The 278618-nt window shown below is 47.8% G+C and overlaps 16 protein-coding genes and 1 long non-coding RNA gene across 49 annotated transcripts; 2 read left to right on the plus strand and 15 right to left on the minus strand.

Moving 5' to 3' along the window:
• Positions 1-3136: 3136 nt before the first annotated feature.
• On the minus strand, positions 3137-12085 carry LOC308465342 (uncharacterized protein; the record flags this gene model as incomplete). Its single annotated transcript, XM_080985221.1, has 5 exons — positions 11956-12085; positions 10376-10489; positions 8206-8937; positions 6687-6812; positions 3137-3153 (listed from the first exon to the last, which is right to left on the minus strand). Exons 2-5 carry the CDS (start codon positions 10407-10409, stop codon positions 3137-3139), a joined length of 909 nt encoding a protein of 302 aa, XP_080841347.1. The 5' UTR covers positions 10410-10489; positions 11956-12085.
• Positions 12086-19750: 7665 nt separating this feature from the next.
• Positions 19751-27034, minus strand: LOC308470010 (uncharacterized protein). Of its 2 annotated transcripts, none has more exons than XM_080993216.1 (3): positions 26802-27034; positions 25151-25264; positions 19751-23606 (listed from the first exon to the last, which is right to left on the minus strand). In XM_080993216.1, the coding sequence occupies exons 2-3, from the start codon at positions 25182-25184 to the stop codon at positions 22726-22728; spliced, it is 915 nt and encodes a 304-aa protein (XP_080849342.1). In that variant the 5' UTR covers positions 25185-25264; positions 26802-27034; the 3' UTR covers positions 19751-22725. The 2 variants fall into 2 exon arrangements, with proteins under 2 accessions (XP_080849342.1, XP_080849343.1); XM_080993217.1 differs by having other exon boundaries at positions 26798-27034.
• A 2077-nt stretch (positions 27035-29111) lies between these two features.
• LOC308470087 (uncharacterized protein) lies at positions 29112-29762 on the minus strand (the record flags this gene model as incomplete). The annotated part of the gene is made up of 1 exon (XM_080993355.1): positions 29112-29762. The coding sequence occupies one exon, from the start codon at positions 29760-29762 to the stop codon at positions 29112-29114; it is 651 nt and encodes a 216-aa protein (XP_080849481.1).
• Positions 29721-37602, minus strand: LOC308469734 (uncharacterized protein). Of its 5 annotated transcripts, XM_080992617.1 has the most exons (5): positions 37197-37304; positions 34655-35626; positions 33978-34044; positions 31846-32099; positions 29721-29842 (listed from the first exon to the last, which is right to left on the minus strand). In XM_080992617.1, the coding sequence occupies exons 1-5, from the start codon at positions 37269-37271 to the stop codon at positions 29777-29779; spliced, it is 1434 nt and encodes a 477-aa protein (XP_080848743.1). In that variant the 5' UTR covers positions 37272-37304; the 3' UTR covers positions 29721-29776. The 5 variants fall into 5 exon arrangements, with proteins under 5 accessions (XP_080848743.1, XP_080848744.1, XP_080848742.1 ...); XM_080992618.1 differs by lacking the exons at positions 29721-29842; positions 37197-37304 and adding an exon at positions 37500-37602 and having other exon boundaries at positions 31521-32099; XM_080992616.1 differs by lacking the exons at positions 29721-29842; positions 37197-37304 and adding an exon at positions 37420-37498 and having other exon boundaries at positions 31521-32099.
• LOC308470219 lies at positions 30877-180591 on the plus strand. Its single transcript, XR_013982272.1, has 3 exons — positions 30877-31525; positions 179967-180022; positions 180056-180591. It is a non-coding gene; the product is annotated as an uncharacterized lncRNA (long non-coding RNA).
• On the minus strand, positions 51602-65825 carry LOC308469396 (uncharacterized protein). Of its 8 annotated transcripts, none has more exons than XM_080991779.1 (6): positions 65693-65825; positions 63696-64464; positions 62973-63084; positions 60240-60722; positions 56475-56957; positions 51602-55060 (listed from the first exon to the last, which is right to left on the minus strand). In XM_080991779.1, exons 2-6 carry the CDS (start codon positions 64431-64433, stop codon positions 54423-54425), a joined length of 2454 nt encoding a protein of 817 aa, XP_080847905.1. In that variant the 5' UTR covers positions 64434-64464; positions 65693-65825; the 3' UTR covers positions 51602-54422. The 8 variants fall into 8 exon arrangements, with proteins under 8 accessions (XP_080847905.1, XP_080847903.1, XP_080847906.1 ...); XM_080991777.1 differs by having other exon boundaries at positions 63696-64665; positions 65693-65822; XM_080991780.1 differs by having other exon boundaries at positions 63696-64580; positions 65693-65820.
• LOC308469327 (uncharacterized protein) lies at positions 68639-84782 on the minus strand. 2 transcript variants are annotated; one of them, XM_080991583.1, is made up of 5 exons: positions 84607-84782; positions 81542-83347; positions 79287-79980; positions 76661-76766; positions 68639-72536 (listed from the first exon to the last, which is right to left on the minus strand). In XM_080991583.1, the coding sequence occupies exons 2-5, from the start codon at positions 83311-83313 to the stop codon at positions 71440-71442; spliced, it is 3669 nt and encodes a 1222-aa protein (XP_080847709.1). In that variant the 5' UTR covers positions 83314-83347; positions 84607-84782; the 3' UTR covers positions 68639-71439. The 2 variants fall into 2 exon arrangements, with proteins under 2 accessions (XP_080847709.1, XP_080847710.1); XM_080991584.1 differs by lacking the exon at positions 81542-83347 and having other exon boundaries at positions 84607-84775.
• On the plus strand, positions 84964-98453 carry LOC308469341 (uncharacterized protein). Of its 4 annotated transcripts, none has more exons than XM_080991640.1 (4): positions 85393-85409; positions 91841-92786; positions 94435-94549; positions 95748-98453. In XM_080991640.1, exons 2-4 carry the CDS (start codon positions 92097-92099, stop codon positions 97883-97885), a joined length of 2943 nt encoding a protein of 980 aa, XP_080847766.1. In that variant the 5' UTR covers positions 85393-85409; positions 91841-92096; the 3' UTR covers positions 97886-98453. The 4 variants fall into 4 exon arrangements, with proteins under 4 accessions (XP_080847768.1, XP_080847766.1, XP_080847767.1 ...); XM_080991641.1 differs by lacking the exon at positions 85393-85409 and adding an exon at positions 89538-89593 and having other exon boundaries at positions 95751-98453; XM_080991639.1 differs by lacking the exon at positions 85393-85409 and adding an exon at positions 89539-89593.
• Positions 105284-114060, minus strand: LOC308469716 (zinc finger and SCAN domain-containing protein 23-like). 5 transcript variants are annotated; one of them, XM_080992580.1, is made up of 5 exons: positions 113383-114060; positions 110620-111567; positions 108612-108771; positions 107527-107637; positions 105284-106566 (listed from the first exon to the last, which is right to left on the minus strand). In XM_080992580.1, the coding sequence occupies exons 2-5, from the start codon at positions 111418-111420 to the stop codon at positions 106073-106075; spliced, it is 1566 nt and encodes a 521-aa protein (XP_080848706.1). In that variant the 5' UTR covers positions 111421-111567; positions 113383-114060; the 3' UTR covers positions 105284-106072. The 5 variants fall into 5 exon arrangements, with proteins under 5 accessions (XP_080848706.1, XP_080848705.1, XP_080848708.1 ...); XM_080992579.1 differs by having other exon boundaries at positions 110620-111695; XM_080992582.1 differs by lacking the exon at positions 113383-114060 and having other exon boundaries at positions 108612-108747; positions 110620-111946.
• LOC308471811 (uncharacterized protein) lies at positions 116113-137912 on the minus strand. Its single transcript, XM_080996098.1, has 8 exons — positions 137137-137912; positions 133518-134276; positions 132137-132248; positions 130683-131443; positions 123915-124598; positions 122168-122725; positions 120248-120380; positions 116113-118346 (listed from the first exon to the last, which is right to left on the minus strand). Exons 2-8 carry the CDS (start codon positions 134238-134240, stop codon positions 117430-117432), a joined length of 3888 nt encoding a protein of 1295 aa, XP_080852224.1. The 5' UTR covers positions 134241-134276; positions 137137-137912; the 3' UTR covers positions 116113-117429.
• Positions 137947-153121, minus strand: LOC308469455 (uncharacterized protein). 3 transcript variants are annotated; one of them, XM_080991938.1, is made up of 6 exons: positions 153098-153121; positions 148564-149430; positions 147085-147202; positions 146746-147003; positions 145142-145237; positions 139110-140332 (listed from the first exon to the last, which is right to left on the minus strand). In XM_080991938.1, the coding sequence occupies exons 1-6, from the start codon at positions 153104-153106 to the stop codon at positions 139548-139550; spliced, it is 2133 nt and encodes a 710-aa protein (XP_080848064.1). In that variant the 5' UTR covers positions 153107-153121; the 3' UTR covers positions 139110-139547. The 3 variants fall into 3 exon arrangements, with proteins under 3 accessions (XP_080848063.1, XP_080848062.1, XP_080848064.1); XM_080991937.1 differs by lacking the exon at positions 153098-153121 and having other exon boundaries at positions 137947-140332; positions 146746-147000; positions 148570-150893; XM_080991936.1 differs by lacking the exon at positions 153098-153121 and having other exon boundaries at positions 137947-140332; positions 148570-150892.
• LOC308469762 (uncharacterized protein) lies at positions 154795-161676 on the minus strand. Its single transcript, XM_080992681.1, has 4 exons — positions 161558-161676; positions 158213-159031; positions 157310-157415; positions 154795-156386 (listed from the first exon to the last, which is right to left on the minus strand). Exons 2-4 carry the CDS (start codon positions 158945-158947, stop codon positions 155740-155742), a joined length of 1488 nt encoding a protein of 495 aa, XP_080848807.1. The 5' UTR covers positions 158948-159031; positions 161558-161676; the 3' UTR covers positions 154795-155739.
• LOC308469497 (uncharacterized protein) lies at positions 163915-182363 on the minus strand. 6 transcript variants are annotated; one of them, XM_080992043.1, is made up of 5 exons: positions 182034-182363; positions 175663-176605; positions 172377-172512; positions 168473-169231; positions 163915-165617 (listed from the first exon to the last, which is right to left on the minus strand). In XM_080992043.1, exons 2-5 carry the CDS (start codon positions 176428-176430, stop codon positions 165229-165231), a joined length of 2052 nt encoding a protein of 683 aa, XP_080848169.1. In that variant the 5' UTR covers positions 176431-176605; positions 182034-182363; the 3' UTR covers positions 163915-165228. The 6 variants fall into 6 exon arrangements, with proteins under 6 accessions (XP_080848169.1, XP_080848165.1, XP_080848167.1 ...); XM_080992039.1 differs by lacking the exon at positions 182034-182363 and adding an exon at positions 181241-181694; XM_080992041.1 differs by lacking the exon at positions 182034-182363 and adding an exon at positions 180811-181219.
• A 1917-nt stretch (positions 182364-184280) lies between these two features.
• LOC308469719 (uncharacterized protein) lies at positions 184281-195939 on the minus strand. 2 transcript variants are annotated; one of them, XM_080992590.1, is made up of 4 exons: positions 195241-195939; positions 192413-193369; positions 191439-191571; positions 184281-188726 (listed from the first exon to the last, which is right to left on the minus strand). In XM_080992590.1, exons 2-4 carry the CDS (start codon positions 192950-192952, stop codon positions 187846-187848), a joined length of 1554 nt encoding a protein of 517 aa, XP_080848716.1. In that variant the 5' UTR covers positions 192953-193369; positions 195241-195939; the 3' UTR covers positions 184281-187845. The 2 variants fall into 2 exon arrangements, with proteins under 2 accessions (XP_080848716.1, XP_080848715.1); XM_080992589.1 differs by lacking the exon at positions 195241-195939 and having other exon boundaries at positions 192413-194285.
• Positions 195940-208404: 12465 nt separating this feature from the next.
• LOC308469639 (uncharacterized protein) lies at positions 208405-217160 on the minus strand. 5 transcript variants are annotated; one of them, XM_080992386.1, is made up of 5 exons: positions 216949-217160; positions 213667-213855; positions 213053-213477; positions 211401-211497; positions 208405-209372 (listed from the first exon to the last, which is right to left on the minus strand). In XM_080992386.1, exons 2-5 carry the CDS (start codon positions 213707-213709, stop codon positions 208408-208410), a joined length of 1530 nt encoding a protein of 509 aa, XP_080848512.1. In that variant the 5' UTR covers positions 213710-213855; positions 216949-217160; the 3' UTR covers positions 208405-208407. The 5 variants fall into 5 exon arrangements, with proteins under 5 accessions (XP_080848512.1, XP_080848508.1, XP_080848511.1 ...); XM_080992382.1 differs by having other exon boundaries at positions 213053-213855; positions 216949-217157; XM_080992385.1 differs by having other exon boundaries at positions 211416-211497; positions 213053-213855; positions 216949-217156.
• A 15064-nt stretch (positions 217161-232224) lies between these two features.
• On the minus strand, positions 232225-245041 carry LOC308471812 (zinc finger protein RFP-like). The gene is made up of 7 exons (XM_080996099.1): positions 244564-245041; positions 243993-244088; positions 242805-243035; positions 241645-241667; positions 240893-240951; positions 240663-240695; positions 232225-233668 (listed from the first exon to the last, which is right to left on the minus strand). Exons 1-7 carry the CDS (start codon positions 244987-244989, stop codon positions 233151-233153), a joined length of 1386 nt encoding a protein of 461 aa, XP_080852225.1. The 5' UTR covers positions 244990-245041; the 3' UTR covers positions 232225-233150.
• Positions 245042-258810: 13769 nt separating this feature from the next.
• LOC308470152 (zinc finger protein RFP-like) lies at positions 258811-271249 on the minus strand. Its single transcript, XM_080993441.1, has 8 exons — positions 270796-271249; positions 269862-269957; positions 268671-268901; positions 267516-267538; positions 266778-266896; positions 266382-266414; positions 262387-262416; positions 258811-260266 (listed from the first exon to the last, which is right to left on the minus strand). The coding sequence occupies exons 1-8, from the start codon at positions 271219-271221 to the stop codon at positions 259737-259739; spliced, it is 1488 nt and encodes a 495-aa protein (XP_080849567.1). The 5' UTR covers positions 271222-271249; the 3' UTR covers positions 258811-259736.
• Between the last annotated feature and the right edge of the window lie 7369 nt (positions 271250-278618).

Below are 278618 nucleotides of genomic sequence, written 5' to 3' on the forward strand. Positions count from 1 at the left end.
GGACAAGACAAAAAGAAGGCCTTGTGCACACAGCACATTATTAAACGATGGAACTCTCTTCCACAAGAGGCAGTGACGGCCACAAACTTGGATGGTGTTAAAATACAATTGGAAAAGATTCATATAGAGGAGACGGCTATCAATGGCTGCCTGCCACAACAGCTACCATGCATTCCATCTCCACTGCAGTGATGCTTCTTGGTCCAACTTGCTGGGAACTCCTTCTCTCAATTCCACCTTCCATTGGCCGGCTTTCTTGAGCACGCAAAATTGATTAGGATTGCCAACGTTGTTGTTTTTTCCCCCTGGCCTTGCTCCTGTGCAGTTTAACATTCACCACCAGGTACCTGGCAATGTGGCATGAGAGCCTCCTGTTGCAGGAATTTATGTATAGATTATGTATAGATTTTGGGGGTGGGATGCCCCTCCAGCAGATATCATGCACATGCAGCCCACTACCAAAATCAGCACAATCACTTTTGTGACTTTTGTAATCTGTCCCCACAAAACACTTCATCACAGTTTCTTCCTGTCTATTCAAAGGGCCTCTGCTGCACGATACCAAATGTAAGAATTCACTGATAAATGTATCTATGTACTGGCTCACTGGGAAAACTTCAGAAATTCATATAGACACGTGAGCTCAGCTACTCAGCAGCCCCTCTGCCTGAGTGATAATCCCTGGCATCCTGATACCTGAGTGCCAGACAGGTAAAAAGTAAAGGGGACCCCAGACCATTAGGTCCAGTCGTGATCGACTGGGGTTGCGGCGCTCATCTCGCTTTATTGGCCAAGGGAGCCAGCGTACAGCTTCCAGGTCATGTGGCCAGCATGACTAAGCCGCTTCTGGCAAACCAGAGCAGCGCACGGAAACGCCGTTTACCTTCCCGCTGGAGTGGTACCTATTTATCTACTTGCACTTTGATGTGCTTTCAAACTGCTAGGTTGGCAGGAGCAGGGACCAAGCAACGGGAGCTCACCCCGTTGTGGGGATTCGAACCACCGACCTTGCAAGTCATAGACTCTGTGGCTTAACCCACAGCACCATCCACGTCCCTTGCCAGACAGGTAGCCATTCCAGAAAAAAGAAAGCCAGATAAAGATAAAAGGGTGCGATTAACTTGGCTGGGAAACAGGGAAATGTAAATATCTTTTTGTTACACTTGATGGGTGTTTGGTGGAGGGCAAGGAGAACCATGGGGCAGGGTCCAGGATGCTCAGATTACTGCCACCAGACCTCCCCTTTCATGATGTAACCATGATGTATGAGTGATGTAGTTTGGGGAGGGGTAAAATGGGGACTAGCAGCTAATAAAAGTTTGGGTTCTCTTTTGTCCGGGGCTTTCATCTTGTTCCACCTTGTGGCAGGTGGGAGTCCTGTCGCGACAGTCTTCAGTAAAGACCAAGCCTACTGGCTGCTGTTTTACTCTGGTATTCTTGGCTGCTGTCCTTGTTTTTTGTCCAAGGGAGCCCTCAGATTTCTCCGTTAACACTCCCAACCCCGTCCCCCTTCCCATTTGTGGAAAAGCTTCGTTTATGCCTTTCTGGAGTCTTTTGAAGGCACAGGAGCAAAGAGAGAGATGTGGAAAGTGGCAACCTTAATTTATGCAGCATAAGGAAATGATTGCATTACTAGTGAATAATAATAATAATAATAATAATAATAATAATAATATATTAATTATTTATACCCTGCCCATCTGGCTGGGCTTCCCCAGCCACCCTGGGCAGCATCCAAAAAAATATTAAAATACTGTAATACATCAAACATTAAAAGCTTCCCTAAATAAGGTCCCCAACACAGGAAACAAGAAGCTGTTGTAGGTTGGGGGGAGATCATGGAGGGATGCTTACCTGCGGAGTGATTAACCTACCTGGATCTCTCAGTGCACGGAGCGCATCTCTCCAATGAGCCTAATAATTTGGTTAGGGGAAGAGCTCTTGCGGGAGTCCTGCTTTCCCCAGCACGCGGAATTATTTGCCTTAATCTTGCATTTCCCTCCCTGCGGCCGCCTTCAGCATCTCTGCCAAAGCAAGAAGAAACTCACGTGGAACACTTTGCATTTTTTTCCCTTTCAGATCTGCGGAAGAGGAAAGGGGCACATTCCCCCTCTCTCTCCCCCCCTCCCCAAATCTCCTCCTCTTTGCAATCTTCTGCTCTAGGAATGTGGGCTCAGATGCTGTTGCTGCTGTTAACCATTGAAGAGGAAACAGGGAGGGAGCTGCCTCTTTTTGGCCTCCTTCAGAGATAGAGCAGGAAAGGCGGGTGATCTCAGGTGTGTGTAAAATAGCTGAATGCCTCTCCTTGCTTATAGAAAGCTAGCTTGCCAGGGAACAGGGGAAAACAAAACCTTTCTCCCCTGGTCCCTGGAATTTAAATTTGTGGCAACTGTGGAACGGGCAAATTCCATGCTAGGGGTTATTAGGAACCTAAGAATAACTCTACAGTCCATGAGGCAGACGGAGGCAGCCACTTCAGGCCATAGCTGTCCACTTTTCCCTTTTCTTGCGAGGAATCCTATTCGGAATAAGGGAATTTCCCTTAAAAAAAGGGAAAAGTTGACAGCTATGCTTCAGGCAGTGGATGCAAATACTAATACAGTGGTACCTCGGGTTAAATACTTAATTCGTTCTGGAAGTCCATTCCTAACCTGAAACTGTTCTTAACCTGAAGCACCACTTTAGCTAATGGGGCCTTCTGCTGCCGCTGTGCCGCTGCTGCACGATTTCTGTTCTCATCCTGAAGCAAAGATCTTAACCCGAGGTAATCTTTCTGGGTTAGCGGAGTCTGTAACCTGAAGCGTATGTAACCCGAGGTACCACTGTACTAACACTAATCATTTATTTATTGTACCCCATCCATCTGACTGGGTTGTCCCAGCCATTCTGCACCTGGGTCATTCTTAGGTTCTTAATAACCCCTAGCATAGGATTTGCCCTCTTGGCAGTTGCCACAAATTCCAGGGGAAAAGGTTCTGTCCTCATCTGTTCCCTGACATGCTGGCTTTCTATAAGCCAGGATTTGCTGCTCCTTTCATGGAGAAGCATTCAGCTATCTCCCACAGGCTCCCTAAGTCTGCTCCTCTCCCAAGCAACCTGAGATTTCTTCGCCTTATCTGCCTGTGCTCCGCCCTCTTCATCCCTTTGCAGATTCTGAGAGATCAAGGGGGAGGGGAGCTGGTCAGAGCAGGAGGGCGAGACCCCCTAACTTAGTCACCAGCCTGACTCATCTCTGCCTCCTCTCTGCCACAAAATACTTTTAACACCATACAGCTTCCTTCACCCATTAATACCTTGGTTCATGGGGGGCACTTTTCCTCAGTTACCCACTCTCTATGCCAGGGGTCCTTAAACTTTTTCAACAGGGGGCCGGTGCGCTGTCCCTCAGACACTGTTGTGGGCCGGACTATATTTTTTTGGCAAGTCCAAAAAAATGAATTCCCCCCTGTCTTAACCTGACCATACGCCCTCTCTCTTCTCAAATCCATCCCTATCTTCTCAAATCAAGCCCCATCTCTTCACCTGACCCGTAGCCCTATCTCTCTCTCCCTCCCTCCCTCTTTTTATCCTCCCTCTCAAAGTTCTGCTCCTCCCCCTTCTGTGACTTTGTAGCCAATCGGTTAGAGGCTCCTTCACTCTGCCAGAATTTCAGGGAGACTGCGCCAGCAGACTCTGGCCTGGCTCTGCTGTCCGTCACACCTGTCCTTAAGTCGAGGGGTGTCTGGGTTCCTTGACAGTGTGTGGCCAGTTCCTTGTTGGAGCTCGGAGAGCTATCTAACCACCTAGGGTCTTTGTACTAATTTTAGCCAATGCATTCAAATGGAGAAGGGAGGGGAGCTTTGAGTTGAACAAATCCTTTAATTCCAGTATTTCTATTGTTCTACTGTCTCTTCCTAGAGGGTTTCCCAAAAAGGGACGCGGGTGGCGCTGTGGTCTAAACCACAGAGCCTAAGACTTGCCGATTAGAAGGTCGGCGGTTCGAATCCCCGCAATGGGGTGAGCTCCCGTTGCTCGGTCCCTGCTCCTGCCAACCTAGCAGTTCGAAAGCACGTCAGAGTGCAAGTAGATAAATAGGTACCACTCCAGCGGGAAGGTAAATGGCGTTTCCGTGCGCTGCTCTGGTTCGCCAGAAGCGGCTTAGTCATGCTGGCCACATGACCCGGAAGCTGTACGCCGGCTCCCTTGGCCAGTAAAGTGAGATGAGCACCGCAACACCAGAGTTGGTCACGACTGGACCTAATGGTCAGGGGTCCCTTTACCTTAGAGAGTTTCCTGCTTTTTTCCCTTTACCTTAGAGAGTTTCCCATTGTTGCTGAAGGCATGAAGGTGGCGCCTGCCGGTGCTTCAGAAACTTCAGCTGCTGCAGAATCTGGCAGTCAGGTTGCTCACCGGAGCAAGACTGTGTGAGCATATTACACTGATCCTGGTCCAACCACACTGGAAACCAATTAGTTTCTGAGCCCAATTCAAAGTGCTGGTTTGGACCTATAAAGCCTTAACAGCTCAGGATCACAATACCTCAAATATTGCCCCAGGCTGGATATCACCCTCTAAGATACTTCTTCATGTGCCTCTTCCATGTGTGGAGGGTGACAAAACAAGACTGGGACTTTTCTACAGTGGCTCCGTTTGTGGAAAGCTCTCCACAGCGAGCTTTGGCTGGCAACTTCATTATGCGCCTTTAGGTCCCGAGCGAAAACATTCTTCTTCAACCAGGACTTTGGCTGAATAAAGGGCGGTGATAAATGAAATATACAAATGTCTGTAGTAAGAAAAAACACATCTTTGTGGGGAGAAGCTCTCCTGCACAAAACTGCTGCATTAAAAATAAAATTTGCTATTGCATGTACAGAAAGTGGGGAAGGAGAAGGAAGGGACCAGCGGCCTTTTATGCGAGTGATTCCAAATCCTTGCATGACTTGCAGGCCACACAAATATATTTTTTTAAAGTTGACTGCCCTTTGGGGCAAATCTGGTACATCACAAAACATGTATTTCACAAATTAGTTTTCCAAAATGGTGTGTTTCCGGGCTTAGAGCAGCACACATGATGTGGAAATTCATGAAGGAGTTCCTGACCAGAGATCCAAATAAAACCAGGTAACGGAATCAAAAGATATTTATTGTGCACACCGAGGATTTATTATCCGCTTCTCACAGGATTTTTTTTCCACAAACAAAAATATAGCTGGGACTGACTGCTGAGACCATATAACACCGGTCCTGAAAGACCTACATTGACTCCCACAATTCCAAGTGTTAGTGCTGACCTTTAAAGCCCTAAATGGCCTCAGCCCAGTAACCTGAAGGAGCGTCTCCACCCCCATCGGTCCTCCTCCAAAGCCTTCTGGTGGTTCCCTCACTGCAAAAAGTGAGGATACAGGGAACCCTGCAGAGTGGCGCCCGTCCTATGGAACATCCTCCCTTCAGGTGTCAAGGAAATAATAAATTGATGTTTTATTGTGTTTTTAATATTCTGTTGGGAGCCGCCCAGAGTGGCTGGGGAGGCCCAGCCAGATGAGTGGGGTATAAGTAATAAATTTATTATTATTATTATTATTATTATTATTATTATTATTTGTACTACTACTACTACTATAGGATTCTGCGGCAGTAACCAATCAGCTTCTAACATGTTAAGGCATGAGAAATACTACTTTCTTGTTACTCACTTTTGCCTATACAGTCCATCTATCTGTACGTAACTGTATCTGCAAAGGCCTACAAACGGTATATGTTTATTGTTTGTTGTTTGAACCATTATGGTCATATGACATATATACATAAATATGGCATTAAAATACAGTATCAGTCTATATTACACACACACAAGTAAGTTTTTAGATGTCATTCCCAATTAAATCTTTACAGTCCACCATGTTCTCCTCAATGAACATTCTCAATTTTTGGGCAGCAACTTTGTCACAGATTTCTCAAACAAGACAACATATATGTGACTTTCAGTTGATCATCCGCATCAGGTATCTTACATAACAAATCAAGGATAACCTTGGTTCAGAATAGAGAGAGCATATTGGTAGAGGTCTACTGCTTAGTTAAGGCATACACAAAGATGCTGTTCTGCGATAATTTTTTATAGCGTCCCTCTAAATATTCTGAGCACATAGTCTGAAAACAAAAGTCAGAAATGCTTGCCTAAATGAACAGATTGGTAAATCAGAGGGGAAATTCTCAAGTTCGTGTCTTATTTTAATTAAATACCAATGTGGGGCAGTGTTCAAAATTAGCCAGGCGCCAGACACAGTTTGCACCTGGCTACTGGCGACTTATCACTAGACAGATGGATATACATACTCCCAAAACTGTTTTACTGAGCCTGAACTTTTGCGACAGTAAAGTATTTGGTCCTTAAGCTGCTTCCTTGCTGTACTGGAAAAGCCCTCGTGCATGGATGAAGGTGAAGAATTGCACATCGTCAAAGAGTGAGCTACTAACTCCCTACTAGGAAACACTGGTCTGCGAGTGCTCCAGTTGGAGAACAGCTTTTACCACTGTAACGGAAGCTCTTTCCACACATCAGCTTTCATAGGGTTAGTCTCCTGAATGAGTTATCCGGTGTCGAGAAAGGTGATGACTGCGGCGGTAGCTCTTTCCACACTGCAAACATTTATATGGTTTGTCCCCTGTGTGAATTCTCCTATGTGCATGAAGGGTGCTAGAGTCACTGAAGCTTTTTCTACATTCCAAGCATTTATACGGTTTGCCCCCTGTGTGAGTTCTTTGATGCAAAGTAAGGAGGCTACCGTGACCAAACCTCTTTCCACACTCCAGGCGTTCATGCGGTTTGTTCCCTGTACGAGGTGTCCGATGTCATTTAAGGTGAGAATTGCACTTGAAGCTTTCACCACACTCAATGCACTTATAAGGCTTCTCCCCTGTGTGAATTCTATGGTGCATGTTAAGGGACCTGCTGTGACGGAAGCTCTTTCCACACTCCATGCAATTATAAAGTTTCTCCCCTGTGAGTTCTTTGATGTTTAGTAAAGGTACTATAGTCACTGAAGCTCTTTCCACACTCCATGCATTTATAAGGTTTTTCACCTGTATGAAGTCGTCGATGCACATTAAGGGAGGCACTCTGATTGAAGCTCTTTCCACACTCCATGCATTTATATGGTTTTTCCCCTGTGTGAGTTCTTTGATGTTTAGTAAGGGTACTACTGTCAAAGAAACTCTTTCCACATTCCCAGCATTTATAAGGTTTCTCCCCTGTATGAGTTCTTTGATGCAAAGTAAGGTAGCCACTGTAACTGAATCTCTTTCCACACTCCATGCATTCATAAGGTTTCTCCCCTATATGAGTTATCTGATGCACATTAAGGTGGCCACTCTTTCTGAAGCTCTTTCCACACTCCATGCATTCATAAGGTTTCTCCCCTGTATGAGTTCTCTGATGCACATTAAGGTAGTCACTCTTTCTGAAGCTCTTTCCACACTCCATGCATTCATAAGGTTTCTCCCCTGTATGAGTTCTCTGATGCACATTAAGGTGGCCACTGTATCTGAAGCTCTTTCCACACTCCAGGCATTTATATGGTTTTTCCCCTGTATGAGTTTGTCGATGCACATTAAGGTTGACACTGTTTCTGAATCTCTTTCCACACTCCATGCATTCATAAGGTTTCTCCCCTGTATGAGTTCTTTGATGTTTAGTAAGGTAGCCACTGCAGCTGAAGCTCTTTCCACACTCCAGGCATTTATATGGATTTATATGGTTTTCCTGTGTGTGAATTATATGATGCCTTTTAACAGACTTGCTGCAACTGAAGCTCTTTCCACACTCCATGCATTTATAAGGTTTCTCCCCTGTATGAGTTCTTTGATGCACATTAAGGTGGCCACTGTATCTGAATCTATTTCCACACTCCAGGCATTTATATGGTTTTTCCCCTGTATGAGTTCGTCGATGCACATTAAGGGAGGCAGTCTGACTGAAGCTCTTTCCACACTCCAGGCATTTATATGGTTTTTGCCCTGTATGAGTTATTTGATGTCTAATAAGGATGCTTCTGGCACTGAAGCTCTTTCCACACTCCATGCATTCATAAGGTTTCTCCCCTGTATGAGTTATTTGATGCTCATTAAGGGAGGAACTCCGACTGAAAGTCTTTCCACACTCCATGCATTTATAAGGTTTCTCCCCTGTATGAGTTCTTTGATGCACATTAAGGGAGGAACTCCGACTGAAAGTCTTTCCACACTCCATGCATTTATAAGGCTTCTCCCCTGTATGAGTTCTTTGATGCTCATTAAGGTGGCTACTGTTTCTGAAGCTCTTTCCACACTCCATGTATTCATAAGGTTTCTCCCCTATATGAGTTCTTTGATGCTCATTAAGGGAGGAACTCCGACTGAAAGTCTTTCCACACTCCATGCATTCATAAGGTTTCTCCCCTGTATGAGTTCTTTGATGCTCATTAAGGGAGGAACTCCGACTGAAAGTCTTTCCACACTCCATGCATTTATAAGGCTTCTCCCCTGTATGAGTTCTTTGATGCTCATTAAGGTGGCTACTGTTTCTGAAGCTCTTTCCACACTCCAGGCATTTATATGGTTTTTCCCCTGTGTGAGTTTTTTGATGTCTAATAAGGATGCTTCTGGCACTGAAGCTCTTTCCACACACCATGCATTCATAAGGTTTTTCACCTGAGTGTACGCTTTGATGTCTAGCAAGGGCTGTGCGACTACAGAATCTCTTTCTGCACACAGTACATTCATGTTTTTTCTCCACCCTGTTAAGTTGATTTTCATCTTCTTGGGAAACACTGTGTTCATCCCTTGGCTTCACTGTTTCTCTCCTCTCTTGTTTGTTGGCTCCATCTTGAACCCCCAACTTCCTTTCCTTCTCTTGCACCTCACCTCTTTCTGGCCAGACTTCTGATGGCTCCTCCTCATCCAGGACCCCCCAAACATCTCCTGATGGAATAAAAATTTTAAAATAAAGGTTGATACAGCTGTTTCCTTATCAAAACTCAAGGCCTGGCACTATGTAAAGGCGTTTTACATGAAAACAATGATGTGATACCTGGTTTTAATAAAATATCACCATTTAATCAAGGGTTATTTGTATCAGAAAAGTCCTGGTGAGCAGTCCCTAAGATTAACCAAGCCATAAATAAAACAATTTAAACCAGCAGGCAATAACATCAACAGAGCCTGCCTGCCTATGGGCCTGTGTGGGGCGACTGCCTCAGGTGTCACCCCCAAAGGGGCGTCAATGCTCAGCTTTGCTGCTAGTCTCCCCGGCCTCCAGGGGCGAAGTGGAATGGGCAGCAAAGCTTTGTGAGTCCTCTCCCCTCCAGCCAAGTCCCGAAAAGGATCCTCCCCTAAAAAGGGCAAGTCCACAAGAGGGCAGACATTCCACCATTCAGCTTTGTCAGGATCTGAAAAGGCTCTTTGCCAGTGAATGGGGGGAGGCGTCTGCACCCCTTGGAGGTCTCGTGGGCACCACCCCACCCAACTTGCAGGGGTACGCTCCTTATGGATTTTGAGCCCCCATTTTGGGGCAGAACTGAGGCCACCCCTGAGCATTGATAATACAGCACTGCAACTCAGAGAAGCTTGAAAAGTCTAGATCTGCAGAGCTTGTTGAAAAACCAACATGAATAATAACAATAGTAGCATTTATTTTATTTATATCCCAACCGTCTGGCTGGGTTTTCGAAGCCTCTCTGGGTGGCTTGCAGCATATATAAAAATGCAATCAAACCTCAAATATTAAGAAACAGAAGATTCTATATATGCAACAAACAAACCAATACATCAATAGAAACCAATAACAATAACAAGATACTCAAGTATTCTACAAATTAGGATCCCCCACACAGAAGATTTTTAGCATGCTTTTTCTACCATTCTCCATGCTAGATTGCCACAATGCATTATACTTCAGGCTGCTTTAGAAGACCATTCAGAAACTACAGAGTGATGACCGGTGCAAGATGCTCTGAGCACATAAAACCTTTTCTGGGTTCCTGTCTTCAAGTCAAGGTGCTGATTTTGACTTATGTAGCTCAATGGCTGCTTCTCATGAATCCACCTAGAGCCTGCACTCATCATCAGAGGTCCTTCTCACAGTGCCCTCTCCAACTGAGGTGCAAAGAGAGGCAATACGGAATGCGTCTTTCAGTGCTGGCTCGCCACCTAAAGAATGCTCTCCCCCAGGGAGGCAACCCAGAAGCCATCACTGGCTAATTGTAGCAGAGAAGCAATAATATTTATTCTCAGCCAGGCTTCTGGCTTTTAACTTGGGAGAAAAACAAACACTGTGACCTCCTTTAGCGGAGCTGAAGGGAGGCACTCCGAGGAACCCATACCTATTATAACTATTAATGAAGGCGAAAAGGATCCTTACCCTGAGAGGCCACCATCTCATGAACCTCCACCATGACGTCCTTGTACAGAGCTCTCCGTAGGGCCCAGTTGTCGTCAGTGAAATGCAAGGACACCTGTCAAAGCTCACTGATCCCTGGAAGGACAGAACAATTCCCTTCCTTATAGACACTCCAAGGCAAGGTGTGGAAACCATCTCCCCTCAGCTCCCCCTCCGATGATTGATGGGGCAACTGGAGATTTTACCTTCAGTGTTTATTTGTTTTTTTAATAAGATGTGAAAATCTGGATAACTAAATTTAAGACTGGGGGAAATGAGTGATTTGTCCCACCCCATACTCCCTCCTTCCTCAAGTGTGTAAAGACCATACATGCTGCCCAAGAGGCAAAATGGGAAGTGGAGAGGGATAATTTTTTCAATGATGGCTTTATGCATACTGGTTTCTAAATTGGTTTGTGGGTTTTAGTTGTGTTCTAGCTCCCATTGGATCACTGTGCCACTTGAGAGACCTTTTGAATTAGCTGTTTAGAAATCTTGAACATAAGATAAAATTACTACAGCTGCAGATGGCCAGTTATATCCCCAGGGGCCTACCTTTTTTAATGATATATGTTTAGTACGTACATTTTGCAGAGGAAAAGTTTTTTCTCATGGTTTAATTTGCAGTGGACCTATGGCCTTCGATACAATAAAATGCTAAAGAGTCTTAACTGAGGAGGATCCTCTCCTGCTATAGAGTCTGCAGCTCCTTCTGCACTCTATGGGGCGCTACCTTTGAAGGTGACCCGGAAACTAGATCAAATCCAGAATGCAGCAGCTAGACTGGTAACTGGGAGCAGCAGCCAACTAAGACCTGAAAGACCTACATTAGCTCCCAGTATGTTTCCGAGCAAAATTCAAAGTGTTGGTGCTGACCTTTAAAGCCCTAAATGGCCTCAGCCTGTATACCTGAAGGAGCATCTCCACCCCATCGCTCAGTCCTGACACTGAGGCCCAGCTCCAAGGGCCTTCTGGCGGTTCCCTCCCTGCGAGGTTACAGGGAACCAGGCAGAGGGCCTTCTCGGTAGTAGCACCCGCCCTGTGGAAAGCCCTCCCATCAGATGTCAAGGAAATAAACAACTATCTGACTTTAAGAAGACATCTGAGGGCAGCCCGGTTGAGGAAAGCTTTGAATGTTTCATCTTTTATAGTGCTTTTAATTTTCTGTTGAGAGCCGCCCAGAGTGGCTGGGGAAACGCAGCTAAATGGGCGGGGTATGAAGGAATAAAATAATAATTATTCCTCCTGCTCCTCTCTGGCTGGCAGGAGACTCTCCTGACTCCCTGTTTACTCCCTGCCATTCCTCCCCATTCCCTGCCCTGCGGCCTTTGCTGGGCGCTCCTTCTGCGTTCTCTGGACAGAGGAGCGGGAGAAAAGGCCGCAGGATGAGGCCAGAGGCCGGTCAAGGCCAGCGAGCGGCGTCGCTTCGGCCTCCCGCTTCCCCTCCCAGGAGAAGACGACCTTTCCCCGTCGCCCCTGAGTTCCCCCCAGGAGGGACGCGGCTCCCTCCCTCTCGCCCCCCGATTCCGCCCCTGGCTCGGCCCCCCCGACCCCCCAGTTACCCGCCTCCAGGGAGGACAGCATCAACCCGGGGAAGCGGAACAGGAAGCGGAAGCGCCTCCTCTCTCCCCAGTCTTCCCTTCCGCTCTAGGAATCGAAGCTCTGTCGCCGCAGTTAACCCTTGCGGAGCCGCGGGGTTGGAGCCTCTTGGCTGCTCCGGGCAGAGAGGGAGGAGGAGCGCCCGGCTGGTCTCCGGCTCTGAAGCAGGAAGGGGAGGCCCTGCAGGATCAGGCCAGCGACGCCCCCAGGACTGAATCCCTCCTCCGCAGGCGCTCCAAGCAAGATCCGAGTTCAAGAGCAGCTTTATCCTCACCTTTAGTATTCTACTTATTTATATCCCGCCTTTTTCCCAGACCAAGAGCCAAGGCGGCTTACAAAGGGGTTGCCATGGTTATAAATTCTAAAAGGCAGGCGGCATTAAGAGGCAAGGAACTGCAATTGTTTCAAAGATCCTGGTTGAAATCAGAATTAGGAAAAAAAATTAAAGATGCGCATATTTTGTGAAATCAGCTGAGAAGAGAGGTCCAGAGGCTGTAAAAAGATGAGTGCTTTAAATATTTTCAAATGACAGAATACCTGACAGAATCTTGAGTTTGGATTGGCTATTTTGGATCAAACTCAGTCCTTTCCAAGTGTGCCTCTAAAATGGTGCATGCACACAGGGAAACAAACCCCCACGAGGGACCTTGGTTTCCTGGCTTAGAATAGCACACACGATGTGAAAATTCATGAAGGAGGTCCTGACCGGAGATCAAAATAAAACTAGGTAACGGAATAAAAAAAATATTTATTGTGCACACAGGTAGGGCTCGTGTCACATGATTTTTTCCCCACGCACCAAAATATAGTTGGGACTGGCCACTGAGACCACATAACACCTGTCCTGAAAGACCTACATTGGCATCGGATGACAATCAACCAAAGACCCGGTTAAAGAGGAACGTTTTTGCCTGAATTCAAGCTCGTCCAGTTGAAGTTGAAGGTCAGAAGATTCAGGGCAAGACAAAAAGAAGGTCTTGTTCACACAGCACATTATTAAACGATGGAACTCTCTTCCACAAGAGGCAGTGACGGCCACAAACTTGGATGGTGTTAAAATACAATTGGAAAAGATTCATATAGAGGAGACGGCTATCAATGGCTGCCTGCCACAACAGCTACCATGCATTCCATCTCCACTGCAGTGATGCTTCTTGGTCCAACTTGCTGGGAACTCCTTCTCTCAATTCCACCTTCCATTGGCCGGCTTTCTTGAGCACGCAAAATTGATTAGGATTGCCAACGTTGTTGTTTTTTCCCCCTGGCCTTGCTCCTGTGCAGTTTAACATTCACCACCAGGTACCTGGCAATGTGGCATGAGAGCCTCCTGTTGCAGGAATTTATGTATAGATTTGGGGGTGGGATGCCCCTCCAGCAGATATCATGCGCATGCAACCCACTACCAAAATCAGCACAATCACTTTTGTGACTTTTGTAATTTGTACCCACAAAACACTTCATCACAGTTTCTTCCTGTCTATTCAAAGGGCCTCTGCTGCACGATACCAAATGTAAGAATTCACTGATAAATGTATCTATGTACTGGCTCACTGGGAAAACTTCAGAAATTCATATAGACATGTGAGCTCAGCTACTGAGCAGCCCCTCTGCCTGAGTGATAATCCCTGGCATCCTGATACCTGAGTGCCAGACAGGTAAAAAGTAAAGGGGACCCCAGACCATTAAGTCCAGTCGTGATCGACTCTGGGGTTGCGGCGCTCATCTCGCTTTATTGGCCAAGGGAGCCAGCGTACAGCTTCCGTGTCATGTGGCCAGTATGACTAAGCCGCTTCTGGCAAACCAGAGCAGCGCACGGAAACGCCGTTTACCTTCCCGTCGGTGGTACCTATTTATCTACTTGCACTTTGATGTGCTTTCGAACTGCTAGGTTGGCAGGAGCAGGGACCAAGCAACGGGAGCTCACCCCGTTGTGGGGATTCGAACCACCGACCTTCTGATTGGCAAGTCCTAGACTCTGTGGCTTAACCCACAGCACCACCCACGTCCCTTGCCAGACAGGTAGCCATTCCAGAAAAAACAAAGCCAGACAATGATAAAAGGGTGTGATTAACTTGGCTGGGAAACAGGGAAATGTAAATATCTTTTTTGTTACACTTGATGGGTGTTTGGTGGAGGGCAAGGAGAACCATGGGGCAGGGACCAGAATGCTCAGATTACTGCCACCAGACCTCCCCTTTCATGATGTAACCATGATGTATGAGTGATGTAGTTTTGGGAGGGTGTAACATGGGGATTAGCAGCTAATAAAAGTTTGGGTTCTCTTTTGTTCGGGGTTTCCATCTTGTTCCACCTTGTGGCAGGTGGGAATCCTGTTGCGACAGTCTTCAGTAAAGACCAAGCCTACTGGCTGCTGTTTTGCTCTGGTATTCCTGGCTGGTGTCCTTGTTTTTTGTCCAAGGGAGCCCTCAGATTTCTCCGTTAACACTCCCAACCCCGGCCCCCTTCCCATTTGTGGAAGAGCTTCGTTTATGCCTTTCTTGGAGTCTTTTGAAGGCACAGGAGCAAAGAGAGAGATGTGGAAAGTGGCAACCTTAATTTATGCAGCATAAGGAAATGATTGCAGATTACTAGTGAATAATAATAATAATAATAATAATAATAATAATAATAATAATTTATTAATTATTTATACCCCGCCCATCTGGCTGGGCTTCCCCAGCCACTCTGGGCGGCTTCCAAAAAATATTAAAATACTGTAATACATCAAACATTAAAAGCTTCCCTAAGTAAGGTCCCCAACACAGGAAACAAGAAGCTGTTGTAGGTTGGGGGGAGATCATGGAGGGATGCTTACCTGCGGAGTGATTAACCTACCTGGATCTCTCAGTGCACGGAGCACATCTCTCCAATGAGCCTAATAATTCGGTTAGGGGAAGAGAATGAGGGAGTCCTGCTTTCCCCAGCACACGAAATTATTTGCCTTAATCTTGCATTTCCCTCCCTGCGGCCGCCTTCAGCATCTCTGCCAAAGCAAGAAGAAACTCACGTGGAACACTTTGCATTTTCCCCCCTTTCAGATCTGCCGAAGAGGAAAGGGGCACACTCTCTCTCCCCCCCTCCCCAAATCTCCTCCTCTTTGCAATCTTCTGCTCTAGGAATGTGGGCTCAGATGCTGTTGCTGCTGTTAACCATTGAAGAGCAAACAGGGAGGGAGCTGCCTCTTTTTGGCATCCTTCAGAGATAGAGCAGGAAAGGCGGGTGATCTCAGGTGCGTGTAAAATAGCTGAATGCCTCTCCGTGAAAGAAGCAGTAGCTCCTTGCTTATAGAAAGCTAGCTTGCCAGGGAACAGGGGGAATGAAAACCTTTCTCCCCTGGCCCCTGGAATTTTAATTTGTGGCAACTGGGAAAAGGGCAAATCCCATGTTAGGGGTTATTAGGAACCTAAGAATAACTCTACAGGCCATGAGGCAGATGGAGGCAGCCACTTCAGGCCATAGCTGTCAACTTTTCCCTTTTCTTGCGAGGAATCCTATGCGGAATAAGGGAATTTCCTTTAAAAAAGGGAAAAGTTGACAGCTATTGTTATGTACTGATGTTCTCACCCTGGGCCAGCAGGGGGATACTGTAGATAGTTATGCAACTGAAGGATTGAAAGTGACGTTCTGTGATTGGATAGTTTGTATGCAAATGAAGGATCGAAAAGTGATCTTCTGTGATTGGATAGTTTTAGAAAGTTGCAACAGTTACAATTGTTCTGGAGCTCTATATAAGCAGGCTGACTGAGCTCCTCAGTTAGTTCTGTTCTGGCATCTGAATAAAGAAGAGCTGTTTGAAGAATCGCTGTGTCGTCTGATATGTTCACCCGCAACTTAACAGCTATGCTTCAGGCAGTGGAAGCAAATACTAATACTAATCATTTATTTATTGTACCCCATCCATCTGACTGGGTTGCCCCAGCCATTCTGCACCTGGCTGATCCAACAGGGTCATTCTTAGGTTCTTAATAACCCCTAGCATAGGATTTGCCCTCTTGGCAGTTGCCACAAATTCCAGGGGAAAAGGTTCTGTCCTCATCTGTTCCCTGACATGCTGGCTTTCTATAAGCCAGGATTTGCTGCTTCTTTCATGGAGAAGCATTCAGCTATCTCCCACAGGTTCCCTAAGTCTGCTCCTCTCCCAAGCAACCTGAGATTTCTTCGCCTTATCTGCCTGTGCTCCGCCCTCTTCATCCCTTTGCAGATTCTGAGTGATCAAGGGGGAGGGGAGCCGGTCAGAGCAGGAGGGGGAGACCCCCTAACTTAGTCACCAGCCTGACTCATCTCTGCCTCCTCTCTGCCACAAAATACTTTTAACACCATACAGCTTCCTTCACCCATTAATACCTTGGTTCATGAGGGTCACTTTTCCTCAGTTACCCACTCTCTAAGCCAGGGGTCCTTAAACTTTTTAAACATTGGGCTGGTGCGCTGTCTCTCAGACACTGTTGTGGGCCGGACTATATTTTTTTTGGGGGGGGGAATAATGAACGAATTCCTATGCACATTGCGTGTTATAGCTAATGACTTGCAGTTCAAACAATGTGGATTAAAGGCAAAGGAGGAATTGGCTAAATGGTAGGGAAAGATGGAGTTTTCCCACTGGAGCTATAGAAAGTGGAAACTGTGCCTTTTAAACTTGCTCATAAAGGATCTAGAGTTAGGGGGAGAGGAAGCCAAGTTCGCCTGTGACACAGGAACTTGCCAAACTGAGTGAATGCGCTGCAAAATAAGTAAGACAGCAAATCCAATTCAGTTTCCATGAGCGTCAAGTGATGTCTGTCTCTGCTGAAAAGTCTCGATTTCCCTCGGTGTCCCAGTGGGTCAAGGAGCCTCCCCTCCCCAGCTGCCGGCCCCCCCAGGAGCCCCAATACTTCGCCTATGAGAGCCTGGATGACTCTGTCCACAGACATCTGCAGCTGCCCCTTGTCTGCCCGGCTCAGCTTGGCCTGTAGTCCTCCAGAAGGCGCAGCGCTCGCTGGGTGCCTGCAAAAGGGGCACTGTTGCTGCAGGAAGCCCTTCTCCACCCCACCCGGACCCCAGCCCGGCTCTTCCCGCACAGGCGGCTGCGCCCAGGGATGCCCTTGCTGCCTTGCTCGGTCTGCACTCTGCACGCACTCAGAGGCTCCTGAGCAGCGGCGACACCCACATAGGCGCCCCGGAGGCAGCAGCGGCTCCTCCTCCTGCCCCGCGAAGGGGCAGCTCGGGGCCGGGCGAGACAGGAGGAAGCCATTGTGGTTGTTGTTTAGTCGTTTAGTCGTGTCCGACTCTTGGTGACCCCATGGACCAGAGCATGCCAGGCACCTCTGTCCTGCACTGCCTCCTGCAGTTTGGTCAAACCCATGCTGGTAACCTCAAAAACACTATCCAACCATCTTGTCCTCTGTCGCCCCCTTCTCCTTGTGCCCTCCATCTTTCCCAACATCAGGGTCTTTTCCAGGGAGTCTTCTCTTCTCATGAGGTGGCCAAAGTATTGGAGCCTCAGCGTCAGGATCTGTCCTTCCAGTGAGCACTCAGGGCTGATTTCCTTAAGAATGGAGAGGTTTGATCTTCTTGCAGTCCATGGGACTCTCAAGAGTCTCCTCCAGCACCATAATTCAAAAGCATCAATTCTTCGGCGATCAGCCTTCTTTAAAATGAAGAATGATTTTAATCAACATAAACTTACAGTGGTACCTTGGGTTACAGACGCTTCAGGTTACAGACGCTTCGGGTTACAGACTCTGCTAACCAGAAATAGTACCACGGGTTAAGAACTTTGCTTCAGGGTGAGAACAGAAACCGCGCGGTGGCAGCAGTGGGAGGCCCCATTAGCTAAAGTGGTGCTTCAGGCTAAGAATAGTTTCAGGTTAAGAACGGACTTCTGGAACGAATTAAGTTCTTAACCCAAGGTACCACTCTATAAATATTTCAATGGGAAGTATGGGCCTGCTAATTTATGTTGGTCAGGAGAGAATCAGCTAAATAATCATGGGCGGGCGTTTTTCTCTCCCCCACCCCACCCCCCAAAAGCTGCAAAACGTGGGAGCAGTGGGAATGGCAAGCCTGGAAAGTGAGAGGAAGATAAGAGAGAGGGGCTTAGGAAGGGAGAAAGCAGAGTGGGGGGTTTGTGTGTCAAATTCAGGAGGTAGCTGCACTTTTCGAAATGCTTCTCTGCTTTGGAACTTGCAGAGTTCCACCCTACCCCATCTTCTTCCGCCACCCCAGAGATTAAAATGGTAGCGCTGGGTGGCACCCGCCCACTCTCGCTAACCTGCAGCCCTTCAGGGATCTCTCCCTAGAGAGAGCCAACCCCTTCCAGAAGAAGTTAAAACTTGCAAAGGCTACCAAAGCATGAAATTGAATTCTCCTCACACACACCCCCGCCATAAAAAAAGGACAGGGGGAACTTGCAAAAAGGGCTGGCTCACATGAGTAGACTGGCGCCGGTGCGCAGAGAAAGAGACGCTGAGCTTTTCTTGAAAACATCCCAAAGTCCTCCAACAGTGGCAGGTTGCAAAGGCGAGACGTGCATGCTGGGTGGGGTATGCGGGGCTTGCGAGATGGGAAGGAGAGTGGTGGGGAAGCGGGAGACCTGGAGGGGCGGCGACTGAGCCGCGAGGGGCCCCAGCAGCGGTGCTGCCTTCCGCCTGAAGCGCCTGCGCACAACGCCTCCTGGCCGCCGCCATTTCCTGCTCCGCCCTCTCCACGTCTGGCCTGGGACCCCCACAGCACCAGAAGCCAGACAGCCAGCAGCAGCAGCAGCAGCAGCAGCGAGAACTGAATTTAGGACCTTGGCGGGCCTGATCCGGCCTGTGGGCCGTAGTTTGAGGACCCCTGTCTTAACCTGACCCTCTCTCTTCTCAAATCCATCCCTATCTTCTCAAATCAAGCCCCATCTCTTCACCTGACCCGTAGCCCTATCTCTCTCTCCCTCCCTCCCTCTTTTTATCCTCCCTCTCAAAGTTCTGCTCCTCCCCCTTCTGTGACTTTGTAGCCAATCGGTGACAGGCTCCTTCACTCTGCCAGAATTTCAGGGAGACTGCGCCAGCAGACTCTGGCCTGGCTGTGCTGTCCGTCACACCTGTAGGTAGGGCTTGTGTCACATGATTTTTTCCCTACGCACCAAAATATAGTTGGGACTGGCCACTGAGACCACATAACACCATTCCTGAAAGACCTACATTGGCTCCCAGTACATTTCCGAGCACAATTCCAAGTGTTGGTGCTGACCTTTAAAGCCCTAAACGGCCTCAGCCCAGTATACCTGAAGGAGCATCTCCACCCCCATCGTTCAGCCTGGACACTCAGGTCCAGTTCCGAGGGCCTTCTGGTGGGTCCCTCACTGCAAAAAGTGAGGTTACAGGGAACCAGGCAGAGGGCCTTCTCGGTTGTAGCACCCGCCCTGTGGAACACCCTCCCATCAGATGTCAAGGAAATAAACAACTATCTGACTTTCATAAGACATCTGAAGGCAGCCCTGTTTAGGGAAGCTTTTAACATTGGATGTTTTATCGTGCTTTTAATATTCTGTTGGGAGCCACCCAGAGTGGCTGGGGAGGCCCAGCCAGATGGGCGGTGTATAAATTATTATTATTATTATTATTGCTACACAAATGCCATAGCTCCTCTGGTGTTTGGGGGTACACAGCCAAATGCAGCATTTTGCGGCAGTAAACAATCAGCTTCTAACATGTTAAGGCATGAGAAATACTATTTTGTTGTTACTGACTTTTGCCTATACACTGAATCTATCTGAACGTAACTGTATCTGCAAAAGCCTACAAGCTGTACATGTTTATTGTTGACTGAACCATTATGGCCATATGCAATATATACATAAATACAGTGGTACCTCGAGTTACAGATGCTACAGGTTACAGACTCCGCTAACCCAGAAATAGTACCTCGGGTTAAGAACTTTGCTTCAGGATGAGAACAGAAATTGCGGCCCGGCGGCAGCGGGAGGCCCCATTAGCTAAACTGGTGCTTCAGGTTAAGAACAGTTTCAGGTTAAGAACAGACCCCAAGAACGAATTAAGTTTTTAACCTGAGGTACCACTGTACAGCTTTAAAATACAGTATCAGCCTATATTACACACACACACACACACACACACACACACACACAAATAAGTTTTTAGATTTCATTCCCAATTAAATATTTACAGTCCACCATGTTTTCCTCAATGAACTTTCTCAGTCTGGGGGCAGCAACTGCAGATCTCACAACTTTGTCACAGATTTCTCAAACCAGACAACAAATATGTGACTTTCAGTAATAATCACAATAATTTATTATTTATACCCCACCCATCTGTGTGGGTTTCCCCAGCCACTCAGGGCGGCTTCCAACAAAATATTAAAATACACTCGTCCATCAAACATTAAAAGCTTCCCTAAACAGGGCTGCCTTCAGATGTCTTCTATAAGTCTGGTAGTTTCTATAAGTCTGTTGTCTTCTATAAGTCTGTTTTCTGCAGATGCAATAGAGGCGGTGGTCTTCTTCACCGTCACTATCGCCACTTGGTAGGCTCCACATTGAGCTCTAACCCATGTGCGGTCAGATGCAGAATGAGTCATCCACCACCGGCACTCTAGCCATCTCAGTGATTGTTTCATTGCCCTTAGACCGGTGGAAAACCACAGAGCTGCCCAGGCTCCATGCAATCAGAGAGGGCGCTTCAGAGCCAAACAGTCAATAGCCCTGGTTAACTCCGCATTACAGTGGGCCACCAGGGAATCAGCTGAAAGGCCATCAACATGGGATAAAGCATCCCCTACCACTCTCTGGAAACCATTTAGATCCATTAAGTGGCGGGGGCGGACCATCCAAATCGCTCCCACCCCCCTGCAGAGGGGAAGGGTCACAGAGAAGTCCAGTTGCACCAGGAAGTGCTCTGACTATGGCACTTCTTTCGCTTCACTTTTATTAGTGTCAGATCGCCAACATCTATAGAGGTCAAGGGCTATGAGCTGGGCCAGGCTAATTCAGGGGCGGTCCTATGGAGGCCATAGTTTCCATGAAGTCCCAAGAGGTCCCTTGCAAGGTCGTGTTGGCGTGGATGTTAAAATCCCCCAGGACAACCAAACTAGGTGTCTCCAAGAGAACATTCACCACAAACTGAAGCAGCTCGGGCAGGGAATCCTTGGTGCAGCGGGGAGGTCAGTACACCAAAAGGAATCCTGTACTGCCCCATTGCCCAACTTCCAGAACATGCACTCAGAGAACTGGGTCTTCCCAATAGGACGCCTGGTGCAGACTAATGACTTCCTAAAAATCACTGCGACCCCCTCCCTCCCCGCCCACATGACCTGGGTTGCTGTGCGTAAGAGAAGCCAGGTGGGCAAGCAGCGGCAAGGACAGGCCCATCAGCTTCATCCAACCAAGTCTCTGTTACACATGCCAGGTCAAGTCCTCCATCCACGATCAAGTCATGGATGGCAGTGGTCTTATGAATCATTGATCTGGCATTGCACAGCAGAACCTTCAGGTCATGTGGGTATCCATTGCTGATTCCAGTATCCGTCCGGTCAAGACCAGACCCGGAGGCAGGGATAGTCCTCAAACAACGACTAAACCTGCCTCCTCGGTAATGACATGGTCTGGTCTTAGCGTAACTCCTCCTCCTACCCGTGATCACTAAGATCGGTTGTCCCAGTGCATCCCTCCCTGTGGAACTTGCCCCAGCCATTTTGTTGGCTGGGACCCACACCCAGGCAGCTCTGACCTCCTCCCCTTAAGAACAAAATAAAACCTATTTAAAAAAAAACAGTAAAACAATAAAAACCAAAAACAGTAAAAGTTACAAACATACCAAAATTAGACCAATTTCCAAACACGACTAAACATCCATCCCCCACGCCAGAAATAATTTTAAAGGTAAAAAATAAAAATTTAGAATATTTTAAAAATAACTGTGTGCTGTTCTGAGTTCTCCTGGGGAGAGACAGCAGCCGCCTCAGCTGTCCTTATGAGGCCTGCCAGGCCCTGCCCTGGCCAGGTGGTGAGTGGCAGGAACGGGGCACTCAGGCAGGGGAGTCCTCCTGGGCAGTTGATTACACGCATTGGGTATCTTACATAATCAAACAAGGATAAACTTGGTTCAGAATAGAGCATATTGGTAGCGATCTACTGCTTAGTTACAGCATATACAAAGAAGCTCTTCTGCAAGAATTTTTTATAGTGTCCCTCTAAATATTCTGAGCACATAGTCTGAAAACAAAACTGAGAAATGCTTGCCTAAAGGAACAGATCGGTAAATCAGAGGGGAAATTCTCAAGTTCATGTCTTATTTTAATTAAATACCAATGTGGGGCAGTGTTCAAAATTAGCCAGGCACCAGACACATTTTGCACCTGGCTATTGGCAACTTATCACTAGACAGCTATTGCAACTAAAGCTCTTTCCACACCCCAAAAATGTATGTTGTTTGTCCCCTGTACGAGTTATTTCATGCACAGTAAAGAAACTACTATAACTGAAGCTCTTTACACACATCAACTTTCATAGGGTTAGTCCCCTGAAGGAGTTCTCCAGTGTCGAGAAAGGTGGTTACTGTGGCGGTAGCTCTTTCCACACTCCAAACATTTGTAGGGTTTGTCCCGTGTGAATTCTCTTATGTGCATGAAGGATGTTAGAGTCACTGAAGCTTTTTCTACATTTCAAACATTTATACGGTTTCTCCCCCGTATGAGTTCGTCAATGCACATTAAGGGAGGCAGTCTGACTGAAGCTCCTTCCACACTCCAGGCATTTATATGGTTTTTCCCGTGTGAGTTCTTTGATGTTTAGTAAGGTAGGCACTGCTGCTGAAGCTCTTTCCACACTCCAGGCATTTATATGGTTTTTCCCCTGTATGAGTTTTTTGATGTCTAATAAGGATGCTTCTGGCACTGAAGCTCTTTCCACACTCCATGCATTTATATGGATTTATATGGTTTTCCTGTGTGTGAATTATATGATGCGTTTTAACAGACTTGCTGCAACTGAAGCTCTTTCCACACTCCATGCATTTATAAGGTTTTTCACCTGTATGAGATCTTCGATGCACATTAAGGGAGGCACTCTGATTGAAGCTCTTTCCACACTCCATGCATGTATATGGTTTTTCCCCTGTGTGAGTTCTTTGATGTTTAGTAAGGGTACTACTGTCAAAGAAACTCTTTCCACATTCCCAGCATTTATAAGGTTTCTCCCCTGTATGAGTTCTTTGATGCAAAGTAAGGTAGCTACTGGATCTGAAGCATTTTCCACACTCCATGCATTCATAAGGTTTCTCCCCTGTATGAGTTATCTGATGCACATTAAGTTGGCCACTGTTTCTGAATCTCTTTCCACACTCCATGCATTCATAAGGTTTTTCACCTGAGTGTACGCTTTGATGTGTAGCAAGGGCTGAGCGACTACAGAATCTCTTTCCGCACACAGTACATTCATGTTTTTTCTCCACCCTGTTAAGTTGATTTTCATCTTCTTGGGAAACACTGTGTTCATCCCTTGGCTTCACTGTTTCTCTCCTCTCTTGTTTGTTGGCTCCATCTTGAACCCCCAACTTCCTTTCGTTCTCTTGCGCCTCACCTCTTTCTGGCCAGACTTCTGATGGCTCCTCCTCATCCAGGACCCCCCAAACATCTCCTGATGGAATAAAAAATTTAAAATAAAGGTTGATACAGCTGTTTCCTTATCAAAACTCAAGGCCTGGCACTATGTTAAAGGTGTTTTACATAAAAATCAATGGTGTGATACCTGGTTTTAATGAAATATCACCATTTAATGAAGGGTTATTTGTATCAGAAAAGTCCTGGTGAGCAGTCCCTAAGATTAACCAAGCCATAAATAAAACAATTTAAACCAGCAGGCAATAACATCAACAGAGCCTGCCTGCCTATGGGCCTGTGTGGGGCGGCTGCCTCAGGTGTCTCCCCCAAAGGGGCGTCACTGCTCAGCTTTGCTGCTAGTCTCCCCGGCCTCCAGGGGCGAAGTGGGATGGGCAGCAAAGCTTTGTGAGTCCTCTCCCCTCCAGCCAAGTCCCGAAAAGGATCATCCCCCAACAAGGGCATGTCCACAAGAGGGCAGACATTCCACCACTCAGGTTTGTCAGGATCTGAAAAGGCTCTTTGCCAGTGGATGGGGGGTGGCGGCTCTGCACTCCTTGGAGGTCTCGTGGGGTGAGGGGGGGGGGGACATGCAACAAACAAACCAATACATCAATAGAAACCAATATCACTAACAAGATACTCAAGTAGTCTACAAATTAGGATCCCCCACACAGAAGATTTTTAGTATGCTTTTTCCACCATTCTCCACGCTAGATTGCCACAATGCATTATACTTCAGGCTGCTTTAGAAGACCGTTCAGAAACTACAGAGTGATGACCGGTGCAAGATGCTCTGAGCACATAAAACCTTTTCTGGGTTGCTGTCTTCAATTCAAGGTGCTGATTTTGACCTATGTAACTCAAGGACTGAAGGGATGCAGGTGGCGCTGTGGGTTAAACCACAGAGCCTAGGACTTGCCGATCAGAAGGTTGGCGGTTCGAATCCCTGCGATGGGGTAAGCTCCCGTTGCTGGGTCCCAGCTCCTGCCAACCTAGCAGTTCGAAAGCACGTCAAAAGTGCAAGTAGATAAATAGGTACCGCTCCGGCGGGAAGGTAAACGGAATTTCCGTGCACTGCTCTGGTTCGCCAGAAGCGGCTTAGTCATGCTGGCCACATGACCCGGAAGCTGTACACCGGCTCCCTCAGCCAATAAAGTGAGATGAGCGCCGCAACCCAGAGTCGGTCACGACTGGACCTAATGGTCAGGGGTCCCTTTACCTTTACCTTTAACTCAAGGACTGCTTCTCATGAATCCACCTAGAGCCTGCACTCATCATCAGAGGTCCTTCTCACAGTGCCCTCTCCAATTGAGGTGCAAAGAGAGGCAATACGGAATGCGTCTTTTAGTGCTGGCTCCCCACCTAAAGAATGCTCTTCCACAGAGAGGCAACCCAGAAGCCTTCACTGGCTAATTGTAGCAGAGAAGCAAGAATATTTATTCTCAGCCAGGCTTCTGGCCTCTAACTTGGGAGAAATACGAACACTGTGACCTCCTTTAGCGGAGCTGAAGGAAGGCACTCTGAGCCACTGAGGAACCCATACCTATTATAACTATTAATGAAGGCGAAAAGGATCCTTACCCTGAGAGGTCACCATCTCATGAACCTCCACCATGACGTCCTTGTACAGAGCTCTCTGCAGGGCCCAGTTGTCGTCAGCAAAATGCAAGGACACTTGTCAAAGCTCACTGATCCCTGGAAAGACAGAACAATTCCCTTCCTTATAGACACTCCAAGGCAAGGTGTGGAAACCATCTCCCCTCAGCTCCCCCTCCGATGATTGATGGGGCAACTGGAGATTTTACCTTCAGCGTGTGTTTGTTTTTTAATAAGATGTGAAAATCTGGATAACTAAATTTAAGTCTGGGGAAAATGAGTGTTTTGTCCCACCCCATACTCCCTCCTTCCTCCCCTTCCTCAGGTGTGTAAAGACCAAACATGCTGCCCAGCAGGCAAAATGGGAAGTGGAGAGGGATGATTTTTTTCAATGATGGCTTTATGCATAAAGTAAAGGTAAAGGGACCACTGACCATTAGGTCCAGTCGTGGCCAACTCTGGGGTTGCGGCGCTCATCTCGCTTTACTGGCCGAGGGAGCCTGTGTACAGCATCTGGGTCATGTGGCCAGCATGACTAAGCCACTTCTGGCGAACCAGAGCAGCACATGGAAACGCCATTTACCTTCCCCGCCAGAGCGGTACCTATTTATCTACTTGCACTTTGAGGTGCTTTCGAACTGCTAGGTTGGCAGGAGCAGGGACTGAGCAATGGGAGCTCACCCCGTCGCGGGGATTCAAACTGCCGACCTTCCGATTGGCAAGCCCAAGACTCTGTAGTTTAACCCACAGCGCCACCCGCGTCCCGGGCTTTATGCATACTGGTCTCTGAACTGTTTTGTGAATTTTAGTTGTGTTCTAGCTACCATTGGATCACTACGCCACTTGAAGGACCTTTTGGATCAGGTGTTTAGAAATTTTGAAAATAAGATAAAATTTCTACAGCTGCAGATGGCCAGTTATATCCCCAGGGGCCCACCTTTTTAAAGCCCTAAACAATCTTGGCCCAGTATACCTGAAGAAGCATCTCCACCCCACATCGTTCAGCGTGGACACTGAGATCCAGTTCCGAGGGCCTTCTGGTGGGTCCCTCACTGCAAAAAGTGAGGTTACAGGGAACCAGTCAGAGGGCCTTCTCGATAGTAGCACCCGCCCTGTGGAAAGCCCTCCCATCAGATGTCAAGGAAATAAACAACTATCTGACTTTAAGAAGACATCTGAGGGCAGCCCCGTTCAGGAAAGCTTTTAATGTTTCATCTTTTGTAGTGCTTTTAATTTTCTGTTGAGAGCCGCCCAGAGTGGCTGGGGAAGCCCAGCTAAATGGGCGGGGTATGAAGGAATAAAATAATAATTATTCCTCCTGCTCCTCCCTGGCTGGCAGGAGACTCTCCTGACTCCCTGTTTACTCCCTGCCATTCCTCCCCATTCCCTGCCCTGCGGCCTTTGCTGGGCGCTCCTTCTGCGTTCTCTGGACAGAGGAGCGGGAGAAAAGGCCGCAGGATGAGGCCAGAGGCCGGTCAAGGCCAGCGAGGAGCGTCGCTTCGGCCTCCCGCTTCCCCTCCCAGGAGAAGACGACCTTTCCCCGTCGCCCCTTAGTTCCCCCCAGGCGGGACGCGGCTCCCTCCCTCTCGCCCCCCGATTCCGCCCCTTGGTCGGCCGACTCCCCCCAGTTACCCGCCTCCAGGAAGGACAGCATCAACCCGGGGAAGCGGAACAGGAAGCGGAAGCGCCTCCTCTCTCCCCCAGTCTTCCCTTCCGCTCTAGGAATAGAAGCTCTGTCGCCGCTGTTAACCGCTTCGGAGCCGCGGGGCAGAGAGGGAGCAGGGGCGCCCGGCTGGTCTCTGGCTCTGAAGCAGGAAGGGGAAACCCGGCTGCAGGATCAGGCCAGCGATGCCCCCAGTTGTTCCAAGCAGGTACCGGTACTCCAAGCAGGATCTGAGTACAAGAGCAGCTTTGTCCTCACCTTTAGTATTATATTATTGTATTATATGCCCCTGTAATCTCACTGTATACAAGTTGTACAAGTGACAATAATGTATTTCAAATTGTAATATTTATTTATATCCCGCCTTTCTCCCAGACCGAGAGCCAAGGCGGCTTACAAAGGGGTTGCCATAGTTATAAGTTCTGAAAGGCAGGCGGCATTAAGAGGGAAGGAACTGCAAATGTTTCAAAGATCCTGGTTGAAATCAGAATTAGAAAAAAAATAAAGAAGCACTTATTTTGTGAAATCAGCTGAGAAGAGAGGTCCAGTGGCTGTAAAAAGATTTGTGCTTTAAATATTTTCAAATGACATAATACCTGACAGAATCTCGAGTTTGGATTGGCTATTTCGGATCAAACCGAGTCCTTCCCAAGTGTGCATCGCCTCTCTGCATGTTTGACCTCTCAAGAGGCATGAGGAACATGTGACTCTCTCATCAGCTGCAGCCAGTATAGTCAAGACATAGATAATTTTTTATTGATTTTACTCGATAGACAGATGTTTATATTTGAAATCACAAGATAACAAAGGAATACACATATTTGAATCATCCAAATTAATCAGATAAGGAAGAAGAAGGGGATACACTGATATCGGAGTCCATTCTAACTGTTGTTATTTTTCACAGAGTTCATGCAAAGCGGCTAGTAGTTCCAAAAGTATTGCAGCCGCTTTCAGTTACATATTGCTCCATGTACTTGGACACGGACCTTGCAACAGTCATCTAAGGCCCAAAGCGGGGCCCCGAACTCGAAGCATGGGAAGCCCCAACAACAAATTTATAATTTGGCAGAATATTTAGATTATTTCATGTGTATATGTATAATTTGGAATATTTAATGTGATTTGATTGGATTGTTAAAATGGAAAATTTAATAAAGAATTATTTAAAAAATCAAATCAAGTGGTGCTTGTGGAATCCTCTCCCCAGGGACGCTTGCCTGGGACCACCTTGACCTATTTTAGGCGCCCATTTTACCTAGGGTTATGACCCTCAATCTGAAGGGCTTTTAAGTACTTGTGGCCTCTTCTAGCGAGGCAGGTTCCTTGTATTCGTACAGATGTCTTTCGTACGTTCAGCATCGGTTTGATTGTTGTAACTGGTATTGATTTTTATGCAGTGTTCTAAGTCGCCTTGGATCGCTTTTGTGAGCGAAGTGACTAATTAATATGAATGATGCTGATGCTGATAATCCCTTGCTGGGGTTGCTGACGGAAGATTACGGGAGCAACAACCGGAGGGCCGTTGTTTCCCCATCCCTGAATTAGGAGAAGAGGGGAAAGGCCTCTGGACCAGGGATGACAAACCTGTGGCTGTCCAGATATTCTTGGACTGCAGCTTCCAGTGTGGTGTAGTGGTTAAGAGTGGTGGACTCGTAATCTGGGGAACCGGGTTCGCTTCCCCGCTCCTCCGCATGCAGCTGCTGGGTGACCTTGGGCAAGTCACACTTCTCTGAAGTCTCTCAGCCTCACTCACCTCACAGAGTGTTTGTTGTGGGGGAGGAAGGGAACGGAGAATGTTAGCTGCTTTGAGACTCCTTAGGGTAGTGATAAAGGGGGATATCAAATCCAAACTTTTCTTCTTTTTCTTCTTCTTCCACCATCCCTGACCCATTCCCCACACTGGCTGAGGCTGATGTGGGTTGAAGTCCAAGAACCCTGGTGGGCCATGGGCTACCCAGACCTGCTGCAGCCCACAGACAACCCCCCTTTCCTAGGCCCCCATGTTTTCCTTGCCCAGCTGCTGCCTGTTTCCCCCTAGTTCTCCACCTCCTCTTTCTCCCTTGATGTTTCTTCCTTCATCTCTCTCTTCCACCCCTCAGCAGAGTGACTTAATCGCATTTATACCACACCTCCCCGCCCTATCACGCAATAAGCACCCATCTGTAACACATGCACCAATCAAGTGAAATCTAACAAGGAGCATCTTCAGAACAGAGGCTTTCCCATGGTTGCTGCCAACGTTACAACTTTTCCCTTTTCCCTTCCGGGGGTTGAGCCCTTCTACGTTTCCTCAGAGCCTGAAGGGGGGCCGTTCTCCCGATAGGAACCCTTATAGGGTCTCTCGCTTTTACGGGCTCCTTCGTGAGCAGCGACACAGGAGCTGCCACCCAGGTTTGTCGCGTGGGCTGCCCGGTTGTGCGCCGTCTTCTCCCCTGTGTGAGTTCTCTCGTGCTCCGTCCGGTTGTAGCTCTGGCTGAAGCTCCGCCAGCAGTACGAACACTGGTACGGCCTCTCCCTGGTATGCAGCCGCCGGTGCCTGATGAGCTTTGACTTGCTGAGGAATTTCTTCCCGCAGTCGGGGCACTCGTAGAGCTTCTCTCCGGTGTGGAGCCTCTGGTGGGTGTTGAGGTTTCGCTGGTGTACGAAGCTCTTCCCGCACTCGGCGCAGTGGAAGGGCATCTCCGCCGTGTGTAGCCGCTCATGCCTGCAGCGGCTTGGCGCACCGAGCTTGAAAGCTCTCTCGGGAAGCGCGGCAAACGTCTTTCGTTTGGGCCGTGGCAGAGTTTTGCCGGGTGCCTTTTCCTCCGCCCCAGAGGTAGTGGATTGGCCTGTCCTTCTCTTCAGGGCATTTCCTTCCTGCCACTTCCTGCGCTGACCCTCAGAGGCCTCCCTGCTTTTTTCAGCCTGAGCCACGGTGTTCTCCGTCGCCATCCTTGAAACGACTGCTATCGCTTCAGGTTGCTCCAAAACGCCTCGGTGATTCTTTTCGTTCTCACTCTCGGGCCAGTAACCTGTTAAGGTTGAAAGAAAGGGGTGGAGTCAGATGGCGCTGCTAAACACATGGAAAGGGAGATGAGGAGAGCCCCGCAGGGCCAGACCAAAGTGCTATCTAACCCAGCTTCCTGTTTCCCATGATGCTCAGCTCACAAGGAGGGCATAAGGAAAACAGCCCTTCCTCCTGCTGTATGTCCCCAAGAGCTGGTTGTTAAGTTGTGGGTGAACATTATCAGACGACACAGCGATTCTTCAAACAGCTCTTGTTTATTCAGAGGCCAGAACAGAACTGAACTGAAGGGCTCAGTCAGCCTGCTTATATAGAGCTCCAGTACAACGTTACTGTAGCAACTTTCTAAAACTATCCAATAACTGAACGTCACTTTTGATCCTTCATTTGCATAACTATCTACAGTATTCCCCTGCTGGCCCAGGTTGAGAACTTGAGTACATAACACTGGTATTTAGAGGTATACTGACTCTGAGACTGGAGGTTCTACTGCACTGTTGCGGCTAATAGATACTGAGAGACCTCTCACTGGTAATTTTATCTCACCCTCTGGACCAGGAGGTGAGGAACCCTTGTCAACCCAAGGTCTACAATCTCCTCCCGGCAACCTTCCATGTCCCACATGCCATTGGTGGGTGGGGCCAAAGGCAGAAGTGGGTGGAGCAATGGATGCAAAATTTATTTTTTATGGGAGGCGAAGTTTCTACGTGCGCTCTCACACACCCCTCTGTCCTCTGTCCAGACCAGCAAGAGGGCATCTTATCAGGGTTCAAGGGCCCATCCACGCAAAAATATCTGAGTGTATAAAACAAGGCTGGAAAGGGGTGAGGCCTGTGGAAGATCCCAAGGGCGAGATAGAGATGCTTGCAGGGCTGCATTTGCCCTCCAACCCTGAGTCACAGGGGTGTGTGTGTGTATGTGGCCTGTCTAGTTCAGCATTCTGATCAACAGAAGTATAGTGTCCAGGTAAAGGGTGTCAGCTTTGCCTTTGAGCCAGTGCCACCGACTGGGCTCAACCTCTTCAGCCCCGACTGAGCCAGGCGAGCTGGAAAGCACTTCCAGAGACCTTCCACGCAGGAAGCAGGTCTAAGTGCTGTGGACTCACAACTCAGAGCTGTGAGCACCAAACTCACTTCCAGTAGTCAGCAGAGCACAGCAGAGCATGAACCACACGAACGACAGCTTCTGTAGAATAACTTCTTTTATTCTCTACAGCTACTATACAAACTAACTACAGACTAAATGGAGACGCTGGACTGCAATGAGTGTTACAGCTGCATGAGCAGCGACCTTATCTATACACAGATAACACTCAGACACCCCTTTGAAGTCAGGCTGGAGCGGAAGAAGCAATGAGCAAAATCCGCCCCCTCCTTCCTGAAACATCAGCATATTCTTGCAATGGGAGGGGTGAAATATCCTCAAAGGGACATAATAGTACCACTCTATTCTGTCTTGGTCAGACCACACCTGGAGTCCTGTGTCCAATTTTGGGCACCACAATTTACGAAGGACGTTGACAAGCTGGAACGTGTGCAGAGGAGGGCAACCAAGATGATCAAGGGTCTGAAAACCAAGCCTTACGAGGAGCACTTGAAGGAATTGGGTATGTTTAGCCTGGGAAAGAGGAGACTGAGAGGAGATGTGATAGCCATCTTCAAATACCTTAAGGGCTGTCACATGGAAGATGGTGCAAGATTGTTTTCTCCTGCTCCAGAAGGCAGGACTTGAACCAATGGCTTCAAGTTACAAGAAAGGAGATTCCGACTAAACATATGGAAAAACTTTCTGATGGTAAGAGCTGTTCAACAGTGGAATCGTCTCCCTCAGGAGACTCTCCTTCTATGTGGATTCTCTGATGACAGTTGAGATTCGACCTGCGGCTGAAGCTCTGCCTGTAATGCAAGCAGCTGTAAGGCTTTTCTCCTGTCTGTATTCTCTAATGTTCAGTGAAGTTTGACCCGTGACTGAAGCTTCTCCAGCAAACTCTGCATGCGTTTTGCCTCTTACCGGTCTGCGCCGCCTGGTGGCCTGGGGCTTGGCAGAGCTCCTTGTAGCCTCCTGCACATGGAATGGATCCGACTGCTCCTGCTCCAGGGAGACTGTTCTGCTGCCACGAGGCCTACGCTGACTCTCTGAGGCCTTTTCACAAAGCGGAGGAATGTTTTCTCCTCTCCCGGCAGACTCTCTCTCGCGTGGCCTTATTTGGGTGGAATTTTCCGGTCCACATTTCTCCACCTCCTTGATAGACACCTTTCTTTCATCTGTGGAGAAATGAAAAAAATGTAATAGAGAAACTCATTCCCTGGGCACACAGGGGATGCTTTTCCCCAACAAATTTTCCACCATGAACCTAAGTTTTATTTCCGGGATGGGTCCAGGAGTTTGGAAAGAAAACTACAAGAAGCAGCCTTACACCTTTCAGCCCAACTAGGCTAGTATTACTTAGGCAACTAGCAGCTGCCCAGGGGCCAAATTCAGCCTTCCAGGCCTCTCTGTCTGTAACTCTCCCAAGGCCACAACCTCTCACTAGCCTGGCATGGCCCCCTGGATAAGGTTCATGAAGTGCTTTGAACCCTAGAAGTGGCTGTAAAAATGTTGAGAACATGAGGAGAGCCTACAGCCAGATGAAGTCAATGCCATTTAGTCTAGCATCCTGTCATCACCATGGCCAACCAGGTAGATGTCCCTACAGATATCCCAGAAGTCTGTTTACATATCCTATACAGTGGTACCTCAGGTTAAGTACTTAATTCGTTCCGGAGGTCTGTTCTTAACCTGAAACTGTTCTTAACCTGAAGCACCACTTTAGCTAATGGGGCCTCCTGCTGCTGCTGTGCCGCCACCGCCCAATTGCTGTTCTTATCCTGAAGCAAAGTTCTTAACCTGAGGTAATATTTCTGGGTTAGCGGAGTCTGTAACCTGAAGAGTATGTAACCTGAAGCGTATGTAGCCTGAGGTACCACTGAATTTCCTTTCATTTGCAAAGACAACCAAGAAGTCAGTTGTTATTGGATCAACCAAAAGACACAGGGGAGAGAAGGAGATAGAGAGAGAAACAGCGGAAATAATATTTGCCGTTCATTTTTTTTGTTATACTGCCATTTGTTACAGCTAAATCTGGGTGTGGGGCTACCCTGCCACCCAGCTCGTCGGACTAAGTAAGTCCGCGGGTCCCTGCGGAAGAAAATGAGCACAGCCAGACAGGAGCAAACTGCAGAAGATCCAAGTTTATTGCGCAACAGGTTCAAGACCAGATTAAACAGCGAGAAAGGGGTGACATGAACTTTTGAAACTCCCTCCATGTCCCAGAATACAGTGCAAAATACATCCCAGTTACATCATGAATACATTAAGGAAAGGTTGGGTTACACAGATTAACATATGGAGGAGGGAGGGGGGAATATGCAGAGCTGGAGATATGCGCAGATAAGCACATCCTGATGAGAAGACAATGGTCCATGTACTGGCATTTCCTGGAGGAAAGGCTTGGCAGAGTGATTTGACAGGATTAAGGTCTGGACACCTTGCTTGAGGGATTATGGAGGACAGGGGAGGGGTGATGGAGTCCTAGAGAAATTGAGCAAATTGGCACGTTGATTTTCTATGGATTTTATAGATTTTAGTCCCTTTGACAATTGGGAATAAATGGATATATTATAGTGAAGAAGAAGGTGAAGAAGACATGCCCCCCCTTCTGTAACACATTTAAGCTCAATCTGTCTCTAAACGTGCAATAGTCTTGATGCTAATAACTTGTAGTTATTGATATTCAGGAGCTTTTCCCATTTTGAATACTGTGTTGATTTGGATTATATGTGACTTGTTCCGTCCTGCTTTTAATGGCTTGTACCCCAAGCAGAGCAGAAAAGCAAAATGACACTGCTGAAAACAACCTTGGCCAATTGCAAAAGCCCTCTGAGAAGCCAGCTTTTATCCGGCACCAGAAAGTACACAGTGATGGGCCTAGGTGGTCCTCTCCAGGGTTGGAATTCCTTGGAGCTGGGGCCAACACAGAGAAGGTTATCCTCCTGGGTGATGCCTGCCCACTTCAGTCAGCAAGGGCCTCATCCACTGAATGGTGCATACAATATATAGCCACCTGAGGGAATTTCACCAAGGCATACGGCATCTCAACTCACCCAGTGAGCAGACGTCTCCTCCATCCACCTCCAGCTTAGCCTCCACCTCCTCAGATGGGATCTGCTTCTGGAAAGGTGCAGAGAACATCCCTTTCAGCAGGGAGATGCAAGTGCTGGAAAGGGAAGACATCTTGGGAAGAGAAAGACAACTCTCCACAAATCCACTCCCAAGGAGTGAATGAACAGCTTCCTCTTGACCTCTCTCAGGCCAGGGAAGGACTTGAATTACTGAGATGATTTATAGACCACCTTTTGCACAGGCCACAGAATGCTCTGCAATGAAAACAAGGAGATAAGAATACAAAAAGATAACACAGAAAGTTAGAAATGGACAAAAAAAAATTGAAAACACTATTACAGCATGGCTTCCATCCCCAAAGAATCTTGGGAATGGTCGTTTGTTAAGGGGGCTGAGTTTTGCATGGAGAGCCCTATTCCGCTCACAGAGCTAAAATTTTCAGATTGTTAAACCACTCTGAGCTCTGTGAGAGGAGCTCGTGCAGCTCCGTGAGAGGAAAGGGGTTCCCACACAAATCTCGGCTCCCTTAAACCATGCACCTCTTTGTGGGTATTTTGGAGGAATGTCACGGGCTATTTGCACAATGCAGCAGGGTCACTCTGACATCACAGAGCCGCCACATCGATAACAGATCATCTCAGGCTAAAAATTGCCTCACCTCCTTTCCCTGTTTTCGCGTTTCCTCTTGCAGCTGCAGGAACCCCTCGGCCAGGACCACCGCCTGGGAGCAGGTCTCCGGCCCGCACTCCCTCACCCAGCTCTGGATCTCTGGCGGAAGGACGGTCAGGAACTGCTCCAGGATCAGCTGCTCCAGGATCTGCTCCTTGGTGTGCCTCTCCGGCTTCAGCCCCCGGGAGCAAAGCTCCTGGAGTTGGCTGTAGGCTCCTCTGGGCCCCTCGGCCTCCCGGTAGCAGAAGCCCCTGAAGTGCTGACGCACCTTCTCCCTCCTCGTGGCCTCCTCTCGCAAGATGGCCACTTTCACTTTCCCATAATCCTCCTTGTCTCCAGCCTTCAGGCTGCTGAAGGCCTGTTCGGCCTCTCCGCTGAGGGCCGGCAGGAGTCGGGCTGCCCACGCTTCTTTGGGCCACCGGCAAGCTTCGGCCACTTTCTCGAAGGAGGCCAGGAAAGATTTTGTGTCATCCCATGGGGACGGCTCCTCCGGCAATGGTGCCTTTCCCCATTGAGATTGTTGGGACTCCACCATCTTCAAGAAGTCCTGCCACTGAGATTCCCACTGCTGGTGCAGCACATCTCCTGGTTCCTGTTTAACCTGTTGCGCTGGTGCCCTTTGAACAAGTCCCCTGATTCTCCCTTCAGAGAGCACTGTCGAGGACTTTCCTGCTTCTCCCTCCTTGTCCCCTGCTTTGGGGATTGCTGGGCCACGCTCCTGAATTTCAAACCCCAGCTGCATCCACTTCTCCAGGGCTGCCTGGAACTGGAGGCTGAAACCCACTGTGGGTGTCTGTGTGGCAGCCATTTTGTTTCCAGCAAAGGGCCCTCGTGTCCCAGTGCAGAGATGGGCTCCTGTTTGCAGCAAATGGCGCTTCTTGGATTGCGAAGTGGCTTTCTGCTCTTTTGTCGGTCTCCAGAAGAGGGCTAGAGTGCTCGAGACCGGCGTTACGGGGACCCCCTTGAAAAGAGAAAACAGGGTTTCAGGAACCGAGAAAGAAAATGCACTGTGGTTGGGAACCTGTGGTCATCCTGATATCACTAGGCCACAAGCGCCATCATCATGCTCATAGCTGTCAACTTTCAGATTTGAAAATAAGGGATCAACAGCCTCACCTGTCCCGGGGACAGTCTACGGGATATCTAACAATCCGGGATAGCAGCGGGAAGCAGCGGGAAACGGTGCTGGACTAAGGGAATTTCCCGCAAAAAAAGGGAAGGTTGACAGCTATGGCCACGCTGGCTGGAGCTGATGGGAGTTCGACTCTCCCAAAACACATGGACACACACACAGCAGGCTCCCCATTCCTGAAATACACAAACCCAAAGGCCCTACCATTGGGCTTCTTAATTCATTTGTGATCATATTGTTTGGACGGCAACAAATCCTGTAAGCGGCTTGAATATTCCAAAAATAAAAGCAAACATGCGGGATTTGAACTCGTTTCTCTGACACCAGATACCCAGAGCAGGGAAAGCACAGAGCCGTGCATGGGGAGTGGCCATCCTGAGATTTAAATCCTTTCCCTGGAGAGCCAGTGTGGTGTGTGGTGTGGTTAAATGTCTGGACTAGAATCATAGAATCATAGAGTTGGAAGAGACCACAAGGGCCATCGAGTCCAACCCCCTGCCAAGCAGGAAACACCATCAGAGCACTCCTGACATATGGTTGTCAAGCCTCTGCTTAAAGACCTCCAAAGAAGGAGACTCCACCACACTCCTTGGCAGCAAATTCCACTATCGAACAGCTCTTACTGTCAGGAAGTTCTTCCTAATGTTTAGGTGGAATCTTCTTTCTTGTAGTTTGGATCCATTGCTCCGTGTCCGCTTCTCTGGAGCAGCAGAAAACAACCTTTCTCCCTCCTCTATGTGACATCCTTTTATATATTTGAACATGGCTATCATATCACCCCTTAACCTCCTCTTCTCCAGGCTAAACATGCCCAGCTCCCTTAGCCGTTCCTCATAAGGCACCTTTTCCAGGCCTTTGACCATTTTGGTTGCCCTCCTCTGGACACGTTCCAGTTTGTCAATGTCCCTCTTGAACTGTGGTGCCCAGAACTGGACACAGTACTCCAGGTGAGGTCTGACCAGAGCAGAATAGGACCTCATTAACCCGGGTTCGAATCCCCACTCTGCCATGAAGCTCACTATGGTGATCTTGGGTCAGTCACTGCCTCACAGGGTTGTTGTGAGGATAAAATGGGGAGGAGGATAAAATTAGGTGTGCCACCTTCAGCTCCTTGGGGAAATATAACTAATCAACAACAACAATATAGTAAGTCAAACATGAAACCTGGTAAACATTTCTCTCTCTGCACTTTTTCCAAATCAGTAAAACGACAGCAACCCAAGCTCTTATGATGCCCCATTCCCGACACTCATACACGCATTTACTGGGGAAAAGACGCTGTGATTGCAGTCAATGGGCTTACTCCCATCCCATGCAAGCATACAAGGAAATTGAAAGCTATGGGGTCTCCCCCCCCACCCAAAAAACCTGATCTCCCTCCCAGCAACCTGACATTCACCTCACACTGCCCAGGAGGACTCTGCAGCTGCAAAACGACCACTTTTTGTCCAGGAGAGAGGATGCATGCACACATATATATTTATACTGTATACATTGAAAGCTGTTTCCGTGGGCGGGATCAGAGCAGGAAGGGGTTTGCCTACGTAGACATTTCTTAAAAAACAAAAACCCAAGCAACCCCTCATCTCTATGATTACTTGTGCTCGTTTTGTTTGTTTTACCTTTCTGACGTTCAGATTCACCTGTACAAAAAGGGCTTTTCTTTTTCTCCGCCCGCCCCCCATTCCTATTTTCTACATACCGGTAAATTTGCATGCGCAGGTGGTGCTTAGATCCGTTATCAACTTCTTTTTTAGTCTCGCAAAGGCTCCTGGGAAATGTAGTCCTCTGCTAAGAAGAAACTTCCAGGCAGTGATGGGATGGGGGTGGGGAAATAGTTTTTAAGGGGGTGGGGGGATACACACACGCGCACAGTTGTGGTCTGGCTTCCCTTCCCGAGAAATGGCGGGAGCTATTCGACTCTTGCCTTACTCAGAATAGACCCATTGAAGTGAATGGGCACACCACTAACTTAGGTCCGTTGATTTCAATGGGTCTGCCCTGCACTGGACTTTTTGTTGAATGCAACCCAGTGTGCTTCAGGGAGCATATTTTTATTTGTTTCTTGGAATACAGTGTACAGTACTGTTCTGGTGGCCTCAACTCCAAAAGGATATTACACAGCTGAGAAAAAAACAGGCAGCGCCCATGTGAGGAAAAGGCTGCAACGTTTGGGGCTTTTTAATTTAGAGAAAAGGCAAGTAAAGGAGGACACAATAAGAGGCAAATAAAATTGCGCAAGTGAATAAGGTTTTTCTCCTCTCTTAATACTAGAACTCGAGGACATCCAGTGATACTGAACATTGGGAGAATCAGGACAGACCAAAGAAAGGGCTTCTTCCCACAGCGCATAGTTAAAACAGTTGAGCTTGCAGGATGCGTGTAAGAATGCTGTTGTAGCATTAATGGCAAAGTAGGATGAACTGCAAACATGAAAGTTCTGTGTTCAAATCTTGCCATGAACTCGCCAGGCAGCCTTAGGCAAGACACTCTCCTTCAAGCCTCAGATCTCTTAACACGGGGATAGCCACACTGCCCTACCTTTCAGGGTTATTGTTAAGGGCTGCAACAAACATTATGTGCCTGGAAGCCCATACAGAGTAAGGTTGACAGGCAAAGGGCCTTCTTGGTAGTGGCACCCACCCTGTGCAACGCCCTCCCATCAGATGTCAAGATGAGTAACTACATAACCTTTAGAAGACATCTGAAGGCAGCCCTGTATAGGGAAGACTTTTAATGTGTAATGTTTCATCATGTTTTTATGGATGTTGGAAGCTGGCCAGAGTGGCTGGGGTAACCAGCGGGGTACAAATAATAAAATCATTATTGTTATTGTTGTTATTATTAGTAAAGCAACAACGCCTGTAACTGCTTGGGGGGGGGGAGAGAGTGATAAGCAAACTTTTCTTCTTTCCTGAGTCCTTTCTGAGAACTTACCTATAAATCATATTTTTCTCCCCACAGGTGTTCCTTCCTTCCTGCTTCTTGTTTAGTGTACATGCTGTTAAACCACATTACTCTTTGTCATGGCCAAATGTATTCCTGTTCTCAGAATGGTTTTGTATGCGAAGTTCCTTTATTCTTTCAAGCAGCAGTCTTGCCAGGCTATTTGCTTCTGCACTCCGCTGATATATATATATATATATATATATATATATATATATATATGCAAGCACCCATGTGCCATCCATTTTGAAGTAGACAAAATCATGTGAGGACAGCATGGAGTAAATCTGCTTTAGGGCTTTATAGATAAACACCGGTAGCTGTGCTGCCCAGGGTTCCCCTGGAAGCAGGGACATAATTTCAATAAAAATAACATTTGCATGTTGGATTTTTCAATTTATCCACTGCATTTATATTCTACATCACCTCCATTGGAGGCAATCTTGCATGCCTAGTTTTCCTCTTCCTCATTTTATCCTCAGAACAACCCTGTGAGGTAGGCTAGGCTGAGAGGCAGCGACTGGCCCAAGGTCGCCACTGTGAGCTTCGTGGATTTGAACCCTGGTCTCCCAGGTCCCAGCCCAATGCTCTCAACCACTAACCCAGATTGCCTTGAGATGCATAGAGAACCATAAAACCATAGAATTGTAGAGCTGGAAGTGATTCACAAATTGGTGCTGGTCAAATTGATTTGGTTCACAGATTATTAAATCACCAGCCCTTTTGGAATTGTACCAAGTACACCACATGTCAAAGAGCACCTACACATTGGCACCTATAATAATAAAATTGCGGTGCAGTGTGGGGATGGTTTGCCAGCCAGCCAGCCACCCCCTTTCCCAGGAGACTCCATTCCGTCCCTCACTGAATCCTGGTTTCCATTTACCCCTGCCCACTTGTCAAACAGCGTTTCATGTTCTCTGCCCTTGCTGACTCGTTGATGGACTATGTTTGAGGTTTCCCCTCAGACTTTAACCTTTTCACCCTACAGATTTCTTTTTCTATTTTTGAAACTTCAGTAAATAATTTTCCACATCTACCTTCTTGAACACACATCTTTGCGGCCATCTCCTGAACCAACTTCAGGTTTTTGAGACTGTTCAAAGGTAGAGCGCTTTACATGTGATGAATGAAGCAAAGACCAGTGCCAGGACCTCATCATCCATGAATCTGGCTACCTTCCTTTCAAAGCTGCTGAGGTTGGTGTTTTATCAAGGCTTTTAGCTCCCCCCCCCCCCTTTTTTTTTTTTGCAAACAAAGAGTGTGTGGATTTTATGCCATAACTGAGAAGGGATCTACTGTGATTGTAGGCAAAGGCAGGTTTTTGAAATCCACAGTGGCTTTCCTCCCATCGAAGTATAAAAAAGGAGTACAGTGGTACATATGCTTCAGGTTACATACGCTTCAGGTTACAGACTCCGCTGACCCAGAAATATTACCTCGGGTTAAGAACTTTGCTTCAGGGTAAGAACAGAAATCCTGCAGAGGCAGCAGGAGGCCCCATTAGCTAAAGTGGTGCTTCAGGTTAAGAACAGTTTCAGGTTAAGAACAGACCTCCAGAACAAATTAAGTTCTTAACCCGAGGTACCATTGTACCTGTGGCCTACCATAAGAGGCTAGCTGGACAGTTTTATAATACTTTCAATTTTATTAATTTATTCTTTAAAAAAAGAAAGATGCTCAGTTCTGCAGCTGATGTATGATCCCACGTTCCCTTGCTTGTATGGAACTGTGGCCTGTATGCATGCACAACCCAGTCTGTAGCTTGAGCAAACTCTCCATGTTGCTTGCGCACCTACAGCGGCTGGTTCAGGCAGGCTGCTAACGACAGTTTAGCATGATGGGAACAGCAGCTCCCTGCCCACCCTCCATCGAGGAAGAGCTTGGAAGCTTTGCTTCCGGTTTTCATTAGCCATAGTTTGTCCAAACGCAAGACAGGTTGTGCTGCAACGGAACTCTGGTTCGTAGGAACAGGTCAGCTCTGAGACAGAGTTTGAGAATCTGACTTGCTTTCCCCATCAAACCACATTTTTAGGGTTCAGATGACACACTTAAGCGGCAGTTAATCTGAAATATAAATGGAAGTTTCTGATCAGAAGTTGGCTTGTTTCCCGAGTTAAGATTTAACCAGAGTTTAGGGCTCAGGTGACACACTAAACTGTGGTTAGGTTGAAATGGAAGCACACCAGAGGAGGAGAGTCAAGGGGGTTACTGTTGGGATATGAGTGCAACGCAGCTGCAAACAAGCAGCTCGATGTTTACATCACATGATGTGGCTAGCCCTGGGAAGGAATGTTCAAGGCAGTTCACAGGGTTCACAGGGATTTGTTCTGTGTGTAATATGAGACCTTCCTGTTGCGCATGTGAAGGAAGTCTTACGCAGTTGCTTGGAGGAGACTGAAATGATCGGACATGTTTTTTGTACCGCTGTAAAGTCAGAAATAAACCGTAGAAATGTAATGGACTTTCTGGCTATCTTCTTTCTCCTGCTGGTATGCAAGGGGAGAAGGGGGTATGCATCTTCCACGCTGGGAGATGTCGCCTATCAAGACCTCTCTGGACTTGCGGGGATGCCAACCAGAGTAGATCACCGGTAAACAAGCCCCGGGAACCAAAGAGGGGGGCCAGCCTCTCCTGAGGGGGCATGTTTTCCAACTGTTACTCCATGAGCCTAGGGGGATGAAAGATTCATTCACATGACACTATAGTTTAGACTTGTGTCAAATGAAGTCACTATGGCTCTCTTCTGTGTTCTTCTGCAAAGCTAGCAAGGAGAACGGCTACTATTTAGCTCCAGAGTGGCTGCTCTGTAGCCCAAGTTGGAATGTGTCCTGACTGAAGCTTTCACCACAGTCTGCATATTTGTCTCGTCTCTCTAGTAAGTGACCATTGTGGGGCTCTTTAATGTTTGATTTATCATGGAAACTCCCCGTATCTCTCCCGTATGTATTGTCCGATGTCTAGTAAGACTCGAGCTCTGACTAAAGCTTTCCCCGCAGTCTAGACATTTGTACGGCTTCTCCCCCGTGTGGATCCTCTGATGCCGAATGCGGCTGGACTTGTCGCGAAAGCTGATGCCACAGTCCGAGCATTTGTACGGTTTCTCCCCGGTGTGGATCCGCTGGTGCCGGATGTGGCTCGACTTATCGCGGAAGCTCTCGCCACAGCCCAAGCACTGATACGGTTTCTCCCCCGTGTGGATCCGCTGGTGCGAAATCAGGATCGTGCGCTGACTGAAGCTCTCTCCGCAGTCAAAGCACCGGTACGGCTTCTCTCCCGTGTGGATCCTCTGGTGCCTGATTAGGGTGGAGTTCACGCTGAAGCTCTTCCCGCATGTGAAACATTTGTAGGGTTTCTCCCCTGTGTGGATTCTCTGATGAACAATGAGGCTCGCTCTCCGAGTGAACTTCTCCCCACAGTGCGAGCATTTATGTGGGTTCTCCCCTGTGTGGGTTATCTGATGTTGAGTAAGGCTAGATTTGCAAGGAAAACTTTTGACACACACACTGCATGGATACCCGCCCTTTCCTTCATGTAGCCTCTGCTTGGCTGTAAATTCAGGGCCTTTCCCCCTGGGACATACAGCAGACCGCTCCTTCCACTTCTCGGTGCCGTTTCCACGTTTCTTCCTCAGTCCTTCTTTGCCCCCGACATTTTCTTCCATATCCCTGATTCTTTCCAGCAACACCACACACGGCTCCCCACCATTTTCTCTCTCCCAGCCATCATCTAACAGAACAAAAGATGAACAATCCTGATTAGAGCATCACGGACAAAGAACAATAAACGAAAAACAGTAAGCCAAAATGATCAAGGGGATGGAGCAAGTGTCCTGTGGGGAAATGTTACATTTATAGATTTTTTTCTACTTTGGAGAAAAGGCAAGTAAGAGGGAAGAAGAAGAAGAAGAAGAAGAAGAAGAAGAAGAAGAAGAAGAAGAAGAAGAGGAGTTTGGATTTGATATTCTGCTTTATCACTACCCAAAGAAGTCTCAAAGCGGCTAACAATCTCCTTTCCCTTCCTCCCCCACAACAAACAAAAAGTATTCAAAAGTTAACATGTAAACTCTGAGTGCTATAAGGTGTTTCTAGGTCTGGTGAATTCAGTGTAACCCTTTGTAATGAGGATAGATAAACTGTGGCTCTCCAGCTGCTAAAAACTAAAGCTTCCATCATTCCCAGAACACCAGGAGGGCCACAGGTTTCCCGTCCCTGGGATCGGCAAAAGGAAACCTTTGGCACCCAATACAGAGGCATCCCCATCGCTCTCCAATACAGAGGCATCTCCACCAGCGCTCCTCTCCCCAGCATCTGGCGAAGTCTGGTCCGCTTCAGAGAAACTTGCAGCGGCCTCTGCAAGAGATCCCGGCACCTGGAACAACAATGAAAGTCCCATTCAGCACAGGAGGAAGTAAGCAGATCCAGCTCCGAGGGCCTTCTGGCAGTTCCCTCACTGCGAAATGGAAGGTACAGGGAACTAGGCAGAGGGCCTTCTTGGTAGGGACACCCACCCTGTGGAAAACCCTCCCTGCAGATATCTAGGAGATGAGTAAACTTTATAAGACATCTGAAGGCAGCCTGCTATAGTTGTACCTTGGTTGACAAACAGAATGTGTTCTCAGAGTCCGTTGACTCCCGGAACCGTTAAAAACCCAAGATGTAGCTTCTGATTGGCTGCAGGAGCTTCTGATTGGCTGCAGGAAGCTCCTGCAGCCAATCAGAAGACGTGGAAAATGCACCAGACATTCGGCTTCCAAAAATAGTTTGAAAACCGGAACATTCACTTCCGGGTTTCGATTGTTTGGGAACCAAAGCGTACGGCAGCTAAGCCGTTTGTCAACCAAGGTACGACTGTATAGGGGAGCCTTTAAATGTGTAATGTTTTATTATGTTTTTATATATGTTGGAAGCCACCCAGAGTAGCTGGGGCAACCCAATTAGATGGTGGGGTATAAAAATAAAATAAAATAATAATAATAATATCCGGAAGGACGGCAGTGCACACTATGCAAGGCTGCTGCAGCACAGCAACTAACAGGGGTGAGATCCTGCCCAGACGCAGGAAAGCCAAACGGGAGCTCACACCCTGCGTCTTTAACAGCACGTATCCAGCTGATAATATGGGTGACAAGGAAAGAAGACACTTCCCTACCTCCCACGTGGCTTCCCCAGCCTCTTGCTGCCTCCGCAGGAAATCCTCGGCCAGGGCCACTGCCTGGGTGCAGGTCTCGGCCCTTCGGCCCCTGACCCAGTCCTGGATCTCCGAGGGCAGGACAGCCACGAACTGCTCCAGAGTCACCAGCTCCAGGATCTGCTCCTTGGTGTGCCTCTCCGGCTTCAGCCACCGGTGGCAAAGGAACCACAGCTGGCTGCAAACCTCCCGGGGCCCCTTGGCTTCCAAGTAGGGGAACTGCCGGAAGTGCCGCCGTTGTGCCTCTGACCCGGAAGCTTCCTCGCTGGGATTCTCCCGCTTTGCCCCTCCGCAAGTTCTGGTCTCGGGGGATCCCAGGGCTTGGAGCCCTCTGGACCCAGGGGGCAGGCTGGTTCCTGGCTGCCCTTCTGGCTGCTCACAGACCTCCGCTGCCCCCTCAGGGTTGGTCCTGCCCTCTTGGTTATCCTCCATCACCACCGACCATGCCCAGGCGGCCTGAGGCATCTGCAAGGCCTTCAAGAACGCCTGCCACTGGCCTTCCCAAGCTGCCTCATCCGGCTCCTCCTTCACACCCTCCAGCCTCTCTTGCCTTGGAAAAGCTCCGACCCGGGACAGCATCGCCCCAAACCAGGAGCCCCGACTGTGAACAACGGAGAGCCCCTTTCTGGGTCTTTCCATCCCCTCGCTCCCAAGGACTGTGGGCTCCTGCTCCTCCATTTTGATTACAGGACACATAGGGTTATTGGCAGCAGCCTCAAGATGGAGACCCTTGGTTGCCTCAGCATCCTGGGCATCAGCCATGTCGGGGGAGACCGACGGCAGCAACCCGGTTGTGTACAATTGCTCCTCTTTCCGGAGTTGGGAAAAATCTCTGCCACCCTTCCACTGATCAGAGTTAGGAGCGGGATCTTCAGTCGACGGAGTAAACCTCAGGAGATTCAGAAATGGAGCAGGAATCTCTTCAGTGATGAAAGGGCTTCTCCTGGAAGGAAGGAAGGAAGGAAGGAAGGAAGGAAGGAAGGAAGGAAAGGAGGAAGGGAGGGAGGGAGGGAGAGAAAGGAACACAAGAGGCAGGTGATCTTTGAGGATACATTCAAAGAAGCCCCAAGGGTGATTTTTCCTACATTTCAGAATTCAGCAGCTTGTGAATTAACCACAGAAGAAAATACAGTGGTACCTCGGGTTACATACGCTTCAGGTTACAGACTCTGCTAACCTAGAAATAGTACCTCGGGTTAAATAAGGATGAGGAGAACCACGTTGAGCTCCTTGGAGAAAAAAGGTGGGATACAAAATAAAATAAACCATAAAAGCGAAACACAAATATAGTCAGTTTCAAAAGAGTATATTATTAATATAACAGAGAGAGCGTGAACCTATTATTTGGTCCTGGTCTCCTGGAAATCAAAGGTTCACTGCCTCTGCCCCTATGTTTTGCAACTCTCATTATGCTTTTCCTGTTTTTGTTTATTTGTTTGTTTGCCTGTACTTTTGATTTCACACTAACTATAAAAAGGGGGGGGGGTGCAATGCAAAAATTCCCCTTTCTTAATCGTCTTCCCTGATTTAAGCCTCTCCGGCATACACCATGCTGAACTCTTTCTTTCGAATGTGTGCCTTGGTTATTTTTGTTGTATCGATTCGTTTGATTTGCTTCAAGTAATTTTTTTAAAAATTATTTTAAAATAAAAATTAAAAAGGAGGGGATGGTAGACTGCCTTGGGAAGGGGAGTCTCTATTTTCACTTAGCATGCCTAGAAGCCACTGATGCCTGAAATGAGGCTGCATTTTAATGTTGTATTTTAATCTTGTTTTTAAGTTGTATTTCAATCAATTGTTTTTATACCTGGTGTTAGCTGCCCTGAGACCAGTCTTGGCTGGGGAGGGCGGGGTATAAATAAAAATTATTTATTATTATTATTATTATTATTATTATTATTATTATTATTCCAGCTTCTCCCTCCTTTAGGAGTGAGCTTCTTGGATCAGACCCGCCCAAAGCCAGCGTCCTTGCAGCCGGGCATCACTCCCTAACCACTCCCTTCCCCTCAAGGATGCTCAGAAGTGGGGCACAAAGGGGGAGGGGCTCGCCACCCCCATTTCCCTCTTTTTGACCCACCCACCCCAGTAATTCCCCCCTCCCATTTTCCATATTACCCTGCTGCCCACTACTTGGGCAATTGTTTTTTAAAGGAACTTACTGGTACTTCCACGTGCTGCCTCCACCAGCAGAACTTAAGTCTGCAAAAAACCAAGTTAAGGAATTCAAAAGGAACCCCTCCTCTCCCCCTTTCCCCCTCCTCTTCCTCCTCCAGACCTTCACTCATTCATTCCCAGGCCTTTCCAGGCATCGCGGCTCGCTCGGCTTAACCCCTTAAGCGGCCAGTTTCCTAACTCCCAGGAACAAGTACGCCCGGGCTTTGCGTTTTGCAAAGGCGGGTCTGGCTAAGCCCCGTAGTGCCGACACGGGCTGGCAGCGGTTGTCCTGAGTTTCAAGCGGAGGGTGGGCATTCCCAGGACTTCTGAAACTTTTATTTTAAATTTTATTCGTGCTTTTCAAATATATACATTTCACTGATTTTACAATCATTTTGACATTTTAAAGCTTTATTTCCTTCCCCCTCTTTCTGAGGTTCCTTAAATTTATTTTTAATATCCTCTGCATATCCAAATTAACTAAAATTACTAATTTATTTTATCTTCTTTAAATATATACTCTTATGCAGCCGCAGGTTGTTACAATAATCCTGCCAGAGTTTTTATCTGTTTACAATTTATCTGTAAATATTCAATAAACCATTTCCATTCTTTTATAAAAAGTTTGTTATCTTGATTTCTTATTCTTCTGGTAACTTTTGCAATTCCAGCATATTCCATAAGTTTTTGTATCCACTCTTCCTTTGTTGGGACTTCTGCTTCTTTCCACTTTGGCGGAAAGTAACATTCTTGCCGCTGTAGTCACATACATACATGAATAAATTTCTATAAAATTTAGGTAGTTCTGTCCCTAAGGTCTGTATAGTTAAAGGTATGGTTTTCCCAGTAGTGATGTATGGAAGTGAGAGCTGGACCACAAAGAAAGCTGATCTCCGAAGAATTGATGCTTTTGAATTATGGTGCTGGAGGAGACTCTTGAGAGTCCCATGGACTGCAAGAAGAACAAACCTCTCCATTCTGAAGGAAATCAGCCCTGAGTGCTCACTGGAAGGAGAGATCCTGAAGCTGAGGCTCCAAGACTTTGGCCACCTCATGAGAAGAGACGACTCCCTGGAAAAGACCCTGATGTTGGGAAAGATTGAGGGCACAAGGAGAAGGGGACGACAGAGGACGAGATGGCTGGATAGTGTTCTCGAAGCTACCAGCACGAGCTTGACCAAACTGCGGGAGGCAGTGGAAGACAGGAGTGCCTGGCGTGCTCTGGTCCAGGGGGTCATGAAGAGTTGGACACAACTAAACGACTAAACAACAACAACAATTCCTATAATTCCCAAGAGAAAGGCTTCTAGGTTGTTGTTTTACAAACGTTATTTTAAACATCTTTTTCAATTTGTTGTACAGTGGTACCTCGGGTTACATACGCTTCAGGTTACAGACTCCGCTAACCCAGAAATAGTGCTTCAGGTTAAGAACTTTGCTTCAGGATGAGAACAGAAATCGTGCTCCAGTGGCGTGGCAGCAGCAGGAGGCCCCATTAGCTAAAGTGGTGCTTCAGGTTAAAAACAGTTTCAGGTTAAGAACAGACCTCCGGAACGAATTAATTTTTTATTGGTTTTCCAAACATAAAAGAAAAATATTACAATATAAAAAACAAACAAACATACAAACAATTATCCTAACTATTACAATCCCACTTTTGTACCATTATTGAGTGACTTCCTCAAAACCCCCTAGCTGAGTTTCCATGTAAATCATTGTAGCAGTTTTCCAATAAGACTTCTGAAACTTTTAGGGGGGTGTCTCTCCCAAGTCTGTTCATACCCTATAAATATTTCTATACTGCCCCATGTCAAAACTGGGTGGGTGACCTTGGCCCAGTCGCTGCCTTTCAGCCTGGCCTCCTTGCAGGGTTGCTGTTAGTTGAGGGCCGTGGATGCCACTCTGAGCACCTCGGAGAAAAGGGCAGGATATGGATGCAACAGACACATAAATCATGCAGGGAGCGGACAGCAGCACAATGTTTGCGCCGCTTGCTGCCTCTCGTGGCTGCACTGTATAGCCCAGCAAAAGGCAAATAAAGATATATGCTCCCTGGGAGTGTGGGGAAGCAGTCGCAATCTCTCAAACTAAGCTACCTCGCAAGGTTGTTGTGAGGAGAAATTGGGGAGGGGAAGAGCCATGGGACCACCTTAAGCTCCTTGGAGGAAAGGCGGGATATTTTATTTTTCTCTCATATATTGGACCGCCAAGCTTCATAATTGCCACCTTGGAGAAAGCATCGTTTTTATCAGAGCAACTGGTTGAGTCATGGAATTGTTGAGTTGGAAGGGACCATAAGGGTCTTCTGCTCCAACCCAATGAGGAGAAAATAGAGACTCCCCTTCCCAAGGCAGTCTACCATCCCCTCCTTTTTATTTTGTTTTATTTTTTAATTAATTGAAGCAAATCAAATGAATCAATACAACAAAAATAACCATGGCACCCAACATGGGCCTCAAACCCACCACCCTGAGAGTAAGAACCTCATGCTGTACTGACTGAGCTATGCCAGGAAAGGCAGAAGCCAAAATGTTTTGCGGTAAGAATTAGAAATTTATGTTTTGTTAGTCCCTGTGATGCTATAGGTAGGTAGATGATAGATAGATAGACGATAGATGATAGATAGATAGATAGATGATAGATAGATAGATAGATAGACAGACAGTCTGAGCTGGATGGTCTGTGTACCTGGGTTTTTTTGTTTTGTTTTGTGACCTTTGTGTGTGTGTACATCTATCTATCTATCTATCTATCTATCATCATCATCATCATCATTATCATATAATAATAATGTTATTATTTATACCCCACCCACTGTGGGCGGCTTACAGCACATTAAAAAATTGTAAAACATTAGACATTGAAAATTTCCTGATACAGGGTTCGCCTTCAGATTTCATCTGAAGATCTGCGGGTGGTTCACAGAATAAAGTCCCAAAGCTCAGCTTATGCCTTGCGGAGAGCCACATTCCCTTCTGTGCAACCTTTTGGGGGCCGCATGCCAGCAGTGGGCGGTGCCAAATTGGGGGGGGGGCCGAATGCACGTAATGTTTGCTCTTGCCCAGTAGGCTAGCTTCAACGCAGATTCACAGACTCCACTCTCCATCCAGGCCAGCGGCAAACAAAAAGGGTGGTCAGTGTTCAGGGGTGCATTTGAGACAGGCGGAAACCACATGAAGAGGGTTTGAAGCCAGGCCACCGACAGAGAGTGTTTTGGGGGCCAGATTAAAAAAAAAAAGGATTAAATATAAGGTATCGGTTGTGTTTAGAATAGATTTGTGAAAGATTTAGAAAACATTGATTAGAATATTTGTGTGAGATTGTATGGGAAAAATACGGAATGACAGATACAATCTGGCTTAAAATGTATATAGGAAGTGCAGTACAAGCGATGGAAGCCAATCAATGAAGTTTTATTATTGAGATATTTGTAGAATAAACTTGGAAGAAATTCTTCCAACTTTTCTTCTTTTCTCTTTATTTTTTCTTCTTTCTTCTTTTTTCCTCTTTTGTTCCTTTTTCATATACATGTGCTTATTTGAAATATATATGTATGTATTTGCAATATTTTGCTTATATTTTGTAACAATTATGTTAAATAAATTAAAAATTATTGTTTTTTTAAAAAGGGCTGGAAGGCTGCCTTCAAATCGCAGCCCTTAGGGACCCCCCTACCCTGACCTAGGTTTTCTCAGCTTGGCTGGTACAAACCTGGTTTGAAGCTGCCAACCTGGACAGCTTCGAGAGAGGACCGGGCAAGTTCATGGAGGGGTGTGTGTGCTTCAGTAGCTACTAGCCAGGACAGCTCTGCGCTGCCTTCATGGCTGGAGGCAGCAACACTTCTAAACACCAGTTGCTGGAAACCAAAGGAGGGGAAAGGGCTACTGTGCTTGAATCCTGTTTGCTGGTTTTCCACAGGCCGGCCCCCTGTGAGAACAGGATGCCAGACCAAATGAGCCTTTGGTCTGATCCAGAAGACTTCTCTTATGTTCTAAAGTGATGACATAATAATAAAAAAATAAAACAAAATAAAATAAAATAATAATAATTTATTACTTATACCCCACCCATCTGGCAAGGCCTTCCGAACCACAGGGAACCAGGCAGAGGGCCTTCTCGGTAGTGGCACCCACCCTGTGGAACGCCCTCCCACCAGATGTCAAAGAGAAAAATAACTACTAAACTTTTAGAAGGCTGTCCTCTTTAGGGAAGCTTTTAATGTTTAATAGGTTATTGTATGACGAAGCCAGCCGTCACAATGGCGCTTGTTTAGCATAAAATAAAGACACAGAGAGCCAGCAATATTTCCATGGACGGAGGGCAGCTCATTCAGACTTCTTCTCCTCTCCGGTCACTTTTTATTATCCTTTGTTCTCTCCTCCAGCATGGCGTTTGCCAATGTCTCACATTACCTACATCCGGTCAAGGTTGTATTGCACCCATGCCATATAAGGTCATTACATTCCAATACCTTGTAAAGCTCAGAGTGCTGGTCACGAGGTCCGGAGGTACCCTGCAGTATTTACAAACCTCTGCCATGGCTTTATGACTCCCACAATTGTATTTTAGTGTTCTGTTGGAAGCCGCCCAGAGTGGCTGGGGAAACCCAGCCAGATGGGTGAGGTATAAATAATAAAGTATTATTATTATTAACCATTCTGAGCAGCTACCTCAAACATTAAAAACTTCCCTAAACAGGGATGTCTTCTAAAAGTCAGGTAGTTATTTCCTTGACATCTGATGGGAGGGCTTTCTACAGGGTGGGTGCCACTACCGAGAAGGCCCTCTGCCTGGTTCCCTGTAACCTCACTTCTCGCAGGGAGGGAACCGCCAGAAGGCCCTCGGCCCTTATACGTGGGCTCAGCAAATGAGCTATACGGTATTTGCCCAGTATACCCAAAGGAGCGTCTCCATCCCCATCATTCAGCCTGGACACTGAGCTGTGGCTCCGAGGGCTTTCTGGTGGTTCCCTCAACACCAGGAGTGAGGTTGTAGGAAACCAGCCAGAAGGCCTTCTCGATAGTCCCATCCGCCCTGTGGGATGTCCTTCAGTCCACCTAGCTGCCAATTTTGCCGATGGTGTGGTGGCTCATGGCGGGCGGCAGCTGTGGAAGCTCAGGCTCCATGACCTGAATCTGCACAAAGAGACAGTCAAGATGGCCTCTGGCCTCTTCACCCTCAGCTTTTGTAGCTGGAGTCAGTCAGGGCCCTGCCCTCCTAGGCCAGGTGGGGAAAGTCTTGCAAGGCAGGGAGCAGGTCTTCCAAGACTCATAGCAGAGTCCTTTCCAAATCTACTATTCTGTGATTCTCTGAAAATGTTTTGAACAAAAATGCTTTGTCTGTCTTCACATGCCTCCACGAGAACCCTGGAGGGCGGTGACACAAAAACAGTGGCTCCCCATTTGTGGACTGCTCTCCCTAGGGAGGCTCTCCTGGCGTTTTCGTTAGCTATCTTTAGGTGCCAGGCAAAAAGAGTCCTCTTCTCCATGGTGGTGGGGATTACTGGTTTGTCTGTTACTATGTTTTGTATTTTTGTGTTCCAATATGTAAAACGCCCTGTGCTCTTGAGATGAAGGGTGTTATTGAAATTTGATGAAGTAATAGATATACAATAATGCCTGCTACAAAAACAAACAATTTTCCTTACAAAAGAGCAATTTATTTAAATCTATCACTATATGTTGCAGAAACATGCTGGTCATTGAGGCAGTCCCTAAGGAGGTTACATTCTCCATTTGTGGGATTTGTGACAACCATTGCAGGTTTGCTTTTATTTTATTTATATAAATAAATATATATATATATTATTTATATATATTTAATAAATATATATATATTTATTAAAATGCCCTCTAAAAATGCCCTGATATTCAAGTGTGTACGTGCCAGTGCTTTCATAGCCCAAATGGAACGGCAGACCCTCAAGATGAAAGAAGTTTCAGCAGGTCTGGAAGGAAATTCAAAAGTACAGAGAAAAAGTTTGGAGAAAAATGGCAGAGCCCAATGAGGACTACTGGGGAATGGGAAGGGGGGGGGGATACTTGGTTGGAGGGCCTTGAATCTTGAACAGCTACTCTTCACTCTGTAACAATTTGTTACACACAAAACACAGCACCTTCCAGATGCTATTGGACTCCAATTCCCATCAGCACCCGAGGGCCAGCATGCCCAATAGTCACAGGGGATGATGGGAATTGGAGTCCCGCAACTTCCAGAAGACCCCCCCCCCAAGTGTTTCCCCTATCCCTGCTCTAAAGGGGGGTGTGTGTGACATCCTTGCTTAACATTTTCCATGCTGACATTTCAGCTTACACACAAACCCTGTAAATATGGCCACACATGTTACTAGTCAGCAAACAGCCCGATTCTGTGCACACTGGCTTCCCATTTCTCATTGAAATACCGGGTTTATATCCCTTCAATTTCCCACTCAGTCAGAAGAGAGAGAGAGAAATTACTAAACTGGTGTCTCTCGTGAAGGAATACTTCAAATTCACGATTGCAACGGCAATCAAGGGCAGGCAAAACAATCCCCATTCCAGCTCATAGCATTTCATTATCGTATCCTAACTGAAACTGATTAGAGATGCTTAATGCGGCTTTCACCTTGCCAACAAAGGTCCGTATAGTTTAAAGCTATGGTTTTCCCAGTAGTAATGTATGGAAGTGAGAGCTGGACCGTAAAGAAGGCTGATCGCCGAAGAATGGATGCTTTTGAATTCTGGTGCTGGAGGAGACTCTTGAGAGTCCCATAGACGGCAAGAAGATCAAACCGATCCATTCTGAAGGAAATCAGCCCTGAGTGCTCACTGGAAGGACAGAACCTGAAGATGAGACTCCAATACTTTGGCCACCTCATGAGAAAACTCCCTGGAAAAGACCCTGATGTTGGGAAAGATGGAGGGCACAAGGAGAAGGGGACGACAGAGGACGAGATGGTGGGACAGTGTTCTCGAAGCTACCAGCATGAGTCTGACCAAACTGCGGGAGGCAGTGGAAGACAGGAGTGCCTGGCGTGCTCTGGTCCAGGGGGTCACGAAGAATCGGACATGACTAAACGACTAAACAACAACAATGCAGCTTTGAACTGGGCTGAAAATACTTTGTTTGCTTGCTTTCAAAATACTGATAGTCTCTGGAAACTGAAAAACAGGGCGCGGAGAGTGTGTGTGCTATCTGTTGCTGTTGTTTATCGCTCTCTTACCCGAGTACCTGAAAAATGGTCTCCCTCACCACAGGTGATCAGTCCTAGCTGGCACATTCAGCTTCAGGGATGGGGAACAGATATTGCTAGACTACAACCCTCATCACCCTTGACTTTGGGTCACATTGGTTGATGGCAGCTGGAGTCCAGCAATAATATAGGAAGAACCAAGCGTTTGGCACGCCTGCTTCATGGAGCCACATGGCTTTGAAAATACAAGGCTGTCTTCAAACGCCCCAGACTGTTGATTCATTTAGCTCGCCAGCGTTGTCTTTTCCCAGAGAATCCTGGGAAGTGTAGTTTGTTAAAGGTGCTGAGCATTGTTAGGTGACCCCATATTCTCCCACACGGAGCGACAGTTCTGTGTGGTTTAGCAATCAATCCATCCATCTTCACAGGGGAACTCTGGGAACTGCAGCTCTGAGAGGGGAACAGGGGCCTCCTAACAGCCCTCAGCACACTTAACAAACTACATTTCCCAGGATTCTTTGTAAGGGAAACCATGAGTGTTCCAAGCAGTATGATAATGCTTTAAAGGCACAGCCCGGATGAGTCCAGAACTCTCATTACAGTCGTACCTTGGAAGTCAAACGGAATCCGTTCTGGAAGTCTGTTCAACTTCCAAAATGTTCAAGAACCAAATCATGGCTTCTGATAGGCTGCAGGAAGCTCCTGCAGCCAATCAGAAGCCGCGGAAGCCCCATTGGATGTTTGGCTTCCAAAAGCATTTCACAAAGCAGAACAGTCGCTTCCAGGTTTGTGGCATTTGGGAGCCAAAACGTTCGATTTGCAAGGCGTTTGGTATGACTGTACTACTTATGATCAAGGTACGACTGTACTACTTATGATCCAGACCACGACACTCCATGTGCTGATGTGAGCCACGTTTGCCATTTTATCCATCGCACAGAGCAACTGATGGATGCGCAGCTTGTCATCTAAAACACCTGGAATTTCCTCATGTGGATCTGAACCCCATTTTTAGCTGGGGACCTTTACCGTGGAGCACACACAAGCGGCCTGGCTTCAAGCTTTGGGATCTTCTGTTTTATCAACACACAGCACACACAACCTCGCTTGTGTCTCCTGCCATCTAGACACGCACAGTTCTGAAGATCCTCCCTGCCCTCAGAAATGTGGCTTCTTCTTTCCATGCGTCTTCTCGTGCCTGACGAGATGCGCGGACTGGCGGAACTTCCTCCCGCAGATGGGGCACAGATACGGTTTCTCTCCCGTGTGGATTCTCTGGTGTCTAAGAAGGAGCGACAGAGAGATGGATTTGTGGCCGCACTCCAAACACCTGAACCGTTTTGTCCTCTCGCAGATGCTCTTGCAGCCATTAAGGCTCAGCTTGGGACGGCTGCCCCCCTCACACTTCACACACTCATACGTTTTCCTCCCTGTGTCTGCCATCTTTGCCTTGGGCCTCCAACGTTCCAACACCGCCGGGCTGAACTTCTTCCCACAGTCCAAGCACTTGTGAAGCCTCTCTCCTGTGTGGGCTTTCATGTGTCTGGTAAGCGTGGATTTGCGAGTGAAGCTTTTCCCACAGACGGCGCACACCACCCTTCCCGCCGCTCCTTGCTGTCCCGCTTGTGGGATTGAGACTTTGAAGTCAAGCTCTTCTGCCACGGGCTTTCCCCTCTGAGTCCCTGTTGTTCTTCCTTCTCTCCTCTTCCCACCGTTTCGTTTCTCCTCTCCACACACTCCGTTTCCTTCCGACGGGACCCAAAGCAGCTCATCCTGAATCGTCCACACAGGACCTTCTGGAATGAAAGACAGAGAACCTGATGTTAATCCTTAATTATTTTCAGGAAATTATTTTCATATTTTGAAATGCAGTAGAAATATGAGATGATTAGGATTCCCTCCGATCTCAAAGCATGGGAAGTCAGCTAAAAAATAATAATAATTTATAATTAGACATAACATTGGGATTTGTTTGATTATGGGATAATTTGTATAATTTGGAATATATGATTTGGTTTGATTGGAAATTTTTAATAAATATTATTTAAAAACAGAAAGAGAAAAGACAGACAGAGGATCATAGAACTACCATATTTTTTGCCCTATAGGGTGCACCGGCCCATAGGGCGCACCTAGTTTTTTTTGGGGGGGGGGAATAAAGAAAAAAAAATTATTTCCCCCCGCCAGGCGTGGGGCTGGGGCAAGGAAAGCCCAAGCTTCCCCCGACCCCAGCCCCCAGAACAGGCTGCTATCCGCAAGCCTAGGGAGCCCGGCTGTCAACTCCCGGCGGGCTCCCCAGGCTTGCGGATAGCTTCCTGAAGCCTGGAGAGCGAGAGGGGTCGGTGCGCACCGAACCCTCTCGCTCTCCAGGCTTCAGCGAAAGCCTGCATTCGCCCCATAGGATGCACACACATTTCCCCTTCATTTTTGGAGGGGAAAAAGTGTGTTCCATAGGGCGAAAAAAAGGTACCTCCTGCAATGCAGGAATTTTTAACCCAACACGGGGCTCAAACCCATGACCCTGGGATTAAGAGCCTCACGATCTGAGATGAGGAATTACGCAGACAATCCCCATGCATAGCTGTCAACATTTCCCTTTTCTTGTGAGGAATCCTATTTGGAATAAGGGAATTTCCCTTTAAAAAGTGGAAAAGTTGACAGCTATGTCCCCATGCTTAGACCAAATTAATGGCCTTTTAGGCTTCCTCCATGTGAAGAGGAGTTCACTTTTTGAATAAGAAGAGTTATATGTCATGGGGGGGGGGGGGCACCAGGATTTTAGAGATGCTTAGGTGGGGCATGGCCAAAAAAACGCTGGGAACCACTGACTTAAAAAAAGAAAAGTCACTTGAGCCGGGGACAGTCCACATATATATTGGCCTATTCTGACCTGTTTTTTTAAAACAGACTGCACAGAAAAAGCAATTTGGTTCCACAAAATTCATTCCGATTGCGCAGATAAAAGATAACAGATAGAATTCTACAGAATGGGGTACTGGCGTGTGAAAACGCTCCAGATCCAAGGATCTCCAGATGGCGGCATCCTGGCTTCCAGGCCTATTCACTTGGCCACAAGTGGTTGAAAGCAAAAGGCGCCTGGCAAATTTTGAACACTGGTGCAATCCGACCAGTTGCAGGGCAGAAAGCGTTAAGAACTACCAGGCTCACATTTGGGATCCAGTTCTCCACACCTGCTTCAAATTTACACACCTGCTGTTGTGATTCCGGGAGACTTTGCAGCTATTTCCCCTGCTTGGCCTCTTCGTCCAGCCGTCACCCTCTCTTTGTGAACTTTCTGGTGACTCACGAGCTTCTCCTTCCGAGCGAACCTCTGCCCACAAACCGCACACCAGTGGGACTTCTGTCCCGTGTGGAGTTTCTGATGCCGAAAGAGATTTGATCTCCGCGTGAAGCTACGTCCGCAGACCGTGCATATGTGGAGCGTGGGCTCCTTGGGTCTTCTCTGGTTTTCAAGGCCTTGCCTCCAGGTCACGCTCCTCCTGGAGAATGCGCTCCTCCTCTCCTGTGTCCCCAGAGGTGGGACTGAGAGTTCAGGGAGCTGTTCACAAGCAGCCGCCGCCACGGATCTCTCCTGCCAGCTTTCGTCACGCTGCTCCGCTATACCTACAACCCCGACGTTGACCTCCAGCTCCTCTCTTCCCACATCGTTCTCGCTCGTCAGTTCATTGGTTCCTGGAACGGAGGGGGATTGGGGCAAGCAGGGGAAATGGGTGGGGGAAACTCCGCCCCAAATGTCGTCATCACCTGTCTGTCTCGAGACAATGGAGTGCGCCTCCGGGGGTGAAGTAAAATGTTTCCGAGCACAATTCAAAGTGTTGGTGCTGACCTTTAAAGCCCTAAACGGCCTCGGCCCAGTAGAACTGAAGGAGCGTCTCCACCCCCATCGTTCTGCCCAGACGCTGAGATCCAGCGCCGAGGGCCTTCTGGCAGTTCCCTCGCTGCGAGAAGCCAAGTTACAGGGAACCAGGCAGAGGGCCTTCTCGCTAGTGGCGCCCACCCTGTGGAACCCTTCAGATGTGAAGGAAATAAGCAGCTATCCTATCTTCAAAAGACATCTGAAGGCAGCCCTGTTCAGTGAAGTTTTTAATATTTAACGCTGTATTGTTTTTAAAACTTGACTGGGAGCCGCCCAGAGTACCTGGGGAAACTCAGCCAGATGGGTGGGGTATAAATTATTATTATTATTATTATTATTATTATTATTACAGTGGTGCCTCGCAAGACAAAATTAATTCGTTCTGTGAGTTTTTTCGTCTTGCGAAGCACGGATTCCCATAGGAATGCATTGAAAATCAATTAATGCGTTCCTATGGTCAAAAAAAGTCCAAACAAAGCCAAATTTGGTACAAAAAGAGTTTATTAAGTGCTCTTTAAAGTCACACATACTGTAAAGAGCATTTCAAAAATTGAAGGAACAATAATTTAAGTTTCTAAACATGACAGAAAAGCATTTAAAAATCACCAAAGTGTACAGTACTGTGCATACATTTTCTAAGACTCTGGGGGACAACTCGAAGAGGGTTCCTCTTCCATTCTTTGCTTCTTGCTGAAGAACCTGTCTATGGTCTGCTGCTTCATCCGCCTTTTCAGCACCTCCCTGAAAGACGACATGACCCTCGTATCAAAAGTGTTCACAAGGTCACGTGTCAGGTCCTTGTCAGGGTGGTGCCGCTGTGCAAAAGCCTGCACATCTTTCCACTTCTGGCAAATGTCCCTCAGTTCTTTGGAGGACAGCCGTTCCTCAGTTGCTTCCTCCTCTTCCAGCGAGGCCTGCTCCTGCACAGCCTCTGCCTGCAGTTCGACCAGCTCCTGGGTGGTCAGCTCGTGGTCGTGCTCCTCCACCAGCTCGCTGACGTCCTCCTCTGTGACCTCCAGGCCCATGGTCCTCCCCAAGGAAACCATGCCTGACCACGCTGTGGATTCCAGATCTCGTCTTGAACCGGTAAAACCAGCCTCTGCTTGCCTTGAAGACTTCTGGCTCGCCTGAGGTTCCTGGCTGTTGCCGGACGAGGTCTGCGTGCAAGGCCTTGGCCTTCTCACAAATGACGGCCTCAGTCACTGTGTCCCCTGCACGCTGCTTCTCTTCTAACCAGATGAGCAGCAACTTCTCCACCTCCTCCAGAACAGCTGGGCGGTTCTTCACGATCCTGGTGACTCCCTTGGCTACATCAGTCGCAAGGATCTTCTCCCTCATCTTCAGGATGGTCCCGATGGTCGATGGATTCCTCCCATACTCCCTGGCGAGGTCTGTCACACGCATTCCACCGTCGTGCTTCCGGATGATCTCCTTCTTCATTTCCAGCGTAACCTTCTCCTTCTTCCTCTCACCGGCCTCTGCAGCAGCAGTCTTCTTGGGCCCCATGGCAGCACAGCTCCTGCCTTCGCAACCCCCCCCCCCAAAAAAAATCAGTGCTTCACATCCAAAAAATTCAAAAGCACCAAACCTCCTAGAAAACACACAAACTTCCAGATTCTTGCAAACCCCTTCTCAACTATTCTCCCAGCCACCCACCACACAGAAATCGAAACCCAGAAATCTTTTTTTTAAACAACAGCAGAGTGCCCCAATGGTCACAAAAATTCATAAAAATGCAGGAAAAAACCACACAAGCTTCCAGATTCTTGCAAACCCCTCCCCAACACCAAGTCCTTGAATTCCAAACACCCCAACCCAAAATCCAAAAACCCCCAAAAAAGTTTTAAAAGTTTAACTTACCAAATGGCTGCAAAAGTAGTTTTGGAAAAGCTTCAAAAATCACCAAAGTCTTCAAAAACCTCAAAAAAGGCTACCACACCGTGTGCTATGAGTTGCTCCTTGAAGTCAAGTCGCAACTGCACCTCTTCAAGCAATGCATCCTGGGTATTAACGGTTTTAATAAAAAGGAAACAAACTCGCAAGACGTTTTCGTCTTGCGAAGCAAGCCCATAGGGAAATTCATCTTGCGAAGCAACTCAAAAAAACGAAAAACTCTTTCGTCTTGCGAGTTTTTTGTCTTACGAGGCACCACTGTATTATCATCTGACTTTTAGAAGACACCCATTTTAGAAGGCAGCCATGTTTAGGGAAGCTTTTAATGTTTGACGGACTATTGTATTTTAATATTTTGTTGGAAGCCGCCCAGAGTGGCTGGGGAAACCCAGCCAGATGGGCGGGGTATAAATAATAAATTATTATGATTATTACTGAAAGTCACAAATTTTTGTCTGGTTTGAGAAATTTGTGACAGATAAAGTTGTGAAATCTGCAGTTGCAGATTTTTAATGTTTGATGTTTTATCACATTATTATTATTAATAATATTCATATTCTGTTGGGAGCAGCCCAGAGTGGCTGGGGAAACGCAGCCAGATGGGTGGTGTATAAATAATAAATTATTATTATTATTATTATTATTACTTTGCACTAGCAGCACTGAAGTGACCTGTCCGGGGTGCCTGCCAGGGCAGTGTGTCTGGGGGTCCTGGGCTGCCCAGACGACAAGACCCCCATCTCAGCCTCGCTGAGGATAGCAGAGCAATAGGTTTGGCACCAGCTTGGCTGCAGAAGTGGCTGGAAGGAGGCATAGAAGGCGCCACCCAACCATCTTAGGGAATCCACTCTGGATTTGTATAGGATTTACTCCATAGCCTTTTATTCTCCTGAAGATGTCCCACAAGGCAGCAGAGGTTGAGGATCAGAGTTTTCCTTCCGGGTTCCCTTCCCAGGCTGCCCTCATTTCCCTCTACAGCGCATGAAGAAACCACTTTCTTAATCATTGGACCCACTTCTGGTCTCATCTGCTCAAATCGCTGGAGCCTGTCTCTTGGTCACAAGTGGTTGAAAGCAAAAGGCGCCTGGCGCCTGGCTAATTTTGAACACTGGTGCAAACCGACCAGTGGCAGGGCAGAAAGGGTTAAGGACTACCAGGCTCACATTTGTGATCCAGTTCTCCACACCTGCTTCAAATTTACACACCTGCTGTTGCGATTCTGGAAGACTTTGCGGCTATTTCCCCCGCTTGGCCTCTTCGTCCAGCCGTCACCCTCTTTTTGTGAACTTTCTGGTGACTCACGAGCTTCTCCTTCCGAGCGAACCTCTGCCCGCAAACTGCACACCAGTGGGACTTCTGTCCCGTGTGGAGTTTCTGATGCCGAAAGAGATTCGATCCCCGCGTGAAGCTACGTCCGCAGACCGTGCATATGTGGAGCGTGGGCTCCTTGGGTCTTCTCTGGTTCTCAAGGCCTTGCCTACGGGTCACGCTCCTCCTGGAGAATGCGCTCCTCCTCTCCTGTGTCCCCAGAGGTGGGACTGAGAGTTCAGGGAGCTGTTCACAAGCAGCCGCCGCCACGGATCTCTCCTGCCAGCTTTCGTCACGCTGCTCCGCTATACCTACAACCCCGACGTTGACCTCCAGCTCCTCTCTTGCCGCATTGTTCTCGCTCGTCAGCTCATTGGTTCCTGGAACGGAGGGGGATTGGGGTAAGCAGGGGAAATGGTTGGGGGAAACCCCGCCCCAAACGACGTTGTCACCTGTCTGTCTTGAGACAATGGAGTGCGCCTCCGGGGGTGAAGTAAAACGTTTCCGAGGACAATTCAAAGTGTTGCTGCTGACCTTTAAAGCCCTAAACAGCCTCGGCCCAGTATACCTGAAGGAGCGTCTCCACCCCCATCGTTCAGCCTGGACACTGAGGTCCAGCACCAAGGGGCATCTGGTAGTTCCCTCACTGTGAGTGTCAAAGTTACAGGGAACCAGGCAGAGAGCCTTCTCGGCAGTGGTGCCTGCCCTGTGGAACACCCATCAGATATGAGGGAAATGCTTATCTGACTTTTAGAAGACATCTGAAGGCAGCCATGTTTAGGGAAGCTTTTAATGTTTGATGGACTATTGTATTTTAATATTTTGTTGGAAGCCACCCAGTGGCTGAGGAAACCCAGCCAGATGGGCGACGTATAAATAATAAATTATTATTATTATTACTGAAAGTCACATATTTGTTGTCTGGTTTGAGAAATTTGTGACAAAGTTGTGAAATCTGCAGTTGCATATTTTTAATGTTTGATGTTTTATCACATTATTATTAATATCAATATTCTGTTTGGAGCCAGATGGGCGGGGTATAAATAATAAATTATTATTATTATTATTATTACTTTGCACTAGCAACACTGAAGTGACCCCCTCAGGGTGCAAGCCTGGGCAGTGTGTACGGGGGCCCTGAGCTGCCCAGAGAACAAGCCTCGCTGAGGATAGCAGAGCAATAGGTTTGGCACCATCTTGGCTGCAGAAGTGGCTGGAAGGAGGCATAGAAAGCGCTACCCAACCATCTTAGAGAATCCACTCTGGATTTGTGTAGGATTCACTCCATAGCCTTTTATTACTCCATAGCCTTTTATTATCCTTGGTCTCATCTGCTCAAATCACTGGAGCCTGTCTTCGTATTCAGGAGAAGTCCCTAATTCACTGAGGGTTTGAGACCCATCGGCTCCCCTCACCTGGTTTAGCCAGCCAGTCGAATCCGTTTCCTGGGATTGTGGCCACTGTCACATGGTGACAGCTTCTAGGAGCAACAGGTGAGATTGAGCCGAGTGCAGGTAGGGAACAAAGGGGGGCAAACTACCTCAGATGGAGCCGGATATCTAATGGATCTCAACGCTGCTCATTTCAAGAGCTCTTGCTACAGGATTGCTCCCTTGATCTCTGCTGCTCTAATTGGCAGACTAGTAGGAATGGTGGAAATTGCAAGGAGGCAGCTTTAGGCTAAATGTTTTCTGCTTGAAGGTGGAGCAGAAAGCTATGGTGGTGTGCAGGTGGGGCCCTCCTTCTCTGGAGGTCTAGAGGCTGGGCTAGGATTTGTCAGGGATGCTGTGGCCGCATCCTGCATTACACAGGCAGGGGGTTAGACTGGATGGGCTCTGTGAGCTCCCACTCCCTGCTCTAATTCTGCCACTTGACAAAACCTTCCTACTGAAGCAAGCATTTTAAGGCAGCTTTTGCTTTTTGGATGAAGTTCCGTTGCTTCTATCAAACTACTTTCTAACCATTGCATAAATATATACAGTGGTACCTCGGGTTAAGTACTTAATTCGTTCCGGAGGTCCGTTCTTAACCTGAAACTGTTCTTAAGCTGAAGAACCACTTTAGCTAATGGGGCCTCCTGCTGCTGCCATGCCGCCGAAGCACGATTTCTGTTCTTATCCTGAAGCAAAGTTCTTAACCTGAAGCACTATTTCTGGGTTAACGGAGTCTGTAACCTGAAGCATATGTAACCTGAGGTACCACTGTATACAGATTTTTAAAAACAGCTGGCACAATTGCATACACTACAGTCATACCTCGGGTTGAAGTAGCTTCAAGTTAAGTATTTTCGGGTTGCGCTCTGCGGCGACCCTGAAGTAATGGAGCGTGTTACTTCCGGGTTTTGCCGCTCGCGCATGCGCAGACGCTCAAAATGACATCACGCGCATGCACAGAAGTGACAAAACACAACCCGTGCATGTGCAGAAGCGACGAAACGCAACCCGCGCATATGCAGAAGCGACGAAACGTAACCTGTGCATGCGCGTCTTACATTTACTTCAGGATGTGAATGGGACTCCAAAATGGATCCCGTTCGTATCCAGAGGTACCACTGTATATGAAAACCAGTCGTAAGGTAAGGAACGGCACTCACTGCCTCAGCATTGGAAATAGAGGGAGCTATTACATACCTAGAAAGCCAGCATTCTGGCTGCTCTCCTTCTTCATCTCCTTGCAGAATTCTGTAGCAGCCTCATCCCCTTCAGAGAGGCTCACAACCACTTCTGCCAAAGTTCCTAGAGCCTAGAACAGAGTGGAAAGAGAGAAGAGGCTAGGAGCTCAAAGGATTTGTTCAAGGATCTCGTTCCTCCATCCATGTACTATTGCTAATTCTGCATCCTGCCAAACCTTTTAGGAGAGAGGTGGGGAGCCTTCCATGCCTGGTGGGCCTGATCTTTAACTGCCCATGCCGGGCAGGCGAAACCTGAAGGGTCAATCCCCTGCCATCACTGTGCACAGCCCCACACCGCTCTCTTAACCTCAAAAATCCAGAAGCCCAACAGCCCCGTGTGGCTCTTTGCAAAAGGGCTTTTAAACAGCCCTGTGTGAATTTTTGAACCTCCCGTTTTCAACGGCTCAAAAAGTAGCACAGGGACGGAGGAGCGTTTTCCACGGAAATGAGGATAACCCCCTCCATTCTAACACACGTCCCACCACCCATCATGAGAGCACTTCTTGCTCCAGCAAATGAACAATTGGGTGTTTGCCTTAAAGTTTCCAATTGTTCCTCTGAACCCCTTCCATTATACATGGCATCAAGTAGAGGGTGGGTGGGTTTGGCTCACCCAAAATGGCCTTGCAGGCCAAATGGGGATAACCAGTGGACCAGTGGTTCCCCAGCTCCTTTGCCTTACCTGTCCTCCCCATCCTTCAGCCTTCTGCTGTCTCATCAGGAAATCCTCAGCCAGGACCACAGCCTGGGAGCAGGTTGCCGGACTCCCATCTCGGACCCAGCTCTGCATTGCCGGTGGCAAGACCGCCAAGAACTGCTCCAGGATCACCAGCTCCAGCATCTGCTCCTTGGTGCGCCTCTCTGGCTTCAGCCACTCACGGCACAGCGCATGCAGTTGGTCGCAGGCCTCTCGGGGCCCCTCAGCCTCCTGGTAGCAGAAAAGCCGGAAGCGCTGGCGCTGTGTCTCTGTCACAGCGGCACCCTTGCTTGAGATCTCTTTGCCCACTTTGACGCTGTCTCCCCTTTCGCCAGAGTACAGATCCTCTGAGGTTTGGGGAGCTCCTCCTTTGAGGCCTGGCGAAAGACCGATTGCCACCTCTCCACAAGGTCCCAAATCAGCTACCGTTTCGGAAGGGACCAGGGAGGATTTGGTAACTTCCCAGCGCATGGTCTTTGGAGACTCTGGGCTCCCCCAGTGAGGGGTGTGCACCACCTTCAGGAACTCCTGCCACTGGACTTCCCAGCTGTGGGCCAATCCCTCCTCAGCTTCCAGCCGCCCTGGTCTTGGCACGCCCCAACTCGCAAACTCTCCAATTGTCCCAACCTGGGCAATGCTGAGAGTCCTTGCTCCGTTCTTCATTGCTTCCAGATCCCCAGGATTGACCACATCCACCTCAGCTGCTGACCACTCTCCTGACATCTTTTCCGCAGACAAATCTTGAAAACAGTTCCTAAGCGAATAATAATTTTTTGAAAAATGAAAAAACTGAGCCGCTTTCTGAAGGCAAGAAGTAAGCAAGGGATGCCTAGCCTTTGTGCTGGACTTCGTCCATTTCAGCTGGCTGATCTAGAAAGGAACAGGTGTGCAGAAAAACTAGGGGTTTGCACAGGAGCTACTAACAGCTTGCTCCTCTTGCAAACTCTACTTCTCCCTAAAGGAAAACAACAACAACAACAACAAATTTTATTTATACCCCGCCCTCCCCAGCCAAGACTGGGCTCAGGGCGGCTAACAACCAGTAATAAAAACAAGTTGATTAAAATACAATTTAAAAAACAAGATTAAAATACAACATTAAAACATTAGGATGCAGCCCCTTCAGAGGAGGAGAAAGAAAAAAGAAAGAGGGGGAGGGAATCAAACTGATTCTAAGCCAAAGGCCAGGTGGAACAGCTCTGTCTTACAGGCCCCGTGGAAAGAAATCAGATTCCGCAGGCCTCTGGTCTCATGAGACAGAGCGTTCCACCAGGCCAGAGCCAGTGTTGAGAAGGCCCTGGCTCTGGTTGAGGCTAATCTAACTTCCTTAGGAAGTTGAACTGTGAATCTGATCACATGCTTTCTGAACTTTCCCCCTGAAGAATCCTGAAAACTATAGTGTTAAGGGTGCTGGGAACTTTAGTTCTATGGGGTGGGGTATACTAAGTTGCCACAATTCTTTGACGGGGTGTGTGTGTTATTTTAAAGGTATGGTGTGTATGCAGCCCCTGAATCACAGCTGGTAAGGCAATCTTCCTGCTCCTCTTGTAAAGAACTGGAGGAGGCTGGAGTTAATAGATACTTAGATCCATAAAAGCCCACCTAGTAAATTCAGAGCAGAGGTAGCATTCGAACTCGGGACCTTCCGGGATTCCACCCCCATCCCCACGCGCCCTCCTAGTTCATCACCTCCGATTCACAGGCTGTTAAACCTGTTTAAAATAAAATTTAAAAAATACAAACACCCCCGAGAAAAGCTGGGATTAAGCAGCTTCTTGCAAACGAACGGCGTGTGTCTAAACGCTGAATTAAATAAATAAGTCCTACAAATTCCACCCGCTTTTTCGCTCCAAGAACATAATTTGGGGATGGAGAGAGAGAGAGAGGAGGAAATCGGCTGCAAAGCTGTTTTGCCATCCCACAAAACACACACACACACACACCCAAGATATTTCTCCTCCGGCTTCTCAATACCTGCTCACCTTCTCCTTCCACAAAATCTGATTTCCCTGCAAAGGAGCCTCTTCTTTGCACTTACTCGCTTCCCACGTGGCTGATGCCGACCAAAACAATGATGAAGAAACAGCCCATGCGGCAGGGAAAGGGGCGGAGCCTGCGGGGAGCGTGTCACGTCTGCGCGCGCGCGCCCGGATCCTGGGATGACCAGGTGACGTACTTGCAGAAATCAGCAGCCCCGCGTGGCCTCTCTAGGAATCCAAGGCTCTCGCAGCTTAACCCCTGGGTGCCCGGAACGTGAGCTACGCTTTGCGGAAACGAGGGGGGTGGGTGGATTTTCCGCCCCCTTTCCTGCAAGGCGAGGGGGGGGGATCTAAAACAGGGGTGGAATTTTTTGGGGGGGGGTTTCTGCAGCCCTCCAGATGTTGGCCAATGGGGCTGGGGTGGTGGGACCTGGAGATCTGCAACGTCTGGAATCAAAGCCCCACCCCCATCAAGAGTTGCTAAATGGTCAGAAGACTTAAATCTAGGAAAAGCTGCTTTCGGCAGGTGGCGCCAAGAGGAGAAATATTTGGAATTGTTTGCATGAAGTGCATGTGCAGCGGGCTCTGTCGGAACCCATTCCCTTCCCCCTCCAGCTCCCCCCCTCTTTAAAGTTTTGAATGTACAGTATTTATGTTCACTGCAGAAAGTGAATGTAAAACAAACAAAAAACCCACACCGTATCTGGAGAGCTATAAGTTCCCCCATCCCTGTGATCAAGGGGCTTGAACTATTCCCCTATGAGGAGGATTATTATTATTATTATTATTATTATTATTATTATTTGACCTGTAGGGTTGGAAGGGACCGCTACAGTCAGCTAGTCCAGCCCCATGCAATGCAGGAATTGCAGCAAAATGATCCCTAGCAGATGCCCTGTTTAGGGAACTTTTGAGTGTTTGATGTTTTATTGTGTTTTTAATATCCTATTGGAAGCCGCCCAGAGTGGCTGGGGAGGCCAGGCCAGATGGACGGGGTATAAGTAATAAATTTAATGATGATGATGATGCTGCTGCTGTTGTTGTTTATTAAGTTTATAAACCACCCTTCATGAAAAGATCTCAGGGCGGTTCACAGAATAAAATGCAATGTAAAAACACAGGTAAATAATTAAAACGAAAACAGCAAAACAATAAACCCTCCCCCTTCCCCCAGACACATTTGAAAGGCTGTAGAATATTAATATTCTTACCCTGTTGTTGCTTTTACAAAATGTCTTTTTCCCACTGAGGTCTGTTACCGGAAAAATCCGAGGGCTCCCTTGGACAAAAAGTAAAGACACCAACCAGAGTAAATTGAAGCAAATCAGCAGCCTGTAGGTTTGGTCTTTATTGAAGAAAGACTGTCGCGACAGGGTGCTCCGCTCACTTGCAGGTGAGAGGAAAGACAAAGAAAAATAGTGTGCAAGGTCTTATAAAAACTTTTGAAATTCCCCTCCTCTAGGTCAAGCCCACCCCCAGAAACATCATGCATACATTACAGAAAGGAGGGGTTGAGGGAGGAGTTGGTGGTAACCTGAGTGTCCTGTCACCTGGCTGGTTCTTCCTTTCCCCCTCCCCATGAGTCACTTCCAGGAGACAAAGGGGAGTTTGCAGTTTCCTGCCCCCAGAGAGAAGATCTGATCATTGTCCTTTGTTTCAGTCCATGCTGAATCCACTCCCATATGCAAGTTCTTTGTGATCTTGATTGTCTTCTGTCTGGGATCATCAGGGTTGGCATAGCAACTGGGCAGGGCTCCTGTGGATGTGCTGGGATGGTGAAGGGATTATGGCTGACCAGAACCAAGCCACCCCCTTTTGATAGTCCTTGTCATATGGAGTAAAATAAAAATGGAACAGTGCAAATCCAATGTATGGTTGATTTTTCTATGAATTTATAACAGAAGAGTGGCGTATGTAGTGTGTGAGTGTGTGTGAAGTTTGTACAAACAGAATGATTGGGGTGGGGGGGTTCCTGCTACAGGTCACAATCATCAATGCCATGATTTAAAGCATACTTTAATAATCATGGAGAATCCTGGGAACTGCAGTTTGCTGAAGGTGCTAGGAATTGTTTCTTTGTGAAGCCAGCAGACCATTTAATGATATTCTCATTATGACTTTAATTTCTTACATAGTATTTTATTGCAATTTTGAATTCAAAAATTCTAATACAAGACAAGAAATAAAGGGATAAAAGTACAATTAAAAACCTGTAGGAATTTTTGATGCAATGCTGGAGACCGCCTAAAGGAAGCTTATGGCTTGCACTATGGGACGTGGGTGGCACTGTGGGTTAAACCACAGAGCCTAGGACTTCTGATCAGAAGGTCGGCAGTTCGAATCCCCGTGACGGGGTGAGCTCCCGCTGTCCAGTCCCTGCTCCTGCCAACCTAGCAGTTCGAAAGCACGTCACAGTGCAAGTAGATAAATAGGTACCGCTCTGGCGGGAAGGTAAACGCCGTTTCTGTGCGCTGCTCTGGTTCGCCAGAAGCGGCTTAGTCATGCTGGCCACATGACCCAGAAGCTGTACGCCGGCTCCCAATAAAGCGAGATGAGCGCGCAATCCCAGAGTTGGCCGCGACTGGACCTGGTCAGGGGTCCCTTTACCTTTTACTTCTGAGTAGACATGGTTAGGCTTGCACACTGCAAGCATGCTCAGTGGGCTAGGAACTGAACCCCTGTGGACAATGGAAACCCAGAGGCGGGGAATGGAATGGGATATCTTGGAACAACGGGTGCGGTATAAATAATAAAATTATTATTAATATTCTTAGATGCATGACACCCTAAGCAGGAGCTGTCCACGCATGGCCACATTTTGTCTCCATTATAATCACATCTCTGGGTGTGTTTTAATAATAAGCCCTCTTGGGAGCTAAAGAGGGTATAATACTCTTCATGGATAAAATCAAACCTGTGGAGATCTGGAACCCAATTAGGAGGCTGGTGTTAGTTTCATTGTTTATTTCATGAGTAGTTCACAGGCTGTCTCTCCCACACAGAAATCCCTCAAGGTGTTTCTCACCTTCCCATGCAGAGAGAGAGAGAGAGAAAACACTGGCAAACATTGTGACAGAAAACTTCTGATAAGATCCAAGTGAAGCAATTTGTGAACACTTTCCAGAAAGTCATTTTCATGTGCCTCCTGCCGCAGTCTTTTTTTTAAACAAGCACTCCATAAATTAAGCAATTTTGCTTCAGGCTGCAATCTGATACACATTCGCCTTGGAGTAAGCCCCATTGAACTGAGTAAGACTTACATCTCTGTAAACCTGCCCTGTAAATTGTAGATCTGTGCGCCATAACTGTTTGAAAGCACAACACCAACAATATATGGATGGCTATTTATCCATCTGCTTTCACCATGGACAAAGACATGAAATTTACTGCAGGGCGGCACTGTGAAGATCTACACCGTCCATTTAAAGCACATGGCTTTCCCAACAGAATCATGGGAAATGTAGTTCCCCACCACCACGGAGCTACAATTCCCTGCACCTTTAACAAGCTACAAGGGATGCGGGTGGCGCTGTGGGTTAAACCACAGGGCCTCGGACTTGCCGATCAGAAGGTCGGCGGTTCGAATCCCCACGACGGGGTGAGCTCCCGTTGCTCGGTCCCTGCTCCTGCCAACCTAGCAGTTCGAAAGCACGTCAAAGTGCAAGTCGATAAATAGGTACCACTCCAGCGGGAAGGTGAACAGCATTTCCGTGCGCTGCTCTGGTTCGCCAGAAGCGGCTTAGTCATGCTGGCCACATGACCTGGAAGCTGTCTGCGGACAAACGCCGACTCCCTTGGCCTATCGAGTGAGATGAGTGCGCAACCCCAGAGTCGGTCACGACTGGACCTAATGGTCAGAGGTCCCTTTACCTTTACCTTAACAAGCTACAGTTTGAGGGATTATTTGGGGGAAGTGATGTGCTCAAAATGTGCGTCGGTTGTGCTTTAAATGGGTGGCGTGGCTCTGCCCAGTATGTAACGCGGCCTTCCCCAACCAGGTGCCTCCCCCGATGTTTGAACTACGACTCCCACCGGCGCCAGCCGGCAGAATTAAAACATCTGGAAGTCCACCAAGAACAGGAAAGACTAATCCAGAGGGGATTTTTGGAAAGCTGCCCTAAATTGTCCTCAAAGGGAACACACAAAGCTTGCTTCACACCAAGTCAGCTGGCCAATCTAGTGATATCTTTAAAGGGACAGTTCTTTAACTGCTTGAAAGGTGTACAATTTTGCAAGGTATGGTTAAAAATTATTTCCCAGCCTATTTTATTTTTTACATAAATTGTAACCCGCTTTAATTATTGTAGTAGAAAAGCGGGATGCAGATAATAAACTAACTAAACTATTACTTTGATACAAAATACTATTTTATTCTTTAAAAAAAAAATGCTCCAAGGCTTATTGTTCCACCCGAGACACTTCTTTAAGGGGTGACGCCGGGGGTGGGGGACTCAACCCGGGGCTGCCTGCGTACATTTCATACACGAGTTAAACTTTAATAAAAAATACTACACGGCACCCTCGCTACCCAAAAGACTAGGGTTGCAATCCTAGAACTACTTAAGGGGAGTAATGGTCAGTGGCTGTGGTGGGGCGGGAGGAAAGGAGCCCAACAGCAGGTGGCGCCAGAGCCAACGAGAGAATCATAGAGTTGGAATAGGTGGAGCCAACTAATTCTGCTTTTGTCCCCACCCTCCCGCTGAGTTCTACAAGGGCAGAAATGGACTGAGGGCAGCGTGGGACACTCCTCTGAGCAATCTGTAAGACGGCAGGCAGCAGGCAACACAGGCTGGCCCACTAGGGGAAATGGGGGTGGGGTCAATGCTCCACCAAACTCAGTCGGTCCTCAGCGACACCCACCTGCACACACAGTGTTCTCCTTGCAGAGCAGGAAGAATAGGGGGAAACTAGAACTAGACTGGCTCTCCCAGCCTTCTGCCCTGCCAGACCCAATAAGCAGCTGCCCTAATGAATCAGCCGCCCACTGCTACGTACACCCACAGAGGTGAGCCCCACCTGCGAGGCTCAAAGCCCAAGTTACCAAAACTTTGCAGCAGAGACATAATCCGACGTCAAGTTACTAAAACACACAGAAACTATATAGGACTAGTTGCATGTTGCAAGTTGTCCATGACCAGTTAACACAGAGAAAACTGTCACTGTATTCCTCGTGCCCCATCCATTCCGAATATAGAGAAATCATTGATGGGGGTGGAGGATGGAATTGCAACAAGTTCTTCATAGCCCAAAGAGGTATATTCCCTCTGCGCATCCACAGATGTCCACCAACCAACATTTACTGGCACAGCAGCAACCTAACCATATACAGAGGTGGATGTCTGGCAACCGAAAAGCTCTGGTGTTAATTATCGCTGCAGTTCCCATACTGGGCATCAGGGTACACTAGTGAGCAGGGGCAGGACTCGCAAGCGATTCACTGCAGAGGTTTTCCCTCTTTCCGGTTGGCCTCCACGAGACGGCAACAAATGCTGCCCATCCGGAGACTAAGTGCGATTTAGCAAATCTAATATAGCGGCACAGTCAAATTCCCTCAGAGGAGTGTGCCTGTTGTGACTCTGCTGGAGTACACTGGCCTGGGATTTTTCTCTTTCCAAGAAAGAGGCATGTCCAGTCCCAAAAAGTCAGGAACGGATCCTGAACGGGCGGGGATTCTTACACCTAAACAAACTACGCTAAGACTGCAGTCTGCTCTTGTATCTTAGTCCGGGAGGCCGGAGGGGACACACGCCTCAGCTCTCAGACGGCTGAGAGACGTAGGACGAGGGTTTCTCCCCCTTGTGCTTCCTCACGATGTGCTTGATCACGTGCGCCCGCTGGCTGAAGCTCTTGCGGCAGACCAGGCAGGTGTACGGCTTCTCTCCCGTGTGCATCCTCTGGTGCACTTGAAGGCCCGACGAGTGCCGGAAGCTCTTCCCGCAGTCGGAGCACTGGTACGGCTTCTCCTCGGTGTGGATGACTTCGTGGGTGAGCAGGCTGGTCTTCTGGTTGAAGCTCTTCCCGCAGTAGGAACACTTGTAGGGCTTCTCCCCCGTGTGGATCCTCTGGTGCCGGTTGACGCTCGACTGCGTGGCAAAGACCTTGCCGCACACGGGGCAGGGGCTCATCCGCTTCCCCTTGTACAGCTTCGCCGGGGTCTTGATGAAGCAAAGGTCGCCACCCGGAACGATCACCGACTCGATCGTTCCCACGGACACGTCCTTCCCCAGATCGATCTCAGGTTCGTTCTGGTGCTCGGGGACGTTCTCCTCCTTCTCGGGGCCCGGCGCGTCCGAGGGCTGTGGCTGGATCTCCTTCCCTTGCTCGTTCAGCAGCCGCCAGCTCATCACGCTGCCCGTCTGCCGGACGTTCTTCTTGCACGACAGGCACTTGTAGACCTTCTCCCCCGTGGGATCCACCTGGTACGGGGCAATGCCCCATTTCGGCTTGAAGCTCTCCCCGCACTCTGAGCACTGGTAGGACTTCTCTTCGGTGTGGACGGCCTCGTGAGCCATCAGGTTGGTCCTGCGGTTGAAGCCCTTCCCGCAGTCAAGACACCTGTAGGGCTTCTCTCCCGAGTGGATTATCAGGTGTCGGTTGAGGCTCGATTTGCGAGTGAACGCTCTCTCGCAAACGGGGCACACGTGTCTGCCCACGCCCTCCTGCAAGCTCTGGGGCCCCGTGATCTTCCAGACTTGGATTTCGTTTGCCATGTGTCCCTCTGCTCCGCCCGGATCGCCAAAGCTCCCTTCTTCCATCTCACATTCTTCCTCTTCCATATCGGACTCCGATTCTTCGGCGGACACATGCCGCGCTTCCTTTCCGCTTTCATCCAACAATATTTCATGTCCTGGAGCAGAAGAGAACAGCGTTTTATTGCGGCAGTCCACCTCAGAACGGAACACCGTGCAAGCCGGTACAGACTTCTACAAGGGTGCAGAAACTGCAATAGAATTTAGTACATGGAAATGAATTGCGTATAGAGCGGGATTCAACGTGGAATTAAATTGCTTGCGCAGCACCATGTCCCCCCGTCTCCTACCCTGCAAACCCCCTACGCCTGTTCTAGGCAAAGGGCCTTCTCGGTAGTGGTGCCCACTCTCCCATCAAATGTCAGAGAAATAAACAACTGACTTTTAGAAAACGTCTGAAGGCAGCCCTGTTTAGGGAAGTTTTTAGTGTCTGATGTTGTATCGCTTAAAAAAAATAAAATATCATTAATTCTGTTGGGAGCTGCCCAGAGTGGCTGGGGAAACTCGGCCAAATGGGCGGGGTAGAAATAATAAATTATTATTGTTATTATAGGGGTTCGCCCAGCCCTCCAGAGCAGATTTGGGGGGGGGGGCAGAAGGAGGGAAAGTCCCATTGCTTCCACTCGTGCAACATCCCAAGCCCGATCTGTAAGGCCTTCCAAGTTAACGAAGCTTTGATTATTGAACACCACTAAAACAAGAAGATGGTCTGTAGCGAAGGAGGGGGCCTAGGGACCTCGTATTTACAAGACCGCCTCTCCTGGTCTGCCCCGTAGAAAAAGGAGGTGTAAGAGGCAACATTACAGAAGTGTATAGAATTATGCATGGAAGAATTATGCTATGGAGGAAGTAGAAAGCAGAGAGACCACATGCTGGACATGAGCCAACGGTGTAATGCAGCAGCAAAAACCACTAATGCTATCCTAGCCTAGGGCCCTCGTATCTACAGGACCGCCTCTCCTGGTATGCCCCATGGAGGACCTTAAGGTCCATGAATAACCATAGTTTAGAGGTCCCGGGCCCTAAGGAAGTCAGATTATCCTCCACCAGGGCCAGGGCCTTCTCAGTGATGGCTCCGACCTGGTGGAATGCTCTGTCCCATGAGACCAGGGCCCTGCAGGATTTAACTTCTTTCCGCAGGGCCTGTAAGACAGAGCTATTCCGCCTGGCTTTCAATCTGAACTTAGCAGGATCTTTTATTCCCCTTCCTTCCCTCCCCTTTTTATGAAGATTACCCGCTCTGGGATCCCACAGCTAATTCTCCCCTGGTCTCCTCGCTGGCCCAAATAGGCCTAACTTAGCCAGCTAGCCCTGGTGATCATCTAATGTTTATTGGATGGATTTCCCCCCTAAATAGATTTTTGAATTCTGAATTTATTGTTATACACGTTTTATACTGTATTTTATGATGTTTTTTGTTGCATCAATTAAATGGTTTGAATTTGTTGTCGGCCACGCTGAGCCCGGTTTTCTGAACCGGGAAGGGCGGGGTATAAATAAAAAAATAATTATATGATTTATTTATTATTTCAGATCATTTAGGACTTCAAACACTAACATTTCCATTGTGTGTTATGTCCTTCCAACAGCTGTGAGCAAAAATAATGCAGAGAGGACTGCCCATGCTCAGGGGATTTCTGCAGGGATACCATGAACCCAAGTCACAATGGTTACGTTCTCCTGCCATAGTCAGAGATGGCAAATGCCTTTGGATATCAACTTTGCTGTTCCTTGAGGCTCAGGTGGTCTCAGTGGCCCAGAGTGCCTTCCATCAGCTTCGGCTGCTGGCCCAGCTACAGCCCTATCTGGACAAGAATAGCCTAACTACTATTGTCTATGTGCTGGTAACCTCAAGGTTAGATTACTGCAATGCGTTATACGTAGGGCTGCCTCTGAAGACATTTCGGAAACTTCAGGTAGTGCAGAATTCAGCGGCCAGGTTGCTCACCGGAGCAAGGCGGTTTGAGCCTATTATACTGATCCGATTGCACTGGCTACCAATTAGTTTCTGGGCCCAATTATTATTTTTTCTTTTTTCTTTTGATAACATTTTATTAATTTTCCAAAAGTAACAACAAAAACAAAAATAAAAATAGCAACTATAATGCAGAAAGAGAAAGAAAACATCATAAACAAATTTTTAAACCATACTTTTTGCTTGACTTCCCTCCACTCCCCCTCTTGGTTCCATTGTTTAGTACTCGTTCACACACATCCTTTAAACCTTAGATTCCTAATAACCCAATTTTAAACCTAAAACAATTTTAAACTTGTTACAAGTGACTTTTAGAAGTTAGACTAATGTAAAAATCTATACACAATGCTTAAAAGATATGCATTAAACATTTGCCCCTTTTTATAAAATTCAAAGTCCTCTTTCTTTTCTTGGGTTTCAAGTTAACTGATTTGTCCTGCATAGTTCAAGAGTTTATTTTGCCAGTCTTCTTCATCTTCTCTGGCAGAGGAGTCTTCCTTTTGTGGGAGCTGGCTGGTCTTGGCCTGGCGTCCACTCTTAAGTACAGGAACAAAGTATTTCGTTCAATAAGTCCATCAAGACCCGTACATCTCAATATCGTAACTTCATTTTTTTTAAACAACAATCATTTTTCACATTCCTTTCCAATCTTTATATGCCTTTTCTCAGGCCTTTTTAATGATTTTACATTGCCACCTTTATCCTTTTTACCCTCCCTTCCTGTTTCCTCCCTATCACAGTCAAAGCCTCCCAGATCATTTCAGACAGGGGTCCCATTTCCGGGCCCAGTTAAAAGTGCTGGCTTTGGCTTATAAAGCCTTAGATGGCTCAGGACCGCAATGCCTCTTTCCATATGAACCTTCCCAGACCCTGAGATCATCCTCTGAGGACCTTCTTTCTGTGCCTCCTCCATGAGAGGTCCAGAGGGTGGCAAGGCGAGAACAGGGCCTTCTCTGCAGTGGCTCCCTGTCTATGGAATGCTCTCCCCAGGGAAGTTCGCCTGGCTCCTTCATTATACACCTTTAGGCGCTGTCAAAAATGTTCCTTTTTAACCAGGCCTTTGGTTGACCTGATGACATCCTATACTCTTTTAAAATGTGCCTCTTTTTTGGGGGGGTATTATTGGGTTGTTGTTTTTATTTTGAATATATATATTGTGGTTTTTATTCAATAAAACAACAACAACGACAACAGATGTAAACCACAGAGGAGGAGTGCTGTTGCCTTTGGGTGCTGCTTGTGGGCTCCCCTGGTTGCCAATGGGAGATCAGGATCCTGAACAGGGTGGGGCTGTCAAAGGACCTGTTGATGGCATTTTACCATTGTACTGTTGAGAGTGTATTAACTTATGGTGTGTGTGTGTGGTTTGGGAACTGCACGGTCAGGGGAAAAACAAAGCTGTCCAGGGTTGTAAAGACTGCGGAGAGAATAATTGGGTGCATTCTTCCCACCTTGGATCAAATCTACGCTTCCAGGTGCCATAAGAAAGTTTCAGAGATAGTGAGCACCCCGGAAATGATCTCTTTCAGCTTCTGCCTTCTGGTACAGGGGTTAGAAAGACTAGGACTAGCTGCCTGAGAAACAGCTTCTACCCAAATGCGATGTTGGTTTTAAATGCATTGTAAGGAGTCTGTACGGGACGCGGGTGGCACTGTGGGTTAAACCACAGAGCCTAAGGCTTGCCGATCAGAAGGTTGGCGGTTTGAATCCCCGTGACGGGGTGAGCTCCCATTGTTCGGTCCCTGCTCCTGCCAACCTAGCAGTTCGAAAGCACCTCAAAGTGCAAGTAGATAAATAGGTACCGCTCCGGTGGGAAGGTAAACGGCGTTTCCGTGCACTGCTCTGGTTCACCAGAAGCGGCTTAGTCATGCTGGCCACATGACCCAGAAGCTGTACGCCGGCTCCCTCGGCCAATAAAGCGAGATGAGCGCTGCAACCCCAGAGTCTGTCACGACTGGACCTAATGGTCAGGGGTCCCTTTACCTTTACCTTTAAGGAGTCTGTAGGGGAGTATCTTGTATTTAAAGATGGGGTATCAAAGTTTTTAGGGGGCTAACCAGGCTGGGATAGCAGGCTTGTTGGGTTTTGAATGTCTTATGCAGATTTTTCAATTTCATTGTTCTGTATGGCACAATGACAATAAAGATTATTGTATTGTATCATATCTGGCCTGACGCAGCAGCCAGGCTCTTTTCAACCAAAGCTGCCTTCGGAAAGCACAGAATTTAAGAGGCAAGAAAGCCTTACCTGGCGAGCTGGGGCTGTCGTCGACCTCTTCCTTCACCTCGGTCTCCATCAAAGCCTGGTCTCCATCCGACAGGCCCACAACCACTTCGTCGTACGTGTCCAGATCCTAAAACAGCCAAATGTGACCCCCGTTATTAAGACACAACAGCAGGCTGTCCAATTCAGACTCCGGCCTATGCCCCCCGCAGACCACAACTGTCGTACTGAGAGCCAGGTGCCACCAGAACAGGACCTGGCAGACCAGGGTTCAAATCTCCACTTCGCCATGGAAGATCGCTGGGTGACCTCAGGCCAGTCGCTGCCTCTAGGCCTAACCTACCTCACAGTGTTGTTGTGGGGATGAAAAAAGGAGGGGAAGATGCCATGTGCAGCACCTTGAGCTCCTTGGAGAAGGTGGTGGGATATAAATGGAGAAAAAAACAAATCACAGTCCAAGGCAGGGGTGAGCAACTCCCCTCGTAGCCTCTGCTCCTCTCTCCCTCCATGATGTGTTCTTGAGCTCTGATCATGTCTGGATTAGAGAGGGGTATGTGAGTTTGCGCAGAAACTAGCCCACCGTCCTATATAAAAATAAATTTTGAATCCATTGTTCCTCTCACTTCTGCCTCTGGAGCGTGGCCCTCAGAAGGGAATGCGCCCCTCAAGAAGGAAAAGACAGCCCACCCCCTAGGTTCACGTAGAAGTACAGCTGTCAACTTTTCCCTTTTCTTGCGAGGAATCCTATTCGGAATAAGGGAATTTCCCTTAAAAAAAGGGAAACGTTGACAGCTATGGGTAGTAGTCTTGACCAACCGTTTCAGTCAAGAATGAGATGTGGTTTTGTGGATCCGGCCTCAGAATTGGGAGCCTGAACGAATCAAAAGAGAGACTGGCCATGCTCACTTTTTGTCTAAACTAAAAAAGGTCCAAATGCTGCGGCTCTCTTCAGATACAGTAGTGCCTCGCAAGACAAAAATAATCCGTTCCGCGAGTCTCTTCGTCTAGCGGTTTTTTCGTCTTGCGAAGCAACCCTATTAGCGGCTTAGCGCTATTAGCGGCTATTAAAGGCTTAGCGGCTAAAAAGCTATTAGCGGCTTAGAAAAAGGGGGGGGAGCGAAAAAAATCGCAAGACTCGCAAGATGTTTTCGTCTTGCGAAGCAAGCCCATAGGGAAATTCGTCTTGCGAAGCGCATCGAAAAACGGAAAACCCTTTCGTCTAGCGGGTTTTTCGTCTTGCGAGGCATTCGCCTTGCGGGGCACCACTGTATTGCTGTTCCCTCAACCCTGCCTGCCAACATCTAGCAGGCCAGGATTATGACAAGAGAAAAAACTTCTCTCTATCCACTTTCCTCTCACAACACACCATTGTTTTTTTCCCTCCCAGTAAGAATGAATGGGTCTTTTGTGAGCAATGGAGAGCAGCTCTACACAAAGACTTCCCTAAAAGTATCATGGGAAGTGTAGTTCCCCCGCCCCCGACACAGCTACAATTCCCAGCACCCTCAACAACCAACAATTCCCAGGATTATTTGGGGAGAAGTCGGGTGCTTTTAAATGTGAGCTGGATGTGTTTTGATTTTATTGTGTGGAAGGGAGAGAGACTGAGCAACTGATGAATGGGTTCTCAAACCTTCACCTTAAGGTCCTAGGGAGGATCACAACAATTTAAAACCCAGTATAGCGTAACTGTTAAGAGAGTTTTGAAAGACACTGGTCTTGAAAGACCTACATTGGCTCCCAGTACGTTTCTGAGAACAATTCAAAGTGTTGGTGCTGACCTTGAAAGCCCTAAATGGCCTCGGTCCAGTATACCTGAAGGAGCATCTCCACCCCCATCGTTCAGCCCAGACACCAAGATCCAGTGCAGAGGGCCTTTGGTGGTTCCCTCACTGCGAGAAGCCAAGTTACAGGGAACCAGGAAGGCCTTCTCGGTAGTGGCACCCGCCCTGTGGAATGCCCTCCCACCAGATGTCAAAGAGAACAACAACTACCAGACTTTTAGAAGACATCTGAAGGCAGCCCTGTTTAAAGGTAAAGGTAAAGGGACCCCTGACCATTAGGTCAAGTCATGACCAACTCTGGGGTTGCGGCGCTCATCTCGCTTTATTGGCCGAGGGAACCGGCGTACAGCTTCCGGGTCATGTGCAGCGCACGGAAACGCCGTTTACCTTCCCGCCAGAGTGGTACCTATTTATCTACTTGCACTCTGACGTGCTTTCGAACTGCTAGGTTGCCAGGAACAGGGACTGAGCAATGGGAGCTCACACCGTTGCAGGGATTCGCAATGCCAACCTTCTGATCGGCATGTCCTAGGCTCTGTGGTTTAACTCACAGCGCCACCCGCGTCCCTAGCCCTGTTTAGGGAAGCTTTTAATGTTTAATAGATTATTGTATTTTAAAATTCTGTTGGAAGCCGCCCAGAGTGGCTGGGAAAACCCAGTCAGATGGGTGGGGTATAAATAATATGTTGTTGTTGTTATTGAGACCCGGATTCGAATCCCCACTCACTGGGTGAGCTTGTGTCCTTGCCCATGTGGGTCCAGGCTCCCTGCTCCTTGTACCCACGCCACCACCCTGTCATATTCCCCCGAGGAAGTTTTCCCACCCCCCCCAAACCCCTCAGCTGCCCTTCCCACCCGCTCCCTACCTCTTGAGGCCTCAGCAAGAAGGCTTCTGCCAGGTCCACTGCCTGGTCGCAGGTCTCGGGGCGACCATCCCTCACCCAGGTCTGGATCTCTGGCGGCAGGACGGCCAGGAACTGCTCCAAGACCACCAGCTCCAAGATCTGCTCCTTGGTGTGCCTCTTCGGCTTCAGCCAGCCGTAGCACAGCTCCTGGAGCCGGTCGCAGGCCGTGCGAGGCCCCTCGGCCTCCCAGTAGCGGAAACCCCGGAAACGCTGGCGCTTGGCCTCCGTGTCGATGTTGCCTCCACTCGGGACATCGCCCTTCCCGTTTGGGTCTCCTGGTTTCAGGGTCCTGGAGATCTTCCAGTCTCCGTCTCGGAAGGCCGGGACGTGCTTCGCCCTCCCCTTCCCGGCAGGCTCCCGGCGGACGTCCGGGATAACCGGAGGGGTCTCGTCCCCCGACGGCCGAGCAGCGTCCCACGTGGAATGCGAGGGCTCGTCTCCCGGAGGGCAGCCCTGCCACTGAGCATCCCAGGAGTGGAGAGGCCTTTCCTCTGGCTCCACCTTGATCTCCTGGGGCTCCAGGTGAGGTGGGCTGTGGTGAGGAACAGCCTCTTCAAACACCCCCGTCTTGAAATCTTCCGAGCCTGCGGCAAGCGCCTCTTTCATTGTCGTCCCTGGGTAGCTTAGTGGCCTCGCGTACCAAGCTTGATGAGGCCTGGGTGAGAAAGGGCGAGACGGGATTCAAGGCTAAGTGTGATGTAATAAAACATAAAATAAAATTTATAGGGGGGTTATTATTTTGATTTTGATTACAGCGGCACCTTGGTACTCAAATGCCTTGGGACCCAAACACAGCAAACCTGGAAGTAAGTGTTCCGGTTTGCAAACTTTTTTCGGAAGCTGAACGTGCTCCGTTTTGAGTGTTATGCTTCTGAACTGAGTGTTACGCTTCCGTTTTGAGTGTTATGCTAACGTCTGCCTGTTTTTGCTGTGCTGTCATACTTCGGGTTGAAGCATTTTCGGGTTGCGCTCCGTGGCGACCCGGAAGTAACGGAGCATGTTACTTCCGTGTTTCGCCGCTCGCGCAGATGCTCAAAATGATGTCACGCGCAGGGGTTGCGTTCACTTCAGGATGCGAACGGGGCTCCGGAACGGATCCCGTTCGCATCCAGAGGTACCACTGTATATTTTTCAGTTTTTCAGTTTTTATTTTTGTGATTGTGTGGAACCCAGTTCAGCTACTGATTGAATGACTGTGTAACTGCAGTACATTGTTTATTGCTTTCATTTTTATGGAGCAATGGTCTCATTAGATAGTAATATTCATGTTAAATTGCTGTTTTATGGGTTGTTTTTAAAAGATTAATCCATTTTGCATTACTTTCTACGGGAAAGCGCACCTTGGTTTTGGAACCAACTTCTGGAACAGATTGAGAACCAAAGCACCACTGTATATATTTTGTGGTTTTATACTTTGATTTTGTTCTGTGAACCACCCTGAGACCTCTGGGTATAGGGCGATATAGAAGTTCAATTAATAATAATAATAATAATAATAATAATAATTTTCAAAATTATTTTTTTATTATTTTTAAGGGTGTGACACATGGCTTAGACAGGACACAGTAAGCTGCATTATCCAGAGCCAGACCATTACCCCACCTAGCTCTGTGCCGCCTGCTCTGGCTGGCAGCAGCTCAGACAGGTGCTTCTTCATTACATCCATTATTCAATAAATTATCTTTCCACGGATATATAATTTTATGTTATTACTCCAAAAAAAGTGGTGTCATGAGCCATCATTGCCAAAACAAGATGACACCTGATTGGCTCTCTAAACACTCCTTTTTCTGGTTATTTGGCTATAACCTTTGATAGAATACAGATAACTGAACAAACTTTGTTGCATTACACTCTTCATTAAATTATATTTCCATTGGTATATAATTTTATGCAGTGCTTTTTTTCCTGAAAAAACGTTTAGGGGTACTCTCATTTTGTCTGAAGAAAATTATAGTTCAAATTGGGAAAAATAAATACAGTAAATGGAGAAAAGTACAAAGATTCACAAAATATTTAGGAGTATGCATACCCCTGTGTCCCCCCTCCCTGAAAAAAGCACTGATTTTATGGTATTACTCCCCCCAAAAAGTGGTGTTATGAGCCACCAAACCTTTGAAATACACTTTCCCCAAAAGGTTTCCACAATTTTGGCCACTAGTGTAAAAACAGTACTGTAGATGATAAAAACGGAAATGTCATTTTTTTTTTCTTACCTGCAAAGATGATGATAGTCCCCTTCAATAATCACAAAAGGTGACTGCTGTTCAAGTGTCCTGTAGCCCTCTTCCAGAATCCCTCTAGCTGACTCCCGTCCTGCCATGCCTTCCCTTTTTACACCGCTGACACCTGGTTCAGACTCAGCGGATCTTTTCCGTTGTTTTAAAATTTGTCTAAAGTGAGACATAGCGCTATCATTGAACGTGTTGGTGGCATGACTGACAGCAGCGGCATCAGGGTGATATTTTTCAACAAAGCTTTGCAGTTCAGCCCATTTCGCACACATTTCTTCGATCAGTGCAGTAGGAACGTTTTCTCTTCTCTTCTCTTCCTCCTCCTCCTCAGACAATTCCTCAGTGGCCGCCTGTTGCTGCTCCATCAGAATGTTCTGGAGTTCTTCTGTGGTGAGCTCCGTCTTGTGGTCCTCCACTAACTCCTCGACATCCTCTCTGCTCACTTCCAAGCCCAGGGACTTCCCCAGAGACACAATATCCTCAACAACAGGAGCATCTTCTCCAACATCCTCAAATACACCTTCAGGAACAGCTGCCGGCCACAATTCCTTCCATGCCGACTTCAATGTTCTCTGAGACACATCGCCCCATGCTTTGTCTATGAGATGTAAACAATGTAGGATATTGAAACGGTTCTTCCAGAACTCTCTGAGGGTTAGCTCAGGGTCCGAGGTCACCTCAGAGCACATTTGGAACACTGCTTTGGTGTAAAGCTTCTTAAAATTGGACATGACCTGCTGGTCCATGGGCTGGATGAGGGGAGTCGTGTTGGGGGGCAAAAACTTGACACTGATAAAACCAAACTCTTCCATCAACTCGTCCGCCAATCCTGGAGGGTGGGCTGGAGCGTTATCCATAACAAGCAGGCACTTCAGTGGAAGATTTTGGTCCTGGAGGTATTTTTTCACGCTTGGCCCAAACACTTCGTGAACCCACTCAACGAAAAATCGCCTAGTCAGCCAAGCTCTGCTGTTTGCCCTCCACATCACAGGCAATTCGCTTTTGATGACATTGTTTTTCTTAAATACCCTGGGGTTCTCCGAAAGGTAGACCAGCAAAGGCTTCAGCTTGAAATCTCCACTTGCGTTCGCACATAATAAAAGGGTCAGCCTGTCTTTCATGGGCTTGTGTCCTGGCAATGATTTCTCCTCCTCTGTTATGTAGGTCCTCTTGGGCATTTTCTTCCAAAAGAGGCCTGTCTCGTCACAGTTGAACACTTGTTGGGGAAGGAAACCCTCAGCCTCTACGTAATCTTGAAATTCCAAAACAAATTGGTCGGCGTCTTCTCTGTTGGCAATGGCAGCTTCACCGTGTCTCGCCGAAATGTGTATCCCACTTCTCCTCTTAAAATTATCAAACCAGCCTCTGCTTGCCTTGAAAATCTCACCCTCACTTGCTCCAGGGATGTTTCTGACGAGGTCAGCATGCAAACGTAAAGCTTTTTCACAGATCAGGCTCTCAGAAATGCTGTCACCGGCCAGCTGTTTTTCGGTTATCCATATGAAAAGCAATTTTTCCACTTCCTCAATGGTCTGCGTTCTTTGTTTTGTAAGTGTTTTAACGCCTCTTGCAACGTTGGCTCCTTTAATGGCTTTTTTATTTTTTAAGATGGTACAAATTGTCGATTTGGCTATACCAAACTGCCTTGCCAGGTCACGTACACGGGCACCACTTTCATGTTTGGAAATAATTTCCTTCTTCACCTCTATTGTTGTTCTGTTAATGGTTCTCTTGGCTTTGCAGCTGTTATCCATTTCTCACAGCAAAGGGGTGATTGGCAGAGGGATCCTGAGATGAGATGAGCAGAGATTTGATTGCACACAGTCACAAAAACAAATCGGTTGCAAGAGAGTCACCAAATAAGCCCAAATATCACCTCCGTGCTCAGGACTCAACAGCCGGCAGCTAGGCCTCAGGATCTTGCACTCAGCAGAAGCCGCGCGGCATGTTCGACTTCTGAGGCGTGTTCGAAAACCGAAGCATTTACTTCCGGGTTTACGGCGTTTGTAAAAGGAGACGTTCGAAAACCGAGGTATCACTGTATACCGCTCAATTGTGAAACAAACAAACAAACAAACCCTCACAAACCCTTTGTCCTAAGGTCCCAGGGAGGATCACAACAATTAAAAACCCTGTGCAGTGTAATGGTTAAGAGTGTTGGACTAAGACCTGGGAGATCCAGATTCAAATCCCCACTCAGCCATGAGGTTCACTGGGTGACCTTGGGCCAGTCCCCATCTCTTAGCCTAACCCACCTCACAGCGTTGTTGAGAGGATGGAATGGGCAAGAGGAGAACCAGGCAAACCAACTGGAGACCCTTTGAAAATAAAGGTGGCCATCAATGTAATAATAATAATAATAATTTAAAAACCCAACTTTAAAAACAAAATGAGCTAGTGGAAGTTCCACAAACGTGCCTAAGGCCAAAATAGACCCTTTAGTCTTCAAAGGGCTCCACACAAAACTCACTGCTGTTGTGCGGCAGTGCCAGTCTTACAGACCCTCCGAGCGTCCATATTTTCCAGGGACAGTCCTGGATTTGCAGAAGCTGCCCCCATGTCTGATTTGATCCCACTTTTCATTGGGATGCCTCTATTTTCAATGTTGGAGAGTAACGGAGTTTTGCGACCTCCCCCCCCCCCCCAGGAGATCAGTAACTATATACAACCTTTAGAAGACATTTGAAGGCAGCCCAGCACAGGGAAGTTTTAAAATGTTTTTTTATGTATGTGGGAAGCCGCCCAGTGTGGCTGGGGAAACCCATAAATCATAAAATGATGATGATGATGCCATTGGAGAAATGTTGGGAGGGTATGAGCGTTGGGGGATTGTTCCTGCGCCAGATTAACCCTGCATTAACCGCATCGTTTCAAGTTGTGTTCCCGGCCATCTCCGACCGCCCTTTCCGCCTCTGAGCCGAGCTGGGGAGGCGAGGGCGCACCATTGCACCGCCCCGACCCGGGGACCCCATTTCCAGCCTCGCCCCCCTTCCCAGCCCCGCCAGACCCCTCCTCCGCCTCCCGGCCCTCCTTCCGGAGACCCTCACCTGGGATACCACCGGCGATCGGGCTTGGGAAAGCGCTGCTTCTCCGGCGGAGGCAGCCCCCTGCGTTGGGAAATTCAAAATCCAGCTTCTCGAGGAAGAGGTGGAGCCTCGCCGGCCGTGCGAGCAGAAAGGAAATGGCTCTCCAGCCGCCGCCGCCACCCCGCCCACCCTCGCCGGCTGGAAGCGCACCCAAAGAACCCTGGGAACTGTAGTTTGCAGAGGGTGCCGGGAACTGTAGCTCCGCCAGAGGGAGAACTACAGTTCCCGGGATTCCAGCTGCCGGGGGTGGGGAGAGCCATGCGCTCTGGACGCCTGCGCTGCTGCGCGCAGCTGCGCTCTCTGAACTTAACTCGTGCCTGGCCAAGAGTTGAATGGAGAGGCGGAGGAAGATGCCGTGGGCCGGGTCAGATCGCTAGTCGGAGAACGATCGAGTTTGAAGGGATCCCACGGGGTCATCTAGTCCGACCCCCTGCAATGCAGGAATCTGTCACCCAACGTGCGGCTCGAACGCACAGCCCTTGGCATCAGAGCCGACTTCTTCTTTTTTAAATTAATTTATTTGTTTTTTCGGATTAAAGTTTTACAGTCGCATAACCAACATGCAGCATAAAAACAAGATTCCTATGAATCTCTTGAAATTCCCTCCTCCTCTTTTTGGGTCCTACTGTTTATCATTTCCTCCTGCATCTTTTATGATAATCCAAATCTTTTCACCTCTCCATTGCATCCAAAATTCACCATTGAACTACAAGCGATATTCCAATCCTACTAACGATTTTAACTGTTTACAATGGTCTTTTAAGGTAAGTTATAAATTCCCCCCATTCCTTATTAAAATTTTTGGTCAAATCTTTTTTATTAAGTTTTGCATTGCAAATTTACATTCAAACAGTAAACATCAACATCATCATTTAGGATTCCCTGAATCCTTCGACTCCCCTCCGTCCTCCCAAAGTTACCACTATCAATCTTTTTAAACTGCTTCTGTTATTTTCTCTACTTTTCTTAAGTAATCCATAATTTTTTGTACATTCCAAGCGTTACTCAAATCCTGCCAAAGTTTTTAGTTGTTTACAATGTTCTCTTAAATACATTTTAAAATTTTCCCACTCCTTAAAGTTGTTCTCTTCCTGGTTTCTGATTTTCCGGGTCAATTTCAACATTTCAGCATAGTACATCATCTGGTCTCCCACACCCCAATAAAATATTTGAGGGCCCTAGGCCCTCCAAAAATATACTCTCCAACATTTCTCTGAGGAAAATAGGGACATCATAGTCTATTATTATTATTATTATTATTATTAACCCCCTTCCCATCTAACTGGGTTGCCCCATTCACCCTGGGCAGCTTCCAGCATATATAAAAACATAATAAAACATCAAACATGAAAAAGCTTCCCCATTCAGGGCTCCCTTTAGATGGCTTCCAAAGCTTGTCTAGTAACTTATCTCCTTGGCTCAGGGGTTTGCATAACTCCATACTCTCCAACATTTCTCTGACATCTGAATAATAATAATAATAATAATAATAATTATTATTATTATTATTATTATTATTTATTTATTATTTATACCCCGTGCATCTCTGGGTTTCCCCAGCCACTCTGGGCTGCTTCCAACAAAGTATTAAAATACAGTACTCTGTTAAACATTAAAAGCTTCCCCAAAGAGGGCTGCCTTCAGATGTCTTCTAAAAGTCTGGTAGTTGTTGTTCTCTTTGACATCTGGTGGGAGGGCATTCCACAGGGCGGGTGCCACTACCGAGAAGGCCCTCGGCCTGGTTCCCTGTAACTTGGCTTCTCGCAGTGAGGGAGCCGCCAGAAGGCCCTTGGTGCTGGACCTCAGTGTCCGGGCTGGACGATGGGGATGGAGACGCTCCTTCAGGTCTACTGGGCTGAGGCCGTTTAGGGCTTTAAAGGTCAGCACCAACACTTTGAATTGTGTTTGGAAACGTATTGGGAGCCAATGTAGGTCTTTCAAGACCGGTGTTATGTGGTCTCAGCGGCCACTTCCAGTCCCCAGTCTTGCTGCCACATTCTGGATTAGTTGCAGTTTCCGGGTCACTTTCAAAGGTCGCCCCACATAGAGCGCATTGCAGTAGTCCAAGCGGGAGATAACCAGAGCATGCACCACTCTGGTGAGACAGTCCACGGGCAGGTAGGGTCTCAGCCTGCGTACCAGGTGGAGCTGGTAGACAGCCGCCCTGGACACAGAATTGACCTGCGCCTCCATGGACAGCTGTGAGTCCAAAATGACTCCCAGGCTGCGCACCTGGTCCTTCAGGGGAACAGTTACCCCATTCAGCATCAGGGAGTCCTCCACACCAGCCCGCCCCCTGTCCCCTAAGAACAGTACTTCTGTCTTGTCAGGATTCAACCTCAATCTGTTAGCTGCCATCCCTGAAGGTGCAACGTTTCATGTGGAAGCACCCGATGTTTTTTGTGTCAGTAGTCCAAGCGGGAGATAACTAGAGCATGCACCACTCTGGCGAGACAGTCCGCGGGCAGAATAGGGATGTCCAAAGGAAAAGCGGGACTTCATCTTCCGTGGAGTACAAAAACCATGCTTCCCCCCCCCCATATTTTACAGCATCCTTTGCTGGAGTGCTGATTCTGGTGAAACTGTAGTTTTACAGCATTCGACTACTCCTGAATATGGAGACTCTACATAACCAACATGTCTTAAGAGCGTAGGGGAGAGCACTGCTGTTCTGGGGTTTTTTGTTTTGTTTTTTTAATGTTATGGAAATATTTTTACATAAAATACTATCGGAATCAAACTAGCCTACAAAACAAGAATTTAAAAAAGAACCAAAAGATATAAAAGCAAGAGGGGAAAAAGGGAGGAGAGAAAGGGGGGTAACCCCCTACAAGGCCCTTCACCATATTTATATGCTATACTGTATTTCCTTAAATAAGCTGGAGTTCTTGTTATTAAATATACCAAGAAAAAAGCACACCAAGAACTCAGGCCAATGTAAGTTTCAATACAGTGGTGCCCCGCAAGACGAATGCCTCGCAAGACGGAAAACCCGCTAGACGAAAGGGTTTTCCGTTTTGGAGGTGCTTCGCAAAACGAATTTCCTATGTGCTTGCTTCGCAAGACGAAAATGTCTTGCGAGTTCCTGCGGGGTTTTTTTCCTTCCCCCCCCCCCTTTTTCCCAAGCTTATCAGCTGATGGCTAAGCCGCTTATAGCTGATCTTTAAGCCGCTTAACAGCTGATGCTAAGCCGCTTATCAGCTGATCGTTAAGCCGCTTATCAGCTGATCTTTAAGCCGCTTATCAGCTGATCGTTAAGCCGCTTATCAGCTGATCTTTAAGCCGGCTAAGCCGCTAATACTGTAGCGCTAAGCCTCTAAACCGCTAATGGGCTTACTTCGCAAGACGAAAAAACCCGCAAGACGAAGAGACTCGCGGAACAGATTCTTTTCGTCTTGCGAGGCACCACTGTAGTGGGAGTGGTCCCTACTCGCAAATCAATAGTCAGTTGAAACAAAAACTAATCCATTCAAAAGTATGTATTCTGACAAGGATTACAAACTCAAATAGAGATTACAAACTCTAACAGAGATTACAAACTCAAACTCATAAAGATATGTCTAACACAACAATTCGTTACAGTATTAAAGGTAAGAGTTTATGAGTAGAGATAAATTCATGTTAGTCCATACTCAGATTCAATGTGGAGGTCTTGGTTTCAATCATTGAGCAGAAATCAGAAGTCAGTTGTGGATCAGGAACCAGGACAGGGCCCCGTTTCGATGTATTCACCTTCATCAGCTAATTTTTAAAGGGTCATGTAAGTTTGAAGAGGGCCTTCTGGCGGTTCCCTCACTGCGAGAAGCCAAGTTACAGGGAACCAGGCAGAGGGCCTTCTTGGTAGTGGCGCCCTCCCTGTGGAACGCCCTCCCACCGGATGTCAAAGAGAACAACAACTACCAGACTTTTAGAAGACATCTGAAGGCAGCCCTGTTTAGGGAAGCTTTTAATGTTTGATGTATTACAGTATTTTAATATTTTTTTGGAAGCCGCCCAGAGTGGCTGGGGAAGCCCAGCCAGATGGGCGGGGTACAAATAAATTATTATTATTATTATTATTATTATTATTATTATTATTATTATTTCGGATAGATATATCCTGTTATTTTCTATGTTTCTCAGGGATAACAACGGAAAATAATCAATATTAATAATAATTACATATGTAGAATCAAATTAAAAACTCTACGGCAGCATATAAATCATACTGTATTTCCTGCCATTTATCCACATACAGAGATGTTCATGCGGGGGGGGGGGTAAAGAGCTACCATATTTTTTGTGATTGCATTTTTTAAAATGCTGTTTACAGTGTAATAAATTAAAATAACAATAGCAGCAGAAATCAATATTGGAACTCTCTGCCTATTGACATCAGGCAGATGCCTTCACTGTAGAACCTTTATTTTTACAAGCCTATCCAGATATGAAGGATGTTGACATGTATTTGAATCTTTTTTTTTTAACTTTTCACTGTTTTTAATTATTTCTGAACTTTTTAAATAGTTGTTTTCCCTGATGTTTCTTTCTTTCTTTCTTTCTTTTTTTAAAATGTATTCTTTCTGTAAAACCACTTTGAGGGTGTCTTTTAAATTGTACTTAAGCAGCACACAGATTTTGGTGACCTGAAACAAGTGAGGCCACTGTAACAAAATGTTGCAGTGCTCCTGTTGAGGGATGCAAGCCATTCCGTTCCCATCACCCCGTCTCTCTTTCTCACACACCCTTAGCATCTTTGGGATGTGGATCCGGCTTTTTTGATCGTTGTCTGGAAAAGGGGGAAGTATTATTAATTTTCAGTGCGGCTGGGCAAGGGTTAAAGGCAGCGAGCCGTGGCTCCTAGAGAGGCGTGGGAACTGGGGTGGGCTGCTGGGGGTGGGGAAGGAAGGGAGGAACTTCCTTTTCCTCCTCCTCTTCTTTTTTTGCACCCAGAGGCAGCACTTTGAGGGTGAGGAGGGGTGAGAGCAAAGCTGGGGGGGGGGGCATTTGGGTTGCAGGGGTAGGGGGATGAGGTGGTCCTAAGGCAGGCAGGAAGGCAGGGGGAGAAGAGGCAGGCAGGCTGGTGTTGCCTGCACGGGCTGGCAGCAGCTCTCCAAGGTTTCAGGCGGGGGGGGGGGCATCCATTCCCAGGCTGGCCTGGAGATGCCATTGGAGATTTACATTCTGCATGCCAGGCAGATGCTCTGACACTGAGCCACACTGGTTGGGCAGAAAAAGGGACCTGGGCAGAACTGGGACGCCCTTGGCCACAGCTTAAGCTGGGTGGTTTGTTCTCTCAGCTGGTGAAATTCCCCCCCTTTAAGAGGAAGCCTCTGTCCTCCTGCTTGCTTGCCTTAAAAAAAAAATTAACTCAAACAATGCCTGAGCATGTTCCTGGTTCCCACCTCTAGAATTTATAACTCTATGGTAAGATTCATAGAACCGTACATTTGGAAGGAACCCTGAGGGTCATCTAGTCCAGCCCCCTGCAATGCAGGAAGGTGTAGATATCCCCGTACAGGGATTGAATCTGCAACCTTGACATTATCAGCACCACACTCTAACCAACTGACCCCGCGTTAGATTTGAGCATCTGATTTGAACATCTGGGGTCAGGTCCGAGCAAGAGCGTGCCTTGTTTTTTGCTGTGTGGTGAGAGTCTGTTTTTTAAAAAATGTCTGAAGTTTTATTTTATTTTTAATACAGTGGTACCTCGGGTTAAGTACTCAATTCGTTCCAGAGGTCCATACTTAACCTGAAACTGTTCTTAACCTGAAGCACCACTTTAGCTAATGGGGCCTCCCGCTGCCACCATAGCACGATTTCTGTTCTCATCCTGAAAAAAAGTTCTTAACCCGAGGTACTATTTCTGGGTTAGCGGAGTCTGTAACCTGAAGCGTATGTAACCCGACATACCACTGTATTCTGTTGGAAGTGGCCCAGAGTGGCTGGGGAAACCCAGCCAGATGAGTGGGGTATAAATAAAAAAATAGTAATTATTAATAATATTATTATTGTATGTTCTCATTGTACCAAAGGATCTAAGCAAACGTTTCCATGTTCAGAAGTAGTGTACATCCGAATACCAATTGCTGGGGGCAGGGCACTGCTGCCTTCTGGGTCCTGCATGTGGGCTTTCAAGATTGGTCCCTGTTGGGCAAGGTGTGATGGATATTTGGCCGGATCTTTTGTTGATAATAACAACAACAATAATATTTTTTTATTTATACCCCGCCCTTCCCGGTTCAGAAAACCGGGCTCAGGACGGCTAACAACAAATTTAAAACACTTAATTGTAGAAGCAGCATAAAATACAGCATAAAAACATGAATAACAATAAAATTCAAAGTTCAGAAATCAGTTTGGGGAAAATTCATCCAATAAGCATTAGATAGTCACCAGGGCTAGCTGGCTGAATTAGTCCTACTTGGGCCAGTGAGGAGGCCAGAGGAGAATTAGCTGTGGGGTCTCAGAGTGGGTAATCTTCATAAAAGGGGGAGGGAAGAGAAGGGAAAAAAAAGATCAGGCTGAATTCAAATTAAAGGCCAGGCGGAATAGCTCTGTCTTACAAGCCCCGCGGAAGGAGGTTAAATCCTGCAGGGCCCTAGTCTCATGGGACAGAGCATTCCACCAGGTTGGAGCCATCACTGAAAAGGCCCTGGCCCTGGTGGAGGATAGTCTGACTTCCTTAGGGCCCGGGACCTCTAAACTATGATTATTCATGGACCTTAAGGTCCTCTGCGGGGAATACCAGGAGAGGCGGTCCCGTAAATACGAGGGCCCTAGGCTAGGATAGCATTAGTGGTTTTTGCTGCTGCATTACACCGTTGGCTCATGTCCAGCATGTGGTCTCTCTGCTTTCTACTTCCTCCATAGCATAATTCTTCCATTCATAATTCTATACACTTCTGTAATGTTGCCTCTTACACCTCCTTTTTCTATACAGTCGTACCTTGGTTGTCAAACGCCTTGCTACTTGAACGTTTTGGATCCTGAACGCTGCAAACCTGGAAGTGAGTGTTCCGGTTTGCGAACGTTCATTGGAAACTGAACGTCTGACGTGGTGGAAGCTACTGCAGCCAGTCAGAAGCCATGCCTTGGTTGTCGAACGTTTTTGGAAGTCAAACAGACTTCCGGAATGGATCCCGTTCAAAAACCAAGGTACAACAGTACTGAAAAGCCTCAAGCGCGGTAACCTTTCCCTTCTGTCCTTCAGGAAAAAACAAATCTTCCAGTGTGGGGAGAGAGCCCTACGGCCGGCTGTGTAGCTGAGGGGTTTTGAAATGTCGCCACCTCCGTCTGGTCGTCTTCTCGAAATTGCCCAAGGCTTGATGGTTGGCATGTAGGCTGAGGGTGATGCAAAAGCGGAACTGGTTGAACCAAGCCCCAAGACAAAATGGCCGCTGAGCAAAGGGCGGTGTCCTGTTTGGCTCCCCCCTCCGTATGAGGCTGTGGCGGAGAAGGAAGTGAAAATGGAAGAGCTGGACCCGGCCGGGTCCACCCCACTAGAGGGGCCAAAACGTTTCAGAAAGACCCCCCAAGGTGGGACCATTGGGGAATGCCTCAGCCGGGCCATTGCGAAGCAAGCCGAGTGTGAACTGGACGATGGGTTGTTGTCCCATTGCTGGGAGGCCCAGTGGCAGGAGTTCCTGAAGAACGTACAGTCTCCATTTTCCGGGTGGACCAGCTCTCCTCAGCTCCCCGTTCCATTGGCGCTCTCGGAAACGTCGGCCGGGGTTTGCCAGCAAGAAGCGGCGAACGGTCTTCCTTCAAGCATCAGAGAGGGGTCTCCCAGGACCGATGTGCAGCCCGGAGAGAAAGCGGGTTGCGGGGCTGTGAAGGGGGAGACCCCACACGAGGGAGAGACTGCCAACGCCGAAACACGGCGCCAACGTTTCCGCTGGTTCTGCTACCAGGAGGTCGAGGGGCCCCGGGAAGTCTGGGCCCGGCTGCGGGAGCTCTGCTGTGAGTGGCTGAGGCCCGAGCTCAACTCGAAGGAGCGGATCGTGGATTTGGTGATCCTGGAGCAGTTTCTGGCCATCTTGCCGGAGGAGATCCAGAGCTGGGTGGGCGAAGGCGGCCCGGAGACCTGTGCCCAGGCGGTGGCCCTGGCCGAAGACTTCCTGCTGAGGCAGCAGGAGGCAGAGAGGTGGAAACAGGAGGTGAGGATAGTTCCCACCGTCCCACACTCTGAAGGGGTCTCAATTGGGGTTGGCAGCAAGCGCTTTGGTCCTGTCGCATCCCAAGTCGGGTAGAAAAAAAAAGCCCCAGTAGATCAGCAGATACTACAGATAAGAGGGTACAGACTTGGATGATGATTACTTCATTGTTGTTTATTTCCTTTGCACCTCCAAGGAGCTCAAGGTGGCAGGCATGGTATCCTCACAAAACCTTGTGAGGTACGGTAGGTTGAGAAGCAGCGACTGACAGGTCACCCAGAAAATTTCATGGCTGAGTGGGGACTTTAAGCCGGGTCTCCTGGGATCTAGTCCAACTCTCTCACAGCTGTAGCAAATGGTTTAGTTGAGATGTTCCTGCCAGAAGGTGATAATGATGGTTATCATCATCATCATCATCATATTTAAGATTGTTACTCGTGGAATCCATAATAATTGGCCATAATAAAGCAATAGGCAAGTACAGTGGTACCTCTGGTTGCGAACGGGATCCGTTCCAGAGGCCCATTCGCAACATGAATAGAACACAACCCGCAGCGGCGCGTCTGCGCATGCGCAGGTTGCGATTTACGATGTGACGTCATTTTGCGCATCTGCGCATGCGTGAGTGGCGAAACCTGGAAGTAACCCTTTCCGGTACTTCCGGATCGCCGTGGGACGCAACCTGAAAAAACGTATCATAAAGCAAATGTAACATGAGGTATGACTGTATTGCTATAAAAATTAATGATAAGACAATAGTAGTAATTAAAGATAATAACTAACTTATTATTTCATTATTGTGTCATGTTAATAGTACAATTGTGACGAACAATAATGATGCTAAATAAATTTTGAATTTGTTATTTAGTAATAAATATACATTAATAATAAAAAGCAGACACTAGTAGTACAGTGTAATTGTTGATTTGTTGTTTTAAAAATAGATTAATGACATGCGAAGTTATTACGGAAGTGGGACCTGCAACAAAGTGTGAATTGCTTCTGTTCACAGTGCCAAACTGCCATGCTATCTGTCATGGATGCTTTCGTTGAGATTCCTGCAATGTAGGTGGTTGTACTAGATGACCTCAGGACCCCTTCAAACTCTTGATTCTATGCCCCCCCCCCTTTTCCAGGATACTCCTTCATTATTTGCTTCTCCTCCTGCTCCCTCCAGTTTCCAAGTAGAATTATTATTGTTGTTGTTGTTGTTGTTGTTATTGTTGTTGTTGCTATCCCACCCATCTGTCTGGGTTTCCCCAGCCACTCTGAGTGGCTTACAGCGTATCTAAAAACATAATACAGTGGTACCTCAGGTTAAGAACTTAATTCGTTCTGGAGGTCCATTCTTAAGCCGCACGATTTCTGTTCTCATCCTGAAGCAAAGTTCTTAACCTGAAGCACTATTTCTGGGTTAGCGGAGTCTGTAACCTGAAGCGTCTGTAACCCGAAGCATATGTAACCCGAGGTACCACTGTAAAAACATCAAATTCCAAGATCCCTGCCTCCTCAGCCTGTTTATAAATACTTAGTTATTTAAACCAATAAATACGAGTTAATTCTTTAGAAAGGAAAAGTACCCTATGTGAACTGACCACTCGAGTCACACTGCGAGACTTTGCCTCCAAACCTCTGGCTTACTGCGTTTCAGGTGCTGGGAGAATTTGAGGAGGTGGCGATGAGTTTCTCTCGAGAAGAGGATGCTGGAGAGAGGCCCCACCCCAGGGAGATCAAGCAAGAAGGCCAGGAGGGGACCACGTTGCTGGGTAAGCATCTTTCACTGTAGCAGTGGTTTTCCCGCTCCCCTCCCCATATTACCTTGCTATTGTTTGCCGCCCTGGACTTCTTTGGGAGGATTTTTTCAAAATTTCAGAAACAATTTTCCTGCATTGCAGGGGGTTGGACTAGATGACCCTTGGGTCCTTTTGTAGGGATCGGATGGGATTACCATAAGGAATTATAAAATATACATCAAGCCATCGTGTCCACGATGAACGCATTGTGTTGACTGGGTTTGATATATTGACGATAATTTCTGATTAAATCCCGTAAGATTCTACATTCATGCCCTTTTGCCTCTACTGCCCATTTTTCTTCCTTCACAAATCACGTACACACTTCAACAGACAGGCAGGCATCCTGGGTCATCTAAAGACTATGGGCAGTTTCTTTGATGTCGCTTTTCTAATAGGTAATCTTAGGATATTAATCTTAGGGCCAGGAAACAGGTTTCACATTAAGGTGATAATGGTCACTGTCCTCCTGGCCATCCTTCTTATCATGTGTACTGATTGTTTATGATCTCCGGGGTTGCGGTATTCGCTCCTTTGTAGTTTTTATTCATTTACTCCAGAGTATGTATGCCTAACTAGTGTTTATAGTTTAACTTTGTCCCCACCTGAGGTTTGTTTGAATGCTCAGAGGAAATCGGATTGGTTCTTACGAGCACTGTGTAAAGGATTCTTTTGCTAATAAAATGGCCTGGTGAGGGGTGTGGTGTACGCACTCCCTCCGAGAGCCTTGCAGATCAAAGCCTCGTGTCTTATTTTAATCAGGGTCCATTCCTTCCTTTGGCCTCAGAACGCAACACCTTTCTAGCCTTACAATTCTGTGATTCGATGATGATGATACAGTAAGATTTCCCAAGAAAATGCTGCCCTTAACCGAACAGAGAAAAGTCTAGAGATGCAAAAATGAGGGGAAGCTGGGAATTCCCCCTCTCCAGTTCTTTCTCAGTCCTTCACATCTTCTTGTCACCTTGGCTGAACAACTCCTGGCTCTCCACAACAAGAAACGTGAGGTTTTGTTCTGTTGTTTGTTTCTCCAGCAACTGGTATTCAGAGATAGACTAATTTTGAACATGAAGGTTCCATTTAGGCTTTCTAAGAAAAGCCCTGCTGGGTCAGGCCAGCATACTGTCTTTTCCAGGTTCCATTTTTAACAAGCTTCTGTTTTTTATTCCAGCAGGCCATGGCTGGGAGAGCGAGGAAGAAAGGCCCTCATTTGAGGTGCCGTTGGAAAGAATAAAGCCTCGAGACCCAGAAGAGGGCTTTGGGAATCAAGACGGGACGAGGCAGGAAGAGAGAATACAAACAGACAAGAGTCAGAGTGATAAATCCATCCTTTGCCGGAGTGCTGAATCTGGTAAAACTGTAGCACAACGAAGAATTTCCACGGGAAAGCGACAGTTTGTGTGCAATATTTGTGGGAAAACTTTTACTCAGAAATCAAACCTCAACAGGCATCAGAGAATCCACACGGGAGGGAAAAAGTATCAGTGCTTTAAGTGTGGGAAAACCTTTAATTGGGAGACTAGCTTTACCAGACACCAGAGATTCCATACGGGTGAAAAGCCTTACCCGTGTTTAGAATGCGGGAAGAGCTTCAGTCGGAGTGCAAACCTTATCATCCATCAGAGAATTCACACAGGAGAGAAACCGCACCAGTGCATAGACTGTGGTCAGAGCTTTAGTCATATCTCCAACCTCGTCAGGCACCACAGAGTTCATACTGGAGAGAAGCCTTATAAATGCCTAGAGTGTGGGAAGGGTTTCACTCAAAAATCAAACCTTATCAAACATCAGAGCGTGCACTCGGATGACAAACCACACAGGTACTCTTCTTATGGGAAGAGATTCAGTCAGAGGCCAAACCACAACAGACTCGAAAGGATTCCGTTTGGAGAAAACGCATGCAAATGCTTCAAGTGTGGGAAGGTCTTTTCCCGGAGAGGGAACCTCCTCAGGCATCAGAGCATCCACACAAAAGATAAGCCGCATAAGTGTCCAGAATGCGGGAAACGTTTCAACCAGAGGACAAACCTTAACGCTCACCAGAGAATTCACACCGGAGAGAAGCCTTACAAATGTCCGGACTGTGAAAAATGCTTTCGGTGGAGAGCACACCTCCTCATACACAAGAGACTGCACACAGGGGAGAAACCACACAAGTGTGGTGATTGTGGGCAGAGCTTTAGCCAGAGATCCAACCTTGTGAGACATCACCGAATCCACACAGGAGAGAAGCCCTACCGATGCTCAGACTGTGGGAAGAGCTTTGGTCAGAAATCGAACCTGATCAAACATCAAAAGATTCACACTGAAGACGATGCTCTCAATCCGAAACCAAACCGTATTCGGCGCGAAAGAATTATCACAGGAGAAAACCTGTATAAGTGTTTCAGATGTGGGAAAACATTTTCCCGGAGAGGGAACCTTCTTCGACATCAGAGCATCCACAGCAGGGAGAAACCACACAAATGCTCTGACTGTGGGAAGAGGTTCAATCAGAGAACGAACCTCATCAGCCACCAGAGGATTCACACAGGTGAGAAGCCTTTCAAATGTTCGGATTGTGGGAAGAGTTTTCGTCAGAGCCCGCACCTTATCAAACATCAGAAAGTCCATACAGAAGAGGAGGCATCATACAGAAGTTCAGGTTGTCCGGAAAGTGTAGATCCAGGGTTGAACCCTAGCAGACATGAGAGAATTGAGGTGGGAGAAACCCCGTATGAATGCCTTAAGTGTGGGAAAATCTTTAATTGGCAATCGAACTTTATCAGGCATCAGAAAATCCATGCTGGTGAGGAGCCTCACAAATGCTCTGACTGTGGGGGGAAATTCAACCGAAGGAAAAACCTCATTGCCCACCAGAGAATCCACATGAGAGACAAGCCCTACAAATGTCCAGATTGTGAACAGAGCTTCACGTGGGAAGCTCACCTTATCATCCATCAAAGAATCCACACGGGAGAGAAACCCCATCAATGCACAGAGTGCGGGCAGAGCTTCAGCCAGCGGTCCAACCTTATCCGGCATCAGAGAATCCACACGGGTGAGAAGCCCTACAAATGTACAGACTGTGGCCAGAATTTCAGTCAGAGAACGCATCTTGTTGTACATCAGAGAACGCACACGGGAGAGAAACCACACAAATGCCTGGACTGTGGGCAAGGCTTCAGTCAAAGGGCGCACCTTACAGTGCACCGGAGAATCCACACAGGGGAGAAGCCCCACAGGTGCGTGGACTGTGGGCAAGGCTTCTGTCAAAGATCTAATCTTATCAGGCATCAGAAGACCCATGCCTGTGAGAAGAACAAATAAGAGATGCTTCCATTGAAGCCTGTGCTGAGGACAGGGCCAAAACCATTATATAGCACAGGCTGAGAGAGTGACACTTTTACAAAAACTCTAGTCTTGCTAGGCATCTTGGCAGGAACAGAGACTAGGAGGCACTGCCTGTGCCCAGAAAGTTGGGTGGGGACACGAGACCTCTCCTCCAGCTCCCCTTTCTTCTTCTAAGCCTTGCAAAATAGCGACAGCAGCCAGTGGCTTGCGATGGACCAGCTACACTTGAAGACAAAAGCATCTGGAACCCATTCCGACTTGGGGGAAACACCCGAGGCAAGGACTGGGGAACCCGTGGCCCTCCCAGATCCTACCAGCCTCCAACTCCCATCAGCCCCAGTCAGCATGACCAAAGTTCTTGGGGAATGATGGGAGTTGTAGTATTGATGGCATCTGAAGGGCCAAAGGTTCCTTATTCCTGGCCTAGGCAAGGTGGGGGGTTCTCTGAGTTGGATTCTTCATTCTGTTCTACCCGCCGCCTCCGTCTGTCTTCTCATCTTTCAGTTCAGCTTTCTGGTTCTATTAAACCCCTTGTGAAGCCGCAGATCTCAGTCTCCTGTTCTCTTTTTTGCTTCTTCTTCCTGGAATTCTAGGGACGCAGGTGGCGCTGTGGGTTAAACCACTGAGCCTCTTGGGCTTGCCGATCAGAAGGTCGGCAGTTCGAATCCCCGCGACGGGGTGAGCTCCCGTTGCTCAGTCCCTGCTCCTGCCAACCTAGCAGTTCGAAAGCATGTCAAAGTGCAAGTAGATAAATAGGTACCGCTCCGGCGGGAAGGTAAACGGCGTTTCCGTGCTCTGCTCTGGTTTGCCAGAAGCGGCTTAGTCATGCTGGCCACATGACCCGGAAGCTGTACGCCGGCTCCCTTGGCCATTAAAGTGAGATGAGTGCCGCAACCCCAGAGTCGGCCACGACTGGACCTAATGGTCAGGGGTCCCTTTACCTTTACCTGGAATTCTGCGTCTCCTCCCAATCCAGCCTTCTCAGATGCCCAGTGTTAGCTTTCCCAGACAGGACCCGTCTTTGCCTCCTGTCTGTTCCTCCCCAACATGCCCTTCTTTCTCTTAGAAGGTAAGGCTGCGGGCAGGAGATCGGCTTCTCTCTTTTGCACCATTGTACAGCACCTGGCACATAGAGGCCCCTTTACAAAACAGCAGCCCTAAGAATAAATGCATCGTGCTTAGAAGGCTGGCAATTGTTCAGTTACTCAAGCGAAAGGAATTGAGAGACATTGGACTGTGCAGGTGAGCTCGCTGCTAAAAGCGACAAAGGTTTAGGGATGATACTGAAATTGAAATACTTTATTGTCACTTGTACAACTTGCATACAGTGAGATTACACAAGCACCCCCCACTCAGCTCTCTTAGTCTTAATTCCCCTCGTTTACTGACGCACACACACCAAACCCGAAAGTCAGTTGCCTCATTGTTATCTTTTCATTCAGCAGCCTAACAGCCCACGGATAGAAGCTGTTCTTTACCCTGTTGGTGTGACTAATCATGCTTCTGTATCTTCTGCCTGAGGGCAGGAGATCAAGAAAGTGCCGGCCAGGGTGTGAATTATCCCTGAGAATTTTCCTCAGTCTCCTGAAGCAAGTTCTTCCACTGTTTCATCCAGCGGATTCACGGGACAGCCCATAATATCTTGTGCTGTATTCACCACCCTCTGTAGGCACTTCCTATCAGATGATGTCAAACCAGCGTACCACACCGTGATGCAGTATGAAAGGACACTTTCTATTGTTGACCGGTAGAAAGAGATCATCAAATGTTGATTGACATCATTCTTCTGCAATACTCTGAGGAGATGGAGTCTCTGTTGGGCTTTCCTAACCACTTGGGTTGTATTTATTTTCCAAGTAAGGTCATGACATCATCGCGAAACCTGCGTCTTCATCCAGTGGCAGCCTAGAGCGTGGAGATAGAGGCGGAGGGAACTGTATGATGTCTCACCTGCTTTGCATGCAGAAGGCCCTGTGTTCAATGCCCGGCATCTTCGCTTAGGGTTAGGAGAGACTGAAACCATGGAGAGCTGCTGCCAGTCAGTGCAGGCCATACTGTGCTAGATAGGCCAATGGTCTTAGCCTGCATTTGGCTGATTCCTGTATTATCACCCCATGCCAGTTATTTTTTTGCCCCATTCATATGACAGGGTTTAACCAAAGGATCTCAAGTGTGCAGGGCAGGTTTCAACGAGAAATAATACAGTGGTACCTCAGGATGCGAACGGGATCCATTCCAGAGCCCCGTTTGCATCCCGAACAGAACGTAAGACGCAACTGCACGTGTCGTGTTTCGCCGCTTCCGCGCATGCACGTGACGTCATTTTTACCGTCTGCGCATGCGCGAGCGGCGAAACCTGGAAGTAACGCGCTCCGTTACTTCCGGGTCGCCACGGAGTGCAACCCGAAAGCGCTCAACCTGAAGCGTATTTATCCTGAGGTATGACTACAGTGGTACCTCGGGTTACATACGCTTCAGGTTACAGACTCCGCTAACCCAGAAGTAGTACTTCAGGTTAAGAACTTTGCTTCAGGATGAGAACAGAAATCGTGTGACAGCGGCACGGCAGCAGCAGGAGGCCCCATTAGCGAAAGTGGTGCTTCAGGTTAAGAACAGTTTCAGGTTAAGTACAGACCTCCAGAATGAATTAAGTACTTAACCCGAGGTACCACTGTAATAGTAATAGTAATAGTAATAATAAAAATAAATATTATTTATAGCCCACCCATCTAGTTGGGTTTCACCAGCCACTCTGGGCGGCTCCAAACAGAATATTAAAAACACAACAAAACACCAAACATTAAAAAATTCCCTAAACACGGCTGCCTTCAAAATGTCTTCTAAAAGTCAGATAGTTGTTTATCTGTTTGACATCTGCCAGGAGGGTGTTCTACAGGTTGGGCACCACTACCGAGAAGGCCCTCTGCCTGGTTCCCTGTAACTTCACTTCTCGCAGGGGGGGGGACTGCCAGAAAGCCCTCGGAGGTGGACCTCAGTGAACGATGGGGGTGGAGATAAATAAAATATATTTTATTTCTGCTATATATTTTGGAAAGTTGTTTATCCTCTACTGATCTGGACACATTTGGATATCACAGCCAAATTTTGCACAAAATTCCTGAAAGGACAGAGCAGGGTGTTGTGTATGGATACCATTGGACGCCATTTTGAATCAAGATGGCGGGCTGAACCTTTCGAAAATGAAGACGCTCCTTCAGGTATACTGGGCTGAGGCCGTTTAGGGCTTTAAAGATGAGCACCAACACTTTGAATTGTGCTCAGAAATGTACTGGGAGCCAATGAAGATCCTTTAGGACCGGTGTTATATGGTCCCAGTGGTTGCTACCAGTCACCAGTCTGGCTGCCGCATTCGGGATTAGTTGTAGTTTCTGGGTCACCTTCAAAGGTAGCCCCACGTAGAGCGCACTGTAGTAGTCCAAGGGGGAGATAACCAGAGCATGCACCACTCTGGCGAGACAGTCTGCAGGCAGGTAGGGTCTCAGTCTCAAACCAGAAAACAAATAATAATAATTTATCATTTATACCCTGCCCATCTGGTTGGGTTTCCCCAGCCACTCTGAGCGGCTTCCAAATTTTTTAAAAATACAATAGTCCGTCAAACATTAAAAGCTTCCCTAAACATGGCTGCCTTCAGATGTCTTCTAAAAGTCTGGTAGTTGTTTTTCTCTTTGACATCAGGTGGGAGGGTGCTCCACAGGGCAGGTGCCACTACTGAGAAGGCCCTCTACCTGGTTCCCTGTAATTTGGCTTCTTGCAGCAAGGGAACTGCCAAAGGTCCTCAACGCTGGACCTCATTGTCTGGGCAGAACGATGGAGGTGGAGACGCTCCTTCAGGTATACTGGACCGAGGCCGTTTAGGGCTTTAAAGGTCAGCACCAACACTTTGAATTGTGCTCGGAAACGTACTGGGAGCCAATGTAGGTCTTTCAAGACCGGTGTTATATGGTCTCAGCACCCGCTCCCAGTCACCAGTCTGGCTGCCGCGTTCTGGATTAGCACCACTTTGACAAGACAGTCCGCGGGCAGGTAGGGTCTCAGCCTGCGTACCAGATGGAGCTGGTAAACAGCTGTGAGTCCAGAATAACTCCCAGGCTGCACACTTGGTCCTTCAGGGGCACAATTACCCTATTCAGGACCAGGGAGTTCCCCACACTATATATGACACACTATAACAAAAGACTCTCGAGTGCGCAGGGCAGGTTACAAGAAGTTACCCCCAAAATAGCATTTACACCAAAGATGCCAATCTGCCTTGCTCCTTAACATTACACCTCTCCAAAAAAGATGCTCTTTAGGGTTTGTAGAATTGTTGAACTGGAAGGGACCCTAAGGGTCATCCAGTCCAACCCCCTGAGACAGGGTAATCCCAGCTCAGCCTGGAGATGCCAAGGATTGAACCTGGAACCATCTCAAATTGGGGAGAAGGGTCTGCTTCATCCTCAGGTAACATGTTGGCAAAAAAGTGCAGGCAGGTTTGAACGATCCCCGGCTGATGGGCAGAGACTTCAATCGTGCTCTTGGGGGGTTAGGTCTGGGTAGCATTTCACCACCACCCTGATCGTTGTTGTTGTTTAGTCGTTTAGTCGTGTCAGACTCTTCGTGACCCCCTGGACCAGAGCACGCCAGGCACTCCTCTCTTCCACTCTCTCCTGCAGTTTGGTCAAACTCATGCTGGTAGCTTTGAGAACACTGTCCAACCATCTCGTCCTCTGTCATCCCCTTCTCCTTGTGCCCTCCATCTTTCCCAACATCAGGGTCTTTCCCAGGGAGTTAAATCCTGCTGCTCTGGCAGGTGGCCATGGCATTTGGGCCATGGAATTGCAGGTCAAATCCAACCCACTGGTGGTTCAAATTTTCCCCCACTTGTGTCGTAGGGAGACTTGGGAGCCCTGAGAGATCACTAGGGAAAAAACCACTCGGGTGGAGAAAGGGGGAGGTAGAGTGGGCTTAGTTTTATTATATTTACATCGCGCTTCTAGCTACAAATAACCCCAAACTATTTACAACCAAAGTAAAAATGCAATTATAAAAATCACATAAACATTGATATTCTAGGAGACAATATGGTGAGTCCTTGACGTAATTTGCCCCACCCAGCCGAAGGCCCTATTGCCACCGTAGATCTAAAGCATCGTACAGCTTTAAACAGTTGTGGCTACCCCCAAAGAATCCTGGGAAATGTAGTTTGTTAAGAGTGCTGAGAATTGTTAAGAGACCCCCTACCTCTCACAGGGTTACAATGGCCAGAGCTGTTTAACAATCAATCCTTCTTCCCAGGTTTTAACACCTACCCTGAGTGTTAAAATGATTGGACTTAGTTGAGATGGCAAAGACGACGTGTTTAATCAGAGAAAAATTGTCAACAATATTTATGAAAGATTGGAAACTTGTTACAGACATTTTATGTGGAAAAGAAAATGAACTTATGAAATCTAGGTTTGAGCACTGAAGGAAATACTGATTTATAGAAAATGGAATTGATGTGTGTTGGGCTTGGAGTGGATGTTTTGAGTAATTTTCTGTACGTATATAGTTGGCAGACGAAGAATAGGAAGGTCTCCTTTTTCTCTCCCCCCTTTTCTCTTCTTTTTTCTCTTCCTCTTTTCTGTTTGTTTTTTAGTTTTTTAAAATTTTTGATAAAATATATGTGATAGTAACCTTTGTATATTTTCTTTCAAACTTTAAATAACATTTATTGGGGAAATAAATCCCTCTCCCTGGGGAACTCTGGGAACTGTAGCACTGAGGGAAACAACTTTCAGCACCCTTAACAAACTACAGTTCCCAGGATTCTTTGGGGGAACCATGACTGTTTCAAGTGGTGCGATACGGCTTTACGTGTGTCGTGCAGATGAGGCCTACGTTGAACACTAAAAAACAAGCCAAACATATCACTAGTGCTGCCCAGGAAAACAAAAATGCCTTGCTGAAACAGTGACACTGTTGGTTGGCCTCCCTAGGGAAAGCATTCCAGAAGGGGCCAATACAGAAAAGGCCCCGTTCTCTTGCCCCCACCTTCTGGGGCCTGGTGAGCAAAGAAGAAACCTCAGACGACAAACTGACCGTCCTGGCAGATCTGCAGACCTACCCACAAGTGGAGAACATTGGAAAGTGGGGGGAACTGGATCATTATTGCAAGAAAATGATTGGAACGGAAAGGAGCTAGGCAACAAGGAGACCCTTGTGGTTGGGAGCGGAAGACACGTTTTGCATGGCCAAAGAAATTATCGGCCTATTAGTTGAGAAGAATGTATGGAGTTCTACTTCTTGGGCAAGGGAGGAGCCCAAGGGCCACATTCCTTTCCGGGCAACCTGCCAGGGGCCACATACAAGTGCTGGGTGGGGCCAGAGGCAAAAGTGGGCAAAGCAACAAATGTCCATTTTTCTTCTATACAACAGGCCACCTCCTACAGCCACCCACCCCTCGATCCTGCCTCCAGGCAAGCAAGAAGCGCAGTCAGGAGTTCGAGGATGTGCCCTGGCCAGACCGGCACACTTGAGGATGCTGCAAATAGCCAATGAGGGGACCTGGCCCGAGAAAGAGTCTTCAAGAGTCAAATACAGGGGCTTAGAGGCCCCCAGTCCCAAGGTTCTCCATCTCTGTTCTAGGGGGTAGTTTTCTCATAGGAATAGCCTGCTGGATCAGACCCGTCTAATGCGGCATCCTGTTCTCATATGAGCCTGCAAGCAGAAACTTAGCCCCACAGCAACTTCCCCCCCGTCCTGCTGTTTCTAGCAACCGATATTCAGAGACGTTACTGAATGGAAACAAGCAGAATTGAAGAATTTAGGACAGTGTTTCCCCAACATGGGGTTCCAGCTGATTCTTGGACTACAACTCCCATCATCCCTAGCTAGCAGGACCAGTGGTCAGGGACGATGGGAATTGTAGTCCACAAACAGCTGGAGACCCAAGTTTGGGAAACACTGGTTTAGGAGAACGTTCCAACAAAATATTTATCTAACCACGGTGTTGGGGGGAGCAGCTAAGGCATAGAGGCCAAACTCTCCTTGAGGGTTTTTGCCTGGCTGGAATATGTCCTCGAGCTCTGATCATCCCAGAGGATGCTGCTCTATTTGGGCGGATGGGGCCCCTGCTCCACCAACTTTACTCTGCCCGCAGCCTGCCCTGCCTTCTTACCTGCAACCCGTCCAGAGGGTGGCACTGCCCGCCCACTTCCTCCGCCCAAGTCTCAGGGTCGCCCCTTGGGCAAAACCAGAATCAGTTGGCTCTGCCTGTCGTTGGCTCTCTGGCGCCACCTACTGTCAGGCTCCCTTCAGTCCATCCCACCAGTCCCAAGGGGCATAACCCCTCCGTCAAGGGCACTTCCCAGCCAAGGAATGCATACGGCCGATAGTTAAGTATTTATTGTCAACGATAACACAGTCGCTTCTACAGTTCTCGACACCTGTGCACCCCAATCTAATGGTTAGGCAGCTATTTCAAGGAGCAGTTGGCAAAACCAGTTCCCCTCCACCAGTTTATGTATCTTCCCCCAATTGCTTACATGCACGAAGTCGGAGACTGTGCCTGCAATTTCCTCTGCTCCTCCCTTTTCAATCCCCTCCTGGTTCTGGGGAACAGTGACGCAGGAAAGGGTGTGGAAGTATCCGCCCCCCCCCCCCCCGCTTCTTTCTCCTCCCGAACCATCCCGTGCTCCAACTCCTGACACTTCCCCTTCCTCCAACTCTTGCCTCCTGGCTGGTGCAGATCCCCACAAACCACTGTCCTCCCTCTCCCGAGTCAGACTCCAGCCCCCACATTCCCCAGTGCACAGTCGTCATTGTCCTGCGGGTCCCTGACATCCTCTCACTTTTCTGGAAGGAGCACAGAGGGGGCTGTGCGAGACCCTATCGAAACCACCCCACTGTACAATGGAGAATTTCCACATTCATCCCTCCAGTCGCTGTTGCAAAAACAAGGGCGGAAGTATTTTGCCACCTTAAAGGCTCAATCAAGTTATTGTGGGGTTTTTTTGTGGTGGATTCCAGTCTCACAAAAGCTTACGCTGCAGTAAATGCATTACTCCTCATGGTGGCGCCATAAGGCGTACTAGGCTTCAGTGCCTCTCTAGTCCAACATCTTGTTTTCCACAGTGGCCAACCAATGGGAAGCCCACAAACGGGATACGGGCCGCCTCCCTAGCAGGGTATAGCGTCATCATCACTAGTAACCAAATATATTCTCTGATTTCCAGGGATGCTGGCTTCTTTCCTGAAGCCTTCCCCACCGTCGGAGCCTTGGGACGATCTCCGCTCCGTGTGGATTTTCTCGTGGTTCGTTAGGATTACTCTCTGGTTAAAGGTTTTCCCGCAATAGGAGCATTTATATGGCCTCTCCCCTGTGTGGATTCTCAGGTGTCTCTTGACGCTGGATTGTGTCGTGAAAACTTTCCCGCACAGAGGGCACTGTCTGCTTCCCGCTCCTTTGTGCAGTCTTTGTGGAGCTGGCGTTTGGCAAAGGTCGCCGGCTGGAATAGCCGTGGGGTTCATCTTCCACCCCTGTGCTAGGTCTTTGGCCCACCTCTCCGCTCCCTCTTGTGGGCTGCAGATTCCTTCTTCGTTCCAACGGCCCAATTTCGTTGGGAGCGCCCCCAAAACTTCCCTGCCCTGTTCGTGCACCAGCCTAGCACCTCCTGGAACAGAGAGGAAATCTTTGTCAAATGGGAATCTTGGAAATAGGGAAAAGATAAACGGCTGCCAGCCTGGAAAGGGGAGTCCTGCTAGTAGAGGTGTCAAAAAAGGTTATTTATGTATGCCGCTACTGCGGCCCGTGTTTCATTAGCCCCAAAATGGAAAACGAGCAAAGAAGAAGAGTGGCAACTTAGACTGATGGAATATGCGCAGCTTGTGGACCTAACTTGTAGAATAAGAGAACAAGAAGAACATGCGTTTGAAAAAGATGTTTATTGAATATATGGGAGGAAATTGTGTGCACTTGAAAACGTTGGCAGCATTAAGATAAATTCAACAGTGTAAATGAGTTTTGATGGATGTAATAATGGAATACTGAATGGTTTAGTTGATATAAAATATGCAGGGATTTGTATTATGCAAAATGAACCATGGAAAAGGAAGAAAGGAAGTCATTGATATTTTAAGGTTGTTTAAATTAATATTCTAAATTGTAAAAAAGATAGATATATATAGATATATATATAGAGAGAGAGGGGGGGGGGGTCATCAGTATTGGCATTCCACGGGCTCTTGAGGACATACCTGTGTAGACAAATGTTTCCTCAATCTCCTGATTCGAGTTTCCTTCTTTAGCAGCTGCTTCTAGTTTTGATAGGGGTGTTTATTTTAATATTTTGATGGAATTGCTTTAGCACTACTGGGTCTCCCTGCTTTCTACCCTACTAGGCCTAATGAAACTCACCAGCCACTGCTCTGTGTGTCACCGGACTACAACTCCCATCATCCCTGGCCATCAGGCCATGCTGGCAGGGGCTGAGGGGAACGGGAGTCCGCCAGCATGTTCCCCATCCCTGCTGTGGCCCTTTCGACATTACAATGTCCCCCTTGCGCCAAACGCATTCTCCTGTGAGGTTCCCCCAGCTCTATGGCAAATCAGTCTCAAGGTTCCCCCTTCTCACCAATCTCTGCTGGGAAGGAGAGGCTCTCCCGGGATCCTCCTGGCGAAATCTCAAGCACGTCTTCTGAGCGAGGACCTCCTAGCTGAAAACCCTCCATGGTGTTGTTCTCTTCTGGAGACAAAGGGAGGCGATATTGAACGTAAGAAAAGCCCGCTGGATCAGGCCAATGGCCCATCTAGCTCAGCATCCTGCTCCCACAGTGGCCAACCAGAATCCTGTGGAAAACCCACAAGCAGGATTCGACCACAAGAGTCATCTCCCCTCCTGTGGTTTCCAGGAACTGGTGCTCAGAAGTGCCTCCAGCCGTGGAGGCAGACCAGTCGTTGTGGTTAGTAGCAACTGATAGCCCTGAATTTGTCTCATCCTCTTTCACAGCCATCCAGGTTCGCCATCACTGACTCCGGTGGGAGAGAGTTCCGTAGTCTAACTAGGCACTTCAAAAAAATGTTTGCTGGGAGGTCAACCACTGGGCTTCACCAGCAGAAGTCTCACTTGGGGAGGAGGAGAAACAGGTGGAGGTTTGGGGAATGCACTCTATAATGATTTACCCCCCCCCCCGAAAAACATTTATCCCCCGAAAGACACTTATAAGAAATTTGCTGAGAACTGGTGTCTGCTTTTGCCATCGCTTTCCCCTCCTCCTGCCCCATCTCTTTTCCTTTTGTGTCATGACTTTTGGATTCCTAAGCCTGAGAGGCAGGGACCATGTTAATATCGGTCACCATAAGCCCCTCTAGGAACTTGCTTCCGGTAATAATACAGTGGTACCTCGGGTTAAGAACTTAATTCGTTCTGGAAGTTTGTTCTTAACCTGAATCTGTTCTTAACCTGAGGTACCACTTTAGCTAATGGGGCCTCCTGCTGCCACCGCGTGATATCTGTTCTCATCCTGAAGCAAAGTTCTTAACCCGAGGTACTATTTCTTGGTTAGCGGAGTCTGTAACCTGAAGCGTCTGTAACCTGAAGCATCTGTAACCCGAGGTACCACTGTACATTGAATAAATCATACTGGACCAACTGCGTTTTCCTGTCCAAGATGCCAGGCTTTCTGTGAGTGGCAAAACCAAGGACTGTGGAAGTCTTACCCAGTTGGCTGGCGCCTCGGTCCATGAGGGAGTCAACTGCTCCACCATCAACTTCCTGCTTGGGCCTCCTCAACTCCTTGGCACCAGACAGAGCCTGTTCTTCTGCTGGAAGTGGGGCGACCACTTCTGCCACAGCCTGGAAACATAGCAAGGATGGAGCCTTTTAGAAAATAAGGAGAAAAGGCATGCTGTGGTTTTTTAGGGGTGGCGGACAGTTTTTCCTATTCACATCTCACCAATTTCAAATTTCTTCCTGAAGAGTGGCATGTGGTTGAGGACCTGTGGCAGGAACCTGGGAAATGTCCTTTGGTTTTACATTAAGAGGCTGTCTCTGGCACACAGCCCAGTCTCAGAAGCTGACCCGTATTATAAGGTTGTGCAAGGGCCACAGCAAGCCTGATATGTTTTGCCCCGGTACAGTGCCTCTTCCTTCCCGTCGTCCGTGACTCAGAGGAAGTTGCGAAACTTAACGTCTACTCTGACAAACTTTTGGAGGGCCTCGTTTCACTTAAGGATGCAAGAAGAGGCCAACCAGATCAGGCCAGCTGCCCATCGAGTCCAGCATCCTGTTCTCACAGTGGCCAACCAGACGCCCATGAGACATTTGTGGGCAGGATCCGAGTGCAATGGCACCTTCCCCTCCTGCGGTAGCTGTTCATAGCCTTGTTCTCCACGAAGCTGTCCGCTTTCGAACCTAGACAACAACACCCCCCTCCAGAAACCCTTTCTCCTCCCTCTTCCTTTTCCCAATTCATTTACACTGGTACCTCAGGTTAAGAACTTAATTCGTTCCAGAGGTCCGTTCTTAACCTGAAACTGTTTTTAACCTGAGGTACCACTTTAGCTAATGGGGCCTCCCACCTCCACCATGAGATTTCTGTTCTCACCCTGAGGTAAAGTTCTTAACCCGAGGTACTATTTCTGGGTTAATGGAGTCTGTAACTTGAAGTATATGTAACCCGAATTGTTTGTAACCCAAGGTACCACTGTATTTTATATGGTTCATTTAAATTTTGCCCCATAAAAAACTCACATCAACAGACAGCATGCGTGCTTTTGCTTGTGACGCAAATCACTTTTGCCGTTTCTCTGATTTTTATTTTTTTTAAATGACGAAAATGGTGGCAGAATTTAACATTCTGTCCTTTTTCTCAGTCTAACTTGTCTCTCCAGAGTGTTCCCCGGGCAGCAGGAGTTTTGGATATGCTGGGTCCCAGCTCCATTTGTGTCTACCTAGCAAACCAAATGAGACCCACTCAGCTTTATTTGACTGTGTTACAATTAATTTGGCTTGCATTTCTGTGTTTCTGGTTCATCACTTGCATTATGTTATGCAAAAAATTAATAGAAACAAAACTTGTTTGTTTTTTTAAAAAAGAAGGGCATCCAATGGTGAAAAGGAGTGAGTGTGTGCTCAAATAGCCCTAATATTTAATAATAATAATAGTAATAATAATAATAATAATAATAATTTTTATTATTCATGCCCTGCCCATCTGGCTGGGTTTCCCCAACCACTCTGGGTGGCTTACGGAATAGGGCTCAAGACAGTTCAGATGGTAGAGCACAACTCTTAATCTCAGGGTCGCGGGTTCGAGAAAGATTCCTGCCTTGCAGGGGGTTGGATTAGATGATGCTCGTGGTCCCTTCCAACTCTACAATTCTAACAGCAAACTCAGTTTCTGTGGGCTGATCCTCACGTAGGCAAAGTGGTACCACTCAAGCACAAGAGGAAGACATGAGCAGATTCAAGGGTTTTAGGATTTTGCCTGCCCTGTGTACAAACCCTCCCCTTTTAGCATCTTCTGAGATTCACACAATGGTGTGAAGGTTGTAAGAAGCAGCGTGCCTCCTCCATCATCCTGTTCTCGCAGTGGCCAACCAGATGCCCCATGCGAAGGCCACAAGCGGGAACCTGAGCATAATAGCACATACCCCCACTGGCTCCAACATGCGCTCGGTTCCTCTCCTACCCCAAGACTGCCAGGGGCCACATGCCACGCCTCACCTGCTGCTCCTGGCTCCGAGAGGCCGCTTGCTGCACCTGCAGGAACTCCTCGGCCAGGGCCACCGCCTGCGAGCAGCTTTCCGGGTCCTGTCCCCTGACCCAGCTCTGCATCTCCGGCGGCAGGATGGTCAGGAACTGCTCCAGGATCAGCAGCTCCAGGATCTGCTCCTTCGAGCGCCTCTTGACCTTCAGCCACCCCTGGCAAAGTTTTTGGAGTTGGCCGTAGGCCCCTCGCGGCCCCTCTGCCTCCTGGTAGCAGAAGCGCCGGAAGCGCTGGCGCTGCTCCTCCCTGCTCATAGTGTCCCCGCGCAAGATGGCCGCCTTCACTTTCCCATAAACCTCTCTGTCTCCGGCCTCCAGGCTTCGAAAGGCCCACTCGGCTTCTCCGCTGAGGGCCGGCTGGAGGCGGGCCACCCACTCGTCCCGGGGCCACCGGCAGGCTTCGGCCACTTGCTCAAAGGAGGCCAAAAACCCCTCCGTGTCCTCCCAGGGCGTGGGCTCCTCTGGTAACTGTGGGAGCCCCCAGGCAGAGGAAGGATGAGACTCGATTTTCCTCAGGAACTCCTGCCACTGGGTTTCCCAGCGCTGGAGGGTGGCCTCTCCTGGTTCCGGTTTCACCTGGTCCGCTGGGATTTTGTGGAGGAAGCCCCAAATGCTTCCAGCCTGAAGCACACGTGGTGGCTTCCCAATTCCTGCTCCGGGGCAGGCCGGATCCTGACCCCCCGCTTTGGTCCTGGGGAGTTCCAGAGCGGGTGCGAGCCGGAGGCCAAATCCCGACTTGGGTCCCTGGTCGGCAGCCATGTTGTTTTCTCTCTTGAAAGGAACTAACTTCGCCTAGCTCCGAGATTCAGTCTCCCAAGTGCCAGTCGCGAATGATGCTGGGCCAATGGACCGCTCAGCATCTAACATCTGACTTTCTTTGCTCACAGTTGGGCCAGAGATTTCTCCCTGCGGGGAAATAAAAAGGGGGTGATTTCAGGATTGGAAGAGACTATGCAGTTCCGACGAAAGAAGAATGGCAGACGAAATTAATGGACTATGCAGAATTGGACAGAACAACAGGAAGGATTTGAAACCTGCGGGACCAGAGATTTACAGAAGATTGGAAGAAGTATATGAATTATTTGAAGAGCAACTGTAATCAACAAATTACGCTAGTAGGACTACAAGAAGTTTTGTAAGGAGAAATATACGAAGTGTTACAAAGTAGGAAAAGAGATATTGGTTATGAGTTTGAAATGTAATAGGGAAGATAAGAAATGCATACTGAGAGATTAGATTGGAAAATTTTCAGACAGGATTGATGGAAATCAAAAATTTGAATAAGATGTAAAAGTATGTTTAATTACTGTTGAAAATGATATGTTATATATATATATAGAGAGAGAGAGAGAGAGAGAGACTATGCACAATATGAGGCAAGTCGCCCCTGTGCCCGTACAACACTGATACGGCGCTAGAGGATTGGGGGAGGCCCGTAGCTCTATGGTCCTGCTTCAATGGGTCCCAGGTTCAAATCCTGGCAACTCCAGGCAGATCTGGAAGAGGCTCCCTTCCTGAAACAATGCAGAACTTATGCCAGTCCGTGTTGCCAATATTGAGCTAGATGTGCTCACTATAAGACAGCTTCCTAGGTTTTTACTAGAGAGAAGAATCCATTGAACACGGTGGGGCTTCGCTCCCAGCAAATACAGAATCACAGAATTGCGAAGGTCATCTAGTTCAACCCCCTGCTATTCAGGAATCTTTTGCTCAACAAGGGACTTGAACACAGGACCCTGAGATCAAGAGTCCCGTGCTCTACCTGCTACAGTTTGGTTGTTTGTTTACACAGCTCCTAGCTGACTTTTCCTCTGGGGTTTGCAACCTTTTTGGGTCCACGGCTCCCTTGACCAACTACATTCTTTTTCTGCGGCACCCCTGTGGGGCTCAGGAGCCCAGTTATATCTCCCCTTGCTTGCAGCCCCTCATCCCTTTTCAAACTCCCTCCATTGTGGAGTGTTCCCTTAGCCTCCTCTCCTCTCCCCTCTCCTTGGGAGTCCTCTGGGCAGCCGCTGCTGCCCCCCTCGGTCTCTGAGTTGCCCCCACTGCCCCAAAGAGAGGTGCCTCCTCACACTGCCCCACAGGAGCCTGGGAAGCACCCCCTGGCCAGCCCCATTTGCCTGCAGAGCTTGTAGCCAGGGCTGCTGCAGCAAAAAACTGTGCAAGCCTTTGGGAGGCAGAGAAGCGAGAGGGCATCAGACGAGGGAAAGGAAGGAAGGAAGGAAGGAAGGAAGGAAGGAAGGAAGGAAGGAGGCCAGTGTTGCCCACAGCACCATGACCATCATTCAAGGCACCCCAGCGACTGGCCCAAGGTAACCTAGGTAGCTTCGCGGCTGAGTAGGGATTCAAACTCTGGTCCTCTCCTCCAGTTCTGCCACCCTGGGATTTCAGCTTCGAGACACAGCGAAGCCCGTGTGGTGTAATGGTTAGAGTGCTGGACTAGGACCTGGGGGAGCAGGGTTCGAATCCCCCCTCAGCCATGCGGCTCACTGGGTGACCTTGGGCCAGTCGCTGCCTCTCAGCCTAACCTACCTCACAGGGTTGTGGTGAGGATGAAATGGGGAAGAGGAGAACCACGGAGCTGTTTGGAAGATAAAAGGTGGTTTATAAATGCAATAAATAAATATAAATATATAAATCCCATATTGCCCTTCAGCCAATCGCACCCCCGCCTGTTCCTGGTTCTCCTAGGCGTGCAAGATCGACCTCTTCTGGACTCACCCAGATCCAAAGCCACGTGCTCCTTCCTCCCCGCAAGGAGGGATCCCCAGACCCCAAAGCAACAACGTGTCTTGGGGGAGGAAAGTGACTTTAAATTCCTTATTTCTCCCGGCACAGACCCCGCAGATGCGTCTCGCTGCCCTTCCAGAGCAAAGCCAGCAGTCGATCTCCCGGCGGCCCGATCCTTTGTGGCTTTACGCGGAAGAAAACGCCCTGCAAAAACTGCTGCTCGGAGTGCGTGACTTTCTGCCTGCTCAACTCCTCTCTTCCAAATCCCTGCTCTGCACCCTCCTCTCTCTTTCCCTTGCCTTGTGCATTGGCTTAAAAAAATAAATGAATAACAATTATCATTATTAAAATAGCCGCGGCCGCTTTAAAAGGGGACGTCCGAAGCAGGCACTTTGCAACAGCTTCCTTGGGAATGGTAGTTCACAGCAACAAGGAACTGTACTACAAGTCCCAGGATGCATTGCGGGCCTGGCAGGAAATGACATCACATCTCCCGCCCTGCTGCAAAGCTTGGAGCAAATCGAATAGGTAGGGCAGAGGGGGGTTGGAAATAGGGGTTAGGAGGGGGGAAGAGAGTGCAAAAATAGAAATTCCCTTTGTTGGAAGGAGATCAGGCAGCAGGAGCTCTGTGCTGAGACAGGTTGGAGGGAGACTGGGGCCTCATCTCCAGTATATTATGAGAAAATTTAAAATATACAGTGCTTTTTTTTCTTAAAAAAAATAAGTTTAGGGGTACTCTCATTCCGTCTGAGACTCAGGAAGCACCGTGACTGGAAATGAGGCCCCCATCGGGGGTCGCAATGAAACTGACGATTCACCTTGCTAGAGAAGAAATTAATTTTTTGAAAATTTTTAGCTTCTTCTCTCATTAGATTCACAAAATGTTTAGGGGTACCCCTGTGTCCCCCCAGAAAAAAGCACTGAATATAAGATAAGATATATGATATAATATAAGTGGAAAATATATATACAGTCATTGTTGTTATTTAGTCGTTTAGTCATGTCCGACTCTTCGTGACCCCACGGACCAGAGCACGCCAGGCACTCCTGTCTTCCACTGCCTCCCGCAGTTTGGTCAAATTCATGTCTGTAGCTTCGAGAACACTGTCCAACCATCTCGTCCTCTGTCGTCCCCTTCTCCTTGTGCCCTCCATCTTTCCCAACATCAGGGTCTTTTCCAGGGAGTCTTCTCTTCTCATGAGGTGGCCAAAGTATTGGAGCCTCAGCTTCAGGCTCTGTCCTTCCAGTGAGAACTCAGGCCTGATCTCCTTCAGAATTGAGAGGTTTGATCTTCTTGCAGTCCATGGGACTCTCAAGAGTCTCCTCCAGCACCAGAATTCAAAAGCATCAATTCTTCGGTGATCAGCCTTCTTTATGGTCCAGCTCTCACTTCCATTAGATTCACAAAATGTTTAGGGGTGTGCGTACCCCTGTGTCCCCCAGAAAAAAGCACTGAAATTAATATAATATATATTCTCCAAATATTTCTATTAGTTTTCAGTATGGCAAAATACAGATTCGACCAACATAACTTCTTAGAAACAATGGATAAGTATGCACGTTTTGCAATAAATATAACCTGCACTACATATTTAAAGCAGCATCATACTGGAGATAATAGTTTTCCCCTCACCCTATAAAGGGGGATTTATTGTTTAAACCACTCTGTAAATTGTAGCTGTAGGAGGGGAACAGAGGTCTGCTAAGAGCTCCCTTAACAAACCACAGCTCCCATACTTTTGGGGGAAGAAGCTACGATATGGAATCATAGTATTGTGGAGTTGGAAGGGAACCCTGAGGGTCATCTATTCCAACCCCCTGCAATGCAGGACAGTTTAAACCAGTATCATGTAACCAAGATGATGGACTATGCCGAAATGGCAAAGATGATCACCAGGATCAGGCACCAAGACGACAAGAAATTCAGTCAAGAGTGGAAAAAGTTTATAGAATATCTTAAAGACCACTGTGTATACTTAAAAATGTTAGTGGGATTGTTGCAACACTGATAACTGAGTTAAGGTAAAAAACGAGATAAAATGGATTAGAAAAATAGGGGGAAATTGGAAACCGGGGGGGGGGGGGGAGGGAGTCCGATGTGAAAGTATAATAATACTGTTTTAAAAATTGAAATAAAGTATTTCTTTTAAAAAATCCTTATCATGGTGTTTTAAAGGCCAATTTTTAGGCCAATGCCTAAAATGTCAATGGCACTGGGGCAGTCTCCAGCCTGGGTGGCAGCCAACTAACTTCTACTTAAGAGTAGACCCATTGGAATTAGTGTGCCTAAGTTAGTCCTACAACCTTCCAAACTGATTTTCCTGCCCTTTCTGCCTCCTTTATTTTTGCTTATAGGGTTGCTAATCGTTTTTAACTCCTCCTGAGTTAAAGTGGCACGCTGATGAATAGAATTTAAATGGATGGTGCATATGGCGTGTTACATCTGCCGCTGCCTTACACAGAGCCAGGCCATTGCTCCATCTAGCCTAGTGATGGCAACTCTGACTGGCAGCTGCTCTCCAGGGTCTCATCAGAGGTATTCCACATCACATCCTATGCCACACTTTTAAGTCAGGGACAGGGAATGGTTGCCTACCAGATGTTACCAGACAACACCAAGACAGAAACAGGATCCTGGGTGGGGGGTGGGGGAAATGAAAATGTAGGAATGAAGGTAAGAGAAATAATTTCTGTTTGGGAGAAAACTCCAAAATCCACAGCTGAGCGAAACTTTTTTATTAGGACCAACCAAAAATGTCACGAAACATAACGAAGCTTTCGAGTTCTCCAGACTCATCAAGGACAATGTTATGAGAGATTGTGGCTCTCGAGAAATTCTCTCCAGGAGTCTTTTCCTACCTCGATATTCCAAGGATTCGTAAAGGTAAAGGACCCCAGGATGGTTAAGTCCAGTCAAAGGCGACTATGGGGTTGTGGTGATCATCTCGCTTTCAGGCTGAGGGAGCCGGCGTTTGTCCACAGACAGCTTTCTGGGTCATGTGGCCAGCAGGACTAAACTGCTTCTGGCTTAATGGAACACCAAGACAGAAACCAGAGTACATGAAAATGCCGTTTACTTCCCGCCGCAGTGGTACCTATTTATCTGTTTGCACTGGTGTGCTTTCAAACTGCTAGCTTGGCAGGAGCTGGGACAGAGCAATGGGAGCTCACCTTTATGAGCCTCCCAAACCTGTAGACTCTTCAGACCACCACACTAACAGCTATCAACAAGAACAAGGCTAATCGTACTTTGTTAAAACCTGTTTAATGTGCCGTACTTGCGAAGCTCTTTCACAAAGGTACCTGAACTTTGTAATATTGGTCCCTGCCCACCCTACCCTCAGTAACTGTAGATATGCCTCCTTGTTCCATGACAGTGTTCTCAGTTTCCAGGACAGAAGGCCCAAATCTAGTTTGGACAGTCAACTGAAGGCTTGCCCCCCAACTAAGGATTTCAGATGACCCAATTCAAATCACTTTAGGCCGCAATATAGTGTCTCTTTGGCTTCCAAGAGACCTTGGGAAAGGCAAAAACTAGTCCTGTCTCTCTCTGTACCAGAGCTTTCCAAACTGTGTGTTGCGATATTTCAGTGAGTCAGCTGTGGTGTGTAGTTGTGTTGCACAAACGTTCCCCACACACCTCCCGGGGCTGGAAAGGGGTTAGTTTAACCTCCGGTTTGCTAGCAAAACTGAATTACTGTGTCACGAAAGGATGCATGTCTAAAAAGTGTGTCACCAACGTGAAAAGTCTGGAAAGCTCTGCTCAACACTATAATAAAGGTTATATCCGTTGATAAACCTTTTCTAATTTTATTCACTATGTATGTTTCAGTGGAGCAAATGAGAACAAGCAGATGGTTTTCAGAGTTGTGTATTCTTTGTGGTGTAGCAAGAGTTGTCTTTTTGCCAAAGCCGTTTCCCAGTTCCAAGCGTTGACGGCACAGCATTTTTCCTGCGGTTCCTCCCTCGTCTGTGAATTTTCTTGTGTGAAATAAGGTGCGTGCTTTTGGCAAAAAGCTCTTTCCACACTCTGGGCACTTATATGGTTTCTGCCACGTGGGTTTTTTGATGGGAAATAAGAGAGTCACCCCGGCCAAAGCTCTTGTCACACACTGAGCATTTATAAGGCTTCTCCCCTGTGTGGATTCTCTGGTGGGAAGTAAGGTTGCTGCTCTGACTGAAGCTCTTTCCGCACTCCAAGCAGCTGTATGGCTTCTCCCCCGTGTGGGTTCTCTGATGTAAGGTGAGGTGGGCACTCCGACTGAAAGTCTTCCCGCACTCGGAGCATTCAAATGGTTTCTCTCCTGTATGCATTCTCAGGTGTGAAGTAAGGTTCCCGCTGAAATTAAAGCTCTTCCCACACGCTGGGCATTTATGCGGCTTCTCTCCAGTGTGGATTCTTTGGTGTGAAATAAGATGCTTGCTACAACTGAAGCTCCTGTCACACTCTAAGCATTTGTATAGTACCTTGCCTGTGTGGATTCTTTGATGTCTAGTAAGGTGTGCTTTCCGAATGAAGCTCTTTCCGCACTCTGAACATTTATACGGCCTCTCGCTTGAGTGCTGCGTCCTCTTATGTTGCATAAGTCTGGACTGGTCACAGAAGCTCTTGCTGCAGCCGGAGCATTTATACAGCTTCTCTGCTAGGTGGATTCTCTTATGTGAAATAAGGCGTGTGCTTCGATAGAAGCCCTTCCCGCACTCTGAGCACTTATAGGGTTTCTCCCCTCTGTGAAGCCTTTGGTGCAAAATAAGGTAGTCGCCCCGACTGAAGCTCTTTCCGCACTCAAAGCATCGAAATGGTTTCTCTCCTGTGTGAGTTCTCTGATGTCTGTTAAGGTCCGATTTGCAGCTGAAGTTTTTCCCACACACGGGGCACGTATTCGCGGCATCCTCAAATCTTTCCACAGACGCTTCGCTTGGTTCCTCCTCATTTTCAGTCTTGCACATATCTACTGGTGGGAGAAAGAGAGAAATCTTACCCAGTGGAAGTACTGGTTACCTGGAACAGTTATTAGACCCATTATTTCCCTTTTGGCTATACTGGGTTGATGGGAGGCCAAACCCAACCATTTCTCGAAGGCCACAAATTTCCCACCCGTACCAACTTTTATTGGCTGGTACCAGAGGTGGGTAATGCTCAGCACAGGGGCCTGCCCTGCCCCCTGAACCCACCAGTTTGGCTTGCAGTCGTGAAAATATCAAATGGGACTGGGATGGGTGAAGAGGTTTAAATCTCTTTTCTCAGCCTGGGAGGAAGTGGGAAAGAGGGTGGCGAGGTGAGCGGCGGCTCGAAGGTGCCGTGTGCCCAGTAAACACAACAATGGAGATCCCTACATAACCTGCTTAGAGATTTTTATTCTGCTAAGCGGTATCATTGCTTTTAGAAAGATATAAACAAATAAACAACTCTCAGCCAGCTCTTGAAATCCTCCTGGAGAGCACCTCAGACTGCCTTCCACCTCGAGGCCTTCCTCCACCACGATTCCTTTCACAGCCCAGTCTTCTTTGGAGGAAGAGAAATGCCTTCATTTTATTAATTTAAAACTTTTGTATCTCATCTTTTCTTCTGCCAAGAGAGCTCAAGGCAGAAAGCAGTGGCAAAACATGAAATACAATGAAGCACACAGGAACTGTAGTTTGCGAAGGGTGCTGTGAATTGTAGCTCTGCGAGAGATACAAACTACAGTTCCCAGGGTGATTTGGAGAGGGGGAAATGAGTTTTAAATGTATGGTGTGCGCACAGCCCGAGAAACAACAACAAACAACAATGGAATAAAAAGCTGAGAGTATTCAAGTAGTGCCTAAAACCAAATTAAGGGTGCAGTCTTGTACATGTCTACTCAGACCTGTTGCGTTCAGTAGGACTTACTCCCAGATAAGTGGGCAGAGAAGTGGAGACGAGGAAAAGATGCCGCTGCCCCAACTCCATGTAACACAGCCTGACTGGATTGGCAGTTGAATCTTATTTTATTTTTATTTACCAGAAGCCTATGTACCCGGCATTGCTCAGAAATGCCGAAGGTGCCATTTTGAAAGGTTCAGCCCGCCATCTTGATTCAAGATGGTGTCCATGCACAACACCCTGCTCTGTCCTTGCAGGAATTTTGCGCAAAATTTGGCTGTGATATCCAAATGTGTCCAGATCGGTAGAGGATAAACAACTTTCCAAAATATATAGTAGAAATAAATAAAAAAGTAGAAATAAAATCATTCAGCCCGGACACTGAGATCCAGCACTGAGGGCCTTCTGGTGGTTCCCTCACTGTGAGAAGTGAAGCCCAAGGAACCAGGCAGAGGGCCTTCTTGGTGGTGGCGCCTGCCCTGTGGAACGCCCTCCTGTCAGATGTCAAGGAAATAAACAACTATCTTGACTTTTAGAAGACATCTGAAGGCAGCCCTGTTTAGGGAAGTTTTTAATGTTTGAAGTTTTATCGTGTTTTTAATATTCTGTTGGGAGTGGATGGGGAAACCCAGCCAGATGGGTGGAGTATAAATAATAAATTGTTGTTGTTGTTGTATACTTTCCCACTATTCTTGAAAGAATAACATTGACTAGACTACCTCTTTCCCTACAGACCCTCTTGTGTGCTGCGAGCAGAAAATGGAGCCCTGTTGGTAGTGCTAACACCCTCAGATAATAATAATAATAATAATAATAATAATAATAATAATAGGATATTCTATATGGGCAGTTGAATCTTAGCCATTCAGAACTGGCAACGGGAAAAGGATGTTAGAAAAGGGCTGCTGGATCAGACTAGAGGCCCATCAGGGACCTGGGAATATGGAGGAGCCTCAGCTGAGCTCCTCGAGGCAAGGACTCGAGCTCAAAGAAAGGCATATGTCTCCTCACCACACGGACTGGCCTCTCCATCCTCAACTTCCTGCTTGATTACCACACACAGGTGGCCCTCTTCGGAGTCCCACGGAGATTGCCCTGCATCCGAGAAATTTGCATCTTCTTCCTCCTCCTCCTCCAATGCCACCTGCAACAGCAGAGAGCAATCCCTCTTTTTTTTTTTACATTATGGAGCCTGTTTTTAATTTTTAATTTTATTTTAATAAAGAAATAATCTTAAATAAATAAGAATAAAAATGTGCACCCCACCACCGAGACCATTCCATTGGAACTATCCAACCTCCCAAAATTTCAACACCTCTTGCGATGGTTTGACCCCTTTCTGTTTTAACAGTACAAATTCTACAAACACCTTCCATATCTCCTCAAAATCATTTCTCCTGTGTATTCCCCGTCTTACCTTAATGGCACATGTTCATTTATCATTAATAGCTATATCCCACACCTCTTCATACCATTCTTCCATTTTATATTCACCTTGCCCCTTCCACTTCCTAGCTATAATAGTGCATGCAGCTGTCAATAAATTTGTGAGCAAGTCCTTCATAGCCTGCGAACCTTCCACTCCATTGTAAATTGATGATAATGCTACCTCTGGACTTTCAGTCAGCTTTAACCCAGTGATTTCTGTTAAACACCCTTTGGCAAAAAAAATGTACATATTTACACCCCCACCGCATGTGAACGTAATTCCCGGTTTCCTGGCATCCCCTCCAACATAAAACCGAATATTCCTTGTTTATTTGATTTAATTTGACTGGCATTAAATATCATCTCCAAAATAATTTATAATAATTTTCTTTTATTCTTATTTATGCTTAAGAGTAAGAATAAGAGCAATCCTTTCAGACTTGGGTGCTTCCGCAAAAAACGTCGGGTGCTTCCACAAGAAACATTGCACCTAACTTGGCCTTCAAGGATGGCGACTAACAGATTGAGATTGAATCCTGACAAGACAGAAGTACTGTTTTGGGGGGACAGGAGGCAGGTGGGTGTGGAGGACTCCCTGGTCCTGAATGGGGTAACTGTGCCCCTGAAGGACCAGGTGCGTAGCCTGGGAGTCATTTTGGACTCACAGCTGTCCATGGAGGTGCAGGTCAATTCTGTGTCTAGGGCAGCTGTTTACCAGCTCCATCTGGTTTGCAGGCTGAGACCCTACCTGCCCATAGACTGTCTCACCAGAGTGGTGCATGCTCTAGTTATCTCCCGCTTGGACTACTTGCAATGCGCTCTATGTGGGGCTACCTTTGAAGGTGACCCGGAAACTACAACTAATCCAGAATGTGTCAGCTAGACTGGTGAGTGGGAGCAGCCGCCGAGGCCACATAACGCCGAGGCCACATAACACCGGTCTTGAAAGACCTACATTGGCTCCCAGTACGTTTCCGAGCACAATTCAAAGTGTTGGTGCTGACCTTTAAAGCCCTAAACGGCCTCAGCCCAGTATACCTGAAGGAGCGTCTCCACCCCCATCGTTTTACCCGGACACTGAGGTCCAGCTCTAAGGGCCTTCTGGTGGTTTCCTCACTGCGAGAAGAGAAGTTACAGGGAACCAGGCAGAGGGCCTTCTCAGTAGTGGCACCCGCCCTGTGGAACGCCCTCCCACCAGATGTCAAAGACACCAACTACCAGACTTTTAGAAGACATCTGAAGGCAGCCCTGTTTAAGGAAGCTTTTAATGTTTGATGTATTATGGTATTTTAATATTTTGTTGGAAGCCGCCCAGAGTGGCTGGGGAAGCCCAGCCAGATGGGCAAGGTATAAATATTATTATTATTATTATTATTATTATTATTACTATTATTATTATTACAGCCAAGGAAAATGAGGCACAAGGCGCAGTCCATCAGCAACCTCAAGCTATACTTCTCTCTCATCCCTGGCCCTGTGTCGCACATAGGGAAATAGTTTCACCTGTTTCTCCTCTCTCTCGGCCTCTTGCCGCCTCAGCAGGAACTCCTCGGCCAGGGCCACCGCCTGGGAGCAGGTCTCCGGGTCCTGTCCCCTGACCCAGCTCTGCATCTCCGGCTGCAGGACAGCCAGGAACTGCTCCAGGACCAGCAGATCCAGGATCTGCTCCTTGGTGTGTCCTTCGACCGCCAGCCACCCTCTACAAAGTTTCTGGAGTCTACAGTAAGCCCCTCTCGGCCCCTCGGCCTCCTGGTAGCAGAAGTGCCTGAAGTGTTGGCGGTTCTTCTCCCTCCTGATGGTGTCCTGTCGCAAAATGGCTGCCTTCACCTTCCCATAATCCCCTTTGTCTCCGGCCTCCAGGCTGCTAAAGGTCCTCTCGGCTTCTCCTCTGAAGACAGGCAGGAGCCGGGCTGCCCATTCTTCCGGGGGCCACCGGCAGGCTTGGGCCACTTGCTCAAAGGAGGCCAGGAAGGCCTTCATGTCATCCCATGGCGCGGGCTCCTCTGACCACTGTGGCATTTTCCAGCCTGAGTGAGGAGACTCGACCATCTTCAGGGACTCCTGTCAATCAAAACAGATATTTCAAGCCATGGGGCTCCATATTGATGAAAAAGGAAATTCACCTAAGGGTCAAAGCCACCGTTGCTTGGCAGTGTTTTCCAAACTTGAGTCGCCAACTATTTTTGGACTACAACTCCCATCGTCCCTAGCTAGCAAGACCAGTGGCAAGGAATGATGGGAATTGTAGTCCAAAAACAGCTGGAGACTCAAGTTTGGAAAACACTGGGTTAGAGTGTTGGACTAGGACCAGACTTCAAATCGTCACTCAGTGATGAAGCTCACTGGCTGACCTTGGGGGAATGCAATTAAACGTAACTAAGAAACCCTTCTGAATAAGTTCAGGATGTCAGTAACCCCTCTAGTCCGTCATCCTTAAATAGCTCAGTCAGTAGAGCATGAGACTCTTAATCTCAGGGTTGTGGGTTCAAGTCCTGACGTAGGGCATACGATTCCTGTATTTCAGGAGGCTGGACTAGATGACCCACGTAGTCACTTCCAGCTCTAAAATTCTGTGATGTATGCGACAACGGCCGCAAGAGTTCTGGTAGCACAAGGATGGAAGACTGAAGAAACCCCAACTAAAGAATCATGGCAAGAAAAATTGATGGACTATGCAGAACTGGCAAAATTGACATATAAGCTACGGGACAAGGATAACTGTGACTTTAAGGTTGAATGGGAACCTTTCACAAAGTATTTGAAGACGCAACAAAGCGAACTGGACTCCTTGGCAGGTTTTGAATAAACATTCACAATTTTTTTACTGATAATAATCAGCTAAATAGTTTGAGGAGCTATACAACTTTGTAACATGCAGAAAACAGCATTATTAAAGAAACCAAAGACTTGGAACTGAGGGAAGTCGGGGGGTGGGAGTTCTGTGTGGGAGGGGGGAGGGAGGAAAAATGGGGGGGGAATAAGGATATGTTTTTGGATAATATGTCTTGTTATAATTTTGAATAAAAAAAATAAAATAAAAATAAAATTCTGTGATTCTTTGATTCTATCCTGTTATCACAATGGCTAGCCAGACACCCCCAAGGAAAGCCCCCAAGCATGACTTGTGGCTTCAAGCAACTGGTATTCAGAAACATACTGCCTTTGACCATGGCAGTAGTAATGTCGTAGTAAGAAATATTTAAAAAATAGCTCTATGCCGCACACAAAGATTGCAACCCATGGGTGTCACCTGTTTCTCCTGCCCCTTGGCCTCTCCTGGCCTCAGCAGGAAATCCTCTGCGAGCGACACCGCCTGGGGACAAGCCTGTGGGCCTTGTTCTTTGACCCAGTTCTGCATCTCGGGCGGCAGAATGACCAGGAACTGCTCCAAGATCAGCAGCTCCAGGATCTGCTCCTTTGAGAGCCTCTCCACCTTCAGCCACCCGTAGCAAAGTCCCCGGAGCCGTAGGTACGTCCCTCTGGGCCCCTCGGCCTCCTGGTAGCAGAAGCATCTGAAACGTTGACGTTGCTCTTCCCTCTTCTTGGCCTCCGCTCTCAAGATGGCCGCCTTCACTTTCCCATAATCCTCTTTGTCTTTGCCTTCCAGCCCACTGAAGTCCTGCTCAGCATCTCCCGTGAGGGCTGGCAGGATTTGGGCCGCCCATTCTTCCCTGGGCCACCGGCAGGTTTTGGCCACTCGTTCGAAAGAGGCCAGGAAAGACTTTGCGTCGTCCAACGGCTCCTCGGGCAACTGTGGCTTCTCCCACTCGGACCGAGGCAACTCCATTTTCTTCAGGAGCTCCTGCCATGGGGCTTCTGTCGGCTCCTCGCCTGGCTCCTGCTTCACTTGCCCTCCTGGAAACCTATGCAAGAATTCCTTGATGCTCCCATCCTGGAGGAAACCTGCGCTTTTCCCTTTTCTCCCTGGCGCCTCCTGCAACGTGTCGCCTGTGGTGTCTTGATTCCCCATTTTCATTCTCGAGTGGCTTCACAAACGTAAGGGCACGTTACGGACAACCCTAGAACAAATCGATAGGCATCCTGAGCTTCTGCCTAGAGAATGAAAAGGGTAGAAACAAAAGAGAAAATGAATTCACAAGAGAAAGCTCTAATATTGCAGCCACTTGCGTATGCTAAAAAATGGTAACTGCATGCGAGTTATACTGAAAAAATCTGCATTTTTTTACTCTTTTGTAGTTTTAATACTATCACCTATTAATAAGGGAGAGACTAAGTCCACACCATACATTTAAAGCACATGTCTTCCCCTCAAGAATCTTGGGAACTGTAGTTTCTTAGGAGTGCTGGGAACTGTAGCTATGCAACTACATTCCCAGGATTTTTTTGGGGGGGGGGGATAAACAGTGTCCACGAAGCCTTTGCAACCATACGCCAGTGAAAATGTCGTGGTCCCTGGCCCTTTTTCTTCTTTGTATGTAGTAAATTTCCGCCTTTCCTCTCAAAGGAGCCCGGGGCCACAAACAGGAGCAAACAATCCAAGATAACAATCAAAACGTTTTGAGCATCTAAAGAAACCAACCTAAGCACACCTAAAATACTTTTAAAGAGTCACATGTGAGCCACCCTCACGGAATATATATATATATATATATATACACACACATATACATATATATATATATATGATAATAATTTCAAGGCTGTGAGGAGCAGCATCTTTTCAGCCATCAAATGCCTGGGTGAACAGGAACGTTTCGGGTACACACACACACACACACAGAGTGCTTTTTTCTGGGGGGATGCAGGCATACCCCTAAACATTTTGTGAATCTATGTACTCTTGTCCGTTTACTGTATTTTTCCTGATTTGAACTATAAAATGGTGATTTTCTGGAGTCAAAATGAGTGTACCCCTTAACATTTTTAAAGAAAAAAAGCACTGTATACCATATTCAAGAGGATCTATCTATCTATCTATCTATCTATCTATCTCCTGAATGTTGATAATGAATGGGAATTCCCCCTACCGGAAACCCTGGAGAGCTGCTGCCAGCCAGTGTTGACAATACAATGCTAGAACCCACTTTACCTAGGTATGCATAGATCTGCATCTGTACCTATATATTTCCTTCCTTCCATAGAGGGGTCCTGCCTCCTTTTCCAGATCTAGACGGAGCTGAGTGGGAAGAATCCTGCTGTGCCAGGATCCAAAGGGTGGGGAGGGGGGAGCTATGGGGGTGCCCCTTTCCTCCTGAACCCCTTCCCCACTTCCTCCTCCGCCCCCTCTCCCTGCAGCCCCTCCATGCTCACCCCTCCATGGTGCACACACTTTCTTCTTCTTGCAGGGAAAAAGGATCTTCCCAGGCGCCCCCTCCTCCCACGACAGGAAAAGACCCTTTGCCTGCTCCCCCCCCTCATCTCACCCCCCCCCTCTCTCTGCTGTCTTTTCTAGGAAGCAAAGCTCGGTTGGTTTAACCCCTTTTGAGCTCTTGCTCCGGGAAACGTCATTTCCCCCCTATGGCTGGCAGGGACGTCGCGAAGGGGCCTCTTGCGCAGAATCAGAGAATCGTAAGACTTTTGGGAGGGGTCCCCAGGGGCCATCTAGTCCAGCCCCCCGCAGTATAGAGGTGGGAGCAATAGGGTCAGACTAGATGACCCTCGGGTCCCTTTCTACAGTTCTTAAATTCTGAGAACAGGCTGGCTTCCTGCGGCTCAGCTGCAGCAAGGCTGGAGCCAAATGGGTGGGAATCGCGGGGAAAGGGCAGATTGCCGGGGAAGAAAATCTGGGAGGAGCTGTCCTCCCTTGGAAGTGTTTCACTGGGAGCCGGAGCAACAGAGGAACCTGCCTTCTTCCGAGTCAGATCAGGACGTCTGCACTGACTGGCAGTGCTGTCCTGGGTTTCAGGCGGGGTGGCGCTTTCAGCCCTATGGAGATGCTGAGTATTGAAACGTCTGCATTCAAAGATTATGCTCTTCCACTAAGTTGTTCTGCGTTTCCATCCTAGGTTTTACATCTATCTGTCTGGGATCCTGCACTGAGCAGGGATTGGGCTTTGTTGTTGTTGTTTAGTCGTTTAGTCGTGTCCGACTCTTCGTGACCCCATGGACCAGAGCACGCCAGGCACTCCTGTCTTCCACTGCCTCCCGCAGTTGGGTCAAACTCATGCTGGTAGCTTCGAGAACACTGTCCCACCATCTTGTCCTCTGTCGTCCCCTTCTCCTTGTGCCCTCCATCTTTCCCAACATCAGGGTCTTTTCCAGGGAGTCTTCTCTTCTCATGAGGTGGCCAAAGTACTGGAGCCTCAGCTTCAGGATCTGTCCTTCCAGTGAGCACTCACGGCTGATTTCCTTAAGAATGGATAGGTTTGATCTTCTTGCAGTCTCCTCCAGCACTATAATTCAAAAGCATCAATTCTTCGGCGATCAGCCTTCTTTATGGTCCAGCTCTCACTTCCATACATCACTACTGGGAAAACCATAGCTTTTACTATACGGACCTTAGTTGGCAAGGTGATGTCTCTGCTTTTTAAGATGCTGTCTAGGTTTGTCATCGCTTTTCTCCCAAGAAGCCGGCATCTTTTAATTTTGTGACTGCTGTCAAAGACCACCAAAGCCTAGAATTAATGCTGTACAGTATAGGGAAGTTTTTAATGTGTAATGCTTTACTGTGGTTTTATAAATTGCTGGAAGCCACCCAGAATCGCTGGGGCAACTCAGTCAGATAGGCAGCATAGAAATATGACTACTACTACTACTTGGGGCACTTTACAACAACTTTTTTTGCCCAGATTTTGTTTTTAGGTGTGTAGGTTTTGCCTGTTTTTTTTCAGGCAGGGGGCACTGAGATTGCCAGTTTTTTTTTTTTTTTGATGATGCAGGCAGGTTTTCCATCATGTGCAAGAGAGGGAAGTGCCTCTTTGGGGATTAAGCTTGCTGCTGCAGTTTTTGTATTTTAAAAAAATGCATTTTAAAATTGATCAAGAGGATGGAGCAGCTCTGCTATGAGGAAACATTAGAAAATTGGGGACATTTTAATTCAGGGAAAAGGCAAGTAAGAGGGGACATGAAAGAGGTGTAAGCATAGCATGGAGAAAACAAATGGAGACATTTTTATCTCCCATCATGCTAAAACTTGCAGACACTGAGTTTTCCACTTTGGCATGGTGGGGGTAAACTGGGAAGGAGAATTTGTCACTGCAGCACAACTGAAATATGACTACAGCTCCTGATCCATTCTCAAGTTGGTGTTCAGGATTTTTAGTTTGCCACAGAACTCTTTCCAGCTTAAATGTGTTTGGCTATCGGCTGTGGAAGATACCTGGTCCATCTTTTTTGCAGACTCCACCACATTCTTGGGTTAATCTGGGTTCACTATGCACCTCAGCTGAACCAGTGACAAAGACAACAGACTCCAAACTAGCTGAAGCAAATTAAATATTTTATTGATATACAGTGCTCAACGGAGGATTAGTAATGGGTGGGTGGAGAATCATTGGTCTACAGTACACCATGAGCAGTAAAACACAATGGAAATAATCTCAGTGATCATATACATAAAAAAGGTAAAGGTAAAGGACTCCTGGATGGTTAAGTCCAGTCGCAGGCGACCCTGGGGCTGCGGTGCTCATCTCGCTTTACAGGCCAAGGGAGCCAGCGTTTGTCCACAGTTTTTCTGGGTCATGTGGCCAGCATGACTAAGCCGCTTCTGGCACAACAGAACACCGAAACCAGAGCAGTGCATGGAAACGCCATTTACCTTCCTGCCGGAGTGGTACCTATTTATCTACTTGCACTGGCGTGCTTTTGAACTGCTAGGTTGGCAGGAGCAGGGACCAAGCAACGGGAGCTCACCCCGTTGCGGGGATTCGAACCGCCGACCTTCTGATTGGCAAGCCCTAGGCTCTGTGGTTTAGACCACAGCGCCACCCGCGTCCCTTATATATATAAATAACTCATTAAAAATAGTGGCATAATAATGAACAGACTCACCCAAAGTGAAGTGACTCATCAAAGCAATTTGAATGCCTGCCTCTCCCTTCCAAAAATCCCCTCCAGCCCATCTAGGTTTTTTAAATATTTTTTTTTCCCCATGATAAAATCAACCTGAGATTCAGGAGTCACAAGAAAGACATCTCAATATTTTTTGTTTGTATGCTAACATATCATACAAGCACTTGTTTCAATCTCATAAAATCAGGTGTTGAACACCAGAGAGAGCGGGAAACTGATCTATTTGCTGCCCTGTTTAAATCTACAGTGATAATTTATTCAGTCCTCAGTTACACGGAATTGGACCATTTCTTTATTTTACTTCTTATCCTTTTGAAAATATTTAATGATATTTTAATGTTGTAGATTAGAAACTCCATTCCATTTTGCACTGTTACTGCACAACTAATGGTTCCATCTGTGCTTGAAAAAATCACCATCGGGAGATGTGATACCTGCACTGGAATGCCATTTTTTTACATTAAAGCATTTGTATGTTGCTGTTTAGCTTAAAGGGACACCGGAGTAGCTTACAAAAATCACTGGTAAAAGTGACATAAACACCATGGAGATCAGGAAGTGGTACTAAGTCAGCGGTGCAAACTCCTTCACAGGAACAGCGATAAATATGATGGTACATACTCAATGGAAAGAGAAGGCACTCTGCACACGCTTAAGAGCAAATGACATTTACAGGAAAGGTGCGTTGCCCGGTCCAGCGCCAGCTTTCTAAGGCAATAGCAGGATGTGAAAACAGGCAGCAGAGTCTCAAAAACTCCCCTCAAGCGCTGTCGCGGTATTGGTGTACTAACAGCACTGCGAACCTGTGGGATAGGGTAAAAGTCCAAGTCCTTTTAGCAGGAATTTCACCGATAATCACCCAGAATAAACAATTTATTTGAGGGGCGATTGTATGGGGGGCGGGGCGGGGGGAGATCCCAGTAACCCGAAATCCGAAATGAATGCGATGAGAATTAAACGATCTCGTAAGGTGACTCCCACCCAAGTCAACCCCTCCTTCGCCCCCCTTCTCAGCTGCTTCGACTCTGGGCGACTCCTCGCTCAGCTTCCGTAGGAAACGGAAACGAAATGAGCCTCCAGCCCATCTGGTTGAAAGTGCCCTAACCCCCCATGATTTCCCCAGCCGTTCTATGCTGCTCAACGTTCTGGAATAACGTTCAGAGCTACTACCTACCCAGTGCAATGGGTCTGTGGCTCTCCCAGCAGAGGTAGAACAGGGAGGGAGGGAGGAACAAAACAAAGAAAAGGAAGAATAGAAAAAGGAAGTTGGTCCTTGGACAATACATTCAATATTGATCCGAGATGGGGAACGGTTTCATCGTTTGCATTATGGGCTCAGAGCTGGACACTTCAACCCTCACCAAGTTCCCAAACTTTCCTAGGGCAGAGGGAATTTGTGACCCTCCAGATGGACTCCAACTCCCATCAGCTCTGGCAGCCAGCGTGTCATGTGGTCAGGGATGATGGGAGTTGGGGGTCCAGCAAGAACTGAAAGGCGAGAGATTCCCCTTGCTCTGTTCCAGCAGACAGTAGCATTGCCAGAGATGTGTTGCCTGTGTTTGCTGAGCCACAACCGCCAGCAGTGTTGGGGCTCCAACGATCAGGCAATTGGCAGGGGCCTGCAAACCTCCTGCTGGCCTATCTACAACGCCTCCCGTCTGGGCCGAAGGTTCCCCATTGCTGGTTTGCTGGTTCTCGCCTGAGAAACACACATTTCAAAATCAGTTGAAGTAAATTCCCGTGAAGAGAGAAAGCTGGATCCTGTATCTATTTATATATAAAAATATCGGAAGCTGAAAGCCATAGAAAAAAAGGGGTGTCTCCGTCGAGCGGCAAAAGCTATGTAATCGTGTCCTCAGACACAACCCCCCCAGTGGGGGAACTCTGCAGCTTAGGGATGTCAGAGAGAAAACCCTCTTCGGAGCCACCGCCCTCCACTCAAAAACCTCTGAGGGTGTGGAGCTACCAAGGTCAGCACCCAAAGGTGCACAGGGAAGGAGGAAGCCCCTTCAGATATCATTTCCTCGCCCTGTGGAGGTTTCTATGCCATGTGGGTTTTCTCATGTTTCATCAGGAGCCACTGCTGGCTGAATCGCCTCCAGCAGTGGGAGCATCTGTAGGGCTTCTCTCCCGTGTGAGTCCTCTCGTGCCGCACGAGGTCCGAGCGCTCGAAGAAGGTTTTCCCGCACGCCGAGCACTTGTGGGGCTTCTCGCCCGTGTGCTTCTTCTTGTGCTTAATGAGGTTCCAGCTGTACACGAAGCTCTTCCCGCACGTGGAGCAGGGGTACGGCTTCTCCCCGTCGTGCGTCCTCTCGTGCTTGAGGAGCAGCGAGTTGCGGCTGAAGCACTTTGCGCACGCCGAGCACTGGAAGGGCTTCTTCTCAAAGTGTGTGGCCCTCATGTGGGCGATCTCGCAGAAGGCTTTCCCGCAGAAAGAGCACATGCGCGACTTCTCAGGTCTCAGAAGAGGGCTCTCCCCGGCGTCCTGAACCTGTCCCCCGCCATTTTGGGTTCTTTCAAGTTGGCCAAGCCTGGAGTCTTTGCCGAAACCTCCCTCTGGAATTGCGCAGGGCTGTTCTTTAGGCCTTGAGGGGCGTTTGCCAAGGGCCTCGTCTGCTACCCCAGGAACGGATCCTCCGGCCCGATTCCTCTGGCGGTTTCTTTGCTGCCTCTTTGGGGTATGTTGGCTCCTGCCTGTTTTGCCCACCTCCTCAGCCAGGGAAACGGTCACAGTTGCTCTCCCATGGAGCGCCTCAGGCTCAGAAGACTCCAGAATTTTCTCTCCACCTTTGCTCAGCTGCACATAGCCTTTCAGAATATAAAAAAAGGTGGTGGTGGGGAACCAAATTAACAGAACTGACCGCAGAATATATATTTTTTATTCCACTTTTTTTTAGCATCTTGATTTATTAGGAATATCGGCCTATGATCCTGGGTCCTTCAAATCTTTTCCTGGTTTTGGAATTAAGATAATTATTGATTGTTCCCACGATGGAAGGATCCTTTCACCCTCTATTACTGAATTATATAATACTTTTATTTTAGGAATCAATATATTTTTTAATACTTTATTCTGTTCCCAATCCATCTGCTCCTGGGGTTTCCCCCCCTTTTAGCTTCCCTATAAATTTCTCTATTTCTTTTTCTGAAATTGGTTGTTCCATAATCTCTCTATCTCTACTTTCTAGCTTTATCTCTCAGTGTGTCTCGATATATTCTTTCATCTTCCCCATAGAATTGTTACCTGCTGAATATAACTCTAGGCAGAACTCCTGAAATGCTCTCAACTTATCTTTCATCAAATTAGTTATTCCACCTCTAACCTCGCTCCCAAAGGAGCCCATGGCCACAAACACATCAGTGATCAAACAACACAATTAAAAAAAGAAAATCTTCCACTATATACTTCAGTTAAGTTTTGTCCGGACACTTCTTAAAATATTAAAGCTAAATTTCACACAGTGGTTCCCGGAATCCAGGAGCAGGAGAAATTAGGCTTACCCAGCACCCCAGCACCCAGATCTTGCTTGGTTTTCTTCACCTCCACAGGGCTGGAGGGAGATGGTTCAGTCTTTACAGAGCACACCACCATCTCCTCAAACTTTGCCAGCTCCTGAAAAAGAAACAAGGATCCTTTTTTAAGAGCAGGGAAACAGGAATATATGCTGAGGTACAAGTACCAGAAAGTACAAGTACCAGAAAGGGATGCGGGTAGTGCTGTGGTCTAAACCACAGAGCCTTAAGAACTTAATTCGTTCTGGATTAAGAACTTAATTCGTTCTGGAGGTCTTTTCTTAACCTGAAACTGTTCTTAACCTGAAGCATCACTTTAGCTAATGGGGCCTCCTGCTGGCGTTGTGCCATCGCTGCACGGTTTCTGTTCTCATCCTGAAGCAAAGTTCTTAACCCACAGGTACTATTTCTGGGTTAGCGGAGTCTGTAACCTGAAGCGTCTGTAACCTGAAGTGTCTGTAACCCGAAGTACCACTATATATGTTTTATCTGTTATGTAACCTAAGCCTGCCTTCAGGAACAACTCTGTAAACCTGAATGAATCTGATATTAAGTAAAGGGACCCCTGACCATTAAGTCCAGTCACAGACGACTCTGGGGTTGCGGTGCTCATCTCGCTTTATTGGCCAAGGGAGCGGGCGTACAGCTTCTGGGTCATGTGGCCAGCATGACTAAGCCGCTTCTGGCGAACCAGAGCAGTGCACGGAAACGCCGTTTACCTTCTTGCCGGAGTGGTACCTATTTATCTACTTGCACTTTGATGTGCTTTCGAACTGGTAGGTTGGCAGGAGCAGGGACCGAGCAACGGGAGCTCACCCCGTCGCAGGGATTCAAACTGCCGACCTTCTGATCGGCAAGCCCTAGGCTCTGTGGTTTAACCCACAGCGCCACCCGCATCCCTGGATAGTACAATAGTTTATGTTAATATGATTCAGATTCATGTGTGTTTCCTTTAAGAGGGACTGAAAGGGATTATCAACCAGGAAAGTATAATTACTGATAGGACTCAAACGAGTTAGCAACCCACTTGTCGCTGCATAAACTCAAACAGGAGATCGTTTAAACTCTGCTAAATTATATAAACGTTCCCACAAGCCTGTGGCCCTCCAGGTCTCTCACCTTCGCCCTCAGGACTCTTCTCAGACCATACCCCCTCCTCCGTTTCCTCCCTCCTGGATGAAATGCGTCTTTGAACTGCAACGCTCTCTCTTGCTTGTCTGGTTGTATGTGTAGGAACCTTCAATTCTCTCATAGCTGACTTGCAGCTTCTTATACAAACAAACATGTGGCCCCCCAGAAGGGAATGTGGCCCTTAGGCCATCAATGGTCCCCACCGCTTGCTGTTTGTATAAGGATGAAACACTCTCACCTGCACTTCCCATCTCTTGGTCTGCTGCTGCCCCTGGAGGAAGTCCTCGGCCAGGGCCACCGCCTGGGAGCAGGTCTCCGGGCCGCACTCCCTCACCCTGCTCTGGATCTCCGGTGGAAGGATGGTCAGGAACTGCTCCAGGATCAGCAGCTCCAGGATCTGCTCCTTGGTGTGCCTCTCCACCTTCAGCCACCGGGAGCAAAGCTCCTGCAGCCGGGTGTAGGCTCCTCTGGGCCCTTCAGCCTCCTGGTAGCAGAAGCCCCGGAAGTGTTGGCGCAGTTTCTCTCTACCGATGGCGTCCCTTTGCAAGATGGCCGCCTTCACTTTCCCATAATCCTCTCTGTCTCTGGCCTCCAGCCCACTAAAGGCCTGCTCGGCTTCTCCCCTGAGGGCCGGCAGGAGTCGGGCCACCCACTCTTCCTTGGGCCACCGGCAGGCTTGGGCCACTTGCTCGAAGGAGGCGAAGAAGGCTTTGGCGTCGTCCCAGGGGATCGGCTCCTCCAGCTGAGGTGCCCAGCCTAACTGAGAAGCCTCCACTTTCTTCAGGAAGTCCTGCCACTGGGTTTCCCAGCGCTGCAGCTGCCCATCGCTTGGTTCCTCCTTGATCCGAATTTCTGGTATTTTCTGCAGATCTTCTCCGATAATCACAGCCTGGAGGACGTCAGGAGCTTCTCTGACACTTTGCAAGATGGCCTTTTGGCTACGACTCGCTTGCTCCTCCATCTCATCCCAGAGTTAAACTCTTGTATAGAAGCTTCTCTAGATTAAAACCAAAATATATACAATATTGGCTGTTGTGGCTGCTTTGGCAGAAGGCAAGGAGCTCCATAGTAGGTGCAGCCTTTGCAAGATGGCTGCCTTCACTTTCCCATAATCCTCTCATATTCCCAGAGCCAATGGGAGAAGGAGAAAAGTAAGGCCTGGGGGCCAGATCCGGCCCAATCACCTTCTAAATCTGGCCCATGGACAGTCCGGGAATCAGCGTGTTTTTACATGAGTAGAATGTGTGCTTTTATTTAAAATGCATCTCTGGGTTATTTGTGGGACATAGGAATTCATTCATTCCCCCCCCAAAAAAAATATAGTGTGGCCCCCCACAAGGTCTGAGGGACAGTGGACCAGCCCCCTGCTGAAAAAGTTTGCTAACCCCTGGCTTAGAGTTACAGTTGTGGACCACAGGTATGAAGTTTACGGCATGCAATGCCTTAAGAGAGAATATTATGAAAATGATATACAGGTGGTACATAACCCCAGTCAAGCTTGCAAAAATCTACCATTTGCCCGATAATAAATGTTGGAAATGTAAAGAAACTGAAGGTACATTCTTTCACCTTTGGTGGACGTGCCCAAGGATTAAGGTTTTCTGGGAGATGATTTATAATGAATTAAAACAGGTATTTAAATATACCTTCTTGAAGAAACCAGAGGCCTTCCTCCTGGGCATAGTCGGCCAATCGGTGTTAAAGAAGGACAGAACTTTCTTTATGTATGCTACAACAGCAGCAAGAATACTTATTGCAAAGCATTGGAAGACACAAGACCTACCCACACTGGAGGAATGGCAGATGAAAATGATGGACTACATGGAATTGGCGGAAATGACTGGCAGAATCCGAGACCAGGGAGAGGAGTCGGTGGAAGAAGATTGGAAGAAATTTAAAGACTACCTACAGAAATATTGTAAAATTAATGAATGTTAGAATGATGTTGGATTGAAGTTAAGTGGTTTCTAGCTGTAATGGTATAAAAGAATATGGAAAATTGGATTTTTAATACGTAAAAACCTAATGCTATAATATATTAAGATTAAAGATCAGGATTAAAAAGGAGGGAAAGGAATTGCTGGACTAATAAATTGAACTGGAATACAAAAAAGGGAGGTATGAGGAGGTCCGGGAAACAAGTAAATGAAAGAGAAGTGATGAAAAGATGGAATTGTTTTTAATTGTTTTTTTTTTTTGTATTTTCTATTTTTCTTTTTTCTAATTTTCTCTTTCTTGTTTATGTATCCTTCTTTTGAAACCTTAATAAATATCATTTTAAAAAAAAATAGAGTTTGACCCACCCTGCAGCCTCTGGTCCCACGGAAATGGAATCAGCCACAGTATCTCTGGAGACTGCAGAGCCAGGATCCTTTCCCTACAAAGGCTGGATCAACAAACCCTTTGTTATCAGGGCATAAGTGTCCAAGGCATATGAAAGACTCGGGGCTAGTTGTTCACACAGAATGTGCCTGACCTAGAGAGGCAAAAGTTGGCCCACCTACCCAAAGACATGAGCCATCAGCAGGCTTGGGGGAAACTCAGAGGTTCCCAAAAGTAGGGGGCGGGGAAGATCTTCCGAAAACATCTCAATAGAGACTGAGCATTCGGAGTGGCCATGAAAGGCGGGGGGGGGGGGGGGAGAGTGAAACCACAAGCGGAAGGCGGAACGGAATAGAGTATCCTGGAATGGGTGAGCTGAGGGTGTGTGTGCACCAAAGAAATTTATCCTAACTTTCTACCCTCGGAAAGTATCGAAGCAACTTAAGGAAGTTAGAAAGTTGACACCAGTCTTAAATCTCTTTTTTATCTACTGCCATTTTAACTTTTTGAACATGTTACGTTATCACTATGCATTTTCCTTGGTGTTAATTTTATCATTTCATCTTTAATGCAAATGCTTTGAGGCTGTTGCTTTTTACAATCATGCATTAAAAAAGTAAAAATAAAAAATCAATTAAAAGCTAAAAAAAGAGGGTAGGAACCCTGACATGCAATACAGCATGCTTAAAATGCTGGCGCCACCCACTCACAAGAGCGGAGTATCCTCAGGGAAACCCCCAAGTAGGGGGGGACTTTAAGGGGGGAACCCCCCCCAAAAAAACAGCCCAGGAGAACTGAGCATGCTCAGTAGCCATGGAATGCTGGCAGAGTGTTGCGGAGGGTGGGAGGAAGGATGGAATGGAGTGCGGAAGGCGCTGCCTTGCTGTGAAGGGGGTCGCAGTTTAGAAGCAGAGAAGGTCCCGGGTTCTAATCCCAGGAGAGACACCTTCCTTCCTACCTAAAACCCTGGAATGCTGCTGCTGGTCAGTGCAGGCGGCCTTGAGCTTGACAGACCAATGGTCTGACTCAATGATAAAACAGCTTCCAATGTGTGTGTGTGTGTGTGTGTGTGTGTTTTGGGGATGTGTCTCGCCATGGAACCAGATCCAGTGTTTTTTTCATGAGGCTACGCAGGGGTACGCATACCCCCTAAACATTTGGTGAATCTAAGTTTGGCCTCATTGAGGGGCAGTATTTCACTATGAGTAGGAAAATGAGAGTACCCCTAAACATTTTTAAAGGAAAAATCACTGACCAGATCTATTCCCCCCGCCCCCGATACTCCATTTCCCGGCATTGCAAAAACAAAAACACCTCCACCTTCCCGAAAAGAAAAGCGTTACTGCGTGGAGGATCCATTTTCTGATGTGGAAGGAAATGAGCGCGAGAGATTTCGCTGGGGTCAGAGTTAGACCTCCCGTGATCAAAGCACAGGGGCTGAAGATGCGTTGCCTTCCCCCACCCCCCAAAAAGTCACTTCATCTTCTTCTGTCCCCCCACCTTTGGAGATCCGCCTCTGCCCTCCTGCAACTCACCTCTCCACGCACTGAGATCTTTTCCCCTTCCTTCCTCCTCCTGTTTTTTGTTGGTTTTTGGGGTTTTTTGCAGCAGGCGAATTCAAAACCAAACCCCACCCCCAACAGGGAAAAAACCTCGAGTGTTTTCCATCCAGCCAAAAAAAACACAGCACTTTATTTGGCCCCTCTAGCAAACCAAGCACTCGGTCACTTTAACCCTTTGATGCATTTGCAGACGGTCTGATAAGCATGTTTCCCTTTTACAGGGTGGGGAGCCCAAGGGCCGTATTCCCTTCTGGGCAGCCTTCCGGGGGCCACATGCCAATGGTGGGCGGGGCCTGGGGCAAAAGCGGACTGAATGAAAGCTTCACCTCTCGACTGTTGGCTAGTTTCAACGGTGGCTGGTGCCCACTGCAGCTGATAGGGCAGAAGCCCAGGAGCCCAACAGTAGGTGGCGCCAGTGAGGCAGCGGCAGGCAGAGCAAACCAATTCTAGGGTTGCCCCCATCCTCCTACCTGCTGAGTTATGCAAGGGGCAACACTGAGAGGAGGAAACCGACAGACAGCAGTTCTCTTTGGCTTGGTTGCAAGAAAAAAGGCAGGCAGGTGGGGGCCACCTGGCACTGGTGGGGCAGTGCCCCATTTGCCCTCATGGACCAGCATCTCCACAGAGGGGTGCAGTCTGGGAAGAGTCCTGAGGGTCAGAGAGGACTGGAGGGCCAAATTTGCCTCCAGGGCCTGAAGACACACACACACACACACACACACACACACACACACCACTCTCCCCATCCCAGCATGACATAAAAGTGCTTATTTCAGATAATCTAGATAAAAGCACAAACGGTGACATAAAAAAAGGAAAAAGGAAAGGAAAATAGAGAAAACAAGGGGAAAGAGAAAGAAGAAATGGGAGGAAAAAGAAAGAAATGAAATAAAGAGCTTCCAATTCCACAGCTACTTGTAAACTCATCCATACCTAACAAAACCACTTTCTATAAACCAACATGATATTCACTGCTTCCTTCCTTTTTAAAAGCTCAAGGAAAAGGGAGGGCAGAGACCAAGCCTCCCTTTCATGCTCCACAGTCTGGCCAGGAAGTTAAGGCCTGGCTGCGGTTACTCAGTGTAGCCTGTTCACCCCAGGCATTTGGTGGCAGAAGAATATTCCTCTTGGCAATCCCATGATCAGTAGTAATCTAACCTTGAGGTTATGAGAGCGTCGACAACAGTAGTTAGGCTATCCCTCTGGACCATCTGTTCAGCTTTCATTCCAGTGCCCATAGAAACACCAATTTGTCCCAAAAGCTTTTTTTACAATCTGAGCATGTATACCAGGGTGGGCGAACTTTTTCAAGCCCAGGGGCCAAGTTCCTTGGCAACCTTCCAAAGGCCACATTCTACCTGTTGGTGGGGACAGAGGCAAAAGAGCAGAGCAGCAAATGCCCATTCTACCTACGGATGGGGGGGGGGTAATTTTGGCACAAACAGCCTCTCCATCTTTCCTCCAGACCAGCAAGAGACACTGACAGATTTTAAGGACACTTCCTGTCCAAGGGGGGGGGGGGGGAGAAATCAGTTTGTGAAACTCGCCCAGGGAGGAGTAGCAGGAGTGTGGCATGGGGAAAACGTCAAGGACCAGGTAGAGAGACCTGGAGAGCTGTATTTTGTTTCCAGGCCTTGGGTGCCTCACCTCTGAGGTAGAAAAATAATAATTTATTTCTTTGCCCCAGTGACTCTGGGCGGCTCCCAACAGAATACTAAAAACACAATAAAACATCAAACATTAAGAACTTCCCTAAACAGGGCTGCCTTCAGATGTCTTCTAAAAGTCAGGTAGTTGTTTATTTCCTTGACATCTGATGGGAGGGCGTTCCACAGGGCGGGTGCCGCTACCGAGAAGGCCCTCTGCCTGGTTCCCTGTAGCTTAACTTCTCGCAGTGAGGGAACCATCAAAAGGCCCTCAAACTGGACCTGTGTCCAGGCTGAACGATGGGGGTGGAGATGCTCCTTTAAGTATACAGAGCAGAAGCCTGTATGCCTTTCCTTTTGTAAAAGTGTCTATGATTGCCCCATGTCTATGATTGCTCCACAGGACTCTACGACATATGTAGGCAAACGAAGGCCTGGGGGCCGGATCCGGCCCAATCGCCTTCTAAATCCAGCCCACAGATGGTCCAGGAATCAGCGTGTTTTTACATGAGTAGAATGTGTCCTTTTATTTAAAGTGCATCTCTGGGTTATTTGTGGGGCATAGGAATTCATTCCTATTTTATTTTATTTTTCAAAATATAGTCCGGCCCGCCACTAGGTCTGAGGGAAAAGTTTGCTGACCCCTGATCTACGATGTGAAACGGGGTGGTGATCTCACTATAAAGCTTTTCTTCCCAAACTCAAAGCATTCGTACCATTTGCTCCCTGTGCGAATTCTCACACACTGAATAAGGCCTGATTGATCACCAAAGTTCTTGCTGCCGCCGGGAAGCTGGCCTGATCTTTCCCCATGTGGATTTTCTGGTGCGAAGCCAGACAGTCCCCCCGGCTGAAGCTCTTCCCGCACTCGGAGCATTGGTATGGTTTGTCCCCTGTGTGGAGTCTCTGGTGCCTCATAAGGTCCGAGTTTTGGCTGAAGCTCTTTTCGCACTCCAAGCACTTGTAGGGCTTATCCCTCGTGTGGATCCTCTGGTGCCGAGTGAGGCTGGACTGAGCGCTCAAACTGATGCCGCAGTCGGCGCAGCTGAACGGCTTCTGCCCTGTGTGCATCCTCAAATGCCAGCTAAGGATCGATTTGCGGAGGAAAGTCTTGCCGCAGTTTGAGCAGTTGTAGAGTTTTCCCCGCCTGTGGATTCTCTGATGTGAAATCAGGTTCGCTTTGTGGTTGAAGCTCTTTCCACAGTCCAGGCATTTATATGGCACTTCCCCGTCACGGTGTCTTTGATGCTGAGCGAAGCTTTTTCCAACCCTCAAGTTTTTATTTGGTTTCTCCTGGGTGGGAGCACAGAGGCACTTGGCGCTTCTCGTTTCTCTGTGTTTTTCCTGCCGGGTCGGGATTTCTTTCAGGTCCATGTCCTGACAAGCAGCAGGTTTAGCCTTATCCTCTGCCTGAGCCTCACCCTCCTGCAACTCTGAATCACTTTGATCCTGGAGTTTCTCTTTACATCCTAATGATGTCCCACATATTTCGGTCTCATCCTCAATCTCCCGCAAGCTGCCTTCTGGAATAAACAGGTAAGCCAGAATTAAATGCTATGAATTGGTGCGTGTGTAAGAAAAACAAAAGGTTTAAGAAAAGAAAAAAATTAATTTAAATAGGGTTGAAATGTAAGGTTCTGCACTTAGGCAGGAATAACCAGCTGCACAAATATAAGATGGGAGGCACTTGGCTTACTAGTAGTACATGTCAAAAAGACCCAGGGGTCTTGGTGGACCACAAGCTTAACATGAGTGAACAGTGTGATGCAGCAGCAAAAAACTAATGCTATTCTAGGCTGCATCAACAGCTTGTGCATGTTACTTTCCTCAATATATACATTTTAATGCATAGTTTACATTAGTTATATGCATTTCTGTGAACATAACAGACCCTCAAAATGTCCCTGTTTTCCAGGGATGTCGGAGCCAGCCGTACAAATGGCGAAGTTTAGCATAAAATTATGACACAGAGAGCCAGCAATATTTTCATGATGGTAGGAGCAGCTCCTTTTTCCTCCCTCTCCTCCTGCAATTTCTTTTATCCTTTTGTCTCTCACCAGCCGCATGGCTGTTTGCCAGTGTCTCACGTTACCTCATCCGGTCAAGGCTTTTATTGCCCCCTTCACCATATAAGGTCAATCACTGCCCAGAGGAAACACAGCTCCAATACATTCCAATACATTGTAAAGCTCAGAGTGCTGGTCAGCCGAGGTCAGGGGGCACCCTGCAATATTACAAGCCTTTACCGTGGCTTTATGACTCCCACATGCCCTCTTTCTTTACTTTATATCAGAGTCAATACGTGATATTGAGCGCGATAAGCGACTCTTGTGACACCGGAAGCGGGCTGCGGACTGGAGAACCATGCAGTACATATAGAGATTATAGAAAGAATACATTGGATACAGCAACACAAAATAATGCAAATAACTACTATAATAATCACTAAAATCAATAACTACTATAATTATCACTAAAATCCGGAAGCCAAGAATATAAGAATTCTGATTCCAAGCTGCATGGTAGGCTTCCTTTTAGTTTATTAGCCATGCACTGGTGTCACTCCTATAGCACTGAGATTGGTTCCTGTAAGAGAACAAGAGCTATTAAAAGTGAAATTCAATGTATATTTGCAGTTTTGATATATGCCCCATGATTCTTTCCCCTCCTTAATTTGAAAATAAATGGGGGCAGGCTCATGGAGGGTCAATTATACTGGAGGCCAAAAGGTTTGCTCAGGGGATATAATATCAGTAAATTGAAAAGATCCATTGACAGGCACACCATGAAGCATTTTGCCAGAATGACTGGCATACACACCCAACATTTAGAAGCATGCAATAAACTGGCAAACATAATCATATTTTGTACAAAAATATTATCCCTCCATATCTTATGATAATTTTCTCCCCTAAAAGTCTTATTCAACAACGCTGTTCTTCTAGTTCAAAGTGGCTGAGCCGTGGATACTGCCAGCCAGAGTAGGAAGCTGACACTGCTGCTTGCCCGCCGATGAGGTGAAATATGGTGGTTTCAACTGGACTGGGTCGTCGGCTTCTCTTCCTTGTATAACGGTGCAGCAAAGGTTGGCAAGGCAAATGGTTAGGAAGGCAAACACTGCCAGATGCAGCTCGTGTGCAGCACCTCTAGGTGGCGCATGCGGAAAGGTTTCAATGCTTCACCCACAAAATGTTGACAAAGTGTAGGGGAGTTCCGCATGCCTTGAGGCAGGACAACCCACTGATATCGCTGGGTGGGCTGCGAATTGTTATATGCTGGCAATGTAAAAGCAAACCGTTCCCTGTCTGCTGGAGCCAGTGGGATGAAGATGGTTCAATGTGGCCGAAAGTCAATTGTTCAGAAATAAGCTGTTCAGAAATAGCTGGTGCTGCTGCTGCGGATTTTTCTTTTGGTAGAGGCCACTGTTCTACCCCCCCTGGGGTATCAGTGATCCTGGTTTGCCACCCTGGAAATAAGTTGTATCGGTGGCTACAGGCTGGTTTTCATTTAGCGCTGCTGCCAGCAGATAAGCCTTGTGGGTGGCTGCACCGACAGACTGACAAATGCGAAGCATGGCTGCTGTGTCTGTGGCAGGATTGTGTATTATCGGTCGCAATGCAAGTTTACAATCCTCATTGGCATTTTCAAAAGCCAATTGTTTGATGATTATTTGTTTGGCTTCAGGATTTTCAATTTGGCGACTCACTGCTGTAAGCAGCCTATCCATAAAGGAAGAATATGATTCTCTTGCCTCTTGCCTGATTGAACCCCACCTTGATTGAATACTGGTGGGTTCTGGGATTTTTCTCATTGCTTGTTTAGCAGCAAGAGCAGTGTCCCTCAATAAGATTTGCAGCAGTGTGGCTTGCACTGAAGCTTGAGCGAAGGGACCACGCCCCAACATGGCATCTGTGACGTCTGCGTGGGTAACATTTGGATTATTTCCTCTGACTTGTTGTAACAAGGCTGGAGCATAAGCACGGCAGGCAGTTTCCCATTCGTGGGCAAACAAAACACCAGCTGATGGGGGCAACACTGTATGGGCCAAAAGCTTGATGTCCTCTGGAGCCAAGAGCTGGGCTAATGTGGCTTCTAAAAGTGCCTGCGTATATGGGGCTTGGAGTCCATTGGCTTTTACTGACTGTTGCAGCTCTTTCAAGATCTTAAAGTCAAAAGGTTGGTGTTGGGCTTGGGTGCCTGCCGGGGCACCAGCAGGGGGCACAATAACAGGGAATGCCATAGTATCCTGAATTAAGGAACAGGCAAGGACTGCACGTTGAAAAGGTTCTGGTTCTGCCGCTGAAAGAGCAGAATCATTGCCAGCCAGACCACGGTATTTTTGCAGGATTGGGTCCTCTGATGAGGAACTGTAGTCTGGAGGTTTGGGGTCTGGAGCTGCTGGCAAAACAAGTATTGCAACAGATTCTAACACAACAGGCTGAATTAAAGAAGCTGAAGGTTGTGTTGGCAATGCAGCCATGGATATATTTTTTGGTGATAAAGAGCCCATGGCGTAACGAACCTTGCACCATGCATTTAGAATCCGAACACTTATGCTGGGGTGCCCATGAAAATGTTCCCCGATCTTGTCCCAATGTTTCAATTCCCAAGTCCCATCTGCAGGAAACCAGGGGGAATGCTCTTTGATAGCCAGAATGAGCTGTATTAAATCACCCTCCGGAACTTCCAATTCGATGGAGGAGAGGAGAAATTTTAAGTCTTTTAAAAATTTCTGTTGGGGAGGGAGCAGACAAAGAGCTGCCCATTTTTCTAAAATCAATATATAAAATAAGGGATCGGAACTCACCGGGATCTTTTTAAGATGAATAGCGCTTGAAACCCTGGCCGGGCGTAGTGAGCCGATGATATCCTTTGCTAGGATCGATAAACCTCACACGGTTTCCTTTTAAAAGCCTCAGTCTGCCTCAGACTGTTTTCTTTAAGTTGCCTCACACGGTTTTCTTTTAAACTCCTCTTAGTCCTCAGACGTATTCTTTTATTCAGCCTCACACGGGGCACCACTTGTCGGAGCCAGCCGTACAAATGGCGAAGTTTAGCATAAAATTATGACACAGAGAGCCAGCAATATTTTCATGATGGTAGGAGCAGCTCCTTTTTCCTCCCTCTCCTCCTGCAATTTCTTTTATCCTTTTGTCTCTCACCAGCCGCATGGCTGTTTGCCAGTGTCTCACGTTACCTCATCCGGTCAAGGCTTTTATTGCCCCCTTCACCATATAAGGTCAATCACTGCCCAGAGGAAACACAGCTCCAATACATTCCAATACATTGTAAAGCTCAGAGTGCTGGTCAGCCGAGGTCAGGGGGCACCCTGCAATATTACAAGCCTTTACCGTGGCTTTATGACTCCCACACAGGGACAGTCCCAAATTTACAAAAGCCGTCTCGGTTTCTAATTTGATCCTGGAATGTCCTGCTTTTCCTTAAGACATCCTTATTTTCATCAAAGAAATGTTGGAAGATATGTAGTTACGCAACTCCTGAGCCAAGGACATAAGTAACTATATGGTGGTACTTCGGGTTAAGAACTTAATTCGTTCTAGAGGTCTGTTCTTAACCTGAAGCAACACTTTAGTTAATGGGGCCTCCCGCTGCTGCCGCCACGTGATTTCTGTTCTCATCCTGAAGCAAAGTTCTTAACCCGAGGTAATATTTCTGGGTTAGCAGAGTCTGTAACCTGAAGCGTATATAACCTGAAGCATATGTAACCCGAGGTACCACTGTACAACCTTTAGAAGACATCTGAAGGCAGCCCTGTATAGAGAAGTTTTTAAAAAATGTTTAATGTTCTATTATGTTTTTATGTATGTTGGAAGCCACCCAGAGTGGCTGGGGCAACCCAGTCAGATGGGCGGGGTATTAATAATAATAATAATAATAATGGAATAGGACGTCCCTATTTTCATTGGAGAGATGTTGGAGGGTATGACATTACCTGGCTGGAGTCAGAGGCTTATTCTGCCCCCAGACAGTGGAAATAGGTGCTAGCCATCGTGGCTAGTAGCGTAGAACCTCTGATCATGGTGCAGCAACTTGGGGTGAAAGGGGCACCAACTTGAATAAAATATTGTGGGGGCCCCGCTAAGCCTCGCCTTGCATAATCAATCACATGATGCAGTGCACACACACTGTTTGAATGGGAATGCCCATCAACTATGTGGAGGTCTGGCCCCCTCAAATATTTTATTGTGTGGGCCGAAGCAGCCCTGGCGCACAGGAGTTTGCTCCTATGTGGGGTGGGGTTCCATCAGCACATCGCCCCCACAAGGGTACCCCACAATTCTCCATCAGCAAAATAGACCTGAAGCACCTACCTGCTAATCCCTCTCCTCCCTCACTGCTCTGAGCAAAGGGATCTTCGCTTTCTTCCAGCCAGGAAACGAAGTTTGGTTTGGGAATCAGAGATCCTCCTGCGGGGGGAAAGAAGAGACACCACCATCAATACATTTTTATTTTTGTCCTGCCCTTCCTCCAAGAAGCTGGGGCTACAATATACGGCCCTCCCGTTTTTATCTTCACAACAACTCTTTGAGGTAAGTTAGGCAGGCTGGACCGGCAACTTCATGGCTAGGTAAGGATTCAAACTGGGGTCAACCTGGTATTGGGCTCCATCTGCATTTCCTACAACCTTACGTTCCTGTTTCTGGTAGGGCCCCGGCTCAGGGGTAGAGCATTTGCTTTGCATGCAGAAGCTCCTAGGTTCAACCCCTGGCTTTTCCAGGGAGGGCTGGGAACACCCCCTGCCTGAAATTCTGGAGAGCTGCTGCCAATCAGTGTACAGAATACTGGTCTAGGTTGACCGATAGTCTCTGGCTATCACAGAGCGAGTTGGTAGTAAATCACACAGTTCCAAGTTGGAGTTAACTACAGTGGTACCTTGGGTTACATATGCTTCAGGTTACAGACTCCGCTAACCCAGAAATAGTACCTTGGGTTAAGAACTTTGCTTCAGGATGAGAACAGAAATCGTGCAGCGGTGGCGGCGGCGCAGCAGCAGCAGGAGGCCCCATTAGCTAAAGTGGTGCTTCAGGTTAAGAACAGTTTCAGGTTAAGAACGGACCTCCAGAACGAATTAAGTACTTAACCCAAGGTACCACTGTATTAGCAAAAACACTATCTTTGCAGACTTGGCTGCGTGTCAGGCTTAATGAGCACAGCAGCTTATTTCTTGTAGGTCTTATTCCATGAAATCAGTTGCTGAGATTATAGGTCCCTGCCTCCCCACAGCCATCTAAGTCCCCTCCTCTCCTGTGCTTTTTCCTAGCAACCTGAGACTATGCCTGAGTGAAGCCTGTGAAGCCCATTTCAGCCCTCTTCTGGTTCTGGGAGATGGGGAGAACTGAGTTTTTCACAGCAGGAGGGGGAAACCCCCATGACTCTTCACCAACCTGACTCATCTCTGCCTCTTGGGCTTCCTCCTCCCCTACTTCAGCTTCTACCTTGACTTGACGTTTTCATCCCCCAAAAAGTTTTTGAGTTTCGGCTGAAATGAGGCTGCATTTTAACGTTGTATTTTAATCTTGTTTTTAAGTTGTATTTCAATCAATTGTTTTATACCTGGTGTTAGCCACCCTGAGCACAGTCTTGGCTGGAGAGGGCGGGGTATAAATAAAATATATTATTATTATTATTATTATTATTATTATTATTATTATTACCTTTGTTTCTGGACTTCTCTCTGCTACAGACTTTCCCAGCTCACCCTGCCCTGTTACTTCTTCAGCTTCCGACACAGCCTCTTCCCCGTCTTCTCCCTCTGACCACTCATTGTTGTCCCACCACACATCCCTGGCCTCTGAGCCTTCTTCCCTTGGGGGTTCCCCAGCCGGTTCCTCCCACTATTCCTCTGCGCCCAACCATCCCCTGACATTGGCTCTGTATAAGGGCAGCTTTCAATGTCCCCGTGTTCATTTCTTACCTGCCTGGACTGTGGTTTTCCTGGGGGCCTCATGACCTTCCCTACAAGGAGCGGCTCCAACAGCTCCTTCCACGGGTTGAGTTTCCTGCTGACACCTTCCTCCTCCATCCTGACTTGCCAAGACATTTTCAGGCTCCCAACACAGAGGAAGTTCCTCTCCCACTTTCCAGGTCAATGTCCCCTGCAGTCCCACCAGTTCTGAACCGCCTGGTACATATTTCTCCTCCTCCTCATCTGTGGTCATCCGCTCTTTTCCTACTGGAAAAATAACGAGATAATTCCAAACAGTTCTGATTTATTGAGCATCACCCCCCTCAGAAAAAGAAGACTCCTCCCTACTCAAAAGGCTGGCATCTCCATCTTCTTGCTTGGTTTCTACATACAGATGTTTCTCCTTCATGGGAGGTGGAGCCCAGCGTCCCTCAGAAAAGCTCACAGCTGCCTCTTCTGAGGTGACCTGTAAGGACAGAAAGGGATGCTTTCAGGGTACAGTGACAGTCCTGAGAGGTGCCAAAGGAATGCTGTGCTGTCAGTGGCTTCTACTAGCCACGAAGGCCATGGTCTACCTCGGCTGTCAGAGGCAGCTTGTGCCTCTGAATGCCGGTTACTAGGAAGCACACAGGGGGAGAGTTGCTATTGCTCTCATATCCTGCTTGGAAGCTGGCTGATGCCACTGTGACAACCTGTCAGCCAGGGCCGGATTTAGGTCTGATGTGGCCCTAAGCTACTGAAGGTAATGAGGCCGTTTATATGTCCAGCTGCTCTTTGACAACAACAAATTTTCACTGTTTTTTTGGGTTGAATATATGCTATATGGTAATTTATGGACCTAATAGGTCCATACGCAACACAAAACATTGTTGCTGTGTGTAGGTTTTATTTTATTTGTTTTTTATCTTATATTTTGGAAATGCACATCCAGTGTTTTTTTCCTTTAAATCTTTTTGGGGGCGCCCAAGAGAGTGGGGCCCTAAGCTATAGCTTGATTAGCTTATATGTAAATCCGGCACTGCTCTCAGGGCTGGTGTTGGCATTGTCAGGAGTTCAGCCTACACTCGAGTAGGACTCTGGCAGAGACACATGTCCGACTGGCATGTTCCCTCCCTCCTGGTCGATCATTCGGGAGCTTCATAAGCTTTCTTCAGCCCGAACATCACAGCGACCGATGCCAACCGACACTGGCACACTTAGAGATCCGCAGAGTTTGAGCAATTTGCGCATGACAGACCTCAGCAACTCAGCATTTTGGCTAATCTACTTTATTTACATATAAACACGCACGGAGCACTGCAACATGGCTCCCACTCTCTCCAGCATCAGACAGCAAAGAGAGAAAGAACAAAGGACAATAGTCCCACTTCAGGAAACACAGTAACACAAACATCCTGTCTTCGTCACTTCCCACTCTGTGGAGTCAAAACATACACTGTCATGTGATAGACAAAAATCCCCTGACTACAATCATAGATCAGGAATTCTAACAGGCACGGGCCTGCAATAAAACAATAAATCACCCGTGGCTAAGGAAGTTAGATCTTTATTCAAGAAAACACACCACAGGCCTAGTGGTCTCAGCAACTCTTTCTAGGTTTTGCCCCACGAAGCAGTTGCGAGGGTCCCTGCCTTCCCTCTCTCAGGCTCCTTCCCCTGGCTGTATGTGCAGAAACCTTTGACTTTGGCATGGCTCACTTGTAGCTTCTGGTACAAAGGTGCCTCTTTTGCCCTCCCCCCCACAAGCATGTGGCCCCCCCAGAAGAGAATGTGGCCCTCAAACCAAAAATGCCCCCTCATACTCCCTGTTGTACAAGGTTGAAACACTCTCACCTGCTCTTCCTTGGCCTCCTGCTGCCTCTGGAGGAACCCCTCGGCCAGGGCCACTGCCTGGGAGCAGGTCTCTGGGCCGCAATTCCTCACCCTGCTCTGGATTTCCGGCGGAAGGATGGTCAGGAACTGCTCCAGGATCAGCAGCTCCAGGATCTGCTCCTTGGTGTGCCTCTCCGGCTTCAGCCCCCGGGAGCAAAGCTCCTGCAGCCGGGTGTAGGCCCCTCTGGGCCCCTCGGCCTCCTGGTAGCGGAAGCCCCAGAAGCGTTGGCGCAGCTTCTCCCTTCCGATGGCATCCCCTCTCAAGATGGCCGCCTTCACTTTCCCATAATCCTCTCTGTCTCCAGCCTCCAGGCTTCGAAAGGCCCGCTCGGCTTCTACGCTGAGGGCCGGCTGGAGGCGGGCCGCCCACTCGTCCCGGGGCCACCGGCAGGCTTTGGCCACTTGCTCAAAGGAGGCCAGGAAGGCCTTGGCATCGTCCCAGGGGGTGGGCTCCTCTGGCACCTGTGGGACCCCCCAGCCCAAGTGAGGGGCCTCCACTGTTCCCAGGAACGTCTGCCATTGGGCTTCCCAATGCTGGGTCAAGGCTTCTTCTGGCTCCTCCTGCACCTGATGCAAAATTGACCTCCTGAGAATCTCCCTGGCACTCCCAGAATGCACTGCTCCCTCCATGTCCATCTTGCAACCTACGATGCCCAAGTATGGAGCTTTTCCTGTTCCTTCTGACGCCTCGCCTTGTGTGCAGCCTGCAGGGTCCTGCTCTTCGATTTTCATCCTTGTGTGAAGCCACAAATGTGGGGCTGGATTGAAAAAAACACTAGAATAAGCAACCGGTACCTGAAGACATAGGCACAAAGCTTTTACCTGCATAAAAAAAGAAGAAAAACCAGAATCAGGGAGAATCAGGACCAGCATTCTGGGAGGTCAGCCACCCTCGACTCTCTTTGGCAGCGGTGCCAAGCGACAGCAGTGATATATAACTGAGGGGGGCTGCATAGCTGTCAACTTTTTCCTTTTTTTAAGGGAAATTCCTTTATTCCGAATAGGATTCCTCGCAAGAAAAGGGAAAAGTTGACAGCTATGGGGGGCTGCCACTGTTATGTCAGGGGCATTGTGGGAAATTAAAATACAGGGATCAGCAGCAGGGATCAGCACTAGGCCCTGACTGGTACCCAAGGATGTCAAAATGTGGGGGGGACGACTCCAAAATATGACAATGTGGATCCCTGAGAGTGACGGTTAAAACGAACTTATAGTAGCCTGTAGCTTTGAGAAATTGCTGAGAATTTTCCTTTGCAAGCAGCCGCCCCCCTCCCATGGGGCAGAGAGAAGCTAAATCTCTTATTGCGAGAACACAAGCAGCTATACAACGCAGGTTCACAGCACTCAATACAAAGCACAATACAGTGGTACCTCGGGTTAAGTACTTAATTCGTTCTGGAGGTCCGTTCTTAACCTGAAATTGTTCTTAACCTGAAGCACCACTTTAGCTAATGGGGCCTCCTGCTGCTGCCACGCCGCCAGAGCCCGATTTCTGTCCTCAACCTGAAGCAAAGTTCTTAACCTGAAGCACTATTTCTAGGTTAGAGTGTGTAACCTGAAGCTTATGTAACCTGAAGCGTATGTTACCCGAGGTACCACTGTAGCTCTTGCAGCAAAATGTATCCATGAGAAGGCCACGCATGTTGACTGTAATCGTACTTAAAGCTATGTCAGCAATACAACTGATTTGTATGCATGGATGCTTATGCCAGAAGCGCAGGCACAAAAATGAAATACATCTAAAAGAGAACAAACACAAAATAGGCCAAATACTGTAGGTTGGCAGCATTACTATTATCAACATTATTATTTTTAAAAAAATAAACATTCTGGCCAAATGGTAAAATTGCAGCACGCGCGTTACAAAAGAACGTTCATTTTTCTGACAAGCTTCAAATTGGTGTAAATGGTTCCCCCCCTTCCCGTTTTATCCTTACAACAGCCCTGTGAGGTAGGCTAGGCTAAGAGACAGTAACCAGCCAAAGGTCACCCCAGGGAGCGGCATAGCTGAGTCCACAGTCTGTTGCGGGTTTTAAATGTGGAAGGGGAGAACCGCCTTGTACACCACCTTGGGGGGGGGGGAGCAGTGGGCTAAAAATAATGCAATAAGCAAAACAAACTGATAAAATAGTGTTGCATTATTGTTCTCCAGAAAGGGCACTTTTTCGCTAGCTAGAGCACAAATAAAGTGGGACGAAAAAGTAGACTGGGGTCTTTGGAAATCGACAGGACATGGACCGAGTATCATCATAATCATTTATTTTATTTCCATCCCACAAGCAGCATCCTCTTTTTGTGTGTGTTTTGTTTCTCCCCCCTCCCCTATTAGGTTTTATTGTAATTTTACTGGTGTTAGCCACCCTGAGCCCGGCTCTGGCCGGGGAGGGCGGGGTATAAATTTATTATTATTATTATTGTTATTGTTATTATATTTTATTTCTAAATACTCCTCCGCAACAGCCCAGTGAGGTAGGCAAAACTGAGCAGGAGCCAGTGGCCCAAGGTCACCCCAGTGAGCTTCAAGGCAGAGTGTCAGAATCTGAACCCAGGTCTCTAACCACGACACCACGCTGGGAGCGAAGAGGCGCCTTCGCCCCGAAACTTTTGCAGGCGCCAAGAGTAGCTAACAGGAGTGAAAGCTGGCGTGGCGTCTCACCGCCCAGATTACCTTCCGGGGCGCAAATCACAACGAACGCGCCAGAAGGATAAAAAGCAGAGTTAGGGGCGCTTCGGGACTTGGAGGGTCTCCCGTCGCTGTCTCACTCCTACATTCCCTTTTCTAAATGAATCGCTCCCGCCCCACAACTCTCACCTTTTCAATGCACCAAGATCGCTTCCCTCTTCCTTCGTGTTTATGCAGCGGACCTTAAATGCAAAACTAAACCGGGGAAGGAGGCGCCACTGGTGTGTTTTTTTTTTTATTCTTCCTCCTCGGTTTGATTATCTTTCCTAGGAAAGAAACGCTCTCTCAATTTAACCCTTTTAAACACTTGCATATGCAAACGCACCAACCCATAGCTGTCAACTTACAGATTTGAAAATAAGGGACCAGCAGCCTCGAAAATAAGGGATCAGCAGCCAAAATAAGGGATTTTGCTTAGCTTATATTGTACATAAATCCGGCACTGATGGAGCCAGGCTGCTTTGGCTGCCACTGACTGTGTTTTGCAGGGGGTTGGACTAGATGATCCTAAGGGTCTACAATTCCCACCAAAGAAGAGGGGCAGACAAAACTGATGAACGACGTCGAGACGGCAAAGCTTACAAGGCAGAATTAGAAACCAGGAAGAGGACCTCTTTAATAAAGAATGGGGAAAGTTTATAATTTAGTTGAAAAGCTATTGTCAAGAGTTACATACATTGGTAGGATTGACAGAAAACTTGTAGTAAAAATTTGAACTATGGATGGACAAATGATTTATAAAAATAGAGTTATGAAAGGGATGCAGAGGGGGAAATCACTACATGAAGATGCTGCACTGGTTGGAGGGGATGCTAAGCAGCACATCGGGGCTGCCGTTGTCCGGGCGCAAGGAGTTCCATCGGTCCTTCCCTGCCCAAGAGGGAGGGAGGGAGACTCTCGCCCACGCCACCCAGGGAAAGGGGCTGCCTGCCCGCCTGCCGCCACCCGTCTCCTCACTACGCACCCCTGAGGGGGAAAAGGGAGAGATGGAGATGCGGCAGCTCGTGCGTGCGCGCGCTCTCTCTCTCGGCGGAGGACCCCGAGCCGCTGCTTCCCTCCCGAGCCGGGCGAGCATGAAACCCGGGAAATTTAAGGGACATCATCAATAAGGGACAGCAGTGAGACACGGCGCTGGGATAAGGGAGTTTCCCGCCAAATATGGGACGGTTGACAGCTATGATGCACACACACACACAATGTGGTTTTTTGCAGCATGCTCATTCATTACAAGACTTTCAGAAAGAATTTAAAAATAAAAATAAAAAACATTCCCCAAGCATTTGATAATTGAAAGAGGCTGTTGCTGTCTGGCAAGTTTGAAATTATTCTCTATGGTATGTATGGGACTTGCCATTCTTCTTCTTCTTCTTCTTCTTCTTCTTCTTCTTCTTCTTCTTCTTCTTCTTCTGTTTTATTGAATTTGTTAGTCACTTTATCAAGTGATTCATAGCCTTTTTGTGAAGACCATACAATGTCCAGACTCTTTATACTGTATTTACTTTCCTAAACATATAAGTGAGAAGAATATATTTATAATCTCATGGGCAGGAGCTGGGACCAAAAAACAGGAGCTCACCCCATCGCGGGGATTTGAACCGCCGACCTTCTGATCAGCAAGCCCTAGGCTCAATAGGACATCCCTATTTTCATCAGAGAAATGTTGGAGGGTATATTGAAGTCTTATTCGACTTATAAACAAAACTGTATTGAGACTTGCACCAGACTTTTACCTTACTCAGGTCCTACAGTTTCTTATGAAAGGTTTCTCTCTGTTCCTTATAGAGAGCTCCTGCGCAGGTTTCTCACCATTAGCATTTAGGGATCTTCCTCTGTCTGTTTCACTTCAGACAGATCACACTGACACAACACTGCCATCGGCAGCATCCAGAGAAGCCTCTCTCAGCAGCCCTTCTCTCCATCACACACACAGAGAGAGAAATCAGAAAGGCAGTTAAAAAACGACAGTTATTGGAATAACAGTCACAACCGAATGGAATGCCTCTCTCATGTGACTCATAGTCAGCCAATCATATGAGAGCTACTGCCAGGGGGCGGGGGAACCATGTTAAAAGTGCACAGTGATTTAACATAAGCAAACATTTCCATTTCAGGAAATTAAATCATTATCCTTAACAATCCCCACATACATTAAAACTAAGAAGAAAGAGAAATACATTTTACAAATCTCACCCACATTTAAAAGACTACATATGAGAAAAAGGCCCAAAGCCTGGTGTGTGGGTGTATGTATGATGGTGCCAAGTGAGCCTCTCTGGGGAAAGCATTCCAAAAGTGGGGAGCCACCACAGAAAAGTCTTGTTCTGTTCATGCCCAGAGGTTATGAAGAGCTGTGTTTTTCGAATGGCTTTGGGCCTTTTCGGACTGGTGGGTTTTGTGTGGTTGTGTTCTGCAACCCATGCTTGACCTAGGCCACATTCACACCATACATTTATCGTGCCTTGATACCACTTTAAACAGTCACGGCTCCCCCTAAAGAGTTTGGGGATCTGCAGTTTATTAAGGGTGCTGAGAGATGTTAGGAGACCCCACTGCTTCCCTCACAGAGCTAGATTTCCTAGAGTGGTTCAACAAAATTTCCCTCTTTACAGGGACCACTGTGATCTGCGGGAGACCCTCTCTTGCAGCTTCCAAAGATCTCAGAAGCCCACTCTGAAGTAACTCAGAACAGGGCTTTTAGTGTGGCTACTACCCGTTCTGTGAAATAGCGTCCTTGTCAACAGACACCTGCTATCTGCACTTTCCAAAAACCGTTTTTGGTTCCTACAGGCTTTCTCAGCTGGATAAATGGGTCTTTTCATAGAATCATAGAAATGGAAGGGATCCCAAGGGTCATCTAGTCCAACCCCCTGCAATGCAGGAATTTCAAGTGTCACAAGTATCTGTGTTTTAGTGGTTTTTTGAAATGAATCGGCTGTTTTTGTGTTTTTAACTGTTTTCAAGTTATCTTATTTGCAAATCGCCTTGAGGCGGTGGTTTAGAATAGTAGTAGTAGTAGTAGTAGTAGTAGTAGTAGTAATACACATTTTTGGACATACTGTTTTGTTAGAGAACTGCACTGCAAAATTTAGAGAAGTGCAGATTTTGAAATATGTTTTCTGTGTTTCGTATGCCAGTGGGGTAGCTTCACCTTTAAGTATAAATTGAATCAGATGTCTCCTGTATCTCTAGCTGTATGCAAGGTCTGGGATCGGAAGTCACCTGCCTCCGTGTGTGCCAGTCACTGGGGAAGAGAAGGGAGAGTGAGCCCCTGCGCATGTCCCGCCTTTGAGCTTCCTGTTGGCCTCTGGCTGGAACCAGGAAGTTGGACTCGATTGGCTTTTGGCCCGATCTTGCAAGGCTCCTCTGACGTTCTTAGAAGAGGAGACCGAAAGGAGACCATGTCACCCACAGCTGGCCTTTTTTCTAAACTAGCCAAGTCCCAAATGCTGCAACCTTTCCTCAGAAACCTTTCCACACCATCCCCTGGATCACTCTTGTGCCAACTGAGCATTCACCTTGGTCCTCACTGAGTGTATCCCTCCCAGCAATTTCCCTCTGCCAAACATTTGTTACATTTTATTTTTTTACAAAAAATATTTATATTTATTTCTAGAACCGTAACAGCAATGCGAACAAAACAATTATCCTGGCAAATATGATACCCCATTTTGGCGGTCGTTTTGGCCACCGAAAACCCTTGGAGAGTGAATTCTCTCTTAGCCAGCAGGATCAACACACAGTGTTGGAAAGAACTAAAGGAAATGCAACGTATTCTCTTCTGCATCGTCTCTAGCTAGTGCGGCAACTCAGTGTGGACGGGTCGAAGGGGCAGGGTCTGGAAATAGTTAAGATGGCTTTTCCTGGGTGGTGTCCTGAATCATGGATTGGGGGTGGGAGGGATGCCTTCTCCTATTGATCTCTTAAAAGTTTCACCCAGAAGAGGCCCCAAGTCTGAAATCTGGAGCATCTTCTTTGCAATGAAAAGGTCCCAGGTATAATCTCCCTACAAAGCTGGGAATGTCTGCCACTGGAAACCCTGGAGAGCCTGTGTCGATCAGTGTAGCCAATAACAAACAAGGTGGAACAAACCTCTGCTATTAGGCAACTTCCCAAGTTTCCTATCAGTGCTATGGATTAAGTTATTTTAAACCTAAGCAAAGGCCGTACAGTAGCTCAGTGGTTCAAGCATCTGATTGCATACAGAAGGTCCCAGGTTCAGATCTCTGTCTCCAGGTTAAGACTGAGATATGCTCCTTGCCTGAAATCCTGGAGAGAGGCTGCCAGTCCGTGTGGGCATAGCCAAGCTATACGGACCAGTAGCCTGACTCAGACAGGTTCATATGTCCCAAGGGTCTCATGTTCTTTTTCCTGGTAATCCTCAGCCAATTCCCCCCACCTATTTTGCTTGCATACTGCAATGGTCTCCTCCATTGCGGCAAGGAGGCATTTCAGGCCAACGCGGCGGCGCTTTCCCCGTGATCCGAGCGTGCGCACGGGTCCTCCGCCACGTGGACCCGCCTGTGTCTGCTGAGGCTGAACCGCTGCCGGAACCTCTTGCCGCACTGGGGGCACTGGTACGGCTTCTCCTCCGTGTGCGTCTTCTGGTGGCGGTTGCAGTCCGAGCTGCAGGCGAAGGTCTTCCCGCACTGGGAGCACACGTATGGCTTCTCGCCGGTGTGGATGCGCCGGTGCGCGGCCAGCCCCGATCTGTAGAGGAAACACTTCCCGCAGTCCAAGCACCGGTGTCGCTTCCCTCTCTTGCACATCTGACTGTACTTTGCGGAGGAGGAGCTGTGCGCAAAGCTTTTTCCGTAAGCGCCGTGCAGGTTTTGCCGCTTGCCAACAGAGGGTCTCTGCTGGACGGCAAGTCCTCCGAGGTCCATGTGGCCTTCTCTGGAAGGAAGAGGCCCACCTGCCCTCTCTTCCGGGTGGGTTTCCTGCTGGGATTCCGCTTTGGGCTGACTCTTAGAAACATTGGCCTGCCCATGGCCCGGGTCTTCCGGGCAGGCTGTCGTCGCCCCGCGTGGCTGTGCTTTTCCTGAATCTTCCGGCGCATGCTTTCCCCCCACATCTACAGTCAACCATCCTTGACCACCTGGAGAAACGAGAAAACCCCAATATCACTTACTCCCAGGACTTCAGGGGGTGGTGGGAAAGGAAAAGGAAAAGCAAGGAACGAAGGTGGTTAGGAGGAGGACAGGACAACAGGAACTTCCCATCCCCACATATGAAAACCAGTATCCGACGTAGCAGGTTGTGGGACTCTCTGGCCTTCCAGATGTTGCTGAACCACAAAGCGTATCATCCCAGGCCATGGACTCAGTCTAGAAACAGGAAGCTTTTAATTAACAATGAAGAGAACACAGGCTTGAATGGGATTGTCTTGTGTGCATACATGATAGAAGGATTTTCTCCATGGGCATGTGGAATCTGTGGCTTTCCACAATTGGGTTTACAATTCCAGCCCCAAAGAGATCACTGGTGATGCTGATGGGAGTTGTAGTTCAACGACATCTGGAAGGCCAAAATCTCCCCACTTCTGTAGTGAAGAAACAGCTCTGCTGTGTGATATCAATGAAACTTTTGCAGAAAGCAATGAGGACTTCTGGGAGAAAACTACACGAGTTTAGATGCGCCAGGAACTCTAATTATGGTTGGTTTTAGCTAAAGAGGCTGGGGGAGAAATATAATCATGTTCAAATTAGAATCCATCTAATTTGCCTGTTCCAAAACAATACATGAACACAGCCACCCTTCGAAGTTTGCACTTCTGAGAGCCTTGCAATGCTGTTCTGCAGCCCCAAGATGCATACAAAAAATACATATACTAGGATAAAGTGTACACACAACACTGCACACTTTAGTGAAGATAATGCACACAAATGCTTTATGTTAGGCAATATTTGTTTTGCGAAAACATGTACATGTTCCCTTTACAGAAGGGAAGGAGCCACAGTCAGAGAAGAAGTCAGGGAGCACACCAGAACCTGGCCCCCCAGAGGCTGTGTCACTCCTTACCCAACAGGCTGGCTTCTTCTCCATTGTCGTCTTCCTGCTTGGTCTCCATGGATGGTGGCACCTGGCTTGCCTCAAAGGAACTCCCAGCTGCATTCTCAAATGGTACCTGCACCGGCAAAAGGGAATTCTTTCAGGGGAGAGTGGGGTTGGTGGTGCAGCCACCAGCAGATGGGCTAACCATTTAGCACTGGCAGCCAGGGCCTTCTCAGTGGTGGCTCCATTCTACTTGTGGAATGCCCTCCCTAGCAGAGTGCATCACTGCTAAAATCCAGGAGGAAATTTTATTCTGCCCCCCTGCCATCCATGATTTTATTAGCCATGAGTATTTGCCACTCTTTTTAAAATGCCTTTTTTGATGTCCTTTGTGTCTTTCAAATATATTTATTTATTCTGGGTTTTTTAAATCCTTTTGGAAGGAAGGGTGTGTGTGTGTGTGTGTGTGTGTGTGTGTGTGTGTGTGTAAACACTATCTGCCAAGTTGAACAACCCCAGTCACTGGAAGAAGAGACAAAGAAAATGACTAATTAGTTAGAATCATAGAACTGTTCAAGCCCCTTGTGGTGGTATTCTGCATAGCTGTCAACTTTTCCTTTTTTTAAAGGGAAATTTCCTTATTCTGAATAGGATTCCTCGCAAGAAAAGGGAGAAGTTGACAGCTATGTGCAGTAGCTGCCGGTTATGGGGAGTCTTCAAGGGCAGCCCCACAAAGAGTGCACTAAAGTAGTCTAACTGGAGGGAACATGTCCAGGGCCATGGAGAATTCTGGCATAGTTACGTCAGTCCAAGAAATACATACTTCAATGCAGCTTACCATTCATTTTTTCCTCCCCACCCCCTACATTGGGAATTCAACCTATGTCCCATCACTTAACCTACAGCCAAGTACCAGGAAAACACCTTTACCTGCTGCTCACATCTCTCAGCCTCTCGTTGCATCTGCAGGATATCCTCGGCCAGGGCCACCGCCTGGGCACAGGTCTCTGGGCCGCAATTCCTCACCCTGCTCTGCATCTCGGGCGGCAAGATGGCCAGGAACTGCTCCAGGATCAGCAGCTCCAGGATCTGCTCCTTCGAGAGCCTCTCCACCTTCAGCCACCCCCGGCACAGATCCTGGAGATGGCCGTAGGCCCCTCGGGGTCCCTCGGCTTCCTGGTAGCAGAACCGCCTGAAGCGTTGGCGCCGCTCTTCCCTGCTCATGGCGTCCCCTCTCAAGATGGCAACCTTCACTTTCCCATAATCCTCTCTGTCTCCAGCCTCCAAGCTGTTGAAGGCCCGCTTGGCTTCCCCACTGAGGGCTGGCCAGAGTTGGGCCGCCCACTCTTCCCTGGGCCACCGGCAGGCTTTGGCCACTTGCTCAAAGGAGGCCAGGAAGCCCTTCGTGTCCACCCAGGGCGAGGGCTCATCTGGCAACAGTGGGGCCCCCCAGTCCGAGTGGGGAGACTCCATTTTCCTCAGGAACTCCTGCCATTGGGCTTCCCAATGTTGTAACAGGCCCTCATGCTGCTCTTGTTTAACTTGGTCGAGAGGTATCCTTTGCACAAATTCTGTGATACTCCCAGCCTTGTTTTCATGGAGGACTTTTCCTTCCCACTGTGATCCCAGCCCTCGTGTGAGGCCTGCTGGGTCTTGCACCTCCATTTTGTTTTCTGAGTGGCCGTCTCAGTTGGCGTAGAAAATGCTAGAATCCACAGGGGGAGACGCAGTCTTCGAAACAGGCACCGTCTAGGGAAGAAAGATGTAAAGAGAGGGAAAGAAATGGATTTTATATCCCTTTATTTATTTCCCCCCCAATACTTATTGCTTTTTTGTAACAACAACAAATAAAACAAATACTCTTACATTCAAAAATTTGTACGTCTTCTTATTTATCCTGCGCCTTATTGCACCCAGACTTCCTTCCATCCCTTCAATGCTTTTCATGTCTCAAATCTTTTCTTACAGTTTCTTATTTACACGCCATCCACATCAGAAGATTTATATTAATCCTGCTACAGTTTTTAAATTCTTGCAATTACTCTGTATATATTCAACAAATTTACTCCAATCCTTTTCGAACTTTGCTTCTTTTTGGTTCTGAATCTTATAAGTCAATTTCGCCAATTCTATGTATTCAAACATTTTTGTCTGCCATTCCATTAAAGTTGGGATTTCTTGGGAATTTTACATCCCTTTAAAGGGCCGCACCATGCGTTTAAAGCATAGGAAGTGCGTATTTACAGCACGAGAAATCATGGGAACTGTAGTTTGCTAAGGGTTTTGGGAATGCAAGCTCTGAGACGAGGAAACTGCAGTTCCCAGGATGTCATGTGCTTTACATGTACGTTGAATGGTGCTTTAAAGGTATACAGTGAATCTGCTTACTGCTTTGCCATAAAAAAGTCACATGGGGTCTGCAACACCCTACTCCTGTTTTAGGGTGCCGAGCCAGCCATGCCCTTCACCATGGGACTCCATTCCATTTCTGCCCACCCCAACAGACACTCCCAACTCCAGGGCTGCTGAGTACCCTCCATCCTCACAAGGCTGCGGTTGGTTTGCAATGTCCCCTCAGTGGCTGGTTGTACTTTGTGTGCTTCGGTGGATGTTATTTAATTCCTTCATCCAACAAGATTCCTAAACCAAGGTTTGAGGTCTTGAGGACGTGTTGCAAAACAAATGGAAGCAGAATAAACCCACCACCGAGTCACTATTGTTGTGTCAAGAATGTTGTGAACAGCACTGAGATCTATGGATGTAATTTATATGGTGATTTTGTGTTGTAACTGCCCTGAGACCTGCGGGTTTATGGCTGTATACAAAGTTAGTTGATAGATAGATAGATAGATAGATAGATAGATAGATAATGTGGATGTTGTATGGTATACAAATTTAATAAGAATAAGAATATATTGCAGAACATGCCAGCAATAAGAGACCATTATGGCAAAAGGTTTGCTATTTTGGAGAAAAGGGCTTGCTGTGCAAGACCATACCCTCCAACATTTCTCCGATGAAAATAGGGACGTTCCATTCCATGATGATAATTTTACTATTTATACCCCACACATCTGACTGGGATGCCAAAGCCACTCTGGGCAGCTTTTAACACACATAAAAACATAATAAACATTAAACATTTTTTTTTTAAAAAAACTTCCCTATACTGTACAGGATTGCCTTCTGAGGGCTCCGGGGTCAGATAACTCCATACCCTCCAAAATCTCTCCAATGAAAATAGGGACCTCCTAAGGAAAAGTGGGACACCCTGGAATCAAATCAGAAACTTCTCAAAAATCAGGGGCATCCCTGGAAAACAGGGGCACTTGGAGGGTCTGCAAGACCAACCCATCAACGATGACATTGCTCAGTCCGAATTTGCCCCACTCCCAAACAGCGACCATATGGAAGCCCCCTAAGTGGGGCAACTTCCTTTTGCAACTTTGGGGAAAGCCTCTATAGCTTGGGCTCTGCGTGGGTTCAGTCCCCAAGAGGGCTGGGGAAAGTCCCCTCAAACCCAGGAAAGCTGCAAAGATGATGGATTTTTCGGAGCTAGCCGACCTAACCGGAAGAGTCCGCGACCAGAAGGAGGAGGAGTATCAGGAAGATTGGATTAAATTCAATGATTATTTAGTTAAATATGTTAAGTTAAATTAATTGGAAATAGCTTGTAGATGCTTAATTGGCTCAGGATTTTACTTAAGTTAAGTGATGAATTAATATGTTTAATTTCAAAAGGAAAAGATCTAAGGATGTTAATCTTCAAGTTAAACTTTATAAGAATTGTGATTTGGAAAACCGTTAAAAGGACATGCAATGAAATCCAACCAAGGGGAAGCGAGGAAGTCATTTGACAATATTAATATGTGTAATTTTTTAATAAGGTCATGAATTTTGTTTGTTTGTTTTATGTGTTTGTTTGTTTATAATTTTGTGGAAACCAATACACTCGTTTGAAAAAAAATAAAAATTAAAACCCAGGAGAGCTGCTTGCTGCCAGCCCGTGCAGACAATCTTTAGCTAGATGGACCAGTCAAGATAAAGACTCTTATCTGTCACAGGTTATCTGGACAGGTTTCCCTCAAGAGCTGACCTGGGCTTGCAGAATAAGAGCCTCTCCTGCAATCCCTGCACAGGTTTACTCCCAGGTAAACCCCACGGAAGTCGGCCGCGGCTTGACCAGTGCGATTGCAGCCTGCGATCTCCCTCTGAGGCTGCACTTGTCCCTCTCAGATGCATCTTCGCCCCTTCCACCCTTTTTTGCACGCTCACCTCGGCACGCCTTGCTTTTCTTGTACCCGGATCCTGCTCTCTGCCTCCGATGCAGGGAAGCTCAAAGCAATTTCATGCAAGGAGGTGCGGGGGGCGGGGGAGATTTTCGGTGCTGTTTAAAAAAAAAAAATTGGACACGCCCCTCACACTGACGTCACCCCCCTCCGCGCACTTCCATTTCTCTGTGCTCTCTAGGAATAAGGGGAAGTCTTTCTCATTTTAACCCCGTGCTTTCCGGAGAAGAGTGCCTGACCTTAGGAAAGGCTTTGTTTTTTGCTTTTACTGAAAATCTATCAGAAATGCAAATTATTATTTTTTTAAAAAAGAAAAGAAAAAGAAAGGCTCCTACGTGATCCAGCAAGAGAGGTTTTGCCTGTTGCCTGATGGGTTGTGTGTATGTGTTTTGAAAGCTATTTTTATTAAAGCTTGAAAAACAAAGAAAAAATGTACAGAAACCAACCTCAAAAATAAAGCACGTTTTTAACATGAAAACTAAAAGGTGCAGAAAGATGTTAGGAGGCCCCTCCTGGAGCAACGGTTCCCAGCATTCCCTGGGGAGAGGGATCAATTGTTAAGCCGCCCTGGGAACTGTAGCGCCATGAGGGGGGGTGTCCTAACAACTCCCAGCATCCTTAAGAAACTACAGTTCCCATGATACAATGAAGGAAGCCATCACTGTTTAATGTGGTATGAGACTGCTTTCACTGTATCCTGTAGGCTGGCCTAGATGGGCCTTTGACCCAGCAGAGCTCTGCTTATGCTTTGATGTTCTTCTGCTACTGAACTTAGGCCCAGCCCAGTACCACCACTTCCCTAACACCCCAGCTCACCCTGCTACGCTTGTAATAAAAGCTTTTTTAAAAAGGTAAAGGACTCCTGGACGGTTAAGTCCAGTCAAAGGTGACTCTAGGGTTGTGGCGCTCATCTCGCTTTCAGGCCGAGGGAGCCGGCATTTGTCCACAGACAGCTTTTTGGGTCATGTGGGCAGAAGGACTAAACTGCTTCTGGCGCAAGGGGACTCCATGGCGGAAACCAGAGCACACAGGAACGCTGTTTCCCTTCCCACCACAGCAGTACCTATTTATCTGCTTGCACTGGTGTGCTTTCGAACTGCTAGGTTGGCAGGAGCTGAGACCGAGCAACGGGAGCTCACCCCGTCGCAGGGATTCAAACCGCAGACCTTCTGATCGGCAAGCCCAAGAGGCTCTGTGGTTTAGACCACAGCGCCACTGGTGCTCACTGCATGCTCCTTTGTGCTGATCCCCTTCCCTCATTGATGGAGAACTGGAAATTCCAATTGTTGCGGGACTCCGACCACCATCATCCCTGACCGTTCGCCATTCTGGCTGGGAGATGATGGGAGTTGGAGTCCCACAGCAGCCAGAGACCCACTGCAGGTTTGTTGCTGTAAAGCTCTTGCGTGTGTGCCCTGATGCACGTCAGAAATCACGTCAGCCAGCAGCATGGAAGTGTAGAATTGTGGACTTGAAAGGGATCTAGTCCATGGGTAGGCAAACTAAGACCCGGGGGCCGGATCTGGCCCAATCGCCTTCTAAATCTGGCCCACGGATGGTCTGGGAATCAGCATGTTTTTACATGAGTAGAATGTGTGCTTTTATTTAAAATGCACCTCTGGGTTATTTGTGGGGCATAGGAATTTGTTCATTTTTTTTCCAAAATATAGTTGGCCCTCCACAAGGTCTGAGGGACAGTGGACAGGCCCCCTGCTGAAAAAGTTTGCTGACCCCTGATCTAGTCCAACCCCCTGCAATTCAGCTGTCCCATGCAGGGATTGAACTTGCAACCTTGTGTTCTCTCGTAGCTCTGCTTGGAGATGCTGGGCTGAACATGGAAGCTTCAGAGGGCCAAACAGATGCTCTACCCCAAGGGAGCGCCATTAGAGCTTTCCCAGGGTGAGCTCACCTTCGGTTGCTAAAAGTCCTCACGGTTGACCACAAAGGGGCTTCAGGAACATGACTTGAGATGGTAGTACTGGTGGCCAACTTGTCTTGTTTCACCCTTTCCCCCAGTAGAGCGCGTGAGACCGTTGCACGCGAGATCCTGGGTTCGAATCCCCGCTTGGCCGCAGCGAAGCTCACCGACGACTGACTTCTGGCCTAACCTGACCTCACAGGGTTGTCATGAGGATAATATTGGGGAGAGAGTCATGTATGCCACCTTGAGAATCTTAAGGGATGCAACCGGAATAAATGGAACAAAAAAATAATGGGATCGGTAAATAATGGGGGATTGATGGCAATAATAAACAAATAAATAAAAATCCCTCCCTCTAGCTGTTCACCCCATGAGAAATCAGATAAGCCCCCCCCCAACCTAAACTAAAACAACAACAAAAACACGGCGGGATTGCGGATCTTTATTATTTCTTTATTGCATTTGAGTCCAACATTTTCCTCCAAGGAGCTCAAGGCGACACACATGGTTCTCCCCTTGTTATTTTACTCCCCACAACAACCCTGTGAGGTAGGTTAGGCTAAGAGGAAGTGACTGGCCCAAGGTCACCCCTTGAGCTTTGTGGCTGGGTAGGGATTTGAACCCAAGTCTCTCGGTTCCTATTCCGACACTCTAACCGCTACACCACACTGTCTCTTCTCACTGTTAGACCCCAAGTGCTTGGAAGTATCGTAGATATCATAGTTATCTTGTGCCAAATTTGATGAAATGCAAAGCTCTGCAGTAACTGTAGGTCATATGTGAGGAACCGCTGGTCCTCCAGATGTTGCTGGACTACGACTCCCATCAGCCATACCCACTGGCAATGCTTGCTGGGGCTCATGGGAGTTGTAGTTCAGCAGGAACAAAAAGGAGCCAAAAGGTTCCCTATGCCTGCTGTAGTTCGAAGTAGCCCACCAGCCTCCCCGCTAAACTCATTCCGGCTTCCTTTCCAGCAATTAAGACTTGTGGGCAGTGCTGGCAGAGTAGGCCAAGTTGAAATGAGAAGTCTTTTACCACACTGATGGGGCTTGAACTTGTTTTTATATGTGGGGAAGTTAATCTGCAGAAAAGGTAAAGGGGAAATTTCCACCTCATAAGGGGAGAACAAGTCTGCTTTACCCTTTACTTCAATAAAGAAAGGCCGCTTACCAGGGATGTTGTAGCAGCTGACATGACAAGCTCGGAAGTCAATCCCTACTCACGTTTTATACGTAAGGGACACAGAGAACAGAAGGGCCCGTCAAGTCCAGCATCCTGTCCTCACAGTGGCTGACCAGAGGCCTGCGGGAAGCCCGAAAACAGGACCCAAGCCCAAACACACACTCCCCATCTGAGCTTTTCAACAACTGGCATTCAGAAGCATTTAGCTGTGGAGGTAGCCAACCTGGCTAGCAGCCATCAAGAGCCCTCTCCTCCTCCACGAATTTGCCTAATCCTCTTTGAAAGCCATCCGAGTTGGTAGCCACCACTGCCTCCAGTGGCAAGGGGTTCCACAGTTTAATCGTGCGCTGAGAAATTAAACCTCACACAGTGTGAGGCCCTTGATCACCCCCTAAGGAAACTCTCTGTGTTTTTGGTCGTTGGGCGGGATGCGACAGCCCTGGGAATCTAAGTCTGGGAGAGAGGAGTGCTTACGATGACCTAAGACTGCCCTTCCTCTTCCACACCCCGAAGGACACGCAACCAGCCGCGAGACGTCTACCGAAAGTCGAAATTTATTGTGAGAAATAAGTGCTAATGATCTGCTCCCGGACATCCACCCCGCGGGGGTCTTGCTCCACCAGGCTGTCGGTTTCCAGGTAGGGAGGCACGGGGACCTCGGTGTCCACCCCTTGTCCGCCATTGATAATGGGCAACTGGCGCCGGAGGGCCATGTTGTGCAGCATGGCGCACACCACAAACACCTTGGCCACCTTCTCCGGGCGAAGCATGAGCCGCCCGCCGGTGGAGTGGAGGCAGCGGAAGCGCATCTTGAGCTGCCCAAAGGCCTGCTCCACCACCATCCGCGTCGCCTCGTGCGTGGCGTTGTAGCGGGCCACGGGCTCCGGGCCGTCGTCGGGGTGCGGCGTCATGAGGAAAGGGCGCAAGGGGTAGCCGCTGTCGCCTGCGGAGGAGAGGAGGGAGCAAGGTGAGCGTGAAAGGCACCGGAGGCAACTTGAACAAAATATTTCCCCTCCCCACACTTCCCCCCGCTCCCTGGAGGGCACGTTCCTCTGCCACACACAACTGGGCACAGGCCTCCCCCTCTTACACACCCTTGCCCATGTTCGATAATAAATAATAATAATAATTAATACCCCACCCATCTGGCTGGGTTTCCCCAGCCACTCTGGGCGGCTTCCAACAAAATATTAAAATACAGTGGTTCCTCGGGTTACATATGCTTCAGGTTACAGACTCTGCTAACCCAGAAATAGTACCTCGGGTTAAGAGCTTTGCTTCAGGATGAGAACAGAAATCGTCTCCAGCGGTGCGGCGGCAGCAGGAGGACCCATAGGCTAAAGTGGTGCTTCAGGTTAAGAACAATTTCAGGTTAAGAACAGACCTCCAGAACGAATTAAGTTCTTAACCCGAGGTATCACTGTACAATAGTCTGTTAAACATTAAAAGCTTTCCTGAACAGGGCTGCCTTCAGATGTCTTCTAAATGTCTGGTAGTTGTTTTTCTCTTTGACGTCTGGTGGGAGAGCATTCCTGTATACCTGAAGGAGCGTCTCCACCCCCATCGTTCAGCCCAGACACTGAGATCCAGCACCAAGGGCCTAAGGCCAGTTCCCTCATTGCGAGAAGTGAGGTTACAGGGAACCAGACAGAGGGCCTTCCTGGTAGTGGCGCCCGCCCTGTGGAACACCCTCCCTTCAGATGTGAAAGAAATAAGTAGCTATCTTATCTTTAAAAGACATTTGAAGGCAGCCCTGTTTAGGGAAGTTTTTAATATTTAATGCTGTATTGTTTTTAACATTTGATTGGAAGCCATCCAGAGTGGCTGGGGAAACTCAGCCAGATGGGCGGGGTATAAATAAATTACCATTATTATTATCATTATTATTATTATTATTATTCCACAGGACGGGTGCCACCACCAAGAAGGCCCTCTGCCTGGTTCCCTGTAACTTGGCTTCTCGCAGCGAGGGAACCGCCAGAAGGCCCTCAGCGCTGGACCTCAGTGTCCAGGCAGAACGATGGGAGTGGAGACACTCCTTCAGGTCTACTGGGCCGAGGCCGTTTAGGGCTTTAAAGGTCAGCACCAACACTTTGAATTGTGCTCGGAAATGTACTGGGAGCCAATGTAGATCTTTCAAGACCAGTGTTATGTGGTCTCGGCGGCCGCTCCCAGTCACCAGTCTGGATGCCACATTCTGGATTAGTTGTAGTTTCCGGGTCATTTTCAAAGGTAGCCCCACAATGGGGGTGGAGACGCTACTTCAGGTATACTGGGCTGAGGCCGTTTAGGGCTTTAAAGGTCAGCACCAACACTTTGAATTGTGCTCGGAAACGTACCGACCGCTCCCCCACTTCCTCCTTGCCTCGCCAACTGCCCTTTCTGCCTGCCTCTCCCGGGTGCCCAGGTCAGACATGTGCAGAAATGGTGGCAAAAGCTGGGTAGCAAGTCAGGAAAAGAGGGTGGCACCCGGCTGGAGGGGAAGGTGCTGTCCAAGCCAGGTAAGGGAGCAGATAAGGAAGCATGGCAGCAACTTTCAGAAAATATCGGGGGAGCTCAGAAGATGGATGATCCTATTTTTGTATGCCATGACAGCAACAACAGTACTTTATTCACAAAAAAATATGGCGAAATCAGGAGATACCTACTCAAGAGGAGTGGCTGTAAAAACTGACGGAATATGCCAAATTGGCAAATTTAACAATGAAAATTAGAGATTCAGAAGAGGCAGACTATAAGGAGGAGTGGAAACCTTTTTGAGTATTTAAAGAATTATTGGAACCATGTAAAAAAAAAAGGGCAGGTAGGATTTGAATGGAGAACAGCAGTTGAATATTTGCTGGGAGCCCAGCGTGGAAAAGATAAGGTAAACAATAATTATATTACGCAGCAAACTTAAGAAACTATGGGGGGAACCATGGAGATGTGGAGGGGAAGTTGAATGTGAAATGGGTATGTATTGGGAAAGTATGTATTCTTTTGTAAACTTTTGAAATTCAGAAATGCAATTTTAATTAAACCATATATATCGGGGGAGCTTGGCCTGGCTGTGTAGGGAAGCGGCTGGCCAATAGAGGAAGGAAAACATCAACTCGCAGAAAATATTGGGGAAACTCGCCCCACTAAATATTTTACTGGGGGGGTGTCCGAAACAACCAGGGCCCCATAGATTTGCTGCCTATGCACATGTTGTGTGGGTGTCTTAGGCAAAACTTTAAAAATGCAGTATAAACACCCACAACTGGGAAACACTGGCCTGCGAGCGCTCCAATTGGACAACAGCCTTTACCAAAGGTGTCATGGGCTTTGAAGACGCTCTAACTCAGGACAAAAGGGATAAACGTGCCGAGAGGAAGGTACACGGCAAATCCACACTGTGATCAACTTCCGCCCAGAAACCAATGTCCCCACTGTGGAAGGATGTGTGGCTCCAGAATTGGCCTCCACAGTCACTTATGGACTCACTGTTAAGACTGTGTTCATGGAAGACCGGGGTGGCCAACTCCCGAGAGACTGCGATCTACTGTCAAATTTAAAATCTGGCAGTGATCTACCCCCGTTTTTTAGGGGTTCAGGTCAAAGTTGTCGAGTTTTTTTGGAGGGGGGTTAGGGACTTTTTTGCAGCTCTTCTGAGGGAGGAAGGAACAGAAGCAACCACTAACATTATGATCGCTGGCCAGATAACAGCCTCCGTTTCTAAACAGTTGCACAGACATCCGGTGTGGAGACAGAGCAGACAGACGTCCGACATGGTTCGTTCACCTCAGAACCAGCCTCCCCAAACACTCAAATACTCACCCAAGAGCCAACCCTTCCCTTCGGGCCACGACTCCAGGAGCCTCTGCAGCTGGGAGAGCTGGAATATCCGAGCGTCGTGGACGCTGCCGGGGAATTTTGCCAGCACGTGGGTGAAGCACCCTGAGGCGTCGCATGTGGCCTGCACGTTGAGGCTGTGGAAGTTGTGGCAGTTGCGGTAGAGCGCCGGCATGTCGGCCGGCGCGATGATGGGGACGTGGGTGCAGTCCACGATCCCGATGACGTTGGGGAAGCCGGCGATGTCGAAGAAGGCTTCCCGCGTGCGGCGCAGTTCCGAGTCGGTGGTGGGGAAGGTGATGTGCTCGTGGACGTGGCGGAGCATGGCCTCCAGGAAGGCGTCGAGGCAGCGGCTGACCGACGACTGCGACACGCGCAGGTTGTCGCCCGTCATCCGCTGGAAGGACCCGGTGCCCAGCACTTGCAGTGCGATCAGCACCTTCTGCAAGGTGGGGATGTGCCTGCGGCTGGCCGAGGCGCCGTCCAGGTAAGGAGCCAGAAGGGTGCAGAGGTCCTGGATGGCCTGGCGGTCCAGGCGGAAGCGGGTTAAGCACTCCTCGTCGGACACCTGCAGCTCGTGGGTGCGCATCCGGATGAGGCGGGTCCTGCGGGGCGGCCGCCGGCTGTGGATCTCAAGGTTGGCGGCATAGACAAGGTCCAATAGGCCCTCGTCGTCGGAGCTGCCCTCCTCTGGGTACAGGGGGAGGGGGCCGCCTGCCCGGGGCGCCACTTGCCCAAGGTTGCCTGCGGGCAAAGAGGGGGAGGGGGAGAGAGAGAGATCCTGATCACACCAGGGACCAGATTAGGAACTTTTCTATACAGTGGTACCTCGGGTTAAGTACTTAATTCATTCTGGAGGTCCGTTCTTAACCTGAAGCACCACTTTAGCTAATGGAGCCTCCTGCTACCGCCGTGCCGCAGAAGCACGATTTCTGTTCTTATCCTGAAGCAAAGTTCTTAACCTGAAGCACTATTTCTGGGTTAGCGGAGTCTGTAACCTGAAGCGTCTGTAACCTGAAGCGTATGTAACCCGAGGTACCACTGTATGTATATTGTATCACTCTGTCTCTCGAAAAAGAAACATAAGAGAAAAATGGCCGAGAGAAAAATGGCGAAAACAGGGTATTTATTGGGACGGTGTGACTTTTGCAGCTGCTGTTAAAGTTGCAAAACAATGAAGCACATGGACGGAGCAATGGAGGATTTCTGAAACAACGATGCAATATTAGCTCCACCCAAGGCATGAAGGAGAACAGGAACAACTGGGAAAAGACAGGCAACATTTTACAAGGACAGGAAGAAACATCACGGACAGAATAATTGCTACACACAGGAAGAACAAGGATATAGATAATGGGTAGGCAAACTAAGGCCTGGGGGCTGAATCCGGCCCAATCGCCTTGTAAATCTGGCCCGCAGACGGTCCGGGAATCAGCATGTTTTTACATGAGTAGAATGTGTGCTTTTATTTAAAATGCATCTCTGGGTTATTTGTAGGGCATAGTTAACCATTGATTTTTTCCCCCTTCCAAAATATAGTCCAGCCCCCACAGGGTCTGAGGGACAGTGGACCAGCCTCCTGCTGAAAAAGTTTGCTGACCCCTGATATAGATTGAGTTCCTCTTGTACTTCTATAAATCATTTAATGTGTCAACAGTTGCAGTTGTTGTATAAGGGAATATTATTTTGACTGGGATGTAATTGAAAGTATTAAGATTCTGGAACGCAGGAATAAATAAAATAATCAAACTGTCAATTTTAGCACGCGTGGGTCCACCTAAATTATGTAATTTGGCATCTGAATGATTGGTATTTGTAACTTCATTATAATTTGGCATTGTTATAATGGGGCTATGATTGGGTTATTGTAATTGAAAACTAATAAAAATTATTATCAAAAAAAGAAAGGAGGAAAAAAGTAAGAAAACTTTGGGTGGTAGAATCAGAGTTGGAAGGGCCTCTGAGGATCATTTCGTCCAGCGAAATGAATGAACGTGATCAAGTCCAAGCATTTCAAAGGTCTGCTCCCCTCCGTAACACTTAGCTGAACGCTACCCTCTGTCTTCAAGGGCCACGGCATTTGAAAAACCTGAACTGTTCAGCTGAGTTGGTCATCACTATTTGCTGGTAACGTTCTTCCACAATTCCACCCTCTCTTGCTCCCAGCCTAAAGGTAAAGGGACTCCTGACCATTAGGTCCAGTTGTGGCCGACTCTGGGGTTGCGGCGCTCATCTCACTTTATTGGCCGAGGGAGCCGGCGTACAGCTTCTGGGTCATGTGGCCAGCATGACTAAGCCGCTTCTGGCGAACCAAAGCAGCGCACAGAAATGCCGTTTACCTTCCCGCCAGAGTGGTACCTATTTATCTACTTGCTCTTTTGACGTGCTTTCAAACTGCTAGGTTGGCAGGAGCTGGGACCGAGCAACGGGAGCTCACCCCGTCGCGGGGATTTGAACCACCGACCTTCTGATCGGCAAGTCCTAGGCTCTGTGGTTTAACCCACAGTGCCACCTGCGTCCCGCTCCCAGCCTACTTGATCTCAAAACAACAGACACCATCTCAGCTTCCCTACATGGATCAGTCCCCAGGATATCCCTCCAGACGTTGCTGGACTCCCATACCCATCAGCCCCAGCCAGTATGGCCAGGTATGATAGGAATTGTAGTACAATAATCTAAGGAAGGCATTCCTGGCTAATCCTGGCAGTGGTTCTCTGGGGTTTGGGGCATTTCCCCACCACCTGTCACCCTGAGATTCATTTTTTTTAAATACGAAATGGCCAGGAGTGATGGCAAGATTTTACGCAGCATTTTAGGCGGGCGTAGGGGAAACTTTGCTCCTCCAGATGTTGTTGAACGACGGCACTCAACCTCCCTGTCGCTTGCGGAGGGCGATGGGGATGGCAGTTCGGCAACATCTGGGGGCCCCAAATGTTCCCCACCCCCTCTTTTAGGCAAATCCCAAGGGATAGCTCAGTCAGTGGAGCAGGAGACAACTCTTAATCTCAGGGTTGTGGGTTCGAGCCCCATGTTGGACAAAAGATTCCTGCATTGCAGGGGGTTGGATTAGATGACCCGCAGGGTCCCTTCCACGATTCTCAACTGAGCAGCCAGCCCATTTTGACGGAACGGTGGCAATCTGATAAAAGCATTACAGAGGATGCCAGCCCAATGTTGCTTTGCACCGGCCCATCAAGCCTGACTGGCAACCTCTCAGGCAGGAACAGATTGTTCCCAGACGCACTGCTCAAGATCCATTTAGCAGAAAGATCCAGCTTGATACAGGCAATAAACTCGCTCAGCCGCCATGTTCTGCTCTAGGGTCTCTGCTGAGAAGTAGCCATTGATCTTCAGCTCTTTAGAAGCTGATAGGGTGGATACGACTGCCTCAAACAAGCAAAAAAGGTCTCTAGGGTTTCCCCACCCACTTAAAGATGAAACAGAGGCCCCCACATGGAATAAAATATGTCAGCTGCCCCGGAGGCAGCAAGGGTTTCCCTCGGGCAGAAGAGGCATCCCACCTGTTCCAACAGGTGATCTCCCAGGTGCCAAGGATGGAGAACAAAGCAATTTTGCAGGCCTGCCCAATCCCTTTATTCGCGTCTCAAGTGAAGGACTAGGATGACACAAAAATGTGGAAGGGGCTGCAGATCCTTTGGAGGGTAACATCTCGAGAAAAGCTGGAGGAATGTTACCTATCAGGAGAACTTTTGCAATAAGCTCCGAAACTCCCCAGTGGGGCAAATGTTTCGGGCAGAGAGGACAGCCCTGGATGCCATGCACTCTGAATTTTGTTGGAGGGTGGTGGGGTGGAATGAGCCTACGAACCCAAAACAGGTGCGATGACTCAGTAAGCAAATAAGATAACCACGCAAAATGAACTTCTTACCCAAATTGCTGCCCTCTTCCTCATCGGCCTCTTGCTTTGCTTCCCTGAAAAGAGGCTTAGGCGCAGAGTCGGAGGGGGTTTGCTCTGGCTCCGGCTCTGGAGAATCTGCGTTGTCCATTTCGAAGAGACCCAGCACCTGAAAAGCGCACCAAAGATCTTGATCAGGCCCGAAATTGTTGTCCCTGCCTCCCCTCCTCTCCAAGGTTTTCCCCAAGCAATCTGAGACTATGCCTGCGTGAAGCTTACTTCTTCCTCCGCCCTTTTCATGCCTCTCCTGGTTCTGGGAATCAGAAGGGAGCTTCTGGCAGCAGGAGGGGGAGACACCTGTGCCTCTTCACCAGCCTGACCCATCTCTGCCTCTTGGCCTTCCTCCTCTCCTGCTTCAGCTTCTGCCTGACTCTGGACTTCTCTCTGCCACAGACTCTCCCCGCTCACTAAGCCCTGTTCCGACACTTCCTCTTCCCAGTCTTCTCCCTCTGACCACTCATTGTTGCTCAATGATCACACCCCAGGCTCTGAGCCGTCTTCCCTTGGGGGCTCCCCAGCTGATTCTTCCCACCATTCCCCTGCATCCAACCCGTCGGTGACAGACAGAGAGAGGGTTGAGGTGTCGCAGTGCTGTACAACCAGGCAAACCCTGCACCATTAACGAACATTGATCTTAATACAGCCAGACCAAGTCTGGACACCTCCAAAGGACTCAAATCAATAATGGTGTCGTGTCTAGAGTGCATATGCATGGGTTTACCCTCAAAGTGCTTTGCAAGCTTATCACAGCAGGTCTCTGATTAAGTCTTCCTAGCAGAAAGATGCTAAAAATATTCTTGTTTCAACTGAGCTTTTACTGAAGCGTTTTGCATTATTAGTTTATTTGAATGGTTTGTTTCTAACTCACTGAACTCTGTATATTGTTTTATGCAATTCCATTGTTCACCGCTTAGGGATACTTCTTTTTGAGCGAGAGGTATACAAAGTTAATAAATCTGGACTAGGTCATGGACTGCAAGAAGATCAAACCTCTCCATTCTTAAGGAAATCAGCCCTGAGTGCTCACTGGAAGGACAGATCGTGAAGCTGAGGCTCCAATACTTTGGCCACCTCATGAGAAGAGAAGACTCCCTGGAAAAGACCCTGATGCTGGGAAAGATGGAGGGCACAAGGAGAAGGGGACGACAGAGGACAAGATGGTTGGACAGTGTTCTCGAAGCTACCAACATGAGTTTGACCAAACTGCGGGAGGCAGTGGAAGACAGGAGTGCCTGGCGTGCTCTGGTCCAGGGGGTCACAAAGAGTTGGCCACTACTAAACGACTAAACCACAACAACAAAGGTCATCTAATTCCCTCCGCCAAAGCCCCACTGCTCAGTGCAGGATCTGCTGGGCAGGATGCAGTCCCAGCAGACTTTGCATACGCCTGGGTTTAGGCTTTCGTAAACAGACACATTCTTAGCAGTATATAGGGAAATTCTAAAAATGCAAGGAATTTTTGAGTGGAAAGCAGCCTTCGAGATAGCCTAACCCAGCCCCTCTTCAGGGCAGGGCTTTTGCAATTACAGTAGGTGCAGGGAAACCCTTTTCAGCCAGAGGGATGCAGTGCCCTCTTGCCACATGGAAGGGTTTTTCACACAGGGGGGGGAAGTGGGTGGGGCAACCAATGGAAATTTAACACACTGGCTCTCTTATGGGTGCTTTGTGATACCAGTCCTGCATTTGTAAGAAATCAATCTGTTAGTGTGGCAGCACCTACACTGCGGAACTCCCTGCCTCTTGACAACAGGCAGGTGCCTTTGCTGCAGAGCGTAATGCTGGTGGTCAACGAAAGAGGTTAAAAGACTCTCTCAAGGCAAATCTAAAGAAATGTAGTATAAATACTGACAACTGGGAAACACTGGCCTGCGAGCGCTCCAATTGGACAACAGCCTTTACCAAAGGTGTCATGGGCTTTGAAGATGCTCAAACTTAGGAAGAAAGGGAGAAACATGCTAAGAGGCTTGGCAAACTCTCACCATGATCAACTCCCACCCAGAAACCTATGTCCCCACTGTGGAAGGATGTGTGGATCCAGAATTGGCCTCCAGTGTCACTTACAGACTCACTGTTCAAACCGTGTTCATGGGAGACAATCTTACTCGGCTATGAGTGATGGCCAAGGAAGACCTGCTGGAAATGTTTTTGTTTAAACAAGCCTACCCAGATGCTTAGAAAGCTGGTTTGAGTTAAGCTGTTTTTAGTCTATTATTATTATTATTATTAATATACTGCCCTATACCCGCAGATCTCAAGGTGGTTCACAGGACAAATTCAGAATATAAAACTGCAAAGTACACAATCATAACACCCCCTAACACATTTTAAAAGATAAGACTATTGTTAGACTTAAATTACTGTTGTTAATTGTGCTTACCGAAATATCTATCTTTTTTTGTAAACTGCTTTTAGGTTCGTTTGTGGTTCACTGTCAAGTGGTTTATAAATTTTATGAAATAAATAAATAAATTTGGTGTGTTTCTTTTTTTAAAAAACCCCCAATATAGACAGGTTTCCACACACACACACACACACACACACACTCCTCTCTCTATCCTCCATCCAGGCAAAAACGCTCATTGATGTAACACAGCATGAGCAATGAGGCTGTGGCCTGGGCAGGTGGAGTGTGGAGGAGGCAGGTGAAGAAGGGCCTCAGAGGATGACCGCAGAATCCGGGACGGTTTATATGGGGAGAAGCGGTCCTTCAGGTATCGCATCCCTGAGCCGTTTAAGGCTTTATGGGTCAAAAGCAGCACTTTCAATTGGGACCGGAAGCTAATTGGCAGCCAGTAGAGGTAAGGTAAAGGTAAAGAACCCCTGGATGGTTAAGTCCAGTCAAAGGCGACTGTGGGGTTGCGGCACTCATCTCACTTTCAGTCCAAAGACAACTTTCCGAGTCATGCGGCCAGCATGACTAAACCGCTTTGGGCACAACAGATCACTGTGATGGAAGCCAGAGCGCACAGAAACACCGTGTACGTTCCTGCCGGAGCGGTACCTATTTATCTACTTGCACATGTGTGCTTTCAAACTGCTAGGTTGGCAGGAGCTGGGACTGAGCAACGGGAGCTCACCCCGTCGTGGGGATTTGAACCGCCGACCTTCTGATCGGCAAGCCCAAGAGGCTCAGTGATTTAGACCACAGCGCCACCCGCTCTTCCAGCCAGGATCGCTATTCTCCCCAAATGTTTGCTGCTCCCCAAATGCACATTCACGCATGCGCACAGATGCCGATCAGGATGAATCTCTGTCTCACCTGCTGCTCCCTTCTCTCCGCCTCCCTCTGCATCTGCAGGAAATCCTCGGCCAAAGCGGCTGCCTGGGAGCACGTCTCCGGTTCGTGTTCCCTCACCCAGCTCTGGAGGTCTGGCGGCAAGATGGCCAGGAACTGCTCCAGGATCAGCAGCTCCAGGATCTGCTCCTTGGTGTGCCTCTCCGGCTTCAGCCACCGGTGGCAGAGGTACCAGAGCTGGCTGCAGACCTCGCGGGGGCCCTCGGCCTCCTGGTAGCGGAACTGGCGGAAGCGCTGGCGCTTCATCTCCATGCTGGCCGAGTCGTCGCCCAACACCTCCTCCTTCACTTTCACCACCCCGGACTCGCCAATCTCCCCGGAGTCCAGGCTGTTGTGGGCCTCGGGGCCTTCCCCGGCCAGGCCCTGCTGGTGGCGGGATGCCCGCCCGCTCCTGGGCCACGGGCGGGCCGCTGCTGGCCCCTCAAGGGAGGACGGAAAGGCTCGCCTGTCTTCCCACTCCACTGGCCGTGACGCTGGCGGGTTTCTCCACCCTGAGCGAGGGGAGCGAGTGGCATTGAGGAGGGCCTTCTGATGAGCCGTCCGGCCCCTGGGCAGCCTCTCCTCTTTGTCTCGGGGGCCGCGGGAGGCCTCTCCTTTCCCCCGCCAGCCTTCCTCTGGCTCAGGGTTCTCGTGTTCGTCCTCCTCAACCTCCATCTTCTTCCGCCGCCGGGCCACCTGCTCCAGCTCACCCTGCAAATGGAGGCTCGAAGTCGCGCCCCGCTTGGCGGCCATTTTGAGACAGCCTAACTGCCGGCCTTCTCCGAAAACGCGAAGGGTTTCTCTGGGAGAGGAATGCGTCCGGCCTCCGCCTTCTGACTTACACCTGTGGAAAAACTGGCTGCTGAGATGGGGTCGTCTTTGCCTCAGAAGCACATGGAGATCAATGTTTGATGGCAGGGCCTTCTACCTGAAGAGCAAGGAAAAAAAACAGAAATTAACAGAGAAAAATTCTCCTCAATTAAAAACAGCCAAGGGATCCCCCAACCTATTGTAGGTGGCATCAACAGAAGTATTTTACACCTTCATTTACAGACACAAAATTAGCTTTATCTTGATACCAAAATATTCCCAATTGGTTGAAAAATAAGCAAAACAGGTGGTTTTTACTAAACTGATGCAGATTTTTTTTAAAAAAAAAACCCTGAGCCCAATTCTGGACCAAAAAATTTTCAAAAATTAATTTGAGGTTATCTACACATTATTTTTTTTAAAAAAAGAAAATCTGAGTTGTGAAAGCACATGGCACCAGGTGATTTGGTGTGGAATGACCCAGTGTCCTGATCAAGGGAAATCATATTCTTGCTGTATTTGATCTTGGTCAGAGCACACCTGGAGTCCTGTGTCCTGTTCTGGACAGCAGAATTTAAGAAAGATATTGACAAGCTGGAAGATGTGCAGAGGAAGGCAAGCAAGATGATCAAGGGTCTGGGAAGCAAGCCCTGTGAGGAACGGATGAGGGAATTTAGCCTGGAAAAGTGGAGACTGAGAGGAGATATGACAGCCATCTTCAAATACCTAAAGGCCTGTCACATGGAAGAGGGGACAAGCTTGTTTTATCCTGCTCCACAGGGTGGGACTCGAATCAATGGATTCAAGTTACAGGAAAGGAGAATCTGACTAAACATCAGGAAGAACTTTCTGACAGTAAGGGCTGTTCAACTGTGGAAGTACCAGCACCTACTTTTCTAGAAGAAAAGGACTGCGTGGAACGGACGATGTACTTAAGCAGAAGCTGGACGGATGTCTGCTAAAATGGCAGTGGGGGCAGGAGGAATTTCTCTTTCATTTTAGGAGGGGGGTATCTATGCACACTTGCCTGGGATCTCCTGCTAAAACAATGAGGGGGGGAACCTCCCATTTAGCAGCGCCTTAAGTTAGGGTAGCCATATGTCTGGAATTTCTCGGATATAGCCAGGATTCGGCCGTCGGAAACACTCTCCAGGCAGAAAATCGCTGGAATGTCTGGGGAAATCCGGATGTATGTCAACCCCATGTTAAAAGCGTAGATTTTGGCGAATTTCCTTAAAAACAGCTCAACAACTTTTGTGTTTGGATTTTCACTTTTTGAAATATGGCAACCCTACTTAAATGGTGCTTGGGAGTCCCAATTTTGGGACTACAAAGCTCCTCGCACATGACGTCATTGTGAATGACTTAGATCACCTTGGGAAATCCTACTTGTGGCCCTGTACCTTTCAAAATATTGCAGGGCAGTGCCCAGAAATCAGGATTATTATTATTTTGCTATCCGTCTTGTACTGTGGAATTTTATTTACTTATTTCATAAAACTTATGAGCAGCTTGGTTTTAGGAGGGGGAAAAAACACCTCAAAGCATGAAGAGTATGAAGTAGAGAGAGATCAAGGAATGCTGTTTTCATCGCCATACCAAAAGCAGAAACCACTAATGGCTTCAGATGTCTTGCAAAGACTTCTATTTTTACCCTGGCTTTCCCTGGCCAATAATAATAATATAATAATAATAATTTATTATTTATAGCCCGCCCATCTGGCTGGGCCTCCCCAGCCACTCTGGGCGGCTTCCATAGAAACCAAAAATACAGTAAAATATCACACGTTAAAAACTTCCCTGAACAGGGCTGCCTTAAGATGTCTTCTGAATGTCAGGTAGTTGTTTATCGCTTTGACATCTGCTGGAAGGGCGTTCCACAGGGCGGGTGCCACTACCGAGAAGGCCCTCTGCCTGGTTCCCTGTAGCTTTGCTTCTCGCAATGAGGGAACCGCCAGAAGGCCCTCAGCGCTGGACCTCAGCGTCCGGGCAGAACGATGGGGGTGGAGACGCTCCTTCAGGTATACTGGACCGAGGCCGTTTAGGGCTTTAAAGGTCAGCACCAACACTTTGAATTGTGCTCGGAATAGGATCAGACCCTGTTTAACGTGTTTGAATCTTCCGAATTTCTGCTTTATTTCACATTCTGCATTTTTATATCACTGTTTTACTGGGTTTAGGTTGCATGCTTAGTTTAATATTTTAACAATATACTGTTTTGACTGTTATGTCTGTGCACACTTAAACAAATTTTAAAAAATATTATATACCCAAGCGATCACTATGCTCGGCTGATGAGAGCCTCCGGCAGATAGCACCTTACCTGCCCTCTGGAATGCCCTCCCTTTAAATGTGACAGTCTTTTTGGAGCCTACCGAAGACTTCCCCCTTCCAACAAGCCAAAATGCAGATATTTCCCAGGCTCCATCCACACTCTTCATTTAAAGCACTATCATTCCACTTTATAATAATAATAATAAATAATAAATTTTATTTATACCCCGCCCTCCCCAGCCAGAGTCGGGCTCAGGGCAGCTAACCCCAGTAAAATTACAGTAAAAACATAATAGGAAAAAAAACCAATTTAAAATACAGGTTAAAATGCAATTTAAAATGCAGCCTCATTTTAAAAGTAGCCCATGGATCAAAACCATAAACAGTCATAGCTTCCCCCAAAGAATCCTGGGAACTGTAGATTGTTAGGGGTGCTGACAGTTGCCAGGAGATCTTATTCCCTTCACAAAACTACAGTTCCCAGAGCAGTTTCTCATCTTCACGAGGAATTCTGATGGCCCTCTCCTAAAACCACAATATAAGACAGTATTTGCAGGAAGGGGGCTAGATCTCAGGGCCAGAGGCCCAATGCGGCCCTCTAGACCTCTTTACCTGGCCCCTGAGTCGCTCCTGAGGCCACACTCCCTCCGCAGGCATGCCTCAAAGTGTTTTCGCCTGGCCAGAATGCATTCATGAACTCCAATACTTCTTGGTTTGTGGAAACTTAAGTTTACTGCACAAATGTACAATTTACATTCATTGCTCTGCCCACATTTCTTGCTGGCCCTATCCATGACTGGCTTGTGGCCCCCGGAAGGTCACCCAGAATGGAATGCGGCCCTCAGCTTGAAAAAGGCTCCCTGCCCCCTGGATTATAGTTTAAATCTGACCACAAACAGAAGGGCTCTGAATGCAACAGAGGTTCTAACTGCCAGAGAGGACATTTTTTGCCAGTTTCCAGTGAGAACAGGAAATTGGGACTAGATGGGCCTTTGGCCATTAGGATGTTCTTACTCATTTATTTGCAAGTTGGGAGAGAGGCCAACACTGCAACATTAAAATTAGGATGGTTACCAATAGATTCATTATATTAAGTTATCACTGATTAATCCGTCTATTTCCCCCTTAAACCAACATTCATTTGCATTTGACTTAAAATAGCTTTGATGGGGGTGGGGGAAGCATTTTCTTTGAGATCTCACCAGTGGCGTAGCGTGGGGGGTGCAGGGGGGGCCGGCCGCACCGGGCGCAACTTCTGGGGGTTAGGGTTAGGGGGCGCAAATCCACGGGTTAGGGGGCGCAAATCCACGGGTTAGGGGGCGCAAATCCACGGGTTAGGGGGCGCAAATCCACGGGTTAGGGGGCGCAAATTACTTGCCTTGCCCCGGATGCTGACAACCCACGCTACGCCACTGGATCTCACGCATCTATGGCTATTTCTAACATTTTAGTGCAAGAATTTTTCTACTGTGTCCCATCTTGAAATCCAAACGATGTGATGAGTGGCGATGTGAAATGTTTTAAGAAATAACAGCACAATGAAAAGAGTTAACAAACTGAGAAAACTGACAATGTACAAAATAAATAACAGCACAATGAAAAGAGTTAATGAACTGAGAAAACTTTTTAAAAAGTTATCTAGCAGACTAAAATGGACTATCGCAGAAGTCTCATTGAAAAGGCGCTTGTATTCATCCTTGTACCCACTTTCCTGGGAGTAAGCCTAGAGTTCAGTGGGACTTGCTGCTCTGTAGCTTCTGATAGGACGGCAGCCCATTCATCAGGGAGAGATGGGCTAACCCAAAATCTTAACCCCCTGAAACATGCTAGTTTTACCGGCTTTTTTCTTCTTCTTCAGGCAGCAAAAGAGCATTTTTTAAAAAATACCTTGCACAGGACGTTTACAAAAATAAAATAACAACAAGCCCTTTATGGGGGCTGGGGGCTGCACGGAGTGCCGAGGGAAACCAAATGAGGTCTGGATCAGAATTTAGATGTCTCTTAACTTGTACACAGACACACACTAAAAAAAACACGCTTTTTTCTAACCTTGCACACACACTAAAAAGGTGCAATCGTTTCTTCCAGAGGCTGCAGAGCCTTAAAAGAGGAAGAAGCAGCGATCGGCGTCTCTCTCCCCATCTATATTTTCTGCGGGAGCAAGGGCGCGGGATTATAGGGTCGAGGGATCCTCTCTCTTTCTTTCCGCCTTGTCCTTGGATCTGGGATCAGCTGCAGCTTCTGCCATTGTCCTAGCAGAGAGGCCATGCTTGGAGGGAGAGAGAGAGAGAGAGGGATCAACCCGCACAAAACCCAGCCGGGGGGGGGTGGGCGAGAGGGAGGCTCGGGATCCCTCCCCCCTCCTTCCCTCTCCCCTACTTTTATTTGATCAGGAGGTTTTCGGGGAGGGGTTCAACTTTCCCTTTTTTCTTTTTCTTTTTTTGCAAAGCTCGCTGGGCTGACGCTGCTTTTTACCCACCGTGCATGTTCCCGAATGCATTTCTTTCCCGAGGATCTGCGGTTTCCTATTGCAACGGAACAATTATTATTGTTATTTTTCATGCAAACTCTTCTTTAAATTAAAAAAAAAAAAAATCCAGCCTCTCTTTCTGTATGTGTGCGCCTTTCTCTCCTCCCATCAGAAAAGGGCCTCGGGTATTAAGGGGCTCTTCTAAGCTCAAGTTTCTCGTCCTCTCTGGGACGCTCAGCCCTCTATCGGTTTAACCCGTCCGGCACCTCCTCGTAAGAAAAGGCCAAAAAAAGGGGAAGAAAATAAATCGCAATAGCCAAGGAACCGGATGGGTTGAACTACTGTTTGCAAGCCATTGATTTGTATTTATTTTTCCCCGCCCACGCAAGGATTAAATCTCCAAATGCGTTCGGGTGGCGCGCGGATTCTCCTGGATGCGCAATTGCTGCGATTCGTTTCTTTGAAAAGCGGTTTGCAAAAAGAAGAAGGGGGAAAAAAGGAAAGAAAAGGATGGCAAGCTTAGAGAGGGTTAAACGGCAGTGGGTAGGGCAGAAATGTTTAAAAAAAATAAAAGCAGAAGAAAAGATCTAGTAGGCGGAAGGAGAAGGTTAAGGGAGGGATTTAAAAGCCAGACAATGCCTCTCATTGGAAAACAAAGTCGATTCAGCGAGCTTTCCAAGAAATAAATAAAGGCGCCGCGCTCCCCCTCCAGGAGAGTTCATCGGAGGGGAGGAAAAAGATACACACGGAAGAATAAAATTTAAGAAATCGCACACACATTTTGCAACCTGATCCCAGTTACCTGCTTCCAGCGGTTTTTTGGTGGGTGTTTTTTTTGCTTTCCCACCTGAGAACAAAAGAATGATGTGGCTGTTCAGGAGCCCGGCCATAGGAGGAAAAGGAACTGCACTTCTTTAGGGGTCAGGATTGCAAAGGGGGAGGAGGAGGAGGAGAGGGGGAGAGAAGAAGGAGAAGAAGAAAAGCTTCATTCCGGGTAGGAAGGCTGGCTGGCACGCCGCCATCCTGCGGGAGGAGCTGCACCTTTCGAACTGCTGCCTGGCAGGGGAACTCGGTCCTTTGCGCGCGGGGAGGAGAGAGAGGCGGGTAGATCCCCAGGTTGCACAAGGAAGCGTCTCAGAGCTTGGGGTGGCTGTGAATGGAGAAGCTAAGAGGAGCCTGGCAGCCGGATCGGGCCAAAGGGTAGCTGGATCAGGCCCACTTAAGTGCAGAAGCTAAAAGCCAGAGCCAACCACAGCAGAGCTCTCCATGCTTGGGATTCCCAGCCACTTGATACATGCTCTCCAACATTTCTCCAATGAAAATAGGGACGTCCTTTCAATAATAATGATAACAATAACAGGAATGATGATGGTGATGTTATTTATTGCCCCAGCGACTCCAAGCGGCTTCCAACCTATATAGAAACATAATAAAACATAAACATTAAAAAAAGCTTTCCTATACAGGGCTACCTTCAGATTTCTCTCTCTCTCTCTCAATTTTTATTAAATTTTCTGTTTTACATTTTAGAATATTCATTTAAAATATCAATGACTTGATAAAGTGGTACCTCAGGTTAAGAACAGTTTCAGGTTAAGAACGGACCTCCAGAACAAAATAAGTTCTTAACCTAAGGTACCAATGTACTCTCATTTTCGGGCTCACTCCTCCCTTGTCCCCTAGACAGACGAATACTAACAACAATTCAACTAAATCAACTAATGGTCTGACTCTATTATTATTATTATTATTAGCCCACCCTTCTCCCCTTAAACCGAATTAGTTCATTGAAAGCACTGTCCAAAACTCAAAATAATATACAGTGGTAAAGGTAAAAAGGTACCCCTGACCATTAGGTCCAGTCATGATCGACTCTGGGGTTGCGGCGCTCATCTCGCTTTATTGGCCGAGGGAGCCGGCACACAGCTTCCGGGTCATGTGGCCAGCATGACTAAGCCGCTTCTGGCGAACCAGAGCAGCGCACGGAAAAATCGTTTACCTTCCCGCCAGAGCGGTACCTATTTATCTACTTGCACTTTGACGTGCTTTCGAACTGCTAGGTTGGCAGGAGCAGGGACCGAGCAACGGGAGCTCACCCCGTCACGGGGATTCGAACCACCGACCTTCTGATTGGCAAGTCCTAGGCTCTGTGGTTTAACCCACAGTGCCACCCGCGTCTCTATATACAGTGGTACCTCGGGTTAAGAACTTCATTCGTTCTATAGGTCTGTTCTTAACCTGAAACTGTTCTTAACCTGAGGCACCACTTTAGCTAATGGGGCCTCTTGCTGCCGCTGCACCGCCGCAGCACGATTTCTGTTCTCATCCTGAAGCAAAGTTCTTAATCCGAGGTAATATTTCTGGGTTAGCGAAGTCTGTAACCTGAAGCATCTGTAACCTGAAGTGTCTGTAACCTGAAGCGCCTGTAAGCCAAGGTACCACTGTACATGGCTGTCTTTAAAAAAAACCTGTGCAAACACAGAGGTCTAAAATTGTTCACCGCTTCACCCTACACTTGTCCTAGGTCCAATTAATTTCCAATCATAATTCAAAATAGTGTTGCTACTGACCTTGTAAGCCCAAAATGGCTTAGGCCAGCCTTCCTCAAGCTGGTGACTTCCAGATGTTTTTGTCAGGCTCTTGTCACCAAAACACCACAGCAGCAGCCCTTACTCAGGAGGTTTCAGAAGCCGAACGCCAAAAACCCGGAAGTAATTGCTTCCGTTTTTGAACGCGCCTCAGAAGTCAAACGGCTTCCGCTGCATGTTTTTCTTTTTTCCCCTCAATGGATTTTGCCGACTGCCCATTGCTCCTCCGTTTTCGAACGTTTCGGAAGTCGAACAGTCTTCCAGAACGGATTATGTTCGAAAACTGAGGTTCCACTCTGTATATGAATGACACAGCGGTATACAGATTTTTTTAAAATAAATAAATAATAGCCAACACCGGGCCCTCTTTTCGATTTATTTTATTTATTAGTACTTCCTTCCTCCCAGAGGAGCCCAGGGAGGCAAACACTTCTGTGATAAAACAGAAAATAAAAAACATATTTAAAACTGGTTTTTTTATTAAAAAAAATCTAAAAACGAAACATCTAAAAACAAATTCAAAGCTCCAGCTGCACCGTACCATTAAAGCAGCATCACACCGTTTAGTCACGGTTTCTCCATGAGGAATCCTGGGAACTGTGGTTTGCTGAGGGTGCCGAGAGTTGTTAGGAGTCCCCTTATTCCCCCCACAGAGCTACAATTCCCAGGGGGAGGGGAGAGACTCCATCAGGCAAGGCCTCCTTCCACCTGTCTTGCTCCCCCCTCCAGTCTCTGCTTCTCATTTTGTATTGTATTATGTTGTGTACGGCCTAGGACCCTCGTACCTACGGGACCGCCTCTCCTGGTATGCCCCACGGAGAGCCTCAAGGTCCATAAATAGCAACACCCTAGTGCTCCCGGGCCCTAAGGAAGTTAGATTGGCTTCAGCCAGAGCCAGGGCCTTCTCAACACTGGCCCCGGCCTGGTGGAACGCTCTGCCTCATGAGGCCAGGGCCCTGCAGGATCTGATTTCTTTCCGCTGGGCCTGTAAGACAGAGTTGTTCCGCCTGGCCTTTGGCTTGGAGCCAATTTGATTCCCTCCCCCTCTTTTTTCTTTTTCCTTTCTCCTCCTGCAATGAGGCTACATTTTAATATTTTAATGTTGTATTTTAATCTTGTTTTTTAGTTGTATTCATTCAACTTGTTTTTATTATTGCTTGTTAGCCGCCCTGAGCCCGGCCTTGGCTGGGGAGGCCGGGGTATAAATAAAAATTATTATTATTATTATTATTATTATTATTATTATTATTAATATTACTGTGGCTTGCTGTTGTTTTATTGACTGGAGTTTAGAAATTACTTATTGTAACTGTAAAGAGTGGATTTCTGTTTAATCTTGAAATGCTGATATTTAATATTATTCTGTATTATTTTAATGAATGTTGAATGTTATTTTATTTGCATATTGTATATTGTTTTATGCATATTGTCTTATTTATATGACGTTACCCGCTGTGAGCCCGGCTTTGGCCAGAGAGGGCGGGATACAAATAAAATTTAGAAAAAGAAAAAAAAGGGTGGTTTAACGCTCAGTCCCTCTTCCCAGGGAAACTCTCTGGCTGCTGGACGAGATGGACCACTGGCCTGATCCTGGTTCTCCTCCTATAGACACAGCCTGAGCCTCACCTGGGTTCATTTCTGACACAATGGTTTATGCAGCCTTTTAAAGTCAGGGTTCAGTTACCCATAACTTTTCCTTTGTGAAGCTCAAACCTTGAATGGAGCTGGCCAGAGCATAAGCTCTTTCATCCAGTGATTCAGCAGAATGCACACCTAGTGCACTCCATCAAGTAAACTCATATAGAATTACAGAGTTGGAAGCATAAGGTAAAGGTAAAGGGACCCCTGACCATTAGGTCCAGTCGTGGCCGACTCTGGGGTTGCGGCGCTCATCTCGCTCATTGGCCGAGGGAGCCAGCGTACAACTTCCGGGTCATGTGGCCAGCATGACTAAGCCGCTTCTGGCAAACCAGAGCAGCGCAGGAAACGCCGTTTACCTTCCCGCCGGAGCGGTATCTATTTATCTACTTGCTCTTTGACATGCTTTCGAACTGCTAGGTTGGCAGGAGCAGGGACCGAGCAACAGGAGCTCACCCCGTCACGGGGATTCGAACTGCCGACCTTCTGATTCGCAAGTACTAGGCTCTGTGGTTTAACCCACAGCGCCACCCGCGTTCCTTCTAGTTGGAAGCATAGATGTTAACTTTTTCCTTTTCTTGCGAGGAATCCTATTTGGAATAAGGGAATAAGGAATTTCCCTTTAAAAAAGGGAAACGTTGACAGCTATGGTTGGAAGGGACCCTGCGGATCATCTAGTCCAACCCCCTGCAATGCAGGAATTTGCAGCAGTCCCTTATGGGGATCAAACCTGCAACCTTGGGATTATCAGCACCACACTCTAGCCGACTGAGCTACCCAGCTCTTCACAGCACAAACTAAACAGGCGATCCTGGGGGGAAAGTGTTAACACAAAGTGCTGTTTCAGAAGAAATTATTCATCGTCTTTGTTGCCAATCTCCAGGCCCGTGAATCTGCTAGTAGCAAAGTGCTTTTCTGAGCCGCCTACTAGCCATGTGCTTGGAAGCAACCAGTTACAGCCCCTTTCTCAGAAGGGGAAAGAACTCAACAACTCACTGTGGCGTTTGCCCATTCGTTTAAAGCCTGTCTGTACAGGGAGAGATAGGGTTAAAAATATAGACCAGTAGGAAAGCCGGAGGGAGGCGGAGCCTACCTGTGTATAAAAGGGCTTAGCCCGAGGTTTGAGTTAGTTGTTGTTGGGAGCTGTTGGTGGGTAGTTGGTTGGTTTTAGTGGGTTGGCTGGTTGGGAAAGGCAGTTGGAGAAGCAGTTGGCAGGTAGTTGGAAATGGAGAGACAGTTAGGGCAGTGGATTCTTGAGTGAGGGGAGGTAGAAGAGATAGAGGAAAATAAGACTAAGAAAGTAAAGAGTAACAACGTTTGGAATGCCGGAAAAGTTTGTTTGTTTCTGAAATAAAATACACTCTTTACTAATTGAGAACCTGACTGAGGCTGAAGTGATTTTACCAGGGAGGACCTGGTTGGTGGGAGCGGATTAGTGGTGTACGGGTCAATAGTCCATGAGACGACCGGGGGCTCTGTACGAACGCCACACACACCAACTTGGGGAAGTAGTTATCACCTTTCTGCTACCTAGAAGACCGTTCGAGTTCCGAAACGTTCAAAAACCGAGGCACAAAGGGTGGCCTGCCAATTCAACAGAGAAAATTGTGAAAAACAACAGATACACGCAACAGAAGCCGTTCAACTTCTGAGGCGGGTTCGAAAACGGAAACATTTACTTCTGGGTTTTCAGCGTTCGAAAACCGAAACGTTTGGCAATGGAGACGTCCAAAAACCAAGGTACCACTGTATTAAGATCATAAGCCCACCTCCTGGTGCATATCTACAATTTATCCTCTATTCCCTGATTCTCTATTCCCTTTTCCCTTTCCTCTTTTATGAAGAAACCCTTTCTGGTACCCCACATTTAAATTCTTCCCTGGTCTCCTTGCTGGCCCTAGTAGGACCAACTTGGCCAGTTTGCCCTGGTGATCATTTGATGTCTACTGACTGGGGTTTTGTTTTTCCCGAAATGACCCCTGAATTTTAGAATTTTATTGATATTGATGCTGCATTTTATGTTGTATTTTATGCTGTTTTCTAGTCGCATTTTAATCAATGTTTTATATTTTCTGTTAGCCGCCCTGAGCCCGGTTTTTAAACTGGAAAGGGTCGGGTATAAATTTTAAAAAATATATTATTATTTATTTATTATTATTTCCCGCATGGGTTCTCTCGTGTGCAAGAAGATCTGAACTCGTAATGAAGCTTTTCCCACAGGCTAAGCACTTAAACAGCTTCTCCCCCGTGTGAGTGCTTTGATGCCTGCGGAAGTTGGACCTCAGGCTGAACGTCTTTCCACAAACCCCGCAGCTGTACGGTTTTTCGCCGGTGTGGATTCTCTGGTGTCCCCGGAGGAGAGAGCTAGCGGTAAACCTTTTCCCGCACTCAGGGCACTTGTACGGCTTCTCTCCCATGTGAACGCGCCAGTGCGAAATGAGCTGAGAGTTGTGCCCAAAGCTCTTCCCGCAATCCGAACACCGGTACGGCTTTTCCCCCGCGTGGATTCTCTCGTGTCTGATCAGGAACGTGCTCACGCTGAAGGACTTCCCGCAGTCGGAGCATTTGAAAGGCAGCTCTCCGCGGTGGCTTTTCAAGTGGTTGGCGAAAGAGGTGTTGCCGGAACCGGCGCCCGCAGTCCGAGCATTTGTACGGCTTCTTTCTGGTGTGGGTCCGGTAATGTTTGGTGAGGTCCGAGCACATGGAGAAACTCTTCCTGCAGCACGAACACCGGAACGGCCGTTCTCCCGTGTGGATCCTCAGGTGGCTGCTGAACGAGGAGCTCTGCCGGAAGCACTTCCCGCACTCCGAGCACTTGTAGGGTTTCTCTCCCGTGTGGGTCCGGTAGTGTCGAGTGAGGTCCGAGCTCACGGCGAAGCTTTTCCCGCAGTGCGTGCAGGTGTACGGCTTCTCGCCCGTGTGGGTCCTTGTGTGGGCCACGAGGGTCGACTTCAAACTGAAGCTTTTCCCACACTCCCCGCACTTGTAGGGTTTCTCGCCCGTGTGGATCCGCTGATGCGCGGTGAGACCCGTGGGCCGACCGAACCCTCGTCCGCACACGGCACACTTGTGTCGTTTATCGTCTTTGTGAATGATTTTCTCCAACGCCTCCTTCCTTCTGGCATAAAGGACAGAATCTGCAGCACTCCCTCCCAGAGGATTTCCCCTTCGCCTCTCAGGGCGCCCACCTTTTTGGCTTGGAGGCTGCAAACGATGGGGATTTTCCGTCAGAGGCGTCTCCTCCTTGTTCTCAGTCACCCGTCCATCACCTGCAGAAGCAAAATATTCAGAACTTCCATCTGCTGCAGATGCATTTGGAGTTCCATCTACGGTTTTGGTCCCTCAATCTCAAAAAGGGTATATTGCAGAGCTGGGAAAAGTACAGGAGAGGTGTGATCAGGGAATCGAAGCATTTCCCCTACAAGGAAAAACTTCAATGTTTGAGGAATTTTTGGTGACAAAGAGGACATGCATGTTGTTGTTGTTTTACAAACAGAAGGCCTACCCCCTCCATAATAATAAAAACCAGTGCTGTCAAGGAATTTAGGAAGGACTTCTTCATGCTAGACATCTTTGATATATGGAACAAGTGAAACAAGAAGCAAGAAGACCCTCTCTTGCATGTCTATAATATAGACATGGAAGCATGGGAACAATTGCGGAATATGGATATAAAATTTACAGCATGTTACGGTTTCATAGAATATTATATGAAAATGATATACTGATAGTATCTAATACCGAATAAACTGGCAAAATTGTATAAATTTAAATCAAATAAGTGTTGGAAATGGAAAGAAAAAGAAGGTTCTTTTTATCATATGTGGTGGTCTTGTAGTAAGTTTAAGGCTTACTGGGAAACGATATATAATGAAATGAAAAGGATGTTTAAAATAACATTTGTAAAAAAACAACGACCCATAAGCTTTTCTCTTGGGAATTAAAGGGACAGAGCTACCAAAACTGTATAGAAACTTATTCATGTATGCGACTACAGCAGCAGCATTCAGATAAATTCAACAGTGTAAACAAGTTTTGATGGATGTAATAATGGAATACTGAATGGTTTAGTTTATGTAAAGTATTCAGGGACTTATGCTATGCAAAATGAACCATGGAATGAGAAGAAGGGAAGTCATTGACATTTTAAGGTTTTTTAAATGAATGTTCTAAATTGTAAAACACAAAATTTAATCAAGCTGAGAGAGATCTCAGGGAAGTTTACAACATAAATGTACCAGATACACAATAAAAACAGGGACAAAAACAAAACAATCAGCCTTCCTTGCTCCCACCCTGTCAGGAACTGGCCAGATGAGGAGGAGTGGTGGAGGCTTCTGGGCAGGAGGCAGATGAAGAGATCATGGACCTGGGTTTGTGGTGGTGGTGAACAGGGCACCCCCCAGAAGAAGAAGAAAAGAGCTGGGAGATATTGGAGCATGAGGAACAGGAGCAAGCTAGCAGATACTCCAGTTGTCATGAACAGTCAGAAGGGGTAGAACCAGTACAACAGCCAGTTGGCAGCATGTCACCTGAAAGCCCGGTAGAGATTCCTCCTTCTCCTAGAACCAGACTCTCCCTTCGTGTCTCAGAGCAGAAAGCCAAACAGAGATAGAAATGTTTCCCTGGCAGCCACCGTAGGCAGCAGAAGGGAGCTGGGAGGTAGGAAGTCAGCACTAGGGGAGAGGGGTGGGCACCAGTGGCGTAGCGTGGGGGGTCCAGGGGGGGCCGGCCGCACCGGGCGCAACATCTGGGGGTTAGGGTTAGGGGGCGCAAATCCACGGGTTAGGGGGCGCAAATCCACGGGTTAGGGGGCGCAAATTACTTGCCTTGCCCCGGGTGCTGACAACCCACGCTACGCCACTGGTGGGCACTCATGGCAGCAGCTCAAGCTTGATCCATGGTCTCCGTGTATGGTTGTACCTTGGTTTTCAAATTTAATCCATTCCAGGAGTCCGACTCCCAGAACAGTTTGAAAACCAAGGCGTGGCTTCTGATTGGCTGCAGTAGCGTCCTGCAGCCAATCGGAAGCCGTGCTGGACGTTCGGCTTCCGAAAACCGTTCAAAAACTGGAACCATCACTTCCGGGTTTCAATCGTTCAGGAGCTGAAACATTCGAGGGGTGTTCGGCTTCCAAGTTTCCACTGTATTCTGTTTTATACTAATAAAAGGACTGAAAAGCCACTCTCTGTGTCAGGATTCTCCCGGCAGTTAGCCCAGTGAGTGAGCTGTCTACCGGCTCCCTCGTGACACCCCCCCCACCCTACGGTGGGAGATGCTGCCCCTCCACTGTCAGAGGCGGTATGATACTATCACATGGGTGGAAAGGGCTGTTGCGTTTAGGTCCTGCTGGGGGGCTTCCCATTTCGGCGTTTGTCTGGCTGCTGTGATAATAGAGCAATCTACAAAAATGCAACATTTTGCGACACAGGGGTTTGTGTTTGTTGTGATAATGGAGCGCCAGGGAATCCGACTCCCCTGCCTCATGGCAGGCTGCCAGTAATGGAAAAAGCAAAAATCTCTTACAAAGGTATTTTATTCAATATTCGCAGAGAGAGATGTAGTAAAGTCCCCACCCTTTCCGTCTCTCCTATTATATGTCATCCCTGCGTTGGCTGATCTGTGCTTTCTGCCTCTGAGCTTTCTGTTCTACTATTCTCAATGCATGCCGGGTCCTGGGAGAGTGGAGGTCAGGAATGCTTTCCAAAGACACTGAGTCTGTCAGCTGTCTCTCCCCGTCTTCTTCCTCCTGCTCCTCTCCCAATATTTCCCAGCTTCTCCCCTCTGCAGCCTCTGAACTGTGACCTTCTGCAAACCACTGTTCTAAATCTATAGTCTCACTCTTCTCTGGGAAGTGCAGGAGGAGAAGGGGGAGGGGACAATCTCCACAATTCCTCCTCTGATGTCCAGTCCCTGACAGCCAGACTACACAGGTCCCAGACTCTTTTGATCAAGGCATATTGGCACAATTAAAACCTCACCTAGGATGCTGGCACAGCCCTGGTCCTCCGCCTCCTCTTTAGCCTCTGAGCCCACAGGCATCCGTCCAGCCCCTGATGTCATCCCTGTTGCCAGAGTGCAATTTAAAGCCGTGCCTCCCGACAGCAGCAGCCCCTGAAGTGGCAAAGAAGCATAACGTACAATGCAGCCAAAGGGTTGGTTCAGCACTACTACTGCAAGTTGGCTGATATAAAATTCATTATTACTATTATTATTGATAATAATAAAAACAAGCATGGATTAACAGAGGAGTGGGGACCTTTGGCCTCTCCATAGGAATGACCTCCCCCAGTGAACAACAACGATTTATTTATATACTGCCCATCTGGCTGGGTTTCCCCAGTTACTCTGGGTGGCTTACAACAGAATATTAAAACCACGATAAAACATCAAACATTAAAAACTTCCCTAAACAGGGCTGCCTTCAGATGTCTTCTAAAAGTCAGATAGTTTTTTATTTCCTTGACATCTGATGGGACGGCATTCCACAGGGCAGGCACCACCACCGAGAAGGCCCTCTGCCTGGTTCCCTGTAACCTCGCTTCTCGCAGGGAGGAAACTGCCAGAAGGCCCTCAGCGCTGGACCTCAGTGTCCGGGCAGAACGATGGGGGTGGAGATGCTCCTTCAGGTATACCGGGCCAAGGCCGTTTCCCTTCCGCCGCTACAATTCCTAGAGTGATTTAACACTCAGTCATCCCTCTTCCCAGGAAACACTGGGAATTGTAGCTTTGTGAAGGGAATTGGATATCTTAACGGTTAACCACTCCCAATGAACTACAGCTCCCAGAATTCTCTGGGGGAAGTAATGGCTGTTTAAATGGATGCTCTGAAAGTGGACTACTTGGCTCTGGCTCCTCCTACTGGTGGCCTCCCTGCTTTCCAGCCTGTCAGTTCCAATGAGCCCCAGCCCCCAGGGCCCACAAACTCTGGGACATCCTGACGAAGCGCCCTCACCTGCTGTTTTGGTTCCTCAGCCTCTCTTTGCCTCACCAGGAAGTCCTCGGCCAAAGCCACCGCCTGGGCGCAGGTCTCTGGGCAGCCATCTTTGACCCAGCTCTGCATCTCCGGGGGCAGGATGGCCAGGAACTGCTCCAGGATCAGCAGCTCCAGGATCCGCTCTTTGGAGGACCTCTCCGGCTTCAGCCAGTGATGGCAAAGATGCCACAGGCGGCTGCAGGCCTCGCGGGGGCCCTCAACGTCCTGGTAGTGGAATTCCCTGAAGAGTTTCCGCTGCATGTCCAGGGTGGCAGACTCACTTCCTCGGGTCTCATCTCTCGCCTTCCAATAGTCTTCCCCATTTCTGGCGTCCAAATCCCCATATTCCTGTGGTAACGCTCCAAGGAAGTTCGGCACGCCTTGGGGCCACTGGTTAGCGTTTGCCACGTAGTCCAAGGAGACCGGAAAAGCCTTTGTGTTACGCGACAGAGTGCTGGGCTTTCCCATCCTGAGTGGAAACATCTCACTGCTTTGAGGAGCTCCTGAGACCCTGAACATGGCAGAGTCCTTTTGTCGCCTGGTTCTTCTTTAAATGGCTCCGGCATCTCCCAGTTTGGAAAATCCAGGTTGTTGCTGGCCTCAAGATCACAAGAGGGTTTTTTCCCCCTCACGGACTCTGCCCCGAGTTCAAATCCACCTGGGTCTTGTTCCTCCATTTTTACCCTGGTCTGCATTCCCTGCTCTAACTCAGCCTGGAAGTGGAGGCCAAGGATTCCTTCGGCCTCCCGACTGACCGCCATTTTGACTCTCAGGGAAACAATGGCCTCACCTCCATGTGGCTACTATTTACCTCACAATTTTCACAGGGGAATAACTCCATCTTCTGGCTGCCCTTGAACAAAACAGGGCAATCTATAGAAACACATCGCGTTGCAGGGAACAGAGATAGAACTTGCAAGAAGGCAGCCGGTGTCCCTGAGGGAAAAGAAGAGACAGAAAGGCAGAATTTAACAGCACATATGGAAATGTTTCTTCTTGTTTTTCCTTTCAGCATCTCTCTTGGTAAAAACAGCCAATGTTTTCCCCTTTGGGGACTGAACATGGAAGATAGAGAAGGCTTTTTTTCTCCTGTTCCGGAGGGCAGGACGCAAACCAGAGCTGTTTCACAGTGGAACAGACTTCCTTAGGAGGTGGTGGGTTCGCCTTCCTTGGAGATTTTAAAGCAGAGCTTGGATAGCCATCTGTCATGAATGCTTTCGTTGAAATTCCTGCATTGCAGAGGGTTGGACTAGATGACCCCGGGGGTCCCTTTCCAACTCCCCAGTTCTATGATTCTTTGCCAAATCATATGAACGCAGGAAACTGCCTTCTACAGAGCCAGATGCAAAAGTTTATTCAATGATAATCGTGACTTGGGACCACTTTTCCTCTACAGTGGTACCTCAGGTTACAAACACTTTTGGGTTACAGACTCCGCTAACCCGGAAGTAGTACCTCGGGTTAAGAACTTTACCTCAGGATGAGAACAGAAATTGCGTGCTGGTGGCGCGGTGGCAGTGGGAGGCCCCGTTAGCTAAAGTGGTAACTCAGGTTAAGAGCGGTTTCAAGTTAAGAGCGGACCTGCAGAACGAATTAAGCTTGTACCCAGAGGTACCACTGTATTTGCATCCCCAAGCCTCTCACCCGCCCAAACACCACCCCTTTTTTATTCCCCTCCTTGGGAAGGGGACATAACTCAGTGGTAAGTAAAAGGTAGGGGACACGGGTGGCGCTGTGGGTTAATCCACAGAGCCTAGGGCTTGCTGATCAGAAGGTCGGCGGTTCGAATCCCTGCTACGGGGTGAGCTCCCGTTGCTTGGTCCCTGCTCCTGCCAACCTAGCAGTTCGCAAGCACCTCAAAGTGCAAGTAGATAAATAGGTACCGCTCCGGCGGGAAGGTAAATGGCGTTTCCGTGCGCTGCTCTGGTTCGCCAGAAGCGGCTTAGTCATGCTGGCCACATGACCTGGAAGCTGTACGCTGGCTCCCTTGCCAATAAAGTGAGATGAGCGCCGCAACCCCAGAGTCGGCCATGACTGGACCTAATGGTCAGGGGTCCCTTTACCTTAAGTAAAAGGTAAAGGACCCCTGGATGGTTAAGTCCAGTCAAATGTGACTATGTGGTTGCGGCGCTCATCTTGCTTTCAGGCCGAGGGCGTTTGTCCACAAACAGCTTTCTGGGTCCTGCAGCCAGCATGACTAAACCACTTCTGGTGCAACAGGACACTGTGACAGAAACCAGAGCGCACTGCAACGCCATTTACCTTCCCGCTGGAGCGGTACCTATTTATCTACCTGCACTGACGTGTTTTCAAACTGCTAGGTTGACAGGAGCTGGGGCAGAACAATGGGAGCTCATCCCGTCGCGTGGTATCGAACCACTGACCTTCTGATCCGCAAGCCCAAGAAGCTCAGTGGTTTAGACCACAGCGCCACCCAAGTCCCACACATGACTCAGTGGTAGAGCAACTGCCTTGCATGCAGAAAGTTTCGGGTTCAACCACACCAAGTGGCTCTGGGAATGCCTCCTGCCCCAAACCCTGGAGACTTTCAGTCAGTCTCTAGTCAACGCTGAGCTAAATGGACCAGGGGTCTGCTTTTGCCTTTCCAGGAGGGGCTGCTTTCTCTGTTCCTGACCTTCTGCACTCAGGCGCTCCTCTCTCCAGTCTACAAACACACCCCGCCCCCAGCTCTCTCCCAGGTCTGCGAAACCAGACGGAAAGAGGATTTGGTCCCCTCTCTATCCGCCTGCAGCAGCCAAAGGACGCACGGCGAAGAGATGCGCAAAGGCGCTTGAGCCAAAACTCACCCGCCTTGACCCCGTGGCACCCGAAGAGAAATCAAAGCAGGCAGGCAGCAGCCGCATTCACATTTAGAGGAGCAACGCAGGAGAGTCGACCCACGAGGAGGCGGTGCAGGATGGAGCCCCACCCCCTTCTACCTTTTGCTCTGCCCGGGTGGGAAAAGCGGGGCAGGAGCGCACCAAGACGCGCTTCCAGCTTCTACTCTTGGGTGCGCTCCGCATCCTCTCTAGGAGAAGAGCCTCTCTCCAGATTTAACCCCCCAAATAATCCCTCTTCCCTTTCTGCACAGGCTGCAGCTATAAAATTGACGAATTTACGCTGAAATGGGGGGAAAAAACCCTACAGGAAGAATTAGAAACCAGGAAGAGGCGCAATTTAACAGAGAACAGGGGAAGGTTATAATGTACAGTATTTGGGAAATGATTGCAAACAATCACATTCATCGGTAGGCTTGATAGAAAGCCTGTTGTAAAAATTCGGAAGTATGGATTGTCGAAGGATTTATAATAATGGAGAAGGAGATGTAGAGGGGAAAGCATCATATGAGGATCCCCAAAAGCGGGGAGGGGACTTTATGTCTCTCTTGCGTTTTCTGTTCCGTTCTTTCAGTTATTGCGTGTGAAATTGAAAATGCCAAAAATAAACTATACAGGCTGCAGCTATTGCATTGGAAAAGACAAGGGGGGCTTTGTGGCGAGGCAGATTGACGAGTGCCACAGGGATCCTAAGACTAAGATTTTGACTTAAGTCAAGATGGCGGCGAAGGCAGCAGCCTAGTTAACTTCGTCTGCTTTTAGATTAAGTCTTAAGTAGTTTTAAGTAGTTATTTTAACCCCCGCTGGGCTTTTATTGTTTTATTGTTTTAGACTAAGTTTTAAGTAGTTCTAAGTAGTTTTTTTTTTTAACCCCTCTGGGCTTTTATTGCCTTATTGTTTTATCACCTGCTTCGAGCTTCAGCCTTGCTGCCTTGCCGCACCCCCGCTGTGCATTTACTGCTGTGGAGCTGAGTAATCTTCTGAAACGAGTGAGTGGGGAAGGGAAGAGGTCTGGCCTGACTCCCCTGCCGTGAAGGGACCCCCGTCACTGGAAAGGGAAAAACTCAAGGTGGGTGATCGGAAACACCGAAAAAAGGGTTGAAGCAAGTCCTCTTCGAGTCCCGTCTGAGTTCCATCTGAGTGAGTAAGACCGTCTTCAGCAAATCAGGCTGATAAAGAGGCTCGGCTTGGAAAATAATTACCATCCTTCACCTTATATCAATTAACCCCCAGCTTCTATCAGCTTTTATCAGTAAAAGGACACTGGGAGCTGACGGAAGAGCTCTCAAACCTTCCTCCCTTCCTCCCTCTTCCAGCTCCACCAAAGAAACATAATGAGAATCAGTGCTCGCTGATGAGCTAAGCAGGAGAAAGCTGCAGATACACCCCTATTCATCCATTGGCCCTGCTAATTAGGCAGAAACACTGGGGGACAACTGGCTTTCTAATAGGAAGACAACTACCCAACATGGTCCTCACCAGAAAGATATGTAAGGAGTTGGGTATTTTGCCAGATACGCCACTTAGCCCCCCGGGACCTGGAAAGAGACAAAGTAAAATTATAAATTACTTCCCCAAGAGGGAGGAATGCATGAGTGAACAAATTGAACCAATTATTGATGAAGTCACTCCTCCCCCCCTTACCTATCTTGACCGGTCACATTACTTCAAAGAGCTTCAACAAAACTCTGGAAACATAAATCCCCCAAGAAGCCTGGCGCAAGAGCTAGTTCTAGCTGAGAAACTTGAGGAAAATATTTCTGTCACCTATAATCAGCGGCCCCCGGCAGAATTAACAACATGCCACCAAGACCAGGCGCCCACTTCCAAATATACTCAAACTGAACTGAGTGATGGCCATTTTCAGGCCCACTTCCAAGATATAAATACAGACCTCTCCAACATAAAAAATTACTTGACAATAACAAATGGGTTATTGCTGACCCTTGTGGAAAATTTTATTCCCCAACCAAAAGAGACAACAGCAACTGATGCACCCCAAGTACATAAACCAGATGAACTTGTGCATAACCCAGATGAACCAGTGAAGATGAGACAAGCAGTAACAACCAAGAAACTGCAAAAAAATAGACCAAAAGCCCGGGAAAAGAAAACTAAGAACATTAAAACAACAAGGAAAATAAAGATAAGCCGACATAAACAATGGCAGAAATTATTTAATCTACTCCCATTGGACTCAAATAAATCTGCTGCACGAGATAAAAAAGAGAAAGGCAGGAAGGGGAAAAAGAAGGCAACGCCAAAGCTAATGGCTAAGGTGGCATCTCTGAACCAGAGTTTAGAACTAAATGGGAGGATGGAAGCAACATCCCAGAGCTCTGGTAACAGTTCACTCAGTGAGCCAGATTCTGGGGGAGAAGTGGTCCCTAATAATGAAGGCAGCAAACCGCTTAGCAAATCGGGAAAGGGGGACGATGCAACGCCCAATCGCGATGACAACACTACACAAGATGGGCAAACCTTTACTCAGGCAAGATGTTGGAACCTGATTTTAAATCCCCAAAAATTGGTATTTACAAACTTCCCAAAATCAAAGGGCTTCCTTACAGGGAAAGATCGAAGAATGAGCTCTTTGAACATTCTGAATGATATATTGCCAGGAGCAGTAAAGCCATATGACATTATTTCTGTAGATTATTTGCATCATGATGGTTGTTCAGTGAGAGCAATGATCACATTTAGAGACCAGAACCTGGCCAAGTTTATCTACAGATCAAGATATATATTCCTAAAGGCCCAGATAAAAATTCTCAGATTTTTTGAAAACAAGGCACCACTGAATCCCCTTCTGGAAGCTAAGCACGCAAACCCTACTAAGGAGAAACAACCTCCCAAAACCCGACCTGGTCTCCAGAAACAAGAGCTTCAAAAACTAAAAAGGAAAGATGCCCACCTGCAAGACCTGCAACTTCAAGAGAATGAAGATGAGGATCTTTTCTCCGTGGAGGAAAATACCTTAATTAGGCAATTTTGCCATTTTCCATCCCCAATACGGACTGAAATATTAGAAAGATTGGATATGCTAAGAGTTAAGCTGGCTGGGAGAGATATAAATGGGGAGATCAATGTGGACGCCCATAAAAAGGACCAGACTTCCTTTAATTTGAACCCTATACAAGAACAAAACCCAGCGGCCTGTCGGCCATGTTACCTTCAGACAATGGCTGAGATTAACCTACCCCCAATTAAGGAAGCCCAGCACACTGAAGAGAACACTACACCACCTCCAATAAGGAGAACCATCCCTAAGGTGAACTCACCAGGCTCTTGGGACAAGCTGAGGTACCAGGATGAGGCAGAGTTAGGCCACAATCAGGTACCGGAAAAATACCTACGGAAAGAGATAACACACTTCAAAGGCCCGGTGACCACTAATGTCAGTATTAAACAGTTAACAGCCGAAACTATAGAACACTTGGCTAGTCTGCCATGTATGGAGAGCAATGGGCCGGCTCATAAAAGAGTAATCCCTAAAAGCACCTTGGGAAATAATTGACAAAGATTAGACCAGAGACAAACACCAGCCGGCTCCCTATCTCCGCGGAAATCCGACATCATTAGATATGAACAGACTCAACCCTCACTCACAAATCAAGCAAAAGCAGTTCTTTCCTCGAAAGATGCACCCAACCCATCCCAGAGCCTTAAAATTGTCTCCTGGAATGTTAACGGCTGGGCGACAAAGCAAATGGATCCTGAAGCAATGAATTTCATCTCTTCTTTCGACATTGTGTGCCTCCAAGAGACCTGGTCCCAACAAAGTATCGCTCTCCCAAACTATTGCTCCTTTAGCTCCTGTGCTTGTAAACTAACCAACAGGGGTCGCCCCCAAGTTGGCCTCGCCTGTCTTATTTCAACCAGCTTATCCCTCACTGTTTGCGAGGAAATTAAATCTTCCCCTTACTTTCTCACTATAAAGATCCATCTCCCAAAGACCAAAAGCCCATGGTTGATAACTACAGTATATCTGCCCCCAGCAATTAATGATTTCGACCGCAATGAAAGGTGGTCTGAACTTTCGTCTTGGCTCCATGATCTTCAAACAACTAACCCAGGACTTCCTCAAATCCTCTTAGGCGACTTTAATGCAAGAATAGGTCCCAACGACGATGATATAGTATCTCCCGCAGCACTCCTGGACAATCCCCTGCAGCCCCCCTGGGGAAACAGATGCTCTCTTGATCCTATAACAAATGCGTCGGGGAGGCTGATGGCCCAATTGGCCATGGAAAACGATCTCTGCATCGCGAATGGTAACATTACTCCCTTGTCCTCGCAGCAATTAACGTGCATCACTTCCCGGGGAACCAGTGTTGTCGACTACATTTTACTGACGCCGGAGCTATTCTCAATTTCTACAAAAATGGAAGTGGCTGAATATTTTGGTGGTGACCACCTTCCACTGACTCTATTGTTAAACCTAATAGAGCCAATTTCAGTCCCCTCAAACTATAGAACCACGGTACAAAGCCACCCTGTATACAAAACAAAGAAATGGACAAGCCTCAGCTCCTCTCTTGCCCTGGACATACAAAAATCATTTGATATGTCTGCAGTTCCCTCTGACCCAATCCTGCCCGCTGATCAATACCGGAAATTACTTGATGCTTTCTCAACAACTTACATAACCACCGCCTCGCCTACTCACCAACGCCTCTTCTCTGAATCGCCTTGGTTTGACAAGGAATGTAAAGCCCTAAGAAGGCGAATTAGGAAAATGGTCAGAATCATCAAATTTTCCAACGACCCCCAAACCCGTGCAAAGCTCATAGATATTAAAAGGACATACAGAAACATGATTCATTGCAAGAAACAGCAGCACATCCTTGAGGCTTGGTCCACTCTTCGTTCGGCTGTAGAGAGGCATGACTCCCGCTCCTTCTGGCGCTTAGTTAGACCTTCGGCACCATTCAATCCAGCTACCCAGATTTCCGCTGATGAATGGATTGCCTACTATTCAACCAGTTTCGCTTCTCCAAATCATCTTACAGATCTCCTTCAATCCCCGTCGGACCTCTGTTCCTGCTCTCTTAGTCCCACTTCATCAATAAACTTTACTTCAACTCGCATTTTCAACATCATAATGTCAATGCGAAGGAATAAGGCCCCCGGCCCAGACATGGTCCCGTTGGACCTTTTCCTGTCTGATCCTCTTTGGTGGAGCGAACACCTGACTCCTGTATTCACCGCCATCTCCTCCGCCCTAGACATCCCCGACTCCTGGAGAGAAGCTATAATAGTTCCGATCTTCAAAGGCGGCCAGCCAAACATCCCTAGGAACTATCGCCCCATCAGTTTATTATCCATCCCGGGGAAAATATTTGCCGCTGTTTTACTGGAGGAACTTCTCTCATGGGTCCAGGAGAGGAACATTCTACCGCTAGAACAGATTGGTTTCCGAAAGTCAGCATCAACCATGGACCACTGTCTAACTCTCTATCACCTTGCCAGTAAATACACTGCACCAAGGCAAGGCCACCTATTTGCCGCTTTCATGGACCTGGAGGCCGCCTTTGATTCCATTCCTAGGCAGAGATTATGGTCCAAACTTGCCCATCTGGGAATTGATCCGCACCTCCTCTCCCTAATTATTTCCCTTTATTCAAACACCACAGCTCGCGTCCGAAGTGGTCCCAACGGCTCCCTCACTACTCCATTTCCAACGGCCAAGGGCGTCCGACAAGGTTGTCTCTTGGCCCCTCTACTGTTTAATCTCTATCTTCATGATGCAATTTCCACTTTGAAGCTAGCATCTAAGTATCCTCCTCACTTAGCAGGCCACCCCGTTGCTTCCCTTTTCTATGCTGATGATGCCGTCATCTTATCCAGAACAGCTGCGGACCTAGCAAATGCAGTTAATGCATTTATCGCCTATTGTAAGGCGGAAGCTCTTAATATTAATTATAAAAAATCGAAAGTCCTCCACTTCACTCGTTCCCGCAAACTCAAGTTGGAGCCGCTTAAGATCACAGGTGGCTACTTAGAAAAGGTAAAAGCCTTTAAATATCTAGGCTTAATTTTCACTTATAATCTCTCCTGGACCACCCATCTACAATCTGCCTTTCTCGCTGCAACCACGACCTCTAACGCCATTGTCCGATTTTACCACCAGAAGGGCGGCAAACACCTTCCAGCAGCAATTCAAATATTTAATGCCAAAGTTGTCCCTAAATTATTATATGGATGCGAAGTATGGACTACAGCAATATCAGGTAACTTGGACCGCCCACTTCATATGTTTCTGAGATCTCTTTCCGGCGTCCCGAGATGTGTCTCAGGTGCAGCCCTACGACTCGAGTTCGCCCAGCCCTCAATTGTTAAACGAGCATGGAGTCGAGCCATTTCCTACAGCTTCCACCTATTAGCATCGGATGCTCGAATTAGAGGTGGTTTTTCCAATCTGATCCTAAGAGATATTCATAATTCCCCTTGGAAAACTACAATTAACCTCAAATTCCGCTCTCTTCTCAATTTGAATTGTAAAACTGTTCTTAACTTAGAGTGTATCAGACCGGCGGCCCTACCTCCAATTAAAAAGAAACTACAGCAACTTGACTTCTCTAACACAGCTTCCTATGCAAGAGGGCCGTGTTCAGGCCTAGCCCTAGCTATTCCACCCCCTGAAGGGATCCCTCTATACTGCTTCACAATTTCTTCGGAGGCTAAGCGAAGGGCCTTTACCTGTGCCCGTCTCAACTGTTTTCCTACAGCAGTTCTGTCGGGTCGTTATTCCAGAGTTCCCATCGCAAATAGAACATGCACCTGTAACGACACGGCCCTGGAGACTATGGAACATGTAATGCTCTTCTGTCCTAACTGGACAGATGAAAGATCTCGGTTTTTAACTCCCCTCGTGAATAAGCTTCATCTCCCAATCCAGCCTTGGATAGTGTCCCTCCTTTTGCAGGATTCTGATTGTTGGATTACCGAGATGACAGCTAACTTCCTGCTTAGTGTGATGAAGAGGAAAGCGGCACTAACTTCTTCCTTAACACCACAGCTGCAGTCGATAGGCCGCACAATCGAACGAAGTTCCAAGTAGTCTTATTGTACAAGGACAATGGAGTTAGGATAAATTTGAGGAGCTGAAGGACCCTTTAACGGTCCTCCTCCAGCTTCAGCAGTTTTTTTTTTTTTGTTTCTTTCTGTACTATCTGTCGCTCAATGTTTTAAATCCCCTGTCGCTTTAGTAACCCCCCCTTTCCCCCCCCTCTTTCTTTAAGTATTCGCCCAGGAAGATATCTACCTTTACCTCCCCACCCCCATTTCATGTTGTCATTTCAATGTATATCATGCTATGGCCACACGGCTAATGCAATAAAATCTATTGATTGATTGACTAAGATTTTTTAAAATTTGTTTGTTTGTTTGTTTATAATTATTATTATTATTTTAAAATAATTGTAATGTGGCCACCGCTGCCTTAGCCTTGACCCAGGTACCTTCACCAATAATATCCTTTTTAACTACATATACAAATCTCCTTTCCAACAATATTATTATTATTCTTTTTTTAAAAAAAACTTATTTTTTATTCATTTTTTAAAAACTCTTTTTTAAAGAAAGAAAACACCTCCTGCATTCCCTGCATTTTTATTATCAGCATTTTTTTATTTTATTTTCTAGATTTCAACAACGTAACATGTTCATTTTTTCTAGTCGCTACTTTTCCCATCCCTTTTATTTAATAAATAAATAAATATTATTTTCAAAGGAACCCACTATGGATTTTTTTTAATGAGTCACTAATTTAGAAATAGTCCTATAAATTTAAAGAAAGAAAGAAAAGGAAATCCCCTACAGAGAGAGAGAGGAAATCTTACGACATTTGGGTCTTTTGTAAGTTTAGAGAAGGGCGGAGAGGGCCATGAGAGAGACGTATAAACGTTAAGAATGGGGTGCAGGCAAAGTGACTTTCCCCTCCCTCTCATAATTCTAGAACCCAGAGAAATGCAATGGAGCTGAATGTTGGAACATTCAGCGGAGATGAAAGAATGCAGCATGTAGATAAAACTACGGAACTCCCTCCCACTTGAGGCAGCAACAGAAGGCCACCAAGGATATTATTGGTGAGGGTACCTGTAAGAGGATTGGACAAAGGCTGTCCATGGCTACTCCTAGCCGCAATGACTATGGAGCCACATGTTGAAATTCCTGCATTGCAGGGGGTTGGACTAGATGACCCTTGGATCCCTTCCAACTCAACCATTCTCTGATTCTACGACTAGAGGGGTCCCCTTCGGCCTGATCCTGCAGCCAGTCTCTTCTGATGCTCTTGGATTGAACCTGGGACCTTCTGCAGGGATGGGTTTTGTTCCCGCCTGCACCATGTCATTGGTGGGGAGGGCCAGAGGACCCTGGGGGGGAGCTAGGACCCTCGTAGCTACGGGACCGCCTCTCCCAGTATGCCCCATGGAGGACCTTAAGGTCCATAAATAGCAACACCCTAGAGGTCCCAGCATCTTAAAAAGCATCTTAAAAAGCAGAGACATTGCCTAGCCAACAAAGGTCCATATAGTTAAAGCTATGGTTTTCCCAGTAGTGATGTATGGAAGTGAGAGCTGGACCATAAAGAAGGCTGATCGCCGAAGAATTGATGCTTTTGAATTATGGTGCTGGAGGAGACTCTTGAGAGTCCCATGGACTGCAAGAAGATCAGACCTCTCCATTCTGAAGGAAATCAGCCCTGAGTGCTCACTGGAAGGACAGATCCTGAAGCTGAGGCTCCAATACTTTGGCCACCTCATGAGAAGAGAAGACTCCCTGGAAAAGACCCTGATGTTGGGAAAGATGGAGGGCACAAGGAGAAGGGGACGACAGAGGACGAGATGGTTGGACAGTGTTCTTGAAGCTACCAGCCTGAGTTTGACCAAACTGCGGGAGGCAGTGGAAGACAGGAGTGCCTGGCGTTCTCTGGTCCAGGGGGTCACGAAGAGTCGGACATGACTAAACGACTAAACAACAACCACAGAGGTCCCGGGCCCTAAGGAAGTCAGATTAGCCTCAACCAGAGCCAGGGCCTTTTCAACTTTGGCTCCGGTCTGGTGGAACGCTCTGTCTCATGAGACCAGGGGCCTGCGGGATCTGATTTCTTTCTGCAGGGCCTGTAAGACAGAGCTGTTCTGCCTGGCCTTTGGCTTGGAATCAATTTGATTCCCTTCCCCTCTTTCTTTTTTTATTCTGTGTTGGAACTCCTATTTGGGGACTTCCCTGGCCTTTTTCTGGCCCATGGAGGACCAGTCTGGATAGTTAGCCTTGGTGAAGACGTGACGTTTTTATCCCCCAAAAAGTTTTTGATTGAGTTTCCACTGAAATGTGGCTGCATTTTAATGTTGTATTTTAATCCTGTTTTTTAAGCTGTATTTCAATCAATTGTTTTTGTATTTGGTGTTAGCTGCCCTGAGCCCGGTCTTGGCTGGGGAGGGCGGGGTATAAATAAAATTTATTATTATTATTATTATTATTACAAAAGCAAATTTTACCTTTGTGCAGCAGGCTTGTTTCTGCATATAGCCTCCGCTCTCTCCTTTGCCTCCCCTGTCATGTGGCCCTTAAGCTGAAGAAAGTGTTGGAACTCTTGCCATTAACTTACATAATTTCATAAATCGACATAACGTGTCTCCCTGCCTGAGCTCGTGGAGTATTCAGTGAAGCTGAATACTCAAGGATTCGGTCCAGACAAAAGAACAAACTTCTTCGTGCAATTAAACTGTGGAACTCACTTCCACAGGAGCCACTGATTACCACTACTGTGTGGAACAGTTGTAACACAGCACTGGGCAAATTGGTAGAGGATATTAAGGCCATCAGTGGCTATTGCCCAAGATGGCTAAACTTGGCTTCTCTAGTCAGAGACGGGGTTGGACTAGATGATCTCTGGGGTCCCCCCAATTCCATGATTCTATAACTGCCGGTTGTTAGGAATCACAGGTGGGCAGAGTGCCGTTGCGCTCAGATCCAGCTTGTAACTTCCCACATGCATGTTTGACGTTTTACTGTGTTTGGGGCAACCCAGTCAGATGGATGCCTAATAATAATAATAATAATAATAATAATAATATCACTAATCTAATCCAGCCAGCAGGATCTTCCTCGTCCACTAATATCTCGGCAGCTGAGCAAAGAAACAGAAAGATAGGCTTCTTCTTTTTTTTTAAAAAAAGAAACTTTTTATTTCACTTATCTACCATGTTTTTATAACGTTTCACAGCATTCCGTGAAGTTCACAGCATTGACAGGGCCTTCAGAGCAATGAACCAAGCGAATAATAATAATTTAGAAAGACACACACTGGTGGGAGCTCGTCCAGCAACATCTGGAACGGCAAAGGGTCCCCCACACCTGACCCAATATATCTACATATATTAGTCATTCTTGCCAATTAACTGAAATCTGTACCGAGTCAGACCACTAGTGCACCTATTTCAGTACTGTCAACACTGACTGGCAGCAGCTCTCTGAGGTTATAGACAAGAGAAGAAGAGTTTGGATTTGATATCCCGCCTTTCACTCCCCTTCAGGAGTCTCAAAGCAGCTAACATTCTCCTTTACTTTCCTCCCCCCCCAACAAACTCTGTGAGGTGAGTGGGGCTGAGAGACTTCAGAGAAGTGTGACTGGCCCAAGGTCACCCAGCAGCTGCAGGTGGAGGAGCGGGGAAGCAAACCCGGTTCACCAGATTATGAATCTACTGCTCTTAACCACTACACCACACTGGCTTTTTCCAAGTCGGTAGAGGATGAGACTCCTTAATCTCAGGGTCCTGGGTTCGAGCCCCACATTTGGGGGTTGGACTAGATGACCCTCGGGATCCCTTTGAACTCTACAATTCTATGAAAAGGGGCTGCTTAAAGAGGTATGATAGTTGTTTAAGTGTATGGTGCAGATGGGGCCCATAACGCCACTTTAAAGAGCCCTTTTAGGGTGCCCCAATTCCCCTCACAGAGCTGCAATACCCAGAGTGGTTTAAGAATCCATCCCTCTTCTCTGGGAACCCTGGGAGTTGAGCTCAGCACCCTGAACAAACTACAGCTCCCAGGATGCTTTGGGGGAAGCCATTATATTTTCATAAGATCATGGTATGCCCCACGGAGGACCTTAAGGTCCATATATAGCAACACCCTAGTGGTCCTGGGCCCTAAGGAAGTTAGATTAGCCTCAACCAGAGCCAGGGCCTTTTCAACACTGGCTCTGGCCTGGTGGAACGCTCTGCCTCATGAGACCAGGGCCCTGCGGGATCTGATTTCTTTCCGCAGGGCCTGTAAGACAGAGTTGTTCCGCCTGGCCTTTGGCTTGGAGCCAATTTGATTCCTTCCCCCTCTTTCTTTTTCCTTTCTCCTCCTATGAAGAGATTGCACCCTAATGTTTTAATGTTGTATCTTAATCTTTTAAATTGTATTTTAATCAACTTGTTTTTATTATTGGTTGTTAGCCGCCCTGAGCCTGGTCTTGGCAGGGGAGGGCGGGGTATAAATACAAATTTATTATTATTATTATTATTATTATTAGGATAAGATGCTGCTTTAACTGTACGGGGCAAACGAGGTCTCAGAGTTCCCATACAGGGATCGAACCTGCAACCTCGGTGTTATCAGCACCACGCTCTAACCAACTGAGCAAGAACATAGGAAGCAGTCTTTTACTCAGACCCTTGCTCCATATAGTTCAGTCCCTTTTAAGGAAACTGGCAATGGCTCTCCAGGATTTCAGGCAGGGAAACTCTCCTAGCCCTACCTGGATTGAACTGGGAACCTTCTGCACGCAAGCCAGGTGTCCCACAGCCCATCCCACTTCTGTAGAGATACGGCCACTGGGTAAATTATTGCAGGTGGCTGCTAGGTTTTCAAGGCTCGGTGAATCGATGCACACAAATATTCACAGAGCAGGTTGGTGCAATCATTTCAACGGCCAATACAGTGGTACCTCGGGTTACATAGGCTTCAGGTTACACACTCCGCTAACCCAGAAATAGTGCTTCAGGTTAAGAACTTTGCTTCAGGATAAGAACAGAAATCGTGCTCTGGTGGCGTGGCAGCAGCAGGAGGCCCCATTAGCTAAAGTGGTGCTTCAGGTTAAGAACAGTTTCAGGTTAAGAATGGACCTCCGGAACAAATTAAGTACTTAACCCGAGGTACCACTGTAATTCTCTTAAGAGTTTGTTCAGAAGACGGTTGCGCAGCTTTGACAAACCTCCTATGTTTGTATTTTGCAATGGGGTCACCTTATGTCTTCTCCCTTCGCTCCTATAATGAAAAACCTTTCGGTGAAGACATGTTAAAAACAAATAAATTTAAGGGATTCTCCTAACGCAGGAGGTCGCCTTGAGAGTAAATTCCTGTCCAGTAATTTCTTTAAAAAACTGTGAGAATGATGTTGTTGGGCTACAATTCCCATCATCCCCAGCCAGTTTCGCCAAAGGACATGATGGGAATTGTAGTCCAACAACATTTGAGGACCTAAGATTGGAGAACGCTGCTCTGGGGCAGGGAGTAGCAATGTGGTCCCCTCCAGAGGTTGTTAAGTTAGAACTCCAATCCTTTTTTTACTTTGAGCCGTGCTAGCCACGGCTGATGGAAGATGAAATCCAGCCTCTGGAGGGGCTCACAGTGGCTACTCTATGGGTAGGCAAACTAAGGCCTGGAGGCTGGATCCGGCCCAATCGCCTTCTAAATCTGACCCACGGGTGGTCCAGGAATCAGTGTGTTTTTACGTGAGTAGAATGCGACCTTTTATTTAAAATGCATCTCTGGGTTATTTGTGGGGCATAGGAATTCATTCATTCCCCCCCCCAATATAGTCCACACCCCCCCACAAGATCTGAGGGACAGTGGACCAGCCCCCTGCTGAAAAAGTTTGCTGACCCCTGGGCTACCCCATTCTATAGATCTGATCAGACCACCGGTAGGGTTGCCATATGTCCTCTTTTTCTAGGACACGGCCTCTATTTCATGATGACGGTTATCATAGAGATCCAGAGCGAAAAGTTGGCCAATGTGTCCTCTCTTTTTTGCTCTTCAGAATATGGCGACTCTAGGTCCCATATGTGAATATTGTGAAAAATCAGAGAACTGAATTCAAATTTAATCCCTCCAGCAAGCACACACGCACGGTAAAAATGCCTAGGATTTCCTTGCGGCGTGTATTTTCTGATGTGCAATAAGGTTTGAGCGCAGCCTGAAGCTTTTCCCACATTCCGAACATTCGTACGGTTTTTCTCCGGTGTGGATTCTCAGGTGTCCCGTAAGGAGTGTGCTGACACCAAAGGTTTTCCCGCATTCGGGACATTTGTATGGCTTCTCTCCCGTGTGGACTCGCTGGTGCCTGCTGAGTTGCTGGCTCACGGTGAAGCTTTTCCCGCACTCCAGGCATTTGTACGGCTTTTCCCCCGTGTGGACTCTCCGGTGAGTAATAATCTGCGAACTGTTGCAGAAGCGCTTGCCGCAGTCGGGACACTGGTACGGTTTCTCCCCCGTGTGCGATATTTCGTGCCGGATCAGGTCTGAGCTCACGCTGAAGCTTTTCCCGCAGTCTGAGCACTTGAACGGCCGGTCTCCCGTGTGGATTCTCTGGTGGTTTCTAAGGTGCGAGCTTTGGCGGAACGCCTGCCCGCACTCCGCGCATTTGTACGGTTTCTCCCCCGAGTGAGTCCTCTTGTGCTTAATGAGCTGCGAGCTCACGCTGAAGCTTTTCCCACACTGCTGGCACTCGTACGGCTTCTGCCCGTTGTGAGTCCTTTCGTGGGCTATCAGGTTCGACTTCAATGTGAAGGATTTCCCGCAGTCAGGACACTCGTATGGCTTCTCCCCGGTGTGGATTCTCTGATGTGCGATCAGGCCGGTGCTGCGGCTGAAGCTCTTCCCACAGACGCCACAAGTCCTTTGCTTCTTGCCTTTGGGAGGGATCTTTGGAAAATCCCCAGGGTTTCTCTCAGGATCATTCACACTGTCTTCCGGGTGGCTTCCCATCTTTGCCTCTGAATAAGGCAGGAAAGCTGTTTTGTTATCCTGACATTGCAAATGAGGGCCTACTTGGGTTGACCATTCCCGCTGTGGATTACCCTCCTGCTGATTCAGCCAGCTGTCACCTAAAGGAGAGGAAAGCAACAATAATCTAGAGGAATGGTTTGCGGTGAATTGGTAGGGAGTGGATTAATGTGGGTTTAGTATAGATTGATACTACCAGCTTGCTTTGAATTGTTTCACGTCGTAGCTGACATTATAATTGTCGCAAATAAACTTGGTTCCTAGTAAGTGGCAAAAGTAAGCTGTACCTCTGGTTACGTACTTAATTCATTCTGGAGTTCCGTTCTTAACCTGAAGCACCACTTTAGCTAATGGGGCCTCCTGCTGCTGCCGCACGATTTCTGTTCTCATCCTGAAGCAAAGTTCTTAACCCGAGGTACTATTTCTGGGTTAGCGGAGTCTGTAACCTGAAGCGTATGTAACCCGAGGTACCACTGTATTGGTCCATAAGAGAGGGGGCAAAACCAAAATTTATAGCAGGGGTTGAGGAAATACTTTTATCACAAGGGTGGGGTAAGCTTTGCAGTCCAGGGGCCATATTTCTTTAAGGGCTTCCTTCTGGGGCCTACAATTCCCAGTTCCCTGTGACGAGGGGTTGATTGGTGAACTACACTGGGAATTACACAAGATTTCTCCCTATCTTCCTCTCCACTGAGTTCCACAAGGGGCAAAACTGATACCATAGTTTTAAAGTAAAGAGGGGGGAAAGATAAAGGACCCCTGGATGGTTAAGTCCAGTCAAAGGCGACTACAGTGGTACCTCGGGTTACATACGCTTCAGGTTACAGACTCTGCTAACCCAAAAATAGTACCTCGGGTTAAAAACTTTGCTTCAGGATGAGAACATAAATCGTGCTGCAGCGGCACATTAGCTAAAGTGGTACCTCAGGTTAAGAACAGTTTCAGGTTAAGAACGGACCTCCGGAACGAATTAAATACGTAATCAGAGGTACCACTGTATGGGGTTGCGGCGCTCATCTCACTTTCAGGCTGAGGGAGCCGGCATTTGTCCACAATGGCTTTCCGGGTCATGTGGCCAGCATGACTAAACTGCTTCTGGCGCAACGGAACACCAGAGCGCATGGAAATGACGTTTACCTTCCCTCTGCAGCGGTACCTATTTATCTACTTGCACTGGCATGTTTTTGAACTGCTAGGTTGGCAGGAGCTGGGACAGAGCAATGGGAGCTCACTCCATCTCCGGGATTCGAACCACCGACTTTCTGATTGGTAGGCCCAAGAGGCTCAGTGGTTTAGACCACAGTGCCCCCCCCCCAAAGCACTTTAAGCAGCCATGGCTTCCTCCAAAGAATTCTGGGAATTGGAGTTTGTTGTGGTTGTGCTGAGTGTTCTAGGGGAGCCCTATTCCCCTTCCAGAGCTACATTTCCCAGAGTTCCCTGTGAGGAGGGATTGATAGTTATACCACTCTGGGAACTGTAGCTTTGGGAGGGAAATAGGTGCTTCCTAGCAACTGTGGGTACCCTTAACAAACCACAGCTCCCAGAATTATTTGCAAGGGGGAGCCATGGCAGTTTAAAGAGGTATCATAGCGCTTAAAATGTATGGTCAAAATGTGGCCTAGCTCCTTTCAAGCACTGACTGCAATAGGATAAACGGAAGGCAAATCTTAAAAAATTAGAACAGCCTTTACCAAAGGTGTCATGGGCTTTGAAGATGCTCAAACTCAGGACCCAAGGGAGAAACGTGCTAGGAGGAAGGCATGCTCGGCAAACCCTCACCGTGATCAACTCCCGCCTGGAAACCTCTGTCTCCACTGTGGAAGGATGTGTGGATCCAGAACTGGCCCCCACAGTCACTTATGGACTCACTGTTAAGACTGTGTTCATGGAAGACAATCTTACTTGGCTACGAGGGATCCCCAAAGAAGAATAGGACATTTCTTTCAAGCCCCAGTTCAGTTGTTGGGGCTGACCCTGCAGCCTCTGGAGAAAGCGTTTGTAGGTTTGTGCGCCCCCAGATATCAGATGGGCACCTCCTGTTCTAGGGACAGGGAAGATCAGAGCTGAGGTTTAAGAACCCGGGACAGGAAGAAGCCTGTACTCCAGGCAACCAAGGACTTCCACCTTACCCGAAGAGGACGCACCTCTGCCACCCTCTTCTTTGACTTCCACAGGCGGCAGCTTCTCTCTGGCCTCTGAAGGAGCCGCGGGATTCGTAGGCACTACCTGAAACAGCCAGGAGAATACAACCCTGTCAAGGCAGCTGGAAAAAGGCAACAGGGTAGGATGGAAAAGTACTGGGCAAAGGGGCAGGGGGTGCCGGAAAGAAGGGCGGACCATTGGTCCTCCGATGAGCTACTCAAAAGGAGGGTGCATCTAGTCCATCGTTCTCTTCCCACAGTGATCCATCAGATACGTCTCTGGAAACCGACAAACATCAATGCGTTGTTTTGAGAATCCCACAAAGAACAACACATTGGGAATCCAGCAGGTGACAATGCGGTATTATCACAGAATCCGAATGCCGCCAGGGTCGGCTTAGAAAGAAATGCTCCCGTACAGTGGTGCCTCGCAAGCCGAAATTAATTCGTTCCGCGAGTTTTGTCGTCTTGCGATTTTTTTTCGTCTTGCGAAGCACGGTGTCGGGAAAGTTTGGGAAAAGCTTCAAAAATCACCAAAGTCTTTAAAAAACCTCAAAAAAGGCTACCACACCGCGTTCTATGAGTTGCTCCTCGAAGTCAAGTCGCAACTGTATTAACGGTGTTAAGAAAAAGGAAACAAACTTGCAAGACGTTTCCGTCTTGTGAAGCAAGCCCATAGGGAAAATCGTCTTGCGAAGCAGCTCAAAAAATGGAAAACCCTTTCGTCTAGCGAGTTTTTTGTCTTGCGAGGCATTCGTCTTGCGAGGTACCACTGTATCTGACTCCCAGTAAGTTAGCAAAAATATATAAGACAGGTACAAATATCTGCTGGAAAAGGAAAGAAAAATAAGGCACCTTCTGTCATATGTGGTGGTCTTGTAAGGTAATAAAAGCATTCTGGGGAATGATATATAATGAGATGAAAAAAATGTTCAAATTAACTTTTGTAAAAAAAGAACCAGAGGCTTTTTTTTATTAGGATTTATAGGTGCAGACAGTCCAAAGGAGCAGAAAAGACTTTTTATGTATGTGATGACAGCCGCATGGATGCTGCTAGCCCAGAGATGGAAAGAAGATAAAGTCCCTACCAGAGAAGAATGGCACATTAAACTGCTGGACTATGCCAAAATGGCAAAACTGACTGGAAAGTTCAGCAGCCAAGAAGACCAAAACTTTAATAAAGAATGGGGGAAATTTATAATTTACCTTGGAGACCACTATCAGAAGATAAAAACATTAGCAATAAAACTTGTAATGCAGCGAGTATTATGGAAACCATGGGGTAAGATAAAATATGGACTACTGAAAAAATATGCAGTAGAAAAAGTTAACAATAGGACCCAGGGAGGGGAAGGTGGAAGTCCAGAGATTCGAATGAATCTTTAACTATGGATATGTACAGTTGGTTGTATAGTTGTATAGTTGTATATGTACAGTGTTCTCAAAGCTACCAGCATGAGTTTGACCAAACTGCGGGAGGCAGTGGAAGACAGACGTGCCTGGCATGCTCTGGTCCATGGGGTCACGAAGAGTCGGACACGACTAAACAACAACAAATGTATAGTTGGATTGTTATATCTTTATACTTGTAAAATCAAATAAAAATTCTTTCAAAAAAGAAAAGAGAGAAATGCCCTCACCTCTTTCTCACCAGCTTGCTGCCTCCTCAGGAAACCTTCTGCCAGGGCCACCGCCTGGGAGCAGGTCTCCGGCCTGCCTTCCCTGACCCAGCTCCGCATCTCTGGCGGCAGGACGGCCAGGAACTGCTCCAGAATCACCAGCTCCAGGATCTGCTCCTTGGTGTGCCTCTCTGGCTTCAGCCACCGGTGGCACAGGTACCAGAGCTGGCTGCACACTTCCCGTGGTCCCTCGACCTCCTGGTAGCGGAACCGTCGGAAGTTCAGTTGCTGTGCCTCCAGGGCGATGGTGTCCCTTTCCCAGGGCTCTTCCCTGCCTTGCCCAGAATCCAAACCCATGTAGGCCTCTTCGGATGCTCTGCTGAGGCCTGTCGGGAGGCTGCTTGCGCCGTCTCCTTCAGGGCTGCCACTGTTGCAGTTGATTCTTTCTGCGGATAGGGGACAAGGCATGGGGTCTTCCCGTGGGGCAAGTTCTGGCAAGCGTGGGGCCCTCCATCCCATCTTTGGTGATGGCCTGGCTGTTGGGAACAGCTCCACAACCTCCCGCTGGACTCTTCCAGGCCCCTTATGCAATTTGGGTCCTGCCCCGTCCTGCCTCTTTGCTCGTGTTCCCGGACCTGCGCCCCGATTCGGCAAAGCTTGAATTTCACTCCGGTTCATCTCTCGTTCCGTCTCTCGCGCAGAAATGCAACAGCTGTGCCTCACTCCACCTCAGCTCCTAAACCGTGTCTTCAGTCGCCTGCTTCGTTCGGTTCAGCCACTCAGTCTGGTGCGAGGTAAGAAGCTCCATTGGCAACGACCCTGTCCTGAATCCAACAGAGACAAAAGACGGAAGATTATTCCTGAGGAATTTTTTTTTTTAAGAGCTGTGTTACATTAGGAACATAGAAAGTCAGGCCATCGGTCTAACTACCTCAGTGCTGTTTGCATTGACGGGCATTAGTTCTCTAGGATTTTTCCCCTTTTCTCCCCCAATTTTTAAATTTTTATTTTACAAACAGTGGTACCTCGGGTTACATACGCTTCAGGTTACATACGCTTCAGGTTACATACACTTCAGGTTACAGACTCCGCTAACCCAGAAATAGTACCTCGGGTTAAGAACTTTGCTTCAGGATGAAAACAGAAACCACGTGGCGGCAGTAGGAGGCCCCATTAGCTAAAGTGGTGCTTCAGGTTAAGAACAGTTTCAGGTTAAGAACGGACCTCCGGAACGAATTAAGTACTTAACCAGAGGTACCACTGTATTAAGAATTACAATCCTACCACAACACATTCCAAAACTACAAGATTCTTACGAATCTCTGGACTTCCCTCCTCCCCGCTCTGTGGGTCTCATGGTTAAACCTTTTCTCCTACATCTTTTATAATAATCCAGATTTTTATATTTCCATAGTTCTCGTTACATTACAAGTGTTATTGCAATCCCGCTAACGATTTTAACCGTTTACAGTGGTCTCCAAGGCAAATTATAAATTCCCTCCATTCCTCATTACATTTTTCATCTTCCTTTTTTCTGATCTTCCCAGTCATTTTAGCCATTTTGGCACAATCCATCAGCTTGATCTGCTATTTCATCTCTGGGCTAGCAGTAGGATTTCTCTCTCAACCCTGCCTGGAGATGTCGGGAACTGAACCTGTGACCGTCTGCATGCCAAGCAGATGTTCCGGCACTGAGCTGAAAAGGCTTAGCAGGTTCACGCAATTGCATTATAAGCGCATACCCCAGACACCTCCTCAACGGCAGATAAAAGCGGTTCTGTTCCGCCACGATTCCGATTCATATTTGTGTTGCTCAGTCTGCTTATGGTTTTGATTTGAGCTGCAGAGTTGGTTTCTGGTGGCTCAATTAGTGAATTGTACCTTTCTTGCTATGTGGGTTTTATCTTGTATATCACAAGACGAGTGGAAGGGGATGCGAGAAGTGAGATGACGCTTTGTGTATTATCTGCCTTTCTTGGGGATCAAGAAATAGCAAAATTTTGTCCCTGCTGGGAAAAAGGGAAAGGTTAACAGCTCAGCAGAACACATGTTTTGCATGCAGAAGGCCTCTAGGTTCAACCCTCAGCATTTCCAGGTAATAATAATAAAATATAATAATAATAATAATAATAATAATAATAATAATAATAAAAATTTTTATTTATACCCCGCCCTCCCCGGCCAGGGCTAGGCTCAGAGCGCGCTTACAAGCAATAATAAAAACAAGTTGAATGATTACAACTTAAAAACAAAATTAAAATACAACATTAAAATATTGAAACATTAAAATATTAAAATGTAGCCTCCTCGCAGGAGGAGAAGGAAAAGAAAAAAGAAAGAGAGGGAGGGAATCAAATTGGCTCCAAGCCAAAGGCCAGGCGGAACAACTCTGTCTTACAGGCCCTGCGGAAAGAAATCAGATCCTGCAGGGCCCTGGTCTCATGAGGCAGAGCGTTCAACCAGGCCGGAGCCAAAGTTGAAAAGGCCCTGGCTCTGGTTGAAGCCAATCTAACTTCCTTAGGGTCCGGGACCTCTAGGGTGTTACTATTTATGGACCTTGAGGCTCTCTGTGGGGCATAACGGGAGAGGCGGTCCCGTAGGTACGAGGGTCCTAGGCCGTGAAGGGCTTTAAAGGTCAAAAGCAGCACCTTAAATCTGACCCTGTACTCCACCGGGAGCCAGTGCAGCTTGAAAAGCACTGGGTGAATATGCTCCCATGGCAAAGACCCCGTGAGGAGCCTCGCTGCAGCATTCTGCACCCGCTGGAGTTTCTGGGTCAGCTTCAAGGGCAGCCCCGCGTAGAGCGAATTACAGTAGTCAAGCCTGGAGATGACCGTCACATGGATCACTGTGGCCAGGTCGGGGCGGGAAAGGTAAGGGAATTACCTTTATTAAAGGTAATAATTTATTTGTACCCTGCCCATCTGGGTGGGTTTTCCCAGCCACTCTGGGCGGCTTCCACAAGACAAAAAAACACACTAAGATGTCATACATTAAAAACTTCCCTGTAGGACTAGAAAGGACTCTTGTCTGAAACTCTGGAGAGCTGCTGTCAGTCAGTGTGGACAATACTGAGGTAGGGAAACCAATGGTACAGGGAAACTGCACAGGGAAGTTTTTTTTTTTTTAAAAAATATGTTTTATATATGTTGGAAGCTGCCTAGAGTGGCTGGGGCAATCCAGTCAGATGGGTGGGGTATAAATAAAATAATAATAATAATAATAATAAGGCGCTCGGATGCTACTAGTCCAGAGATGGAAAGAAGACAAAGTCCCTACCAGAGAGGAATGGCAAGTAAAGCTGACTGGAAAACTCAGGAACCAAGAGGACAAAAGGAACGGGGGGGGGGGGGGGGAGAGAATTGTAATTTATTTAGGAGACCACGGCAAGCAGATGAAAACATGAGCAGGATTTTAATCTCACTTGCAGCGTAACAAATACCATGGATAATATGGATTGATATAAAATATAGATTATGAAATAATATGCATTTGTTAATGTTGGCAATAGGACCCATGGGGGGGGGAAATCTCGAGATTTAGAGTAATCTCCATATATGGATATGCATTTGGATTGTTATAATTTTGTATCTGTAAAATCAAATAAAAATCATTTCAAAATATCATTCTATATGATGATGTTCCTGTATGGGTCAGTATAGAGAGACATGGGCTGCACTGGGCAGAGAACCTGCTCTGCATGCAGCGTCAATCCCTAAGCAGGGCTGTCCTGAAGCCCCAGGAGGCTGCTGCCTGCCTGTGCAGACTATACGGGGCTGGATGGACCATCAGTCTGACTCCGTACATGTCAAAACACCCTCGCCGCTTCCAAACCCCCTGAATGCGTTTTCCTTGCCAATTCCTGTTGCCTCCTGGCTCGCCTCCCTCCTTGCCCCAAAACACAGCTCTGCACTCACCTCTCTGACCTTCTGCAGAAAGAAGCCATGGTTTTGCAGCTGAGTTCCCTGGCAGGAAAAGGAAGGGACAGCATTGGCTGGCTGCTCCCTGGGCCTCTCTGCAAAACACGGCTCTATCCGTTTAACCCATTGGGGGCTGTGGGGCAGCTACCCAACAGAGAGGTGGCATGCGAGCAAACAGGCTGGAATAATAATAATAATAATAATAATAATAATAATAATAATAAATTTATTTATACGCCGCCCTCCCCGGCCAGAGCCGGGCTCAGGGTGGCTAACACCAGTAAAATTACAGTAAAAACATAATAGGTGGAAAAAATCCAATTTTAAATACAGGTTAAAATGCAATTTAAAATGCAGCCTCATTTTAAAAGTAAGGTAAAGGTAAAGGGGCCCCTGACCATTAGGTCCAGTCATTACCGACTCTGGGGTTGCTCATCTCGCTTTATTGGCTGAGGGAGCCGGCGTACAGCTTCCGGGTCATGTGGGCAGCATGACTAAGCTGCTTCTGGCGAACCAGAGCAGCGCACGGAAACGCCGTTTACCTTCCCTCCGGAGTGGTACCTATTTATCTACTTGCACTTTGACGTGCTTTCGAACTGCTAGGTTGGCAGGAGCAGGGACCGAGCAACGGGAGCTCAGCCCGTCGCGGGGATTCGAACCGCCGACCTTCTGATCGGCAAGTGGTTTAACCCACAGTGCCACCCGCATCCCTCATTTTAAAAGTAGCCGTCTTATTAAAAGCAGAGTCAGCCAGACAGACCCCTTGGGTCCACCTAGCATTGTCTACACTGACCGGCACTGAAGAGAAACCGCACAAGTCCCCCCACTGTGGGAAAAGCTTCAGCCAGAGAACCAATTTGGTGAGTCGCCTGCGAATCCACACCGGAGAGAGGCCGTATCAATGCTCCCAGTGCGGGAAAGGCTTCCGGTGGCAACTCCATTTGAAGAGGCACCAGAAGACGCACATGGGAGAGAAGCCTCACAAATGCCTGGACTGCGGGAAAAGCTTTTCCTGGAGAGATACATTACTCAATCACCGGAGGACTCACACAGGGGAGAACCCATACAAATGTCCCAATTGTGGGAGAAACTTCAACCATCCATGCAACTTAACAGAAGACCAGAAGACGCACACAGGGGAGAAACCACATGAATGTCCCAAGTGTGGGAAAAACTTCTCCCGGTGGGATACACTGATCAAGCACCAGAGAACCCACACAGGGGAGAAGCCTTATGAATGCCCCGAGTGCAGGAAAAGTTTACATCATCCTTGTAGGTTGATTGATCCAAGTAATAATAATAATAATAATAATAATAATTTATTATTTATACCCCGCCCATCCGGCTGGGCCTCCCCAGCCACTCTGGGCGGCTTCCATAGAAGCCAAAAGTACACTAAAATATCACACGTTAAAAACTTCCCTGAACAGGGCTGCCTTAAGATGTCTTCTGAATGTCAGGTAGTTGTTTATCGCTTTGACATCTACTGGAAGGGCGTTCCACAGGGCGGGCGCCACTACCGAGAAGGCCCTCTGCCTGGTTCCCTGTCGCTTTGCTTCTCGCAATGAGGGAACCGCCAGAAGGCCCTCGGCGCTGGACCTCAGTGTCCGGGCAGAATGATGGGGGTGGAGACGCTCCTGCAGGTATACATGGGAGATGTTGCAGGAATTTATGTATAGGTTGGGGGGGGTTGCCCCTCCAGCAGATATCATGCACATGCAGCCCACTACCAAAATCAGCACAATCGCTTTTGTGACTTTTGTGATTTGTCCCCACAAAACACTTCATCACAGCTTCTTCCTATCTATTCAAAGGGCCTCTGCTGCATGATACCAAATGTAAGAATTCGCTGATAAATGTATCTATGTACTGGCTCACAGGGAAAACTTCAGAAATTCATATAGACATGTGAGCTCAGCTACTCAGCAGCCCCGCTGCCTAAGTGATAATCCCTGGCATCCTGATACCTGAGTGCCAGACAGGTACCCATTCCAGAAATAACAAACCCAGATGAAGTCAAAAGGGTGTGATTAACTTGGCTGGGAAACAGGGAAATGTAAATATCTTTTTTGTTACACTTGATGGGTGTTTGGTGGAGGGCAAGGATAACCATGGGGCAGGGTCCAGGATGCTCAGATTACTGCCACCAGACCTCCCCTTTCATTATGTAACCAGTGATGTAGTTTGGGGGGGATGAAACATGGGGATTAGCAAAGCCACTTCCGGCCTGCCCAGGAGGTGGGGTTGTGGGCTTCACGCCCACCCCCACGTGAGCGGGGGCTGGTCTCAGCCCCCGCGAGAGCAGGGGAATCCCGGCCGCGCCCCCCCAGCCAGCCAATCGGCTGGCTGGGGAGGTTGTGGCCTGCCCTATTTAGGGCCGGCGCGGACGGGGCTCGCCCTCTTTTGCCGGCTAGCCCCCACGTTTTACGTTTTACTTCCAGAGGTTTGTACTAGGTTGGTTTGAATTTCGTTACTTTGTTTCGAGTTCTTTGTTTTTACAGCGCTGGACGATCATCCTGAGGATTCCCGGCAGCTGTGGCGATCGTGATCCTTTTCGTCCCTTTTCCTTTATCGTTGTGTCCTTGACGTTCCGGAGCTGTTTTCTTTGCTTGCCCAAGCCCACGCCGGCATTAAAAAGCTACATCCCTGCAAATTGTTTGGCGCTCCGTCCCGCTTCACCGTTGGTCGGGCTCTGGGGAGCCGGCTGCTAGGAACGGAACACGCTCATACGATCAGCTGACTGGCGGCAGCGCAGTTCAGGCAGTGGATTTCTTCCCCGCATTTCCTGCAGCACCTGAAGACCAGGTTGTCCGGTTCTTATTACTATTCACGGCAGGGGACTGTACTAATTGTATGCTAATTGCGCGCGGGCGGAATTTGCAGGTTTTTTCCGGGGCTTGGTGATACTCTCGGGATCGGAACGCATTTGATTTATTGGTTTAAACGGTGCTTGTGAAGCGACAGGAGAGGGAGTGAGGCACGCGGCTTTTGCCTTTAATTAGTGTGGGGTTCGGGCAGCCTCCGCGTTCGGGGGAGGGAGGCGTGTCTTTCTCTTAGTTCTTGTGTGGTCTGATCGGCTCCTGCGCTCGGGGGGTTAGCGTTATTTGCCAGCTGCTTGTAGAACAGCTACTCTTCTGCTTTTGCTCTGATCGTGTTGCCTGCGCGTCCCAACGCTCGCTCCCCCCGCTGCTTATTCGGGCTTGGGGCTTCGAAAGCGATCGCTCCTGCGGGGTAACAGCTCGCTCGGGCGAGATCTCACCTACTAACCTTTCCCTGCGGCCATTATAATAGACCAGCCACGCCAGGGATCAGCTGTAGCGCGGCTTCCAAGCCTCAGCGTCGGCTACCCGGGTTGCTAGATTACCGTGTTTCTCAGCAGCCATTTTAAATTGACCACGTGTCTAGGCACAGTTGCCATCTTAGGAGAGGCATCCCACTTGGGTAGAGCACAGTCGCCATTTTACTGGAGGCTCCTTAGTGTGGGGGGGTTCTATTCCACGCGGTTGCCGGGTTAGCACAGCCGCCATTTTTAATAGCCCACGTGGCCAACTGCGGGGGCCACCATCTTGCCAGAGGCAGCCGAGCGTGGGAAGAGCTTGTTCACAGTAGTCTGCCTGAGGTCTCCTTTGTTGTGGGCTGCCTGCTAAACTCATAGGCATTAACCCGGCTGCATCACCAATAGCTTGAAGTTTATATAGATTCTGGCCATATATTTTATTAGAGTGATTTAATCAAGGCGCTTTATATATAATCCGGAAATATAATTAATTTGACTGATTTAATTAAAGTGCTTGGCTTTGATAAAACAATTTATCTGGCAATTAAATTCACAAGACAACTTATCTCTCTGCTTGAATTTAAATAAAGTTTTAATTTAACTAAGAGGTAAATTCAAAGGGTTATTTAAAGGGTAATTTAACTAATTTTGCAAGAGCTTCAAGTAGTATCTCAATTATTTGCTTTCATCTGCATTAACAATTCATTGGCTTAATCTCATTTAACATCATCAGGCGGAATAATCCATCAGTTGGACCTAATAAGGGTATATTAATAAAATAAAAATAGAAATAATAAAAATAAATAAAAATAAAAATAAATAAATAAATAAATAAAAAATAAAATAAATAATAATAATAATTAATAGCTTTCTTATTTGCTGGTGACAGAGGTGGCCAGGGAGCTCCATTTGGGCCTCAGGGAAACCGGCAGTAATTTCGATCTAGGCCTGGCTTTTCCCCCTATTAAGTTGACCCAGTTAAAAACCCTTTTAGATCTTTATCCCAACAGAACAGCCGCATTGTATTTATGGGAAGGTTTTAGTACCGGTTTTAGGATCCCAGTAGCTTTCCCCCCCAATTCAGGTGACTCACCAAATCAAAAATCTGTGAGGGAGATGCCCAAGGTTGCCCGAAAGAAAATTAGTAAGGAAATTAAAGCAGGAAGGGTTGCCAGCCCCTTTTTAGTTCCTCCAATAGAAGGGCTTCACATATCACCTTTAGGCATTGTCCCCAAGAAAGCGCCTGGTGAGTTTCGCATGATTCACAACCTTTCTTACCCAAAAGGAGGGTCCGTCAATGATGTGATTCCACAGGAACTTTGTTCTGTGAGATATGGCACTTTTGACCAAGCGGTCAAACTGATTCGCAAATTTGGTAAGGGTGCGCTGCTGGCAAAATGTGACATTGAGTCTGCCTTTAGACTCCTGCCAGTCCATCTGGAAGATTTCCGGTGGCTTGGTTTCAAATTTGAAGGGGCTTATTTCGTGGACAAAGCAATGCCCATGGGTTGCTCAGTGGCCTGTGCAGCCTTTGAGGCATTCAGCACCTTCCTGGACTGGGCGCTTCACTTTAGAACTGGCTCCGAGGGCATGTCGAACTATCTGGACGACTTTATCCTCATGGCTGATAGCAGGCTTAAGTGCTCAGAGCTTCTCAAAGCCTTCACATCATTAGCGGGGGAGTTGGAAGTTCCTCTAGCCGCCAACAAGACGGAGGGCCCAGCTACAACCATGGTTTACTTGGGTATCGAGTTGGACACTGTCGCTCAGACCTCAAAACTTCCCAGAGAGAAATTGATTGCGCTCGGTGACCTCATCCGGCAGCTGCTCCCCCTAAGAAAAGTTACCCTCAGGCAGATCCAGTCGCTCCTAGGCCATTTAAATTTTGCTTGCCGTGTGGCTTCCCCTGGCCGCCCATTCTGCGGCCGCCTCGCGAAGCTGTCAGCAGGCCTGCATTCCCCTCATCACAGGGTTCTCCTATCTAAGGAGGTAAAATCTGACCTGGAAGTCTGGTTGAAGTTCTTGGAGAACTACAACGGTATTTCCTTGCGGCAGGATAACTTGTTGCTGCAAGTGGACTTTCAGATGCATTCAGATACTTCAGGCTCTCTTGGGTTTGGCGTTTATTTTAGGGGGCAATGATGTGCCTAGCGCTGGCCTGCAGCCTGGCAGGGGGGCCTCATAACCAGAGATTTAACCTTCCTATAATTCTTTCCGATCGTAGTGGCAGTGCACTTGTGGTCTGAAGCCTTTAGTAACCATAGGGTTTGCTTCCACACCGACAACCAGGCAGTAGTAGCAGTCCTTTCCAGGCAGGCTGCACAGTCCCCAAGGGTAGGTGCCCTTCTGTGTTGCTTCGTTCTCCGGTGTTTAGAGCTCAATATCCACTTCTCTGCCAAATTTGTGCCTGGTGTTAACAATGACATTGCGGATGCCTTATCTCGCTTTCAGACGGACCGCTTCAGCTCGTTAGCACAGGACGCACAGCCGCTTCCTCAGCCGTTCCCAGAGCATCTGTGGAGTCTTGGGAGCCAGAGTCTTGGGAACCAGAAGTGATTCAGGGAGTATTGGCTTCATTGGCGCCTTCCACTTTAAGATCTTATAAGAAGGCTTGGTCGGATTTCTTAAAATTCCGCAGTAAAACCTACACTGCCAGAAGCAACGCCCCTCCTGTCAAGTCAGAGGTTTTATCTTACTTAGTATACTTGAGAAGCTTGGGCCGCGCCCCTAAAACCCTCAACCTACAGGCTGCAGCAATATCATTCTTTTGCAAGGCAGTATTTTCCTCTGACCCATGTGCCGATTTTGTCATACGAAAGACCTTGGAGGCTGGCGCAGGCTGCAGCCCCCAAGCTGCGATACGAGAAGGCCAATATCATTTGACATCCTTTTCCAAATTCATAAAAAGTTGAGAACGGTCTGCTGGTCGAAGTATGAGGCGCGCTTATTATCAGCGGCATACTCCATCGCCTTTTTCGGCGCATTGCGTGTTGATGAGGTGGTATACGAAGAGGGTCAGCGTGGTTCCTCCCGGGGTTTGCTATTAAGCGATGTTACGCTTTCACAGGAGGATCTAGTTTTGTGGATACGTAGCTCCAAAACAGATCAGTACGGGAGGGGGGCTCTGGTTCGGCTCCTGGCAACCGGAAAACCAGGCCCATTTCCAGTTAAGGACACTAGGCACTTCTTATTTTTGAGGGCTAATTCGGCAGGGCCACTATTGATCCATGCAGATGGCAAGAAGCCCAGAATAAAATTTAAGATACTGTCAGATGCAAAGGAAAGGGGTGGATTTGCCCTGCCAGACCTTAAGCTTTACTATGAATCAGCAGCTTTTTGCTGGTTGAAAGAATGGCTACTTCTGGAAAACACAGACATCTTGGATTTAGAAGGTTTTAATAATGTATTTGGATGGCATGCATATTTATGGTATGATAAGGTTAAAGCTCATAAAGCATTTAAAAATCATATTGTCAGGAAAGCTTTGTTTAACGTCTGGATAAGATATAAAGATTTGTTGGAAAATAAAACCCCAAGGTGGCTGTCACCAATGGAAGCAAAAGCTTTGAAAAGGCTCAACATGGAGACCAAATGGCCGACACATTGTGAAATTTTGGAACAAGGAGATAAACTGAAATTGCAGAGTTATGAAAAACTAAAAAGCAAAGTGAGAGACTGGCTCCATTATTATCAGATAATGGAGGCATATAAATTGGATAAAAAAACTGGCTTCCAGGTGGAAAAGTCAAAATTAGAAACAGAATTGTTAGAACCCAAAACTAAGAATTTGTCAAGAATGTATAACTTGCTGTTGAAATGGAATACTCAAGATGAAACGGTGAAATCTGTCATGATTAAATGGGCACAGGATGTTGGACACAATATTATGTTTGCTGACTGGGAACAGTTATGGACCACAGGTATGAAGTTTACGGCATGCAATGCCTTAAGAGAGAATATTATGAAAATGATATACAGGTGGTACATGACCCCAGTCAAGCTTTCAAAAATCTATCATTTGCCCGATAATAAATGCTGGAAATGTAAAGAAACTGAAGGTACATTCTTTCACCTTTGGTGGACGTGCCCAAAGATTAAGGCTTTCTGGGAAATTATATATAATGAATTGAAAAAGGTATTTAAATATACCTTCCTGAAGAAACCAGAGGCCTTTCTCCTGGGCATTGTCGGCCAATTGGTGTCAAAGAAGGATAGAACTTTCTTTTTGTATGCAACAACAGCAGCAAGAATACTCATTGCAAAGTATTGGAAGACACAAGACCTACCCACCTTGGAAGAATGGCAGATGAAGGTGATTGACTACATGGAACTGGCAGAAATGACTGGCAGAATCCGAGACCAGGGAGAAGAGTCGGTGAAAGAAGACTGGAAGAAATTTAAAGACTATCTACAGAAATATTGTAAAATTAATGAATGTTAGAAGGATGTTGGATAGAAAATAAGTGGTTTCCAGCTGTAATGCTTTAAGAGATATGAAAGAAATAGGTTTCACAAATGGGTAAAGGCTTAATGGTAAGGATTTGCTGTATTAACAAATTGAATTGGAATACAATGAAGGGAGGTACGAGGAGGTCCGGGGAAATAAGAGTAAGAAAGTTATGTTATTGGAAATTAATGGATGTTTTTAACTGTTTTTATTTTGTATGTTTATTTTTCATTTTTTTGTTATATCTTAAAAATTCTCAATAAATATTCTATTTTAAAAAAATTATGGTGTCTTGTGTCTTTATTTATCCTGGTGGGGGGCGGGAACTCGCCACGCAACTAATAAAAGTTTGGGGGCTCTTTTGTTCGGGGCTTCCATCTTGTTCCACCTTGTGGCAGGTGGGAGTCTTGTTGTGACAGTCTTCAATAAAGACCAAGCCTACTGGCTGCTGTTTTGTTCTGGTATTCCTGGCTGGTGTCCTTGTTTTTTGTCCAAGGGAGCCCTCCGATTTCTCCGTTAACAGAGAGAAGCCTCACGAATGCCCTGAGTGCGGGAATAACTTTTATCCGTGAGATATGCTGATCAAAGAACCCACGTGGAGGAGAAACCTTATGAATGCCCTGAGTGTGGGGAAAACTTCATTCTTGGCTTGATGGTTCAGAACGAAGGCCAGGGACACATCACAAGGGCAGCCACCGACGCACACTGACAACAACAGCTCCCAATGACTCACACTCATTGGGATTATACAGATGTGGAAGTGTGAACTCCACAAATGGGAGGAATAGGACTCCACTCTCTTTTTGCATACTTGGCAAAGAAAAGAAGGGGATCCTTGTTGGATCAGGCCAAATGTCCATTTAGTCTCTGTTGTAAACAAAATCTGCCCTTTTTCCCTTATAGGGTATCCAAGAGCCCATATAGAGTCCTTACGTAGGTTCCCTATTGGTAGGAGAAAATTACATAGGCCAACCAGAGAATATTGAGAAGCAAAGCACCTAGTAAGCCTGATCTTTATTGATCTGTTGCAACAGGGTCCTCACTCACCACACACAGGAGGGAGGAGGAACCCCGAATAATGTTGCGCAAGGCCTTATATAGACATTTTAAATTCCCTGCCCTGGAGCTCAAGACCACCCCTCCATACATCATACATACATCACAGAAAAGGCGGTTTACAGCAGAAATCTGAGTGGTTTGTTTACCTCCTGTCTGCCAGGTTACCTGTTTAATGGTCACTTGATTGGATTGCCTGGGGAGCCTGGCCAGTCTTTTGTTATGATAAATACTTAGTTCCTGAGCTAGGTCACAGCCTCACACCCTATTAACATCTTAAATGTGCCCCTAAGACAGGATTTGTGAAGGAAAAGACAATGGGGAAGCTTTTCCATTTCCCTTTGACCTTGCAGAGAAAACATTTGCTCAGTTTGGGAATCAAAATGGTTTCAGGTCGGTCTTCCTGTCCTGATCTATGTACGTGCTTGGTTGGTACACTTATGAACATTTAACATATATCTCAGACCTCCAAATTCCTATCACATCCCAGATGGTGGAAGATTCTGGACTGACAAAAGACAGTAAAACTCTGGAACTCCCTCACATAAGAGGCAGGGAAGGCCACCAATTTGGTTGGCTTTAGAAGACTTGGAAGACTAGACATATTCAGGGTTGGCTACATGGGGCCTCCACTGTCGGAGGCAGCAGGTGCTTTGAGTTCCAGTTGTGGGGAATCTCCGGGATGGGGGAGAGTAGGGGTGTTGCTCTCAGGTCCTCTTGGGGGCTTCCCACAGGGCATCTGATCAGCCCCAGGACTAGATGGGCCTCTGGATTGGCATTGCCTTGTCGTGAAGACCTTTTAAGATTAGAGGAGACCGTTTTCTGTTCAACTCTTAGGATGCCATCTTGGTTTAGTGATTGTAACATCGTGACTGGTCTGTATCATTTAGCTGCATGTTCCTCTCTGGGGCTCTAAATGGGGTCTTGTTCTGAGTGTGACTTTATGGATGTTAATACAGTGGTACCTCGGGTTAAGTACAGTGGTGCCTCGCAAGACGAAATTAATCCGTTCCGCGAGTCCCTTGGTCTTGCGGTTTTTTCATCTTGCAAAGCACGGCTATTAACGGCTTAGTGGCTTTAAGAAAAAGGAAACAAACCCGCAAGAACTCGCAAGACGTTTCGTCTTGCGAAGCAAGCCCATAGGGAAATTCGTCTTGCGAAGCACCTCAAAAAAGAAAAAAACCTTTCGTCTAGCAGGTTTTTTGTCTTGCGAGGCATTCGTCTTGCGGGGCACCACTGTACTTAATTCGTTCCAGAGGTCCGTTCTTAACCTGAAACTGTTCTTAACCTGAAGCACCACTTTAGCTAATGGGGCCTCCCGCTGCCGCCGCGTGATTTCTGTTCTCATCCTGAAGCAAAGTTCTTAACCCAAGGTATTATTTCTGGGTTAGCATGTAACCTGAAGCGTATGTAATCTGAAGCCTATGTAACCCAGGGTACCACTGTATATGAACTTGTCGGACTCCTTATTGCTTTTCACCTAACATAGGAATTAGTTGGGATTTGAGAAAGTTAAACAAATAGTATAAAGAAGGTCATGAGCATTGCTTCAAAAATGGGGAAGAGCTGCGACTCAGGGGAACAGTGTGTGCTTGACATGGAAAAGCTTCCAGGTTCAGTCACTTGCATCTCCCATTTCGGACTGGGAAAGGTGCCAGTCTGAACTGGGCCAGATGAACTGCATCCAAGAGTATTAAAAGAACTGCCAGATGTGATCTCAGAACCACTGGCAGTCATCTTTGAGAATTCCTGGAGAACAGGCGAAGTCCCGGCAGACTGGAGGAGGGCAAATGTTGTCCCTATTTTCAAAAAGGGGAAAAGAGAGGACCCAAATAATTACCGCCCAGTCAGTCTGACATCAATACCAGGGAAGATTCTGGAGCAGATCATTAAGCAAACAGTCTGTGAGCACCTAGAAAGGAATGCTGTGATCACCAATAGTCAGCATGGATTTCTGAAAAATAAGTCATGTCAGACTAACCTGATCTCATTTTTTGACAGAATTACAAGCCTGGTAGATGAATGGAACACAGTGGATGTAGCCTACCTTGATTTCAGCAAGGCATTCAACAAGGTGCCCCATGATATTCTTGTAAAGAAGCTGGTAAAATGCGGTCTTGACTATGTTACCACTCAGTGGATTTGTAACTGGCTGACTGACCGAACCCAAAGGGTGCTCATCAATGGTTCCTCTTCATCCTGGAGAAGAGTGACTAGTGGGGTGCCACAGGGTTCTGTCTTGGGCCCGGTCTTATTCAACATCTTTATCAACGACTTGGATGATGGACTCAAGGGCATCCTGATCAAATTTGCAGATGACACCAAACTGGGAGGGGTGGCTAACACCCCAGAGGACAGGATCACACTTCAAAACGACCTTGACAGATTAGAGAACTGGGCCAAAACAAACAAGATGAATTTTAACCGGGAGAAATGTAAAGTATTGCACTTGGGCAAAAAAAATGAGAGGCACAAATACAAGATGGGGGACACCTGGCTTGAGAGCAGTACATGTGAAAAGGATCTAGGAGTCTTGGTTGACCACAAACTTGACATGAGCCAACAGTGTGACGCGGCAGCTAAAAAAGCCAATGCAATTCTGGGCTATATCAATAGGAGTATAGCATCTAGATCAAGGGAAGTAATAGCGCCACTGTATTCTGCTCTGGTCAGACCTCACCTGGAGTACTGTGTCCAGTTCTGGGCACCACAGTTCAAGAAGGACACTGACAAACTGGAACGTGTCCAGAGGAGGGCAACCAAAATGGTCAAAGGCCTGGAAACGATGCCTTATGAGGAACGGCTAAGGGAGCTGGGCATGTTTAGCCTGTCAGGAGTGCTCTGATGGTGTTTCCTGCTTGGACTCGATGGCCCTTGTGGTCTCTTCCAACTCTATGATTCTATGATTCCTTGTGCCCTCCATCTTTCCCAACATCAGGGTCTTTTCCAGGGAGTCTTCTCTTCTCATGAGGTGGCCAAAGTCTTGAAGCCTCAGCTTCAGGATCTGTCCTTCCAGTGAGCACTCAGGGCTGATTTTCTTCAGAATGGAGAGGTTTGATCTTCTTGCAGTCCATGGGACTCTCAAGAGTCTCCTCCAGCACCAGTTTACAGTCATACTTTGGGTTAAATGTGCTTCAGGTTGAGCACTTTTGCGTTGCGCTCCGTGGTGACCCAGAAGTAACAGAAAGCGTTACCTCCGGGTTTTGCCGCTCACGCAGACGGTCAAAATGACGTCATGCGCAGAAGTGACGAATTGCGGTCCGCGCACGCACAGACACGCAGTCATGGGTTGCGTTTGCTTCAGGATGCAAACGGGGCTCCAGAACGGATCCTGTTCACATCCTGAGGTACCACTGTATTTTAACTCAGTAAAGCTCTTAGTCTTTCACTTAAAAACCTCTGCATTATTAATTTATGCTGCCCGCCAGCCTCCAGATCAGGTCGGGGAATAGCGGGGTGGCAGTGCTGCGCCTCCCCGCTGTCCCCCGAGCTTGTGGGCTGCAGGCTGCTGCCTGCAAGCCTTGCAAGCCGTGGGACCTCCAGCCGGGCTTGCAAGGCTTGCGGATAGCTTCCTGAAGCCTGGAGAGCGAGAGGGGTCGGTGCTCACCGACCCCTCTCGCTCTCCAGGCTTCAGCGAATGCCTAGATTCGCCCCATAGGATGCACACACATTTCCCCTTCATTTTTGGAGGGGAAAAAGTGCGTCCTATAGGGCGAAAAATTACGGTATATTAAGTATTTTACGTACAGTTTCTAAAATGTCAACCAGAAGTTACAAAAGTGGAGACCAAAAGAGGAAGGAGAAGCAGAAAGCTGAAGTAGACCTGAGCAAATGACCAAAATTAGATAGACAGATAAGGGGCCTAAGGAACCCAAAGCCTATACCACAGCGAGTCGTCCCATTCCTGATACAGAACCTGCTACATCTAGTTCTATAGAATCTGCTTCAATGACTGAAGCAAGAAATATTCAGATTGACCAACCAGAGAGTAGTACAAGCACAGAAGTTTCAACATCAAAATACAAACAGAATGATGTTGGGCTCTGGGGTGATTTAAGCAAAGATGACATTGTATATTGGGTAGAAAAAGGTCCGTCAGAGTGTCAGCACTCAGATGGTTTATTTGAAAAGGCAAAGAGGTCTTTTGCAAACCAAGATAAATATTTTTCAAAGAGCTTGTTCTATCCCAAACAACTAATGGAGAAAAATACTGCAGAGAATGGTTAGTATATTCACCAGAAACTGGTTTTGTGTGCAAGCTCTTTTCAAATTCTTCCACGCCATTATCATCAGATGGATTTTCTGATTGGCGCAACACCTATTTAGTTCCAAGTCATGAAAACTCTGAAAACCATAGAACAGCTTCAGTAGCATATCTTACAAGAAGAAAACGTGGCTCAACAATTCACTGCCAACTAGCAGAACAGATACATAATGAACGGCAGCACTGGAAACATGTTCTTGAATGAGTTGTTGCAGGCATAATAACTCTGGCAGAGCATGGTTTACCTTCAGAGGAGATGAGGAAAGATTTGGTTCTCCCCACAACGGGAATTACATTGGATTACTTGAACTCACTGGAAGGACAGATCCTGAAGCTGAGGCTCCAATAGTTTTGCCACATCATGAGAAGCCTCCCTGGAAAAGACCCTGATGTTGGGTTTAAATGGAGTCTTGTTCTGAGTGTGACTTTTTGGATGTGAATACAGTGGTACCTCTGGTTAAGTACTTAATTCGTTCCGGAGGTCCATACTTAACCTGAAACTGTCCTTAACCTGAAGCACCACTTTAGCTAATGGGGCCTCCCGCTGCCGATTCGCCGCCGCTGCACGTTTTCTGTTCTCATCCTGAAGCAAAGTTCTTAACCCGAGGTATTATTTCTGGGTTAGCAGAGTCTGTAACCCGAAGTGTATGTAACCTGAAGCATATGTAACCCGAGGTACCACTGTATATGAACTTGTCAGACTCCTTATTAATTTTTGGGCACTGGACCAAATGGGACACTTTTGTGTCCTTCCACGGGGTGAGTGGAGGCTCACAGGGAACCTATGATGACACACAAATGTTGCCAACATCATGTAGGGGATGGAGGAAGGGGAGACAGCCCTCAGGCAGATGGGGGAGGAGGTGTATTTATTCTGACATCTGCCACGCAGGGAAAGGAGAGCAGGCTGCACCAGTCAGTAGTCAGCGGCCCTGATAGTGGAGCCAGAGAGAGTCCTGTCTGATCTTTGAGGGGTCAATTCCACAGGCATTTGTTGTTCTAGCTCTTAGTATCCCAGGAGAGAATTCAGATGCACCTGCTGCCAAAAAGATGTTCCTTGGGGGAGCATTGTGTATTTGGGGAAGGTGCCCTGCATAATGTATAGGGCAGCCCTGCGTAATGTATAGGGCAGCACAGCCCATGGGCCTCTTCTGGAAGCTGCTGGAAGCTGCTGGACTGCAGCTCCCATCCTCTCTGACCCCTGGCCATGCTGGATAGGTCAGAGGGGAGTTAGAGTCCAGCACTATCAAGAGGACAACCCCTTAGATGCCCCTGATATACAGAATCCAGCCTGTAAATAAGGAACGTTAATGCATCCACTCGAAACACATTTAACCGGAGGAAATGAGAATGTAGTTTCACAGATAAATGAAAAACAAGCTAAAATAGGTGACATAAAAGGAAAGGGGAATGGGAAGGGTGGAGGAAAGTGATACGGAAGGGGGGGCATGTCTTCTTCACCTTCTTCTTCGCTACAATATATCCATTTATTCCCAATTGTCAATGTCAAAAGGGACTAAAATCTATAAAATTCATAGAAAATCAACGTGCCAATTTGCTCAATTTCTCTAGGACTCCATGACACCTCCCCTGTCCTCCATAATCCCTCAAGCAAGGTGTAAAGACCCTAATCCTGTCAAATCACTCTGCCAAGCCTTTCCTGCGGGCAATGCCAGGTGGCAGACCATGCATACATGGACCATTGTCTTCTCATCACCGGTAATCAGGATGTGCTTATCTGCGCATATCTCCAGCTCTGCATATTCCCCCCTCCCTCCTCCATATGTTAATCCTGTGTAACCCAACCTCTCCTTAATATATTCATGATGTAATCTGTGTAACCCAACCTCTCCTTAATGTATTCATGATGTAATCTGTGTAACCCAACCTCTTCTTAATGTATTCATGATGTAACTGGGATGTATTTTGCACTGTATTCTGGGACATGGGGGGAGTTTCAAAAGTTCATGTCACCCCTTTTTCGCTGTTCAATCTCGCCTTGAACCTGTTGCGCAATAAATTTGGATCTTCTGCAGTTTGCTCCTGTCTCCGGCTGAGCTCATTTTCTTCTGCAGGGACCCGCGGACTTAGTCCGACGAGCTGGGTGGCAGAGTAGCCCGCACCCAGATTTTACCGTTACAAAAGGAACAAGCTCAGGTACTGTAGCAAGGATCTAAGGAATACCCGTTGCCCATTCAAAATATGCTCAAGAATCGACAGACGCGGCAGTGGAGAAAAAGAAAGTAAAAATTTATTGCTGAGCGATAAAGACCCAGTGGGATGTTTTCCAGAGCCTGGGCCCAGAGCCCTGGGGCTTTGGGTTTATATACCTTGTTCCAAACAGCATTAAACATTACATATTCATATATTGTAGCAAAATCAAACTAATGAACAGGGGCGAAGCCCTTCCTATGTCCAAGCAAATAAGGAACGTTAATGCATCCACTCGAAACACATAGAACTGGGCCGAAGCCCCACTCAATGCAATAAGGTTTACTTCTGTCAAAATGTGGAGATGGAGAGGCTGTATTTGCAGAGGGCATTTGAAGCTGATACCCTGGTTCAATTTATTTTTAATTTTCTTCCCATCTAAGGCCTCCAGAGCAAGGAACTATCCTGCCTGACGTGGGTGAAGGGGTTCATTTTTCAGTCATCTATTAATCCAATGATGCATGAATTTTAACAGCTGCATAAGGTCTTGTGGGGAGAGGAAGGTTTCCTAGAATTGCAGAGTTGAGGGTCATCTAGTCCCACCCGCTGCAGTGCAGGAAACATTTGCCCCTCGTGGGACTCAAACCCACATCCCTGGGGTTAAGAGTCTCATGCTCTGCCAAATCAGACATCTCAAAAGGAAAACAAGATTGAAGGTAAGAGAGCCCCTTTGAAGATAAGATTATTTGTTGGGACGGTTAAAAGTATTACTGTCTCTTTAAGAAGGAAGCAGCAGAGGGAATTCTGGGAAAAGGAAGGAAAATGCAAAGCAAGAGCAACCCATTTTTGTTTGGTCATTTCTGCTGATTTTGACTGGAATGAATCCTCTCAAAGGGCCCTTGGAAAACTGCCCAACCTGCTCTTGGCGGGTAAATGGTTTTTATGTCGGTCACTCTGGTCTGGAGAGAAACTCCTGCTGGGCCTGAGAGGCAGATTTAGTCTCCTCAGGAGATACTGAGGGGGATTTTATTTCCCGACAGACGAAAGAAAGGGAGGATGGTCTCTCCAAAGAACAAGGCTCCTGAGAACGTGTAGAGTTTGGCTCCTGAGTCAGCGTCAGAAAAAGACACACGTCCCCCTTCATAGTCCAGAGTCACCCAGATCCTCCTGGGCTTCTCCCTCAGGGACAGAGGAGAGAAATCAGGGGAAGTGAAGGCCCAGTACTTCTCTCTCCACTTCCCCACAGCCCAGATTCCTCCCTCAGGACTGAAGTCAAAATAGCCCTTTCTCTCCACAGACTTCCTGGCAACCCCCAAAGCCCACCATCCCCCACCTCCCACAGTGACTTCCCAGAAATGTCTGCCTGCTGTGAATCCCTCACGTCCCAACACACAAGGCCAGTCACTGAATCTCTCAGGATTATCAGGCAGGGCTTGAGGTTTGTCTCCCCATCTCACGCTTTTCCCATCCTTGGACAGGATGAGTTCAGGATGGGCTGTGTCTGGATCCAGAGTGACATTTGCTGTTGGGGAAAAGATGAGGGAAAGAGAAGATTAGGCAGAGTCAGCGGAGAGACAGAAACGGACATCCTGATAATAATAATAATAACCTCGAAAAACCCAGATTCCCTTTCAGATCAAGGGGATTTCTTTGCATCGCATGCTAGACTGAGACCCCTGACTCTCATCAGAATAAATATCTTCCTTTATGGTTTTTAAATCAGTTTCCTTTACTTTCTTATATTCAATGTCCATTGTGCCTGCCCTCCTCTCAAACCAGGCATTTTCTAAGAGGAAAAACCACCCAGTAAACCTTTTACTCATCTCTTCTGTGTTATCAAGAGGAAAGAGAGGAGAATTGGAGGTGGCAGGAGAGGAGAGAAGCTGCTTTCCTCTGACAATCTCTGTGGGAATTGGCCTTTGGGGAGCTCTGGGTTGGGCTGGAGGAGGAGGACCCCCCCTCTTCTAACAACAACAGCAACAACAAATTATATTTGCCTACTGCCCTTCATCTACAGGTCTCAGGGTGGTTCACAGCATAAAACTACAACATTAAACCACATATAAGCCTCCCCTCACTTTCACGGGGGTCACGTTCTGGGCCCTCGTGCCCACAAGTGAAAATCGTGTTAAGTGGGGGGCCTGTTTATTCCTGCTCTCCATCTCTCTCACCCACTTGGTCTCTCCTTGCCTTCCTCCCAACCATCTTGGAAGTTTAAGACTTGCCGCTAGGGAAGAGGAGGCAGATGGCAGGGCAATTTTACAAAGGACTCCTTATTCCACGCTTCTCTTTTGGATTTAATATATACCGTAAGATTAGTTCCCTGGGGAAGAGGGGGATAACTCAAAAGGTTACCAGACAGTCATGATAGGCAAGTGTGGGGCTGCCATATTTTGAAGAGCAAATAAGAAGAGACATTGGCCAACTTCTACTTTTAACTACAGATTCTTGAGATTACACCTGGAGCCTGGCACACTTCCCTTGCGGAACTCTGCAAGCTATCCGTGCCTCCTGCAAAAGTCCTCCTCAGGCCTCTTTCTCTTGCCGGTAGCAGAGCGAAACACAGCGGTGAGAAGCAAAGTGCAGCACGTGTGGAATAAATCAGAGCAGACACAAGGCAGTCCTTATCTTCCCTTGCTCTTTAATCATGTAGAATAACACCATAAATTCAGACCTGGCGAGAACTGACACATTCTCCCTTTCGCATGGCGTCCGAGAGTCAGACTGAAACACACGGAGTCAAACCCCTCCCTTAAGTGTTTCTAACCACGCCTCAGGAAAGAGACGTCACCAGAACTCTTTAACTCTGTGAGTTCTGAAACCATTAACACCCCCTCTCGTCACGAATCCTGAGGGAAACTGTGAACCCCTATTTACAGACCTCTTTGAGTTCAACTCACCTCCCATTGCCTTTGCCTCCCACTGGCATCTATCCCAGGCAATTGTTGAATCCCTTCCACACTCCCAGAATCACACTGTGCGAAACCAACCCACGCACTGGTGACCTGAAACCTCTCCGGTGGAATCCCCTTTGTGGTCCGAGTTGACCGCCGGAGCACAACCTCGGGCGCTCCTCCTGACCCACTGGGGTCAGCAAGTGTGTCTCCCAGCACAGAGGACTCCCCCTCTGACTTGCTGCGTCTTCGGGCTTCCTGCACTTGGCTAACAGGAGATGAAGGCTCACTCTTGGGTTCTCTCTTAACCTGTGGAGAAACCCACCCCTGTGCTTGACCATCATCAGCAACCTGGTCTTCAGCAACAGGCTCCGCCTCTGCCTCTCCTTCCTCCCTTTCTTCCTCCTCAGAATCGGACAAGCATTCTGAGAGAAAATCAGAACCATACCTAGGTTGTGACCAACCACCCTGCTCAAAGAACTCAGCATGCTTGCTGACCAGCAGCGTGGTCTGATCACCCTCTGGGTATGCAAACTTCCACCCATTTGTTGCGGGATCATACCCACAGAAGATCATGTCCTGGTACCTAGGACCACCCTCCTTCCGTTGCGCTGTTGGTATTGGCACTGAAGCCTTGGAACCAAACGAACGGAAGAAATGCACCTGTGGCTTCCTCTTGTGCAACAGAAAATACGGTGTGTCACCTACATCGTGATTGTAGGACCTGTTAAAAACAAAGCTGGCAAACTTCCCAGCCTCACTCCAAAAGCTCTGAGGCAGCCCAGAGTCACACAGTAAAACCCTGACAGCTTCAGCCAGTGCTTCACTCCTGTGCTCTGCCACGCCTCTCTCTTGAGGAGACTTTGCACCCGTCACCTGGTGACGAATTCCCTTTTTCTTGAAGAACTCCTTCAGAGCAGACCCAGTGAACTGTGACCCACGGTCGCTCCTGAACTCTTGCACCTTGGTGGAGAACCTTAGTTCCACCTCCGCAACCCAATCCTGGATGAGTTGTGCCGCCTCTCTCTGCGACCTGAGAGAAAAAGACCATAAATTCTGGGTAAAATCATCCGCTATCAATAGCAGAAACCTGGCCCCACCCAGACTCTCACACTTCATTGGTCCTGTAAGGTCTGTGTGAATCAACTCAAAAGGTTTTGTGGTTACCCTCTTTACCCCGGGAAACCTGCACCTTTTTACCTTGCTGCATGCCCTGCACACTAGGGATCCCTCACATGGCGTGATTTTACAACCTTTGGTGCAGCCTGGCAACCTCTTAACATCCTCCAGACAAGCATGAGACATTCTCTTGTGCCATACATGAACACATGAATCATGGCTGGGAACACTAGCACACTGCGCCTGTGCTTTCCTTGCATTCCCACCACCCTCCAGAGGTGTTTCCAGAACAAAGAGATTGTCCTTGCTCTCCACGTTGACAAGTTGCCTCCCCCCTCTGAAAATGGAACAGGTATTATTTTCAAAACAAATTTTGTATCCCTGCTTCGCCAGAGCAGAAATCGATAACAGGCAACACTTCATCCCTGGTACAATGAAGCACTCCAGCTCCGCCTGCAAAACAGAAACATAGACATTTGCAGCTTTAGATACATTTCGTTTTGTCCCGTCAGCTAATTTACAAGTCATTCCAGCCAAAACAGCCCTGCAATTCCGCAGCTCCCCAGCAGATGGCGTTATCAGGTGATGACTCGCTCCTGAGTCCAGCACCCACTTCACAGTTGTGTCCCTGCTGGCATTGCTCTGTAGCGTTGCCATGCCAACAAACGTCTGGCTGCACCTGTCCTTGACAGCGCCCGTAACCACAACTTCCTGCGTTGCTCTGAAGACTGGACTTATCTCGGAGTTCCCAGACAGCTCTGCAGCACGTATCTCCCTCTGCAGCAGATGGCTGGCCTTGAAGCCTTCAGCACTTTCCTGTTTCCCAGGCTTCGACTCACGACGCAAACAACTCTTGGCAGCCTTTGGAAAAAGAGGCTTCTCTGAGCTTTTACTGCTCACCGCCCCCCCACTGCTCCCAGGGCTCCCAGGACGCTTTCCTGCACCCCCAGTGATGGGTAAAGGGCCCCCAGCAGCTTGCCTCTCTCCAAGCTCCTCATGCAGACATGTTGCATCACCCATGCAACTTTTAGACTCTGCTAAACCAGCAGCAGCAGCAGCAGTGGCAATAGTCCCTTCGCCCCCCTCAGGGGTCCCACAGCCTTTCCCAGCTGTGCACCGGCTTTCCGTGCTTTCTTGCCTTTTTTCCTGACCTGATGCAGCCATCTCCCGGCCCTTGTCTCTGCCCCCAGCTTTACACGCTTCCTGGAGAGCTACCCAAGCGACCTCAGGCTTCCTTGCATCCAGAACTATAGGCCTCAAATCAGCACTGACGTTATCAGCCAGAAAAGTAAGCACACGCTCCTCAGCTTCACGTTGGCTTGTAACCGCCCCAGCTGACGTAGACATCGGCGTGACTGTTTCCCAGAGCTTGGCTCCAACTAGGGACAACTCTGCTAAATAACTCCACTCTAACCACGAGTTAAGAGTTAGTTTCGCACACGGCAGCTTAAGCTCAAAGCCGTGTTCCTGGGACTGAGCCATCTCCTCCTCCCCGGGGGCTAAGCTTACTCACGTCTCCCGGCTCCGGCAGATCGGCTTCTCCTCCCAGCGAGCTCCTTCCAGCTTCAAAGACACAGCTCCAGAGCTCCAGCTGGACCCCAGCAACTTTCCTGCTGGCTTCCCCCACACGTGGGACGTTCCTGCAATGCTTCAAAGCTTTAGCGAGCATCCATAACCTCTTGGGATTACACCTGGAGCCTGGCACACTTCCCTTGCGGAACTCTGCAAGCTATCCGTGCCTCCTGCAAAAGTCCTCCTCAGGCCTCTTTCTCTTGCCGGTAGCAGAGCGAAACACAGCGGTGAGAAGCAAAGTGCAGCACGTGTGGAATAAATCAGAGCAGACACAAGGCAGTCCTTATCTTCCCTTGCTCTTTAATCATGTAGAATAACACCATAAATTCAGACCTGGCGAGAACTGACACATTCTCCCTTTCGCATGGCGTCCGAGAGTCAGACTGAAACACACGGAGTCAAACCCCTCCCTTAAGTGTTTCTAACCACGCCTCAGGAAAGAGACGTCACCAGAACTCTTTAACTCTGTGAGTTCTGAAACCATTAACACAGATTGCTATGATGACTCTCATTTTAAATACACCTACTCTATGTAGGCTATACAAGCTGTGATATATTGCTAGTAAGGGTAAAGGGACCCCTGACCGTTAGGTCCAGTTGTGGATGACTCTGGGGTTGCGGTGCTCATCTCGCTTTATTGGCCAAGGGAGCCGGCGTACAGCTTCCGGGTCATGTGGCCAGCATGACTCGCTTCTGGCGAACCAGAGCAGCTCATGGAAACGCCATTTACCTTCCCTCCAGAGTGGTACCTATTTATCTACTTGCACTTTGACGTGCTTTCTAACTGCTAAGTTGGCAGGAGCTGGGACCGAGCAACAGGAGCTCACCCCGTCGTGGGGATTCAAACTGCCGACCTTCTGATCGGCAAGCCCTAGGCTCTGTGGTTTAGACCACAGCGCCACCCGCGTCCCATATTGCTAGTAGCAATGTTCTTAACTTTCAACGAAAAAAGAATAATAATAATAATAATACCTATTGCTCCCTCACTTGCCACATGAAAATATTTGGGCTTATGTTCACATCTTTGTGAACGCAAGTGTGCACAGAACAATTTATTAAACTGTTTAACATCTGCATATGGACTCTCCTTAAGGGCAGGGGGGTGTTAACTCTTGCCCTCCCGGACTCCTCCAAGATCTTGTAGCTGAGCCAGCGTCCTTTTAGTTCAGCCACAAGAGAAGGGATTTTGCTAGCTTAAGATGCTGCTCTGTCACGATTCTCTGCTGCAGGTTAGTTTAGCCAGGTGCCTAAGATCTGAGTCTAACACACTAGAAAACTTTTCATGGGTTACTGCAAACCAAAAAAACAAACAAAAAAACTTGGGATATTCTGCCAAATTTGAAAAATTTGCCCTTGCAGAAATTTTAATCCTGAAAAAAGAAGACGTACCCGGGGAAAAGAGGACATGTGGCAACCGGGCCTGAAAAAGATGACATGGAAAAGCAACCCAACTCTGTCTAGGCAGGAATGAAACTCTTCCTGGCTCAGTATGATCCTTCTAGGCAGTTTCTCTCCCCTCCTTCTGCACCTTCAAGTCCACCCTCTCTGCCTTTGTGGCACAAAGAGCAGGGCTAGAGTCTAGCTGTGGATGGTTCTCAACAGTACAGAAGAGACTCTTGACCCCCATGAAACTCTAGTCCCCACCCCTCCTGTGAATTGGGGTCTCCATGTGAAATTCATCTCTCTGGAGATTTCTGAATGACTGAACATCTGAGGAACCAAAAGGACAGGCTTAACAGGCCACAATGCAATAGCTCAAAGAAAATCTTTTTACAAAACATCACCATAACATAGCATCTCTTGTTTCCTTATATCAAGCAAAAGATGAAATCATAGAACAAAGAATTGCAAAGACAACAACTGTAGGCCTAAGGAATTAAAACAACTAACATGTTTAGCTGTGATTCCTGCATTTAAGGGGGTTGGACTAGATGATCCTTGGGATCCTTTCAGACTCTACTATTCCATGATTCCATGGGAATATCAGAAATGGTAAACCATTCTAGAAAATGGCAGAATAAATCATTCAAAATCCACGAATGAAATGGGGCTCTGGACTGGAGGGCTGGAGGAAGCTTTAACATCTGCCCCAAGTGAACTGGTGGGAAGAAGATGTTGAAAATGGAATTTCCAAGCATGTTGACAAACCAGATTGCAGAGGAAGAAGCTGCAGAGCTTTGCCATGTAATTCCAAGGGCCTCGTGCAATGGGAAGTCCTCCCTCATGGAATGGGGCTGATCTCATAAGAACAGTGGGAACTCTGAGGAGATGGGGATGGCTGAAGCACGAGAAATGGCTGGTGAGGTTGAAACTCTGAGGAAGAGGCGGCTCAGGCCTTGCTCTGCTGCTGGGAGACCAGCCTGGCAGGAGGTGGAGGAGGGACTGGGTGCTTGCGGGTGCCCCTTTTAACACACTTCACGAGGGGGAAATCCAAGCAAATCTCGAGAAGCCCCAAAAGAACCTCTCCAGATTGTGTGGAGGGAAAACAAAATGCAAGGGAGATTCCTTATCCATGAGAACTCGACAAGATGGACATTGGACTGACCCTGCAGGATCCTCCTTAGGAGATTTTGTAACATATCCTAAGGCTACGAGGCTTTTCCCTACAAACAAACAGTATATAGATTTTAGGAAAGAAAGCAAAATCTATAAAATCGAGGGTGAAACCGGGATACTAGTCTATAGGCAGGAATGGAACTCAGACTGGTGTTCAGGTTCTTCGCAGGGCCAAGCTCTGCCCCCAATCCAAGCCTTCAACCTCCCTCCCAGTTCATTCATGGGACAGACAAAGAACCCAAACACCACTAGAGGACTGTTTCCCAGAGTTATGCCATTGATGGGGGTCCCAAAGTCTTCAGAACAGACAGTTCAACACCCATGAATATCAGTCCCCATCCCTCCTGTGAAATTGTTCCTCCCCTGGAAATTTACCTTTCTGTATCTGTTTTCTGTATAACAGAGCATCTGAGGAAGGGGTGAGGAAGAAAAAGAGATTCACTTCTTTTGGGAAACAAGAAATATTCCTTAAAACCTCTACTCTGAACCTGAGTGACACCTTGAATTGAAATACTGCAGCCGGAATATGGTCAGAAAATAGCCAATTCCTGTTCCTTGGTGAGAAATCGCCCCCTCCCTAGGGGCTCTATGGGTCAGGAGTTTGCTTGGGACAGGGTGGGGTGGCTGGCAGAGTGTTTTCTGCAGAGTGACTGAACTGGTCAGTCTAGAAGGAAACAAGGAAGGCAGGCACGTCCAACTCCCAAGAGACTGCGATCTACTCACAGAAGACCGACTGTGATCTACCCATTGTCATTGCCAGGAGTTGTTGAGTTTTTAGGGGGGGAGGGTTGGCCAAAGTTGTTGACCTTTTCGGGGGGATCTAAAAGGAATACTAAAAGGATCGCGATCGACCTGTTGGACATGCCTGAACTAAGACAATAATTGCTCCCAGGAATGTCACTTGGCCTTGTTGTGTGTGCCAGTAAAACAGCCTTCTCTTAGTGACACTTGAGTATACAGTACACAGAATATTTGTTTCTGGAGTTTGGGGGTCTCTTGCTTTGATATATTAGATAACCTCTGCTCTAGAATCAGATGATTGCAAAAGTTGAGACAGAACTTCCACAGGTGCACAACTAAATCAAATGATTCATCAAAAGGACATTCAGGCCAAAACAAAACAAATTATACACATTGCAAAAGTAAAACCAAACCTCACAAAGGAAATGGCGCTAATTAGTTGGGGAGAATTGGGGGGCTACGAGTTCAGAAGAGGGGGCTCTACCTTTACCTGTGAGGTGCTGCAGGGAGTGAGTCCTCCAGTCTCCCCCCTGCAGCCCCTGGAGGGCCATGTCTGAGGTTCTTGCATCTCAGCTTCAAAGAGTGATGCTAATGGAAATGAGCCAGATCCACTTACCTCTGCAAGGTCTTTCTCACATCCTAGAGGGGAAAAGAGAAGGGAATTCACTGCACACCACAGGCCACACTGGGAAGACCCCCTCAGACCCTGGCCCTCGGAAGTCAGTCTGCCTGGCACACGCCAAGGTTTTGGGTAGGGATGGCTGAATCAGCCAGTTTTGGTTTCTCACAGCTTTTATTTTTCCAGTCTGAAATTATGAATTTTTTCAATATCAAGTTCTCCACATTTCCACATCAGTTTGCAATTCTTGTTTAAAATCCTTTTGAAAATCCACCAGCATTGAAGGGAATCTCACATTTATGGAGATTTCAACCCATCTCATGTCTTAGATTATAATTTATTAAATCCAGTTTGCATTGCGCAATTCAGACGGAAGTAAGACTACAGGATAATCTTACCAGGGAACTGTTCCAAATTGTCTTTCATAGCAGTCCCAAAATTTCAAATTCTACTTTTCAATTGGAAATTTAAAAAAGCACCTGCAGCATAAAATGCCTCCAAAGGGGTAATAAAATAGGTCAGTGTTTCTTTGGGCTTATCCACACTTCTGCTTTTCCTTTGCTCAGAAAACACGGGTCCAAGTGGGTTTGCCTTTGCCCTGCCGCTTTCCCTCAGGAAAAACCTGCTCCTTAGTGCAACATCAAAGCAAACGTCAATGCAGAGAAAACCTGGCTGAGGTTTGCTCTAATTCAGCAGTAAACAGTGGGTTTTCCTGGAGGAAAGGGGTGGGACAAGCAGCAGTCTGGATGAGTCCCTCTGTCTTGCTCTTTGGTCACTGTGACTGATCACCATTTTGGGCTGATCTGGATCCATTGTGAAGGGGATCAACCAGAAGTTGTGGAGGAAACGGGAAGAGAAGCTTGGTCCAGAGACTGGCTCATGTCAGAAGGAGGCCTGAATCCTTGGTGAAGCCCCTCAAAGGGCAGGAAGGCAGCATTGCCAAGACGGAAGAGCAGAAGATCAGCTCCCGTTCCATCATGAACACAGAAGAAACTCTAGTCTGCATTCAGGTTAGTTAAGCATCCCAGTTCTCTTGGGTCTTCCTGTCCATTGCAAACCTGACTAGAGGCTCCATCAACTCATCCCCTGCACTCCTTGCATACATGAAAGGGGCAGTCTTTTCCTGGAGCCTTGGGCTGTTCCTGCCACCATCTTACCTGCAGGAGTTCACTCGCTGGCTGCTGACTCTTCTCCTCCATCTCCTGGATGATCCTCTCAAGAGAGGAGAGATTCCCGGTGAGTCTGAACAGCTGCTCATCCCTTCTCCCTGCAATCTCCTTCTCCACCTCTTCCACGTGAGTCAGCAGACGTTTTTCTTGTTCTTCCAGGAACCGGCGCAGTTCTCTGAACTTCTCCACAGTCTTCAGCCTCTCTGTTTCTGTTAATTTCTGCAAGAAAAGAGGAGGCCTGAGTGTGGAAGGTGCTCAGCCTTCAAAACACCAGGAAGAGAATTGTGAGAATTCCACAGGGAGGACACTTCTGATTTTTCAGAGACATGAAACCTCCAGTGGCTAAAGAAGTAAACCTTTATTTTGAGGGGAAGCCCTCTGAATAGCTGTTTCTGTTGACTTCTACTTCCCAGAGAGCTACAGCCTAAAGCAAGGAGCTTTTTTTCTAACCATGGATATTCCCTGCATGTTTTGGGGCATGGCATAACCAGAGTTCAAAGTTGTTCAGAGAACATTCATGGACATAAAACACCCCTCAGTTTAGACTGGGGCCATTTAGGTGTAGGAAGGCAGCAGAAACAGGAGGAGGAGGACAAAGTGCAGAGTTCATCCCCATTGCTCCCCTGTTTTCTTTCAAGGTTCAAAATGGCCCGAGTTTCCTAAAAATGAACAAGAGCAACATTTAGAAAGATAATTCTGTAGTAATATTTATGGTAAATCAGGATCTGGATTGAATTGCTTCCACTCTCTCAGCTCACAAGTCCTCAGGCGTCTCCTTGACTGCTATTCACAAAATAAATGACAAGGGGAAATAAATTCTATTTAGTGGCACTCAAAAGTAAACTTACCTAATTTGCTATTGCTGAAAAAATATGGAGACCAAAACAGAGCAATCCTTTGAAATTCACACCTCTGAATTTTTCAAGGTTGACGAAGCCAGGTAATGTTCACAAAATATGTATGTATGAGGGTAAAGTACAGATCAGAATATTTATACAAGGAGGTAGCTATCCTAACATCTTATTCATTTTCAGAATAATAGATTAATAAACAGACTGATATGGAGAAATGAGAAATGGGGGGAAGCTCAAATGGGCAGATTTCCCCATCCCTCCTCAGTCCTGACTCGACTCTTCAAGTGCTTGTTCCCTCCCTAATAATAAAAGCAGTGCTTACCAGGAGGTCTTTGCTTTCCTTGTCCAGGGCTGCTAGATAGGCCAGAATTTCCTCTCTCTCTTTCCTCAGAATCTCCAGGCGGCGACAGATCTCTTCCTAAAGAGAAAAGGGGAAACTGAGGTCTGATTGAGACACACAGAGAGCAGGTGAATAGTATGCTGGCTTCTTGCGCCCAGTGGTCTTGCTATAATAGCAGAGTAGTTTACTGGGGGAAATAAAAGTCCAGAGGTTTTCATCCTTTTTGGGTCTTGGCTCCCTGGACCAGCTACCTTTTTTCTGTGCCAGCCCTGTGGGGCTCAGGGACCCAGTTAGGTCACCCCTTGCTTACAGACTTCTACCTAGTCTTTGCAGATGCTACTCAGGGATATCAAGGGAGCTCCCTTTGTCCCCCTGGAAGAGAGAAAGACTGTGACTCCCTCCTCCCAGCCATGCCAGGAGCCCTCAGTCTCCCCCTGGGCTGCTTTTTACATAATAAACAACCACCAATTCATGCCATGCCTACTTTGGACCTGAGAAGTAAAAAGAAGAAAAAGAAGCTATTTCTCCCCCTCCAGATCCAGGGATCTCCTACCTTGTATTCCTCAGAAGCCTCCTCCAGAGGAATCACCTTGTGATTTCCATGTTCCTTTGATTTGTGACACACCAGGCAGATGGGGGCTTCATGGACTTTGCAGAAAAGCTTCAGGGGCTCCTGGTGATCCTCGCAGACTCCTCCTTTCCCTCCTTCCTCCTTCCCCTCTTGAAGGCTGAGATTCTTAGCTATTTCTACCACGTTAGCCAGTTGCCGGTTGGGAATGAGGCTCCTTCTCTGGACTCTTTTTCTGCACTGAGGGCAGGAAGCCTCTGCCTCCGATTCCCCCCAGCACTGGATCAAGCAGGATCGGCAGAAGTTGTGCCCACACTCTGGGATGGTCACTGGATCCTTGAAGTAATCCGGGCAGATGGAGCAAGTGGCTTCATCGCAAAGATTCTGGACGGGACGTCCAGAAGCAGCCATGGCTCCCTCGAGTGAGTTAAGTTTCACTTTCTCTGTTTTCAGCCACTGGGCGTTTCCTTTCCTGGAAATGACTCAAACTCACTGACCACGTGATCTTTTTTTTTTTTTTTTAATGTCTCCAGGTCTTTGCAGTTGCTGAATATTTTTCAAGTAGCAGCGAATGCTGCTTCCCCATTTTGATAGCTTCCCATGCTTTTCATTACACACCCACACAAACCTAGTAAGTTGTGGTATTCATACCGTAACATTTTCATTCATAGGCTTCCTTGTCATTTTTGAAGTGGAGAAAATCTGCTGCTGCCCTAAATGGATAGCAAACGGGACTTGATTCTGTGAAGAAAACTCCGAAAAGTCTTCTTGCTAATTTTAACTTAATTCGTTTTTAGCATGCTGGCAAAGAATTTCAGATTGAAACAGAGGCTTTCAGCATTGCCAACCTGGTGCCCTCGGCTTGCTTACAACTACAACTCCCATCCAGTGGTGGCGCATATGCCCAGGGTGGGCGCACTCCCGAGGGGGTTGGGGTGCGGAGGGTGCCCTCCCAGGTGCGGGATGGCCGTTCGCACCCACCGACCCCACTTCCTTCCTCTCCCCTTCCCGCTCACCTGCCTCCTTCCCGTCCTCTCTCCTGCCTGCCTCCTCCAGCCGGAAGCGCAGGGCAGGCAATGGCGCTTTGCTCACCCGCGACTCCCACGCCTACCGCCAGCCGTCGGGTCGCGGGAAGGGGGAGTTGCTGTGCTGCTTTACCAGTGGCAAAGAAGCTCTCCCCCTTCCCCCGATGGCTCACGGTAGTAGTGGGAGTCCGAGTTGCGGGCAGGCGGCACACTGAATGTCACCCCCCTCAGGGATGACACCCGCGGCTGTGCACACCCCACTCCCACCTTCCTCCGCCAGTGCTCCCGACATCCCTGGCCAGTACACCTGCAGGTATGGTTGGCAAGGCCCCCTGCCTGAAGACCCTGCAGAGCAGCTGCCAGTCAGTGGAGGCAATATTGACCTCGATGGACCAATGGGCTGGCCTGGCAGAAGGCACCATCTGCATGGTGGCCCCCCAGTTATGGGGCTCCTTCCCTAGATATGAATTCCTGGTACGGTCTTGGCTATTATTATTCATCCATATCACTGTACAGTGTGAAGTCTTCCTTTATTCCTGATAAAGTGTGGTCCCTTGCAATGGCTGAAAACCTGGAGGAAGAGAGGTTAGATAAAAATCCTGGAGGATAAGACTTTGGATGGTTATATGTCTGCCTCCGTGGTTTGAAGCAGGAATCCTCCTGAACAGCGGTTGCTGGAGACTCTAGAAGGGGAGGGGATCTTGTTCCCAGGTCCTACTTAAGCGTTTCCCAGACACATAATGCTTTAAAAATTGAAATATACTCAGAGTCGAGGGTGGATTTCATGCTCTTTATTCAGCTCATAGTGGTGAGGAGGAATGAAAGTTCCCCCCAAATATCTGCTTTATATACATTATTTACACAATGGGCTGCACGTGGTTGGCTAATTCCGGGATTCTCCTGTAGGCCAATCAGATTGTGGATTCACTTCCACCTGGAGCTGGATTGGGTGGCTCCTGCGGACCAATCATACTGTTGCATTGTTCTAGGACCAATCAGACATTTTGGATCCTATTGTTCTAGGACCAATCAGACTGCTGCATTTTGGATCCTATTCAACTCAGTACATAACAAAAATGTTTTTGTTTTCACCATCACCCGCAGGTCAGAGGAGAGAGATCAAGATGGAGAATTCCCACCCAGGGGAAGCTGTGCCAGAGGGAATGTCCCAGGGGAATGTTCCTTTGTTAGGTGAGATTGCAGACCAGAAGCGTGAGTCCAAAGGACACCAGGAAACAAAGGAATACAGCAATCTCCCAGAAGTTCCCTTTTGTGAAAAGCCCCTCTCCTCAACTTATGGGAGGAACGGCCAGCACAGTTTGGGTCCTGGGGAGGCTGAATGCCGAAGAACACCCCTATGAATGTCCTGTGTGTGGGGAGAGCTTCCAGCGAGATTCAACCCTGGCTGAGCACCAGAGGATGCACATGGGAGAGGAAGCGTAGGAATGGTCTGAGAGCGAGAAGCCTTTTCCTCAGCAAGAGATCTGGGTGAGCCATCAGAGCAGCCTCATGGAAGAGAAACCGAACGAGGGTCCCAAGTGCCAGATTTATGTAGAAGGTAAACAAGCTACAGCTTAGGGCCCCACTCTCTTGGGGCCCCAAAAAACATTTAAAGGGGGGAAAAACAGGATGTGCATTTCCAAAATATAAGATGAAAAACAAAAAAAATAAACCTACATACAGCAAGTGTTTTGTGCTGTGTAGGTTCCTATGATGTAAGGGCTGCTAGCCTGCTCCCTAAAATATCACTGGTTTGCTAATTACTATATACAGTGGTACCTCGGGTTATGAACTTAATTTGTTCCAGAGGTCCGTTCTTAACCTGAAACCGTTCTTAACCTGAGGTACCACTTTAGCTAATGGGGCCTCGTGCTGCCACCATAGCACGATTTCTGTTCTCATCCTGAGGTAAAGTTCTCAACCCGAGGTACTACTTCTGGGTTAGCGGAGTCTGTAACCTGAGGTGTTTGTAACCCAAAGTGTTTGTAACCCGAGGTACCACTGTCTAGGGTGCCTACATTCTGCATGGACTGGTTGTGTGGCAACATGGAGCATGCAGCTGCAGACTGCAGTGCAGCTCAGTTGAATGTCAGTCAAGCTGTTGTGCCTGTTATCTAATATTAAAGAGTGCTTGTAGATGAGCAGGCAGCATGGACTTGTCATGTGACAAAGACGCATGAGAGCAGAAGCAGCAAAGCAGGCTGGGAAGTGCTGGGACTGCACAATCATTTGGGCCTACTAAAGTTATTCAGGCCTAACTGCTAACTCCCCTTCATGGATCACTGCCTTGCCGTGGCAAAGGGGCTTGAATAACCCAGAGAAGCTATGAGTTGTGCCATACAGGGCCACCCAAGATGGACAGGTCATAGTGGAGAGTTTTGACCAAATGTGATCCACCTGGAGCAGGAACTGGCAGACCACTCCAGTATCCCTGCCAAGAAAACTCCATGGAGAAAGACAACAGGCATATAAAAGTTATGACGCTGGAAGATGAGCCCCTCAGGTCGGAAGGCGTCCAACATGCTACTGAGGAAAAGCGGAGGACAAGTACAAGTAGATTCAGAGCTGATGAAGCGGCTGGGCCAAAGCCAAAAGGATGCTCAGTTGCGGATATGCCTGGAAGCGAAAGGAAAGTCCAATGCTGTAAAGAAAAATATTGCATAGGAACCTGGAATGTAAGAACCATGAACCTGGGTAAGTTGGATGTGGTAAAAAATGAGATGGCAAGAATAAATATTGACGTCCTGGGCATCGGTGAACTAAAATAGACGGGAATGGGCGAATTCAGTTCGGATGACCATCACATCTACTACTGTGGGCAAGAATCCCGTAAAAGAAATGGAGTGGCCCTCATAATCAACAAAAGAGTGGCGAAAGCTGTACTGGGATGCAATCTCAAAAATGATAGAATGATCTCGATACGAATCCAGCGCAAACCTTTTAACATCACAGTAATCCAAGTTTATGCACCAACCACTGGTGCTGAAGAAACTTTATCCTTTATCTCCTACTTCTTTCACTCTTGGGAACTCCAGCTTGATAATGCTTTTGACCCTTCTCGACAAATCAGCCCCTTTTCCATAGTCCACACTAAGCTCCATGTGGTATTTAAGAACATGTTTCAAAGTCCCTCCAAAATTGAGAGCCCCCACAACCCCAAACATCTGACGGCCCATTGCCAGACTCGAAAAGTCCAAACCTCCCTGCATAGGGGGGGGGGGTCTATCCAACCCCCCATTTCCAAACCAAACCAAACTTTATCTTTCCAAATCTGGCTTTTTCCAAGTTCATTTGTCAAATCCAAGAATTCATGTTCCTGCTGGGCCGCAGCTCCCTCCATCTCTGGCACCCAAGATTCAGCAACATCCTCTTCCCTCATCTGTTCTGTCAGGGCACACTCCTGATCTTATTCCTGGGTGGGCTCTATATAATATCCCACTGCCTGTCCAAAATTTCTAATCGCGTCAGTCATAAAATCCGTCTTCTCATGTAGCTGTTCCAATAGGGCACTTGTTTTACAGAAAGCACTCAACAGAGCTTCTGAATACATTGTCCTGCAAGGTCAGAAGTCTATTCCCACGATCGTAATCTGTAACAGCTGCGAGCTCCCCGATTCAAAATTGGTTACAGTTTCACAGGCTCCCTCTAGGGGGAAAACTTCTGCTTGTTCTTTTCTTTTAAAAACAAATCTAACAACAAAGTTTCCTTTTTCAGATATTTTGTCAATATTTGTTCCTTTAAAATGCGAAGGGGAACAATGGAATCACTATGTATCTCTTCCTTTAGCTATCTGTCAGAAACGTTTGTCTCTGGTCAATGAGCTTTCAAAAAAACGTCAGTCCTGACATCCCGCTCCAGGATCAAGACGGTGGAAATTTACTTTACTTTACACTCACCTCTGCAGGTTTAAACAGTCCGGAAAAAATCCCCCCTCTTCTCCTGCTTCCGAAGGGGGTTCAACAATTTTAAATGATGAAAGTTAATCCTTTAGAAGCGATTTTCAGAACTTTAGTTTGCCGTGTCTTTGCTTTAATCTATCTACAAAGAAACGGAAAGCTGACTTCCTGTTTAGACCTTCCCGTTTCAGTGCCAAATTAAATTAAACTTTTAAGTCCAATTTTCCTTTCTGCTCGCAAATCCTTATTTAGAGTCCAATTGTCCGAAACTTAAGTACTCACGGGTGGTTGTTTTAAAAGCCAAATTGTCCCAGGAAAAAGGCAGCGCTCTCCGGCAACAGCTGTGCGGCTTCGGTCCACGGAAGAAGCAGTTGACTCTCAGCACCACGCCACTTCCCCCTCTTCGCTCCGGAGCCCGTTAGTGGGTTCCTTTGCGGGTTGGGGGGGCGCTAAAGGTGCCCGCCGAGTCCCATGGTCACAGGCTTCATCCGCCTGTGATTTTTGCATGGGTCCCGGCTTCGCCGTAGCGGAAAAGACCCGTTTCCCGTGGAGCTGGTCCCTCCAGTTCAGAGGGAATCCGCCATTGCCGATGGCGCCACCCCGGAAGTCCAGGCTGGGGCACGTCTATTGGTTGCTGGCCTGGCTGCTGCCCCTGCTGGTTGGCAGCCAGGCGTTGTCGTTGCCCTGCACCTGCCCTTCCTCCCCCTTCTCGTCGAGGCCTGCAGCCCCCACCATCCCTTGCCAGGCCTTTCGTTGAGGGCAGACCTTAGCGAAATGTCCTGGTTGTTGACAAGGAAACACTTCTTAGTAGTTTTCCACCCCTTTTCCTCCCTTTTTCGACCTTCACCGGAGTTTGAAACCTCTCTCTCGCGCGCGCCATCAATTTCCATTGGCTCCGCTGCCCATGAAGGCTCCCTCGGTATCTCTGGAATGCGGTAGTCATGGAAACGCTCCTCTCTCATTTCCCGCTTCTCCTGAGCCCGCGCTTCTTGGCGTATGCCTATCGCGAGCACAGCCTTTGTGAGCTTGTCCATCGACCGTGGCCGGGGTGCTCGGGACAACTCGTCTTTCACTTTGGGGGACAGACCCGCCTCAAACAACATTTGTATCGGTTCAGAGTCCAGATCCCACCCGAGCCGGTGGACTAACATCGCAAAACGCGACCAGTAGTTTCTGACGGACTGGCTCCCCTGCTTGCACCCCATCACTTCCCGCCTTGTCACGCTTTGCCCCACCTCGCTGGAGAACATCGCGTCCATTGCCTGAAAGAATTTCTTAAGGTCCTTCAGGGCATCATTTTGCGCCGCCATTAGGGGCCTGATCCATTCGCGCGCCCCATCCTGCAGATGCCCCACAATGTACGCCACCCTTTCCCCATCATCAGCAAAGTCATTTTTCTGCAGTTCCGAAGCGTACTGCACTTCTGTTCGGAAAGTATTGTAGTCTTGGGGCTTTCCACCAAACTTGTGTACCAGCCCTGGTACTTTCCTTGCGATGGGGGTGGTTCTGACCTGTGCATCCTGAGCCCGCCTTTCCTCCAGCCGCGCCATCAGGATAGCTACATGCGTCTCCAAGTCTCGGTTCCTTTCTACCAGACTCCGCACCGCAGCTGGCTGCTCCGTCTCTCCGGCCGTCCCTGTTTGGCTCATCGTGCTGCCTCTCAGGGGCTGCGCACAAGCAACGTCAGTGACTGACGGATTGCTGTAATGGTTCTAGGGGTTGCTCGTGCGTAAATCGGCACCCCACCTGGCTGGGTTGCCTGAGTGAACCTTTCCCGTCCGGACAGCCACTCGCCCGTGGCTGTCTCAATCGCTGGCAGCATCCGTCAGTGGGCGTTTCTTGAACTTCTTCCAGCACAAAAGTTCTTTGACGCCTAGTCTCCGCTTAGATTCCCTGGGTGGAAGCCTTCTGCGCAGGGAGGGTGTGGGCAGCAGAGGACCTGTGCTCTCCCCGCTGCTCCCCGGAGAAGAGTCATGGAGCCACCTCGCCGATTCCCTCATCTGCCCCCCTTCTCCACTGGTGCTACGCTGATTTCCTTCCTCAGAAGATGTGCTGCTTCTCTCCCTCCCGGGACGCTCTCCGGAATCCCTCTGGAGCCCTCCCTCTCCCCCTGGCTCCGATGGCAGTTCCCTGACAATTATATTAAGTATTTTACTTACAGTTTCTAAAATGTCAACCAGAAGTTACAAAAGTGGAGACCAAAAGAGGAAGGAGAAGCAGAAAGTTGAAGAAGACCTGAGCAAATGACCAAAATTAGATAGACAGATAAGGGGCCTGAGGAACCAAAAGCCTATACCACAGCGAGTCGTCCCATTCCTGATACAGAACCTGGTACATCTAGTTCTATAGAATCTGCTTCAATGACTGAAGCAAGAAATATTCAGATTGACCAACAAGAGAGTAGTACAAGCACAGAAGATTCAACATCAAAATGCAAACAGAATGATGTTGGGCTACGGGGTGATTTAAGCAAAGATGACATTGTATACTGGGCAGAAAAAAGTCTGTCAGAGTGTCAGCACTCAGATGGTTTATTTGAAAAGTCAAAGAGGTCTTTTGCAAACCAAGATAAATATTTTTCAAAGAGCTTGTTCTATCCCAAACAACTAATGGCGAAAAATACTGCAGAGAATGGTTAGTATAGTCACCAGAAACTGGTTTTGTGTGCAAGCTCTTTTCAGATTCTTCCACACCATTATCATCAGATGGATTTTCTGATTGGCGCAACACCTATTTAGTTCCAAGTCATGAAAACTCTGAAAACCATAGAACAGTTTCAGTAGCATATCTTACAAGAAGAAAACGTGGCTCAACAATTGACTGTCAACTAGCAGAACAGATACATAATGAACGGCAGCACTGGAAACATGTTCTTGAATGAGTTGTTGCAGGCATCATAACTCTGGCAGAGCATGGTTTACCTTCAGAGGAGATGAGGAAAGATTTGGTTCTCCCCACAGTGGGAATTACATTGGATTACTTGAACTCACTGGAAGGACAGATCCTGAAGCTGAGGCTCCAATACTTTTGCCACATCATGAGAAGCCTCCCTGGAAAAGACCCTGATGTTGGGAAAGATGGAGGGCACAAGGGGAAGGGGACGACAGAGGACGAGATGGTTGGAGAGTGTTGTCGAAGCTACCAACATGAGTTTGACCAAACTGCGGAGGCAGTGGAAGACAGGAGTGTAGGGATGATCGCGGAGTGGGGAGTGGGGTCCGGAGGGAGCACACTCCCCGCCCGCAGGCAGCCTCAGCCTGCCTGCACATGTGACCTTGGGGTGCGGAGCACACGCACCCCTCACAGACAAAGCCACGGTTGTCTGAACATTGTTGTGTCTGTCTAACCTTTTGCGGTCTCAGTAGTCTGCGGTGTCCTTTCTGTAACCTTTGTCTCTGAGTCCTTTTGTCTCCTTCGGCATACACTGTGCAAGGGGAAAATGACGTGGTGGAAACAGGTGCCAAAAGAACTTTGTACCACCCCATGATCTCGGGACCGGAAGATGTGTAAAGGTCACAGCCCAAAATGTATCTGCCTGGTTTGCATATTTGTCTCAATAAAAGGAGGCTCCACAGGGCTGGCCAGCAGCTCGCTTTCAGCTCACCTGTGCGGGGCTCACCTGCATTATCAACTCCTGCCTCATGTCCCTCACTTCATCTGGCGCCCAACGTGGGGCTGGTTTTACTCACTTCGCTCGGCATGAGCTACAGACGCGTCCCTGCATCCTTTACAGGATCCCGGTGAGTATCGGAAGGAAGGAACGTGAGTATGGGGAGTTCCCTTTCTGCGCAACAGCTGAAACATCGTAACGAGTTGCAGTGCCTGCTTTTAAAGGCAAAGCACCGCTGTTCGTGTGCAGACTTAAATGTGTGCAGACGTAAAAGTAATTCATACTCAATGTCCGTGGTACCCTGAGGCTGGTTCCTTTAGGCTCCAGGATTGGGAACAAATAGGACAGACCCTGCACTCAGAGCCCAAAGCCCGAGTGCGAATCCTGCAGGTTTGGCATTTCTGCCGAGATGCCATTCAGCATTTCGCTCAAATTCAGCATTCTGCTGTTATTCAGCATTTTGCTCCCATAGAAAGAAAGGCTTTGCTTTTGGTTGTTAGGCCACCATCCACAGAAGTTCAGCCTGTACTTTCTCTTATCAATCCTCCATCTCTTCTTTCCACCCTGCCAAGGTTATTGGTGACAACGCCGCTGAACCTGGTTTTTAAGAAGCCAGCGTCTGAGAGGCCAGTTTCTGTGGCTTCTCAGGGTTCTCAGCAATCCCCTCTCTTATCTCAGCCCAATCTTTCCTGTGACACCTCATTTCAGCCCTCAAGTCTGCCTGACTTGGCAGGCATAGCAGTGCCTCCTGAGTCGGTAAAGGCTCAGAAGGCAACCATCTCTGCTGTCCGGCAAATGGTTAAGGAGGCAAAAGCATCTTCTCACCTAACTGTGGAAAAGATTGCTGACCTAAACATGCTGTGTCCGGTTACGTGGGCACCAGATGGTCAGGGCCAACAGGTTAGCTGTTGGGACCCTCTGCCTTATTCTGTTATCAGAGAGGTGAAAAAAGCTGATAATGAAATGGATTTGACCAGTACCTATCTACATGGACTGGAGGAGGGTGAGTCCTCAAATTTTGCCTTGATTCCTTATGATTGGAAAGCCCTGATGAAAGTCGCTGTGAATCTGGAGACGCAATTGCCCCAGGAACATTTTCCTGTGATTTCTACATGCGCCCTACATGCCTTTCAAGCTCATAAAAGTAGTGCGCTTACAGGTGCTTTGCGTCACTGGAGGAACAGCCAGTAATCGGGTCACCCTCTGGCCCAGGACCAAAAAAGGGGGGAGATATTTTCCTGCTCTAATAGCCCCACAGCCAGTAACAGCTTTGAAAAACCTGCCACCAACGGCAATGCGGGGCTGTATTTAATTATGCAGGAAGACACTATTTTCCTTCTACCCAGGGAGGTTCATCTCATTCCCATTCAGGTCCTGGGGCTCCTTTTCCCTTGGAACTGTGGGTTTGATCCTCCACGGGTCCCACACAGTCTCTGCAAAAGGGACAACTGATTCTGTCTACATAGGCATTCTCAGAACACAAGCGTGGCCACAGACTCTGCTAAAGGGAGTCTGTTGCACAGCTACTTCTTTTCCTGTGCTTGCAGCTGCAGACACTCACCGAGAAGCGGGGTTTCCAGCCCTTCCGGCTTCTTCCTTAGTTGCATTCAAACCTTGATTTTTGTCTCAGCGTTACCTTTAAAGTGGCTGACGCAAGAGCCTATTTGGATGGACCACTGGCCAATCTCAGGGCAAAAATTAAATGCTTTATTTGCCCTGGTATCAGATCAACTTGAAGTTCTGACTAGGTCCTGGAATCTGCTCCTGCTTGCCCAATTAGAATTTCCCAAACCTTTATAAGTTACCGTATTTTTCGTTCTATAGGACGCACCGGCCCATAGGACGCACCTCGTTTTTTTGGGGGGGGAAATGAATAAAATAAATTATTTTCCCCCCCCGCCGCGGCTGCCGCCCCAAGCCTCGCGTGCTTCGGGCTGCAGGCTACCGCCCCAAGCCTCGCGCGCTCGGCGGGACCTCCCACCGGGCGCGTGAGGCTTGCAGACACTCGCCTAAAGGACGGGGAGCCCTCCGGAGGGCTCCCCGTGCTTCGGGCGACAGGCTGCCGCCCCAAGCCTCGCGCGCTCGGCGGGACCTCCTGCCGGGCGCGCAAGGCTTGCAGACACTCGCCCGAAGCACGGGGAGCCCTCCGGAGGGCTCCCCGTGCTTCGGGCGACAGGCTGCCGCCCCAAGCCTCGCACGCTCGGCGGGACCTCCTGCCGGGCGCGCAAGGCTTGCAGACACTCGCCCGAAGCACGGGGAGCCCTCCGGAGGGCTCCCCGTGCTTCGGGCGACAAGCTGCCGCCCGAAGCCTCGCACACTCGGCGGGACCTCCTGCCGGGCGCGCAAGGCTTGCAGACACTCGCCCGAAGCACGGGGAGCCCTCCGGAGGGCTCCCCGTGCTTCGGGCGACAGGCTGCCGCCCCAAGCCTCGCGCGCTCGGCGGAACCTCCTGCCGGGCGCGCAAGGCTTGCAGACACTCGCCCGAAGCACGGGGAGCCCTCCGGAGGGCTCCCCGTGCTTCGGGCGACAAGCTGCCACCCGAAGCCTCGCGCGCTCGGCGCGACCTCCTGCCGGGCGCGCAAGGCTTGCAGACACTCGCCCGAAGCACGGGGAGTCCTCTGGAGGGCTCCCCGTGCTTCGGGCGACAGGCTGCCGCCCGAAGCCTCGCGCGCTCGGCGGGACCTCCTGCCGGGCGCGCAAGGCTTGCGGACACTCGCCGGGGCTGCAGGCTGCTGCCTGCAAGCCTTGTGAGCCCGCGGGAACTCCCACCGGGCTTGCAAGGCTTGCGGATAGCTTCCTGAAGCCTGGAGAGCGAGAGGGGTCGGTGCGCACCGATGCCTCTCGCTCTCCAGGCTTCAGCGAAAGCCTGCATTCGCTCCATAGGACGCACACACATTTCCCCTTCATTTTTGGAGGGGAAAAAGTGCGTCCTATGGAGCGAAAAATACGGTACCCACTGCACAATTTCAGCCTCTGAGATGCAAAAGCCCCGTCAGAGGGTATTTCCATAACTGCTAGCCATTGAACATGTTTAGCTGAACTAAATTTGATCCTTTTCTAGCAAACCATATAAAAGAATTTGGAAATGGAGGCTCAGGGGTCACATCCTACCTTTCTAAAACAATATGTGATGAATTTATCCAAATGATGGCCTTTGAAGGAAGAGGATCAATTTTAGAGGATTTAAGAACTGAAGGGTACTTCAGTTTATCCGTCCTGTCCCATGTTGATCAGCTCACTGTTATTGTGGGTATGTCTCACCAGATGATGGGCTCCCTATTGAACAGTCTCTAACCTTCCTAGAGATGGGTAGCCTGTTAGGATTCTTGCTCTATGTTTGCAATCATGGGATTGTTGTCTATCACATGACGGTGTATGTTTTCATTCCACAGTGTGGGAAGTGACGGAGACAGGATGTTTTGTACTACTGTGTTCCATGATGATCTTGGTTTAGTGATTGTAACATTGTGACTGGTCTGTATCATTTAGCTGCATGTTCCTTTCTGGGGCTCTAAATGGGGTCTTATTCTGAGTGTGACTTTTGGATGTGAATACAGTGGTACCTCGGGTTAAGTACTTAATTCGTTCCAGAGGTCCGTGCTTAACCTGAAACTGTTCTTAACATGAAGCACCACTTTAGCTAATGGGGCCTTCCCGCTGCCGCCGTGCGATTTCTGTTCTCATCCTGAAGCAAAGTTCTTAACCCAAGGTATTATTTCTGGGTTAGCAGAGTCTGTAACCTGAAGCGTATGTAACCCAAGTTACCACTGTATATGAACTTGTCGGACTCCTTATTAGTTCCTTTTCACCTAACCTAGGAATTAATTGGGATTTCAGAAAGTTAAACAAATAGTATAAAGAAGGTCATGAGCATTACTTCAAAAATGGGGAAGAGCTGCGACTCAGGGAGACAGAGTTTGCTTGGCATGGAAAAGCTTCCAGGTTCAGTCAATTGCATCTCCCATTTCGGACTGGGAAAGGTGTCAGTCTGAAATCCAGGAGAGCCACAGCCACTCAGTTGTAGACATTGCAGAGCAAGATGTCCCTGCATCTAAAGCACCAAGGCAGCACAATTACACACACGCACACACACACACACACACGCCAGTGCATGGCAGCTCCAAAACTGACTTTCTGTTCCCACAGTTCAGGGAGGCCGGAGCTGAGAGATGTTGTGTTGTGTTGTGAGATGTTGTGTTGTGTTGTGTTTGAGAGGCCTGCTCCTTCCTGATTTGTATTCCGGCTGCCTCAAGAAACCAGTTGTTGTTGTTGTTAATTCAAGAAAGTTCCCTATCGAGGCTTCCTGTCCCAGGAGGGGACAAACAAACTGCCCACCCACTGCTCTGGTCCCCATCATAAAGGCAGGGAGGCAGAGACACATTATCTCCGCATTGCAGATCCTCATAGCAGTAGAAGTTGTGGCCCTCCAAGAAAGCTGAATGTTGGGAGATCTAAGACAGATAAAAGCATTTCGTTGTGCAGCACATAATTGAACTATGGAACTCACTGCCACTGGAGGCAGAGATGTAAACCAACTTAAAATCATGGAATTGCAGAGTTGGAAGGGACCACAAGGGTCACCTAGTCCAGATCTTTGCAATGCAGGAATCTTTTGCCCAACATGGTGCTCAAGCCGGTGACCCTTAGATTAAGACGATCGTGCTCCACCCACCGAGCTGGGGAGAAGACAAGGGGACAAATTCATGGAGCACTAGGCTGTGACTGGTTCTTAAGCACAATGGCTCTGCTCTGCCTCCACAGTTCAGGGGCAGCAGGCTTCTAAATCTCAGACGCTAGAAACTGCCAGGGGGAGGGGGGAGAGGGAAAGGCTGCTTTTGCTCTCTGGTCCTCCTTGCAGGTTTTCCACAGGCGTCTGGGTGGCCCCTCTTGGGCGCTGGACCAAATGGGACACTTTTTGTGTCCTTCCACGGGGTGAATGGAAGCTCACAGGGAACTTATGATGACACACAAATGTTGCCAACATCATGTAGGGGATGGAGGAAGGGGAGACAGCCCTCAGGCAGATGGGGGAGGAGGTGTATTTATTCTGATATGCCACCACGCCGTGGAAAACGCAGGAAAAGCAGAGCAGGCTGCACCAGTCAGTAGTCAGCAGCCCTGATAGTGGAGCCAGAGAGAGTCCTGCCTGATCTTTGAGGGGTCTATTCCACAGGCATTTGTTGTTCTAGCTGTTGGTATCCCAGGAGAGAAATCAGATGCACCTGCTGCCAAAAAAGACGCTCCTTGGGGGAGCACTGTGCATTTGGGGTGGGGCTGAGGAAGACAGGGAAGGTGCCCTGCGAAATGTATGGGGCAGCACAGGGCATGGAGCCCCTTCTGGAAGCTGCCGGACTGAAGGTCCCATCCTCTGTGTCCCCTGGCCATGCTGGATGGGTCAGAGGGGAGTTGGAGTCCAGCACTATCAAGAGGACAACCCATTAGATGCCCCTGATATACAGAATCCAGCCTGTAAATAAGGAACATTAATGCATCCACATGTGTTGTTAATGCAACACATTGAACTGGAGGAAATGAGAATGCAGTTTCACAGATCAATGAAAAACAAGCTAAAATGGGTGACATAAAAGGAAAGGGGAATGGGAAGGGTGGAGGAAAGGAACAAGCTCAGGTACTGTAGCAAGGATCTAAGGAATACCTGTTGCCCATTCAAAATATGCTCAAGAATCGACAGACACGGCAGTGGAGAAAAAGAAAGTAAAAATTTATTGCTGAGCAATAAAGACCCAGTGGGATGTTTTCCAGAGCCTGGGCCCAGAGCCCTGGGGGCTTTGGGTTTATATACCTTGTTCCAAACAGCATTAAACATTACATATTCATATATTGCAGCAAAATTAAACCAATGAACAGGGGCGAAGCCCTTCCTATGTCCATGTAAATAAGGAACGTTAATGCATCCACACGAAACACATAGAACTGGGCAGAAGCCCCACTCAATGCAAGGAGGTTTATTTCTGTCAAAATGTGGAGATGGAGAGGCTGTATCTGCAGAGGGCATTTGAAGCTGATACCCTGGTTCAATTTATTTTTCATTTTCTTCCCATCTAAGGCCTCCAGAGCAAGGAACTATCCTGCCTGACGTGGGTAAAGGGGTTCATTTTTTAGTCATCTATTAATCCAATGATGCATGAATTTTAACAGCTGCATGAGGTCTTGTGGGGAGAGGAAGGTTTCCTAGAATTGCAGAATTGAGGGTCATCTAGTCCCACCCCTGCAGTGCAGGAAACTTTTGCCCCTCGTGGGACTCAAACCCACATCCCTGGGGTTAAGAGTCTCATGCTCTGCCAAATCAGACATCTCAAAGGGAAAAGAAGATTGAAGGTAAGGGAGCCCCTTTGAGGATAAGATTATTTATTGGGACGGTTAAAAGTATTACTGTCTCTTTAAGAAGGAAGCAGCAGAGGGAATTCTGGGAAAAGGAAGGAAAATGCAAAGCAAGAGCAACCCATTTTTCTTTGGTTATTTCTGCTGATTTTGAGTGGAATGAATCCTCTCAAAGGGCCCTTGGAAAACTGACCAACCTGCTCTTGGAGGGTAAATGGTTTTTATGTCGGTCACTCTGGTCTGGAGAGAAACTCCTGCTGGGCCTGAGAGGCAGATTTAGTCTCCTCAGGAGATACTGAGGTGGGCTTCATTTTCCAACAAATAAAAGAAAGGGAGGAGGGTCTCTCCAAAGAACAAGGCTCCTGAGAACGTGTAGAGTTCGGCTCCTGAGTCAGCGTCAGAAAAAGACACACGTCCCCCTTCATAGTCCAGAGTCACCCGGATCCTCCTGGGCTTCTTCCTCAGGGACAGAGGAGAGTAATGAGGGGAGGTGCAGGCCAAGTACTCCCCTCCCAGATCCTCCACAGACTTCCCCACAGCCCAGATCCCCCACGTAGGACTGAAGGTAAAATAGTCCTTTCTCCTCACAGACATCCTGGCAACCCCCACAAACCACTCTTCCCCACTTTCCACATTGATTTCCCAGAAATGTCTGCCTGCTGTGAACCCCTCATGCCCCAACACACAAAACTCGTCGCTGAATCTCTCAGGATTATTAGGCAGGGCTTGAGGTTTGTCTCCATGTACCACGCTTTTCCGATCCTCCGACAGGATGAGCCTGGGATGGGCTGTGTCTGGATCCAGAGTGACATTTGCTGTTGGGGAGAAGAAGAGGGAAAGAGAAGATTAGGCAGAGTCAGCGGAGAGACAGAAACGGACATCCTGATAAATAAATAAAAAACACCCCAAAAACCCAGATTCCCTTTCAGATAAAGGGGATTTCTTTGCATCGCATGCTAGACTGAGACCCCTGACTCTCATCAGAATAAATATCTTCCTTTATAGTTTTTAAATCAATTTCCTTTACTTACTTATATTCAATGTATATTGTTCCTGCCCCTCTCTAAACCCAGACATTTTCTAAGGGGAAAAACCACCCAGTAAACCTTTTACTCAGCTCTTCTGTGTTATCTAAGGGGAAAGAGAGGAGAATTGGAGGAGGCAGGGGAGGAGAGAAGCTGCTTTCCTCTGACAATCTCTGTGGGAATTGCCCTTTGGGGACATCTGGTTGGGGTGGGAAGAGGACCCCCCTCTTCTGACAACAACAGCAAAAACGAATTATATTTTCCTACTGCCCTTCATCTACAGGTCTCAGGGTGGTTCACAGCATAAAACTACAACATAAAAGCACATATAGGCCTCCCCTCACTTTTGTGGGGGTTATGTTCTGGGCTCTTGGGCCCACAAGTGAAAATCGCATTAAGTGGGGAGCCTGTTTATTCCTGCTCTCCATCTCTCTCACCCACTTGGTCTCTCCTTGCCTTCCTCTCAACCATCTTGGAAGTCTAGGGCTTGCCGCCAGGGCAGAGGAGGCAGATGGCAGGGCAATTTTACAAAGGGCTGCTTATTCCATGCTTCTCTTTTGGATATAATATATACCATAAGACTAGTTCCCTGGGGGAAGAGGGGGATAACTCAAAAGGTTACCAGACAGTCATGATAGGCAAGTGTGGGGTTGCCATATTTTGAAGAGCAAATAAGAAGACACATTGGCCAACTTCTACTTTTAACTACAGATTGCTATGACAACTCTCATTTTAAATACACCTACTCTATGCAGGCTATACAATCTGTGATATATTGCTAGTAAAGGTAAAGGGTAAAGGGACCCCTGACCGTTAGGTCCAGTTGCGGATGACTCTGGGGTTGCAGTGCTCATCTCGCTTTACTGGCCAAGGGAGCCGGCATACAGCTTCCAGGTCATGTGGCCAGCATGACTAAGCCGCTTCTGGTGAACCAGAGCAGCGCACGGAAATGCTGTTTACCTTCCCGCTGGAGCGGTACCTATTTATCTATTTGCACTTTGACGTGCTTTCTAACTGCTAAGTTGGCAGGAGCAGGGACCAAGCAACAGGAGCTCACCCCGTCATGGGGAATCGAACTGCCAATCTTCTGATCGGCAAGCCCTAGGCTCTGTGGTTTACACCACAGCACCACCCGTTCCCATATTGCTAGTAGCAATGTTCTTAACTTTCAACAAAAAAATAAAAAGAAGAATACCTATTGCTCCCTTGCTTGCCACATGAAAGTATTTGGGCTCATGTTCACATCTTGGTGAACATAAGTGTGCACAGAACAATTTATTAAACTGTTTAACATCTGCATATGGACTCTCCTTAAGGGCAGAGGGATATTAACTCTTGCCCTCCCAAACTCCTCCAAGATCTTGTAGCTGAGCCAGCGTCCTTTTAGTTCAGCCACAAGAAAAGGGATTTTGCTAGCTTAAGATGCTGCTCTGTCGCAATTCTCTGCTGCAGGTTAGTTTAGCCAGGTGCCTAAGATCTGAGTCTAACACACTAGAAAACATTTCATGGGTTACTGTAAACCAAAAAAAAAAGAAAAAGAAAGAAAGAATATTGGGATATTCTGCCAAATTTTAAACATGTGCCCAGCAGAAATTTTAATCCTGAAAAAAGAAGACGTATCTGGGGAAAAGAGGACATGTGGCAACTAGGCCTGAAAAAGGTGACATGGAAAAGCAACTCAACTCTCTCTAGGCAGAAATAAAACTCTTCCTTGCTCAGTCTGATCCTTCTGGGCAGTTTCTCTCCCCCTTCTGCACCTTCAAGTCCACCCTCTCTGCCTTTGTGGCACAAACCGCAGGGCTAGAGTCTAGCTGTGGATGGTTCTCAACAGTGCAGAAGAGACTCTTGACCCCCATGAAACTCTAGTCCCCCCCCCCTCCTGTGAATTGGGGTCTCCATGTGAAATCTATCTCTCTGGAGATTTCTGAATGACTGAACATCTGAGGAAGCAAAAAGAGAGGCTTAATGGGCTACACTGCAATAGCTCAAAGAAAATCTTTTTTACAAAACATCACCATAACATAGCATCTCTTGTTTCCTTATATCTTTTTTTAAAAAAATAATATTTATTACTTTTAAACCTTACAAAAAGGAGAAAAGAAAAGAAATAGAAAAGAAAAAGAAAAGAAAAAGAAAAAACAATACAGTACAATATATAAACAATACACAACACAACATTAACATTAACATGTTAAACAAAACGAAAGCAAAAACAGTTCAAAAAACATACATCATACCATCTCAATATCCTCTCTTTCATTCCCTTGTTTCATCGACCTCCTCTCACCTCCCTTTTTGTATTCCATTTCTATTAATTATTTCAGCAACTCCTTTCCATCGTTCTCTATTTTCTGTCATGTGATTATCTTAACATATTTTAACCTTGTTTTCCATTAATACTATGATACTTATTTATACTTAATTCCTTCCTTAAAGCCGTATAATTCCCTTCCAACATTTTTCTAACACTCATTAATTTTACATTATTTCCATATATAAATTTTAAACTTTTTCCAATATTCTTCCACCGTCTCTTCTCCCTGGTTTCGGATTCTGCCAGTCATTTCCATCAATTCCTTTTTTTAAAAAATAGTATTTATTAAGATTTAAAAGATTACAAAGAGAAAAAATAGAAAACAGCATATTAAACAGAAAAACAGAACATCATATCACAAGAAAGAAAAAGAAATGTATATATATATGTATACACAATAAATCTTCCCATAATTTATCTTTCATTTGCTTGTTTCCTTGACCTCCTCACACCTCCCTTTTTTTGTATTCTAGTTCAGTTAGCTATTTCAGCAAGTCCTTTCCATCTTTTCCTATTTTTGTCCTCTATTTTATCTTAATATATTGTAACTTTACTTTCCCTCCTTTCCCCATTTAACAATCTATTTTTTCTTAATCCTTTATAGCATTTCTGCTAAAACCACATTACTTCATTCCAACATCCTTCTAACATTCCTTAATTTTACAATGTTTCTGTAAATAAACTTTAAATTTCTTCCAATCTTCTTCCACCGACTCTTCTCCCTGGTCTCGGATTCTGCCAGTCATTTCCGCCAGTTCCATGTAGTCCATCACCTTCATCTGCCATTCTTCCCGGGTGGGTAGATCTTGTGTCTTCCAATACTTCGCGATGAGTATTCTTGCTGCTGTTGTAACATACATAAAGAAAGTTCTCTCCTTTTTTTGCACCAATTGGCCGACCATGCCCAGGAGAAAGGCCTCTGGTTTCTTCAGTATTTCCGTCAATTCCATATAGCCCATCAACCTGGTGATCTTCTGTCCGAGGCTCTTAACTCTTTTCCAAGTCCCTTCTGCAAGTCTTCTTCATATTTATACATGCACTTTACTTTGTCTTCTCCTGATCTTGTTCTCATTTTCCTTCCTTTGATGCTGAAAAGTAGATTTCGGGGAAATTCCCATCTAGCAATGTTTTTATTCCTTCTCGACAAGTCAGCCAAATCTCCATAGTTAAAACTGAAATTCAAAAGATATTTCCAGTCGTGTTTCAAAGTTCCTCTGAGTCTGGCGGTCCCCACAACTCCAGTCTCCTCCTGACCCAACTCCAGGTCCCAAAAGTCAATAAATCCCTGCATGAAGGGATCTATCCAACTTTCCTTCTCCAGTCCAAGCGGGGCTCCAATCCTCAAAGTCTGACTTTCTCTGAATTCAGTCTTAAAAGGCATCAACTTATAATCGTCAAATTGCATCTGTAAGGCTGGGGCTCTCTCCCTCTCCACTTGTGCAACTTTAGGTTCCACAATCACAACTTTCTCCCCCGCCTTCTCCTCAATTTGCCATGTCAAAATAGATCCCTGTATCAATTCCTGGATAGTTTCTGTGTTAATATTCACTTTTTGTCCCAAATTAGTCACTTTTTGTTCCAAGTTATCAATTTTTATAGTCCTCGCATCCGTCTTCTTATGGAGCTGTTCCAGTGAATCATTAATCTTACATAATGCAACCACTAAGGCTTCTTCTGTCAACATTCTTAACGGTCCAAGGTCAATCCCAGATTCTCACAGTTTTATCTTGCAGGTGGAAATTCCCCAGCTCAGCTCATGTAACAATTTCAAAGGCTTCCTCTAGGGGGAAACAATTTCTATTTGTATCAATCCTTTTAAGCACAGTTCAAACAATAAAGTTAGTTTCAATTTTCAATTACTTTTACTCCTTTTTAAACGCAGAAGGAGACAATGGAAACAATGTATTTCTCTTCTTTAACTTACTGTCAGCAAACAATCTAGTCACAGTCAATGAGCATATCCAAGACTTCAGTCTTACTAGCAGCCCGTTTCCAGGTTCAGAGCGGTGGTGATTTGACTTTCTTCACTCACTCCTGCAGGCTTTACGCGATCTAAAATTTCCCCCCTCTTCTGGTTCCAAGGGGGGATTTGATGATTTAGCGATGGAAATTTAATCCTTTATGAAAGACTTCCCAAGTCTTTAGTTTGCAGTCTCTTTGCTTCAGTCTATTTACAAAAGGGGAAGGCGGACTTCCTGTTTGAAACCTCCCCGTTTTGGTGCCAAATTAAGACGTTTAAAAATCCAATTTTTCGTTCTACTCACGGGTAGTTGTTTTAAGATCAAACTGTCCACAGGAAAAAGTCAGCGCTCTCCGGCAACAGCAATGCGGCTTCACTCCGTGAAAGAAGCAGTCAATTCGAAGCACCGCGCTACTCACCCCACGTCGCTCCGGATCCCCGAAACTGGGTTTCCCCGCGAGTAGGGGAAGCACAAAAGGTGCCAGCCGAATCCCACGTTCACAGGCTTCTCCCACCTGTGATTTTTGATGGGTCCCCGCCCTGGTCGTGGCGGCCAGACCCTAATTTCCACGAAGCAAATTCCTCCCGATCAGAGGAGTTCAGCCATTATCGGAGGCGCTAACCCGGAAGTTCCTCTTGTTTCCTTATATCAAGCAAAAGATGAAGTCATAGAACAAAGAATTGCAAAGATAACAACTGTAGGCCTAAGGAATTAAAACAACTAACGTGTTTAGCTGTGATTCCTGCATTGCAGGGGGCTGGACTAGATAATCTACTATTCCATGATTCCATGGGAATATCAGAAATGGTAAACCATTCTAGAAAATGGCAGAATAAATCATTCAAAATCCACGAATGAAATGGGGCTCTGGACTGGAGGGCTGGAGGAAGCTTTAACATCTGCCCCAAGTGAACTGGTGGGAAGAAGATGTTGAAAATGGAATTTCCAAGCATGTTGACAAACCAGATTGCAGAGGAAGAAGCTGCAGAGCTTTGCCATGTAATTCCAAGGGTCTCGTGCAATGGGGAGTCCTCCCTCATGGAATGGGGCTGATCTCATAAGAAGAGTGGGAACTCTCAGGAGATGGCTGAAGCACGAGAAATGGCTGGTGAGGTTGAAACTCTGACCAAGAGGCGGCTCAGGCCTTGCTCTGCTGCTGGGAGACCAGCCTGGGCAGGAGGTGGAGGAGGGACTGGGTGCTTGTGGGTGCCCCTTTTAACACACTTCACGAGGGGGAAATCCAAGCAAATCTAGAGAAGCCCCAAAAGAACCTCTCCAGATTGTGTGGAGGGAAAACAAAATGTAAGAGAGATTCCTTATACATGAGAACTCGCCAAGATGGACATTGGACTGACCCTGCAGGATCCTCCTTAAGGGCTTTTGTAAGATATTGTAAGGCTCTAACAAGCAGTATATAGATTTTATGAAAGAAAGCAAAATCTATAAAATCAAGGGTGAAACCAGGATACTAGTCTATAGGCAGGAATGGAACTCAGACTGGTGTGCAGGTTCTTTGCAGGGACAAGCTCAGCCCCCAGTCCAAGCCTTCAAACCCAGAACAGACGGTTTAACACCATGAAATATCAGTCCCAATCCCTCCTGTCAAATTGTTCCTCCCCTGGAAATTTACCTTTCTGAATCTGCTTTCTGTATAACACAGCATCTGAGGAAGCAAAAAGATATAAAGCGTAAGGGCAACACTCTTCCACCAGAAATAAATCTCCATACAAAAGTAACACTTCATAATGTAGCATCCTTGAATTGACTCCATTCAGAGCAGGAGAACCTCCAGAAGGACAACCCCAGATTGTGTAGACTGGTAACCAAAAGGAAAAGGAGGTTCCATATAATTGAAAACGTCACAATATACACGGGCCATTCTGGGGGACAGGAAATGAAGGCTGGAGCACCAAGAAGGAAGGTATCCTGGGGTTACTCAATTCCATGCAATAAGAGCCTGGCATGTTCAGTTCTGAAGAAATAATAGAATTCCCAGTGTGAAATCCTGGCAGCCAATTTTCATTACCTTTCAATTGTTTCATTGCATCCTCCACAAGGAGATTTACATCACAGGATTCCAAGATCCTGTTCCTCAGCTCTGGAGGGAAAGGCAGTGGCTTCTCTGGACTCTCTCTTTTCTCATACCTGGTGAAAAGAAAAACAATGTCAGCCCATTCAAATCCACAATTTCTGTTAAAGGAAAAGAAAGGAATGGAGAGGAAGTCAGCTGGAAGAAGCCTAGAGGGACAGGCAGGCGCTGAGTGGGGAGTTTCTTCCTCACTACGGACTCCTCAGCCAGACCCCCAAGGGCCAAAACAGCAACCCCAGGCCTCTGAATCTCCCCACTGATGTCAATTCAAAGAAGAAGCAGAATCATATGGTATCAAGGGGCAGGAATTGTCTGAGGGTGATAAGAGTGCAGCACACATTTCCTTTCTCTAGATGTCCCCAGAGAAGAGGTGAGGAAGAAAAGAGATTCACAACCAAATCATATTATTCATCAAAAGGGCATTCAGGCCAATACAAAACAAATTATACACATGGCAAAAGTAAAACCAAACCTCACAAAGGAAATGGCGCTAATTCACTGGGGAGAATTGGGGTGCTACAAGTTCCAAAGAGGGGGCTCTACTTTTACCTGTGAGGTGTTGCAGGGAGTGAGTCCTACAGTCTCCCCCCTGCAGCCCCTGGAGGGCCATGTCTGAGGTTCTTGCATCTCAGCTTCAAAGAGTGATGCTAATGGAAATGAGCCAGATCCACTTACCTCTGCAAAGTCTTTCTCACATCCTAGAGGGGAAAAGAGAAGGGAATTCACTGCACACCACAGGCCATACTAGGAAGACCCCCTCAGACCCTGGCCCTCAGATGTCAGTCTGCCTGGCACATGCCAAGGTTTTGGGTAGGGATGGCGGAATCAGCCAGTTTTGGTTTCTCACAGCTTTTATTTTCCCAGTCTGAAATTATGAATTTTTTCAATATCAAGTTTTCCACATTTCCACATCAGTTTGCAATTCTTGTTTAAAATCCTTTTGAAAATCCACCAGCATTTAAGGGAATCTCACATTTATGGAGATTTCAACCCATCTCATGTCTTAGATTATAATTTATTAAATCCAGTTTGCATTGCGCAATTCAGACGGAAGTAAGACTACAGGATAATCTTACCAGGGAACTGTTCCAAATTGTCTTTCATAGCAGTCCCCAAATTTCAAATTCTACTTTTCAATTGGAAATTTAAAAAAGCACCTGCAGCATAAAATGCCTCCAAAGGGGTAATAAAACAGCTCCGTGTTTCTTTGGGCTCATCCACACTTCTGCTTTTCCTGTGCCCAGAAAACACGGGTCCAAAGGGTTTTGCCTTTGCCCTGCCGCTTTCCCTCAGGAAAAACCTGCTCCTTAGTGCAACATCAAAGCAAACGTCAATGCAGAGAAAACCTGGCTGAGGTTTGCTCTAATTCAGCAGTAAAAATAGGGTTTTCCTGGAGGAAAGGGGTGGGACAAGCAGCAGTCTGGATGAGTCCCTCTGTCTTGCTCTTTGGTCACTGTGACTGAGCACCATTTCGGGCTGATCTGGATCCATTGTGAAGGGGATCAACCAGAAGTTGTGGAGGAAACGGGAAGAGAAGCTTGGCCAAGAGACCATGTCGGAAGGAGGCCTGAATCCTTGGTGAAGCCCCTCAAAGGGCAGGAAGGCAGCATTGTCAAGATGGAAGAGCAGAAGATCAGCTCCCGTTCCATCAAGAACACAGAAGAAACTCTAGTCTGCATTCAGGTTAGTTAAGCTTCCCAGGTCTCTTGGGTCTTCCTGTCCATTACAAACCTGACTAGAGGCTCCATCAACTCAGCCCCTGCACTCCTTGCATACATGAAAGGGGCAGCCTTTTCCTGGAGCCTTGGGCTGTTCCTGCCACCATCTTACCTGCAGGAGTTCACTCGCTGGCTGCTGACTCTTCTCCTCCATCTCCTGGATGATCCTCTCAAGAGAGGAGAGTTTCCTGGAGAGTCTGGCCAGCTGCTCATCCCTTCTCCCTGCAATCTCCTTCTCCACCTCTTCCATGTGAGTCAGCAGACGTTTTTCTTGTTCTTCCAGGAACCGGCGCAGTTCTCTGAACTTCTCCACAGTCTTCAGCCTCTCTGTTTCTGTTAATTTCTGCAAGAAAAGAGGAGGTTTGAGTGTGGAAGGTGTTCAGCCTTCAAACCATCAGGAAGAGCATGATGGGAATTTCACAGGGAGGACACTTCTGATTTTTCAGAGACATGAAACCTCCAGTGGCTAAAGATGTAAACCTTTATTTTGAGGGGAGGCCCTCTCCATTGCTGTTTCTATTTACTTCTATTTTGCAGAGAGCTACAGCCTAATGCAAGGAGCTTTTTTTCTAACCACGGATATTCCCTGCATGTTTTGGGGCATGGCATAACCAGAGTTCAAAGTTGTTCAGAGAACATTCATGGACATAAAACACCCCTCAGTTTAGGCTGGTTCCATTTAGGTGTAGGAAGGCAGCAGAAACAGGAGGAGGAGGTGGACAAAGTGCAGAGTTCATCCCCATTGCTCCTCTGTTTTCTTTAAAGGTTCAAAATGGCCCGAGTTTCCTAAAAATGAACAAGAGCAACATTTAGAAAGATAATTCTGTAGTAATATTTATGGTAAATCAGGATCTGGATTGAATTGCTTCCACTCCCACAGCTCACAAGTCCTCAGGCGTCTCCTTGACTGCTATTCACAAAATAAATGACAAGGGGAAATAAATTCTATTTACTGGCACTCAAAGGTAAACTTACCCAATTTGCTATTGCTGAAAAAATATGGAGACCAAAACAGAGCAATCCTTTGAAATTCACACCTCTGAATTTTTCAAGGTTGACGAAGCCAGGTAATGTTCACAAAATATGTATGTATGAGGGTAAAGTACAGATCAGAATATTTATACAAGGAGGTAGCTATCCTAACATCTGATTCATTTTCAGAATAATAGATTAATAAACAGACTGATATGGAGAAATGAGAAATGGGGAGAAGCTCAAATGGGCAGATTTCCCCATCCCTCCTCAGTCCTGACTCGACTCTTCAAGTGCTTCTTCCCTCACTAGTAATAAGAGTGGCACTTACCAGAAGGTCTTTGCTTTCCTTCTCCAGGGCTGCTTGATAGGCCAGAATTTCCTCTCTCTCTTTCCTCAGAATCTCCAGGTGGCGACAGATCTCTTCCTAAAGAGAAAAGGGGAAACTCAGGTCTGATTGAGACAGACAGAGAGCAGGTGAATAGTATGCTGGCTTCTTGCGCCCAGTGGTCTTGCTATAATAGCAAAGTAGTTTACTGAAGGAAATAAAAGTCCAGAGGTTTTCAATCTTTTTGTTTCCAGGACTCCCTGGACCAGCTACCTTTTTTCTGTGCCAGCCCTGTGGGGCTCAGGGACCCATTTAGGTCACCCCTTGCTTACAGACTTCTACCTAGTCTTTGCAGATGCTACTCAGGGATATCAAGGGAGATCCCTTTGTCCCCCTGGCAGAGAGAAAGACTTCAATGTCGGTACACCTTTCAACCGATGTCAGCGACTGGGCTCAATAACCGGTTCTGCCCCGACTGGGCTAGGCGACTGGAGCACTTTCAGAGAACCTCCAATCCTGGAAAGCAGGTCTCAGTGCACTGGACCCACAACTCTGAATTGTGAGCACCAGCTAGCTGTGAAGCAAAATCCTTTTATTTCTAACAGCTACTACAAACTACTGGCTTGCCTGAGTGTTACAGCACCCACTCGGCCATCTAGTCACTACATAGGTCAGTCAGGAGCGGAAGAGTAGAAGAGCAGTTTCTGCCCCCTCTTTTCTCAAAACATCAGATCAGGAGATTCTTGCAATCGGATGGGGTGCAAATATCAACATTCAACTCCCTCCTCCCAGCCATCCCAGGAGACTTCAGGCTTCCCTTTGGCTGCTTTTTACATAATAAACAACCACCAATTCATGCCATGCCTACTTTGGACCTGAGAAGTAAAAAGAAGAAAAAGAAGCTATTTCTCCCCCTCCAGATCCAGGGATCTCCTACCTTGTATTCCTCAGAAGCCTCCTTCAGAGGAATCACCTTGTGATTTTCATGTTCCTTTGATTTGTCACACACCAGGCAGATGGGGGCTTCATGGACTTTGCAGAAAAGCTTCAGGGGCTCCTGGTGATCCTGGCAGACTCCTCCTTTCCCTCCTTCCTCCTTTCCCTCTTGAAGGCTGAGATTCTTCGCTATTTCTACCACGTTAGCCAGTTGCCGGTTGGAGACGAGGCTCCTCCTCTGGACTCTTTCTCTGCACTGAGGGCAGGAAGCCTCTGCCTCCGATTCCCCCCAGAACAGGACCAGGCAGGATCGGCAGAAGTTGTGCCCACACTCTGGGATGGTCACTGGATCCTTGAAGTAATCCAGGCAGATGGAGCAAGTGGCTTCATCACGGAGATCCTGGACGGGACGTCCAGAAGCAGCCATGGCTCCCTCGAGTGAGTTAAGTTTCACTTTCTCTGTTTTCAGCCACTGGGCGTTTCCTTTCCTGGAAATGACTCAAACTCACTGACCACGTGATCTTTATTATTATTTTTTATGTCTCCAGGTCTTTGCAGTTGCTGAATATTTTTCAAGTAGCAGCGAATGCTGCTTCCCCATTTTGATAGCTTCCCATGCTTTTCATTACACACCCACACAAACCTAGTAAGTTGTGGTATTCATACCGTAACATTTTCATTCATAGGCTTCCTTGTCATTTTTGAAGTGGAGAAAATCTGCTGCTGCCCTAAATGGATAGCAAACGGGACTTGATTCTGTGAAGAAAACTCCGAAAAGTCTTCTTGCTAATTTTAACTTAATTCGTTTTTAGCATGCTGGCAAAGAATTTCAGATTGAAACAGAGGCTTTCAGCATTGCCAACCTGGTGCCCTCGGCTTGCTTACAACTACAACTCCCATCCAGTGGTGGCGCATATGCCCAGGGTGGGCAGACTCCCGAGGGGGTTGGGGTGCGGAGGGTGCCCTCCCAGGTGCGGGATGGCCGTTCGCACCCACCGACCCCACTTCCTTCCTCTCCCCTTCCCGCTCACCTGCCTCCTTCCCGTCCTCTCTCCTGCCTGCCTCCTCCAGCCGGAAGCGCAGGGCAGGCAATGGCGCTTTGCTCACCCGCAACTCCCACGCCTACCGCCAGCCGTCGGGTCGCGGGAAGGGGGAGTTGCTGTGCTGCTTTACCAGTGGCAAAGAAGCTCTCCCCCTTCCCCCGATGGCTCACGGTAGTAGTGGGAGTCCGAGTTGCGGGCAGGCGGCACACTGAATGTCACCCCCCTCAGGGATGACACCCGCGGCTGTGCACCCCCCCCCCCGCTCCCACCTTCCTCCGCCAGTGCTCCCGACATCCCTGGCCAGTACATCTGCAGGTATGGTTGGCAAGGCCCCCTGCCTGAAGACCCTGCAGAGCAGCTGCCAGTCAGTGGAGGCAATATTGACCTCGATGGACCAATGGGCTGGCCTGGCAGAAGGCACCATCTGCATGGTGGCCCCCCAGTTATGGGGCTCCTTCCCTAGATATGAATTCCTGGTACGGTCTTGGCTATTATTATTCATCCATATCACTGCACAGTGTGAAGTCTTCCTATATTCCTGATAAAGTGTGGTCCCTTGCAATGGCTGAAAACCTGGAGGAAGAGAGGTTAGATAAAAATCCTGGAGAATAAGACTTTGGATGGTTATATGTCTGCCTCCGTGGTTTGAAGCAGGAATCCTCCTGAATAGCGGTTGCTGGAGACTCTAGAAGGGGAGCGGATCTTGTTCCCAGGTCCTGCTTAAGCGTTTCCCAGACACATAATGCTTTAAAAATTGAAATATACTCAGAGTCGAGGGTGGATTTCATGCTCTTTATTCAGCTCATAGTGGTGAGGAGGAATGAAAGTTCCCCCCAAATATCTGCTTTATATACATTATTTACACAATGGGCTGCACGTGGTTGGCTAATTCCGGGATTCTCCTGTGGGCCAATCAGATTGTGGATTCACTTCCACCTGGAGCTGGATTGGGTGGCTCCTGCGGACCAATCATACTGTTGCATTGTTCTAGGACCAATCAGACATTTTGGATCCTATTGTTCTAGGACCAATCAGACTGCTGCATTTTGGATCCTATTCAACTCAGTACATAACAAAAATGTTTTTGTTTTCACCATCACCCGCAGGTCAGAGGAGAGAGATCAAGATGGAGAATTCCCACCCAGGGGAAGCTGTGCCAGAGGGAATGTCCCAGGGGAACGTTCCTTTGTTAGGTGAGATTGCAGACCAGAAGCGTGAGTCCAAAGGATACCAGGAAACAAAGGAATACAGCAATCTCCCAGAAGTTCCCTTTAGTGAAAAGCCCCTCTCCTCAACTTATGGGAGGAACGGCCAGCACAGTTTGGGTCCTGGGGAGGCTGAATGCCGAAGAACACCCCTATGAATGTCCCGTGTGTGGGGAGAGCTTCCAGCGAGATTCAACCCTGGCTGAGCACCAGAGGATGCACATGGGAGAAACCTACATACAGCAAGTGTTTTGTGCTGTGTAGGTTCCTATGATGTAAGGCCTGCTAGCCTGCTCCCTAAAATATCACTGGTTTGCTCATTACTATATACAGTAGTACCTCGGGTTATGAACTTAATTTGTTCCAGAGGTCCGTTCTTAACCTGAAACCGTTCTTAACCTGAAGCACCACTTTAGCTAATGGGGCCTCCTGCTGCCAGCGCACGATTTCTGTTCTCATCCTGAGGTAAAGTTCTCAACCCGAGGTACTACTTCTGGGTTAGCGGAGTCTGTAACCTGAGGTGTTTGTAACCCAAAGTGTTTGTAACCCGAGGTACCACTGTCTAGGGTGCCTACATTCTGCATGGACTGGTTGTGTGGCAACATGGAGCATGCAGCTGCAGACTGCAGTGCAGCTCAGTTGAATGTCAGTCAAGCTGTTGTGCCTGTTATCTAATATTAAAGAGTGCTTGTAGATGAGCAGGCAGCATGGACTTGTCATGTGACAAAGACGCATGAGAGCAGAAGCAGCAAAGCAGGCTGGGAAGTGCTGGGACTGCACAATCATTTGGGCCTACTAAAGTTATTCAGGCCTAACTGCTAACTCCCCTTCATGGATCACTGCCTTGCCGTGGCAAAGGGGCTTGAATAACCCAGAGAAGCTATGAGTTGTGCCATACAGGGCCACCCAAGATGGACAGGTCATAGTGGAGAGTTTTGACCAAATGTGATCCACCTGGAGCAGGAACTGGCAGACCACTCCAGTATCCCTGCCAAGAAAACTCCATGGACAAAGACAACAGGCATATAAAAGTTATGACGCTGGAAGATGAGCCCCTCAGGTCGGAAGGCGTCCAACATGCTACTGAGGAAAAGCGGAGGACAAGTACAAGTAGATTCAGAGCTGATGAAGCGGCTGGGCCAAAGCCGAAAGGACGCTCAGCTGCAGATATGCCTGGAAGCAAAAGGGAAGTCCAATGCTGTAAAGAAAAATATTGCATAGGAACCTGGAATGTAAGAACCATGAACCTGGGTAAGTTGGATGTGGTAAAAAATTAGATGCCAAGAATAAATATTGACGTCCTGGGCATCGGTGAACTAAAATAGACGGGAATGGGCGAATTCAGTTCGGATGACCATCACATCTACTACTGTGGGCAAGAATCCTGTAAAAGAAATGGAGTGGCCCTCATAGTCAACAAAAGAGTGGCGAAAGCTGTACTGGGATGCAATCTCAAAAATGATAGAATGATCTCGATACGAATCCAGCGCAAACCTTTTAACATCACAGTAATCCAAGTTTATGCACCAACCACTGGTGCTGAAGAAACTGAAATTGACCAATTCTATGAAGACTTACAACACCTTATAGAAATAACATCAAAGAAGGATGTTCTTCTCATTATAGGGGATTGGAATGCTAAAGTAGGGAATCAAAACATAAAAGGAACAACTGGTAAGTTTGGCCTTGGAGTTCAAAATGAAGCAGGGAAAAGAGAACAAGCTGGTCATCACAAACACTCTTTTCCAACAACACAAGAGACGACTCTACACATGGACGTCACCAGATGGGCAACATCGAAATCAGATTGATTATATTATCTGCAGCCAAAGATGGAGAAGCTCTATACAGTCAGCAAAAACAAGACCTGGAGCTGACTGTGGCTCAGATCATCAGCTCCTTATAGCAAATGTGACTCATTCTCCTTATAAGTAGCAGCCATTTTCTCTCAGCGTTCTCTGTAAGATTTCAGTCAGAGTCAGTCTGCCTCAGTTGTGAGCAGAGTCAGTATGTAATCTCAGTCAAACTGTTTGGAACCATGTTGTTTATGAAGAAGTTTACAGTCATACTGTAGAGTCGTGGGTTGACATAGCAGCCGGCACAGCGATTTCTTCAAGTAGCTCTTTATTATGGTAAGCTGGAATAGAACTGACTGCGGACAGCTCAGCCGGCCTGTATTTATAGGCAGCCGGCTGTCAACATTGTTACCACAACAGCCCAGAGTTCCCGCCTAAAATAACTGGCGCGGACCTGAGTGAAAACTATCTACAGACCTGAGTGAAAACTATATACAGTATCCCCCTGTTGGCCCAGGGTGAAACTACACTACATAACACCCCTCCCCACCGAGATAAGGCGTTAGTTACAATCGTAATGGTTTCCTTATATACAGCACTACGCGTAATGGTTCAATTAGGCACAAAAGCATATCGGTTACATTTCCCATACTTAGACCAACAGTGATACCTGTCCAACAACATAGTCCTTTAAATGAGTTGGGCGCTTGGAAACTCTGCCAGACCGCCGGGGGCTGGTAGCCAAGTCCGGAGGGCCACACAGTTCTCGCTGAGGCTGTGGTGCGACCCTAGGTGGCGTTGGAACCAACTCCCCTGGATCCGCTGCTGTGAGTGGAGCCTCCGCAAGTGGAGTGGTCCGAGTCTGTTCTGAAACGGCTTGGTTCGGCTCCACGCTGGCAGTTTGCGAGGGAGGTGTAGGTGGGGCCTCGCCATCTGTACGTGTCTCTTCTGGAGCCGCCAGCGCAGTTGGGGGCACCTCGGTAGTGTCCAAGTCCCCAACCCTGCGCCTAAGCTGGTCTATGTGCCGTCGCCACAAGCGTCCGTCTTCGAGTGCCACCTGGTACGAGCGAGGTCCAGTGACTCCCACTACTGTGGCTGGCACCCAAGGGATGTCCCCCACATAGTTCCGGGCAAAGACCTGGTTTCCTGGGACAAATGACCGTGGTGCGTTGGCACAGCCTGGGGGTTCAGCCACGGCAAAGTCTGGGTGTAGCTGGTCGAGCGGTGACCTGAGGCGGCGGCCCATAAGCAGTTCAGCAGGACTCCTCCCTGTGGCCGCGTGAGGGGTGATGTGTTGCACGAACAAGTATTCGGCGACCCGCTCATGCCAGTCTCCCCGGTCCAGGCGCGCCAGTGCCTCTTTTGTCGAGCGCACCATTCTTTCCGCTTGCCCGTTGCTGGATGGATGAAAGGGTGCCGTTAGGGCATGGCGGATGCCCAGTCCCAAAAGATATCGCTCAAACGTGCCTGACGTGAACTGCGGTCCGTTGTCAGAGACAAGGACATCAGGATACCCATGCGTTGCAAACAGGCCTCGCAGCACCCGGATGACAGCTTCAGTAGTGGTGGAGGGCATCAGGGCGACCTCCAGCCATTTGGAATAGGCGTCCACCACTACCATAAAGGTCCGGCCGTGAAAGGGGCCAGCCAGATCGATGTGCACCCTCGACCAGGGTGTCTTTGGCGTCTCCCAGGTGTGTCCCTTAGCTGCCGGTGGTGCAGGCCTCGACTCCTGGCACGCTTGACAGGCGGACACCCAGGCAGTGATGGCATCGTCCATATTAGGCCACCAGACGTAACACCGAGCCAACGCCTTCATTTTGACAATTCCCGGGTGGCCAACGTGCAGAGCCTCCAGGACGCGCTGACGGAGTCCCTGGGGAATCACGACGCGGTCTCCCCACAGCAGACAGCCGCGATGAGCTGAGAGTTCATGTTGTCTGGTTGCGAAGGGCTGGAACTCCGATGCAAAGGGCCCTTGTGGCCACCCCCTCCACACCCAGTTGAGCACCCGGCTGATGGTGCGATCCTGGGCAGATGCGGAGGCCACAGTGGCAGCCGATACAGGCGCTGCCGGAAGATCCTCAATCAGAAGGAGCGATGAAGCTGGAGCCGGGTCTTCCACAAATGCTGGAAGAGGGCAACGGCTGAGGGCGTCGGCATGGCCCATCGATTTCCCCGGGCGATGGATGAGCCGGTAGTGGTAGGCAGCCAGGAAAACAGTCCATCGCAGCATGCGTGGTGAGAGGACCGGTGGAGTTGGACGATCACCGGCGAGGAGGCCCAGGAGTGGCTTGTGGTCAGTGATGAGGTCAAAAGTCCTGCCATAGAGGTATTCATGGAACCTCTTCACTCCAGCCACAAGTGCCAATGCCTCCTTGTCGAGCTGGCTGTAATTCCGTTCCGTCGGAGATAGTGTCCTGGAAAAGTAGGCGAGCGGTGCTTCTCTTCCATCTGGAAAACGGTGACTAAGGACAGCCCCGATGCCAAAAGGTGAGGCGTCGCAGGCAAGGACCAGCGGCCTGGATTCACTGTACTGTACCAGCACACTGTCTGAAGAAAGGAGAGCCTTGACCGCGTTGAAGGCCGCCGTCTCCCGATGACCCCAGGCCCAAGGCGTCTTAGTGCTAAGGAGTCGGTGAAGAGGCTCAGCCACTGTGGCTTTGTGGGGCAGGAACATGTTATAAAAGTTCAGCAGCCCCAGGAATGCCTGCAACTCCGTTTTGTTCTTTGGAGTGGGGGCCTGCTGGATAGCGCGGATCTTGGATGTGGTTGGATGAAGACCGGAGGCATTGATAAGATAGCCCAGGAACTCTACCTGTGGAACGGCGATCTGGCACTTCTCCCTCTTTACCTTGAGCCCGGCCTCCTGGAACCTGGTCAGCACGGCACGGAGGCGCTCGAACAGCTGCTGGTGTGAGTCTGCAGACACCAAGACGTCATCAAAATATGGTACCACGCCTGGAAGCCCTTGCAGGAGACGCTCCATAAGGCTTTGGAAGATGCCAGGAGCCACACTCACCCCGAACTGCAACCGGCGGCAACGGAATGCCCCCCGGTGGGTGACGATCGTCTGGGCTTCAGCAGTGGCATCATCGACTGGCAGTTGTTGATAGGCTTGGGCAAGGTCCAGCTTAGCGAAGACCTTACCCTCACCCAGGGAATGCAGCAGGTGTTGGACAACAGGAACCGGATAAGCGTGCTGCTGAAGTGCCTTGTTGATCGTGCACTTGTAGTCAGCGCAGATTCTCACCGACCCATCTGGCTTGACAGGCGTGACGATGGGGGTTTCCCACTTTGCGTGGTCAACCGGCTCCAAAACTCCTTGGGCGATCAGTTTGTCCAGTTGTTCGTCCACCTTAGCCTTGAGAGCAAAGGGAACCCGGCGTGGCTTTAGCTTGATGGGGGCGACTTGTGGATCAAGGCTAAAGGAGATGGGCGTACCTGTATATTGGCCCAAGGTGCCGTCAAAAAACCTCGGCAAAGTCTTTGACCAGACCCTCAGTCTCTGCATTAGAGATGCAGTTGATGCCGGTGACTTCCAGGCCGAGGGCATCAAACCAGTCTAGCCCTAGGAGGCTTGGCCGCTGACCTTCGACCACCACCAACCGGAGCAGGCCCGAAAAATCCTTGAAGGCGATCCGGAACCGGCCAACGCCTACCACGGGAATGTCGTTTCCCTGGTAGTCTCTCAGGTGGACGCGGTGAGAGTCGAGTTGCCTTTTGGACACTCTGGGTACCAGTCTTTTGATGGTGCTCCATGACACGATGGACAGGGCA

This window comes from Podarcis pityusensis (genome assembly GCF_964106645.2).
Source record: "Podarcis pityusensis genome assembly, chromosome: 2".
NCBI lineage: Eukaryota > Metazoa > Chordata > Lepidosauria > Squamata > Lacertidae > Podarcis > Podarcis pityusensis.

What these genes read in the sequence shown, in the direction of transcription:
- LOC308470010 (XM_080993216.1), bottom strand. Translation starts at nt 25,184, where the DNA reads ATGGTGGAGGTTCATGAGATGGTGACCTCTCAGG. An exon ending in TGAGATGGTGACCTCTCAGG is followed by an intron (nt 23,607 to 25,150) that starts GTAAGGATCCTT and finishes TTATTCCATCAG; the next exon opens with GAGATGTTTGGGGGGTCCTG.
- LOC308469734 (XM_080992615.1), bottom strand. Translation starts at nt 37,271, where the DNA reads ATGTGTGCATGCATCCTCTCTCCTGGACAAAAAGTGGTCGTTTTGCAG. An exon ending in CGCGAAAACAGGGAAAGGAG is followed by an intron (nt 34,045 to 34,654) that starts GTGAGGCAATTT and finishes GCACCTTTCCAG; the next exon opens with AAGCAGATCCCATCTGAGGA. An exon ending in AGGAGACGTCTGCTCACTGG is followed by an intron (nt 32,100 to 33,977) that starts GTGAGTTGAGAT and finishes ATTTCTCCACAG; the next exon opens with ATGAAAGAAAGGTGTCTATC.
- LOC308469396 (XM_080991779.1), bottom strand. Translation starts at nt 64,433, where the DNA reads ATGTCAGGAGAGTGGTCAGCAGCTGAGGTGGATGTGGTCAATCCTGGG. An exon ending in CCAGAATGCTGGCTTTCTAG is followed by an intron (nt 60,723 to 62,972) that starts GTATGTAATAGC and finishes CCTCCGTTCCAG; the next exon opens with GAACCAATGAGCTGACGAGC. An exon ending in TTCCAGAATCGCAACAGCAG is followed by an intron (nt 56,958 to 60,239) that starts GTGTGTAAATTT and finishes CCTCCGTTCCAG; the next exon opens with GAACCAATGAACTGACGAGC.
- LOC308469327 (XM_080991583.1), bottom strand. Translation starts at nt 83,313, where the DNA reads ATGGATAACAGCTGCAAAGCCAAGAGAACCATTAACAGAACAACAATA. An exon ending in GACTATCATCATCTTTGCAG is followed by an intron (nt 79,981 to 81,541) that starts GTAAGAAAAAAA and finishes TTTCTCACCCAG; the next exon opens with GCCTCATCAAGCTTGGTACG. An exon ending in CGACAGCCCCAGCTCGCCAG is followed by an intron (nt 72,537 to 76,660) that starts GTAAGGCTTTCT and finishes CTTCTGCTCCAG; the next exon opens with GACATGAAATATTGTTGGAT.
- LOC308469341 (XM_080991640.1), top strand. Translation starts at nt 92,097, where the DNA reads ATGGAAGAGCTGGACCCGGCCGGGTCCACCCCACTAGAGGGGCCAAAA. An exon ending in CAGAGAGGTGGAAACAGGAG is followed by an intron (nt 92,787 to 94,434) that starts GTGAGGATAGTT and finishes ACTGCGTTTCAG; the next exon opens with GTGCTGGGAGAATTTGAGGA. An exon ending in GGAGGGGACCACGTTGCTGG is followed by an intron (nt 94,550 to 95,747) that starts GTAAGCATCTTT and finishes TTTTTATTCCAG; the next exon opens with CAGGCCATGGCTGGGAGAGC.
- LOC308469716 (XM_080992580.1), bottom strand. Translation starts at nt 111,420, where the DNA reads ATGGCTGCCGACCAGGGACCCAAGTCGGGATTTGGCCTCCGGCTCGCA. An exon ending in CTCGGAGCCAGGAGCAGCAG is followed by an intron (nt 108,772 to 110,619) that starts GTGAGGCGTGGC and finishes ATTTTCTAAAAG; the next exon opens with GCTCCATCCTTGCTATGTTT. An exon ending in CTCCTTCCCAGCAGAGATTG is followed by an intron (nt 106,567 to 107,526) that starts GTGAGAAGGGGG and finishes TCTCTGTTCCAG; the next exon opens with GAGGTGCTAGGCTGGTGCAC.
- LOC308471811 (XM_080996098.1), bottom strand. Translation starts at nt 134,240, where the DNA reads ATGGAGGAGCAAGCGAGTCGTAGCCAAAAGGCCATCTTGCAAAGTGTC. An exon ending in CCGAGAGAGAGGAGAAACAG is followed by an intron (nt 120,381 to 122,167) that starts GTGAAACTATTT and finishes CTGCTGTTGCAG; the next exon opens with GTGGCATTGGAGGAGGAGGA. An exon ending in TGGAGAGGCCAGTCCGTGTG is followed by an intron (nt 118,347 to 120,247) that starts GTGAGGAGACAT and finishes TTCTCCCACCAG; the next exon opens with TAGATATGTGCAAGACTGAA.
- LOC308469455 (XM_080991936.1), bottom strand. Translation starts at nt 149,481, where the DNA reads ATGCTGGTCCTGATTCTCCCTGATTCTGGTTTTTCTTCTTTTTTTATG. An exon ending in AGGAGGCCAAGGAAGAGCAG is followed by an intron (nt 147,203 to 148,569) that starts GTGAGAGTGTTT and finishes CTGTCCTTACAG; the next exon opens with GTCACCTCAGAAGAGGCAGC. An exon ending in GGGAGGAGAGGGATTAGCAG is followed by an intron (nt 140,333 to 145,141) that starts GTAGGTGCTTCA and finishes TGTTTATTCCAG; the next exon opens with AAGGCAGCTTGCGGGAGATT.
- LOC308469762 (XM_080992681.1), bottom strand. Translation starts at nt 158,947, where the DNA reads ATGGAGGTGCAAGACCCAGCAGGCCTCACACGAGGGCTGGGATCACAG. An exon ending in CTGAGAGATGTGAGCAGCAG is followed by an intron (nt 157,416 to 158,212) that starts GTAAAGGTGTTT and finishes TTGCCGGTGCAG; the next exon opens with GTACCATTTGAGAATGCAGC. An exon ending in AGAAGAAGCCAGCCTGTTGG is followed by an intron (nt 156,387 to 157,309) that starts GTAAGGAGTGAC and finishes TCGTTTCTCCAG; the next exon opens with GTGGTCAAGGATGGTTGACT.
- LOC308469497 (XM_080992043.1), bottom strand. Translation starts at nt 176,430, where the DNA reads ATGGCCGCCAAGCGGGGCGCGACTTCGAGCCTCCATTTGCAGGGTGAG. An exon ending in CGGAGAGAAGGGAGCAGCAG is followed by an intron (nt 172,513 to 175,662) that starts GTGAGACAGAGA and finishes TGCGCTTTTCAG; the next exon opens with GTGCTGGGTCTCTTCGAAAT. An exon ending in GGAAGAGGGCAGCAATTTGG is followed by an intron (nt 169,232 to 172,376) that starts GTAAGAAGTTCA and finishes CTTTGCCCGCAG; the next exon opens with GCAACCTTGGGCAAGTGGCG.
- LOC308469719 (XM_080992590.1), bottom strand. Translation starts at nt 192,952, where the DNA reads ATGTTCAGGGTCTCAGGAGCTCCTCAAAGCAGTGAGATGTTTCCACTC. An exon ending in CTGAGGAACCAAAACAGCAG is followed by an intron (nt 191,572 to 192,412) that starts GTGAGGGCGCTT and finishes TTGCCACTTCAG; the next exon opens with GGGCTGCTGCTGTCGGGAGG. An exon ending in GGGCTGTGCCAGCATCCTAG is followed by an intron (nt 188,727 to 191,438) that starts GTGAGGTTTTAA and finishes TTGCTTCTGCAG; the next exon opens with GTGATGGACGGGTGACTGAG.
- LOC308469639 (XM_080992382.1), bottom strand. Translation starts at nt 213,709, where the DNA reads ATGAACCGGAGTGAAATTCAAGCTTTGCCGAATCGGGGCGCAGGTCCG. An exon ending in AGCAAGCTGGTGAGAAAGAG is followed by an intron (nt 211,498 to 213,052) that starts GTGAGGGCATTT and finishes TGGCTGTTTCAG; the next exon opens with GTAGTGCCTACGAATCCCGC. An exon ending in CAGAGGTGCGTCCTCTTCGG is followed by an intron (nt 209,373 to 211,400) that starts GTAAGGTGGAAG and finishes CCTCTCCTTTAG; the next exon opens with GTGACAGCTGGCTGAATCAG.
- LOC308471812 (XM_080996099.1), bottom strand. Translation starts at nt 244,989, where the DNA reads ATGGCTGCTTCTGGACGTCCCGTCCAGAATCTTTGCGATGAAGCCACT. An exon ending in CAGCGAGTGAACTCCTGCAG is followed by an intron (nt 241,668 to 242,804) that starts GTAAGATGGTGG and finishes TTTCCCCTCTAG; the next exon opens with GATGTGAGAAAGACCTTGCA. An exon ending in CAGAAAACAGATACAGAAAG is followed by an intron (nt 233,669 to 240,662) that starts GTAAATTTCCAG and finishes TTTCCCCAACAG; the next exon opens with CAAATGTCACTCTGGATCCA.
- LOC308470152 (XM_080993441.1), bottom strand. Translation starts at nt 271,221, where the DNA reads ATGGCTGCTTCTGGACGTCCCGTCCAGGATCTCCGTGATGAAGCCACT. An exon ending in CAGCGAGTGAACTCCTGCAG is followed by an intron (nt 267,539 to 268,670) that starts GTAAGATGGTGG and finishes TTTCCCCTCTAG; the next exon opens with GATGTGAGAAAGACTTTGCA. An exon ending in CAGAAAGCAGATTCAGAAAG is followed by an intron (nt 262,417 to 266,381) that starts GTAAATTTCCAG and finishes TTGCTTCCTCAG; the next exon opens with ATGTTCAGTCATTCAGAAAT.